This window comes from Anser cygnoides, chromosome 10 (genome assembly GCF_040182565.1).
Source record: "Anser cygnoides isolate HZ-2024a breed goose chromosome 10, Taihu_goose_T2T_genome, whole genome shotgun sequence".
In the NCBI taxonomy this organism is placed as follows: Eukaryota; Metazoa; Chordata; class Aves; order Anseriformes; family Anatidae; genus Anser; species Anser cygnoides.
In genome coordinates this window covers 9,369,173-9,573,167 of record NC_089882.1, presented here as the reverse complement: position 1 = coordinate 9,573,167, position 203,995 = coordinate 9,369,173, and the positions used below count along the sequence as shown (strand labels likewise).

Genomic DNA, 203,995 nt, shown 5'->3' with positions numbered 1-203,995 from the left:
CTTCTATTTAGATCTCGTAGCAAGTCAGTCAAACACCCATTAATCAAGGGAAGCAGCCTTTGATGCGAACGCGACTGCAGCGTTTTATCACAGTGCTGTCTTTTAAAATAAACACCGCGGTGGAGCGGATGCAGCCCGAGCACCCTGCTGGATTCACAGGGCAGGATACCGCTCTGAACCGCGTGGGAATCGGGCGCTGACCGTCGCTGAGGACTGCTGCTGTACCTGGCGGCACCTGCCCGCTGCCCGCGGCCGTGAATGTCAGATTAGCTGAGGAAGCCGCCCTTGCTCCTTGCCCCGAGTGCTCTGAGTGCCAGGGTGGGACTGGGAGTGAGCTACACCCGCACAGCAGTGCTGCGAGAGAAAAGTCGGGTTTAGTGAAAAATAGATGGATTATTGCTGTGGTGCTGCAGCGACGTAGGTACCTTCTGGTTTCGGGTTTAATCTTCTTCAGCAGCAAGTTGACATTTTAGTCCCTTTTGCCGTCTCTCTGTGTTGTAACCACCCCAAAGTAAGGAAACCTCTGCTGTGGTGGTACGTCAGGAAGGAGCCCTTAGTGCCCTGCAAGCCCCTGGCTGGCTGGGTTCAGCCCGTCCCCCTGCTTCACTCAGGCTTTGCAGCTGAACTACAGCACTGCCTGCTAGGTGGTGTTATTTGTCTCTCCGTTTCCATTTTCCTTTCATCCCCAACTTCCCCCTCCCCATCTCTTGCTCTCTGTACCTTTCCTTTTCCCACGTGCTTTTTGTGCTTGGGGGGCGGCAATTCACCTCGCCTGGAAAAGGAGGTGGCTCTCCTGCTGTCGCCTCCTTTCAGCATGCAGTTCGGGTTTATCACCTAGCGTATCAGATGCTCTATTGTACACGGTGTGATTTACAACTTCTAAATCCTCCCGGTAACTCACACGAGCAGGGCGCGATGCCCAAGCCCTTCCCAGGTACTCACCCTCTGAATCCACCTCTTTTCGCCTTACCCTCTGAGACGTGCGGTGTGGCAGCTACCAGTGCATGGACACCCATCTCTGCCTCAGCTTTATTCCCCTTTATTCGCTGTTTATTGCGATTTGGCACAAAAAAAGGATCGGGATAGTCCTGGCCCGCAGCCAGCAGTGTGCGCCGAGGGGTGGCGCAGCCCAGCCTGCTGCTTCTAACATTTTCCAGGTTAACGTTTTTTCCCTGGTACAATTTAATCCCTTCCTCTCTCAAAGCATAAATCGCCTTTAGTGTTTTCCTAGCGTGACCTGCACGACAGCACCTCCCCATCTTGCCCGTTTCCCTCCGTATTCACACCGAACCCTGCACTGCCACCGGTTCCAGCGCTGTCCCCATCGCGCTGGGGCTCCCTCCGGGGCCGTACCTGCTGCTCTGCTTTTGGGGCTGGCACCCAGAGCTGTCCCCTTATTATGTTCCCATGCCTGCTGGCAGCTGTGGTAATCAGGGCACGAAGAACAAGCTTGGACGCTGCGGCAGGAGGGCTTCTGCCCCAGAGCCCGTCTGGCACCGGGAGGTGTTCCTGCCAGCAAAAGGCAAGGCGCGTGGGGAAACGCAGCTTGCTGCTCTCTCGAGCAGAGACAAAGGTGTCCCAATTTGTGGCCATCAAGCGCTTGCTGCTAATCGCAAAATACCTCATCATCAGCTGGAGGTCCTAGCCCCACTTTCGCCGAGCTCCCCGATTCACGCCTTCCCCTGCTTATTTCAGAGCTCTGGCACCAAGCCGCTCTGTATTTGGTGGCTTGGATGCAATCTGTGCATGCTTCTGGTGACGGCCATCCCTGGTGAGATGCCATTTAGCCAGGGGCCTGACTGTCAAACAGCCTGCCCACTTGTCCTGGGTTTGGGCTGCAGTCAGGCTGAGCTCCGAGAAACCCTGCCTGCCTCAGCCTGGGGCACCCAGCGGTTGCTCTCTGCTGGCGTCCTTCTAACCACTTGTGCAGCAGCACTTATATACACAGCTACACACACCGTAAATAACTATACCTACAACTATATACACTGTGCTGTATATATGTAAACACACACGTATGAATATATCTATCTGAGTGTGTATATATATCTGCGTATGTAATAAGCATTGCAGGAGTCTTACTCGCATTTTTCTTTTCCCTTTCAGAGCATTTCCCTCCTGGAATTTTCTTTACGGCTGAGCCATAATTTTCTGTTTTGCTTCCCTTTTTCCCTTTAGACTCTATTTTTGAAGAACATCTAAAAATTACTATTTATTCAATAGACTTTTAATGTCTAGAACCTTTGCAAGGAGACTTTCCTGTCCTTTTTTATTTTTTTTTCCCCAGCTATTTTCAGCTATCTTTTTCCCACCTACCTTCTCTGGTGTTTTGTGCCACTTTACTTGTAGTTTCCATGACAATTCTCCTTAGAGTTGGAGGCAGCCTTGTCCTTGGTTGCTGTTTTGCAAAGCAGCCCTTGCTCGTGCCCATCCAGAGACCTGCCTGCAGAGGTGCCCGCCCAGCTGAGTTCCTTACTTTCACATCTCCCGTGTGTCCCAGCAGCGCTATACGGGTGCAGCAGGCTGATATAACATATATTGCATTCAGTACGTTGCCTTGGAAGTGATTTGGAAGGCAGAGTCCTCTCTTGCTTGAAGGAATCCGCGTGTCCTGCCGGTTGGAAAAGGCCGCTTGACCTGCGGAAGGGCTGTTAGGACGGATTGTCTTCTCCTGGCAGAAGGAAACCCGCTGCCCCTACTCGAATTCCCAGCAGCACGGCATTGCAGGTGTGCTCAGCCTGGTACAAACACCTCCTGCCTTTCTGCACGGCCTACTCACTTTGCCCATATGCGAACCCCCCCCGGCCGTTTCTGCTCTTGAGGCTGTTTTTTCTCCAGCTGACCGTTTCCTTCCATTTTTCTCTGCACTGCGTCCCCTCGCGCTTACCTCCTCTGGCCTCCCCCGCTGCCCCCAGCTTCCTCCCGTGACTCCGCTTCAGCGTAACCTAAACCGCACCGCGTGGAAGTGGGAGCCCAGGGAAATATTTGCTCTGGCTCTCGGTGATGCCAGCGAGCTCGGAAACGGGTTCGCAGCCCGGCAGTAAACCGAGCCTTTCCCGTAAGTTGAAAATTCGAGTCTTCCGCGCACGCTGCAGTCAAAATGATTGTCAGCTCAAACAGCGCCTTTCAACTGGATTCAAAGGAATGCATTCAGAGCAGGTTTGGAGTTTGCACCACGATCAAACTAATTACAATTACCAGCTCATTACTGAAACAGAAAACACCCAGACTGCCACAATATTTGAAGCAGTGTTTTAAGGCACAAACACACCACTTCAGGAAAAAAAATGCTTTAAAGGCCAAAACGATCATTTTTTAAACAGTCTTAATTGCCTGTAAGATAAATGGAAATGACGTGCTGGGGGGAAGGGGAGAGCAGTTAGATAATCCTTGTGGCTACAAAGGAGGAGGAGGAAAGGGAGGTCGCTGCAATAGATGGGCGAGCCACCCTGGGCACATGTCCCCAGCCAGCTAGAGAAGTCCATGCCTCCTCCTGCAAAGCCGTGTCCTCCTCCAGCTTCTTTTTGGGAAATTAGTTTTCGATACTGGGTTGATTGGGGCCTTGGCTTGCTCCTCCATCCCCAGCAGGTGACCTCTGCCGGCGCTGGGCAGAAGCAGCAGTGGGCTCAGGGGAAGCTGCCCAGACTGAGCCGTGTCCCTTGCATCCCTCATGGCCCACTTGGGGCTCATTTTTGTATTCGTTTCTAGTAGACAGAAAGCCCTTTCTGCCCCCGAGCTCACGGCTGGATGCACCCTGCGTTCAGGGACGTGCGGTGCGTTTTCCCCGAGAGCTGCTGCTTGCTGCATGCCCCCTGCCCTCGCGCTCTGGCTGCCTGGGGCCGGATCCCCAAAAACCAGAGCAGCAGGGAGCAAGGCATGGGATGAGCCTGGGAATCGTGGCCGGAGCTCCCAACCTGCGGCTTTCCTCTGCGTTTGGGCTCTGCCCCCATGCCCCAGGGACATGGATCCAGGCGGCGTGGGCACGGCTCGCTTCTCCTGCCGAGCGGCGGTGTTTATGGCTGGCCGTGGTTTTGGCACACGGGGCTCGTCTTGGCTTCGCCCCAGACGTGAGGTTTGGGGATGACGATTCCCTGCAGCACGGGGCTTTGTCCGAAGGTCCGGGGGCTGAGAGGGCTTCGCCAGCAGCAGGCTGACCCCCAGGTGGTGTGGTCGAGGTGTGGCCGCTCTGCAGTCCCCTCCTGGCATCGCAAGGTGGCTGGCATTTTGCTCCAGGCTAGGCTAACGACGGGAATGTGCTGCAAAGAGATGTCTTGGGTACACAGAGCCGCTCACAAGCCTGAGAAGAGAAGAGGGAATTTTTCATTTGGCAGAGCGATAGGCATGGTGAGCGCTCTTGTTTTTAATAAGCTTACAAAGCTCTCTTTAAAGCCAGGGCTTTTTTTTTTTTTCCATCCTGAACACATGAGGTATTTTCATTTCATAATGAACGCGTGTTATGTCCAACTTCCAGAAAGCCTTTCACATAAAAAAAAATAGCAAAGGCTTTTTTAGATGCCGAAGTGAACGGGGTGGAAGTAATCATGAAACAAAATGCTGGAGTATTTGTTCTGCACTTGGAGATTGTGTGGCATCTTGCATTGTCTGAACCAGAGCACCGGGTAATAATCATACGAGCTCATCTCTCAGGCTGGGGCAACAGGGAGAGAAGCCAATCTCTGCGTCTCCACAGAGCTGGAAGAAATCTCAGATATTTCTGTTTGTCTGCAGAACAGCTGGGGACTTCTCAGACATGAATCTGATTAAGCATATTCCTCGCCACAAACACTTCAAGTCCTATTTCTGAGATCCGGGTGTCTGTCCAAAATGAATCCTTAGGAATATTGCTTTCATGCAGTGTGTGTTTGTTGTTTTGTTTTGTTTTTTTTTCCTTTGGTCTGGGCAAAATTAAATTATTTTTATAAGCTCGGCACAAAATTTACTGAAGTCAATAATATTGATTGATATCTGGCCATCAGCAGAACGCCCTGCATTAATAACAGCCGAGTTTAATGCAGAGGGCTGGGGAGGCTGCTCTCGGAGTGGTGGCAGTGATGAGAAGGCTGAAGCCAGGCAGGCGGGGATGACATATCCATGTACATACATTTTACACACCCAAAATGCTCAATCCTCTCCCCGCAGGCATGCCGACTGCCCCTGCTTGCAGGCAGTCAGGGGAGGACCAAACCAAAGGCATCATTTTCTCTGATCACCACAAAAAGATCTTTAAAATACGGCATTTACTTCCTGAGATGTGGGCACTGCCGGGGTCTCCCTTACATTTCTGCCTCCCTGGTCCCTCGCAGCTCTCCCATGAGCCGAAGAGGAGGCAATCAGTGTAATTAGGGCTCGTTCGAAGTTTCTCCTTGCCTGCATTTTGCTCGTGGCTCATTTTCTGGGGAAGTGTTTTGCAGCTGGAAAAAAAGAGACAGAGCCCTGCATGGGGTGAGGCTCTAAAATGGGGATCTCTCCCTTAATAATAATAATAATAATAAAAAACCCCACCCATTTTTAGAGATAATTAATTCCTTTTCCTCCTCCTCTTCCTTATTGCACCTCCGAACTGCCCGGGAGCAGCAGCAGCCAGGCCTGGGGTGGCCGCGGGCTGTGAAGCTGCTGCCTGGGTTTGCCCAAATCCTCCCTCAGAGGAGGTGAGGCTCGGGCAGGGCAGGGAGCCCAGGGCATCCTCCTCACCTGCGATTTCACCACTCTCACCCTCAGGTGGGTTTTCCAGGGCTGGTTCTTTCACAGGTCATTTCCCTCTGGGTTTTTGAGGATTTGGAGGACTCGTTTCCTCCTAATATTCCAGGGAATAAATTTGCCTGAGGAAAAATTCCGATATTGATTCATTGAGGTTTTTATCCGTCCTCCTATCTCCTGCTACCTCTAATTTCATTCTTAATCCATCCGTCACCAGGCACACGGCTTGCAGGAATCCAGCCCTGGGCTCCAGGTCCTGCTTCATGATGCAGCTGAACTGCAGCTGTGGCGAGGCTGGTTGGTACAGCCACGTATCCTAAGACCGTCAACGGGGAAAAAAAACAATAAGCTTCCATCTCATAAGCTCCTCCTTGGGTCTCTTACATCCGAAGTTATTTGTCTGTGCTCCTCAGTTTGGTTTATGTTCATTTGCATACACAATGTATAGCTGGAGACGGCGAATTCTCCTGGTACGCTTCCACTCTCGTAAGAAATGTGATGGGAAGCGGAAGATGTGATCATCTCTCTCCCTAGTGGCACCAGTAAATATCACACGTCTCAGATTAAACCCTTGACATTTTTCCAACAGTGTGAAATTTGCTTGAAGACGTTGGAAAATGAGTTATAGATGTGAAAGCAAGGCTCGGGATATGAATGCAAACACGTTAACCCCAAAACCGAGGTAAGTTGCTCTCCCCAGTGTCCCGGAGCACGGAGCTGGATGGGGAGAGCTCCCGAGACGGGGGCAGAAGCGGGGGGTGCGTGGGGTGAGCTGTGAGACAGAAATGCCCCCGGCTCTTGAGCAGCAGCGGGTGGTGAAGTCCTGCCCTGGGGTGCTCGGGGGCGGACGCCAGCAGCGGCAGGGCCGTTGCCCACCCCAGCATTCACTGAGCAGCGTTAGCAGAGCAAGACCCAAGCTAAAGGAGGAATACTGAGCATTTCAAGAGGCCGATCCTACTGCAGAGGAATCGTGGCAGCAATTACAGTACTCAAAGTAGCTTGATGCCTCTCATTAATTTCCTAAGCACTACCCTGTCGGCCCTTCGGAGACGACCGAGACAGGACCCGATCCCAACTGCTACTTGTGAGTGTGCTCATGAAAACTGCGGCTACTTGCAGCGCCTGTGAGCATCGCCGGAGTTTCCATGGCGATGCCCAGGCCGGCTGCAAGACGCCTTCCTTCACCAGCTCACCGCGTCCCTCCCCGGGGACACGGGCTGCGCAGCACCTCGCTGGGGCAGGAGGAGGCAGGGGGCTCGGGGGAGGCAGTGCTGCTGCTCGGGGGCTGACAGCGAAATCAGAGCGTGTACCGGGTGCCGGGTGGGTTGGGAGGGCGCCCGAGTGCTGGAGGGAGCTGAGCCCGGACCTACACCTGCGAATGGAGCTGGGGGAGGAATTTGCCGTGCCAAAATTCAGGCCCAAATACCCCTGCGGGATGCTCGCGTGTTGGCCTTGCTGACCTGGCCCGGAGCTGCTCACGGGTTTTTGTGTCCTCCTCAAAGAGGAGGTGGCTGCTTGGCAGGTGTGGAATTAACATAAATTGTCAGAGGGCACACTGATGGGTGGCACCGTAAAGGTCGCCGCGTGGCAGCAGGTGGCTGCCTTCCGCGCAGCAGATATTCCAGTTTTCTAAGCAAACATCCCCCAGACAAAAAGGTGAGGTGGTTACACACGGCTAAGCTACTCGCAGATCTGGCGTCTGGGGAAACGGGTCCGCTGCCGGTGTCTGACGGGAAGCGTGTGCCATCTCACGGGCGGGGAGGTTTCACTGGTAGTAAATCCTGCCCCTCACCTGAACGCAGGATGACTGCGTGTCCGCCTGCACGCCCGGCCCCTTCAGCTTCGTGTGCTCAGCCACTGCCTGCGTTTGGCATGTTTAGGTTTGCCGAAGAGATCCAACAAAGATAACACTTGTCTGGACGGGCTGAGGCACTGCACAACGTCGCTGCATCGCTTCTCCCACGGGGCATGTCTGCTCTGCCAGCTCCTGCTCCAAGACCGCGACCATCCATCCCCCTGACATACAAAGCTAGTGCCGTTCCTACCAATTCCAGTCCTCGGAGTGAAGGTCAAGAGTACCTTCTTTTTTTTCTTTTGAGAGCAGTAATGGAAAAAAAAATCTTACCAGATATGGAAACGGGGTCAGAAAGCCATGGATAAGTGGAGCAGAGCATCAAAAGAAATGACAGGAGACCTAATTACGGGATTGAAGGTATGGCATGAAGGAGGTAAAAATCTCACAGGAACTTGTGTCTCCTTGTATTTTTTCGAGAACATGAAAAGCTCTTCCCTCTTCTTGCCTCAGCCTTTGAGAAATCAGTACATTTTTAGCTGAAAGTTGAAGACGGGGACCAAATGGCCTTGGAATTAAACAGCAGATTTCAGTTGTCTAGGAACAGCTGGAGAAGTGTTAGCGTTTTCTTCTTCATACACAGGATGGGATGACTGACCTTGAAAATGTAGATTAAGTCAAGGGAAACAGTTGGGCTTTTTTTCCCACTTTTCCAAACTGGAGTTTGCAGGCACCACCACCACATGTCCAATAGTGCTTTCTACCAGCTACCCACTCCGTGTGCTTAATTTAGAAGGACAAAGTTATGTAGCACCGAGCTATTATATCTTTAACGCCTCAGTGAGTTCATCCTCGCTGCTTGCCCTGCTGGGCTGGCATGGGCCACGTTTGCAGAGTTGTATTTGCAGAATCACAAGCAGGCACTCACCTTCCTGCCTAAGAGCTTGCCCGTCCGTAGGTTCAAATTTGCTCGTGCAAATGGGGCAGCAGAGAGGAGGCAGCCAGCTGTAACGCACCCTGCCCAAAATTCAGCCTTCTGAAAGCCTCAAATCCAGGGACCCAACATCTGCGGGAGCGAATGAAGTGTGAGGTTGTGTTGAGAAAACGTCCTCCAGACCGGGCTCTGGGGGAAAGCATAAGGAGCGTGAGCAGCATGGGCGGTGCAGAAGGGTCCAGGCGCCTTTCCCTGACGCAGGGAATTTCAGTTGTGGATGCTCCGGTGCTTCCTTGAGCTGCATTTCTGGTGTGGCTGCGAGCTGGCATCAGGCCCTTGCAGAAGTAACCGTGGAGCACCAGCGAGAGGAAGGCGTTAGGCTGCGGTGTGCGGTCCGCTCCCACTGCTCGTGAGGCTCTTCCTTCCCCGAGGCGCCGTGAATAAGTAACGCGGGATGAAGACGAAGCCAAGGTGGTTATCGGGGCTATTAGATGAAAGCACGTCGGGAGCTGATGTGGCTTTAGATATCCCGGCTGCAGTTTGATGCAGCAGGTAATGGGGAAATCACGTCTCTGGAAGAGCACACGTGCCGGTGGGAAGAGGGTGCCCCGCCGTCCCCGGGCCTGCCTTATCTTCGGGAACGAGTGCTGTGGAATCTGGCTCCGTGTTGGTGAAACTTGATTACTGCCTTATCAGCCAGACCTCGAGGGATACAGGCGTGCTGTTATTAAAATACATTATTTCCTCACAGCTCCTCATGTAAATGATAGAGGCTGCGATGCAGAACCGCCTGTGTGTCTGAGAGCACATCGAGCTCACCTCTGTAAGTGAAAACCCGTCTGTTTCAGAGCCGGAGGTAGGTGCTCACTGCAGGGCACTGCCTGCTTTCTTTGTCTTTTGCAGCAAGCCATGGTCTGTGACGGGGTAAAAGCCTCATGCACTAGAAATAGGAAACTTGCAGTAACTCTCAGGTCAGGCAAGGAGCTCCTCTGGCACCAGGAGGTAACAAAAAGGCTTCCTGCTTTCTTCCAGCACCCTCCCTGGATCCCAAAAGCTGCCTGGTTTAAGCAGCTCAGGGTCCCCTGGAGATCTCCTATGTTCTGCAGCACGGCGCGTTGCTGCTTCTGTGCAGAGGGCGCTGGGCTGGGACCAAGCAGCCCGGTGCTGGGGTGCCCCCGCGCCCCGCCAGCCCCATCTCAGCAGCCTGTGAGCCTCAGGCAGGTCCCCGAAACCATCCTGCAAACCCCAGCTGGCCACCTCAGGCTGATCCCCGAAACGCCAGCACAACGCCAACAGCAGGAACCTGCTGGTGGTGCTGGGGAGGCCCCAGGCACTGCCTGAATATCCCCAGACAGTAATTTCCTCAAAGAGGAAAACGGTTTAAAACATTTTCATTTTGCTCGTCGTGTCTCTAAACTGCCTGCAGATTCCATCAAGGATTTGGGGTTGTTTTGACCTGGAAGAATCAAAGCATCTCCGTTCTGACAAGCTGGCGTGCTTTGACTGATGCCAGCTAAAATCAGCTCTTTCAGACTAAGACATTTTACAGCGTCATTTGCATACAAACGGGGATCCAGACAAGCACTTGAAAATTTCTTGCGCATCCTGGCGCTTGAGACGAATAAAAGGAATTTTACACCGAGAGCCCAGCGGATGCTCAGCAGCATCGACGTCCTCATCAACATCAGTTTGAAACTCCGGATTATGAAAGTGATACGGGGATAATTCCACCTTTCTTTCCTCCCCCCCAGCCAGGCTCTCCCGACACCGTGGCTGTTATCAAGCAAGCAGCATTAAAGCTGGAGGCCTCGGGGGCTGCCATAAAGCCTCCACGGGGAGCGGTGCTTGTTTGCTCCGGTTCTCCGCGCATCCCAAATCAACTTCCTCGCTTTGCATCTTTCACCGCGAGCGATCGCCTTCATCAATATGCAAAGAGCTGCTTCCTCCGAGCACGGCCCTCAGCCAGCACCACCGGGCCAGGTGGTGGAGGCAGGCGGGGAAGCCAGGCGTGCTCACCCCCACCGTTACAGAATCTGAAGCAAACTGTTGGAAACGTCCCTTCCCTTCCCTTCCCTTCATTTGGCCCCCCAAAATGGCAATTTTACACCAGCACTCACTTGGCTCCCATGTCCTGCCCCTGTGGCCACGCAGCTGGTGCGAAACGCGACGTGCAAATATTTCGCTCGACATTTTTAAACCATTTTTACAAGGTTCTATGAATTTAGCAAAACTCCTTAAATATTCATAAACCACTCACCAGCCACACCATCTGATGAAGGATGGAGCAGGCTCAAGGGGCGGGGGGGAGGATTTACTATTTTGAAGAGTCATCCCATAAATTATTCAAGAGCTCTAATGTGACCAGCTGTATTTACTATCAGGGGCCAAGAGCTCCCAAGGCTGCTGCCTCCCCGCTCTGACCAGAAACCTCCCTGCTTCGCCTCTTGGCTCGGCGTCAAGGGGCGATCGAACCCATCCGGCCGGGGCAGGAGGATGCTGGGGGCGTCTTCGAGTCCTCCCAGCCCGGTGGCGAAGCCTTTCGCTCAGCATCTCCCCCCACGTGCCCTTCAGATGCCAAACACAAATATACAAGAAAGAAAGAAAAAATAAATAAAATCACTTTTCCATTAGAAATGATGTCATTATATTTAATTATTTTTTTTTTTTACAAATGATGAGGATCGTGAATGAGCAAGAGAGGGGCACTTCCAGCCCCATGGGGTACCGTGGATGGGGTCCTCCCGCAGCCCCCACCCCAGCAGACCCCCTCCATTTGGCTCAGCAGCCACACGGACCCTGTCCATCGCCGTGCCCCGTGGAGCCCCTGTGCCTTGCGAGCGATCAGTAACAACTGCAGCACCTCCAGATGTTTTGTGTATGCTTCGGCTTTCATTTATTTGTTTTCTGGGCCGAGTTACTTGGGATACTGGAAATGTAAATAATGAATATGTGATGAGCAGCAAGACTGGATGTTGCCCCTGCCTCGCTGTTCCAAAAATCCTAATTAAACCAAGTACCAAAATAAAAGCTGCTTCAGCCTGCTCCGACATCAGCCATAAGAGTACTCGTGAGCAAATAACTGACAATTAGAGACCAACTCACAGAAAAGAATCGAGGATTTAAATAACCTAGGATTTTTAAGCTCCTTGTGGGTAAAGACATAATTGTGCTGAAGCTTTGGAGTTGGGGAAACTGAGGCACCGAGCCCTGGCAGAGCCAGCAACTGGGCAGGGGTGGCCAGGGCCGGCTGGCTGCAGGGCTGGAGCTGTTATCAGTCCCTGCACGTGCTAATATATATATATATATAAATATATTTATACGTAGCCTAATGTACACACAGCCCGGCCGAGGGCCAGCGTTCCCATGGGGGTGAAGCTGACGTGGGATCGTGTCCCCGGGGACGGCGCGCTGGGCTGCATGAGTGATGTGTGTGTATATCTGGGTGCGTATAGGCACGTACGTGTGTGTATATGCTGCGACGTGATGGGCGCTCTTCAGAGCTTAATGCTTTATTTAGGCTGAATTAGCTCGCTTCACGGGGCTTTGTTTATCCATTTTAATAAATCAGTTCTTTCAGCTAAATCTCACTTTAAGAACTGATCGTATCCAGAGCCTCCAAGAGCGCAGCAGATATAAATATTTGCTTTTACAACGGGAAAACTCTCCTGAGAGTGCTTTAGCAAACGACTGCGGTTTTTGCCTAAAACAGGGATGTCGGTAATTCGCTGTGTTATTAATAAGGAGGGGAGCGGCAGCAGGGTGGAGCAGCAGGCAGGAGCTCTCGGGTCACCGCTCCCCCCAGGTGGAGCAGCAAGGGGGGGATGCGCCCAGCCCAGCAGGTCCATGCCGAGGAGCAGAGACCTGAATGATTGAAACTTCCTCCTTTCTTTCTTTCTTTTTTTTTTTTTTTTTTCCCTGCTTGGAGATGCAGAAGGACATTCTTGGCACCAGCTGTGGCTCCAACAGTGTCTCGATGATTAGCAAGTGAGTGTCAGCATCCAGCAGTACCTGACTGGGAATAAAAGGCGCTTTTTTTAATGTTAATTTTTTATTTTTAGTATTGTAGAATAGAAATACCTGTGGAAAATAGCTGGTATTCCAGCATGGTTGCTCGCAGATGCTTTTGGAAACAGGTGCCAGCTCTCTCGTGGCTTGTTCATGGCCCTCAGCATCCCTGGCCACCAATTCCCCTTTTCCCCTTGTACTCAAACAGGACCTGAATTCCTAAATAGATTTAAGGACCTAGGTTGAAAGTAGGTTGCATAAAGTCTCCTCTTTCTCATCATGTCAGGTGGTGTGAGCAAATGGGATCCCCCACCCCCTACAAAAAAAAGAAAAAGGGCATTTAGTCTTTAAAATAGCGCCCTGGAATTGCTCTTAGCTAATGAGCTTCCCCTGGCCGCGGAGGGTGGTAACCAAATAGGTGACAGCAACCTGCAGGAGAATGAGGGCAGCCCAGATTCAGCAGCAGCACGCAGCTCCCCAGGCTTCCCATCCCGAAGCCAGCCCACCCGGGGGGTTAGCCCCAAGGCAGGGCAGCGGCTGGCACAAAGGCCTGGGTAGAAAGGGGAAATGGGGAAGGAAACTGCTGGCTTCAAGCGGCTGCTTCCGAAAGTCGAGAATATTAAAAATAAATAAATAAGAGAAGCCATTAAAATTAAAGTTGAGTGCTCCTTTGGATACTGTGTCTATATGGGGGGGGGGGGGAAGATCTTTTATGGAAGAGAACTGTGGCAGCAATAGGCCTAAACAGATTTTTTATTTATTATTTTCTTGTAGCAGGGTTGACGCTGTGCCAGCCCGACTCTGGTACCACAGCTGGCAAGGGCTCCCTTGGCAAAACCCCTACATCAGCAGCACCCCCGGCTCCCCCACCGCCTGGTGCTCATCTGCATCAGCTGGGGCCACGTTAACCAAATTTTGGGAGATGGGGAAGACAGAAATGACTGTGAAGGTGCCCCAAGGTGCCCCCTGCTCCCCAGGCCGCTGGCGACCCGCAGCCAGTGGGTGCACGAGGGTAACCCAGCGGGGCCAGATGGCGAGGGAGCGGAATTTCACGGGCTTGTAGCTCCAGCCCTCAGGCTCAGTGGGTTTGTCAGAAATGGTTAATCATACCCTGAACAAGGGGAAAAAAAAAAAAGAAAAAGAAAGGAAGAAAGAAATTTTCTTTTTCCCTATGTGCACAATTGTATGGGACTTCTGGAGCCCATATGAAGAGTAAAAATGATTTCGAAGTTGGGTTTAGCTGGTTTACACTTTTATTGCCGAAATTCAAACCGACTTGGGGCTTTCTTCCTTCCAAAATGCGGTGTGAGATCTTTATGTTGGGCTGGCAGAGGGGAGCATCGCGGGAGCTGCGCTTATAGCAATAGCACGGGAAAAGGTGCAGCCCTGCTGACCGTCAGTAACGCTTTAACCCTGGTTGGGCACCAGGCAGAAGCACTGCTCGAGTTGGATTTTTGGAGAGGCAACAAGCGGTTAAACAAGCAAGCGAGGGATTAGTTCTCTGTCATTTGCCGAGCAATTCAGGGTTTGCTGTACAAACAGTCGTTAGTCCTCAGGCAGCTCAGCTGCACGAGGTACTTAGGGCTGATAGACAACATTCATTGTGCTTTTAATCAGTGACAAAGAATTAAATTGTACATATTAAAAGCCAATTATATAATAACCTGTAGTTAGTGTCATACTTGTCACTGAAAGCTATACCCCTACCCTCCTTACCAGGCCTGTTTGGGAAAACATGCAAAGATCTGTGATCTTTCTGAGGAGAAGGCTGTTATTTATAAATTACAGGTTGAAGTCTCGCTCGGCACAAACCAGAGCTGTGCTGGGGATTTCAGCTGAGCTGCGCTGACTTGCCCCAGGTGAAGATCCGGGATTCTTAAACACCAAGCCAGCAGTGGGGGCAGCAGCCCTGGGGGGCACGAGCCTCCTGCCTTGGGTTTCCCTGCCCACCAGAGGAGTCAGGGATGGGATGGAGTTGATCCTCATGCTTTAATTGTAGCACTGGCCTGGTGGAAATACAGTCTCGTACTCCCCAATTAACCATCACACCTTCAGAGTAAAATCATACACGTGAGACTCTTCCCTTTGGATGAATACTTCCATTTATTCCAACTGGAAAAAAAAAAAACAATATTTTTTTTTAAATATACTTAAGTGTCATTTCTTTTTTTTGTTTTCTTTTTAAAGGAATAATAATTATCACATTGTCCTTTACAAACGACAAAAAAGTTCCTAGCAATAGTTTGTGGTGTGGAGACATCCATCTTCATGATTTTCCTGCAGCTGCTGCTGTGGGCAGGCAACGCCGGGTCCCCGCGCTCTGCAGGGATGCTCCTGCAGTGGGGAGGAGACGGGGCCCCTCCGTCCTCCTGAATTTCCACTGGGAGGTGGTGAGGATGCCGGGGACCGCTGCCACAAGCAGCATCGCCTGCGACCCTGCTGCTACCCCAATGGTTGAAAGCACGCAGAGAAAAACTCGTGTCCACCAGAACCCAGCTGAGCCCCACCGACGTGACTCTCAACCAGGGCGATGCTGTCGGTGGTCGGCCAGGGCAGGAGCAGTTTGCAGTCGGTCTCTGAAGTGTTAGGCAGTAGGCAATACTGAGACTTCCACTTAGTAATGAACAGCAGTTAACATAACCCGGAAAACTAGAGCACCATAAGACAAGTCTATATTCAAAACAACGTCATGCTGACATCACACAATTGCACCATTTACACTTTTATTTACTCCAAATAATAGTTCAACGTTTAGTAACTTCAGCATTCTCTACGGAGATGTAAAATTCCTTCTCCAGCTTTGGTCATTTACAACTTTGCAGACATTTGGTAGTTCTGTTCTTTCCTATTCAACAAAAAAGTCACTTTTGCAGCTGTCAGGACTCCTGTATTTGACTGAGAGTGTACCTAAAAACCACAGGTGTGAGCAGACTTCAAAGTGCCACCTAGGCCTCTTCAAGATTTAATGAATCAGCGAATGTTCTCTTTATTTACCAGGAACAAAACAAACAGAGAGAGAAAAAAAAGGAGTTTAAAAAATAAAACAACTACTCAAACTCTCACTGATATGCTTAAGAGATTTGATGATGAAATGAAAAGTTGAGGGGGGCTAAAGTACTGTTTGTTCAGCTCTGGCGGGATACAGCTATGGATGTGCATGCATTTTCCCAGTGACTCCTAAGATATAGAAATTCCTCTGATATTACAAAATACAAAAATATTTTCTCCAAACTCTCATTTACATTGCATTTACAACAATCATGGAAATAACTTAGGCTCCCACACTGTTTGAGAGAGACAAAGACATAACAAATTGGGTAATGGGAAATGATGGCATGGTGGAAAGCAAGAGCTACCAGCAAGCGGATGGTGATAGCCAACAGTGGTAACAAAAATGTACGGGCAAAGAGAACTCAACGGGTGGCAGTACTCGGGAGAGAGAAGAGAAACTACTAGGTAAATATTACAGGCTAAAGTGAACTTTTTTTTTGTTTTCAAAGTAAGATGTGCAAAATATATTCACTGTGCCCACGATTATGACTATTTATAGAAGCCAGTCTACAACCTTCTTACAAATCCCTACTCCTCAGGCCTTTTCGTTACAATAAAAGCGCTTACATGGTCTAGAACAGTGCAAGTTTGTGAGTTAATCTACATTCTCCGAAGGTGCCCGGCAAGGATGCCATTAGGATATGATACAGTTTTTGCTCTTCTGTCTTTTCCGGCTGTGCAACTGTCCTCTGCCACCCAAGGTGGAAGACTTGGGCATGCTGTAGGAGCCGTACTTGTGCAGGAGCTCCTCGCTGGTCACGTACCGGAGGCGGGCGGGCTGGGGAATCGGCTCCCCGAGGAAATAGCCCTCGTTGTCGGACTCCGAAGAGGAGGAGCACGTCGAGCACCAGTCGTACTCGGCGAAGTAGGGCCCCCAGCGCTCGCCCAAGTGGTTCTGCAGGGCGAGGTCCGACACCGTCCTGGGACAGTGGCCGTAGGCGTCCCTGCGGGGACCCTGCTCCAGGCTCTCTCTGCAGCTCCGCTGTTGCACGAACTGGTCGTAGTCATCCCTGGCTCGCAGCGAGGGCCTCTCCTTCAGCCGGCAGCACTGCTCGCTGGCCAGGTGCAGGGCGTTATCCGAGCGGGAGCGCCGGGAGCGTCGCGAGCGGTGCGGGCGGTAGTGCCGGTCATCGTCCCGCAGGGTAGTTCGCCGGCGCGTGCGCTCGCTCATGGGGGCATGCCTCGCGCCGTCCTGCGCCCCCAGCTTGCCCCCGGGCACCCCACTGCCATAGTCGAAGCTCTGGTGCAGGCGGCCGTGCGCCGGCCGCTCGCGGTAGCCGATGGGGCTGGCCAGGCCGTGCAGGTTGGGCTCCAGGTCTTGGTACTGCTGCACGGAGAGCAGGCTGCGGACGGATTCGGCGCTGCGGAACTGCACGGAGGAGTTGAGGGTGCCCATGTTGCTCAGCTTCTCCGAGACGTTCATGCCCGAGTCTTTGCTCAGGTCGGGCATGGAGAACCTGGAGAGATGCTCCTGGCGCTTGGCTCCGCCGTCTGCTGAGAGGCCTTGGTGGGGAAGGGGAAAGGGAGGGAAAAAGAGAGATCAGCAGGAGAATTTCCTGTCATCGGAGATGCAGGGAGAAGGCTGGTTTTGGCCTGAACCTGTGGGTTTTTGCTTTAAAATAAGCTCTGTTCTACATGGTGTCCTGAAGAGCCCTTCAGGAGGATGCTTTCTGTTTTATTTTATTTTTTAAGAGGAGACAGATCCTCCTTTGGGGAAATCACGCCAATTTAAGGTGTTTTGAGTAGGACTCCAAGGACTGTTAGATGCTTTTCGCGACTCCCTTCCCCATATGTCTACACTGTCTGCGACTTGATAGGAATAACCAGTGATGCCAGAAACGAATTCATGCGTCAGAGGTAACCCGAGGCCCCCGGCACGCTGAGATAACTAGGGTGCCATGATCCGGCACCCACCCCTTGCTCAACGGTGACATGTTTTGAAGGACTGGGCAATGTCAGGAGCAGCCAGAAACGGGGCCGCCGACCAATTCAGGCTTGTCACCGAGCTGTGCTGCGATGTCCCCAGGCGGGGTGGGAGGCGCAGCCTTGGCCATGCTCAAGGTGCTTCCCTCCAGCCCCGAAGGCTGCCGCAGAGAAGCGGGCCGTCTGCTCTGTACCATCTCATGGACAAGAAACCCGGCGTGCTCCCTGGTTCCCTAGGCCCTGGCCTGTTTTCTGGGTGTTTTCTGACTATTTTCTGACTGCCTCCACGTTGGCTTGACAACTGGCAGCAGTAAGCTCTTGCATTACAAGCTAAGGACAACATATTTCGCAAGCTGTTTCAAAGGAAATACATTTCATCCCAAATCAAATGCAGAGTGTTTGCTTTGGCACTTTTCTCCCTGTCACTCTCCGGCAATCTCCCCGTGCAGACCGAACTGGGAGCGCTGTGCACCATCAGCAGGATTTTCAACATGACGCACGCCCCTTATGCAATCGCCAAGAATTTACGACTTGGTAAATTAATTAAAAAAAACAACAACCCAGCCCACAATTCAAGAGTAAATTCTTTCTCCCTTCACAAAAGCTGCTTGCATTTCGTCAAGAGCTCGGCTCCTTCGGCACTACCCGCTGCCTGCCAAAAACGAGCAAGAAGAAGGACTGCTGCCACTAACCCCGCTCACAATCCGCTTCGGCTTCTTTGGGACTTGGCCTTAAGAAGACCTACAGATCCTGCAAAGTTGGGCAAGGCTTTCCTGAAGTGCCCAGCCCAGCTGAATCCTATCCTTGGGGGCACTGGCAAGAGCTTCAGCACTCGAGCACAACCGGCTGCCAGTGTTTCAGCCCGGGTCTGGCACTGCCTGGCTTTGCTCCCCGAGTCCCAGCCGCCGGCACCATTTACGAAGCGAGACTCTCTGCTTGTTTGCTTTCCTGCTTTTAATTGGGAAGCTTCCAGTTTTTATCCCAGCAGAGCAGAGCTAAGCAAAGGCAATGCATGAACGCCACGGGAAAAGGAAGAGGCTGGGCTAAGAAAAGCAAAGCTGCATTTATTTTTGAGGACGCACTTTGCACACCAGCTTCGTGCCTTTATTTTTTGCTGATCTCAGGTGAGTTAAACCAACCCCGCCGGCTCCTGCAGCTGCCCCCCGCCTCCTCTGTTTGGAAGCAGCCCTGCACGAGGCTTCCCAGCCCTGCTGCTGCCTTTGCAGCACCGTCTGTCTCGTGCCACCGGAGCAGCTGCCTTCTGCGCTCTGCTCCTGGTTATGCCGTTTGTCGCATTATTCGCTTCGCCCCGGTCCCCTCTGTGCCACCGCAGAGGAGCCGGCAAGCCCCCCATGAGGGATAAGCACCCTCACAGCGTGAGCAAAAGCCTCTCGAAAGGCTGGAGGAGCAGCGGGGTGGCCGGCTGAGCCGACCCAAGCGTGAATCACAGCTGCCGACAGCCGAGTTTGGCCTTAATCAGCTGTGTCAGACAATAGCTGATGTCAAAGAAAACGAGCCCTCGGTGACATTCATGCAGCCCTTCGTTAAGAGAAGCAGCGCAGCCCCGTAATGAGGAAGAACGACACGGGTGCTTTGCAGAAATACAGCTCTGAGCACCGCAGGATGCTCCGCCAGCGGCAGCAGATCCGTTTTGGCAGCACCATTCGCAAGGGGCCGGTCTCACCCTGCTCTGCTGGGACAGAGATTTGTCCCGGTGCACAGCCAGCCCCTGCCACAGCACCTGCACTCTCGGCTCCTCCGGGTCTGCATCCAGCGAGAATAACCTGAGCGTGCAGGGAGAGGCTCCCGAGGCATGAGAGAGCTGAGCAGGATTTCCAAACTAAGCACCACGGCACCGGCAGGAGCCCTGCACGCAGGAAAAACAACCAGCAGTGCTCAGGTTGAGTTTTTGGAGGACCCCAGCCCCTTTTTGGAGGTCTCCAGCCCCTTGCAGGCACCTCAGTGGGAACAGAGCCCCTTCCTTCCCCTCTTCGAAGCGCTGGTCAGCACCCAGGGAAAATTTTGGACAAGGGGCTTGCGCTACGTGCACAGCTGAAGCTCCCAGCATAAGGTTCAATCAGCAATTATTAGGCCCAAGGGATGGTTTTGGCTGTTCATCCGGATGGCCTGAATATAATTAAGCGCACACATTATGAGGTCTTTAATCACTGGGAAAACATTGATTGTACCAAGGCTGAACGCCGAGCCGGCTCTGGGAGGGAGCGTGGCCCTGCCATGCAGACAGGGGAAACACCCGAGAGTTTCCATTTTGAGATTACCAAGCCTAAACTAAATTTGCTTAAAAAGCACCATAAATATGTTATATTTCCCCACTCAGCTGGAGGCAAAGCACAACGGGTGCCTGCCCGTGGTCTGTCCACGCTCTGAAACAATCCTGCCCTCCTCCAGGGAGCCGCGAAGCCTCAGCGAGCCGGGAGCGCTCCAGCCTGACTGCAGGGAGTCCAGGGGACAGCAATAACAAACGGTCTAAAATGTTTGATCTGGAAAACGTGACCTAGGAATAAAGTTTGAAAGACCAGGGGTTGTTTAGTCTAGAGAAGAGGAGGCTGAAGGGGAATATAATAACAGCCTCCAAGAGCTGACAAAATGCTTGCGAAGAGGAGGGGAACGTGTTGTTCTCCAGGTCGGCCGAACTCCTGCAAGGAAAATTTCGGCAGTAAAAGTGGCCAGAAACCTGCAAAATGGGATGCTGGAGGGCTGCTGGGCACAGGCAGCCGCTGCTGGTCCTCGCGCCCCATGCTGACGGCTGCGGGTCCCTGGGGATGCTGCTGTGGTCCTGCGCTGCCCCTCCCTTCCCCTCCTGCGGCTGTTTAGCTGCAGTACTGCAGCGAGGCCCGAGCTTCTTGAGTTACCAGCACTTATTTACAGCCACTGCAGCTCCCCCTTAATGAAGTGTTTCATCTGGGAACACAGCTAATAATCCGATCGAGCCCTAACCTGGAAAAAAAGGGAATGTGAGAGGGGGACCCTGCCACGCAGCGGGTATTTTTCCAATAAGGAAACCCGAGAATCTGTTTCACGGGGCTGCGCGGGAGCCTCGCTCTAGCCCGCGGTGTGAGCCGGCTGCTTCTGTGCAAACCTCTGGCCCCTTTCCACGGGTGCAAGCCCGGGGGTGACCCAGTAACCCAGAGACGGCTCCCGCGAGGCCTTCTGCGAAGGCACGAATCCCCAGCGGTACGTGCAGCAAACGCACAACGCGGGGCTGGGGGCGATGCAGAAGTCCCAAATGTCATCAGGGGCTTCTCCCCACTATCCATCGCACCCTGAGGCTGCTGCTCCTGCTTTGCTGATGCCGACCAGGCATCATTAAGGCTTTTGACACCGTTCCCCACAACATTCTCCTCAAGAAACTGGCTGCTCGTGGCTTGGACTGGCGTACGCTTCGCTGGGTTAGAAACTGGCTGGATGGCCGGGCCCAGAGAGTTGTGGTGAATGGAGTCAAATCTGGTTGGAGGCCGGTCACTAGTGGAGTCCCCCAGGGCTCGGTACTGGGGCCGGTCCTCTTTAATATCTTTATCGATGATCTGGATGAGGGCGTCCAGTGCACCCTCAGTAAGTTTGCAGATGACACCAAGCTAAGTGCGTGTGTCGATCTGCTCGAGGGCAGGAAGGCTCTGCAGGAGGATCTGGATAGGCTGGAGCGATGGGCTGAGGTCAACTGCATGAAGTTCAACAAGGCCAAGTGCCGGGTCCTGCACCTGGGCTGCAACAACCCCAAGCAGAGCTACAGGCTGGGAGATGAGTGGCTGGAAAGCTGCCTGGCCGAGAAGGACCTGGGAGTATTGGTGGATAGTCGGCTGAATATGAGCCAGCAGTGTGCTCAGGTGGCCAAGAAGGCCAACGGCATCCTGGCCTGTATAAGAAGCAGTGTGGCCAGCAGGTCGAGGGAAGTGATTGTGCCCCTGTACTCGGCTCTGGTGAGGCCGCACCTCGAGTACTGTGTTCAGTTTTGGGCCCCTCGCTACAGAAAGGACATGGACGTGCTCGAGCGAGTCCAGAGAAGGGCGACCAAGCTGGTGAGGGGTCTGGAGAACAAGTCTTACGAGGAGCGGCTGAGGGAGCTGGGCTTGTTCAGCCTGGAGAAGAGGAGGCTCAGGGGCGACCTCATCGCTCTCTACAGTTACCTGAAAGGAGGCTGTAGAGAGGTGGGGGTTGGTCTATTCTCCCACGTGCCTAGTGACAGGACGAGGGGGAATGGGCTAAAGTTGCGACAGGGGAGTTTTAGGTTGGATGTTAGGAAGTACTTCTTTACCGAAAGGGTTATTAAGCATTGGAACGGGCTGCCCAGGGAGGTGGTGGAGTCACCATCCCTGGAGGTCTTTAAAAGACGTTTAGATGTAGAGCTTAGGGATATGGTTTAGTGGAGTACTTAGTGTTAGGTCGGAGGTTGGACTCGATGATCTTGAGGTCTCTTCCAACCTAGAGAAATCTGTGAATCTGTGAATCTGTGACCATGGCCAGCCCGAGGGCTCTGGCTCAGGCAGGAGGCGATGTGCCCGGCTGTGAGCGCGGTGCCGCTGGCGTGCCCGTCCCTGCAGCCCGTGCCCGTGGGCACAGCAAGCTGTCCTGCTGCTGCCTGCCGCTGCGTGGGGCTGCCAGGCTCAATATTTCACGCCGAAGCCATGGAAACGCACGCGTTTGGGATGAACACAAGCGAAAGCTGTAGCTCGTCTGCGGGCACGCGATTTAAAGCTCGGGCTGGCTACAGCTCTGGGAACACAGAGCGGGTTTCTGTTTAACATTAGGGTTTGCTAGGAACACGCTGTACGATCCCCACCCCGACTGCAAAGGCTGCGTCTATCCTATCGGATGCTTCCAAGGAAAATATAACAATGGGAGAAGCAAACCAACGGCACGAAGTCCAAAGAGCTGATGTTCCTTGTACGCATCACCTCTAAAGCCTCGCCACAACAAAGCTCCGCAACGCGCTCACGTCTCCCCAGCTGCGCTACGTGCTCTGCTAAACCAGGGCTGCATTAATTATGGATTATTAAAACACCGAGCAAATGACAGCGGAGGGGCTACGGCGAGCACGTACGCTTGGTGTGAGGCTGGAAACGAGGCACCCACGAGGGGAGGCAGCTCCCGGCCCCCATTACGCCGAGCTCCCCGCGAAGCTTGGCTCACGCAGGGCGGCACGGCCGCAGCCAGCAGCAGCCCGTGCAGAGATCGCATCGTCTGTCTCTACATGGGGAGAATGCAAAATTTGTGATACTGCGAACAAACAGGGCTCTCCTTGCCTTTGCATTTACCAGGGTGCAGGCATTTATCCGCACATCGCAGTCCTCAGCACCCCAGCCTCATAGAGGTGCCTGCACCCGGACAGGAGAGCTGCTGTGCGACAGGGACACAGCCACGCAGGAGGGGACGGCGTGGCATCCCTCGTTCCCCCCCGTCACAGCCTTGCCTCTCCCCTAGCACCAGGCAGGCACGTCCTCCCTGCCCCTGAAACAGGATTTATTTTAAGTTCAACCCCCAGAACTAAAAAGGGACTTAAGGAGAAACAGCCTTCCCGGGGATTTGTTTATAACTCAGCCTCGCTCCGCTTCTGACCGGCCTTGGGGTGGTGCAGAAATAAAGCAGAGCCCTTGTGTAACTGGAAGTCACAGAACGTAAACAGGGCTGCGAGGGAAAGGCCAGGAGCCCTGCAATTCGGGGGGAGCCACAGCGCTTGCCAAGCACATCATGGACCCGATGAAATCTTCCCATGTTGGGCACATCCCTCCCCAGCTGAGCGGGGGGAGAAGCACCCAAGGGATGCAGCAGGGGGGTCTGACATCCCCCTGGCACTGGGGGCACAGGGATGGGGGCCAGCCCCCAGCCCCTGCTCGCCACAAGCACCATGCCCACCATCCCCAACAGTGCGGGGGACGAGGTATTTGGCGCCAGGAGCAGCATGGTCAGGAGCTGCTCCCAACCTCTCAGTGCAGGAGACGCCGAGCCACTGAACTTTTTTTTGGGAAAACATCCCCCAGCCCTGGGAAACAGCTTTTTCTTTTCCCCATTTCCCCCTGCTTTCAGCCTGTCTGCACTGGGGTTGGACACAGGCTGTGCCAGCAGCGCAGCCCTGCAGGGACCAGGGCTGGCGCACACGCATGCAGGCATTTTCTCTCCCCACTTTCTGGCTATATCACAGTTGTTTAGTCCTGGGGAAAAAAAAAAACAAAAACAAAAACAAGCTGTTTGGGGCCTTGGAGCATCTCGTAACAGAGGAGGTAACAGAAACGTGTGCCATCCACGTGCAGTCACACTGCACCCTGTAACGGCACCAGTTTTTTCTTTTTTTCCTGGATTTATGCCTGTGACAGATGAGGGGAGGAAATGAAGCTCGGCTGTTACCCTCACCCAAACATGTTTTCCCAAGAAATACTTCAAATCCCTTTCTCCTTTTGCATGGAGCAGTGTCACCGTTCAGCGCAGCTCCCCTCTGCAGCACTCGTGCTCTCTGCACGCGGCTCGGCCGTCAGCGCGGAGAAACATTCAGCCCGCGGGTACCTGCTGAAGTGGGCTATTCGACCAGCTGGCATTGCGTGGAAACGACTGCTGGGGATCAGCAGAGATCAGCTCCTGATTTCTGATTCAGCTGCTAGGCACACACAGCACTTGCAAAACCTTTTCAGAGGGCGATGCAAGCACCCCTCGACTAGCAGCACGCTGGGCACAACATGAACACCGGGGTTGGGGCTGTAGTGGACCGAGCGCCTTTTGGGAAGGGACAAACCTCTGGTGGGACCAGATTCCTCCTCACAAGAACAGCTTCCTGACCAGCTACATCTTCGCATAGCCCTGGTTGCTTATGAAAGGAGCTATGGGGTAATCACTGCCACAGCAGCCACTGGTTTGTACTGTTGCTAATGACATTAATAAAAAATAAAAAAATAAAGCAACCAAAGGAAAACAGATATAAAGGGTAATATAAAATACAGCAAAAATCAACTTGGAGAATATGCTTTCAGATCTCAGCTGAACATCCAGGAGCAGGCGCTGGCCCCAAATCTCACTGGAAAACCCCCGTGACCCTCGCTGCTTCTCCCCACCGCTGCCTCTGCTGGCACCTGGGCCGGGGCAGGAGCCGGCCACCCAGAAGGGGCCGTTCAGTTCAGGTCTGTCGCAGCCTTCGGCTGAGAGCAGAGAGGGATTTCCAAACTGCAACGTGGGAGGAAGGACGAGATGAGCCCCAGCAGCAGGAAACTCTTCCCTTTGCCAGTGCTCAAATCCCGTCAGCGTTCACGGGGATTACACAAGCACAAGCAGAGGCCAGCAGAGAGGCTGCCATCTAATTCCAACCCAGAAACGAAGCCCAGGGAAGGCTGTGCTACCTCCGACACTCGGGCACCTAACGGAGCCTGCTGAGGCACCACAGCGTGGCCGCAGAGCACAACGGAGCCATTTAAGGGTGAGTGCTCGGGAGCACGGGATGACCGTGGTGCCGCACACCCCAGCTAAGCCATTCGGGATCTGCTTTAGGGTGACTAAGCAGTGTCTGGTTCGTAAGAGGCTCCCCAGGACTTCAGTTCGCTTCTGTCCAGAGGACAGGAACCACCATCAGACACCAGGTTTGTTACCCACCCCTACTGACATCTCCGGCTAATTACTAGTTAAGTCATAATAGAAACATCACAGCGAGAGCTGCTGCCAGGGAGGAACCAGTCAGCTTTTAATACGCACTCTGCAGGTCAGGGACTGTTTGCCCTTCAGCTCCCCATAAAAAAAAGAACGTTTCCAACCATGCCATAAAATATTAGATGGATTCAGTGCTAATTATTTCATTTTACAAGGTGGAGCAACGTTCAGAGTTAGTAACTCAAAGGGAGCTCGCAGCTGGGCAGGAGAGAAGCTGCCCGCAGAGGCTGGGGCGTGCTTCACAAGGGTCTGCAAACCCGAGGAGTTACCGGTGGCCCCTGCCTGACTTCCAAACATAATTTACAAGATGTGCATAGGGAAAAGCATACTCTGGCACAAGCGGCACCGCAGCCCGGTTTGCATTAGTATGGTGTTTGCCATGGAGCTCGCTTTGAGGGGCCCAAGGAAAGGCAGTGGCTGTGCCCTGCTGCAGAATTTAGGCTTTGCACCTGCCTTCAAAATCCCACCCTCCCACAGACCTTGGCCAGGTCACCAAGGCTGTCCTCAAAACACTGCCGACGAAGTGGGATAATTCTGTCTCTGTCCCCGATGCTCCCCGCCAGCGAGCGCAGCCCTGGAGAGCTGCGGTTATTAGCACAGTGCCCCTGAGCCCGAGCTGAGCCAGGTCCCAGAGCAATGAAAATTACTAGATCTTACACATTAATAAAAACGTTATCACCTCCCTCTTCAGAGGTATCGCTCACATTCGTTACAAGCCTCATCATGCTGAGCAACTTCTCAGAAAAGCAGGAAAGAAGAGAGCTGCTTGCACTGCCTGCAAAGAAACACACTACAACCACACGACGAGGATGCCTCTGGAAGATCTCTCTCCCAGGATTCCCGAACGAAATACAGAACGAGTTTTCACTTTAACATGAAAGATTTTCTACGTTTCTCACCTCTTGACTTGTATCTCAGAAAATTTGTTACACTTCAGCTCCAAAGCAGGAAGCAGCCGCTTCAGTATTCAGATATTGCTCACTGGAACTCAGTGTTGCTCAAGACTGTTTCTACTGGCAGGGTTTACACAATATGGGTTTTCAGGAACAGGAGCAACTTTTGAAATACGGGGCTTTGTTTTGGAGGGCAATTCCCAGCTGCCTCTCCATTTCACATCTTATTTTCCTTTTTTTCTGAGGCTGTTTGAGCCCTCTCCAGCTCATCAGCCTCTCCTCTCCCCCCATGCTCTTAACGTTTGCTGTTTAGAGGGATCCTGGCTCATTTCATATCTTGCCACGGGGCTGGCAACTTCCCTAAACAAACACACCAAAACCCATGAATAGGGCAAGGGTGTACCAAAGCAAACCTGCCCGTCTGGGCTGGGTGAGCACAGACCCCAGGTTCACCAGCACGGGCTCCCCAAGGCCAGCGATGCTCCCTGGGGGGAACCCCTCAGGACCAGGCTCCTCCGGGCTGCTCATGGATGGGGGACAGTGAGGGAAGGACTCGATTTTGCAAGGGCAGGAGCAGGATGAGCCTGGCTCCAAACAATGCTTGGCTGGAACGGAAACATGCCGGGGGAGTGGTGAAGAAGGAGCAAGCCAGCATCTCTGGCAAGCAAACCAGGCTTGGTATTTTCTTTTCTGAGAAGATTGCTGCTCAGGGAGTCCGAAGCAAACGCCAGCCGTGTCTGGTTTGGGATTGGGATGTACTGGGGAGAAAAGGGCTCGACACTCATGCAAGATGGGAAAAGCATCTTGCCTGGCTTTTTCCTGCAGTCGCAACAGTATTGGAAGAGGAGAAAGAGAGCTCCATAGAAATGAGAAGGAATTCGTCTTAACTAGCCGCGAGCTTGATGGCTGCCTAACAAGCAAAAGGGGTTGCAAAACTGGGCCTGTTTCAAAGCATTTAAAAATATTTTTAGCCCACAACGGCAGCTGACAGCAGTCCTCAAAGTGCTGAATGCTAGGATCTGTCTCTTCTTTAGCAGTTGGCCTTGATTTTTCCTCCCTCTGCACAAAAGGGAGGATTAAAGAGCTTGAAAACATTTGTTTTGAGCTATGCAGAAAAGCCAACCAGCTCTAAAGAGCTGCATTTGCTAAACAAGCAGACCAAGTGAGACGGGGCTGCCAGGCACACCGGGGGCCGGGCAGGCGGCCGGTGGCCCCCCGTGATGCCCCCAGGCTGCCACCCACACCAGTGCCAGCACGTCTGGTGGCTGAGAGCAATGGGAGAGGGACGGGAACACTTGCACCCCACATTAATTACAGTAACAGGCTATAACGAGCCCAGCTGCTGGGCTGTGCCCACCCCCATGTGTCTCAGCCCAGGGTGACCAAGCACTTTGCGGGTCCCCGGGTCTGCTTCAGGGGGAGGAGATATGGAGGACACCCGCCGTGGTGACCCAGCACACGGGTCCCATCACACGGAGGGGGACAGGAGCCCGGGGTGACGTACCTGTGGCATTTGAAAGCGCCAAGGACTCCATGGAGCCGCGGGGGGTCTGCTCGGTGGGCGTCAGGTCCTCCGTGAACTTCAGGGCGTTGATGGGATGCCGGGTGCGGCACTGCGGCGTCGGCATCCCACCTTCCTCCTCCTCTTCGTACTTGGGGACTTTGAGGCTTCCTCTGGTCTCGGGGAAGCTCTGGTTGGACATGTCGCTGTAGCTCTCCTGCGAGCGAAGCCGCCCCGAATAGTAGTCCTCTCTGCAGTCCTGGATGAAGCTGCCGCCGTGCCCCTTCATCGCCAGCGAGGAGCTCCTCTTCGGGTTGCTGAAGTGCTTCGCCCATAGATCTGGCTGAGAGCCTGGGACCTGGCCGGGGTTGTAGGAAGTCCTGATATTGCATTGGCTGAGAAGCTGCAGAGGGCTTTGGGACTGCCCCTGCTCCATTTTACTCCCGTAGTGGTAGAGCTCGTCCCTGCTCCGCCACACGTGCTCCCTGTTGAGGCTCGGCGTCTGGCTGGCCAGGCTCAGCAAGTCCATCTGCAGCGAGAGCGGGTCCACGTCGGCGGAGAGGCGGCTGGAGGTGACCTGCAGCTGGCCCAGCGCGCCCTCCTCCGCCTTCCCCTTGTTCTTGCCGATCTTGGCGCTGCGGCGGGACTCCTTGGCCCGGGCGCTCTGGAAGGCCGAGTCGGAGGAGTCGGAGCCGTTGGGGTCGTCGCCGACGCTGCAGGCCCTGGAGCAGAAGATCTGCCCCTGCTTCGGCAGGAAGGGCCGGCCCAGGAGGGACTTCTTGCACTGCGCGCAGCAGAAGCAGGTCTCGGTGGCGTGCCAGTGCTGGCCGTCGTACGTCATCTGGCCCTGGTCGATACCTTGGGGGGAACCACACAAAAAGTCAGCCCTGAGCCCTTCCCAAGGCCTGGTGTGCTCACCGCGGAGCGTGGCGCTCAGGCAGGCCGAGCGGCCCTCCCGCGCCAGCAGCACCTACACCCGCGCTCGCTCTCACAAACCCTTCGGAGGGGTTTCTCCAGCGTGCGAAGTTACACCCGTTCCTAATTCTTTGCAGGTTGCAGGCCTCTGCTAGGGAGTTACTCAGTGCTGGGAAAGGCAGCGGAGTCGAGCCTCAAGCTATTTCACATTAAACGGGGATATTTCCGATCATAAAGCATAGGAATGCGAGTTCTCCATAAAGGCCTCGAAGCCAAAGCAATAAGACGCTGCCTATTTAAAAAAACAAAAAGCCTCCAACCGAACCATAAAGAGGGATCTGTGCTGCCTCGGTAAGTACGTAACAGAACAGATCACATCCCTGCCCCTCGCTGCTCTGCTCCCGACCGCCTTCCCAGCCTGACTTTATTCTGGCTGCTGGGGCCCCTTCCCCAGATCGGAAAGGAAAGAGCCTGCCCAGGGGGTCTGAGCGCGTCCCCTTGCCTTTTGCCCCAGCCAAATTTCCTGGCTTGCCCCTGCCAAGCCCCTTGGGATAAGGAATGAATGCACTGGGGGCTGACAGAGAGCCTGTCCCCAGCCAGCGACACCCCGGGGCTGGCTGCAGGCACCGGCCAGAGCCGCTGCGGCACGTTTACTGGTATAGATGCAGCGCTCAGTCAAAGCCATGAACAGAGCTCCCGAGGCTTCAATTATAGCATTTACTCGCCTGTTTAAGCTGCCGTTCTGCGTAAAAGCCCCCGTTACCTGAGAAACTGCTGCACAGGGCGCAGGCTGGCCAGGGCAGCAGTGAGCCACGCTGCACGTGTGCACAGCTCGTGTTTGCATGCACGTTGCAGCCCCTGCTTGCACACACCGCACAGCTCGTGCCTGCACACATGCTGCAGCCCCTGCTTGCACACACGCTGCAGCCTTGCTGTTGGAAGGGCTCAGTGCCCTCAGAAGATTTCCAAATTAACAGCGTGTTCACAGTCCATTTTACTCCAAGCTAAATTTGCTTTAGCCTAGCTGTTTTTTTTCCCCTCCCCTTATAATGAGCAAAATGCCTTTACAGAAAGCGCCCTTGTAGACAGAAGAGAGAAAAGACAGCGGGTGGGATTTTATCAGCTCCTTTCTCAATGATCCAAAGCCACCTCTCAGAGACAGGGGCACAGCTTCCTTGCTCAGTAGCTCTACCAAAAATCCCAGTCCTTCCAAGCACATGCCTAACTCTAATATATGTGGCTGCTAAGCCCAACAGCTAGCAACTACTCAGAGCGAGTCGCAGCAAAATGGCTGCAGTCCCTCGTTGCTAGAAACGTGCAGATATGCTGCAAAATGGGAACCGGAGGGTAAACCTGGCAGCGAGCGGGCTCAGCGCCGATCCACCGCGCCAGCCCTAACGAAGGTGAGCCCTCAGCCCATGCCAGGTAATCAGCTGTCACATTTACCTGTTACAGGCACTTTTCTTCTATCAAGGCCTGGCAGAATGAAAGCACGTCTGCCACAGGGAAGGGGATGTGAATGGCCAGCTAGCCGGGGTCGGTCCATGCAGGGCACTGCGGTAGAGCCAGCGAAGGGGATGGAAGGGAAAACAGGCAGCAGATGGGGGAAGCACGAGGGAAGGGAGCGTGAGAGGCGTAACAGCTGCTTCTTCACTGCTCCGCAGCTGAGCTTTCGGGAAGGATGTGCTATAGGTCGCAGCAAACACGTCCTCCAAGTGTTTTGTTGAAGCCCCGTGTCTTCCCCCGTGCCATCTGGCCACCGCACAAGAGCAAAATGTTTTTTTCTCTCCCTGCAGCCCGTGAATGATTCGAGCGCTGCACAGACACGTGAGCTCACCTCCACGGACAGATAAAGGGCCACCCCGTGCCGTGCTTCCAACTGCAAGCAAATGCTCAGCCAAGTGGCAAAGTGAGCACGGAGAGCAAGGCTGTGACAGCCCGGCTTGCTGCCCTGCGGCCATGTACCGGGGTGACAGCTAGCCCCAGCGTAAAACGCACCCTAAATCACCCCGTCTCCCTGTGCTAGGAAGGCAGGTCAGCTCTGATCCATCACTTCTTTCCGTCTGAGAACATTTATCTGTGGGTTAATTAAAAACGGCAAACACAAACAATAATGACGCCTAATGAGCAACCATCTTTCCCATCAGTAGCTCATTAACTCGTGCGAGCCTTCAGCAAGCTCGGCTGGGCAGAAGCTGCAGTTCAAAGAGCCAGGCTGCTGACAGGAAAATGAGTTTTAGAAGAAAAATGCACACGTTAAATTCGGCCAGAGGAAGCTCTCACTCGTTCCAACAGCTCCTGGGGCTGCTCTCCAACAGCCCTCCTGCCACGAAGAGGGATGCAAACCCGTCTCGGGGAGGAGCACGTACCGATGTGCTGGGCGCAGGTGTCGCAGTACTCGGCGTAGAGGGACTCGAAGCAGCTGCAGCAATAGGGCCGGCCGTCCTTCATGATGTACCTCTGCCCCCCCAGCACAGTCTCGCACTCGAAGCAGCAGAAGTGCTTCATGTGCCAGTGCCGCCCTTCGGCCTCGGTGCACTCGTCGGCAAAAATGATCTGGGAAAAAAAGGTGGAGAAGAGTTAAGTCAGAGAAGGGATCTGGGATGTGGGCCCCAGTCTTTGCGCCTCCTGCCTGTGTGATTTGGCTGTGCCCCTTTGCTCACACCACCTCTGAATTTTACAGCTAAACACTCCGGCCCCTGCAGGGCTCCCTGGGTCTGGCTGCAGGCAGGTGCACCCATCGGATCCAGCACCCAGGGGAGCCTCCTGTTACAATGCAAATACACCAGGAGGGTGTCAGTGCACAGACCAGAAAGCGTTAACACCCAGCTCGCAGCAACGCGTCCTGGCGGTGCTCATAAGCACATCCATCAGCAGAAGGGGTCAATCAGGGTAATAAACACACTTATATACAACCTATCGATCTGGGGGACTTTTGAAGAACAGAACAGCCACTTATTAAAACACATCTACCCGTCTCTCAGACAGGGGCCTGAATACAAAGGATGATCAAAAGGACAATGAAAAGTGGCAAGTCTCTGGAGGGAAGGGAAGAAGTCGCAACCTGGCTCCTCACCATCGTCCTTCCCACGGCTGCCACTTGCTTGTGCCGAAAGCTTTCCCCTTTCTGAGTTTCTTTCTCACGTGCTTCAGTGGAAGAAGCGTGTGTGAAAGAAGACGCTGAATGAAGGACTTGTATGAGAATTTGCAAGGATAAAAAATACATGAAAAAAAATTACCCAGCCTAAACCACGAGGAAACGGGGCCAGTTGCATGGTTAGGAGTTGTTTTTTCACTGGTAACATTACAAATTTAATTGGATACATACGTCAATGTTCTTTATATTTGAAGCGCATATAGCCTTGGATTTTTACTATTATACGCTTGCATAGATGGGACTTGCTATTTTATAGTACATATGGTTTTCCACACTATGGTTTTCATAACTTTAAAAGCCAGAACAATTTCCTTCACCAGCCTTTTAAACAGAGATTGACACTTGAGAAACGTTCAGAGTCAACTCTGCATGGTTTTCTATATTCGTTTTGTATTCCATTTGTTCAGCTTCCTATATCCCTTTAATCTCCTCTCTGAAAGCCAGTTTCAGCTCGGCGTGCACTCAAACACCACTACTTGTAAGAAACACAACACTCATCCTACCAGAGGCTTCTTCTGGGGGGGAGAGAGGAGAAGGAACGGCGCACACACAACCAGGCTAAAATTACGCAGCACGGGTGGGTGTGTTGTTACTGGAAACGCTCATGGAAAGCCCTCCCCGGATGCTTGTGCGTAAGTGAGGACCTGTCCCATAACAGCCTCGGGCAGTCTTCAGCTGAAAATCCCACAGTAACCCCAGGATGCCAACTGGAAACCCCAGGAAAAGCATGCATGAACGATGCCAAAGCATCGCATTTCTTGTGTGATCCCCACATGCACAGGGGGAAAATAAGTGTTTGTGCCATCCCCGTAGGCTGTGTCCATACTGGGGGTGCATCTTTCAGTGGGCAGAAGTGGGGTATTCCCCTTTGGTCCGCCTCTCAGCTCCCAGGCTCAAACCACTGTCCATCCCAGGACTTTGCTTTATTCTCAAGAATCACTCAAGAAAAAAGCTTTGCACCTTAGAAAAACATGGTACAGGGGTGGGCAGCTGGGATTTTAACAGGGCTTGCAGGCTCTTACCTCGTCGCACGCTGCGCACCGGGGCTTGAGGCACTCGGCGTGGTGCCTGCCGCAGTAAATCTTGCCGTCCTGGTAGAAGTAGATCAGGTCGACCAGCAGCTCGTTGCAGACGCTGCAGATGAAGCAAGGAGGGTGCCAGCAAACGCCGTGCCCAGCTCGCGAGGCAAAGACGGCCATGTCCCCGCCGTTGATCTGCCCGCCGCACTGTCGGGAAAGCCAGGGTATGACATGGGTACAGCGAGCCCGCTGCTGCCCATCCCTAATGAGTTGTTTTTCCACAAGTGGGAGAAAGTGCTAATTCACCGCTCAAGGGAATATCCCTCTTTTTGGTGTCTCTCCATCCCTTTTCACCCCCAGGATCCCAGCAGCTCCCCCCACATGAGGCCAGGGGCTTTGGGATTAGCCAAAGAGACTGCTCTGGTCCCCCAAAACTATGGGGTGCTCGTGGCACACACCTGGCTGACCCCAGCTTTGGTTATTGGGAACCCGCCCTGCTCACACCGCTCCGTCGGCCGCTACCCACCTGCTCGCAGATGGCTCCCGTCATGGTTACAGGGAACGGCCGGACGTTGCCTCTCCCTAAGTTTTCCCTCTTCCTCTGATTGCTGAAGAGTTTGAGCTCTCTCTTCTCCTCCTCATCCAGCGAATTGCAGTAGCGGACCTAGAAAACAGGAGCGACGCTCGGTGTTCCGAGCCGCGGTCCCATAGGCTCTGCGAGCCTCGCTAAGGCACCCGAGAAAACACAGAGCTACCTCCAGAGGCGGGATTTCAGCAGGAATCCAAACCCTTCCCGCAACTGCTTCAATGACGTATAAAAGAAAAACAACCACAAATGCACAACCAGGCCCAGGATGCCTGTAGTGAACAATAACTGCTGTGACAGTGCCGGGCTGGCGTGCCGCACAGCAGGTCACACAACGGGACTTGGTCCTTGCCATGCAGGGGGTTGCTCTCCAGCTGCTGGGTTTCTAGGAAGGCTTGGAAGTCTTAAAAGTTGTGTCCAGACCCAGCAATCGGACCGATGGTTTCCTCCTTCCTCCACCAGCCACCTTATGGCAGAGGTTTTACAGCAGCTTCAAAACATTTTGTCGGTGTTTCTCGAGCACAGCCCATGTTCCCTATGTAAATGACGGTGTGCCGGCTGTTCAGGACCTATGCCTATTATTCCGATATAGGGTAAAGTTTGCGTGTTTGCAAAACCTCCTTGGAAGGCAATAAGTAAAATAAAAGGATATAAGCAATGAATGTTGCAATTTCCCTGAAGCTTATAAAACTGTGAGGTTTCTCTGGATATTTTCACCCCGCAGGCCTAGTTCTTGGCTGACCAGATCTCAGCTGAGAACACGAGCAGGGTCCCTCCCGTGAGCACACCGCGACTCTTCAGAGGAGCAAAACCGAGCACGAGGGGGAACTGGCTGCAAAACCTGCCAAGGTGCAGGGAAGCAGTGCAGGCTCCGTGTTTATCCCGACGTCTTCCAGCTGCGGGAGGCCGTGGGTGTCCGCGGCTGCCAGGGAAGGCAGGCGGGCAGGTTGGGGCCCGAGGGTGCAGGTGAAGCCCCTGCCCGCTGCCTGCAGCTCCCCTCCGCGCCGGCAGCGCCGCCGTGCTCCCGTGGCACCCGGCCACGCATGGGCAAACTCGTTAACGTCTGACCTAGATGCAACAAGATCCCTGCCTGCAATTCCCAGAGCGGATTCTTCAAAAGGAGCATGAAAAACTTTGTTGTTGTTGTTTACGCAGGGAAATTTCGTGGGCTACCAGCAGCCAGTGATGTCACTGTTGGAGGAGCATGTCAGAGACCAGACCCTTCTCGCTTGCCTCTTGCGAGAGGCACCGAGGTGTGTTTGCTCTGCTGGTGTTGACTCAAAACCTGACTTCCCAGGCTCACAGGCTCCCTGCTCACACTCGAGAGCCAAACACCTCCTCGCTGCACGCGCTCGTGAGCTGGAAGCAGCGTTTGGGAAGGGCTTCCGTAACTTTGGATCTGGTCCTGACTGATCCAAACAGCACCCGGAGCCGCTTTCAGCGTGGCTTTGGCCTCCACGGGCTGAGAAAGCTCTTTTGTGTCAGAGACGTGAAGAAAGCCCATTTCAACAAAGAAAGCTGGAACTTTAAAAACAAACAACTCCCAACCTCCAATGGAATCCCACCAGGTAGCAAATGTGCCTGTTTAAACAGCAATGTCACTGAAATCCAAGTAAATCCCCCCAGAAAGCACCCTTAAGAGCTGCAGAGAAGTCCAGCCATGCCTCTGACCAGAGGGGCCCCAGGAGGAGCACCCCGTCCCCTCCTGCCACCCCGCCACCGTCACGCTGTCCCCGCGAGGACGCTCACCCCCCTGGGCCACCCACCTCATTGTCGTGCGGCGGCAGCTGGTGCAAAAGCTGCTTGATGCGAGATTTTTCTCCCGGGCTGTTGACGTAGGGGACCTTGTCTTCTGGGAGGCAGCTGTAGTACTGGTGCACCTAGGGGACGACAGAGGGGACTGTGGTGACGCTCCCGGCCGAGCCGTGCCCCCGCGCACCGAGCAGCCGCCCCCGAGCGCAATGGTTATTTCTCATCATCTCAAGTGGGGCAGCCGCGTGCTGCTTCGTTTTTCCTGCCCTTTTTTCTCAAAAGAGGGCTCGGGAAGGGCGGCAGCCCCAGCCGCGGCCCCGGTGGCTCGTTACCGTTTGCTCCGTCAGCCTCCATAGCGTTAGCATGCTTCGCCGGCTGCGGGGATGTGTCGGCACCTGCCTCGGCAGGGGAGGTTAAAAAGGCTGCGCCCCGGCAGCCTCCGTGTTGCTGGCTATCTCAGCCTCCACCTCCATCAAAACCCTCCGGGCCTTTTCTGCTGCAATTTGTGGAAATAAACAGCAGATAAAATCTGTTGGAAGGCTCGCTTTTATTTATTTATTTTTAATTTTTTTTTCTCCCTTCTCTTTCGTCTTGGAGCGTGTAATTAAGATCAGTTACTGAAAATGCAGCACGGTGGGGCACGGCGTGCCCCGGTGCAGGAAGAGCCTGGTGGCAGCCCGGAGAGGAAGCACGCCCTGAACTCCGGTGACTCTGCTCCGGCTGCCACACCTGGGACATGCACTCTAGGGCCGGGATGAGGCTCCTGGGCTCAGGATCAGCTCCAAAGCAGCCACGGTGGCGTTCAGGCGCTTGGAGGAACCAGGAGAATGTGAAGGTAAGGGAAAGCTCTCACTGCTCGGCTGGGATCAGGGGTCTGCGCAGCCTCGGACACCTCGGGATGCTTGGGCAGGAGCAGGGGGATGGATGCCTTCCTTAAATCTGCACTCGGCTAGAGAGACACAAACTGCTTTCCCAGCACTTGCAGCTTTCTGCCTTTGCCACGCTGGATGAATCCCCCGACACGTTTCCTCTGCTTTTGAGCGCTGCAGAAATTCATTTCAGAGCATCTGCACTGCTGGCAGATTTCACAGCGCTTTTCCCAAATGGCACACGCTTTGCAGTGGCTTCACGTGAGCTTTTGTGGTACCTGCACGGTTCGGGCTTTGACCTGGGCAGCAGCACCTGGGCTGGGCTTCCCCAGAGAAGGTTGTTCCTCTGCTGGCACAACCACACAGCATCTGCGGGATGTACAAGCTACAGCCGGTCACCGAGAGGGACAGGGCTGGCAGGAGAGCTCACCCACGGGCTGGCAGGCTTTGTTCATTTTTATTCTAGGCTATATGTCCAAACCCAGCATTATTCTGGAATAATTACTCCGCATTCAGCTGTCTCTGTCCTCATTCAGAGCTACCTGCAGGCAGAGCTGCAGTGGTGCTTGCAATTGCTCTTCCTCTCAGCAGCTCCATTTTATGGTTCTTCTCTGAACCAACGCTTAGATACGACTGTCCCTTCATTGGATTTTATGAAAAAGGAGATTTTTAGCAGATTTCCACCCATAACTCCGCAGTGCTGACAAAGGAATTGCTCCTGCCATGAAGCTCAGGAATGCACTGAGCGTGTGCCACTGCAAACCCCTGAATTTGCTTTGCTAAAGCACGGCAGAAACAGACCCACCAGCTATGGAAACCCTCAAAGCAAGAACGGCTGCTAAGTATTTTGTTACGTTAAAAGGGGAACAAACTACATACGTTAGAACACTTACTTTGCATTTATAGAGCATCCTTCATCCAGGGACATCAAAGCACATTAAAAACACTTAAATTCTTACGGCGCGCTACACGAGGGAGCAAATACACCCACTGCAGAGCATTATTTGGGGCATAATGACGTGAAACGGGCTGCCCGAGTTCATGCACCTAGTCCACAGTGGAGCTCGCAGCTGAAAATCTGCTGGCGATGCCCCCCTGCCATGTCTCTTGTCTGGCTGCCAGGCTCCAGCTCTTCCCCGCTGGGCCGTCCTGGGCGCCCCAAACGCCTGCTGCCTTCTCTGGGCCAAACTTCCCACGTGCGGGTGGATGGGCTGCTCGGGTCGCTGGGTTGGTTTGTTTTCCTCGTGACAAAGTTCTTTTCCCCCGTTGAGTCCCTGAAGTTGGCGGAGACCAGAAACGACTTCTTTTTGAAGAGCTGCCAAATTACATCAGGCTGCTCTGGTCCCTACAGTAATGAGCTGTAAGACGCGCACCCTAGGCGAAAAAAAGCAGGGATGTGTGTTTTGTTGTTTTTCCCTTGGCAGCCCAAGCGGCCAGAAGCTGCCTTCCCGCAGCCCGGCACGGCGCTACGTGTGTGCACGGCTCCTCTCCTGCTTCCGCTGGGAAGTTTTCCATTTAATCCCATCAGGTCTGCGGGAACTGGCTCCCATCTCACCATCAACATAGCTCGGCAGGGATGGGCGATTGGGTTTGAAAAGCAAAACAAAATAAATACTACAGGCTCCAACCTGTGTTTCGTTGCCCGGAATAACCCGAAAAGTTTGCTTTGGATCCGCATCAGCCAGCGGGACCTTCTGCTCACGAAGGGGCTGCAGAGGAGGTGGCTGCCGGTCCTGGGGCCACGGATGGCAAACAAGCCCCGCGGCCACCGGCCGGGACTGCGGGCACGTGGCTGGTGCAGATGCTGGGTGACAATAACCCAGGCTCCTGCCAACAAAACCTCTCATTTATTGCTTCCTGGGATGTCCCTGATCCGTGGGACAGGGACATAAGCTGCCAGCGAGCAGCCAGCGGTTGGGCTGGCACAGCCCTGGTGTGATGCTCAAGAACAGGGAAAAGTAAAGGAAAAGGGGGGATTTTCAGATAAATCTGGCTTTTCAGAGAGGAAGGCCTGCAGAAAATGTTAACTCACTGGAAAACTAAAACTGCTCCGTCTGCACTTTGCTTTTGTACAAAAGGTCGGTATTTTCCATGAAAGTAACTGCTGCTCCATCGGTGCCGGTTCAGAGCACACACACAGGCCTTCGGAGCCACCACGGCCAGAGGGCCTCATCCAGACCCCCCCAGGAATCAGCGGACGGCTCGTCGCTGACCTCGGGGGCTCTGCAACATGAGCTGCACCCAGATAAGGACAACAGCACGGGGCGATGACTCAGGACGGATAACACATCCCTTTTAAGTCGTGCGGTATCCAACTGCTTTATTATTAAATACTTGCGCTGTACAGCACACCAGCTCAACTTCCTGCTGTTTCCCCTTGCAACAGGCCTATTTTGTCCAGGATTATCCTCACAAGCAGCATTAAAACACACAAACCACGTGAGGGGCCCAGCTAGATTTCCTACTAGGTTTCCTCGCTTGCCGCTCTGCTCACATCTGGATGGGAGAAACCCTGGAGGAATCTGGAAAACATCAGAGCAAGTCAAAATAAGACTTCAGAGTGGGTCGGGGGCCTCAGATACCATCGGGATGCGGTGGTAGGGTGCAGGGTGAGCCCCCTCCTGCCACAGGGAGGTCTTGGTTGTCCCATGAGTGCTCGGACACGCTCCATGCCGTGAGTGTCTGGGCACATCAGTCGCTCACCTTCCCACCCATCCTCCCCATCCCGGGGTGTTATCCTCATCTTCAAAAAGAAAAAGAAGTTATCCAAGCGCCCTGTGTTTTAACGAAGGCACGGCTAACAACTGCTGATACACAACTTGGAAGTTAACAGCTCCTTCAAGCTAAAAGAAGGCGGGGGGCAAGATAGAAACCAGGAGAAAGGAAAGAACATAACGTAAAATGAGGGTAGGGAAAAGTCTTTAAAGTGGAGCCAACTTTATTCAAAGGCACTGAGGAAAGTAATTACATTAGTTTACAAATGCCTTTGTGTTCTGCAGCCTTCCTAGGTTTGGGGTGTGTTTCCAGTTTAACTTTTACAGTTTAGAAACCTACCCCATCCCTGCGAAACACGGGCATGGCTGCGGCTCCTGCCAGCGGTCCCACAGGCTCCTCGCCAAAGACAGAGCACGCCCAAGCACCTTCGTGGGCAAACCCCACTGCACCTTCTTCAGGAAGGAAAAATTTGCAAGCAACCTGTGAACGTAAGCCATTGACGAAGGATCTCTTTGATAATGAATTAAAGGGGGGTGGGGAGCAGGGATCACGCTTGTTATTCCGCGAGTTGTTGGGAAGCAGCACTGGGCATAGCCCCTTGGCAAACACCACAGTCACCAACAAGAACACACCTCTCTTACAACACCCCTACCCCGAGCACCCACCCAGCAGGGCTGTTCGGTGTGACTGTACCGCTGGATGGACCACAAAGGAGCACGAGGTGTCCTGGCACGCTCCGTATAGGTAGGTGCTGAGTCGCTGAGCCACAACAGCTCCGGCACAGCCAGCAGGGCCGTCCCGCCTGGCTCTGACAAAACCAGCCCTGCGAGGGCAGGAGGCAGCAGCCTGAGTGCAACGGAGCACCAGGACGTGTCCCCAAAGGCTGACCCTGGTGGGGTCAGCAGGGCCGTGGGAGATTTGGGGAGATGTGATGAACTCTGGTGAAGTGGGGAGAAGGCGGCAGGCGGCTCCAACAAGCCCGTGCTGGCCTGAGCGAGCGGGGCTGTGCCGCCTGCCCGCCCGCTCCTGCCCTGTGTGGGTTTTTAACAGCACCGAGACATTAAATCATCTTTTACACCGAGCACCTGAAAGCTACAAAGGAACGAAGCTGATGTCTTCGATATTTCTACCAACCCCGCTGGTCTGCCATGGAAAAACAAGGTGGAAAAAAACCCAAACAAACAAACCATACAAAAATAACTCTCTGAAAGCATCTGCAAAATTTTGCAAGTGCTTGCACACAGCCCTCACAAAAGAGCTCTACAGATCGCAGACGTGTACAGCTAGAAAACAGGTTCCGCTTGGCCCAAACCTGGCACGTCTTCCTTTTCTGTGGCCGTCAGGATACAAAGCACTTATTTCTGGGAGCAAAACAATCCTCGCAGTGAGACCAGGCGCTCCGAAACAAAGCAGAGAGCGAGCACTGCACGGCTGGGGCTGGCTTGGGGATGCAGCTGGGCACGTCCCGGGACAGCCGGGCACCCCACGGGATGACCGGGGCAGAAAGGCTGCTCTCCATCTTCCTCCTGTGCCCACAAGCAACCTACTCTGAAAACAGGGAACTGCTGTTAGGACGCAAACCATTAAAAGGAATCCTTTTATGCTTGTTATTATTTAAAACTATCTGTTCCCTCTTATAACTGAGGAACCCCCAGGGAGAGTGTACAGGCCTGTGTCTCCAGGACTGGAAATTGTGCTGGCAGCTGATAAGCACCACAAATGAAGAGAGGTGTTGGGAAAAGCACACAAAAGCCTCAGGTGGGAGAAGATCTTTATCGCTCCCCAAATCCGTGATCGTGCCTGCGTGCTGACAGCAAAGACCATCCGCAGCGCCAGGCGGCCCAGCATCCCGCCGTGCTGTCCCCGCGCCTGCCGCTACGGGTTTGCTCTTGCAAACCCACTCCAGAGTCATAGGGACAAAGGCAGAGAACAAAGAGAAACAATTCCCATAAATTCTGTTTGTTCTGGCACACTTTGCAGCTCTCCGTGTGCTTCTCTCCCACAGCTAATGGCAGCGGATCCGTTTGAGTGTTGCTGTTCCTTGGTTTCTTGTTGAGAATGACATCAATTTCTGTCAGGCTTTTGGAGCAGTTCTTGCTCTATAAAAGATCCTGCAGAGACATTGCTTCCTGCTGGCATTAAAGAAGAACATTTGAATCAAGGACGTACATCCACAAGTTTTAGACTTGTGAAAGCGCATGCCATGATTTTTCTTTTTCTAAGCAAAAATGGAAATTGGATTAAGCAGTCAGAAGCAGTGCTTTCAAAAGCTTTTGATGGTGGTCTTTTGGCTGCTACGTGCTGACCAGCAGCCCTGCTCCCACACCACTGAGTCCCTTGGAGCACCAGCAGTTATAAGGATCATCTGCTGCATTGACTGTAGCTGATAATTCCTCTGGGTATGCTACTTAAAATGCTCTTTTATTTTTAAGTTGAGGGATAGCATACTAGAATAATTCTGTATCAAGTACAAGCTGTAATTGTACGCTGGAATAAAGCTCCAGGACAAGAAAGGGTGAGAAGGTAAAATCCACTTGATCGTGATACGTAGGCACAAGTGAGGCACACGTCCCCCAGAGATAGACGGCCCAGATAACTGGGCCTTTCTTTTACCACTGAGGTGGCAAAAGTTGGTATTTTTAGTTAAGGTGTGAATGGGTGCCCACTGCAGGTTTGTCTCCACTGCCCTTTGCTCACTAACAACCTGAACAGCAACTCATAGAGCTTGGAGGTTTTGTAACTCAGATATGTGCTATAGGCCTTGCAAGAGCTCCAGAACAGGAATCAACACGTACATTAGCCCCCGAATAAATTCCCCTGACACCTATGGTCTCACACCACACTGCAAAGCTCTTGAGCTCCTATCTGCCGGTGGCTGCCTTAGAAGAAAATGGCCCCCTGAATCATAATGCTACTAATATTAGCACAGATGAGATGTTCTTAACTTTTAAGGAATTTGATTTGACAAACCGTGCTGTCAGCAAGAGGGAATTACGTTCTTATGGCACATACGAGGGTCTTGAATGTTGGCGTGTTGAAGCCATACGGGAAGCCATACCACAGCTAAGGCAAGGCACATCTTTTGTTCAATTTGAAATCTGTGCCTGTAGCCAGCTGCTCCTATTATGGAGACACAATAAAGACAGAAATCCTCAAAAATCCCTTGTATCCAGAAATTCAAGTTGGCACGTTGTAACCTCTTTGGATTTCTCCAAACCACAGGCCCAAGGAATTCAAGGCTGCGCATTCACATGTATTTGCACATGCTTTGCCTAAAAAATGTGAAAAACACATTAGAGGAGTGCTTATTTTCAAGCATCTGCCCCAGACTGGGTGTCAGCGCGAGGAAGGCCCAGCTCGTGGGCCACCAGCCCCAGCAGACACGCCGGCTCCTGCAGCCGCCCTCGCAGGCCTCACAGCCAGGCCCATCTTGGGGCCACTGGGATGGGTTTCTATTGCTGCCTGCCAATTTCAAGACTTTCACACTTTATCTGACCAGGGAACTGCAGGCAGGCAAAAAGAAGAATTTCTTCAAACCCCGAGCTTCTGTTCCTCCCTTCGTACAGCCGTATTTCTCCCATCTGCATCAGCGTCTTCCAGAAGAGAGCTCCCTCCTCTACCACGAGACGATTTTTCATCAGGGTCCTGATGCAGGTGGGATGAGAGCTCACAGCAACCTCCCGGCCACCCTGGGTAGCCAACTGCTATTGCAAGAAACCACATTTTCTGAACACACTGTAATTTATGGAGCTCACTCTTGGGTTTTTACTCTCCGCCTTCCCTGTTGGCAGGTTGCCGCTGAGCCTAACACCTCTGATGGTTTGAAACCTCTTCCAATTTCCTGCCTGAATGCATTCAGAGCCAGTTTATATCTATGTTCATGTGCCAAAGTTTTAGCTTGAATAACTGCTCTTCCTCCTGTAATACATAGGGAGTGATAACAGCCTTTCGACTGGGGAGGCTGAGCAAACCGAGCTCTTCTGGGCTCCGCAACACAATAACATTTTCAATCTCCTTCAAGTTTAAATTTCTTTCTTGAGCATAGGTTTCATAAATTTTAGCCCATTTTCCAGATGATTTTTTACCATACCTTATGCAGTTGTATTTTAACATTTTTATACCACTATCCTTGTTACAAACATGCTTAGAAATATATAATATTTATAACTGTTGTGTAAAGCACTTTGTAGTCCTGCAGGCTAATCAGCTGTAATAAAAGGGATAACTTGCAGCTCTGCTCTTCAGTGCAACAGCTGGTTCATGATCCAACGGCTGGATCTGACTTGACCCATGCTTTTTTTCTGTTCAGTAATGGGCATTAAGTAATCAACAGGATTTTTCACACAGCTGGAATGTACCATGGGCCAGCTGATCACTCCTGAATTAGCGTCCAGGAATCCAGCAAGACCTTGCATGCTTAGGTTGATTCCCCTTCAGATTATATTTAATAAATATTTTAAGCCACAGATAGAAGGGACTCTCCAAATTCTGAAATGACCTACTGAAATTGCCAAAAACCGATGTCATGTTTGTTGGCCAACTTCCCCCACTGAAACCCTGTAAATTGCTGCGCTGAGTGAGACGTGAAAACTGTCTCCCAAGAACAGCGAGGTAGGAAGGCTGTTGTCCAAGTATAATAAGAAAACTGCATTAGTCTTTCAGGGGACTACTTACCTCCCCAGCTCATATGCTGCGCGGAGATTTTAATAAAGTAGAATATTGCAGAAAAAGTTGTTTCATTTCATCTGTTTCATGTCAGAGAAATACGACAGCAAGGCAATGGAAGGCAGAGAAAAATTCATTGCCTGCAAATATGCATTTTCACCCCAGCCTGACAGCAGTGTCCCCATCCTGCAACCGGGCCCAACACCAGCTGCTTGACGGCAGCTGCAGGCTTCAGACACCAGCCTTCGAGAGGCTTTGCATCACGTACGCACGCTTGACTCATCGAGCAGAAAGCCACATGTCTGTCTGCAGCCTTGTACAGCTCCAGCAAGTCGCTGCAGAGGTTCCTGCTCACCGCACCGCGCTGGGCTGTGCAGGAGGCCAACCTCCCCGGCGCCCCAGGGCACCTCCAGCACCACTGTTATCTACAGGAGAAGCTCAGGGTGCTGCTCTCCACCCCAGCACCACCACCACTACCTACAGGAGAAGCTCAGGGTGCTGCTCTCTATGCAGGCACAATGCCTGACCCTTTGTGGCTCTTCTAAAACCAAACCTTGCTTTTGTCTCCCTAGAGGCGAGATCCCCAGCGGGCTGATGGATGAGCTATGCTGGAAAGATTTCAGTGCCTGTCTTAGGCTCTGCTTATGGCTGCTCTTCATCTATCTCCATGGTGATTAGAGACAGGCCTGAAGTGGTAAATCTGCTGAAAGACCCAGCAACACAGACAGAGAAGTGTAGTCAGAAAGCTCGTGTTTGTATCGAGGAGCACAGTGACCTCTGAAAGAAACAGGTGCTGGAAGAATCTAAAAATACATTAACTTGGGTAACGCATCAGACGTCAGTACCTACTGCTAGAACTAATGGACTTATTTTCTCCTGAGCATCCCAGACTCCCTGAAGGGAAATAATTTCTTAAATATCACCTCAGGGATCAAAGAAGCATCCGCATCTACAGGGATATATCACCACTGTGCTGGAGATGGGTCTCAGTTGCTGTCCATGGCATGCTGCAATCATCAGATAACACGTCTACGTGGTCAGGCGTTGCCCGTTGCTAAATAGCTGTATTTCTACCCAAAGCTACAGTGACACGGGCCAGTGTGGGCTCCAGAAGCCACTGGGCACAGGGTAATGCTGAGAGCAGGAGCCTCCAGCTTGGGTATGGTCCTGCAAGGAGACTTCTGAAACCCACCTGGTTCGTGTCCCCTCAGCATGAGGGACAGGCAGAGCTACTCCAGGACCATCTGAACCTGGCCATGCACCCAGCCTGGCACTTCCTGGGAGGCTCACAGGGAGCCTCCACCACCGGGAAGGGGACAGAAGACCAGGCTGCTGCCTGACTGCCACGGCTGGTTGGCACCAAATGGTGCTGCGGAGCTGAAAGCACGCGCTAAGCCAGGCTTGTAAAGACAAGAGGGGAAAAAAAAAAGAAAAAAAAAAAGAAACCCAAACAACTGGATTTTCTCTAATCAGACAGATAATATTTACAGCCTATGGGTGGTGCCAAAATATTTCAGGAAATGCCTAAGCCCTTTGAATAAATCTCAGGAAAACACAGGATTTAAAGACAGTAACTGTAACAATAAGAATGAAAGCCTTCCACCCTCTCCCAGCCTCCTTACATGGTTTAAAATGATTGCCATAGCAATTATCAAGGCTAAGCTCATTTTGAAGTCCCCACTGCAAATTAAGTTCTGAGTTGAACATGTAAAAGATCAGCATAAAAACTAAACGAATCGTGTAAGCTGCAAGGAGCAGAAATCAATGCACTTTCCACGCAGACAGCATGCTGAGGTCTAATCCGTCCTGTTAAATTCCTACACAGAGATACTTGAACTTCATTGGAGAGATTCTCTCCAGTAAGTGAAACTTCTTGCCCATTTTTAGAGCAACCTGTTGGCTTTGTCCATCTGTCCTGGGCTTACTGCAGGGGCACGGTGGCCCAGGAGAGCAGAAATGTGTGCCAGCTGCCCCAGGCACACTGGTGTCCCACCACTTCTTCCCCATGAAACAGTAATATGCATGTCTGTACCTGTTCCTTTCCACAACCACAACAAAATCCATCCTGAAAGCATTTTGTTTCCCCCCTCTCAGTTGCCAGTTACGCCTACAGACGCAGAAAAACCCAGGTCCCACGAGGACTGCATCCCGACGTCATTACATTTGTGCATTCAGACCAGACCTGCATCAGAAAGTTTCTACAGCACACGCGGAAACGGAACTGTACGCAGCAAGTGCTTGCTCTCCTGAAAAATCAGGACAATTATTTCCAAAGAGCAGATTCCCACAATGTATTTTGGCATCTCGGCGTTACGGTTACCTGCTCGGGTTTCAGGCCGGGGGGCACCCACGCGTACTCCTCCAGGGCACAGCCCGAGTCGTCGTCGGAGGTGGAATTCCTCTGGAAGTCGAACATGAGCTTGGTGACGGTCTTCTCCATCTCCAAAGGCATAACTGTCACGATGTGCTCTTCCTGGGAGCACTTACAGTGAAGGCAAATCTTCCTGCAAGGGGAGGAGAGAGAAAAAAGAAGAGGTCCCCTGGTGAGCTGCACTGCAAACGGGAAACAGCCGAGATCCCTGCCAGCCGCTGGCCTGCAGCTACTGAGCTCAGCCACTTTTTTTTTTTTTATGCTCAGGCATTTTCTAACAAAGCATTTGTCTCTCTTGCACGCAGGAAATAAAAAGTCCGTATTTGCTATAACAACACTTGGCAATTCAGCTGAGTCAGACTGTCAGACATTTGGGGCTATGTAATTGCTCGTCCCTTTGCTGCTCTGCAGAGAGCATTTCCAGGGGCCACGCGCCCGCCTGGCACGGACCGGCCGGTAATTGCGAAGCACTTACCAAAATTAGGACAGCCAAGCACTTGGCTAATGCATAAAATGGTGGATTGACCGGGAAGCTGTGAATGACAAGTCCTTTTAGCATGCTGATAGCATAAATTTGCTTATTAAAGTAGCATAAAAATTGATTATAGTCTGAACATATACAGCTAAATTAAATTAAGGGAGGCGACACAAGCTACAGTCGCACACCAGCGGGATGCTAACGGCCCAGCTCGATGGCACACGCCTCAGCTCAGCGGCACGCCAGCTCAGCTTGCACACTGCCCAAGACACATGCAATATTATAATATAATATATTATAATAAGAAGTACAGAGAGAGCAACCAAAAGGTTGCCATTTGACACACGTTAGCTGAACTCAGTGCAACTACTACCACTTAACGTTTCTTTTAAGTGTTTTTTCCTGCAGCTGGTGGTCCAAAGGAGATTTTTCATGGGCATGGACCCAAGTATCCAGCTGCTCTGCTCCTAGAACACCCCAGCCATTCACCAGGGGTGACAGCGAAGGACAAACCAGGCTGAAAACACTCCCCATGCCCCCAAACTGGGGTTAGAGGGCTGATAAATTGCCTTCTATTTCTGAAAACACAATGCTCTTCCACAATGTGGGTCAATGTTATCTATTTTAAAGTAACCGCGCAGGGTTCTGAATTAATTGGAGCTAATCAAACACTACTGACTTCTGAGGAATTGGGTGTCACTTCACGTGGGCAGCAGAAGGGGGAATCAGGCCCACATTTCAGAAATAGTAAGGGAACAGACAAAAAGCAGGAGAAAAGTTACTGCGACCATTGCAGCTCTCTCTGCTATAATTTCCCTGCCCTCCAAAGAAAATTGGAGAGCAGGAACAGTTAAACATCAGGGGCTTTAATTTTCAAACACCTTTCCTTCTTTTTAACCGCCGCGCAAAGGCCAGCAAAGCATACCAGTGCTCAGATCCAGCTTTGAGTCTAAGTTTCCACTTGGCCATTACAGCACAAAAAATGCACTCTAGCAAAAGTCAAGAGGCTCCGTTCAGTCAAGCCAGGGAGATTTGCCAGATTTTCCCATTTCCTGCCTTTCATCAGATCTAACGTACACACAGACCCAAACGCACCCCCAGCGTCTGGTTTGCGTCCAGCCAGAGAGTCTCGGCATCGCCTCTGGCCATTACCTTAAAAAATAATCAAGGCACAATTTCACGCGAATACTTTAATTAATCAGCTACTGTGGAAAGGCGCTCTGCCACAGCAAAGCTGCTGGTTTCTTAGCCGTTTCCATCTCATTTCACAACACGATTAGAAGCAGCTCGATATGCAACAAGATGTTAAAAATAATTAATAGCTCCAGAGCCTCGGATTCGGGGTTTGCAACTTGGGCAGTTACCCTAACGGAGTTTAGGGCTCCTTTACCAAATTTAATTTTCGGGACATCAATCACGGGCTTCAAAGGGAGGCAGCCCAGCAGCGTGTGTGCTCGGAGAGCTAACGAGAGAAATTGCGGTATCAGGTGGCAGGGTGGAGAAAACGGCATGGGGAGGGAGGCTGAGCGCAGGCAGCCTCTGCCCCGCTGCCACCGGGATGTGCTACGTGCCAGCGGCCACGGGAGGATCAGGAGAGCGAAGGATGAGAAGGACGCACGGAGCCCCTTGGCGATGTCCCCAGGCCGGGACAAGGGGCTCTGTAAAAATCTTGCACTGTTAAAAATTGAGCATCTCCAGGCACGGGGTTTCTGCAGCCTCCCTGGGCAAACCGTACAAACTTCAAGATCTTGCCCTGGAGATGTTCAGTACTCCTCCTTTCCCCTCGTTAAAAACAGAAGATTAACAGTTTTAATTACAAGTATTTTCTTTATGTTAGGATATGCTGTTTCATGGGAACAATACTCAGCGTCCTAAGAGTATCTTTCTGCTCCTATGATATGGTTTCCATGACTTCTTCACATAGGTCTCACTTACTCAACTTCACTCGATCATCTTCCAGCTCCCTATAATTAAAAATAATTCCCCAGAGTAAAAACTTAATATAAAAATGTACATTTCAAACGTGAGATGAAACTGCAAAAGCAAGATCCCCAACCACAACTCAAAGCAGGAGGGCGTTAAGTGAGTTAACGCCGGTGCTCGATCGTGTGAATAGTGACCAGAGCAATAAGATGCTGGTGCTGCTGATGCCCTGGTGCTGAGCTGATGGGTTTTGGGGGACACGTGGGGCCACTAGCCCGCCCGGCAGCTCCCTCTACCACGTTAGGCATTGCTGCGGCCACAGGATGAGCATCCGAGCCCGGAGCAGCTCAGCGCCGCCCCGGCGTGCCGCATGCCTTTCCTTATACAGGGTGCTGAGCTGCACGTCCTGCGCAGGGACAAACCCTCGACTTGGCCAGCCACCAGCCTCAGCTGAACACCGCCACCTTGTCTGGAACCGCTGCTGCTCCCCAGCTCGGCTCGCAGCCTCAGCCAAGGAACCCGATGCTGCCGGGGGTGAGAGCAGGCGGTTGTCTTCTGTTGGTTGGGTGGTGTTTATTTTTTATTATTTTTTTTTGAAAGCAGGAAGGAATTAAGGCCAATCGCTCTCTGGAAATCCCGTCTTCATTCCTGAGCCCTTCTGTCCTGCTCTCAGCCACGCTGGGGTGGCTCGTGCTAGTCCTTGAGAATGCAGAAAGGATCTGCAAGCCCCTCTTGGGGAAGTCCTGCCCCAGAGAGTAATGGAGATGCCCAGCAAGGGAGAGGCTGGAGATTTTGGTGCTGTTCCTGGAAGCTGGGAGCATCCCAGAACCTCACCCGACTCCAGAGCTGAGAACTAGCAAAGAGAAGGCCAGAGATGCCGTGATTCCTAAGAAAGCAGGGGGAGCTGACAGCACGGCCAACCTCGGGCATGGAGAGCAAATCCAGGAGCTGCCAGCCGGAAGCAAAGAAGAGAGGGAAGGTGCTGAGGGAGGCACGGGCTGTGGAGCATCCTAGCACGTCCGCTCCGCGTGGAGCTGCGCGTGGGGACAGCCCTGCAGCCAGGCCGGGAGGGAGGGAGGGGAGAAAACCGGGAGAAAATGACATTTCCTGGTTTCAGATGGAGCTGGAGAGAGGCCCGCCTCGAACTGACTGCACGTGGCATGAAGCAGCAGTGGCCTGAAAACAGATTGAAAAATTTGTTGTACTCAGGGTCAGCAATTCATCGGGTGAAGTTACAAGACGGATGCGTTTGATTTTGCGACGGCTGCGTGATGTGGTGCTCCTGGCACCGGGGAGGCCCCAGCCTGTCCCGTTACCTCCCCACCCACTGCTGGCACACGCTGCATCCACCAGCCCTCACCTGAGCCCTCTTCTTTCTGCAGCCAAAACCAGGCATAAAAGGGGAATGTAAAGGAAACAGGGCCAAACAGATCAAGTGGAGAGCCTGGCTGCAAAGTCCCTCTTGCTTGGGATGCAGAAGCATGCTTCCAACCTAGGTGCACATCCGTGAGATTCAACATGAGTCAAACTGACCAACAAGGTCTCTGGGACAAGGATCTCTCTTGTTACACACGGCAGTCAGCAAATAACGCAGCGAACGGCACCAAAGCGACCCGTGCCCAGTTTAGGACACTTTAAAGCTGTGGCAGAAACGTTAAAATTCCTCTTGGACAAAGAAGGAGCTCGGCAAACTGCTCTTATCATCTACCCGCGCTGCTTATCTCTGTTCCTCACTCGTTTCTTCCGCGATGGAAATAAATGGCTTGTACCAGGGAGCGATGTGAGGAACAGAGCCTTGTCCGCAGCCGGGCCACGAGACGCCTGTGCTCCGCTGTCATGAAGGATTTGCATGCATTTGTGAGCACATTAGCATGCAAGGTTGGGAATCCCTCAAAAAGCAATCCTCTGCTCAGCTCGGATGTGATGTCTGAAAAATAATGGGACGATTCCCTTGCATCGTTGCGTAGAGTGATTTTTTTTTTTTTCCAGGATTGAGCCATCATTCTGATTGCAATCAGACTTTTCGGTCAGTTGTATGTCACTAAACCACAAGGCTTCATAGGAAAAGGGAGAGGCTGCGGATTTGGGGCAGCTCATGTGACCCCTGAGCCTCTTAACAAGGGCTTCTTAATGTCTCTGCCTGTTATCTCCTCCCTTCATTTGAGAGCTAATGAGGCATCCTCCCACCCCGAGCGAGCTCCAGCTACACGGACCCGTCTCTCCAGATCCCACAGGCAAGGCAAACATTTGTCCTGACTGAAAAACGAACGCGGCCCTTCACTCCTGCACCCAGCGCCCTGCAGCTCTCCTCCAGTGCGGGCAGTGCCCTCCCATTTTACAGACGGGGAAGCTGAGGCACGGCAGCAGAGCTCTGCCTACGAATTCACCATGGCAGGCTGAAAGAAGAGTGGCTGACCGGCACCCCACGTTGGAGCTGAAGCTCTGCGTCCTCCTCCAACTCCTCTAACACCATATTTACATTACATATTACCCCGGGCAGCTGCTGCCCAGAGGTGCCCAGTGCCCACAGAGCTCAGCTACGAAGTGGCATCTCTCTGGACAAAACGTTTCTGCCACTTTTACACTCTTCTGGACTCACTTCAGCCAGGAAAAACAAACACAGCTATCAGCAGGAATGAACCGCAAAGACTTTGTGAGACCAGGGTTGAAAAGAAAGCTTAAAAAAAGCTTTTATCTGCAAAACCGGGGTGCAAAAGGCTAACAGAGGTGAACTAGCCATGGGCATTTGTGGTAGCAGTAATCTAAAGTCTGAGGACAAGGTGCCCTTGGTGGCCTCTAAGTACAGCTCAGTTGACCCAGGATGCTCGGATCAAGCAGTTGGCTTAAGAGATCACCATAAGGCAGCAGCAAGAGAGCAGGTAGCACAGTAATGCCACGAAACTAAGGAAGGGAGAAATAACCCAGCAACCAAACTACCCCGACAGCTGCAGCTCCTCCTGATCTCAGTGCTGACAGCCAAGCATGCACAGGCTGCGCACCTCCAGAAAGGCTTGCAGCACATTATTTTATTTCCCTCCGACCTTCACGGTGCCAACAGCAGCAATTGCTAAGGCACTCAGGTTGGTGTTGAAACTTTTATGACAAAGCCCATTTCCACTCCTGGAAAAATTCTCCCCTCCTGGCTGATGCTGTCCATGCTCGGATTCAGACTGGAGACTAATTTTACTTTTAAGACTTGGTAAAAATCCTTTACCACTGCAAGATTTGTTCGTGCTTAATTAAGAAGAAAAAAGAACTATCCCCACTGTCGCCAATTTCAGCGAAATATGAGCAAACCAGCCTAGGATGGTTTTCCACTTGGTCTGCCTTCATGGTGAGTTCAAGCAGCAGGTGGAGCATCTGCCCGCAGGTCCCCACTGCTGTCCCCAAATCCTGCTCCCCTGGGGCACGGCCCCAGGCAGCCTCCAGTTTTGCTGTCTGTCGTCTTCAGCCCCACGTGGTAGACAAGAACCACCAACACACAAAGCTGGGCACCTGAACGATGAGACCAAGGAGTTGGGGCAAAACAGTGCACAATTTACCGGGGGGGGGGGGGGGGGGGGGGGGGGAAATAAAACCACCACCACCAAATCCCCAGGCTGGGTTCTCTTTGTGCATTCCTAGACAGGCAAGAAAGCAGGACTGCATCCAAAACCATGGCCAGAGCTCTCAGCGGCACCACGGGACGGATTAAAACACACCAACCTTCCCGTGCTCAGGTGCCACCCTGTGGCTAAACCCAGCTGGAGGAGCTGGGGTGCTTTGTGGGTGGGCTCGTGGAGCCCAGGGGCGCCCCAGCTCTCTCCAGTAACACCAGTCCCCTCCCGAGCTGGGCGAGAGCCCCGGGGTGCTGAGCACGCTCCCGATCCAGATCCAGACTGCTCCCCCGAGCTGCAGCCCCCAACCCTGACCACGACAGATCCAACGCGTAAAGGTAAGATGCTTAAATTAAGGAGTATTAATAACGTGGCAGACCTCAGATGAAGCCTATTTGGAGTTCCCAAGATACTGTGCAGAGGATGCAGCACTTTTATTTCCCGTAACGTAGGACAGACAGGGGTGGGCTCCCTGCTAGCCGGTGCGAGCTGCAGACCAAGCACGGGAGAGAAGAGCGCGATGCAGCGAGCCCCATCCCTGGCCAGGCAGGCCAGCAGGAGGGGAGGTGTCCAACAGGCTGCTCTGACACATCCTAAGCGACGGAGGCAGCCTGCCAGCTCAGGCTCACATCTCAACATATCTGTTGTTTTTTTTTTTTCCCCTTAAAGGTCCAGCCCTTAGAATACAGAAAGGAAAACAACCGCCTATTTTTCCCCAGTCACAGAGATGAAATGCAAGCGTTAGTTTCCAAGTCAGAGAGCACAACAGGCTCGGTAACAACCCCAAAGCTGGTAGGGAAACAATCCTTACAACAATCTCATGATTTTGGGAAGGGAGCCCCGGGAGGGGGGCTGGGGACACCTGGGGGGGTTTGGTGTCCCCTGTGGCAGGACAAGCCCTGCCCCGGAGCTCAGCTCTGCCTGGCAGGGACCGAGCCCTCGCTCCGGGCTTTGCTCAGCATCGCTCCCTGCCCAGCTGCCCAGCACTGCCCTACGCCACGGGTTATCTTGTCGGATTTTTAATTACATCGTTCAGCGGCTTTGCAGCCCAACGAGACACAGAGCTGTATCTCAACGGGTTTCTTTCCACTGCTTAACCGTAGGAAGAGAACTGCCTCCAACCTCAGGCTCTAGCAAGACGTAGGCTCTACCTCTCGATCCAGAACCAGCTCTCCACGAGCCAGGGAGCAGCCCGGCTCTGCTCAGCATGCAGATCCTCACAGTCCCGTCTGCCTAACACCAGCCTCTCCGTGAGCAGGATTTATCCCCCCCGTCCCTCTCCCTTCGCCCCCCAGTTCCAGCTCCTGCAGTGTGCCCCCCCAGCAGCGGTCCTTGCCCAGCAGCGAGGCCGGAGCCGGAGCGGTGACGTGCCCCGGGGCTGTCTGTGCCGGCTAAAGGGACTTCACCCGCTCCCATTTGCGGCATGACAAGCAGAAACCAGGGGAAGCAGCGAACCCCTTTCAATCTCAGCGCATCCTAGGCCGCGCGTCCTAAAGGAAAAAACCTGACTGATAGGCAAAATGCTCAGACGCGGGATAAACTACGCTCGAGACTGTAATTATTTCAATAGTTGAGGCTCAGACAGCGTCCCCCGAGAGCGGCAGTGCTGACCCAGTTGTGCAAGCAATCGCTGCCAGACTGCTCTGTGTGTGTGTGTGTGTGTGTGTGCCGGCTCACCCCCAGCCGGGCTGCCACCAGCGAGTGCACGAGGCTGGGTCGTTTTGTTCAGCCCCATCCGCCTGGTATGAAACAAGCAGCAGGAGAAGATTAAAACGCGAAGCAAAACGTAATCTGGTTAGCTGCAGACAGTTTTACTCGACAAATCTTTATCGCGGGCTCAAGCCGGCACCCTTATAAGCACAAGGCATTGATGTGAGACGTTCGAGTGCTCCCACAGCAGGTGAAAAAATAGCGGAATAAAAATAAGTCAGATAAGTTACAAGATAAGGGAGCTAAAACTGAAAGGATGACACTGCATCTGGTGCGAATAATTATTTTGGCATTATTCTGCCCAGTGCTAATCCTCAACAGCTCGAACAGATTCAATCACTGTTTAACCAAGGAATCATGACTACAAAACAAAGAGTAACTGGATTAAAATCTTTCCATGGTCACAGGTCACGTCTGTGTCACATCTGCTTAAAACGTTCCTCCAAGGAATAGAGAAAAAAAAAAAAAAGAAGATTTGACTTTAAAAGATTGCATTGAAATACACAGCCTCCAGGTTTCAGTTCTAGCTTGGTTTATACTTAGACATTCTGGCATTGCAAAGAAGGACGCATTATTACTTTAAAACTGTCTGTTCTCAGGAATCCAAACCCAGCACAATAAACATCCGAACAGTAATGTCATCATCCACAACACCAGCCTGCACACAGCCTGCTCAGAAAATGCCCAGAGAACCCAGGCTTCCTGAGGCTGCGCTTGCCAAAGCAATAAAATTAGCACTGAGAGATGAGGGTTTTTTAATACTTATTTAAAGCCAGCTGAGCCTTTCTGATTATTTTTAAAATGAAAAATCTGTTCGAGTGGCATCACCACTGCTGACTTCCTGCAGCTGCAGCGACGCAATTTAACCATTAACCTTTTACATCCATAAACAACGAGAACAGCAAGGGCTGAAAAAAAAAAACCCACAGCCCCTCTAAAGGTCGCCGCTAACTAACAGCGCGTGGAGCAAAGTTACCAGGCAGCTACGTGCACGCACAGAGCACCGCTCATCCCTCCTCCCTTCTGCTTTCCATTCCTCCCAAAAATACATGACGACTCCGAAGCTGTTGCAAAAAAGGCAGCCTCTTACCTGTCCCCGCCGCTGACGGTGGCCGCGCTAGTTGTGACAGCTCGCTTTGGGCTGGCGAGCTGCTCCCCGGCACGCCGCGAGCACCGCAGTGCAATAAAGCATCCTGGATGCTCGCAGAACAGCGCAACAGCCCGGCCGGGGCGATGGTGAGGAAGGCAGCGGGGCTCCGGCTGCTCAGAGCAGGCTCGTGCTCGACGCGGTGTAGCAGCGGAGAAAAACACCCGTGGAAAACCGCGCCGCTCCTGCCCCACGCGTCAAGCTTTTGCTTCCATCGCCTCGCTCGAATCACAGCTCCGGGTGGCGGGGGGTGCCTCCCTCTCTGCTCCCAACTCGGCCGAATCCAGCAGCCCCCCGAGCTGCCTCCCCCTCAGTGACCCTCGGCGGTGGCAGTGGGACGTCCGACTTGCTCTGCGAGCGCCGGGCACTAAGGGGCAGAGATGCAGCCCGCGGAGAAGAATTGCGGGAGCGGCGCGGGGCTCTGCTGTTGCATTGCTCTCCTCTGCTGCATGCTAATGAGCAATGATGTCAGCCAGCCAAAGGCACCGCATCCGGACCGCGCGCCGCCACGGCCCGGCCACCCTCGCATTGATTTACATGGAAATCAGCCCGCTCCTATAAATCAATAAGCCCCGCGGGCTGCTTTGGGAAAGGGAGAGCAAATCCTTCCCTCTGGCTCGCATGTGCGCCTTTCAAAGAGTTGGCTCCGCACCAGCCGCCCAAATTGAATGGTGTGAAGACACTAATTATCCTTCCCCAACCATCGCCTCATTTGATGCTGACCCAATCGCAACTTGCTGTCAAACTTAAGGCACAGCTTCGTAGGTAAGCGGGCTATTAAAGCAACGATCTGCTGGCTCTGAGCAACGGATCATTTTTCTCCTGGCTTTCAGTGCCCTCTTAATTATTTTCTGCAGTCACTCGCTACGATTCCCCACTGGTTTCTCAGACGCAGCCTGTTTGCGCACCAGCAGGGCTAAATATTCTGGGAAATGCGAGTTATTAGCGTGGCATTTCGGTTGCCGCATATTTTAATGCGTTTTCTCTGCTACGGCCCCCAGAGATGCCCCGCTCACACCTTTTCTGAGCGCCTCGGGCAGGCGCTGCGGCCCCCGGGGAGCAGCTGCCCCAGCGGGGATGCTGAAGCCTCCTGCCCCGCGGGGGGAAAAGCAAAGGCACGGAGGGATGGAGCTCCGCTGCTGGGAGCTCTCAGCTCGTTGCTTGGGAATAAGGTGGCAAACGAAGCTGTGGTGTTTGCAGAGTGAAATTTCAAAACCTCATTTCCGTGTTTTGGGACGATAAAAGAGGCAAATAAAACGTTCCCAACGTGTACTGTTTCCACGGCGTGCTCCTGGCTTCCAGGGCCTAGCTCCAGCTTTGCGAGCCCTTGCTTTTGGCAGTGCTAACCGTGTTTACAGAACACAGACGGGTGCGGAAACTACAGCTGCGAGTCTTCCTCCAGCCTAAAAATGCCTTAAATTATCATTATTAAGGCTCATAAATTAGGTTTCATTACAGAGCATTATGCTCAAAGTACGCAGGGCGAGCCCTTCGGCTGGGACTCCCCAGCCCAGCGCCGCCCAACTCACCCGGCCCAGCACAAGGCGCAGGACAGACAGACAGGCAGACAGGGGACGTGCAGAGCCCTCACCCGGCTCAGGCATCACGTTAGATGAAAGGCAACATTCATGGCTATTAATGAAATACTTGAACACTTTCTTACTCCCCTCTCTTTTTGAATCAGAAGCAGCAAGTGCAGGAGTTGATCCCTGAATCTGTTCCTGTGCCCAGCCGGGTCAAAGCTTCCCCTGGTGGCAGCAGCAGCACCACCACCTCTGATGAGTGACACCGAGGAAGATCCCCTCCAACCACACTTGCAGGAAAAAAAAGCCCCCCTGCCCTCCAGCCTCCTAAGCTGACACATTTTGTCCCCTCCAGCTTTCGCCGGCATTGCAGGCAGGCTGTCAGCTCGCCTCTGTCTGGTGAGCATGCCAAGGCCCCAGGATGACGTATTTTCCCTCTTAACTTCAGAACACGTTAATTAAAATACAAAGGAAGTGAGACAAAACTGAACGGGGCAAAAGCAAATAAAGAAGCCTGCTTGTAAAATGATAATGTAGAGCAGAAACTCTGCAGAGCAGAAATTACCCGTGTTTACTGTAACAACCTTCCCTGGAAGTATGTTGTTAAAAGCACACAGCACTAACAGGGGCTGCGGCTAGCACAAAGAACACGCACCGCTCAATATGACAGGTCCTGTAGGTGCTAATTTTCACTGAATACATGAGTAAAACGCCTGCCTTTATCTGCATTAACTTCCAAGGAGCGAAGGCCCCGAGCTATAAACACTGGGGAGCAAGGCGTCAATTAGTGCGAGTGCCACTCGAGCAGGAGCCCCGCCGGCAGGGTGCGAGCTCCCGAGCCCACCTCTCCTACACGTGCTCGGTGTCACTCGCCCTGCAGCAGCTTGGAACCCCCAGAATCAGCCTGGCACAGCCCCGAGGGCAGGGAGATGGACGTGCGAGCCCCAGGCACCCAACCGGGCGTCCTACAGCAGAGCTGAGTCCCGCAGCACGTTTCGCTTGGCTGTCTTGGCCAACTGGGTCATCCCAAAGGAAGGGATCGCACCAGAAACTGCGAACTTTTAAGCGTAAGCTGATGCACGAAGATGAAACGTGGGTGAGAATCATGAGCTGATGTAAAGGATCGGCCAAGCCACTGCTTAGAGCATCTCAGCTGCACGGCTACGAGCGAGAGCGCGCGGTGTCTCCAAACAGCAAGTCTAATCAGTTCCTGGCAGACTTCCTGCTCTGATGCTCACAGGCCTAAATATCCCCCAAATCCAATGAATGGGCTATTCTGAGACAAGAAATCAGATTAGAAGATGCCACTTGTGGACACACGACTGTCTTCGGAAAGTGGAAATGAGCCTTCCTGCTCCGAGAGCTGCCAGCGCGTTGGCAATTGCTCCGTATTACTGCTACCTACTCAGCGCCTGTGAAAAGGTCATGTGTTGGAATAACTCCAGAAGGCACGCGGTATTTCTTGATAGATGCTGCAAATTACGCAGGTGAAATGGGCGTTTCATTAAGCAGCAAGGTGAGGACTGAGCCGGCGGAGCATATTTCTGAAGGTCACATGAAGGACTTGCATCGTTACAGGGATGGATGCTGACAACTACCCGCAGGGAAGCGAATACTCCGGACGACCCGAGGTAAAACCTGAGCTACCGAAATAGAAAAGCAATTGCATCAGAGCAGGAAGCCATGCTCAGGTTCACAAGTGTGTGATGGCCAGCTCTGCTTGTAACCACAGCCACTTCTTTCTGCCCTCTGCTCCAGGTTTTAAAGGCAAAGACCCAAGCTTTAAACTTCCTGACATTTGCACAAACTCATCCCTACAGCTGGTATGAAAAGTCGCTGTAAAACAGCCCGCATCTTTCAAGTGCTGTCTTCTTTTATCACCTTGGCGTATCGATCAGCCGCCAGGCTCCACGTGATGCTGTTTGTGATCACAGCGAGCTACAAGGCACGGCCACGTGCAGCCACAGCAGCCTGGCACCCTCAAGGTCACCGGCTGCTAAACCTGACGGATGTCAGGTCAAGTTGCCTTTCTGAATTATTTAGTGAACATCCTCTGCTTGTCAGGGACGTGCTACCTCGGGATGCTGTGCAGGCTCCAGCTTCTGCCATCCCAGAAAGCTGCCCATGGGGCAAAGGCTGTCCCCTGCTCTCCTGGGCTGCTCGGGGACGGTGACACAGCAGGTCAGCAGCTCCCCTTCGCCACGCCTGGCTTTGTGCACAACAACAGCTTACTTTCCCACCTCTCTTTCTACCCACAGAAATGCAGAACTGGATATGTGCAGCGTTTTGTTTTTTTCCCCCTCCGTTCCCACACTCGCCCTGTAATTTGCACAGCGATCTCCGCTCTCCCAGCCAGCGCTGGCTCCGACGCCAGGACGGGCTGTGCTCTGCGCAGTCCCAGCGCGCTGCCTGGGGCTGGGGACATCTGGGGCACGAGCAGGGACACCAGCAGGACCTCCTGCCCGAGGCCACAGGGCAGCAATGAACAGCAGAGCAAGCAGCTCTGCAAACACCAGAGGGGAACACCAGGGTGCAAAGCAGCAAAGCCTCCTGCGGCACTGCTCCCAGGGGAGCCAGTCCTGTTCCACCCAGCCAGACGCTGGCTCTTGAGGAGATGCAGAGCATGCGGGGTTGTGCCCAAGGTGCATGGAAAGCTCTTTGGAGAACCCAAGCCATGAAACGTAGGTCAGAACTTTAAATTAGATTCAGCTTTTTCCGTTTTTTTTTTTTTTTTTTTAAGTGAGGCAGCAGGCCCCCCCATAGCTCTTAGTGCCGGAACTGGGGATGCCTTATCTCCAAAGAATTCTGAGCAAAAACAGGGTAGATGGAGAGGCAAAGGAACTAGCATCCGATGCAGACCGTTAATCCCCAAACCCCAGCCTGCTCGGCTCTTCCCCAGGCCTGCCGTTCGTACCTTCACGTGGCTGCTGCCATGCGCGAGACAGACACGTTCCTCCTGCTGTTGCTGCTGCTGCGCTTCACTTATTTTTGGCAGACGCACGGGTGAGGATCCGTGCTGTCAGTCTGCAAGGAGGAATTTAGTTTTGAAAACCGTATCGAGCCCAGCAGCAGACGACGCAGAAGGAGAGGTACAGCCTGTAAATACCGCAGACGATTTCAGACAGCTATCGGTGCTCCCTGCTAATTCAGCCAGCGAGACAGACCCGACCCTCACCGGCGCTACCCTTCACGTGCAGCCCACGTGCCCTGGCACCCCTGGAGCACACAAACCTGCGATTTCAGGTGGCTGGTGACGAGGTGGGAGGACCTGGCACCATGCACACGCAGCCCAGCGAGCACACAGCCTGGGTGCACGCACACTGACAGCGCGCCCCGGTGCCGGAGCTGCAGGCTGGATTTCCATCCATCGCTGTATTCCACACCCCCCCCCCCTTTTTTTTAATCACCTTAATGCAAGAAGCTTTACACAGCTTAGCAACAATAAGGCTTTTCATAGCCTCCGGCTTGAACTCTGCACTACTACGTTTTTTTACTTTTGTACGTTAAAATCAAATTTGTAACAGAATGCGAACAACAATCTGCATGCTCATGTTTTGTTTCTTCCCCCTTTGCTAGCCTGACAGTATTCTCATCTGAACGCTTTTTAATAGTGTCCCTTAATAATGTCTACAAAAGCCTCATTAGAGCACTGCGTCGAAACTTAAGCTAAATAAACTCAAAGCACTACTTTTTAATTAAATATTTTTCTTGGGGCCTTTCCATGAACAATAAAGCACTCAGTGAAAATATGCTACGAAGGAAATCCATAAATCTTCAGCTTATCTTGCGGTGTGGTTTTCTAAAGATCTAAACACCTTTGATCGGTTACACAAATTAATTTTCCATTTACAAAAAATAGAAGCTGCATGTACAGGATAACCCCGCGCTACCACGTACCTCGGCAGCAGCTCAGGGCTCCCTCGCTGCAGCCCTTCTCACCACCACCTGACACTGCCAGGGTCGCTGTCACTGTAGATGATTTTTTATTTATTTATTTTTGCTTCAAACCTGTCTGATAGGGTGTTTTGGGTCACTGGTTGTGCCCTGAGGGTTTCATGTCTTTGCTCACAGCGCTCCCCTCAGCGCCATGCACGAAGAAGGCTCTGCCTCCACCCGCTCCCCCCAAAACCCCATTATCGCCGTGTTTTCCTTTCCCAGCACGTTCAGCTGTCTCCACGCTCAGCAGCAAGTCTCGAGCCAGCCCAGGGCCCTGCCCAAGCAACACGAGCAGGGTTTGTACGCACCGAACCCCAACCGCGCCAGCCTTCCCTGGCTGGCGGCTGGATTTCGGCACTGCCCCTTGCCTGGGCTGGGCACGGCCCCGGGCAGCATGTGTTGGCCAAACTGCCCAGAAGCAACCAGTGGTTTAAGACAGCCGTGTTTCTGCTCTGACATGGCCAGATAGGAGTGCTTGCTCTTGGCCAGCTAGGAGGAAAGACCTGCTCGGTCCCCAGCTGCATTTAATGCAGCGAGGTAACGCCAGCACGTTTTAGATTCATCTCCTGCTCCTGTAACGTATCACACGTCTATGAGGAGAATGTGTGTTTGTCGCCAGCATAAATGGGCTTTCATGATGCGGCGAGTCTTTTACGTTTCCAAGTGTATCTGCAAATGCAGGGAGACCGACTGTGGTCAGGAATGCGGTGGGTCACCACGTCGGGTAATGCACAGCCTCCTTAATGCTCAGTGGGAAGAGAGGTGCCAAAATGGGCTTTGATTTCCTACCTTCGCATTAAGTTAAACAAAAATAAATAAAATAAAATAATAGCAGCTCAACTTAATTTCACTGGACCCAGCCCATTCTAGACCAGAGCCCCATACAACCTGCCCAGAGTGCACAGGGCAGGTCAATGCCTTTTGGGATACTGCAAGGCTTACAGCCTGCCTGTCCTGGTACGAAGGCTGGATGGAGCCCACGTGTCCCTGAGACAGCCTGGCACTGGATACAAATGACAATAGTTGTTTGCTATCCTTCCCTTTGTTTTAATTAGGAACAACAATTTGTTATCGTGGCTTGACATTTGCTCACACTCAGGGATAAATTGTTTCCTCGAATGATACGCTGAGATTACAATGGGTTTTGCGTGTTTGTATTGGTTTTAGTAGCTCATAACAAACCATGAAATTCATTACTCTTGCCACAAGCACCCATGAGATATGCCAACCAGGGTGTGATTTATACAGAGCTCGACTCTGAAATTAAAAGATTTTAGTGTTGCCTGCAAGAACTCAAAGATTCAAAATTTTATACAGCTGAGTTACAAAAAAGTCTCGGGCTCAAGCTATTCCATTGTTTTATCTACCTAAGGAGCCTGAGCATTGAAGTCAGGGTAAAAACAAATCACTAAATATTAATTGATTTAAGCGTATAATTTGAACAGTCTTTTTAGCTATAAGCCTTCTGGCCTGGAAGTTACTTCATTATCTTCTTTAACCGCTTAGATGCTACATACAGGAAGATACTTAACAGCAAAACTTCTCTGCTCCAAGATTTTCGGCAACAACACTGGAAGAAATCACTGGAAAGCAGCCCGTGCCTCAGCATCCTTAGCAGAAAAGGCCTGTCAGTCATCCTGCAGCCCCGTTTCTCAGCGCCACGTCAGGCCTCGTACATCACGCACAATACACAAATCGCCAGCCCCATCAAGGCCATTAGAGCTGCTCAGCCCGTCACGGAAAGGTCAGGCTGGCGCTGCCGGCGCGGGATCAATCACAGCCCTCATCAAAGGCGGCCACGGCCGAGCCCGCGAGAGCGCACAGCTGGAAACCCCAATCCCTCCCCTTTATGAGCTGTCATCTTCTAAACCGTTCTCCCTTATTGTAAAACATGGCCAAGCGTTTATCTTATCGCAATCTACAGGGAAACGCAACTAAACCAGCTGCCGAGCAAGCGGGGGCGAGCAGGACTCCAAGGGAGGGATTAAGACCATATCAGGCCTGGGTCGAGCAGGGACGTGGCCCTAACCCCAGCGCAGCTCCCGGGGAGGCTGTGGGGTCCCAGCTCTCCTCGCTGCCTCTTGAGATGGGCACAAGCAGCGCACAGCCCTCGCTCCGACCACCCTTGTGCTGCTAAGCCTGGTCTTCCAGGTGGTGCGTCCCATGCAGGGGGGGTCCTTGGAGCATCCCTCCACGCCTTGTCCCCACTCGCCCTATGTAACAGGCTAGAAAAAGGTCAAAGCCACCTTGCGAGGAGGCGCTGGGTGATGCCACGATGGCAACAACGAGGCGCAGCGTGCAGATGTCCCCAGCCAGGGGACTGCGCGAGTGCCCCACACCCGTGGAGGAGCACGGGGGAGACACAAACATCACCGCGCGGGGGGCCCCAAATGGGAGCCTTGGGTGCAGAGCTTGAGGGCACCACCAGCACTGGCTCACCAGGGCAGTAAAACTCCATCGCTCACATTTAACGTGGAGACAACAGCAATACTGACTGCTATTGCTCCCACCAGCCAGTACAGACTGAAAACCACAGGCCATTTCTTCCCTTCTTTTTTTTTTTTTTTCCTACCAAACCCTGCTGCACGCAGCATTATCTTCAAAGGGTAAAGCAAACATGTTTGCTAAACATTAGCAGACTAAATACATCAGCCCTTTAGAACCAATTATTGCTGTTAGAGATTTAGTGAGTCTCATTGTTTCGTGGCTCAGAAAGCATTTTCCAGGCTGCTTTGGAGCAGGCTGATCTTCAAAGCGAATAACCCCCCGACTCGTCCCCCAAATAGAAACCAGGTGGGCATCCAGAGGAGCCGTGATTTCTTTTTTTTTTTTTGTGGAGATTTAACTTGCATCGTCTCCTCGCAACAAAAGAACAGCTGCAATTTTGGGGGTCAGGGCGCTCGAGTCCAAAACGGGGGATCAAAACCCTTTGCTCCACCGTCACACAGGAGGCAGAGCCAGCCACGCTGCCGGGGCACAGGAGCTGTGCCACATCTCACCCTTCCGTGCCCTTATTTCAGGGCAGATCAGCAAATCCCCAACGTTCCTCCTACGTGCCAAACAGGATTATTCCCCCGCAGCAGCACGGGGAAGCAGAGGGGGAGCACAGCTGGGCTCCTCGCGGAACAAAACACTTCAACTGTACCTCCAAAAGACAGTCCCCGTCTCAAAGACGAGCAACCACGGATGGCCAAGCAGACAGATGGGGGAAGGAGAAGGGAAGCTCACGATACCGGTGAGACTGTTGTAATTAGTGTAATAAGCAGCAATCACAGCTCAACAGCTGCCTTCCCCTTGCTGAGAGTCTGCTCCGCGCACCAGCGCAAACCCACGGCCAAGGAGGATTTTGACACTCCCTGTACTCTGAACATCGCCGCTTTGAGGAAGTTTGGACTTGACTGGAGTTTTCTTTCCAGGTGCAATGCCGAGGGAAGCAGTCTTCCTGCTCTCCCAGCCCCTGCCCACCTGCGCAAGCAGCACCCCGTGTTACAGAAAGGTCACGAAACCAGGCTCGGTTTTGGTGTTGACTGACTTCGTATGGGGCTTACAACAAGACCTCATCGCCCCTAAGCTGAGACCAACCTTCTGAAGTCCAAAGAGCCTCAGAGAGGAACCATGATACAGAAAACAGCAAAACGTGGCAAATCATTTACTGTAGTTATGCCACCAGCCTTGCCTCCAACCAGTTTTAGGGGCTTGCTGGATCGCAAACGCAGCAAGCGCAGGCACGGCAAAGATGCTTGTGTGACAGCTACGGGTCCCAAAGGGCAAAATACGTCATGGCTTAGACCCAGGCTGCTTCTGAGTCCCTGGGCACACTGTGAACACATTCCCAGGGAGAACTGCTCCTTCTTGCTGCCTTCTGCCAGCCCTTTGTCTACACGGATGGTCAACGGGAGCCGTCGGATGCTCGGGCCCTAATGGATATTTTGGCAGGAGTTAAGCATGGAGCTCTCACTGATTTTTAGTGGGTGTTAGACACTGATTAAGTGTCTAATGTGAAGATGTTCGGAGGTGTGAGCTCTAAACTCTTTATGCGAGGGTCTGTCTCCCACACTGTGGGTCCTACAGTGCTTCAGAAAATGAGCGGGCTGAGAAAACAAATAATGACAAGCTCGGAAAGCAGAAAATGTTTACACCAAGGAAATTTAACCCCTCCTTTAAACAAGCTCCAGACCAGGCTGGGCAGGAGAGCCAAGGACTAATTGCAACCAGGCGGCGAACTGCTGGAACCAGCATGTCAACAAACACAGCGCCAAAGGGTTAAAAAACATGCAACGCGAAGCCAGAACAAAGATTTCTTTAATTTCCCTGTGCAAAGAAACACGTTTGTATTTTCCCTGACAAGCGGCCCGTCAAAGCGACAAAAGAAGAGCAAAAGAGCCATTTGTTGTGACTTTGATCAGACCCAGCTCCCCAAAAGCGCCGCGGGTCGCCGCGTGCGCAAGGCGCAGCCACGAGCAGCCGCCCCGTTAACGAAGGCTAACGAGCAGCAAGGTGAGCCCAGAGTTAATCAACGCCGGCTTACGCAGCGTGCACCAACGCCTCGGCTTATGCAGAGTGACAAAACACAACACGGCAGCAGCGGTGAGCAACGCCGCGTCGTTTTCCTGGCGGCTGCGGGGAGCAGCACGGCGTGGTCCTCGTGCGCGGGGCGGGACGAGCCGTGCTGTCGGGAGGCAAAGAGCCCCGGCACGCTCGAGCCTTTCGCTTGCAGCTCTGCTGTAAGGCACCAGTGGAAATTAATGGGGCTTTCAAGTGCATAAATGGATGGCGGAGTCATCCACGGCGAGTCTGTTAGCTAGTTAGTTGAGATTGGCATTTATTTTATACAAGGGGCGTTCAGGTAAAGAAGATATTTTCCTTATATCTGTATACGTGCCATTTACGCTTGGCAAATAGTCCACCAAACCCATCTCCTGATGCTTTGAGGTTCACACCAAGACACTTTTTCCTCCCACGCAGACAGCTACAGCTTCGCCCACGGGTGCAGCCTGGGCTGGGCACATCTCCTCCTGGGGCAGGTGGCCCACAAAGCAGGGAGGAAGCCCCCATCCGGCAGACCTTTGCAACCTGTACAATCCAGAACAAGGTATCCCAAGACCTGACACAAGAGCTTATTTCAGAGGAACGTTTAACCTGCCATGTTGCTGGCGCTTCAGCCCTTGCACCGCTGTGGGAAGCCAACGTCCTGTGCCCTGATCCCCCACCTGAGGGTGCAACAGCCAGCAAACAAATGCAGCTCAAACGCTCAAGTGGCTTCACTTGCAAAACCTAAGTGACGCTTCAGATTTATAGCACCCGAGCAATTTGATGCCTTCTAGCCTGTTAATGAAGCAAGCCTTAATACCATTTTATCATCAGATTTAATCTTCCTGGCACCACTTCACGCCCACGGATAGCGCACTCCCTGTCTTGGTACCTTGGCGGCTGTCGGACACAGCCCCCGAGCAGCAGCTGACTCCCAGCCCCACTGAGAACTCAATCTCGGCTAATCCCATCCCTTTAAAGCAACTCAGAGTTGAGCAATCTAAAAAGGAGACGAAGTCACTTAGGCTTATCTCTCTAATTGCCTGCCTGTGAATCGGGAGGGCTGGTGTCAGCCACCTGCACTCACGCAGCGTGGAGATGAATTAATGCCGGGCAGGGAAATCAGGCCTAAAATATTTACTGTGAGCATTTTCAAACCTGTGACTGGAAGTACTGAAACGCTAGCGCTGCTGCAACGCCAGATCCAGCCCTGGCTGCGAGGAACGCGGCCGTGCCTTCCCTCTGCTCCTGCACCACGATGGGGCCTCCTCCTGCACTGCCCAGCGCCAGCATGGTGCAAATGTTAATGAATACGCCCCGTGAATATTTAATGCACATTTTCCTGCAGGTCCTGCTGTGATAAATGGCCACCTCATTACGAATGCCCACCTTTCCTTCATTTGTATCTTGGCGCAGAACAGCTACAGTTGGAACTACGTACGGGCAGCTGAACGGCCAGAAACATCAGCAGATTAACCAACACCAAGAGGACAGAGCCCAAAGACAAACTTCAGGGGAACGTGAGAGAAACGCATCCTGTTCAGAGCGAGCATTTCATCTCTGCCACCTCCCAGGATGCACAGAGAGAGGCCGAGGGAACAAGCCAGCACCACACTTTCTTTTTAGTGCAGTTATTTGTCCAGTTTTATCAGCCCTTGGCTTTTTCAATTGCACGTGGAGGTCCCAGCCCCAACGGGGGCACGCTGCCCATGCCGCATGGACACAGCCATACGTGGGTACCATGCCCACGGCTGGCTCTGCTCCGACACCTCCACCCAAAACCAGAGCTGGGCTGCTCTTCCCACATCTGAAACCAGGGAGCGTGTCCACGACTGGTCCCAGGTTACGCAAGCAAACCAGGAGTGACGTGGGGAGGGAATGGGGATTGCCTCACGCTCTCCTGGAGGCATCACCATCACTATGAGGCATCACAACGCTTGCCACGCTCAGCTGGGGCACCCAAGATACAGCCGACCACGAGAACACACCACCACGCTTGCACTTGCAGTCACAGCTATAACCATTTAGGAGTCCTGATGTAAAAGTACCCCGGGGCCTCGCAAAAGGTTTGTTAGGGGAGGGGAGTCACCTGGCCCGAATTCACAACATGAGGCTACAAATGCAGAAGACCCAAGGGAATAAAGCTGGGGTATGTTAGAACTGTCAGTAATTCTTCCCAAATATATAGTTTTGTTGGCACTGATGCTAAAAATTACCCAGAGGGCAAGCATTTAGCTCTGTTTTAGCTGGAGAGTCCCAGCTGATGTCTCTCCAACGTACACATGGAAGCAGTCTCCTTACTCAATCCACGTTTCCGCGAGTTCTGCATCAGGGGAGGCATGAAGATAAGGCTAACGAGAGGAGCGTCATTACCACACAGCACAAAGGCAAGAACAAATAGGCTCGTCTGAAGCAGGGGCTGCTGCTACATGGGTCACAAGGAGCCTCCAAAGTGCCAGAGCTGAATCTCTCTGATTCTACCCTGAGAGGGCAACAAGTGGCGGTGGGCGGGCAACACCGGTGAAGAACTGGCACCAATTGGTGGGGCTGCACCCGCAGTGCTGCGCAGGGACGCTGGGTGGTCAGGGCAGTGCTGGGAACATAAAGGAGATAAAAGATGCTCTCTGGCCTCCCGACCCAGCAGGGAGGCAGAAGTGGAGGCTTCAGCCTCCCATCTCCTGAGCGTCCTGCTTTAGGCTCACCAGGATGCTCGCCCTTGTGTCGCGGGGTGCGAGCTTTCCCAGAGGAACACTCATCCCTCCCGCACGCAGAACACACCCCAAATCTCCACCGTCCTGCAAAGTGAGGAGCCTGTGACAACCCCACTATTTTGAATATTTGAAATATCTGAGCAGGTTCCGAGCATGAGCCCATGCATTCAAGAAGACCACTTCTACACATTGCTTTGTCTACATAACCCTTCCATCGGGAACAAATGTGTATCTACACCCCACCTGGGTTTTAAATTCCCTGCTGCTGGGGGAGCAATTCCCCGAGGAGCACCGATGCCCACCCCTCAGTGTCACACCACCAAAGGCTGGCATCACTTCCACAGCCAGCCTGAAACAGCCAGGTGGGTTTCTAGGTCGCCAGCCCCCAACTGTGCCTTCGCTCTATTGGGAACCCCACCAGAGGACTCCAGCACAAGGGGTTTCGCAGGGAGGAGCCCAGCAAACTGCCCCCCAGCCTAGGAGAGCCCTGCTTGGGCTCGCTTGTGCGCTCAAGTGAGCTGGCAGCTGCCTTTTGGAGAGGAAAAAGACCTTTTGAAAGGGGAAAAAGAGAGAAGCGTTGTGTTTTTTTTCCCCTTCTTCTTTCTCTGGGTGCACAAACAGACTCATTTAAGGCGTAAGTAGATCAAGTAGCTAATTAAGAAAATAACCGATAACTTAATCAAGATCATTAGAGGAATCAGCATGTTGCTGCCATTATTTAAATGGTACCAGAGCAAAAATATGCCTGCACAACCAGAGCTTTAAAAAAAAAAAAATCAAACCTCGGGGAGGCCGGCTCTGCCAAGAGCTGAGCACGGGGAGACTTCCACGTAACACTGCTCGCTTGTGTTACACCGAAAGCTGCGCACCATCTGAGCCTGCTTCAGGAAAACGCTCAAATCTCCTGGTAATTTCCTGCAGACAGGACATTTAATCATCCCCCGGCCTCCACCGCAAAAATGGAGGGTCAATGATTCGCACTTCCAGAGGAATTCACCCCAAGAACAAGCGCAGTCTTCTGCTGCGGGACGCAGCCCCGGCCTCTCCCCGGTGGGGGGGGGAAGCGACTTTTTAACAGAAATACAGCTCGACACGTCGGGCCCTGGGCATTCCTCTCCTTCGGCATCGTGTGCTGACTCTACTGCTCAGCGGGCTCCTGGCAGGACGGACTCCGCACCTCCGCGGGGACGTGGCGATGCACCGACTCCCTGGACATGCTGCACCCAGCCTTTTTGCATTCATTCCCACCGAGAATTTCTTTCCACTACGACACACAAGACTAGAAACACACATTTTTCGACTCCCAAACTCACCCAATTCCTTCTCCCGACCAGCGCCACGCTCCCGTGTTCCGCCACCCAGTTATTTTAAGGCTCACTCCCCCCACGGTGGGTGTTTGCTCTGCGTTTGCTCAGCACCCTGCCTCTCCCTCTAATTACTCCACCAGTTGCACGGATAAAAACATCTGCTTCGAGAGAGAAGCACACAAATAATTTGCATGGCCTAAACAAACAGAGGATGTTGGTAAACAGCCCTGCGGGGGCAAGCAGCCCGGGTCCAAATTCCTGCTCCTCCTTTGCATGAATCCTTTTTTTTTTTTTCCCCCCAACCCAACACGTTGTTTGTTACTAACTGGCGGGGCTGTAAAACACAGCTTCCTCTCTGCTTAATTCCCATAGTATTTGAAAGCAATTGAATCCAGCAAGTTTGATTAAGGGCTTAGAAGTCTTTGTTTCACTTAAAAGAAACCTTTGTTTTGCCTCAGAGAAATTGGACGTTTTCTCTGGAATTTACAATAACACAGGAAAACAAAAAACAAACATCCAAGAGTTAAAAATAACCCTTTCCCCTCTATTAAACACAGCTGCCAAAGGTTCAGGATTTGCATTTTGCCATGCCACACAAACCCCTGCAGCAGCTGAGAAGACACACACCACATTTGGAAACCGAGTGCTAAAGATAAGCCTCAGACTCCCGCAGGGTTTCGCACTTTGGATTTTTTAAACGGGTTAAAAAAAAAAAAAAAAAAAGCAGGAGCAGCTCAGACGGAGCTTTGCAAAGCCCCGACTGTGTCACCTAAAAGCTTTACGGTGTCCGTGGGTTCAAATGTGAGCACTGGGGTATTCCTGGTCCCTGCTCTGCCCCAGCACATCGAGGCCATGCCTGGCAGCGAGCACTAAAAGCTGTGGGCAACGCAGCGCTGCTACCCCGGCAGCAGCGCTCGCGAAGGCAGGCAGAAACCCGAGCTGCAAAGAAAAATCATTTCCCAACGCAAACATTTGTAGAGCATTAAAAGGGCTTATCCTTTCACATGCTATAAATCGAGCGTGATTACTTACCCGGGCTAAACGGGCACGCGCTTCACACGCCGAAACCCCCCCGGGTGACGGGCAGGGGAAGGGGGGAAGCTGGGCAGAGGCGAGGCGAGCGCCTTCGCGCCGGGACCGGGGCGCATCCTGCCGCGGTGCCCTGCCGGAGGCTGCCTGCGAGCCAGCAACTGGCTGAGGTCATCTGGGGAGTTAAAGCTCCCCGGCTGCCTCCCCAGCTCGCAGAGCGTGACGCCCACCGGAGTTTTAGCTTATTGGTGAAAATTGTAAGCCCTAATCCAATCCTGTCCCTTTACCCAAATTTAGCTCTCCACGGAGCCAACATCCCTTACGGTTTTGACTAGCGGTCTGAAAGCGAAGTTACCTCGCCCGGAAAATAAATCACGTCAAGAGAAGCAATAAAAAGCCCATGCTCAATTTGCTTCACCTCTTTCTCCCCAAAGAGCTTCTCGTCTACCTCCTTCGAGGGGACCACAACCTCGCACGTGCCTCTGCAGGGCGCCAGCAACCCGGCCTCGCCGCACGCATCACCTGAGCGCAAGTCAACGAGCCGAACACCGCCGTGCCAGTAAAAACAAGATTTATCACAACGCCTAACCAGACGCTGACACGTCTGGGTCACGACCGCATCATGCACGGGGAAGGTTTACAGAAAGTGCACGGTTCCCGAAGTTGTACCGAATTTCACAAAGGGAACTGCTGAAACATAAAGGGTTCGTGGCGAGTAACAGCCCGGTGGGCGCACGCATATGGGTTTCCTTTCTGCCGCCCGGCGCAGACGCTAGGCACAGCGCACAAACCCAGACCTCGGCTGCGGCGACAGCCCGGGGAAGCGGGGCCGAACCGGGGGCTGCTGGAGGAGGCTCGGGAGCCACAGCGCTGCCCCCATGCACGGGGGCTTCCTCCTGCGGGCGGTGACCGGGGACCCTCGGCTCTTTTTGCAAAAAATGGGTGGCGGCGGATGAAAGGCGCGCGTGCAATCGCGGATTTCTGCGCTCCGTTACAGATGTGCAGAGCCGGAGTAACTCCAGGACGTGAGCCAGCGTTTGGGTAAGCTCCGAACGCACTCGCACAGCTACCTCCTAACGAGAGGAGCTGCCTGAGCTCCAAGCTGCAGGAGCCAGATGCAGGCAAAGCTGCCCTGGCCATCGCAAGGGTTAGGGCCTGAACGAGCTCTATTCATGGAGAGCTGAGCTTCTAGTAACTCGGATGCAGCGCTTCCAAAGGGTGTTCTCATTGTAAGTCTAGTAAGTCCCTTTGCATTTTAAAAGAATCCCCTTTGCAAGCTTGAAACGCGGAAATAATCAAAGCATGCATTAAAAAAAAAAAAAAAGTTATTTTGCACTTGGCAGCGCTGAGCTTGGACCCATCCCCGTCAGGAGCGGGACCAGAGGAGCCCGGCAGCCGCAGGGAGGGCTGAGGCTGGTTCTCCAGGAACAAAAGCAGCTCACACAGCCCAGGTTCGCCACGTGAGAGCCTAATTAGAGACTGAAGCCCACACAGCAAACAGACAGACTACAGAGGAAATTGGAGTCTAATTTACATGGAGAACGATTACTTACTGCAACCAATTAGTGTCAAGCTGACTGACAGACTACCCAAAACAGGCTTTCCCCGCCCTGCCTCGTACTGCAAGCCTGAGCTTTCCTTGCCACTTTATTTTCAGGAGGTGAGGGGCAGCACCTTGCCATCAGACACGAGCATCCCCCCAGCAAACACAGCGTTGGAGCTGCCTGGGAGCCACCCAGCACAAGCCTCAGCTGAGCCAGCAGCAGAGAACAGAGCAGTGTGCTCTCTTTCCTGGTCTTAAATCCTTAAATCACATCCCAAGGGTCCCGACAAGAAATTCGTCATTTTGGGGCAGTGTTTCCCTTTTCATATCCTGCCTGCCTGCATCTGGAGCTTTCAGTCCCTGCTGCGCAATCACGCAGGGGACCCGGAGGTAAGGTTTGTGTCCATGCAGCAACAGGGCTTGCAAAGTGCCCGGGCTGCATGTTCTGGGTCCTGACCCATGCTGCTGGCCTCTTCTGCTCAGAGCAGTGGTATCACAGCAGCAGAAGGGCCTGATGCTTTGTCATTCTCTACAAAGGAGGTAAAAAACACCCTGTCTCCAGCAACGGGACTTCTTCCAGCTGCTTGCAGAGGAGCAGGCGTATATCCTCAGCTGATATGCTGCCCTGGAAGAGGAGGACTTCATGTTTACCAACATACAAACTGCTTGCTCATACTACAGAAAAGCTGCCCTTCCTCTGCACTGAACTAGTCCAAAAACTGGTAAACAGGCTTAAAAAAATAAACTGAAGCATACACACAGAATTGAACAAACGCTGTTTGCCTTCCATTCATTGTTAAAGAAAGAATGCCTCATTCTGTCGTTACCATTTTCCCCTTCCCAGAACGTGCTCCTTATGAACAGGACTAACTGCTGTCCTTTGCTCTGTACCACATCTGCATTCTGCATTTTGAACACAGATTACAACTTGCTGCATTATCCTAAACAAACTTCTCCTAAGGACAGGCTCTATGAGCAGCCTCTTCGCTCTTCAGAGAGCCTTTGTGTGTGCATATTCAGGCACACAGGGGCTGCATTTCTCATATTTACGACAAGCTAATCAACCCTTCCTTTTAGAAGCACCAATATAAAGCATATTTAAGGACTCTATGGGTCCTCTGTACGGATAAGACACATGACTTTTTTCATCTCTGCAGGCTACATGGATATTTGGCATCTTAAAGGAAACTTCTGTAAAAAGCTGACTGGGAGGAATCACCTTGTGAAGTACCTGTTAGCTGTTTGGCAGTACCTGGGGACAGCCAGAACCTCCGGTGGTTCAGCACCAGCAGGGATGCTCTGATTTCAGTTCACCTCAAGTGATAAACCAATTTCCACCACAGGAGCACCATCAGGAGAGGTGATGCCCGGCCACCTCACCTCCGTCTCCTGGGGACAGCCACCACGAAGGCTGCGAGTTGTGGTGGCCCTGCTCCCCCTCGTTAAATCAAATCTGCGCTAATTATCAAGCAGATGCAATGAAAACGCGCATGGGCTCACACTCCCCAGAATTAGGCTCTTAATCTTCCGTTTATAATCAAATTCACCTCCTTCACACCCCTTTTTTCCCCAGGAACTGACTCGCTGCCACTTTATCTGCAGCTCTGAGAACACCACGCTGCTTCATTTTTGCATTCCCCTCCGGTGCTACTCCCTGGATCAGCTCTTCAGGGACGGGGCTCCACTGGCTGTAATTCCCATTAATTCCCGCTATGATTAACAGGTCAGCTCGCAGTCCTCTGATGACGGCGGGGTCCAGAAGTGCAACTCTATCAAAAATTATCTCCGCATAAAAGACGATAATTAGAGGAGCGAATGCCTCGCTGAGACTTTATCGGCTGCGTGCTTGCTGCTCGCTTTTGTGCTGCTGCTGACGGGTTTGGAGAGGGGCAGGCTGCAGCCCTCCTCCCTCTGCGGCAGGGGCTGCAGGCACACAGCTCTCCGCGGCGGTGGGCGAGATGTTGATTACCAAAGGGTGGAGAAAATCACTCCAGGAGGTGGTAGGGGCAGGCAAGGAGAAATTAGAGAAATTTTCTGAGTGCATCCGCGCCGCTCCCATTAGCGCTCGTGGAAATTATGCCTGCTGATCAAGTAGGTGGCCTTCGGGAGCCTGCTCTGAAATTACAGGGCAGGGAGGGGAGGAAAGGCGAGAAAAGGGAGGAAAAAGGTGCAAAACAAATTAACCCCCAACGAAGGCTGCAGAAATCGGCCTGGCTCCCTGGCTGGGGAGCAGCTGCTCCCCGCGGGCATCCCCGCGCTGGTGGTCACTGGGGAGATAAAAGGCAGCGAGACCAGTTGTAAAATACTTGTAAAAATGCTTCTGGGCTCAGGCCCTTTGAAGCCATCTCGAGCACTGCTAAATCGCTTGTTTTATTTGTGCTCTGCCCGGGATTTGCTTGGGTTTGCACTAACCGTGTTTACGCTGAAGCACGGCACGTCCGAAGGTGGCGCAGACCCGAGCCCAGCTCCGGCCTCACCCCGCGCTCCGAGGGGGTGCTGAAGCAGCTGAAGTGCCAGGTGTGCGCAGCACCACATCCTTCTCCCTCCCAGAGAACCACAATTAATCTTTCCAGAGCAGCCTTTCACTGCAAACCTCTGTAGACCACCCTTCCCTCTTCCTTCTGGCTTCTTCACTAGGTGCAGGGGAAGGAGAGCCGAAAGCACCTTCACACCGCCTTCCTAAGCCTCTGAAAATGCAGCAGCAGGAGCCATTGCAGTAATAAAAAACAGAAGGAAAGGCGAGAACTTTAGTTGCAATCCTGACCCTGAAACTCCTGACAAGGTGACAGGTTATTAAGAAATATCCATATTAATCCCAACCGCGAAGCGCTCCGTTCAGCCAATTAAACTGCCTGAATGGCTGAGCGCTCCTGCAGACCTTTGTGCTCCTTTTTTTTTTTTTTTTTTTAAATGCCCTCTTAGGGAAAGGAATGGCTTCTGCAGAGATGAGCCGCCCGGCTCCTTCCCTCCTCGCCATGTGTGTATAAAATGTTCTTGGCTGCTTTCAAACCCTGCACATTAATCTACGCAACAGAGCCTGTCTCTTCTAGCGTCTGAATGATTTCTCTTTGGGGCGGGTAGGACGGAGCTGTTCCACTTGGCATCACAATCCCCTCCCTGCCCCCTCCTCGCCTCGCTTTTTATTTTTTGGTACTGCCAGAAGAGCTCACAAGACATCTCTCCGAGCGTGTGCGAAGCTGGAGAACATCTTGCTGTAGGAACACACAGATATATATATATATATATATATACACATGAGACAGCTACAATGCCCAGAAACGAACCAGGAGATCAGGCTTTTAATGCACCACGTTATGAAGTATACAGCCCCTCCCTGCACCTTAGGACACACCGCTTATTTCTCCCTCGGTCGTTTCTTTGCCTGTGGCTGAACCCAGAGAGACAGGAACTGTTTCCTGAATTAAGGCTGCTGGAAATGAAACAGAGGAGGGGTTTATGCGTGGCGATCACCAGAATTCCTCCCCGCACAACGCAAGCCCCACAATCCCATCTCAACTGGCCTCATACAGCGATAAATCCAAACATCCCCACCACACAAAGGGCTGTCTGGTACAAAGCCAGGCCTTTTTTTTATTAACACCACGCTCGGGGCTGGGATTTTCATACCTGCCTGCCCCAAATTTCTGCTTGCGAGGATCCTGGCTGCTCCTGTAGCTGCCAGGGAGCCCCTCGCTGGCTGCTTCACGGGGCCTGGTGTCTGCTCGGGGCCTACACACAGAACTGATGAACGCTTCTGACCCTTCAAAGAGGGCCTGGATGGGGCCTTTAGGAGCAAGGACGGGAAAGATAAAAGATGTCTAAGGACATTCAAGCTTTTCTGAGCAAGCACCGTACACCCTGTCACTCCTGGAAACCCAACCCAGCTCCCACGGCACATCTTGAACCTTGGAAACTGCCAGAGGAACAGCGAGCACTTTCCTGTACTTCCAAATATCCCCAAATCCCCGGCCTCTGGGGCTCTCACAGTAATTCAGCGCACAGTTCTCAGCACTGCAACCCCATAAAACAAAATCCATATGGGGACTGCCCCCGCCAGCCAGCCGATACCTGCCAGGAGCAGTAATCTTGGTGACACTGGATCTGTACAATAAAGAAGCCCATTTCACCGGGGCAGGGTTTTCCTATAACTAAAATGGAAACAAAAATTGGCTCACGAAGACAAACGATGCCTGTGACAGTTTTTTTGCTGCACTTGATTAAATACAGCACACAACAAAACCATTTCTCCTCCTCGAACGATAAACCCCATAGTCTAAAATTAAGCCCAGCAGGGTAAGATCCTGTACAGATTTCGAGATATTGCAAATTTCTTGGAAACCCTGACTGCACTGTGTACACACACTGCAAAATCGCTCGAGAACCTCTGGCACCAAATATAAACACAGCAAAAGCTGAAAATCATGTAGTGTTTTTATCTCGATACAGCCTGTACCACTGAGTACAGCTGTGGTTTGTCATTTCATGATAAACCGCGCTTTGCTTTTGATTGTTTTGGTGTGTAACTGTGGATGCGAACGTAAGATATTATCATAAAAAGAAAAGGGGAAGAAAAAGCACAATCAAAGAAGTGTACCGACCCGAAACACGCTTTCCAAGGGGTATTTGTAGATATCAGAACTGCACCATTTCTCTTCAAGACAACTGATCCTTTTCATGAAAATATAATAAGCCCTAGAGAAATTCTGGATGATCGTTATTAAATGGACAGGCCTCATGCATTTTTCCAGTAAAATGACTGAAGCTTGGCTTTAGCATAATCCTGCAGATTATTTACATCTTCTGCAGTTTTTCCATGGCTGCTGAATAATCAAAGCTCCTTAGAAAACCACTGTCAGAGAAACATAAAACCTTTTTCCCCCTCCTTTCCTTTCTCTTTTACCTGTTTTTATGCACCCCTTCTCACACAGGAGCAGAAAGGAGGCCAAAAGTCCCCTGCAAGCAGGCCCAACAGATACCCCTCGGACCAGCTGTGAGCAGTCAGCATTCCCCACACCATGGCACTGCCCAGTTTTTGGGGCAATTCTCTTATTTCTCCTCAATACCCAGCTTCCAGAGCCAGCTGATTAAATGGGAGCTTGGGCTGCCTTTTAAATGCGTTTTCTTCAAGAAAACGGCTTAAAAAATGGCAAAACTGTGCCTCTTCTGCCAGCAATGAGAGGAGCTCCATCTCCTCTTCAAAGGAAGGACCTTAAAAACCACTGGAAATTACTTGAATATCGGGTGCTTTTCGGGGAAATCTTGCAGGGATGCTTCAAAACAAGCACTTTGCTTTCTTCTTCAGGCTCTGTGTCGTTTCCAGTCACACAAACCCCTTCCTTCCTTGCTTTTGCCAGTTACAACCATCCACCACAAATGGCTGCGCACAGAAAACGAAGACAATTAAATACTCTTAAACAGTAAGGGCTGCAATTGGCATGTTAATGAGATCTTTACACTCCCTAATGTGCTTTCTAAAAATAAAATTACACCCAGGTATACAGCTCTCACGGCTTTGGCATGCCCAGGGAAATGTCTGAATGGAAATTCTCTCATAATTTCATTGTGCTGTCCTGAAGCCAGCCGGGCCCTGCCAACACCCCGCAGATGCTCCACGCACCCTCAGAACAACAAGGGCTTGGCTGCCGGGCAGGGTCCCAAATTTTGCCTCATCTCAGGTCAATTTGAAGCCAGGAGACGTGGCGCTTGGCCTGCTCAGAGCCAGGGGTCACCTCTCGGCACCGCCAGGCCCAGGGCCCAGTCCCACAGCGGGGTCGGGACCCAGGTCTGCTCCCGCACGCGGGACGTGCTCGCTGCCACCCCCTGGGGACCTGCGGGGTCCCATCCGGAGCAGCAGTGGTTTGAATTACACAGCAGCCTGCTCTGCAGAAGGCTCGTCTGCGGTAATCAGAAGCATGATGTGGGTGCAGGGGAGGACTTCAAGGCACACCGGTTAGCAGAAGTCTCAAAAAGAGTGGTCAACGGGCAAAAATTCGTAAGAGCCCTCAAGCATCTCTTAAACCAGAATTATTCAGAATTATTTTTTGGGGGGGGGGGGGGGGGGGGGGGGGGGGGGGGGGGGACCTGGCAGGTCACTGCAGAGCCTGCTCCAAGGAAAGCTCGCGGTCTTCTTTCCTTTTTGTATCTTTTAACTCATGCAATTTGCGCACACACACAGGCAGACACATGCTCTGCTTTTCCTCTGCCTGTCTCTAAAACCGAACACAAACAAGGGCTCGTGTATATTGAAATCTGTAGGAAGCTTAACATTTACTTGGCTTTTGTGTAAACACTTACGTGAATTACACAAGTTTCAGCCAAGAGGCTCGGCACCCCATCGTGCAGAGCCATATAATTCATTACAATTAAAAGCAGAGAGCGAGGCAATCAGGCTTGCCCGACAGTGTGCTGCTATGGATTTGCTCTTCCAAATGGCTTCCAATTTGTCTCCGCAGCAGCTCAGCCTCTCCAAGAAAAACCTCCCAGAGCATCCCTCCCGGCCCCATGCTGCACCACCATCCATCCCCTCTGGGAGCTGCTGCTGGGGTGGTGGCACCCAGCTGCAGCTGACGGACGTGGAGGGAGGACCATGCCTCGTATTTTTCTGTTTATTGCTCACCCCAATGATGCACGGAAGATGCGGGTCCTGACCCTATGGAGGTGAAGGTGTCCCAACAAATGCATTTAAATAACACGAATCAACAAGAATGATGCAGAAAATGTGCATCACCCCAACGTGCAAGGCACTGTGTATTCCCCAAGTCTCTGCCGTTCTGATTCAGTATTCATAAGATGCTAAGCTATTACACTACCCTTCGGAAAGCGCTGTGGCTTACGGTGCTGCAGACAAGTGGTGTTATCACTTGGTATTTCTTCTTTTGTTATTACAGGGAATCTTCCTACATCTCTGAAAATAATCCAATTATTGCTTACCACTGGTAAGGTCACTGGTGCTTTGAACAGAGATCTGGGTAATACTCTGATTACTCTTAAGCAAATATTGCTAGGGCTTGGGCAGAAATTTCAGAGAGATTGAAAATCCATTTTACTGGAAACCACAGATAGAAAAATCTTCACACCCCAGAGGATATAAACAACAACAACAAAAAGGTACCGTTTCTCAGCCGTATTAGAAAAATATTGGTTTATCTGAAATCAAGAGAATGGATATATTCAGCTATTAAAACAATATAATTTCTCATACTGTATAACCTTCAGAATAAGGCAATCATCAAGTCTTTATTAAATGTTCCCTTACAGGCTCCAAAATGTATTGAACTACTTAAATGCAATGTATGGAAAACAGCAGAGGGTTTGTATCACTTGTGGGAATAAAACCGCTCACAGAGAAAGGCAGATATCAAAGATCAATCTGTAATACGGAAAAGGCAGTTAACATCCCTCATAGCAGACTCAGAGATTATTTTGCTGCATTGAGCCAACTAGATAAAAGAAAATTCACCTGAAACGCTTATGATGCCAAAGAAAAGGTGTCTATAACATGTCTTTTGGTGCAATTAATCACAGGTTCTTTACTGTCAGACCATCTTTAGGTAATGACAAAAAAAAAAGGGAAAAAAATAGCCAACCCTTTTTTTCCTTAAGAAGGAATTAATCACGGTGTCACTGAAAGATGGTTTTTCTGCCATCACTTTTCTTGTACTGGCCAACTGATATTAGAAACAAAACCCTGCTAGCGCTCGCTGTCCTGCTGACAGAGAGGAAGGATGCTCAGAATTAACCCACGTGTGTCCTCCCCGCTGGGAAGGGGCACATTTCAGCGACGCCACCAGAAGACCCCAAAGCGAAGGGGTGTCTCTGGACCTGGGGCAGGACAAGTACCGCCAAGGGCTGCTGGGGTGCCTGAACCACGTGCAGCTTCTCTTCTCCCCTCTGCAGTGGCATTGCTTGCTGTACAGTGACGTTACGTGACTCTATCCCATGGCTGGGATCTGTCCCACGTCCTGGCCGAGCCCCCTGAAATGCCACCGAGGCCAGGGACGGTGAGCGGGCGCAGCGCTGCTCCAGCTCTCCTAGGAAACCTGCTCCTCCTGCCTGACACAGGGACGTCCCCAGGGACAGGAGAGAGTGGGAAGCACGTCAGTGTCTTTGTCTCCTGCCTTCCGTCTGGGACCGAGAGAGGGAAACCCAGCTGGGGATGTGCGTGCACGGCAGGGGACCACAACCGGGGCAGTCTCTGCAGGGAAGGATGCACAGGGGACGTGGATGCACAGGAACACGCAGAGGCACAGGGACGCTCTCGCAGACACGCTTCAGCTGTTTTCTATTTTGAACAAATAACACGAAGAGTACAAACACTATCTAGCAGCAGCTGCAGCGACACGGGGCTAAAGACTCGTGTCTCGTGCGATCGTTCCTACAAACAGATAAGTTGCCAACTACTCCTCCCTTCCCTGAGTAATAAATATATTTGCATTTTTTCGTGGCACAAGATCTGTTTTTTGAAGGGAAAGAATCACACAAGCAGCAGACTTAAATACTGAAAACTGAATATTTAACAAGTAAACTCTGTTTATGCCTTACAAAGAGCACTGGCTATTTTAAGCACGTTAGATTGTTAAGTGAAATATCAGGAAACATGGGAAGAAAAATACACAGTGCTTTGTGCTCCGTTAACAGGACGAAAACCCAGCACACAGGAAAGCACACGGGGATGGATTTGTAAAACCTTCCAGCAGAATGACCTCCAGGTGAGAAGTGCACAAAGATAACTGCATTCAAAATTTCCCTGTCGCCTTGCACTGCTCCTTCCCAAAAAACAGCCTGGGTGAAAGAGGCTGCAGTGATGGAGGCACGAGGTAAAGGAAAAGGCAAAGCGGTCAAGGAGAGGTCATGGCAAAAAAACAACCCACGCAGTGCCCATCGTTGTCCTGGCACGGCACAGCCTTGATGCTGGCAGGGTTTTCACGGAAAAAAATAAAATAAAAATCAACTGGAACATTAAAAGTAAAGTTGGTTTTAGTAATATTGGCTTACAGCCAGCACCTGGTAGCACAGGCTGGGCACAAGGACTCGCAAACCAACAGACGAACCAGAAGGATGCAGGAAGGCTCGTTACGCTCACGTTTAGGCTGCGGCTTTGAAGCAGAGCTGCTGAAAGGAAAGGGGCCTGGGGAGCCTGGCGCAAGAGAAAGCGGGACAGGCGGATCCACGCAGAAACCCAAGGCGGCTCATTAGCGTGGAGGCGAGCATTGTCAAAGAGCTCACGTCTGCACCAAGGCACGGACCTGGCGTAACTGAGCCCTGCTATTTAACCGGGAGTGAATTAGGTTTTAGCGCACGGAGGTGAGACAGAGAACACGGCACAGAGCTGGCTCTGCAGCAGCCGCGGTGACCAGCAGACCTGCAACAGCCCGGCACCAGCAAACACCACGCACGCAAAACAAAAGGATTAAGTTTCCCCTTATTACCGCACGATCGCAGCCCTGCCGGCACACACCCCTTACACCCACTGCTCCCCCGGTCTCCCGCTGCAGGAGCTCTGAGCTTTCCTGACGCTTTGCTTTCTATTGTTACGGGTTGATTCAGTCATAACTGCACGCCCCTGCGGGGCTGCGGAGGGAAGTGTGAACACCATCACCCCTATCCTATTAAATACTCAGGTTTTGGGGACTTTTCAAGTTGGACTAATTGCTACGGGTGACAGAGCTCCGCTGGAGCCAGCAGGACTTGGCCGCACAGAGCAGCCTTTCCAAGGCACAGGTATTTTCTCTCCCTGCCCTTCGTAAATCTAGCCAAATAATCAGTTTATTTGGCATGGAGCGAATGCATGGTGAAGTAACGCCTCTTGCGTTATCGAGGTTCTCTTCAGGGATGAGTATGTCATTAATCACTGCTGAAGCCAACATTAAAATGATATTGATGTTAAGAATCCCAGGTGTCCCATTTGGTGCTCACATAACATATGGTACATGTGAATTTTATAGCTTTTGTATTAATCTGCCCAGAATGCCATCACTTTGCAAGATTTCATAAAATATTAAAATTACGGAGGATAATTTATTTTACAATTCCAGGCAAAGGCCCTGGGAACCATGAGAACCTCCCCATTAAATTCACACAGGTCTGCGACTCGCAGTCCTAATATCTTGCATCTGTTTGCTGAGCGAGAGAAAGACGCGATGTCTTGCAACTCCATTACGTGATGGATCAGTCTGAATTTGCTTATTAAGGTTCCTATGATCCATTATCACTGCAGGGGAGAGAGAGAGGGAGAGGGAGAGAGACACGACAGACTAAGGATGTTTATCAAACCACATGAAGCCCAGACAGACACTCCAAACAAATACTCCATAGTCACTGCAGAGAAGTGCTGGGCATCTTTATTGACAGCCCAACCATGCATCACACGGCTGGCTTTTAAACACCCAGCAAAAGGCTACAATTTGTAAGGACAGCAGACTAAAAGACTGGATTTTCATGTCTTTTGGTTAATGTATCACCGCTACAAGCATTTCAAAAGGACTCCACGCACCTGTGTGCCAAACACTATTTGTAGCATCGAAAGGTGGCCGAGATGCTCGTGCACCAGGGCACAGAACTGACCACGGGGTTCGGAGGCAGCTCCCCGGTGCCTGTCCGGTTACTCGTGGCTTGGAGCTGTGTGGGAGCCAGGCTCAGGGGGGCTCTGGTATGAGCTGGTGGGCACAAAGTCAGAGGTGACATGATGCAAGGGTGGCTTTGAGCCACCCGATGGCAATCCCCACCGCATATGCAGCAGGGGTTCCACGCTACGCCTTTCGGAGCGGGCAGGATGGAGCTGGCCGGTGCCAAGATACTCCCTGCTACAATGATTACTGGAGGGAGTGATTTCTGCAATAGCTATCAGGAAGATTCAAAGCCAGCAGCTGCTGTGAACTTTGAACAACCACAGAATTCAATAGCAAATCTCTGATGAATGTTTAACACCTTGCAAATCTCTTTTCAAGATCAGGAACTGGTATAAAACTAGTAGCCTGCTGCAAAACTACGTGCACACGAGACACAAAGTCAATATTTTGAACAACTAATCCCCCCTCCCCCCCCCAAAAGAAGGCTGGGAGGGATCGTGCAAGGTCCTTTGGCCCAGCCCCATGCCCCAAGGCTTTGGTGCACTGACTGCATAGGCAATCGCCCACGCTGCAGGAAGAGGCAGGGGAAGGACTCAACTGCGACACCCCATTGTCAAGCAAAAGTGTGGAACTGCCCAGGTCGCACCTGAAAAAACAGTTAGTAATTCTCATACCTTAAAAGCAGCACACGCAAACTTCTGCAAAATTTATGATTCCCCTGTTTATCGTTGCAAATGTGGCTTATTGAAATCCTCCAAGTCTTGCGACCAAACAAATCATCCTACTGAACACAAACTGAAGGAAATGGATGTGGCTGCATCTGCTTAAATGAGCACACAATTGGTAGTTACTAAGCATGCAATTATGAAAATTTGAGTCTGTATTTACAGAGATGTTTCCCATTAAAAACATCTTGGTAATACCAAGTATTCTTGGACCGCTTCTCCGCAACGTAAAGAAATAATGTGCAAAAGTACATTTTACTTCCAAGGCACCATAAACGTGAACGTCAGAAAACCAATATTCTGAAAAGGGAAGTTCCAAGTTTTCGTTCTTGCCCCAAATGGCAGCAGTACAAACAAATGTGCAAACAGCAACAAAACAGCACGTGTGCGTCCAGCAGAAAGATCGGTGTCCCACAGCCAAGATCGCAAATGATAAGGACATCGATGACGATAAATGAAGTTGGACCAACAACATCTATGCTGTGAATTACACTTGGATTCTGTGACTTCCAGCTCCCATGGCACACATGCTAAATGCATGGAGAATTTATCATGGGGACATGTGGATCTGTGCATCAGTCTCAGAGGTACGTATGTGGATTCACACGAGCAGAGCGAGATCGTGTGCCCCAGCCAAGACACTCGTGTCCCTCTCACATGCACTGACGGGTGGGAACAGGCTCTTCACTGCCGCTTTTGTGGTTGGTTCATCCGTAATTAACATCCAGGTGCCAAAAGAGAACAAAAGCTGACATAAGGCCCAGGTCTTCCAAAACTAAGGAGCTCTCTGAACCCTTGAAAACTAAACAGTGAATTAAGTAATTCATCCCTCAACCTGAAAAGGAGTTTTCATTTCCAGTTTAAACACATGCTAAGTTTTATAGATGTGTTTGCCCAGGGTTCTGACCCAGCATCCCAGCTGGTGAGAGATGACCCAGCAGATTGAGGGATCCACAGCACTGCCCTGCACCACAGAAACAAGATTTTGATTTAATGGTTCTTTTCTGGAAGAAGAACAAGTGGAAACATTCCCATTAAATTAATCAGGGTTGGAGAATAACAAAACAAAACAAAACAACCTTACATGCACCACCAAAATGCTACAAAGACGCAGATGGCCATTGCAGCTCAGCCTCCCTTTCTCCCATGTGAGATGCTCGTTGGAGAAACATCGCCCGAGGGATAAATCAAGTCCCTGTTCACAGTAACCCAACCTGGGGCCCTGCTCCCTCCCTGGGGTGATCACAGCGCACTGGCTGGGATGCAAAACCGTAACAGGAACCAAAGAATCACGAGTTGGCTTCACAATTTCATTTCTGGGAACTTCCCAGCAGCTCTGTCCTTCCCTGTTAGACAGCCCCATGCTGCTCATGTGTAGTTTCATTGATTTTCCTTGTTTTTACAGGTCCATCAGATACGACTAAAAGCAGGAAATGGACAAATGCACCTGGGAAAAAGTCATTACCATCCTTGTAACACTCCCTCAGACACTCCTTGCCGTGCTGTATTGGAGGACACCACATGCTCTCTGCATGCTGAGCGTTAAGCACTCCGGCAAAGGAAATAATCCTGGTGCTCTAAGCCACAGCAAATCAATCTGGATTATCCCATTATACCTGTCCTGAGAAATAAGGAGGCATTTCTCCAGGGCATTACCCATTCCCTGATTCCCTGATACCTCCCTGCATTCGGCAGGGCTGGCTGCCCCCAGGCACAAGCAAGACCCCACTGCCCAGCCCACTGGGGGGCTCTTGTCAAGCCCCCAGCAGCAGATAGGGCTCCCGCTCCATGACGTTGCTTGTTCACTGCACCTCCACCAGCAACGTATCATGCCATCACAACTACTTCCATAATGCTCCAAAATTTTATTATTTTTTTTTTTTTCCCAGAACTCCTGGCTGGGGATTACTGACCTCAGGTCACAGCCTCAGCCATCATCCCTGCAGGGTGCCGGCTCTCCAACACATGCAACGTACGAGCGAGGTGTCCCTATCTGGTGGTATAACCCCACGCAAGCAGACACGACACCCCTGCCAACACCTGGGGGAGATGCAGGGCTGAAGCTGGCACAGTTTGCTTTCGAGTAGCCGCTGGGGATGGAAGTGAAAACACGACGAAGTGATGGCACGTGTTGTCAGCAGCGCTGCGCTAACATCACGGTGAGCAGGAGCACGCACACCTCCCCTGCGAGTTCGCTGCCACGCTTTTACACCAAGCTATTTGGGATGGTCTCCAGCCACCATAAACACGCCTTTTGTTTGCAAGCTTAATTAATGCCTCAGCAGCGATTAGCAGAATCTGCTTTCACCAATGCATCTTAAAACCAAAGCTGGAAGAACAATTCAGCTTATCCCAAAGTAGATCTGCTTCTCCCGTGCTAGGCAGAACACCAATACAGGCCTTTGAGATACATTTTCAATCCCCCTCAAAGAAAATATTAGCCATTTTGGTGACTTACATTTCAGTTAAGAAGAGTCCCACTCCACATTTAAACCCAATTATCACATACCAAAACCCAAAGTCGCTTACATGGCCTTGAGATCTTCATCAAATGAGGAAGACAAATCTCACTGCCTTTAGTGGAAGGATGCTCTGTCTTCAGCTTTTCAGATGCTCTGAACGTTTGACATCGGGAACGCAGGTCAGTAAGTAATAACCACAGGGCAATGCTCCGGGTCCCCCAAGAACTACAGACCATTCACCGACAGCAAAGCTTACGCGCACATTTTCCACGTAGTTCCTGTGTTGGATCTGCCTAACGTAACTGTCTCAGGTGATTTAAATAGGAACTGAAAACCTTCCCAAAAGATCGAAGCAGCACTGTCCAATTTGTAAATACCCTGGGCTCCGTGGAAGGTTGTTAATGTTAATACAGGGAATCTGTTTGATGCAAATGAAAAAAAAAAAATTCTCATTACAGAGTTTCTTGTAATGACAGTGCTCAAATATAACCACAACAGTCTGCTTTTGATTAGAGCAAGCCGTTTAGTGCCGCCGTTATTATTTGTTGTTTCTATGGTTCCTTGGGTGTGCGTAACTCTTCCCAGACAGACACAGGGAAAGGCTCAAATGCTTCTTCACTGAAGTAACAAATTCTGCTGCGTTTCAGCAAGGTCAAGCTTCCTCACCGTGCTCCCCACTCATTTGTGGTCCAGGGCAGGGCTTGGTGGGTCCAGTTCAGACTGGTCAATTCTCCTTTCCTCTGCATTTCTATATTCTGTTTTCTTTTTTTTTTTTGCTTGTTTGTTTTTCTTTTGTCTTTCCACCTTCCATCCCCCCCTTTCTTTTAGGAGCAGGAGTGGGGTTCCCTTACTCATTCATCCCTACCGGGAACTTACCGTGCTGCCCTATCAACTTCCAGAGGAAAAGGTTCCCATTTTTATTACAGCTGAAAAAAGTCATTCCCACCTTAAGGAGAATTGTTTCATGTTTGTTTAAACCAGCTCGGTGCTATGGATGTAAAAAAGCTGCTGGCCCAGACGAGCGCATCCAATTAAGCACACGGTCCCCATCCAGCTACACTGGGTGGCACAACCAACACTGCAGGCTGGCAAAGCCACTCTCAGCCACCACATAGCGACATTTTCCTTCAGTCTCCTCAACGTGAGGCTTATTTTGATTTTAAAAATAAATAACGATAATAAAAAAAACTCCTCCAGCAATCTGTCAGGTCAGAGCGCTGGAAAATGGAGTTCACGTTTAATTGCCCGGCAGTGGCTAACAGCCCCACAAGCATCTTGTGTGCCCAGATCTGCGACCTCAGCTACTTGGCACGCACTTTGTTTGGTTACAAGAGATGACACCAACCACACAAAAGCGACTGCACAGATCCGAGGTCAGTTTGTGCAGTATTAATGAAGCAATATAGATGATAAGAAATACATCCAGCGCCTGGATATACTGTATGCTCAGGGGAACCGGGCTCATATTAAACAGCAAAATAGTGATCTATTGTGCAGGATGCATGTCTGGAGGAATGGCTTCCAGATGGGACCACACCACTCATAAACAGAGATTGCAAAAAAGCCCTCTTTTTAAATGAAATAAAATAAAAACATATATATACACTACACATACACATCGCTCACATTTTTCCAAAGGAGACTTTATAACACCTCCCCTTTAATTTGTAAGTCTTTTGTATGTAGATTATTTTTTTTGAGCCTAAGGTGTTTTATTGTCACAGTATAGCTGTGATTTTTTATTTATTTATTTTTTACCTTAGAAGAGGCTAATTTAAATGAGAATTGCCACACCTTGCTTCTGCCCTGCCAAATTCTTCTCCCAGCTCTCTGGACGGCTGGGACGGATTGCAAGGCTGGAGCTCAGACAGCAAGGAAAACAAATGTAAGCTGTTTTAATTTTTATAGTGCTTCCATGTGCAGTGCATAACCCCCTATTCAGAGTAAACAAAACCATTGCGGAGCTGGAGGGGGTGATAATCAGAGTACACAGATCTCAATAAATACGTCAAACTATCAAACTGCCAAGCTTGGCTCTTTCCTTAGCTATTTGAAAGCAACCAAGCAAATTCTCGGAATTAATCAAAAATCCTTTACAAAGGCCATATAACAACGAGGCCGGTAATAAATCACATTAGCGAAGTATCACAGAACGAACTGGCACTTGTCTTTTGGAGAGACCGACACTGGGAGAAAAACGCTGTTCTCCACCCTCTGTAAACATTATTAAAAAGTTGTTTAGTTGCCATTGACATATTGTTCACAAAGCTGTTGAAAGATGGCCCGCTTGCCAGCGATGTAGGGAAATGTTCAGCACGGGCTGAAGCCATACCGCGAGGCCGGGTCCCTGCCGGCAGGCACCAGCGCTCCTCCGGGTGCCAGGGCCGAGGACACCCAACAGCCACAAGCCGATTTTTACCTCTTGCAACTCCAATATTTGACTCCTGCTCCGTTTCTTGCATCTGTTCGCCAAGCCCAGCGATGTGCTTATCGGTTTCATTTAAACATTATTTACCTCTCGAACATAAACAGTTTATCGCTCGAGAGCTACTCAACGCCAAACACGGGCTGCGAGCAATATTCCATCCTCTCACTTATGTAAATACCATTTATTCACAGGAGGCACAAAGTGCAATGCCTGCGCCGAGGCCCACGAAGCTCTGCACCCACAATTTGACAGAAAATCTGAAAAATGGGGAAAGGCTCGATGCAAAATCGTCAACAGGTATAAATCAGGAGGGGCCCCCTGCACCACCAGGGCACGTCGCAGTCCGACGCTCGCTGTGCGCCACAAGCCACCCACCCAAAGGTGCTAAGCGATTTTCGGCAATCCCAAGCAGTTCTGAAAAGACATTTTTCTGGGCGGGGGAAATGTCAGATTATGGCAAAGTTGGTACGGCTTTTTGCTTTGTGGCACTGTTTTGTCACAGTCAGGAGGAGCCTGGAAAAAATGATGGCCAAAACACTGTGACAGCCAGGTTGTGCCGCTTAGGTGGTGGAAATTGGTATTCCCAAGTAAAATGGTATTCCTGAATGACTGATGATACAACTGATACAAGTTCAGTGCCAACAACAACAAAAATATCCACAGGAAAAATTAATTCACATTCTAATCTCCGTTTACTTTGCTAATGGCTCCAAACCCTTCCCCTATTCACCGGCGTTACTACTTGTTTACTAAATACTGCAATGAAGAGCTTTTTTCCCCCCCTTATTTATTTATATTTCCTATTAAGAGGAAGGCAGCGCCTTTCGGAAGGGCGATATACCTGGTGGCCGCTGTCAGCAAAACAACAGCCACCACAGCCGCCTGCGGCCTGAGCAAGCTCCCGGGCGAAGCGCCGCGCGGCGGGGCGGAAATCAAGCCAAGTCGCGCCCGCTTGCCACATTCAGCAACGTCCTCCGTGCAACCAGCTTGGCAGCCGGTGGAAATAAAGCAACCTCTCACGGACCTGCCCGTGGCAAAGCCCCGAGTGGGGTGGATGAACGCCCCGTGAGTCACTTCGTTACCAAGGCTAAGCGCGAGCTAATTAATTGACTGTATCTGTTGCTCTGCTCTGTATTTATGAAATGCAATCTCCCCCCAGAAAGGCTGGCTGCCTTGCAGTTACAACATTCAGATGTTATAAATTCGTGAGCCAGAATCAGTAAACATGATGCAATTAGAAAAATAAGCTGATGTGGAAAATCAGCTTAAAGGGTCCTCGAGAGAAAAAGCACTTCTAGATAAAACGCCTCATAAAAATGCACGCGATAGCGGCCTGGCTGCAGCACAGCAAACAGCCAGGGAGTACATTTTACTTCGTCCTGAGCAGATCACACCCTGAGACAGCTCGTCCTGCCTTCCCATCACAAATGTGTGGCAAATGTGAAGCACGGTCCTGCTTCTCGAGCCATTTTACCCACACTGGACCAAGGATTTGCGGCCGTATTTAGTCTGTAGGAAGACGGACAGAAGGGTTCTTCTCCGGCTGTGCTTCTTGCTGTTTGCCAACATTTCTTTGTGATTTTACTGTCACGTTAATTCTCTTTAAATCCCATTATAATCACCCTTAATCCAGCTGCCTGGATCCCAGCGTTCGTTACCTTGCCATTTACCCTACGTGAGGTGTGAAGCTGCTTCATCCCACCCGAGTCAGATGAGCTTCTAATTGCAGAACCCTTCCCAGGTTCTTTGTTTCTACTTGCAAAACAATTTCCAGTCGGGAGGCAAGTAAACCCTTGCACAAAGCCTGCGCTTTCACACGGTCAGCACATTTCTTGGCTCCCTCGGCAGCTCCCCAAACCACTGACCAGCGGCCTGCCTCCTGCAGGACCCGACACGAGAGGACAGGTCCGTCCCTCGGTGGCTTCTCCCTTCTCAGAGGTCTCGAGGCACCTGGGTGGGCAAACCTCTCGCCTCCTCAGAGGGCTCCCATGAATCACAGCCTCTCATGCAAAGTCTGAGGTCACTCGGAGAGAGACCAGGAAGCATTTTTGGTTGCAAGATCATCATTTTGGGACACTCTGCCCTACATCTCCACCAGCGGGTGTGGAGGCCGAGGGGCGGGCGTCTCTGCTCTGGGAGAACACCCAGCTGCAAACCAGGCACCAAACCAACACAAGACCAGGGTGATACCCCCACCCTTAAGACCTTGTAACCCCCTCGAGGAGAGAACGGGTTTATCCTACTGCTTTTTTGGGTTACTTCGTGCAACCAGAAGCGGCCAGGAGCACTCCTCTCTCTTCTCCTAAAAGAAACCCATAAAGACCACGGCGCGGATCACCAGGCTGGGGCCACAGTTACTGCCCTCTGCTCATCCCCAACCCATGCCCACAACCCCGCACCCCTCGAGGAGCCGTAAGCCACGTGCATATCAGGACTGGGGATTTGGGGGATTTTTTCCTTTCTTCTGGCTCCGAGCGATGCAAGGAGCTGGCTGAGCACTTGGGCAGATTGTTAACCCAGCGCTCATGCCAACGTGTGTCAGACACCATGGCAACTGGTGCGCTAAGCTAATTATGGCTGTACACAACGCTTAATAATGAAGCATTATATCGCCTCATTAGAGAGCCTTCGCCTGGCTTCGGCCCCCGCTCCCTGTGCTGGCTGCAAGGTGAGGCAGTCACCCGTCCGCCAAAGCTCTGCGATGCTGGGGGGGGCACCCGGGCACGGACCGCTCCATCCATCCCAGCAAAAAGGGCTTTGTGGGTGACAGGCACCCCGTCGAGGTGACAGAGCCAGCAAACTCTGCAGCTCTTCTAAGAAACAGCCGTGCCACAAGAAAAACTGACAGGGGCGAGCTCCGGGCGCAGGTCCCGCTGCCCACCTCCCTCCCCAGCACCATCGCTGCTCTCCGTGTGTGGTCCCCGTATAAGCACCATCTGTCTCGAGTTTAGCACAACACCACCGCAGTCCCACCAATTAAAACAGCCTGCCAGAGTTAAATCCTAAATAAATGCGAAGTTGAGTAAATGATCGGCAGCGAAGATAAATAGGAAGGGGAAGCCCAAGCACCAACGGGGTTGGGATAGGAGCTGGGGCAGGCACTGTGCTGATGCACGGGAATGCGACCCATCCCCAAATCCCACACCCACTGTGCCTGCAAACCCTGGGTTTGGCACCCCAAGGCCATCCCCACCCCCAGGATCCAGGGGTACAACTGAGACACCCAGAGACTCAGCCCCTCATCCAGCCACTGCAGCCCGTTTGCTGCCTTCATCATCCAGAGGGAAAATCAGGTGCTGTTTTGAAAAGGGAGCGAGGAATAATGGGCTGGTTGTGCTGCACTCGTCTCTGAAATCCAGGTCAAATCAGCCTCAGGTAGAGTCATTTCCCTTCTTGGCCACTGGAGTGGTGACAGTCCCGTCAGAAAATCGCTGGCTCTTTAATGCCGACTGAACTGCTCGTGGCTGCCTGTACCTCGCTACAGCAGCAGCAGTCAAGGGGAAGGCTGCAGAACATCACACGTGGAAATGCAATTTGCTGTGAGTTAGGGGAAAAGCGCCGTCAAAATGCAAATCTTGTTTGTTCAGGAGCAGGATGAGTTTAAAGGCTGAAACTCCAGATGCGAGGAGCATCACCTGGATGTTCCCCTCTGCTCACCTCTCGCTGACAACAAAGCGAGCAGCGATGCAAGGCGAGTTAAAAACACAGCCACATGTGGGTAAGACATGAAAGCGCAGCCTGGCCCTCACCACGTTAGCAGGAGTGACCGGAGCAATGCGACATGAAACGATGCCCTCGAAATGTAAATAGGGAGTGACCATCTGCATGGGGCCAGGAGATGAACCCGGCAGCTTTCGTCAGCACGCTCGTGTTACCAACTGATGTGGTTTCCAGAAACCCTGACTGAAGCCCAACGTGCAGCTGACCTCGATTTACTTTCTCCTGCTTACAAAAAAAGAAACGCAGAAACAACAGTTTCCTCCGCGGCTCTGCGAAGACTTGAAAAGTAAAAGGCGATGAAAAGGAGCAGAGGTGGATGGGGTTTGGGGAGCCACAGACAAACAGAGCACACTGAGCAGCCGTCGCAAAGCGTCAGGCACCGGGCCAACCCGCCAGCTCCCCAAAAACCCTGCCAAATTCACCGTCAGCTAAAACTGCAAGCCACCATGTGCCGAAGAGCCTGCAGAAGACCCTGCTGCCATCCGTGCCCGGGGGGTCCCACGGCCAGCTGGCTCGCCGGCTGACTTTCCCTGCTCTCAGCTTCCCCATGCGAGTGCCAGCAAAGCTTTGGGGCACGGTGGGGTGCTCGTGCATGCCAGGATGCAGACACACACACGCATGCTGCTGGCAGTGCTGCACAAGCATGCTGAACAGCTGAATTCCTGCATGCTTCAAGACACCGAGCCACTTGGAAACACGTCTGGAGCAATAGGGACAACATTCATGTGCAGCCCTCAGCCAGAAACGAGCAGTGCTGAGGAATGGGATGGGGCTTTGGGGAGTAAGAGGAAAATGGAAGAGCCCTCATCTTTCTCGTCCTGTCATTATACCTCTGTCACCAGCACACGAAGCTCCTCTGGTCCCTGATGCTCACGCCACAGAGCTGTGTTCACCCAGATGGGCGCACTGTGCATCCTCTCGGAGCAGCAGTCCCCCACCGTGGGTGGTGCCTGCAGTCACCCCGTGGCCCCTTCAACCCCTGCAGGCAGGACAGGACACGTGCCCTTACAGTGGCACTGACCCCACTGCAGGTGTCCCAATGACTCCAAGAGGAAGGGGACCGAGCCTTGACCCAGGGGATGCAGGTGGAGGCTGCTCGGTGGGGATGCTTTAGATAAACATCACATAAAACAGCTCGATCCCGATTCCTGTGCAGCAATGCATTGGCTTGTGTTTACCACCCACATACCATTTTATTAAGACAATCTCAAGTAAGAATTGTTGCCATTGCTGAAGTTTATTTTAACATATGGCTAACTGAGATGAAGAAAAACATGTAAAATACATTTTAACGTGCTATTCTTGCCTAATGGTTTTTATAATTTTTTTTAATGCCCAATATATATTTATACATTCCAAACACTGGGGGGGATGTACGTTAAAAAATTATATCAGTCACATGGTGACTGCTAAATGAAAAAAGTACTGTGGTTCCTTTGTATTAGTCCAAAACCGCTAGCACTGTTCTAATTTTCAATAGGCGAAAGGTAATTTGTGGTTTCATAAATTCTGTGCAAGACATCATAATTCTTACCTGGTTACGGCTGTCAGATGCTGATACACCACGGTGAGGGGGTTTTAAAACCCGAGATGGATGTCTTGTAAAAAGCCCAAGGCATTTAAAAGGCAGAAACATTCTTTCAGTCCAGAAAAAGCCCGGTTCAAGTCTTGGTTGGGGTGAGCTGCTTCTGCTACGGTTCAGCAAGGCACTTAAACACGTGCCTAGTACGAAGCCCAGGAGCAGGCTGTGCTGCCTTTGACAAACCACCCACGTGTGCGACTTCAGGCTCATGATGTGCCATTTAATCACGGCACCAGCACACCAACAACGCGAACCCGTTTGCAGAATTGGCCTCTCCGGAGAGGTGCCCCCGAGCAGCAGGCTCTGCAATCCCACCCACGAGCAGGGGTTTCATGGGGTTTCGTTCCAGAAACCAGGACTGACCGCCCTCGGGCCGGCACAGCCAGAAAGGCAGCGACCTCGCAGGGCAGCCCAAGCTTCCCCCTACAAATTGTATGGGCTGCCACGACCCTCAGAGGCTCCGCAACTCATCCGTATAATGAATTATTGACTTAATCAAGGGTGGCAATGAGTCTTGTTCCTACCACGAAGCCATAAAAACAAGGACACACCAGGTGGAAGACGAGCTCCTAACTCATCAGCTACTACACCCCGGGGCTTTTTCCAGCTCCGGGTACCAGGACTGGATGAAGTTACAGCAGAACACCCTGCACAGTCCCTGCTTTTCAGGCTTGGAGGTACACGGCCCTAAATGCATTTATCCTCTTCTGAAAGCCTACTCTGCAGAATTTAATTGGATATATTCTAAAATGTCAGCTTTGTTTCTTCACCAATAAAGCAGAAAGCCACTCTCTCACATGTTTATTTGAAATAGGGATTTAGCGGGTATTAAACGCGCCCCTCTCAGCTAAGGTTCCAGGCCAGGGTTTAAGTATCTGTGTTACGAGACGAATTGGAGTTTTAACTCACAGTAAGCACATTCTAAAAATGGAATAAAATAATCAAGTCCATGTGCAAATCTCTGCCCCCCCCGGTAACCCTCCTGACCCCAGCACAACCCACGCTCTGACCCGTGCGGGACGTTCACCTCTGCTTGCTGTATACATGAATTAAAACAAGCCAAGAAAGCAAAGACGGAAAATACTCCCCGATTTTGTACTTTTCAGCTGATTTCCCTCAAAAGAACAGAAGGGCAGAGTAACAGGGGATGAACTCGGACCACTCGAAAAGGCCGCCCTGCACACACGCAGCATTCTGTACGCGTTATTTACATCTCCGCTCGCATCCTGTTTTGATGTAAGTCATAACGTACTTCACCCCGTCTGCAAAACCAGCAAATTCCTGCAGATCTGGCAAAACACTTAAGCCACTGCTTAGCTTCGAGCCCAGAAGTTGCTCAATGGGGCCATTCATGGGCCGTGCAGGGGCTTCGGTGCTTCCCGCACCCAGGGGTGCTGAGCTCTTTGCCTGGATGCACTCCTGAGCTGCTGGCACTACCCAGCCAAGCAGATATTTTCACCTACATGCCCTTAGGCTTTCTCTCTCCCTTTGTGCTGCACGTGACACAATGGCAAAAAGAAGAAAACCATGAAGGACACCAAGTTCTCGATTTGTTTTGAGCTGGTTGCCTGAAGGCAGCCGTGGCTCAGCACAAATAACAGGCAGCAGAGGATGGCATCGCCCATCCCATACGGAACAATGCTCCTAAAGTAGCGTTTTTCCTGGAAAACACTTGAGATTAGTCTCACACCAGTCACGGGGTTATCGTTTTATGATGCGTCTGGTTTCTTTCCTTTTTTTTTTTTATAAGAGAAAAAGAACCATAACTTTTTACGTTCAGTGAATTGAACTCCTTATAATTAGGGTTGCTGGTTTCCACGGCAACGAGGATCCAGCTCCGTTTTATGGGAAATACAAAAAGAATAGCTACGCTCCAGCTGTCAGTGTGGTCTGGGCACCGCGAACCAGCAAGGGGACAGCGCTGCAGACGCGGCAGCGCTCGGGGCAGCCCCGCTCTGCTCCTGGCATCACCGTGCTGGAGGAGGCGTGTGCACCAAAAAGCCACGTTTTTGGCCAAATTCATGGTAAGAAGTGGAGATTGTGACTTCTCCGTCCTCCCTGCTGGAGCCCGGGGACACCACCAGCACTTCTCATTCTGGAAGAGCGGCATCGCCCCCACCCTTCCCCAAGGGCTCCACGAGCTCCTCTGCGATGACTTCACCTATAATAACAACTTCCAGGGCCCTGCGGACTTCAGAGGAAAATAAAATCCAGTTATTTTTTTTTCCTTTTATAGCGCTCTTATTTTAAGAATTTGATGTGGGTGTAGAAGAAAAAGACACACCTATCGGAGCTGGAATAAAGCGCTGGGCACGGTGCGACTCCAGCAAGCAGGAAAGTGAATCACACGAGTATCTGCGCCGACTTTCTCAAGTAGTAATTTGCCTGGGCCAGGCTTCTGTAACAGATGTTGCCTTAAATATGTAATTTTGTGTTGTCTTTCTCAGATACGTGAGGAAAATAAAACAACATTATAATCCTTATCAGCAGGCCAGCACCGCTCTGCACATATCTGTAATGCTGAAGACAAACAGGCAAAAAATAAAACAGGAGATGCAGGCACTCACCAGCACCCAGCGCCACGAAGCACCGCTGCAGGCCTCAGTTTGGGGTGAAAAAGGAGGATTTTACCAAAAATGGGTGATAACAGACACGGTCTCAGTGTGACACTGCTTGCAGCCTGCCATGAAGCCCACGCAAGCCGCGTGCAGAGGGAGATCGATGCCTGCATCGACTTTCCGCATCGGTTTGCGGCAGATAACGCCGCCGCCCTCCGCGCCTGATTTGATTTCACAAATCAATAGTGAATGCTTAAGAACGGAGCTGGCTGGAAAAGGCTTTGTTTGCGAATTTCCACGGGGAGAAAGCGAATTTTCTGTTATAATTTCAATGCTGACTTCTCAAATGAGCGAGCCCCCTTTAAACCAAAGCTGGGCACCTGAAAGGCTGAGATAACCGAGGGTCCGCAAGTCCCTTCTGAAAACTTGGAGCTCATTATTTCCTGGGGGGCTTCTCCCTCTCTCCCTGCTTCTGGCAACCCAGCACCAAAGCCTGGCACAGGCAGGACCCCCCAGCTGGACCTCGTGCCTCCCGGCCTCCGCCTGTCCCTGGAGCTGGGGAGATCACTTCCAACCAAAGCACGAGGGACTCACGCAGCTCCATCGTGCCCCAGCACCAGATGTCAGGCCAGGGCTGTTTATGGAGCCAAAAAGCCTGCTTACATCCGCGAGCCATCCGTGCTGATAGCATCTCTCAAACACAACAGTTATCTGCACAGCGCTTGTGCCCCTCCGCTGAAGAACATCTGCAATTTTTAAATCCTTTCCAGGAAAAAAAAAATCACTTAACTTTCAACCAACCTTTTTTTTTTTTTTTCCTATCATTGTGTTGATTAGGAATCTTAATTACAGATATACTGATGAAGGGGTCAATTTGGTAGTAGTAAATAAGCTACCACCACTACAGTATATTGCTATACACCAAACTAAAAGGGCACAGACATGACCTGCCCGAAGTGCCACGGGCCTGGGAGGCTCTCCCCCCTTGTTCCTCAGTTTCCTTGCTTGCAGGTAGAAGATGGTTGGACTTGCTGAAGGAAACCAACCAGGACCAAAGCCAACAAAATGAGCTGGTGCCCATCCAGAGGCACCGAGCGATGCTGCGGATGCCAAAAGGAAGTGCAGATTTAAAGGCAGAACGGGCAGCTCACGGGACAGAAAGGCACCTAGGGTTACCAAACACCTAAAATCACGCCTGGCTTTGAAAGTCCGTGAGCTGCATGCAGCTCCTCTGGGTGTGGGAGAGTCACACAGCCCTTCTGGCTGCTCCCCTCTGCACGGTGCTGCCGCGAACCGCACCGCTTACCTGACTCACCTGCCCTGCTCCCAGCTTACGCACAGCTCCCTGTTCCAAGAACAAGAGCACTTCATAAGGCATGAAATTACAGTTTGTTTCTCTGGTCTTTTAAACAAGAGCTTCAGTAGAAAGAACAGGAAGCCTACATTTGAGGAGTCATTCCCAGGGACCCGACAGACCTGTTTCTTCCCCCCAAGCTCTAGCAGGTTGCAAGCACCGGGGAAGTTTTGCCAAGGAAGTTTTTCAACCTAAGCCTAACATCAAATAAAGTCTAAATTCATGAGGCACTCTTAAGTGAACCCAGCAGGGACATAACGTGGCGCGAGGCATTTGCAAAATTCACTTTGGAAACGCGCAGAGGTACTCACGAAGACATCCACCCCGATCAAAGTGATTTATATTTTTCACAAGTGAGCAGTTCGCTTACTAGGAAAGAGACAGGTTTAATTTTTAATTCGATTTCCATCAAAACAATATTTTCTTGTTGCTATGACAGCTAAGGGGAAAACCTCTTACCTCCAGGACAAGCAGCTAACGGGATCGCCGCGCGTCCCCCAGAAGCAGGGGCTTGGGGAAGGAACGCGGCCACGTGCATCACCGTTGGCTCTCCGTGTCTGCTTTGATGGGGACTTTTAAAAGGCTACGCTGAAGCCAAGGACTAGGGAGCCTCTAGGGAGCTGGAGAAATACCTACAGACCACGGGAGCCTCATACAGCCGGGGACCCGACAGAGCCCTGGGGATGCTTCCCAGGGTTTCACACCAGGCTGCGTGTCCCCGATGCCGCTTGGCGCACCTCTGATCCCAGATGCGCAGCGCTGGGGGGGGGGGAAAGGACATCTGCTGACCATCAGCAGATATGGCAGGAGTCCAACAGCAATAACAGAACGGGCTGAAGCCTATAACCGCTTCTTCTCCTTGCGCTCCTCCTCCAGGGCGACCAGCCTCACAATGCTCAAGAAGTGCCCCGATGAATAAATATCTTCTTTTCCTTAGCAACAGTTAGCAACGGAGTCGAGTCGTGTGGTTTTTTTTTTTCTTGCTCAGAAGAAACACATCTCGAGCTAACACAGACGATTTAAGCAGCAATAAATATAGGACGTGGGTGTAATCAAAATCACCGAAATGCAAATCGCACTTTTTAGCCTGGGTTATTTTAAAGCACGAGTAGAGCTGCCAAAGATATGTAGAAACAGAGCGAAGAGGGCTAAGGGGGTAAGGAAAAACGCTGCAACATTTCTGGGAGGACAGAAAGATGCCGTCCAAGCAAAACCCAGCCCTGGAACAGCGATGAGATCCCTGATATTTGTCTTCAGCCTTTAGTACAACTGGTGTTGCTGCAACAGATTTCTCTGTCTACAAACTGCAGAGGTCTGAGATAGTCAAAAATCTGTTAAATGCATAACCCCGGCGCACAGAAAACGTATTCTTTTCACAGCTCTATTCCTTTAACAGTTCATTTAAGACGTCTGCCTTGCATTTTTCCATTTGGTGTTGGGAAAATGTTTTCTTTCACCTGGCTTAGAGCCCGATTCAACAGAAAAAGAAAGCCCTTCCCGTTTCCACGGGGCCCTGCACTATAAGACACCGGACTTGCTTTACCCTGAGCTGGGCACCTTTCGGCTCTGCTCCCAGGTATTTCATGCCCTGCCCTTCTCCCTGGGCTCTTCCCCACTTGCCATTTAAAGGATCGCTTCATCCTTTGATGGATTGCTTCATCCTTCGATGGATCACGTCTCCCAATCCTGATGCTGTCAGCCAGAGAAATCCCATTGCAGCTCGCTCCCGACAACCCAGCGGGATGGGAAACACTTCCCACAGACACGGGATGGTTTGGAGATTTAAATGAAACCTCACTGCTCCTTTGAGACCAATGGCATTACTTGCAAAACAAAACCATGGAGTGGTCAATTACAACACAAATTCTGGCCTTAAACATAGCTCTTTGCACTACCTGCCCTCCCCAGCCACGTTCCCATAACCTCGTCCCCTAAAGTACCATTGCATGGTAGTTTTGCGACAAAACCAGCCTACAGATGATCATTTTAATTCTCTGATGGTTATGAAGACAACTCACTGCCATCCCTCCTGCAGAGAGCGACAGCACCCTGCTGTCAGCTGGTTTGGCATGGACCCATGCTGCTCGTCACAGATTTGGGTGGTGACCGTGGTCATCAACTTGGATCTTGGGGCAAAAACCTTTGTGTTTAGAACACCACATTTCCTTTTCCTTTTTTTTTAAAAAAAAAAAAGAAACAACAACAACAACACAAACCCTCCCATCATGTGCCAAGCCAGAGCACTGATAATACATTGCTGGAGGGAAATGTTTGAGGGGAACAGGAGGGCCTGGCAATTCGATGGGGAGAAAACGCTCTGCAGGACACCTGGCTCCCGGGGCTGCGCGTGGGATGGTGAGGAAGATGGTAATGGAGCCGGGCAGCCCTGGCGTACTGAGCCTTTATTTCTCTAGAGACCCTGAGAGATAACAGCATTTGGTTCCTGCTCTCTGAGTTTTTCAGGATAAAAGATTGTTTCAATTTTATTTAATTTTTTTTAAATTGAAGCTCAAGATTGCGGAAGGCAGCTCCATAGCTACAGACGCCCGGCTCCCCTGGCTGAAATTGTATAATGACACATCCCCTTCCCTACCCTGCTTTATTCCAATAAGGGCAATATATCCGGTGCTTCTGTCTAAATAGCTGCCAGCTTCAGAGAAGGAGAAGTCCTTGACAGGTGCTGTGATTAACAGGAGGCCGATCCCCATCGCAGCCACGGTGAGGACACCGGGCTGTAACGCCTGCTGCGGGGCCACACCAGACAGATTTACAGCTGAAACGATTCGGTAGGATGGTGTCAGGCAGCGCTGACCAAGAACCAGGCTGCTTTATGTTTATCTGTAATATGTAGATATTTAAATCCCTAAGCCTGAAGTAAAATAATTTAGAAGCTCCAACTATAAAAGATCAGCTCCCAAATCCTCCTCGCTTTTCAATCCTAGTCTCTGACACATTATACTCTTTCTGCATTTAATGTGCCCTTAAGGTGGGGATTAGGTAGGCATTTGATTATGTCTTTTATGTTTATAGCGATTCATTTCCAAACCTTTACTAACTTTAATTAAATGCTACATTTTCACTGCCTCGTCCTGAATTGAGAGAGAGCAGGAGAGAAAAATCTGTCCTCAAACAAAATTTACATTTCTAAAGCACCTTTTTCTGCGCAAGCACCTTGGGGCTACTGCATGAAATCGTTCTGAGCTGCCTTAAGATGTATCGGTGCAGACATCAAAGCAGCTCTAATACCAAGACTCATGCAGACCCACAGACATCTGAGATCACTACATTCACAAGCAAGAAAAGACCTAAACCAGCTCCTGCCAAAACCAACCATCGATCCCCTCAAAAGACGGCCATGGGGAGAACAAGAACAGTCAAGCTCCAGCAGCAAACGCTGACCTTCCCTTGGAGGAAGGGGCATGGGATCACAGAGCACGGTGGCCTGCACTGCGCTCAGCCCAGCCCCACATCCTATTTTCAAGCTCTGCTCTCTATAAGAGGAGGCATCAACATGCCCCCATGGGACCCGACGGGAGCTGGGTGACCCCAGCAAGGAGACTCAGCACAACGAAACTCATCTGAGCGAGGTCCAGAGCTGAGAACGACCACACCACCTCAAAGACAACGTCCCTCGAACATAGATGCTCCTAGTGGTTGGAAATTTTATTTCATTTGTCTAAAATCTGGATCGCTCTCTTAGGTTTGCTTGCAGTCACGGTCACCCCATCCTTGGATCAATGCAAGGCCAAGCAGGGTCGTGCATTATTTCACACAAGGCACAGTCCGAACTCTCTTCCTTCAGCATTTAGGAGCAGGGAGCTTGGATTTGAAGCCAAATTTTTTAACTACAGGTTGGAAATGAGGATTTTGTCCCAATTTGAAATCTGGGTGCAGCAGAAACCAGACCAAAACCCCACAGACCTCACAAGATTAGCTGAGCTCGGCACCTTTGCCCTTTGGGGCCAAGGCACAAGAATAACATCAAACTTTTATCAGCTAAGAAATTCAAGCCTAACTTGAACACCACCACATCTCTGCAGCCCATCGGAATACATCCACACCGTGCAAGGAGAATACTAAAAAGGTTTGGTGAAAATCTCACAGGTCGGGTAGCTCCAAGGTTGAAGCTGCAGATGACTCTTCACAGAGATGCACAAAATGCTGAATCCGTTGCAAGACCCACGTTTGTTCTGCTCTTGTGCAACTCCCTGTGTATCCCTTAGATGATATAAAGGGGTTCAGTGTCCAGCGATGCTGCACCCCGCTCACTGTTTCCCCATCCTGTGTGCTTCGGGGTGGCAAAAGGAGGCAAGATCTCTGTAGCTGTGGATGGTGCATGAAATCCACCCTAGCTGACACGTCACCCCGAGCCATCACAGCCCGCTTTAAGTCACCCAAACAGCTTTAGGGGGGATTTAAATAATTGATAAGCCTTGTGTTTGCCCTCTGGGCTGGGCTGAAATTTCACTCTTTGGGTTACCATGGTTAGAAACACAGCAAGTGCGCGTACCGTCCCCGGGTTGCAAACTCATCCACTGCTCACATCAGAATGGCTCAGCTTTTCCTGGCTTGCACAAAGGCATTTCCCAGTGAGAACCAGCATCAGGATGAATTTTGGCCTTCTAGCTGCAGTTCTTGCCATTTGAGAGCATTAAGAAGATGTAAAGCTGTATTTTACCTTGCTGAGAGTGCCTGGAAAAGGCCAAATATTTTTTATTTGAAGGCTGTCATCACCGGTCTCACACTGGAGACCACAAGCCAGGTCCCTGGGAAACTTAGGGCACGTCTCCCAGTGACTTACCCGGGGCCAGGACTTCACCCAAGCCTGGAAGAGTCCAGGCCAAAAAGAAAGCTTAGACAGTCACTGCGTGCACTCGGAGGGAGTGGCTGGAGGAAAAGCCAGCGTTTAACAGCGCTAGCAGCCCTGCAAAATTTTACAATACACAACCCTCACGTTAGAAAATCCATTTCTTTCTTCATAAAATATACGGGGCCTTTCCACAAGCTCCTTTTATTGGTCCATTTGGCTACTTGTTCCTTTTATGAACTGCTCGAGTTCCAGCATCAGCTGGAAAAGTCCAGGAGGCAGCCGGGCTAAAGCAAAATGATGTGCTAGGCGCTGGTAAAAGCATCCCCGCTACCAGGATTTGGGCACCACGCGTAAAAGCACAGGTGAGAAAAGGCAGCAGACAGGGCAGCTGGGTTTCATCACCTGAAAGGAAGCACACAGTGTCTCTTTAACCTGTTTCTTCTTACTGTCTGCAAGGTCCTGGAGCTGCAATGTTGATGTGAATACCCCAAGCCTCTCGCCTCAGTGCAAAATCCCCTTGGCAGCAAACAAGTGGTTAAGGCCGGGGATATTTTTACCAGCCTCCCATAGCTCTTCCATGGGGGTCCTTTAATGGCTACAGTTAAACAGCAATCTCGCATGGAGGTCCACACGCTAACATAACAACATATTTTAACTGTGTATTTAAGTAGTTTCACTTCTATTGACATTGGCTAAGGTGAGCCCTACGGCTCGAAGGTCTCTCGCGCGACGCTGGGCTGCCCACGAGCACAGCCCTTCTGACTGCGCGCTGCCAAATCTGCTGTGGCGACAAAAAGCTCCTGCAAAACATGCCATAACCCTCATTTCTCAGCAAGCTGGCTGCCTGAAGCACTCGGGGTGCTCAGCAGGGTGCTTCACAGCATGGTCGGTCCTGGATAACGACACGTAAAACCTGCAAGATAGGAAGAGCCAAGCGGCACGGGCAGAAACGTGCAGCAAACCGAGCTCTCGTGTGCCTGGCTCCACGTGTCTGGCCCCCAGCAGGGCACGCACGGGGGTCCCGCAGTGCTGGCCGTGCTGTGGCATCCTGCTTCTGCTCTTTGTCCCAGTGCTGGGGCTGCAAGAGTTAAGTCCCAGTGCCTCCCAGCCCCATGCAGGGGCATGCAACTGGTGGGACAGGACGCGCCAGGCCGATCGCCCAGCTCCAAACAAACCTCGTGATGTGGGAATTGCCCTAACGGGTCCAACCACCATGTCCCAGGGCCCCACGGCAGCAAGGCCTCCAGCAACGCTGCCTGTGGGCAATTATCTGGGCTCATCAACATCACCGCGCCTCTGCGCTGGTGAGAAAGTGCTCTACAGCACGCAGGGCAGCCCGTATGCTGGAATTTGTCATGCACATCATGCCTTCGCTGCACCAAGGTCTTGCAAAATAAGAGCACAAGGGTGAAAGCTGCCTGCAACAACCCCTCCGAGATCCTGCAGCAGTCCTCTAACAGGGTCCGCTGCCCTCCTGGATAGCAGATTCTATTAAAAAATCCTTACTACTGTAATCTTAGATTACTCCCTAACATCCAAACCTTAATTGGAGCCTGTTATAAGGTCCCTGCAACATTTCCATGTGTCTCTGATCTTCACCTTCCACAGACACCCAGCAGCAAAATCCACCTGGCTCTGTATTTTGCATAAAGAGGTTATCTTCAGCCACATGCCCTCTCACTCTACTGGCTGGCAGGACCCCCAAGTGCCCACACCTCTGGTGCGGTACAGAGATGCTTTGGGGCTTTTTGGGAAAGCCTCATGCACCAGCAGCTCCCACCCCGTCCGCTGGGACATCCAGCTCTGCCACCTCACGCAGCCTGGTGCTGCTTCCCCCTCCATCCAACAACCACACTGCTTTAACCTTCCTTAAATAGATGAAAATCGCTATGGGGAGATGAAAACCATCTCAAGGACTTTCCCACCAGCTCCGTGCTGCCAGGAGCGAGACCACAGCATCGCAAGCTCCGCACCAACCCAGCACCAGGCTGAGCACTGCTCAGCACAGCGTGCACTTCAACTTCAGCCACAGCCACAAACATTGCAGTTTATATTATGTGCTAGGATTATTTTTTATATATATGCCACCCTATGCTTTTTTATATGCACACACACATATATACGGGCAAACACACACAGAGTATTTAATTTCTGCAAAGCATCGTGTGAGCCCCGTGGTTTTCTCCTTCAGGCAGCCAGCCTCCCAGCTCGACGATGCCGAGTGCCCTCTGCTGTACACTAAGACAAACGCCTCTTTGTTTAAAGAGATTATTAGTATTTTAAATAGGTATAACTTTACTTTGGACAAAATATTTACGAAAATTACGCGTGAGCACTTCCAGCGCGACACACGATACTGATGTCACAAGACTTCTGCTGGCAGGCACTGAAGGACTTGTGTCTCCTACAGGTTGCTCCGGCAGAAAGTAAATAGTCTACGCTCAACTGCGCGGTCTACAGTTTGAAAATTTTTTATTTATACCTTTGAAAATAGCGCAGGGAAATCTGAACAAACAATATAGCTTCATTATTCAGGCATTTATCAGATAGCCTTCACACCTCAGTGAATCCCACACCTATTTGAGGTACAAGCTGAAACTATGAAACGGAAACATGAAATCATTTTTCTTTTGTAAAACACCATTGCTCCTGCTACTGGAAGGAAAGATAATATTAAAACATATTCAAATATATGTATTCGAAACCTCTACATCTTGTAATAAATTACGCACTCGATATTAAAAATCTGAGCTACACCGCACATACCTGGCTTAGGAATATTAAGTTTTATCGTCTTCTCACTTCCCAGCCCTCCTCAAACCTGACATTTAAAGGGTCTGCACAACCAGCACATGGCCTTATTAAATCTGTTTTCAGATTTAATAAGGCATGGACGCGGCTTCATGATGAATGTTACCATTTGTTTGGCACGGGAGAAGGGAAAGCCGCTCAGCCTCGCCGCCCTCCGCCTGCCTCTTCTTCACACGCCAGGTAGCCTGGAGCAAAAACCGACTCCTGTGGGGTTGTGGGGTTTGTAAAATCGGGAATTAAAGCTGCACAGCACCCAGAAATCCCGGTTACCTGTCCGTGCTGGTGATGCCTTCTGCTGGGAACAGCCCGAGACCGAGGACAGCCCCGCGCACGGCCCTGCTGGGCCACCCGTGGGCGCAGCTCCCACCCTCGGGGCCCGCGGGCGCTCCCACGCAGCCGCCCCGTCCCGGCCGGCCCTGCACGGCCGCACCGGCACGACGGGTTCCCGTGACTCACCCCAAACCCTCTCCATTCCCAACCTTCGCGTTCGCTTCCCAGCTCACGTTTCCTAGAAGCAGCAGTGCCCCGAGACCAAGCCTCCTCTTCTACCCTCTTTTAAGCGTGCTCAGATGAAGCCGATCAAGAACTTTTTTTTTTTCCAATGAATTCATTTATCAATATTTTTTCCCAACCAAAAGTTGGTATTTTTTACAACTTTTCATCTTGCTAGCCTAAGTGGTTCTTGTCCTAGTTTCCCTATCTTGGTTGGAGGCCAAGCATCGCTGGCTGAGCCAGAGGAGTATAAAAGCATCTTTCTAAGACACTATAAAAAGGAAGAATCGGATCCTGGCAGCCCATTCACTATCCTGCCTTGGGTATTTAAGGATCAAACATGCATTTGTAAGCTGACAGAAGGTAAGAGGTGGCTTTGAGACTTCATGGCGTCTAAAGAACCCTCTGAAAACAGCTTTTTACTAGCCAGACAGCACAAGAGAAAACGAGGAGCAGCGGCATGTCCCCGGGGACAGCAGGGCTGCTGGCCACTGCTGCTGGCACACGGGCACGCCGCGCTCACGCCGCTGCTCCGCTTGCAAAGCAAACAGCTGAAGGCAAGGAAATGGGAACCACCCAGGACACTCTGGGGAGGTTTCCTATGGTTACTGCTGCCATGGAAATATTTTTTTTTGTTGTTGGCTCGATCTAAATAATATCTGGCTCCTCGGCTACAGCGCGCTTCTCGCGAGGTCGGCTTGACGCTCGGACGGCGCGTAGGAGGGGAGCGCTTTACGCACACAAGTCCCTCGTGTGCCACGAAGGATGGACACAGTGCAACATGCAACGAGACCTGCTGTCACCAGCACCCTAATACCAAGGGGTGACTGCAGGGAGCAGGATCCGTCCCCGAGCTGACATGGCCACCCGAAGCTTCGCCCCGCTGGCAAGGCACACAGCGCTCAGCCCCGCCGTCGGTCTCACACCCAAGTTGCTCCGGGCTTTCCTGCCCGGTTCCCCGAGGCCGATGGCTTGGTTTCAAGAAGAAAAGGAGGAGGAACCAAAATGGGGAGGGAGGGAGAAAGACATCTTTTACTAATTGCTCCCAGCTGCGGCCAAGCAGCTCCCATTTCGGCTGCCAGGAGCTGCAGCCGGCAGGGAGCGGGCTGGGGCGAGCGCGCCCGCTCTGCCTGCACAGCAAAGGGCTCGGGAGCAGGAGGAACCCCTCGTGGGGACTCTCCTCCATCCGCAGGCTCTGCATAGGGATTTCAGTAATTATATTTATACACTCTCCTTATCAGCGAGAGCAGCCATTATGCCTTTTATCACTGCGGCGGCAGCATCTGCACAAGGGCAACTGATAGGGGATGAAGTATTTGCTGCGATGGCTGAGTACAAAGTGCCTCCCTCCGCGCTAAGAATAATAATTGCGATACTTAGCGCTTGAAGTGTTAAGCCCTGCCATCAGGGCCCTTTGGAGAGCCACACACAAGGCAAGAAACGGCCTCTCCAGTGGCAGAGAGCACCCTGAATTTTATAGGATCCTCTTGGACCAGCACCGGCCCCAGCCCTATTTTGGTGAAGCTGAGCAAAGCTCTGGCTGTCGCCTGCCTCGGGGCTGTGCACACCCAGAGCCCATGAGATAAAGGCTCTGTACAACACCAGCCTTGCTCACGAGGTTTACCCCAAAATTAGTTTTCCTCACATCGGACGATTCTGCTTAATGTTCCAAATTCCTCCAACATTAGATAGTGACCACAGAGCAGAAAGATGTGGCACGCGTGGGGAAAGAGTCCCCAGCCTGGCTTTCCAGCCTAGGAGATTATTCATCGGAGAAAAAGTAAATATCCAAACGAGCATCCTGAACTGCAAAACCATCTGCCAAAGAGCTGAGCTGATGCTATCTGCCGTCCTTAAGCTCGGTGATATACTTACAAGCCAGACAATGAAAACGCAATTGATTATTTGAAGAGTGACTCACTGGTGTAATAAGGATGGATTACTGAGGGGGAGGTGGGAGGGAGCGGAGAAAGTCTTTGAAAAAAAAATAAAGGCCAGCAGATTGACTTTTTAAAGGCAAACAGAAAGGGAACAAAAAACAAGGGCAACTCTCAAAAGGGCTGAACAGCCCTCGACGGGGGAGAGCAACAAAGAGGAGGGCAGCGCTCTGTGGGTGCCGGCCCCAGCCTGGGCTGAGCATCTTGGTCACCAGCCCCCGTGCTCCCCGCCCAGGTCTTTCCCAATCGGTGGCCAGAGGTGTTTTTTTCTCTGTGACAAGCGGCCCTTGTGATAAAGGCCTGTTGCAAGCCCTCTATTAAGGGAGTAGGAGGCTTCCCTCCCCGCAGAGCGGCCTGCTGGGCACGTGCCGCACGCCCCGCGCGGGCGATCGCAGCCGCACGTGGGGTCCCTCTGGTGCTCCCCACGCTGTGACCCTCAGCATGGGGAGTCAGAGGCACATCCTGGGGGGAAAGCAGACTGCATAGAGGCTGCGGCAGAGCAGAAAAGCACAGGAAGGGGATGGGGACCGCTGGACTGAGTGACCATTCATCCCTCACCCGCCTCCTCCTTGCACCAGCCTGGCGAAGGCTTCAGTGAGCGATGTAAGGCATTAGCTGTGTATGGGGGGCTGCACAGGGACTGCGGGACCCTCCCCACCCAGCCGTGACAAGCTGTTAAATCAGCTCACCGCCTCCCACTAAATCACACCCGACACAGCACCCGAATTCATAACCGCAGCCTCCAGCACTGACAGCTGTCTGCTTGGAGGAAATCCCTCGTGCAAGCCAATCTACCCTGCCCCTGCGTTTTGCAAGGTCCGTCTCAGGCAATTTCATCCAGAAAGGCTCCGTGAGGGAAACGTGCTTGCTGGTGAAAATCAGCTCAGCTCCGTGGCTGAGGGTTGGACCCAGGCGCTAAGAAAGCGCTGGCTGCTGTGCTGCTGCCTTCAGGATAGCAAAACACACATTCGCACTCGCACCAGGCAGGTAACATTTCACTCTTTGCATGCCGAGATGCAGCTGTAGCCATTTTTCCAAAAACTCAATTAAAAAAATAACCCATACACGTAAAAAAATTGTTTAGTCTAGGAATAAAATACTAGGTAAAACCAGAGCTCAGTGTTTTTCCACTCTGCCCCCTCACTCATCTGGTCCATTCAACAACCACCAAGAAAACAGAACAAACCCCCAAAACCCACATCAGATTATTAGTGTTTTTTCACCCCATTTGTAGAACTAGAGTTGCACAAGGCTGCTTCAAAACAGAGAAAACACATCTACAAGGTACTTTCTCTAGGAGAAACTTTGCTTTTTGCGCTTCTTAGGGCAGCCCGCAGCAACTCCAGTTACACCAGCTGCAGACTGGGGCTCTGTGTTGGGATGAAATTTAATCAAGAAGTGTCTCCAGCTCCTTTGAGCTCCTGCAATACAATCCTGAATGACTTGTAAAGGACTTCAAACAGGCTCCTCGGGCTTGCCCGGAAACAAGTACGTACCTCACCTGCTCTTTTGTATGTCATGTACAAAAAAATTAAAGAATTTATTTTGGGCTTTTTGCCAGCCACAACACTGCCTCCAATATTGTAGCGCTCTTAAAATGGATATCATGCCTCGCAGCCAACACAAACAGGATACCTTATCGGTCCCGGCTGTTTTAGGCACTGTTTCAGCAGCGGGGCATGAAGATGTGAAAGGAATAGGCCAAAAAATCTCCCGGGAGTCCCTAAACTCAACTGTTTGCTTGACATTTTTGAAGAGAAGGGATGTCCCAGGGTGGGTGGAGGTGGAAAACTCATGGGATCCTCGCTCTCAGATGTGCCCAGACTCACATCCCGATGCCAGGCTGCCCCTTGGCATCGTCCAGCAGGACCATGTGGGCAGGATGCGGCCACTGCCCGGCATGGGGCAAGGCTCCCAGCCTCCGTTCGGTGACCTCGATGGGACTCAAACACCTTCAGTGAACTTGGCCTCTGTCCTGGGGCTCCCAAGGCTGAAGCAAAGGCAAGGACATCTCTGAGGACACGCGGCAGCGCCTCCCACACAATCCATCACCAGTTACGTGGCTCTTCCTCTGCTGACACAGGGGTGGAAAGCTCAAAAAAAAATAATCACCCCTGATTTTTCAAATGCTTGCACAAGTGCTTAATCTCACAGGTGCAGGCAAATGGGACAGCTGAGGTCATTTATGCCAAGGGAGGTGCAGGCTCCTGAGCCCAGCTTCAGCACAGGCAGGGGATCGGCAGCCACCCCTCCCAAACCAGCCCTGGCCCACGGCTGAAGGACACTGGCTTTGGCAATGAGTCACCTGGCAGGGAACGACTTCCCCGTGCCCAAACTGCTTACAACAAAAACCATCATGAGCAAGCTAACCACGCCATCCCCTTACATGCAGGGCCTGGAAATCAGCAGGCAGAAGTCACTTGAGTCTTGTTTGCACCCCCTCTATCAGGTCGATGGCCTGCTCAGGGGCCAGGTGACTCCTGCCCACCACAGGGACAGCCGCAGGCCCCTGGGGACAGCCGCAGGCCCCATAGGGACTCACCTCCATAGCAGCACACGGCTCCCCGCCGGCAGAGCTTTCCTAGCCCAGCAGGTTCCCCGCTGCAAAACGAAAAGCTGAATAAAAACCACAGGAGCCGACGGTGCTCGCTGTGGAAGCGACGCGAGCATAAAGCCGGTCTGAGATAAGGTATTGCCGTCCTCGCATCTCCGAAGCCTTTCAAATAAACACGCAAGGAAGTGAGGAATATCTGAATCCGAAAGGAGGGAGAGGCACAAAGCATGTTATTCACGAAAGGGAAAAGCTGGGGCCGTGTGTGTGAAAGATACATAACCTACTAAAAATGCTGGAAACATATGGAAGCAATAATCTGTACTTTTTTTTCCCTGAAAAAAAAAAAAAAACTAATAACAAATGCTTCAGGGTTCGGCGTTATTCATTCCTGTGCTACACTACAAACATTGCTGTTTCTCTGGACGAGGCACAAGTCACCGGGCCAACGACCTGAACCAGCTGGGGTGCAGCAGGGACGTCCCGGTGCCAGGTGAGCACAGAGCCAGGCAGCACGGGTACACACAACACAGGTACACACAACACACACACACTGCTTCCCATCGCGCCCACAGCCGTGTTTGCTGCTCGCCACGCAACAGTGGATCGGGTCCGGAGGAGTGGGAACTGTACAAACACGCAGGGCAGAGGAAAGAAAGAGCCACTGCCGCTAGCAACTCCCAAGCTACAGTCAACAAAACAGAGGCATGAGATGCCAAGCGACCCAGCCGCCATCATCCCGAGACTTAAAACATCTTGGGGATCTGGCTGACCACCTTGTTCACCAGGTTCCCCATCCTACTACACGTATCTCCTCTTTCCTTGCCCATCAGCTCAGCCTTGTGCACAGGTTTTTGTGACCCAGTCATCACTCAGGGCCCTAAGTCCCCATTATCTGGGGTTCCCAGGCAGTGTCTCCTGAGAAGTTCAAAAGTTTGTCCTTGCTAATAATGCTCCCTGACCTGACGAGGCCAGATGTCATCACACTTCTGTGGCACTGGCCGCAGAGGATTACAGCGAGGTGCTGAGTTATGGAAGCCAAGAAAGAGCAGATCTCCTCCTCGCCCAAGTGTGTTTTCAAGGGACGAAGATTACACAACAGACGTGAGAGAAAAAAAAGACTCCAAGATAAGATACAGAACACCATCTCACATTGAAACTAAGAACTCAGCAAGCCAGTTTTTGTCCTTATGTCATGTTTATTACTGTAATTTAACTGCTTCTGCAAGAGAGAAGAATAACTATGGCAACAAAGACTTCTCCGAACGTTTCAAGACAATTTTTAAAATCATCTTATCTGCCACAGCCTCTGAAAGCCTTCCCTCAGCAGCACCTGGCTCTCCAAAGGCTTTGCAGACCAGGGGGGTTGTGTGCCCCCCTCACATCACAACACAGCTCGGGTATGGTTTTGAGACCGAGCTTTGCTGCATCCATGCTTCAGCTGGCATTTTTGGAGCAGGTAGAGATGGGGGAAGAGCCAGGTTTGTTGAAGCGGCAAGAGGAGCTCTTTGGGAAGGGCTTCCTCAAAGAGACCGTACACACAAACAAAACACACCCGTGTGTGCCAGACACATGCCGGTCGTCCAACACGAAGAGCCCACTGCCCTCAGTACGGCACCAAGTCCGTAACTCTACTTCGCCCAGGATAAATCCCAAATTAAGTTCCTCACAGCAATCTCAGTGACAGCTCAGCTGAGAGCCATTTGTCACCCTTAAGGCCCCGCATGCTCCCACTAATTGCGCGAGGAAGAGGCTGTAAATTCCCTTCCCTCCTCCCAGCCCACCTCCCGGCAGGCTTTTCCCTGCGCATTATGCAAAAGCCACTCCTAATGGCCATTCAGCCACCCAACTCCAGTGACAGCTTTATTTAAAGCCAAAGCTTGTTAACAAGCTGAATGGCACACAGCTTAATGCAATGCAGATCTGATTAGAAAACAGCAACCGGACTCCTAAGGAGCTGGAGATTTTGATTGAATTTGATTTCACTTTTTCCACACAAAGCCACCTTTCAAGTATCAACCTGCGTTAATGGAGATCTCGTTATGTGTTCCCAATTTCCATCCTCAGGACCACAGCCCACACAGAACTCCTCGGTCCTTGCATACTTTACTGACAGGCTACCCGAAAATAAAGCGATGGGATCAGAGGAAGGAGTCATTTCGCTGTTCGGGCCATGAGAAATTGCAGGTTATCCTGGTTATGGTTTGACAGCCACATCCTCACAGACCGCATGCTCAGGAACGATGGGATTCAATCCTCAGCCTTTTCAAAGAAATCACTTGCCTTCTCCTCTTTGGGGCTAAATGATTTCAAACTGAAAATTGAATTTCTGCCTTACAAGAGGCAGAGGTTTGCAGGACACAAGTTGGGAAGCTTCAGAGGGGTAAGAAACGCAGCGGGCTCCAGTCTAACCATGCCTGTAAGCACTTGGGGTCTTCAAGTCTTTGCTTACACTGAATTTATGTAAAACTTGTGACACGTTAACAAGAAAATTCATCTGCTACCCCAAGCCATAATTTAAGAGCAAGATAAAGAAGATTCAGAAACATACTCCAAAGCCAGGGATATTTTTGCACTACTTGGGCATCCCCTTCCACCTTTTTCCTCACATCACCTACAGCACCGGTTTTATTCTGAAAAGAAAACAGTTCTGCAGAATACAATTTATTTTCAAGTGGTTTCCTTGGCTCAGGAAGCATGCCTCTGCTCCCAGGAATGATAAATTCAACCAACGCTCAAAGCCATCTCTCCTTCTGAGAAAAGTGGCTTTTAAGAGAAGGCACGGGCACAGAAATCTTTAGCGTCTAACAAAGCAATTTGCCTGCCTGATGGATTGGCCGCGCAGATCATACCTAAAATCACAGGTGACTAGAAAACTCAGCCCTGCATAATTGCATATATGACAATGCGTGCATCAGCAGCGGGGATGAGCTCTAGTCTCAGTGCCTAAAAGCTCACACATTCTTTCCTCCCTCCCTAAAGCATGTCATCAGTTCCCATCTTGGAAGCAAAAAGCCCGATTCCCATTTCTCAGCAAAACTCTACTGTTAAAAGGATTATAAAAAGGCTTATGAATCTCTAGAGATTAATTGATCTGGGTTTGTATCCCTAATCTGCAGATCTCCTTGCAAACCATTGTTTTCTTCCAATCCCATTCTGCTCAAGTGTTAAAGTATTTGTGAGCATCCCCAGCAGGAGCTGGAGGCATCATCCTGTGTACACGGGCTCCCAAGCAGGTCTGTGACCTACAGAGCTACCTGCTATCAGCAATCTGCCTGCTTACCTGTCCTGGGCACTAATAGACTGCTCGCTAGTGAAAAATGGATCTCCTCCCTCTCTATTGTGTTTGGGCAAATAGGTTGCCGTTTTGTTTTAATTGCACAATTACTCTTACATCGAGGCAATTAAATGTGAACGTGCAGGAAGGCTCTGGCTTGTCTGTCCAGTGTGAAGCAGTCTGTATCTGTAGGATGCTCAGTGGGATGCAGAGCTGGCAGCACCCATCCTTCTGCTGCCCTTCTGAGATAATCCCTTCCTTCCCCAGAAGGATCCATCTGTTTTAACCAAAATCTGTGCAGGGGGCAAGGGGGGAGCTTCAGGAAAGGGCAGCCACGAGGCAGCTGCACATAGCCGTGCTGGGCTGAAGCCTCCTGCTCCTTTCTCCTGCATGAGGGGTTTTGCAGGATCTGGCACGAGAGGCACAGTGTGCTGCTGCAGAGGTCACAGCCTGCACAGAGCTATGTATTTGACACCCCCAAGAAGCTCAGCGGTACCTTTTCTGCTCGTCTGGCCTTCAATAAGATGGTATTGTGTGATAAGATGGTATCAAAACCTTGCTTAATTTTTCAAAATTAAGCGTAACATAACAATCAGCAAGTCACAGCACCTTATAATTCCTCAGGCCAGAGGAGAAATACCTCTGGTGACCATCCCTTTTCTTCTTATCCTACATTTTAAAGTTCTCCTGACACTTTCAAGCATTATGAAGCACCTCTGCGACAACACCTGCTACCCCAAATTTAAGCCGTGAGGAAACCTGTGACGGATCGTGAAAGCATTTTGTAATCCCTTAAAAAAATAGGAAGAAGACACTCAGGGGTGACCTTATAAATCCATTAGCGCACACGTGGCAGACCCCGATTAGCAGGAGGGTGTCAGGAGACTGCAGCTCCCGTGGCTGTGACACCTTCACCTTCTGAAGGTCTGAGGTGGGACGTGGGGCATCGGAGGAGCTGCTGGCACCTGTGGGGACGGTGGCGAGGATCATCCATCACCTCGCTGCTGCACCAGCCATGCGTCCCCAGGGCGGACCTCAGCCCAAGGACCCTGTCCTGCACTGCCAGAAGTGTTGATTTGCAAGGCTGAAGCTTTAGATGGGATTCAACGCTAATAAATCAATCCAGCATCCCTCTCCTCGCTCTGGACCTGTGTTTTAATCTGCGGAGACGCAGCTCTGAGAAGTAGGGCACATGCCGGGAGAAGTGCGGCAGATGCTGGAGAAAAGGGGATATCCTATAAAATAAGGCTAGAAGATCACCAAGGGCTCCCTGTTAAGTCTGCACCAGCTCCTGGAGCCCACAGCCCAGAAGATTTAATATCACCAAATCCCAAATCACCCACGAGCAGAAGCTCATCTCCAGGCAGCACGATGGGGGGAGATGGGGCTGATCCAGCACGAGGCCAGGGACCCCACCCCTGTGCCTCGCAGGTGCCCGCATTGCCAGCTTTATGAAGACATATAGCACAGATGGAAATACCTGTTTGTTCCACATACACCCCCACACCCTGCTGGGGCTGGGGGGCCCCATCCATTCCAATAGCTTGAGGGGGCAAAAACCCAGGGTGGGGGCACGGGGAGAGGCAGGAGGTTCACGCAGCCTTTTGGGGCAACCCTTCAGGATCCCCCCCACCATGTCCCCTCCCCATCCCAGCCCTGCTGCCCCCTGCCCGGGGCCCAGAACCACCCAGGAGCAGCAGCAGGAGCCCCTGACCGCAGCGGGGCAGGTGGGCTGCGAGGGTGCTAAAAGGGGCAGCAGTGACCCCAGCCCAGGGCTCTGTGCCCACGACAGACACCAGCACACCCATGGACTGCTCCAGGAGGATGGCAGCGCCCACCCGGGACAGAGTCCAACCCGCCAGGGTGGGGGGCATTCAGAACAAGACAAGCACACCCCAAAATCCCTATTTGCACCCCAGACAATCCTCCGCAGAGCCACGAAACCCCCGTGCTAGCTGCAGCCTGTTGGCGGGTCAAGCTCCCACTGCCCCCCATGGGTGCTGGGGGTCAAAGCAGGGAGGAGGGGGGGTTCCCACTTATCCCTGGGTGCTGGGGGTCAAAGGGGGGGTTCCCACCCCTCCAAGGGGAGCCGGGCAGCGGGGTGTCGCCGAGCCTTACCTCCACTTGTGCAGGGCGAAGCCGGGACACTGGTCCCCGCAGGTGGTGCACGGCTGGCCCCGCTCCGGCTCCCCCGACGCCGTCAGCTGCAAGAAACGCAGAGGTCAGCCCCGGCCCCGAGCCGGGGGCGGGGGGGGAACAGGGACAGGGACGAGGACAGGGACCCCGCGGGGTGGGGGCACGCTTAGGGAAAAGGTGGGGAACCAAAAAAAAAAAAAAAAGAGGGGGCGCTTGGGGTGGCGGGGGCAGGACGCGCACCGGGATGGAGCCACAGGTTGGAAGTGGGGGGGGGGGGGGGGGGGCTGAAGGAGGACACCCCCCGCCCCAAAACACCACCGTCACCTCCACCCACCCCGGGCACTCACCGAGCGGCCCGAGAGCCGCTTGCGGGAGCCGCGGCCGAACATGGCAGCGCCGCCCGAGCCGCCCCCGGCCGGTCCCCGGCTCCGTCCCCGTCCCCTCGTCCCTCCACAGCCGCCGCCGCCGCCGCTCCCGCCCCTTCCTCCCCGCCCCCGGCCCCGCAGGCACCGCCCCGGGCCGGCCCGGCCGCCCCCCGCCCCGCCCGGGCTGCCCGCCCCGCCTCTGCCATCGTTCCGCTCCAGAGTGAACAGACGGGACGAACCCACCCCCCCGGCTGCTGGCACTTTGACGGGGGCAAAGAAATAAGCGGAGATCCGCGGGAGGGGGGATCCTGCAGAGCCCAGGGGGCGAACGCTGAGGTTACGGCTCTGAGTGTGCTGCTGGGGGGGGGGGTTACTGGCTTAAACAAAGCAGGGAGCGAACAGCCTGGGGTCCTGCTGGGCTCCTGCTCCCCGCCCCGCTGAGGGCAGGTTAAGACTAAAAACAGCAGGAGAAAAGCAGTCGTGTAAAATGCATTTGCAGCTTGAGATCCCGGGTGGGACACGAGGCACCTGTTGCACCCTCAGAGCTCCCGGGGCTGGCGACCGTGGGGCTGGGGGCTGTGGGGCCGGGGGGGGGTGGGGGGGGGCAGCCCGTGCACCAGCTCTTGTCATCCGTACAACCCCCCCCCAAAGGGATCCCCCCGGCCAGCCCCCGGTCCGTACCCCTGGGGGCTGCAATCTGGTGCAGGGCAGAGCGAAGCGACGTGGGGAGAAGCGTGAGCAGCAGGCGGGCTTCGTGCAGCGGAGGGGCCTTGGGAACGCTCGGAGGGAGAGGGAAAAAGAAGGCGCTCATCCTCGCCGGGGAAGGACCAGCTTCACTATTAACATCTCACAGCCTCACCCCGGTGGCTACGGTTGTTCGCAGATCCTGTTGTCTCCCTCCCCTCCTTCCCCGCTTCTTTGTTCCTTTGCCTTGCTGCTGCACAGCTGGTTAAAGCCGTAAGGCTTTGATAATTCTTCATTTAAGCAGGTTTTTTTTTTTTTTGTCATTTTTTCACTCATATCTTCCTCGCTAGGAAACCGAAATGAGGCTAGGAGCTGCGTGGTTGGCTTTTGAATGTCTCAGGCAAAAAAAAAAAAAAAGTTTCAGGGTGATTTTCGCTCTTTCCTCCCATAAATGTTGGGCTTCCTTTAAAAAAGCAAAAAAAAAACAGGGAATTTTATCATGGAAAAAATTTCCTTTTGCATGAGATTTCTTCATGTCAGTGGGAAAAACTGACATTCCCTCCTCGTTCTGTTCTGTGGTTGCTATTTTTACCCCTCCAAAGCCTTCCAGCTTCCCCTCGTTGCTCCCTTCTGCCAAATTTTCTCATCATGTTCCTTCTCAGTTTCCCTCTCAGTTTCCTGCTCATATGGCGGTGCAAGAATACATCCTAAACTCTCAGGGATGGAAGCGAGCTCTTCAAATACACGCACGTTTTGTCACACAGTGGGCAAATGCTTGCAGGCTGAGCTTTGAGCTCGTATGAAAACATCCCTACCTTCATGGCTTATAGGATACAGTAGTATCAGGGGTGCAGAGTTGCTGTCTTCTCCACTGAAGGGCAACAGGATTTTAGGGAATGAGCATCACGCAAGAGAGGACCTGAAATTCACCAGCACTTGGGGTGTCTTGCATAAGATTCAGAATATTTAAAACTCCAATTAAAACTGCTGAAATAAAAGCATTAATGGATACAGGACTTATAACAAGACTCAACGTGCTGTGGGAAATGCTTTAAAGGTGACCTGCAAATCCTTTTAATTGCTTCGCTGTTGCAAGAGGTGCTGTGTGCCCTCAATAACAGGGCTGGCGAGGACATCTGCTATAAGTTTAAAACAGCAAAAGTAAGTCAAAGTTGGAGGGTGAAGTCCTTGGAGGCGTGGCTGTGCTGAATCACGGCTCCCGTCTTCTGATGAAGAGGCAGGTCCTGAACTTAAAGCAAGCAGAGCTGGCCTCCTGCCCTCCACGGTGTCAAGGTGGCCATGGGGCCACCAAAACTGCCTGGCGCCCTGCAGGGCCTCTATCCTCCAGCATCAGTTCAGCAGCTGCTGCAGATGCTGGTGGGCAACTCCTCGATGCCCAGGGAAGGTGCTGAGCATTGAGACTTGCACCGAGGTGCTCGGAGGGAGAGGGGAGATGAGGGCTCAGACCTCAAGTGCTTCTGCCCTGATGGTCCTGGAGGGGGACGTGGGGAACTCGCATACACCCAGAGCCATAGAAAGGTTCAAGTGCCGCAGCCCCCAGTGGAGGCTTAGCAGCTTCTAGGCATCTAAATACCTCCCGGGGTCAGCATTTAATCTCTCTGACCCAAGGCATCTGGGACAAAGGAGGGTTAATGGTCCGTCCGAGGTCCAGGGCTGTCAGCAAGACTTAACTCGCATTTTTGGGATGCTCAAATGCTGCATGAGAAGAGAGTCGGGCCAGAACAGCATCTCTGGGATGTATTCGGGAAAGGGAGGGGAGACATTATCTCACTGGCCTGAATGCTCCTCTTCTCTTTCCTCCCCCAGAAAAGCTGCCGAGAGCGAACACAGCTCAGGAAATAAACTCCCACTCCCTTGTGCTCAGCATGTTCGGGGGGATGATGCACACAGGCTGGGAGGGCAGGGGACAGGCACGCAGCTCCAGGCCTACCTGTGCTCTCACACTCTCCCAGGAGGTACTTTCAAAAGTTTCTTTTATTCTTCCTTTTTCTTTTTTTATTTTTCTAATATATACACCTAGATCTTCCTCTTGAGAGAAGCCTCAGCTCGGAGGTGGGGGCTGTCAGATACTGCTGTCAAATAGACTCAGAAGCAGAGACACGCGGATAATATATGCCAGACAGTTTGTCTGACAAATTATTGTTTCTGCTGCCACTTAAATTGTTCTGCACATCATCTTCCCCTCCCATTCCTGTTTCAACCAAACGTGCCTAGGGATGACACTTCTTACAGCCCTTCTCGGGACTAAATCAGCCTGAGTCCCATTTTCCCCTTTCATGCACAGCAAGAAGGACCATTTTCCTTTCTGAAGTTATGGATGGTGGCAGAAGTTGGAAAGAAGAAAACAGTGATGCTGCAGAGCTGTTCGGCTTGCCTGACCCTGTGGCACGTGCCTGACCCGGCAGCTCTGCACGAGACCTTGGGACAACAGCTTGAGCAACAGCAGGAGTGAAGTCAACTGTGGCCAAGCCCAGGGGACACACAGGAAGAGGAGCTGCAGTAGCTGCTACCGGTGGCTGGGAAATATGGGGACAACGTTCCCAATCCTATGGAGCCAAGAAAGTTGGCTAGTCTCTCCAGAAAAGTGCCCCTCGCTCATCTCGTGTCTTGCAAACCATGTCTCCTGTTAGGAAGCCACCTCCGAAATAGCTGCAGAAAACTCTGAGCATCCCTCTGCCAGCTCTGCCACCCCCTACACCTGCTGCCCTGGCCGTCAGCACCAGCACCACCAGCACGGCCCCCTGCAATCAGGCAGAAAGCAGAGCTTATTTTGCCCACCGGACCCGTTTGCTTCTCCCCACCACCTTGTCAAGGTGGATTTGGCTGTTAGGGACTGCTCCATCAGTCCCCTTCTGGTTCCTCCTGCCGGCAGCCTGCGCAGGTGAATTACAGCTCAGCGTGGATCCTGTCACCATCCAGTACCCTGAAGGTGATAAATGGCCGGCTGTTATTAGGCAGTTATTGTCTGAAGCCTTTCGACAGCAAAAGGGGGTCTTGGAAACTGGCTCTAAATGCCACAGCTGCTGAAGACACATGCTAGGGACCAGGAATTTATTTTCCTGCGCAGTTCTTCCCCCAGACCTCCTTCCTGGGCAAACGTGCCCCCATGAGGGCCTTTTAGGAGGGAAACCATTCAGTGTTTCCGCTCATTCCAGCTTCAAGATTTGCAATTATTGCAGGCAGAAAAGATTGCACATAAACCCCAGTTTGAGGTGGGGATATGGAATTTCAATCTGTGCTGTGCATTAACAGGAACCCGGGCCGGGATGAATCATGCTATGTTACTTCACTTTGATTTTTTTTTTTAATTTTTTTTGCACTGCGTAGGCTTTTCTAGGGCATATTCCATCAGGCTCATACTGGTCAAATTTACTTTGAACGTTTATTACACTGTTAATCTGTGGTACACATCTTTCAGATGTCAGAAGCAGTAACAAAGTGGGTTTAGCATCTTAACAAAACCCCTCCATCATTTCCACAGATCGCCACACGTTTTCAGAGTGCTCTTTAATCACAGCCATTCGACCACCGCAAGGATTTTTTGTTGTTGTTTTATTTGTCAATTCTGAGGTATTTTGATTAAAACCGCACCGAGTAATTTCACCTTTTCTCCTTCATCAATACAGTAATTTGTAAATATCACATGATCTTTTTTTTTTTTTTGTTCTCCCACCCAGGAATGCAAATGGCCATTATGTGCTCCCCGAGGTATTGCCAAATAACCCTTCTCCTTTTAACCTTAGGATTTTATTGTGTTAGTTGCTAGGTAACTGAGTAAGATTTATAGTCATCTATTGTTAATTTTGAAGGAGTCTTCAATTTCCCTGTAAATAGCATTTAGGAGTTGGACTCCAAACCAATAAAACTTGCAGCCCGGTCCCGCTATGCGGAGGCGAGCACCTGCTAGGAAACGCGGAGCCAAGTGGAAACACAAAGCTCCCACCCAGCAAAAATGAAAAGAAAAAAAAAAAAAGAAAAAAAAATACAAAATCTCTAAAAATCTGTGCTGTTGCGGTTCGGAAGGTTCCACATGGGTGCTGTGCTCTGGGGAAGTTAACTCAAGCTTCATTGCCCTCTGGTGCTAGCGCGGCGAAGTGTTCGCTCGCCGTGGAGCGCAGCCCCCAGCCCGCTTGCTGCCCTTGCTCCCACTAACAGCAGCCTTGCAGTTTCTCCCAGAACTGCATTTTTTTGCCGTCAAGCTCGAGAATCCCTGGGTGCAGCTCTACCTCGAGCCTCTCGGCGCTGAGGGACGGGCGGTAGGTTAAGCTGCTCCGTGCCTTCCCCAAATGCTGCTCAATTTGAGGCTAAGCAAAGCAATGAAGTGGGTCGCTGTCAATTTGCACAAAATCTCCTCGTGCTATAGCAACAAGTAATTTTCTACTATTCCCCCTCTCTCCCTTGAGCTCTCTTATGATCCAGCAGGATTATTTGCTTTGCGCTGTAAAGCCACACTCCTTCCACGCTACCTTAACTTGTCAGGACCATTCCCGAAGATGAGAAAAACCAAACCTGTTTGGGATAACTTGTGGAGGGGCGAGTAAGAGCAAACAAGGTGGGAGAAGGGCTGTCGGGGGATGAAGCCATCCTGCTGTTTGCTTGCCATGGCACTGGAAGCACCACACATTGTTCTGTGCTCAAATTAACCAGGCATTTGCCATCCCGCAGGTGGAAGTATCATTTTATTATATATTTTTAAAGATGTTTTCCTGCTTATTCTCATTGAGGGAAAAGAAAATAGCCTTTTTTTTTTTTTTTTTTTCCCTAGTGCAAGACTGAAGCTGTTGATAAATGGGGGTATGAGATACCTGAGAAAACCAGACTGCCAGTGGTTTGGAGGATGGTAGCTCAGAGCAGGCAGACGTTAGGTAGCTGCTCCAAGGGAAAACTCAGAGAACCACGTGTGTTTTCCCTGTTTGCTTTCTTCTGGTCATAAATTTTTGCCAGGTGTTTCATTTGTGTGATTTTTGCCTGCTGGAGATGCTGTTTTTTTGGCTAAGGACCTACTTGCTGTCTAAACCTTACGGTACTCCCAAGGTAAATGCTTCTGCATGTTTAGGCTCCTGAAAGGCCCAGGCACATGACGAAATGGGAAAAAGCCAACAGTGAAATCCAAACGCAAGTCATATCTAGAAGGCTTCACCTACCACTTGCATAACCCAGAGGAAAGATGGCAAAGAAGAGGAAATTATCAGATTATCTCAGGCACCTGACAGAGGCAGCCCCTCCCAGCAGAGTGGCACAGCAGCACCAGGTGCACCCGCGGCTTTTCCATGGGGAGCTGCAGACATTGACAAGAGCACTGGAAGGACTTTAAGACACCCCAAAGCACTTAATGCAGTGTAGTCCGCAGAATTTAGGAACATCTGTTAAAAAAAATAAAATAAAATACCACTGTATCTGAAGGGAAGCTCGTGCTGGCATGGCCACCTCTCCATTCAGGCAGGGTGAACAGCAGAAGCGAGGCACAGCGGCCTGGTCCTGCTCTGGTGGCCTTGCTGAGGTTTTTCTCAGCTCAGCTGTACCACAGCCCCTGGTGCTCTTGCCCCTGAGGTGCCAGGGCTCAGACGGACCTGGGAAGGGGGCAGCCAAGCAGGGGTGAAGTTAAAACACAGTGATCACTTTCAGCAGCTGAGGCCCAGCACAGGTGGGAAGAAAGAACACTCGGTGCCGCCCCACGGGGCAGGGCTTGGACCTCCTGGGCCAGCAGGCAGCCTGCTGTGGTGGCTACCAAAATAGCAGCTTGTCCCACACAGTCTGTGGGTAATTATTTCAGAGCTCATTTGCCAGCTCAGCAAGCACAGGTGTGTTTTACCCGCTGCTGAATCTCCCCAGGCAGGACCAGGCTGTCCCCAGTGGGCACCGGCCTGCTCCAGCTGAGCTGCAGCAAGGTGCAGGCCTCAAGGGCAAGTGCCCAACTGCATGCTCCCAGCACCACAGCTCTGTCCCCTGGACTCAGCAGGACTGAGGTTTTCCTGGTGAAAACGGGTTGATGTACATGGCCGGGCCTCAACCTCGGCGCCTCGCGTCCAGCCACTGCCTCCAGGGACCGACCTCTGTGTCGGCTTCGCAATAAGAAATGTATTTCGACCTCCCCTTGCTTAAACCAGCACCTACAGCAGGTCTCCGTGCACGTCCAGCCAACAGATCACATCTCCAAACACTTCAGAAGTAACGTTTGTAACCAGAGAGAGACAGAAATAATTTCATGGAAATTTCACAGTTTTGAATTTTTTTTCCCCTTTTATTGAAACAAACAAACCAAACTTCCCCCTAGGAAATAAAGTATAAAGAGCATATGTGTTAGGTCAAAACAGTATTCTGTTCTCATTCTGATTTTTTTTAAAAACTGTGCCTTATGTTTGGTAATATAAAATAGCTTAAAAATTAAGCCAACTTTGAAGTGGAAGCGCAAACTCTTCTGCGAAGTCCAAAAATAATTTCTCGGCATTCTTCATCTCACTGCTGCAGAGAGAGGTCAGAAACTTGTCAACTAAATCTGCTTCTGGAAGGCTGCGATCCCCATTGCCTGGATTACTCCAGAACAGGCGAAAAATACTTGGAAAACGCTGGTGTGAGCCTGGCAGGCAGCGCCTGGGCCTTCTGCTCCTGCCTCCTGCACAAAGCGAGCCGCAGCCAGGAAGCAGCTTACCGGGGCGAGCGACTTCAGGATGAACTCAGAAGTCATTCTTTCAGAGCCATTTCTCTTGACGCCAAGAGTTCAAGTGATGGGAGAGCTGAGCTGGTCAGCTGCTAATGATGGTCATTGGAAATCATTGCTGGTGTTGTCTGAATGCCTGCCCCTGGGAGAAGGGAGCACTGCCTCAACTCTAGGCAGAAGTGTTTCCTCTGAGCCAGCACTCAGATAGCTGTCGGAGGAGAACTTGTGTTAGAAAAACCAACAGACCTGCTCTGTAAGTGTCATTGGTGGAAAATGTCCTTTCCAAGCCAGACTGCCCTCCTTGGTCATTTCTGCCTCTCCCCATTTCTCAATACACTTTTCAAAGCACGCCTATGAGGACAAGACAGTTTTCTAGTGAACATCCCAATTTAAATCTAGCTCTCTGAGACGGACATTTCCAAGAGTCTTCAACAAAATGCTTTTAATTTCTCCATAAAAGAAAAACGCTCATTATTAGGACAGAAGAGAAGGCTGGAGAGATGAAGCGATCGACTCCATCTCTGAAGCAATTAGTCCTGGTAGGCTGTACAACAAGGCTGAAAAAGAGCACTGTAATTTTCACAGAATTACCGGACCTAAGAGTCAAAAGTGTTTAAATAACCCCCTCGTTATATGGGGCTGGAAAGTTAAATGCTATTCAGGAGCCATGCACAGCAGCATGGCTCCACAGCAGCCCACACTGGGAGTCTTTTTAGTCATTTATTAAAGATAAATGATAGCAAAGAATGACACCTTTGAGGTATTGGTGAGGTATCGAAAGTAAGAGCCAAGGTTTTGAAATAGTGCATGGTCTGTTTTCTGCATTTGATGGTGGTTGGGAGAGTACAAGAAATGTATCCTCTCTCTTTTTGGAATAAAAACACAGGAGCAGAAAAAGGCTGGAGCTGCCTGTATCGAGAGATCTGCTGCATCTTCTGAGAAGAAAAAAATAAATGGTGGACATGTACAGGAGGGCAGAAAAATGCAAACTCCTCCCTCTGACCTGCAGCCTCTGCAGCAGAGGAAGCCCAAGCACTCTAGCATGTCCATTTGCTCCAAAACCTGCCAAACTTTGGTGCTCAGAGCCAGTGGGGTGGCAGTTACATCCTGCAGCTGATCACAGTCAGACACAGATCCTCAGCCTGACTCCACAATTCTCCCCAAAGCAGCTTTATTAGGCTTTTTTTTTATTTTTTATTTTTTTTCCTGATAATTAGAGCAAATTTCCAACAAACCATTTATAGGTCTTCCGTTTCCAGGTCCATTTCTACTTCCATTTCCGAACCTTGTTTTTTAAACTGTAAATCTGACCTGGGGCTGTGTTGACTTAAAATTGTTTATAGAAAGTTAACTAATTAGTAGCACTAATTGGGACTTATGTTGCCTGCCACAAGGCAGAAATAGAGACCTTCAGCTCAGAAACAAATGCTTTTCTGTCAAGTGAATTTTTAGCCAGTAACCATGTTTTTTTTCGCTAGCAACATTGAAATTACCAAGTGAAGAGCGTTGCACCACACTCAAAATTTGCTAAGAATATGTAATCTGAAAATTGGTAATGATATGTTATAAAGAAAAGTATCCTTTAAAATGTATAATTGCTGATTTACCATGATGACAATAAATTAGGTTATCTTTTAGGAAATAGTCCAGTCTATTTATATCTTTACTGCTACGTAATTGCAAAATGCCTGCTGTAGGAATGTGCTTTTGCATGTAGCTTAGCTCCTAAAGCAGAGCACACACTGCAAAAGAGAAAGTCTTTGGTTTTCCAATACGCTAAATTTGGCCTTCAAACCTGTTGGTGAATGTGAATGGAAACAACATTGGTTATCAATCAGGGCAAAGCCTGATTGATGGAAAGCTTCGGGCCATTTAGGAGCAACTATTTGAAGACAGTTAATACAATTAAGGAGAGAAGTCTGGGGAAATAGGTATGGGGCTGAGCTGTCTCCTTGGCTGCTCCGAGGGATGCTCCTGGTGCTGGCACCATCACATCGCTGAGCTACAGGGACGGATGACACAGCTCCGTGTCCTCTTGGAAAAGGCAGCTGGCTGCAAACCCAAAGGAGAACTCTGACACAAATGACTTCTGTGGGATTTCAGTACGTGCTTAAAGGCTTTTGTGAGCCACAGCTTCAGGTATGTGCTTCTGCTGTGTTCATGCCGTGGGCCGCGTGCTCCTCCTGTGATGGGGCATGTCAGAGCTGGACATCGCGCGATCAGGGTGGGTGGGAACAAACCTGGAAAACTCTGAAGCACCGGGACCTGTGGGAGGTTGAGGGACTGGCCAGGAGTCAGGGGGAGCTGGGAGAAAACCCACGCATTTGTGATTGCTGCCACGTCTCTGTTATCGTCTGTTTTGTTAACATCAAAAAGAAAAAAAATAAATCCACACAGGGAATACTGCAGGAGCTGTGGGAGATGACAGCTTGCCAGCTTGGAGGAAAGCAGCCTGGCTGTGTGGAGACTGAAAGGGCTCCCCAGGAGGCATCCCCCTTTACCATCATCCCAGTTGCAGCCTGTACCACCCTGCCCAAGGGCAAACCAGCAGATGCCAGAATCTGGCTACAATTTGCTGCTTGGTTGCCTTCCTGGGAGCCAGTCCCTGTGTTTGCCTCCTTTTAACCCAACTTTGTTCCACATACGTTTTCTTGTGGACTTGATTTTTTTTTTTCCCAATTTTTCTATGTTGATTTATTTTTGCAGCATCTCTAGCAGGTCCGGTATCCCAAGTCATCCTTCAGGCACATTTGTAGAATGAGGGGTACACCTTGTACCTGGGGCTGTTCCCCCCTGGCCAGGAATTGGGAGCATCAGCCCAGGCAGAGCTCAGGACCCTGGACCACAGGGCAGGGCTGTGCATGAACAGCATTCCTGCCTCCCCCCACTCCTTTTCATAAGACAAGAGAACAAGGAACCCAAAGCCTGGAAATAAAAACCAGCACAGAAACGGATGTTTACCATTCACTGTATTATTCCCTTGTGTACAAAGTATTTTGCCTCTATAATAGCACACAGGTATTGAAATACGATGGCAAATGCAGAAAGACCATACAGACATCTCTTACAGGTCTCTTCATTTCCTTTTGAATATAATCAGAAAGAAAAGAAATACTGTACAGGAAAGTGCTCGCAAAACAAAACAAAACAAAGTTTGTAGAAAAATAATGGCATTGATATACAAAACCCAGAGTTGTTTCCTGAACAAGAAATGTTGAAGGCCTCTGGTCCTCAAAGTCTGTTCCTATTTAATGAAGCCCTTTAATGAACCATAATCTAGTGAATCAGTGATCTATCAATTCTTCCCTTATAGTTTAATATTTTTTTTAGGTTTCTCTTGCTCTGTTAATAGCTGTTATGAAACTATATGGTAGACAGGAATGTGTACAGGTCAAAATAATATTTCTTTTTATAAATAGCCATTCACTTCATTACAGAAAATATAATAAGCCTGTACTTTCTAAGCACCACTGTTTCTCTCTAAAGTTCATAGTGCAATTTTCCCTTTTCCCCTACAGAAGTTATACATGAGCAATTATCATTAAAAAATCATTATTCCATTACTATTGCTTTTCCCTTTTTCCTCTCCCTTTCCCATTCCCTTTTTCCCTTTCCCATTCCCTTTTTCCCTTTCCATTTTCCCTTTTCTTTTCTTTGACTTTTGAAATGGTATTTTTGGCATTTTTCTCAGAAAGGCATAATTCCTCATTGCTACTCATAGGCATACAACATAGGTGAAATCAGTCGTAAGATATGATCATATCTACTTATTTTATGTGCTATTAAACAAAACAAAAAACAAAAAAATCACCCCAAATGATGAGTAAGATAGTCTCATTCTTTCCTCTAAGCCTGAATATTAACGAGAGCGGCAGAGGCACGCGTGGGTAAGTGCCGAGCACCAATTCTTTAGCTGTTGCCTTTTAACAGGACCCTGCTCACACATTAGATGTCTACCGATTTACATGAATATGTCAATACCTGACTGTCAGGATGACGGGTTTTATTCTGCAGGCTGAATGCATGGGTTATGAATCCAGGGATCTGATGATTTATCGCTATTGATCTGACTATTTTGTAACAGACTGATTGCTCCTCCTCTGGGGAGCTGGCTAATGACAGGTAAAAGACTTGCAGAAGATCCTGAGGTTGGGTTTGCTGAGTATTTGCATCCAAAATCGAAAGATTTAACCAGATTAGCAGACAAGACTCCTTGGTCTTCCAAACTGCTGGCAATTTTGTGCTAAAAAGCTTCCTTTCCTTGTACTTTGTGCTGCTGGCTGCCCTGACATATGGCAGCGGGGCAGCGTCTTCCTATAGCTAAGTAAAATTGTGGAGAAAGAATTAAGAGACATAGTCATAGACTACAAAAATAATCTGGTCACATCACCCCCGTTCAACGTGCTACGAAGCTCTGCGAAAAACGTGGCGTGCCGCAAGCAGCAGGCTATGTACAGGCGGAGCTGCAGTCATCACACAGCCGCGGTGGTGCCTATGGGAGCTTTCCCCTCAATTAAAAATAAAATTAAAAAAAAAAAAACACAAAAAAACCACATTAAAGGTCTGGTTGTACATTGGATTGCGGACAGCAAAGAGCGCAGATGCCCTACCAGGAAGATACGAAGCAATACAGAAGTAGGCGTAAAGCAGGCTGTTTTCGAGGGGGGGGCAGAGATAGCTGCAAGTACACGCTGATCTCGCTGCTGCCGCCCGCCCGGCCCTGCGTGCTTGCAGATGGGCTGCCAGTGAGTAGGAAGCCGGGAAGCATCGCGGGGCAGCGGGGCAGGACGTGCTGTCCCCAGCCCCTACGTGCCCTGCTCCCTCCGGCCCCCCCAGCCACGCAGGCAGGTGCTTGCGGGTGGCAGGAGCGCGGTGGAGATGCTTTGGGCTCCGCGTTTGGATTTTGTGACAACGTCCCTAATAAGCTGCGGTGCTTCTCAGCCCGGGGAAACATATGGGCTCATCAGCCGGCCTGGATGAGTTAATACCCCGCTGCCAGATGGAGCCAGGAAGCACAGTGGCACATGCAATTATTAGAGAAATGTATGTTGTTTTTTTTTTCTGAAAAGCGAGTTTGCTTCGGAGCCCTACTAATGAAAGGGGCTCAGCTGAAGATCCATCTGCAGGAATTTTCCTAAACCTGGGGTAGATCTCAATCAATTTGAATCGCCTGACAATTTTTCTGCTTTCCTCCTTTTCTCACTGATAAAGGCACTGGATTAACTAAAACTACAGAGCGTTAATAAATACCATGTTAGCACCAAACCAGTGCTTTAGCACTGGCCACAGAGGTCATGTGAAATTCAAAACATACCTAAAAGATAAAGATTGCTAATGCAACTAGCACTGTATTCATTGTCATGTTTTCCTTGAGTGCTGTTGGCCTAATCACTAACATCAAATTTAAGCACATCTTGTCTATTTTCCTTACAGAAAGACAGATTGAAATGCCAAAAATACCCCTATGCAGATTGTGTAGCACCGTAGAGGGCCAAAGCAGCCCGTAACTGAAGGAAAATTACTGATTGAAAGTAAACAACTGAATACAGTGACAATAAAGTATCACTTGTCATAATGCTACATATAATGTAGAGTACGCAAAATGCAGTGGTTTGACTGCAAGATTTAACAATAAAAAATAAAAATAGTAAAAGCAGCCTTAATATAATGATTTTACGTACAAAAATATTAAATCAAAATAAATAATTCCAAACATAAATATTATACTGTACATTAAGAATATGCGATCTATATACACACATAAACAGATAAAAAAAAGTGGAAGGCAGAGGTATTGCATCGCTATCCTTCATCCATCTCGTCTCCGCGGGCTGCTCCCAGACAACCTGCAAAGCAGAGATGAGGAGCACGTCAGAGTCAGGCCATCAGTTTTGCCTTCGAAACCTGTAAGTGGTGAGACCAGTGAGGGATCTGAGCCGGAGCAGATGCCAGCAAGGTGGAAAGGTGCTTCCCCTTGACAGCATCGCTCCCATGGGCATTACAGGGAGCACTGGAGTTGCTCCTGCTGCACAGGGTGCGCTCGCTGGCCCCGTGCGAGAAGCCTCTCACAAAGAGGCATGCATCCAGCAGTCCCATGGGACTTTTCAGGCATTTTTCAGATTATCACTGGAGCAAGTCTCCAGAAGATGTGCCCCAGACCTGAGTGATGAGCTGCCTTTGGGGAACGGGAGCCGGATGCTTTGCAGCCATGCCCTGCTGTGTGCCTTCAGCAGGACGCTTTGAGGAAGACTCCCCGTTGCTCTCGGCAGGGCACTTACCATTGCTATAACACCTGGACATCGAGGCCTGTTCCAGACGATGGAGTACACTTCCCACAGTAACCACCGCATTTTCCTACTACTTTGGTACCATCCTGCAGGAAAAAACAGAAGCGACATCTCATGTAAGGGCTCAGGAACTCCACGCAGTGAAAGGGCCAGATCTGGGTTATTCCAGCCAGGGCTTTAATAGAAAATGTCTTGGAAGAAAAACAAATAATGCCCAAATCAATCTACAAAATTACAGTTACATTTAAATGTATGCAAATGTAATTCCCTTTAGTACTGCCAGGTCAGATGGTGAACACAAATAAGAAAGGGTACTTTTGATTTATTACACTGCAAGATGCCCAAGGAGAAGGCCATTTGGAGGGATATCTCAAGGACATCTGCTTTCTCCAATCTGCCCTACAGTGAGTAACTGCTTGTTCCACTGTAATGAGTGGAAAACTTGGATCACGAGAGAGAAATAACACATCTAGACAAGAACAGCACCTTGGTGGTGAGCGAGCATGTGAAGGGCACAGAGGACATTTGCAGACATTACTGAGAAACGTCTATTTGGAAGGGAAGAGCTGGCGTGGCTCCAGAGCAAGGACACGACAGGGATGTGGTGAGGCTGTGCCATGTACTACGGTGCTGTTCCCCCTCAGCTCTGCACCTCCAAATCCAGAAAAGACCCAGGAAAACACAGTCCTGGGCTGGCCAGGTCTCCAGCAAACACAGGGCAACTCCAGCCTCAAGTCAGTTGATTGATGCGAGCATCGGCAACACCTCCATGTGGTCTTCCTCGCCCCACCTCTGCACAGGCTTTCTCCTCTTGGTCACTACCACGGACAGACAGTCCTCGAGGGGAATTCAACCCTCAATTATCAGAAAATTGGGCTTAAGTGCAGGACAGGCTTGCACAAAGCTTTTATTTTTAGACGAGCTCCCTCCTGCCCTTGACACTATCGATCTGTGATTGCAGCAGGCTGCTATCATCACTTCTCGCTATGCCTTCCTTTCTTCTGCTCCTGCTGGCAATTAAACCCCTGGAGCAGCGCTTGACAGATGCCACTGGGTGAGGGAGGTAAGAGCTGTCTCTTAGCCTCCCTTGGCCCTTAAAGTTTGTTTTAATTCTGCCAGCCATGATTGTGTCTGCCCTCTGCAACCCCGAAGGTGGCCGCCCGAGCTTCTCCTCTCTGAAGTGGAGAAGAACAGCAAAGTACCAGCCAGAACTAATGTACGGGGTCTGTGCTAGTCCTCTTACACCTGCACCGAGGCACAGACCAGCAGCATCCAACCCCTCTGCTGAAAAGGCTCCTTTACGAGCCCCAGTACTGACAAGGCTCATGGGCTTGAGGCAGCCCAGGAGAGGACGTTTTACAAACTGCTTCTTGTTAAAGGGCTGCAGTGACCTCTTTAGGACAGTTTTAACAGGGGCAAACATTCTGGGAATGATTTCTTCCCAGGGTACACGCTTCATCCCCACTCAGCATCCCTGCCCCAGTGCCCCCAGCCCTGTCTGCCACGCAATGCATGCTCTGTGCCCATGACCAAAGCCAACTAATTACAGATAGGTCTGCCCCACAGCACTCACAGTGTGCAGATACAAAGCTAAGCAGACTTACTAATTAATTGCAATAACCTGGATCAAGTTAAACCCACTAACGTCCTCCCCCCTACAATTATGGGCAACACTTTGTTTCTAACGTCAGATGTTAGATTTTCGTTAGCATCTAATTGGAAGATGTTGCCACAAAAGATGACGTGGCAATTAGAAATATCCCACGAGTGGATATAACCATAATTAAAATTGCAACTTACTGGGGATTTCTGAATTTCCGAGACTGCATAATTCCCTTGCGAGAGCCACTTCGCTGTTCCCGTTAAGGACAGGCCTGTCCCGTACAGGTCTATGCTGAAGCGACCCTAAAAAGCAAGCAGACAAGCCTGGTTATCCCAAAGCTCCGTGCCTCAGCCACGCTTGCCACAGCATCACTTCTCTAACAGGATCGTGTCAGCAACGTTTCCAACTTTTCCATCGCTCTGACAGTGATTAGCACATAGTGTACAAATCTCAGCATGTCTCAGGTCAGGAATTTCATTTTCGTTTGTGGCTGCATGGAAGGAGGGGCCTTTGCTTGGTTTTTCAGCGCTTTTACTCTTTTCCGCTGCCTTTTCGTGGTTTGCCGATTGAGGGCATTCTTCGCTTTTCCATGGCAAGCTGTGGAGCCTGACGTGCTCCAGCGGCTGATGGAGAAGGTACCCCAGGAATGTGCTGCAGCTGCTCTCACTTCTCCCTCCTCAACTGGAGAGGGCACACTTGTCCTTTTTACTGTACTTTCCACTGAGCTTTTTTTTTTTTTTCCCCAGACTTCAGTAAAATCAAAACTCTTTCATTTATTTCTTAGAAATGTCCTTCACTTCATTTGCCCGTCTCAAAATGCACAAAATGGATGGAAAATTCAGGGGTATGTCTACATCCACCCGAGATCCTCCAGGAGACCCCAGCCTGGCCCATTTTGGGACAGAGAAGGCACCCTGTGGGCACACCCCAAGGGCGACCCATCACGGTACCAGGTGCCTGGGAGCTTTGCTCCCCGTGCTCGCTGCCCTGGCAATGGAGATGCTCTGTGAGGAGCGAGCTGTCTGGTGGGGAGGATGGACATTAACATTCATGAGCCTTCCCGAGGTAAGAAGGCAATCCCTAAGCTGCTGAGCTGTGCAGAAAAGTGCCAGAAGGAGATGGAGAGGTTTGCCCTCTGCTGCCCATTGCTGCAGCTCCTCACCTAATGCCCTTTTCCAACAAGGTCTGCATAGTCCAAGGTATTGGGCAAACACATCACTCATCATCCCCTAGCTCCATAAAAGCGAGGTGTGCCAAGGACAAAGAGCGAGCCACCTGTAGCACGGTGTTAATTAGTCTCCTAATGACTTTCAAGAGCACATATTTCTTCCAAGCAACTGAGCTTGACATCTTGCATTACCTCCCAAAGAAGCTGAGGATGTGACTCAGCCTGTGCCCAGCTGCACTCCCTACCTTCAAACACACATGCGCACACCAGCCCTTCTCCCTGTCTCATTTCTTCTCCTTTTCCTCCTTTATTGGTGACTTTCTGAGCACCCGCAGGGACTGCAGGCTCTGGGAGATGTCCCTTAGCTAGTCCTGCTGCTTGTCTGATAACAACCTGGCACCCTCCTAAAGAAATGGGAAGAGCGGCCAAAGGGAAAAGTTTCTGACTGCTGATTTGAGAATGTGATGCTCACTGGAATCTGCTTGATGTGACCAGCAGTAATTAATAGAGGGCCTGGACATGACAAATGGCACCAATTCCTGTGAAATGCTATTGTCAAATACCTGCGGGCATTTGGCTGCGCTGTAGCAGTCCCCAGCAGTGGCATAAGGAACAGGTCGTCCATCATGTGTCCGTGCAAACTGTAAATCAGTTGCTGTGGAGAAGAGTTGGTGAATAACATGGGAAGAAAGATGCAGGGAGAGACAAAATACATGTAAACATGCTCTTTGCTAATGTTTAAAGTCACTAAAGCTCATTTCATGCATTAATCTTGAGAGTTGAGACCTCATCTGCTGGATTTTTAATATTAAATCCCCAATTCATCCCACACATGACTCCCAGCATACTAGTACTGAATTTCACAGGACGCTCATACACTCGGTTTTACAGTTGGGTTCAAGTTTCGGTGATTTAGGGCCTAGGTATAAATAACGACAAAACCAGAACCTATGCCTTTCCTTTTATTTTTCTATGGGACAATTTCCCATTTTGATGGGGCAACTTCTAAATCTTCCTTTTGAACAAAGCCAAACAACTGTCCCCAAACTGCCCCTAGCCTGGGTGCTCCAGCTCAGGTGTTCAAAGGGATTTGGGGTATTTTGCAGTGATCTGAAGTAAGTGAGACTCCTTTTGATGGGGATGCAAGATAGCTCCTGCCTGACAGAGGTGGGCGCCCAGCTCCTTTTGAAATGCAAAGGGAGTTGGTATCAAATTCCCTGAGGGTGGCTCCTAGGAGCTTTTACAGACTATTAGAAGCTTTTTACAGATTAATAGATGGTAAGGACTCATGTCTTGAAAATAAAGTGATAAAACCCCCTGTCGGATAGAGAGTCATTTTACAAGGAAGGGTTTTAATTTGCTAAAAACCTCTGCTATTTACTGAATGAACCCCCAACAATATGTTGCATTTTTAAAACATTTGCTGGAAACTAAGAGCATCCCCAGAGCCAAAGGGACTGAAACTGTACCCGAGTAGTGGGGATGCCTCCCAGCTCCCTCGCATGCTGGGTCACAGGGTACCACTGGTGTGGCACAGCTACAGTTACCTCCCCCTCTGCAAACCCACAGCCATCCCCTCTCAAACCCCTCCATCCCTCTCAACGCCAGTTATTTCCCCAGGTCTGACTCTGCCAAGAGCCTCCTTCACTTTCCTACTGCCCCAGTGCTGGCACCGTGCATTTCTGATGTGCTCGGGCTGCAGCCTTTAAGTGCAAAGGTGACCAGGTCTAAAAGCTGCTTTTAATAGGAGAGCTCAGGAATAACCTTCATTAGACTACTTCTGCTTGCTTGTATTACAGCTACATTTGTGTAAAATAAACATTGGTTTTTAATGGCAAGGCCCTGTTTTTACTCACTTATTATTTGCATAGTGTTCAGGTCCAGCCTTACTTTGCTGAAGGTAGAAAACCCAGCTGCTGTGTAATCTTTCCTACACTGGCAGTCTTCTCGTCTGCTCCCGTTATACGGACACTCAGTCGGGTTATGCAATCTAAATCAAAAGAAAACCCTTTCTACTCATGACAGGAAAATATTGCTACAGCAAACAAAAACATTGGAAAGCTCAGAATTAAAGGGATTTCTTACCTGTATCCATACACTTCTGAAAAATTCTCTGCATCCCCATTTACAAGGGTCACATACTCCTTTGGGCTGTCAGTCTGCATCCCAGAACAATACACCTGAAAGAGAGAAGCCGTAATTTCGTCAGGCATCACGAACAAAAGGAATGCCTAGAAAACTGGAGGTAGAAAATGCAAGTGGAAGTGAGGAGCACACGCAGGGTCCTCTTACACCTTTGGGAAACGCATAAACCATAAATCTGTTGCTGAAACGCACCTTTAATGTCTTCCCTTTGACTTTAAGGAAATATTCACCATCGTCAGTGACACCTTTGAGATTTTTAACATCTTTGCAACTCCTTGGTAATTCACCTGAAACAAAACAGAAATACTTAAAGTCACTGAGCAGTGGTACATCAACATTGCTTTTATGAGACATCTACAGCCTCAAGACAAGATGTTTATTTTTAAGAGATCTCCCTGAAGTGCCTTAGTGCTTTGTTGGATGGCCCCAACGCTTGGAAATACAGCACATCTCCAGGACTTTGACGAGAACAGAAACTCAAGGAGCAAGAAAAGCAAAGGAAGGTGCTAAGCTGCAGACTCACAGTCATGGACGTTGTGACACATCCTCCTCTCTTCGGGTTTCAAATCCGCGTGGCACAAGCTGCTGAGCTGGTCATCATTTGTCAAGCACTGCACCGACCGGTGCATGACTCCAACTCCACAGGTCACAGAGCACTGCAAGGCCAGACAGAGGTTCCTATTTTATCTCAAGGGCTTCTGGGCTCTGGACCAGAAGAATAGAGGCAGCCAGTTTCCCGTGTATAAAGAGACAGCAGTAAAGGTCCCAGTCCCACAAAGGCTTAATTTTAATCAGACAAGTAGTCCCTTTGATTACTAATCCTTTCATTATTATCATCATCCTTAATTATTTCAAGAAGACTGTACTTCACTTAGCACTTACATACTTTACTGGATGAGACCTGTGCTCAAGCAAAAACGTTCATGTTTTGCAGTAGGAAGGCTGCACAAGGAAGAAACGTCCCCCAGAAGGCCTGAATGCTAGAAGGGCTCCCCTGCCACTGACAGGCCTCTGAGCAACCATGGCAGAGTTTGTCGTCTTCTAACCAAAGCGTATCACAAAAACACAGCCTCCAAGCCCTCTTGCTCCTCATCATCCAGAAAAATGACCAAATTGTGCAAATTCTGGGTTGTCCTTCCATGGTCCAAACCAAGGCTGCAATACCAGAGGCCACTGGCAGTCTTGAGCAGCTTGGCCTAGCCAGCTGCTGCAGCAGGCCGCAGGCTGTGCCCAGATGCTTGCTAACCCTCTGTACCTTGTTCTTTCTGTACCTGAGAACTGAAAATCATCTCAATCTACAGGCACCAGCTTAGGCCACCAAGAAAATGAAGGTGCTCATCTGTTTGGAAACGCTTTGTGTGCTTCAGCACACTGCAAAGGACACTGCTTTCAGCAGCTCACGCCATTTGCAGCTTGGTATTTGCTCTTTATCAGTTCCAAATCCATAAAACTTCACGATGGAGCAGAGCAGCACGCTCTATTTGTCCATCAAAGGTGATGGTAATTTACACCGAACCCCTTAGAAAATCAGAGGTGAGAAGGGTCACGGCACTTTGTAGTCCCTGGTACGTTCAGGAGCCCCAAGCAGGGATAGAGATCTTGCTCTCTGAAATGGATACTCTTCTCGACAGAGGTGCATTAACGAGTTGGATATTTTGCACTGAAGTTCTGGGGGGAAACGCCAATTAATCGAGGCTGAGCTTTTTGCTGTAACTCCTCTGCCCTGACTCGCAGGGAGGATCTGAGGTTTCCTGTGGGGCGTGAGGAACTAAGGTTTCAAACAGCTCTGCCATTTACTGTGACAGCTTCCACTGCATTTTGCTTGGCTTGACCCTCATTGCCTTGTAAAGGTTTGACAAATTCCTACAAATCTCTGAGCTGGGTTAATAAATCAAATTTATGGGAGAAATAGCACATTTCAAAGAATGTCAGAAGCCCAAAGAAGTGAAATGTTATCACCTTAACTAAAATCTGATCTTGTAGTTCAGGCCCCAGAAATGGGTCGACACAAATAACTTTTACAGAAAGGTTAAGTTCCTTCCCCTGCCCTGTCCCAGCATTTGGAAGGAGGAGGAAGAAGGTGGGGGGAAGAAAGAAAAATCCTTTTAAGGCTCAAATTACCAGTCTTTTGGCCTTCTGCTGGCTCCCACATCTTGCTCACACACATGGACAGGCAGGAGCAACCCCGGCTGCCAGCTGTGCATCGCTCCCTCTGTTCTAGCACAAGGGGTTCAGGCCCTTTTCTGGCAATGACCCCACTTTCTGACTAAGCATTCAGTATGGCCACAAATTTTAGCTACAGCTGAATTTTTATGGACATCATGACTTTTGTGGCTGCTGTAAATCCTCCACATGATGGGGTTCATCATGGAGCAGCAGGCCCTATTCTCACCCTACAATGCACCAAGGCATTCGAAGCATTCGTTAACACATCTCTTCAACATCCCCCTGCCAAACCTTAGGAACGTGCCTCCTGTGTAACAAAATAAACATACATATAGATAAGTTTGTTCCAGTTTCTTTTGGTTAAAAAAGAGAAGGTCGCTAAACTTACGCTTCCCCAGTTGCCAACACGCCACGAGGCCGAGACGGGGCACTCGCCGAGGTAGCAGGGCTGGATGTTGGGCGGCTGCGTGCCGGGGCAGTTGACCGTGTTCTGGTACCCGTACTCGTAGTGGTCCTTGCCGGTGTAAATCTCGCTGCACGACACCAGGCGCTGCCTGTAGCCCTTGCCGCACGTCACGGAGCACTGGGGGCAGAGGAAGCGCCTGTCAGTGCTTCACGCTCGTGGTGAACAAGGCAAGGTGCTGCGAGGGATCACTGATAACTATTTAACCCAGCCACAAGCACTGGCTACATGTGGCTGGGGCCTGAGGCTGCCTTTGATCCCCAGTGCCTCCCTGCACTGCTCCTGCAGCTGCTCCAGGACCCCCTGTCCCACGTGGGCTCCAGGCCACAAGTTCCCTTTCCACGAGCAAAGAGAGGAGAAGGGGATCCTGAACTCAGAAATGTCTCCATTATTGGGGTTTTCTTTCTTTCTTTTTTTCTTTTTAGGCCATGGGGTGCATAGAGAAAGAACACAGTCAAGATTGACCCTGAGCTGCAGGTGCTTGGGAACACCTGGAAAAAAAGGGAAGGCTTTCCTTGTGAGCTCCAGCTCTGCCTGCCCTCACCCATCACCTCATCTTCATGGGGCTGAGAGTGCACAGATGGGTCATGGGCAGAGGGGCAGGGCTCGCAGGCACCCTAATATTTCTCCCAAAACACCACCCAGGAGACCGGGCTGCTGGAGATATTCCCATCTCCGCGTCTCTCCCTCCTGTGCTATCTCGGGCTGCGTGCCTCTCCTCCCCCTCACTCCCGGCATGTTTGCTTTTTCCCTTCTCTTGCTCTTTCTTTTTAATCAGTGCTGTGTCAGCAGCTGCCTCGTCACTTCCCTCTGCCGCTCCTCCAAGTGGAAAGAAATCCTTCGCTCGCTGCAGAAGGAAACAGCCTAAGATTAGCCTGGGTCCTCCCGCATGGAGCGCCTGCTGCGAAGAAAACCCATCTATTTTCCTTGCCAAGCCCTCTCCCAGTGTGAGGGCAAACATGCTGCCTCCACTCAGGCAGGTCCTCACTCCTGCTAAAGACAGCACTGAGGAGGATGTGTCCCCAGGGTCACATCCAGGCGTGCCTGGATGTACCTGGACCCTGCACCTGGCTGCAGGCTTATGGGGCCCCAGAGATCCCAGGACGAGGTGGGAATAATAATAATAATAATAATAATAATAATAATAATAATAATAATAATAATAATAATAAATGGCACAAAACCAAAGAGAGTGCCTGCTGGATGTGATGTGCTTTGGGAGAAAATTCAATATCCCGGTTGTCTCTTGCAGTTCTTCTCCTCTCTGTCCAGCAGGGAAATTGCACAGAGAAACAAACCAACAAATAATCATTCAACCACGCAGCGCTGCCCTGCCACCTTTGATTTGGGTTGCAATATCTCAGCGAGGCTGGCGGCGAGAGGAGGAGGGAGTGGTGTGGACAGGGATGGGGACAGGGGATGGGGACTCACCTCCGACCACTCCCCGGTAATCCAGACGTACTCGCAGGGCGGCAGCTGGCAGCTCTCAATCTCGGGGGGCCGTTTGCTGGCGTCGCAGTAGGCGCTGCTCTGCTCCTGCTTGCTCTCATCCATGCAGACCACCTTGCGGTACCGAGACGCCTCGCCGCACGTCTTCACGCACTGCTTGCAGGAAACAACAGCTCACCCAACGCACCAGGGACTGCAGCGAATCCACTCGCACCCCGGCCCAAGCACATCCTTCCTCCACCGGCCTGAGCGAGCCTGTGGCTCTGGGCTTGGTGCGGGCATCTCATTGTATTAATTGAGGCAAATCTAAGGGCAGGGCCAGCCTGTGCCCGGCATGTGACAAATCATCCCTGCTCTCTGGAGGTGCCAAGGCAAAGTGTAGGGATGGGGAGGAGCAGAGTACGGGATGGGGCAGGTGAAGGATCCAGCTGTGACAGCAAAAAGAGATGCAGAGGTGCCACACCAGGACAAGGGGGGAGAAAAAAGGGGCCAAGTCTCATCATTTTGTCCCCTACTAAATAGAGTCGCTGGGAGAAAGACAAAGCAGCTGCCCCATGCATGACATAGGCCATCACGCCCCTCATTGTGCCTTGCCAGCACCCTTCTGCTTCCTTTCTTTTCCGAGTGCTGCCCTGACTGACGCTGAGAGCGACCCAGGCTGGCCGAGCACAAACGCTCCCCGGGGTCTTCTGGGGACATGAAGGGCTCGACTCCTTCTCTGCGCATCTCGGAAAAACAGCCTGGCTGTGAGGCTGCGCCTGCCACCCGCAAAGCCCTCGCAATGCTCCCGGGAGCAATTTGTCTTGCACAAAAAAAAAAACAACCAACAAATAAAACAAAATAAATCACTGGAAGAGTGACTGTCCCAGTAAAACCATATTTTCTTAAAGTTCTCATCTGTAATAGGCTTCTTACGCTTTCAACTAACTGGATTAACAAAGAGAAAAATGCATGAAAGCAATTATTTTATGGAACATGCAGGAAACTTCTTGCCCTAAGGAAAGGATAAGACGTCCAACCAGACCATTCCTATCAGCACAGGAACACCGTTTGAAGTCACCTAGGCTTAGGGGACCGTGTCAGCTTAATCTAGTTAGAGCCTTGCCATCTGAATGCTGCTTTCAGCCTCCCTGAAGCAGCTCCTGCTCTCCTGGCTCACCTGCAATTAGCAAATCTTGGAGGGTTCACCTAATTGCAAAACGTAGGCACCGTCAGGCCCCGCTTTCCGTAATTAGCAGTCAGGATCAAGATGGCAAATTATTTGAGGGCTTTAAAACCCCCAAATCAATACACAGCATAATATTTGTCATAAATACCCAGTAAGCACGCAAGCCAGGGGGCGGGAAGGGGAGCCAGCCCTACAAAGCAGAGCTTATTCCAAAGGAATAACTCGGCAGCTCTTAGGCAACAGGCAGCATTGCAAAATCTGCAGTTTGCCAGAAGACCCCAAGGGCTTCGTGCGCTTTCGACCTTATTTACTCTCTTGCTCTAAGTCGTCGCAGTGGAAGTTGCTTCTAGGTCTGTGCTGAAACACAGCGGTGCTACGGGAGCTGGAGGAATTTGCTGGAGAGTGATATAGCCAGAAAGCAAAGAAACTCTGCTGTATTTGCCCTTTTCTGACATATTATGTAAGGAAAATATGGAAGTGAGTTATTGCAAATAACCCACGTGGCTTCCCTGAGCAGGCACTCACCACAGCGGGGCATGGCTGCGGGATGCTCAAAACTCCCCTGGTCTCACATTTCCCCTTCCTCATGTAAACTTAAGCCTAAATTTGACTAACTTTAGGTGGGTGAACAATCTCTTTGCCATCAAAGGGTCTTCTGACACTGGCCGGGTACAGCTCTCACATCCCAAATGAGCCCATCTTCATTTAAAACCATTGATTGCTGATGGGAGATTGGCACTCTCAAACATATGCCACCCTCCTTTGTTTTTTCTCCGCAAATAATGGTCATACGGATAACTAAAGCTGTGCCAGCTCTGCACATCTTGCTACCATCAGTTAATTGAAGTTTGATTATTTGTATTTGGGGGGATAAATGGCAATTAAAATAATTCCGCTGAGATATTATATACAGTACAAAGACAGAGAGACCATAATAAAACAATTCAAAGAAACATTGCGGAGGTTCCAATCAGCCACAGCAAGGTTATAAAACATAACCCCCAGAGAAAATGGACAGCTCAGCTAGCATGGAAAGGTTGTTTTCGTCCTTTGGAACGGGGACAGATTTTGTATGAAATCTTATGCTCATGACCGATCGAAACCTCACATAAGAGAACAGCAGCAGGGGTCAACAGGGATGGACAGCAAGAACTTAAAAACAGGCTAGGCATGTGACAATATTTGTCTCTTTTGCCCCATTTCCCAAATTTTGAATTGTTTTCCTGGCAGTTCAAGTTAAGGACTGTTTCAAGCAGCTCTGCAGCTATTTTAGACAAGTAATAATAACAAAAAATTTAAAAACCCCGAAGGCATTGCTTTGTGCAAGCATTCATTGTGTTTCTTGGTTTTTCTTTTTTCCTAAATCTAACTCTGAAACACAGTCGGGAAGAAACCCCACTTCAGACATCCCCTGGGTGACTCTGGAATCCAAATCATGCAAGGATGGCTTAATTTTCCCCTGAAAAGAAAATGTCAAAGATTCAAGAACTACATTGCAGCTTCCAGAGCTGGGCACTGTCCCTCCCCACAAGCCCATGTAAAAAAAACTCTCTATCCACCACTTTCCCCTCTTTCTCTGTGACCCTGCCCTCACTTTTACTCTGACATTACCCAGGCCCTTTCTACTGATGTTCTCCTCCCTGGTGTGGGCACAGCTAATTAACGGCGATACTATAACAGATCAGTAAATGGTTCCCAATAAGTTCCCTTTCACTTTTCATCGGCAAAATGAACTTTTTCTAAACAACAACAAAACGGAGCAATAAAAAAAAAAAAAAAGAAAACCTCTTGACAGATTCCCTTTAAAGATAAGAAATCAAGAACAAGACAGCGCTGGGATGTTATTTTGCATCCTGCCTTTCGTGTCAATTAGGGCTCATTGCTCAGCGAATGCTGATGCAATCTGTGTCTCCTCACTACAGGTAACTTGCAGCCAGGACTTAGGGCTGGGGAGGAGGTGACGTTGCTTTTTTCACCGGGTACATCGGAACAAAATAAGAAGTGCTCAGAGGAACTGTTTGGGATCAGCCGAAGGGGGGAGCTCGCATCGGGTGACACTTGCATGTTTCTATTAACCACCATTTATCGATGAGGAAACTTTCAAGTCACCCTACTAAAAAAGCTCCCCTGGAATAAAAAGCTGGGTAAAACGTTAAGGATTTCCTTGGTGCAGTGGGGAGCCCTGGGGCTCCCCTGGATCCCCCCTAGGGCTTGGGGTGGGGGCAGGCAGGGGAATCTCACCACTGGGTTGACAAGCTGCAGAACTAAGGGAAAGGGGACCAAGGGATGGGGTGGGAAAAGTGGCATTTTGACTCGGGCACAGCAGAGGGGAGGAAGCTGAACTTGTCTGCGATGTCCCGGTGGGGCCGAGGCGCAGCAGCAGGTTTGTTGGATCAGCAGCAGCGAGCTGAGCACGAGCCAGCAGGGGAGGAAAGGCTTCAGGAAAGCACACGCTGCGTTCACTGTGATTTATTTATTTTTTTTCTGGCTGCAGTGCTTGTTGCACAGCCTCTGCAAGCATGAAATGCTTTTTCTTTCATCAGTAGGTTGCCTTTTCTTATTCTCCCCCTCTTTTTCCTTCTTCTCTTTTTAAATAGGGGCTCTGGAAGCATCTGAACAGAGAGACTTTGCGCTGGCAGCACCTCCCCATCCTTTGTTACTGGAGCAGGAGGCCCTGTTTTGCATTTCCACCGCCTGGGCAGGGGAAGGCATCTCAAACAACTTCGTCCTGCTTCAGGACTTCCCCCCGTGCAATGCAGGAGCAATATAAAAGCAGTCTGAATACCAATGAAAGCCAAGCCCCTGTTTGATTAATGTTTGTCCTGCTCCCCAGCGCTGCTCACCGCAGGCATCGGGGTGATGAGGACCAGGCTCTGATCACTCGCCTCCACCGCCAGCGGGATCTTTGCTGCTCTGGGGGTGCAGGATCCAGCCCCTGCTGCCGAGCCCCTGGGACCAGCCCTGGCTTTGCAGGGAGGGTGATAAACCTGGAGGGAGAGGCTTCTCACCTATGGGACAAGGGCATCCCCTGCATGGGAGTGGATGTGTCCTGCACCACCAGAGGCAGCTTCCCCCAGAGCTGGTCCCATTCCCAAGGCTGGCAGTCCCCTGCACCGCGAGGAGGGGCCTGGGAGAGCGGCCCTTTGTCCTCCAGCCACTCACCTCCTCCTGCCCCAAACGCTTCTGACCCTGCCCTGCCTCTCCTCAATAGCGATTTGGGTAGCCACGGACCGCTAGCCACCTCCTGAGGACCACCAGCAGACCACCAGCCCGTTCCCCAGGACCACCAGCAGGCAGCTGGGTGCACACAGCCTCTGGCCATCCATCACCTGCACTGTGGGGTGCTCTCTGAGCCACCCCAGCTCTATCCCTGCTCCTGGATGGCTTTGCTAGGACCGATTCTGACCACCATCACCCCTAGGAGACCTCATTTCCACGCTGCCCTCGCTGAGCAAGAAGCTTTGGGAGCATCTGGGGCAGCTCAGTGACGACGGCAGCTGTCAGACGGAGCTGGGGGAGGAAAGGGACAACCACCGACGTCCACCTGTTCTTTCAAGAAGTGTTCCAGCCGAGGAGGGTCACAGCCCAGCCTCACGGACCAGACCCCAAATCCGCTAAATATTTGCACAGGTCCCAGCCAAACACAGGGCAGCACAACGCAAGAAACTAACTCTGCTGGGGTATTTCTCCACTCCCCCTCCAGCACGGGGCGGAAAGGGGCACAGCCAGCGTGCATCAGCATCCCTGCCTTTTTTTTTTTTTTTTTTGGCAAGCCTTGCTTGCAACCCCAAACCCCCAAATAAAAGGAGGGCACAGGACCCAGACCCCCACCCTCATCCCTCCTACAGCATCGTCTCACGCTCGAGAGCCCGCGGGAGGCGGCGCGGGGGGCCCCACTTACCGCTTGCCATTCACCCGCTGCCCAGCGGTGCGTGGGGCACTCGGGGAGGTGACAGTCCCGCTGCGACAGAGGCCGGCTCGCCGGGTCGCACGCTGCCGCCTCGGCCGCCGCCGGGGAGCCGCCGTGGCAGTGCACGGAGCGCCGCTGGACACCGCGGCCGCAGGACACCGAGCACTGGAGGAAGGGACAAGAGGTGAGCGGTGGTGGCCGTCGCAGCCGTCCGCGGGGCTCGCTCCCTGCTTTGCCTTCGGCGAGGCGCAAATGCCGGAGCTGAAACTTCCAGGCATTGCACCGCTTGCTTTGCGGGGGAAAATTTTTTTGCAAGGGCAGAGCAGGGGCTGGAATTCCTGCTTCGCTGAGGCCAGCGGGAATTTTGGCCGCTGGCTTCAGAGGGGTCAGGTTTTCCCAGACGGGATTTGTGTTTGCGGAAACCTCTGAGATAGCAGCAGTGTTAAATGACAGCGAACCAGCGGCAGCAAGGCTCTGTGCGTTACTTCTCATGCATTCCGAGCAAAAAGGAAGAGTTCAAAGTACATCGACTGCCACGAGCATCGTCGGAGTGGGCTTTAAGGAAAAGCAAACTTGAATGATACAGAAGAAAGAGTGCGGCAACAGAGAGGTAAAGTTATACAGCTGGAATTCCTTTCAGCATGCATCTAAACATACACAGAAGTCAGGACGTGCTGTAGGATTGTGAAAAGAAATGTCTTTTTTAAATTAGCTACTCTTTTCCCCCCCTCCCATTTCCTTCATTATACTGTGGGCACATTTCTGCCCACTTCTAGGCACAGCGAGAACAGCCTGAATTTCTCTTTCTCAGACATCTTCAAATTATTTTCTGCACTGCAATGCTTTTAACAGCTTGTTGTTTTTTTTTTTCTTTCACACAACCTTTCTTATTGTTGTGACTGCATAATGTAACATGTTTAACAATACTTCTCTCTGCTATGGATTCTTTCTTGCTAGGTCTTAAAGTATATTACAGAGATGTGGAACAGAAGGAATTTGTGTTTATAAAAGGAAGTGTGTAAAAATCAAAGGCGTTCATTTAAAACACAGCTATTACAATTAACTTTTGCTGAATTAACAATTAGTATAAGCATCCTTATTAATATATTATGTGGGAACTTAGCAAACGAGATTATGGCCCACTATTTCAACACCCCTTGAAGCGAGTTTTCTCAAGGCAGGGAATTTAGCGGCGCATAACAGGGAAGCAATCCTCTCCTGTCTAGTTCTGGGGAGCATTCCTCCATAGTGCTACCCCATAAATACCCCATAAAGCCAAAAGGACCTAAGAAAGCTGACTGAAAACTTTTGCCTGGTTTCAGAGATTTGTAATGGTTTTTTTTGTTTGTTTTTTTGTGTGTGTGACTTGGGAAAGTAGCAGCTAGATTTCTGTCACTGCTGATGCAAATGCTTCCCATATGCTGCGCTGCCTCCCTGTGATTAACAGCGCTGTTTGTCCTACGCATTCCAGAGGGGATGCTTAAACTGAATAATGGCAACGAACTTGCCGAATAATACGCACCAGGATGCACACCATGCTCTAAAACGCATTTTGCATTTATCACCCACCTAAAAAGCACGTGTCCGGGAACCCTGTGATAAGGGAGGTTGCGCTGGGGCGCTCCAGAGGGGCTGTGCCGCGTGCGATGCCCGGACAGCACAGGTTTGGGGAGCAGGATGTCAGTCCCTGGCAGTGCGAGGCTCCAGGCAAAGCCCTCAACTTGTTCTGCTCCATGCTCAGGGTGAAACTTTCCCCCCACCATGAAGCTGAGGGGGTAAATATTGCCACCTGGCCCCATTAGCAGGCGGCCATGCCGTGGGAGCACTGCACCGGCTCAGGGAGCGAGATCCCCGGGACCGCCGTGTCCTGAAACGTCCCTTGGGAGAGATGCGAAAACACCCTCCTGCAAAAAACTTTTCCTTGGCTACTTGGCAGCGGGCACAGGGAGGTTCCCCCTAGCCGAGGGCTCAAAGGCTCTCTCAGGGCACGCGGTGGCCCAGGAACCACGGTGCCCTCCAGCCGCACGGGGTACCAGCGCTGCTGTGCCCCGGCTGCATTTACAGCAGGCTTCGAAATCCCAGAGAGGCATTGCAGAGGCATGAAAAGGCAGCATCCTGAACCAGTTTCATCCCAGCTGCTTTAATCCAGAATACCGGTCAGTGACCTGTCCTGGGCAAACACAGCCGGCTGGCTCTGCTGAATGCTGCAAGCAGAGTGGGCCTGAAGCTACCCAGGTTGGGGCTGCCAGCTTGTGCTGTACCCGTATATTCCTTCCCCTATGGGATGGCAGGAGCCAGGCAGCCTGTTTGTCCTTCCTGGGGAGTCCATGCGTTTCCCCAGGAATGCTCCTTTTTCTACTGAGCAAGTCTACCAGCAAGCTGCAGAGCGCCAGCGCGGCCGTGGAGAAGCTCTACCTTATGAAAACACAAGGTGGGATTTCAGCCCGTAGCTGAAATATGTAAATGCCAGACAGCAGAATAAATATTGGTATTTTTACTAAGTGAAAGGTAAATGGCCATAATTGATAGCATTTAGGAGATACAAACACATTAAATCTGACATTTCAGTGCAAACACAAGCAAATTTAAACCTTGGAGAAAAAGACTTTTTTCTTCCCTTCTGATTATTAAGAGATATTAAAAATGCTTTGCTGTAGGAAAGCAGATTCATAACAATCCAGAAAAGAATTACCCAGCCGCTGAATACAAAACATCCAGAGAGAAAAGCACCTGGGAGCAGAGCGCTTGGCTCAGCCGGCTGCTGACAGGGATTCGTCTTTAATCTTTCTGAAGCATTTCCCAAAAGGAAAAGGAGAAAACTAAAGGCACATGCAGCGCGTGTTCTGTGCATCGACAGGGAGGATGCACTTGTATGGGAAAGCCTTGCCTTAGTTCTCACGCAGACTTTTGCTGGCTTACCCGTGAGCCAGCAAAGGTGCCCAGCTCACAGCAGCTTGGCTTTGGGATTATCTTTACGTGGCAACCAGGCCTTCAGAAAGCTTGTTTAATAATATCTAAAAGCAAACTGACCGGGCTCCTATGAACAGCTCCAGTGTCACCGCTGATGGGGAAGGTGATGCCACATTTCCGTGCCCGCTTAGGTCCCGACCTACTGGCTATCAGGGTGCTGAGCCCCTGCCTGTTTCATAGCCTTACCCAGAAGTCTGGCACCTAAATCCACCTCGGCGTTAAATCTTTTGCAAAACCCCACAAGCCGTGCGCACCTCTTGCAGGGACAAGCACACTCCTCTTAGAACTGGCAGAGGGTGCCCAAACTGCTGCCCTGTTCCCAAAAAACGCTTTGGAGGAGAAACGGAGGGCAGGATAACAACAAGCCCAGGACCGAGCTGGTGGAACCACCGCAGCTGTGCCGCTCCCTCCGGAGCCCCTCTGATTTTCACACGCGAAGACAAGAGCTGAGTTGCATTCAGCACGCTGCGCTTCCTTCCAAACTACTTCTATTTCCTCTGAGGGAATAAAACGTAATTAAACTACCCCCGGCAAGCTGTCTCTGCTGCATTTGGGGTTTGGCTTTGCTGCTCATAAGCGCTTTGAGGCCGGGGTTGATGTTGCAGTGGGTGCTTCCATGCCGAGCACCTGCAGCACCCTTGGTGCGGTGCTCGGTGCTCAGAGTGTGCTGGGAGCGCGCTGCCTGCTCCTCGCTGCTCATCAGCATACAAATATTCCTTAATTGCCTAGTCACAAGAGATTACCTCAGGCCATAAATCACCTCGTCCTCCAATTAAGTTGTGTTTCTTTCCCCACTTGCATAAAATTAACTCCAATCATGCGGAGGAATGTTGGGAATTTTGAAACACTTTTATCAATTAAAATTAGCGCGTTTTAAAGCAATCGACAGACCATTACATTATTATGTTTACAATTATTAGCTGTAAAAAAAAAAAAATTGCTTTCAGCAGCAGTCACTTTAAATAAGGTGCAAATCGGATATGACAAGCGCATATAATAGCCTTTTATTTTCAATCTAGCTTCCTATATAAAGTTGAGGGTTTAGTCCTGCAGATAATAAAGCAGGGGGTTAACTGTCAATATGGGAGCAGCGCTCCCATAGAGAGGGTGCCCCTGGGTGCTCTCAGTCAGACCTGGTGTAAAGGACCCAGATCTCAGTAGCTGAAACTCCACGGTGAATGTACACTTATCCCTTAACAAATGCAGTGGCAAACACTGCTATCGCATGAATTCAAAGGTAAGCATAAAAAATAAAATACAAGTCTGAAAACAACCATAAAACGTCAATGGGTTTATTGCCTTTCTTAACAGTTGACATTAAACAACAATATGCTGTCCTAGTCCTAATGTTCACCTGGGTGCCTGTCGACATGTTAAGGATTTATCTTTTAGGGAACTTGCATACAGTGAGAATTGGTGTTTTGTACCTGAATGTAGAAGACAGATCGCAAGAGAACACGATGTTTTACAAGGTAACAGTTCATTTAGTCTGGGATTTTCAATAATTCTGCTGATTAGCACACTAATGAGGTAGACAGAGAGTTGAAGTTCAGAGCTAAAAATGTGATGCAGCAGATTCAAGGTGAAGACAAAGACATTATTTTCAGGAAAACAAGGATTCAAGATATGCTTTCAGCAAACAAGATGCTTAATAACTCCAAGCGCTTTCGCATTTCCAGCAGCCTCTGCTCTATGCATCAGTGCCTGACTTTTTAATGAAGCAAAATGAAGTGATGAGCTTATTAGGAAACAAAAGGTAGTGAAAAGCATTTTTAACGAACAGCTCTGACTGTTCTTTAGGCTTTCCCAGGAAGCAGATAATAAAATTAATTTCAGATTTCTCAAAACTAAGGAAGATTTTGCTTGGGATGTGACACATTTAAATAATGACAATATTAAAAACATGAATAAATAGTAGATTCTCTTTAATATTACATACTATTGGCTTCTCTAGCGGGAGCTTAAAATATACAAGGAATTTGCTTTCAGTTAGACACTAAAAACAAGCTGCCACGTTTTCAGCTGGTACAAATCAGTGCTGCTCCACTGTTGCCCATGAAGCTACACTGTTTTACGCCACCTGAGGAGCTGGCCCAAGACTTTTACCCTTGTAAAATTCAAGAGGACAGAAGTGATGGGAAAACCAGCTTCTAACCAACTTGACGGAGGAGGAATATCAAAGGGTGTAAAAGGGTATACAACGTGTCTCACCTGTCCCCAATCTCCCGATTTCCACTTCGGACATCTGCCCCCTCTGCATTTCTTTTGCACATTGGGCTTAGCAAGGTGCTTGCAATAATCTTCTTCTATATGCCTCCCTTCCTTTGTCAAACAGTACACAGTGCGGTGCTTTTGGCCCCTTCCACAGGAGACAGAACACTGTAAATATAAAGTAACAACAAATCAGCTCTCACGCAGGGCCAGCTACGCGGTTCCACATGGGCCATGACTACACAGGGCATTTTTGTTTCACCTGGACCAAAAAGCACATCCCCAGGCTCCCGGCAGCCCACACAAAGTTCAGAGGGGATATGGAAGGGCAGTAAGTAACCCGCTGGAAATGTTCCCATTTGTACTTCATATCTCACGATGTTCATGGTCAAAGCCCCACGAATGCCAATATCGAATTGAAGAAAGAAGCTGGCACTCAGCAGGGATAACGGGCTTTAGGGCTAGATTCCTGGCATTGCTCCTGTGGTTTCAAAGGAGCAGAGTCACCTTACGGGGATCAAGGCAGGAGCCCTCAGTATCTGCTCACAACTTGAAAGGGACCATTTCCATTTACCTTGGTACAAAAGGAGGTCAAATGTTGGTAAAACAGGAGAGTAAAGTGTGATATACACCTTCAGAGAGGGAAATAACTGCATAGAGGACAAGGCAGAGGAGCAAAATGCAGTCTTTCCGTGTTTGTTTTACTCTGTACCAGTATGGACTGATTTACTTTTTTTTTTTTTTTCCTGAACAAAGACTGAAACCAGGACATGCTCATCCTGAAGATTTATGCATTTTGAAAACAACTCAGAAGAAGGCAGAGCCTGAAGAATCAAAGCAGAAAGGAAACCAGCAGGTATGTTAGCTGCAAGCTTTGTAGTGAAGCAACGAATTTCAACCTCCCTCTGCAGGTTCACTGAACTTTTTCAAATGTGACCATTTCTGGCATGCAAACCCCAAGCAACTTCACTTTGATTTCAGATTAGTCTCCTCCAAAAGATTTAGGAATCAAAGGGGTCTGGAATCACGACAAGAATTTAATATGACAGTTTCTTGTAGAACAAGCCTCTTACTCAGCATGATGCACCCAGAGACTCAGTTTCAATTTCTTCATTACACGTTATGCAACTCATTACGTACTGTATCACAGGCATCTTGGCTCAATCCTTGAGCACAAACACACTGCTCCAACCATCCCTCCATATAAAATGCTCTGCTTCCTTTACAGAAAGGAGCAAACATGCAGAGATAAAGCTTCCTCCTTCTTTTTGAAGCTACTCCATCAGTATATTTGCTAAGAAATAAATTACAGCCCAAACTCTTCCCTGCCTATGAATACATTTGAAACCTAACAAACTACAGATTATATATGTAGCAGTTCTGGAAAATCCATTAGACCAGAAATTGGCACTTGCATTGACAGCCGTGATTATTTTAAATTACAGCACTACTTCCAAATCATTCAGCCCCCATTGTGTTAAGAGGTATACAAAGAAACAGCGAGAGAGCAGTAACTTGCTCCAAAATGGAAAAGTTCAGGCAAACGTGGAGAGAAAGGGATGTAACTCATAAGATCAGATGTTGCCGCTTAAAAGCTTACATAAAAGCTTTATATACAAAAGTGATGCCCTGAAAAAGGCTGTTTTCCTGTTGTAAGACCGCTACCAGACCGACACATCCCCTGAGGTCAATGAGATTTAAGGGCCCTTTAGGAGGTCAGGGCGGATCTGGCTGTGTAAGATGGGTGCCCCAGGTGACACCGATGGCACAGCCTGTCCCCGAGCCTTCATCCCCACATGCCCTGTGCTGGTGTAGGTGGTGGTGGGGCTGAGCTCTCCTCAGCCCAGCTGCTATTTCACAATTGGCCAAGAAACCCAAAGACCAACATTCAACCATGCACTGGAAAACAGAGGAAACGCTGTCCCTTTGTTCCAAAATAAGACTTTCACAAATCACTGAGTTTCATAAACTTAACTTTTTGTTTTTTTTTTTTTAGTATCAATAGGAAAAAAGATCGAGTTAATGTTATTCTACTTTTATAAGCCTTCAAATCTCATCAGAAGTTCATTTTTTCATTCTTTCAACATCTCTCCTCAGGCAACGAACATCAGCAATGAGAAGAAAACATCAAGTCCTAACAAACCAAGTTATGAACTTCTAATACATCCATCCCTTTACTGTCTTTGGGCTGAATGCCAAGGGTGGCACTTCAGCAAAAATTCAAGTGCTCCTCAGTGCTCTCTGTGCAGGTCAACACCACTTTAAGGTGACGGTGAAAACTACAGCCTAAATTCACACACTTTATCAGGGCTTTGTCTTGCCCCACATCCTGAGCCAGTAAAGCAAAGTGCATGCTTTCTCTAATTTAAAAAACACATTGGGCCTGGTATTTATTGTAAAGGAAGAGTAACAACATCATTTTATAACACGAGTATGTTTGTGGGGACCTGAAGTTGTCTGATAAACATTTGATCTTGCAAATAATATGGTACCAGTAATTTCCAAAATTGCTATCCCCCTTCTACAAATTGCTTACCTTTGGTGTGGAGCCAGATTCTGACATTTATCTTGGCATCCGATGCCACAACATGGCAGGGCTACAGGCACATTTTGGTGCACTTTGAGGTTGAGACATAATCAGACTAATTTTGTTAATACTTGAGTGTAATTCTCAAGATGCTGCAATTAATCATTTCTACGTCTGCCTTTAATATACATTAAAGTTAGGCAGCTGTACGTTTTTAGATCTAAGACATCCATTTGGTTTCACGCACATGTGAGTTATGATCTCATTTGCTCTGACAGAAAATAGAGGCTGAACGACCTGATGCAACCAAGAATTAGAGACCGAAAATTCCTCTGCAAAGGGCCTACCTCATAATTGCCTTCTAATTCTTCTCAGCTATTTCCAACTTTTATTTGGCACGTAGGTTTTAGGCACATGTGAGCCATATGCACAAAATAATTCGATAGTGCTTAATCTCACTGCCACGTGACTGAGGGGAGCAACACACCTAGCTACTGCGGTCACCTCATCAGTTATTTCTGACCCTGGAGAAACTTTGCATTTCGTTAGCAGGGCTCTTTTCATCGCTGGAAACGCTGCCGCCCGCTTACAATGTCTATCAATAACAATGCCACAGTGAGGTAAGCTTTGACCTTGCCTTCTTTAAACATTTTAAAAGCACAGACAAAAACACTCCTCTCACCAACTCCTTTCGTTCTTTCTTTCCTTCCCCCCCTCCCTGTAGAAAATACTTCAAAGTGCTGGGGGTGGACGGGTGGCTGGCTGTGGAACAGCAGCCTCATCCAGGGCTCTTTGAAGTCAACAGCAAGGCTCCCACTGCTTTCAGTTGTCTCTGGATCCAGCCCCGAAGGTGCAGCCAAGGTATTGTATTGACTTTGTTCACTGACCAGCTCCCTAGAGTCGGGGATCACGTGCACTCGGACATGCCCATGGCCAACCTGCCTCTGCCAAAGTGCTTGGAAACATCACTCTGAAATGCTGCCTCCAGCCTGAGGCAGAGGCACGGCAACAAATATCAGCACCCCTGATATTTGGACCTGGGAGAGCAGCCATCCTCCCGACTGCGTAGGATGGTGCGAAAACAACACATGGTGGTGGTTCTTAACGCGGCACATAAAATAACAGAGAAGGACTGTTTCAAAAAATAAGCCATAGCAATTGCGCTAAGGACGCTAGTAAACCTTCCTCTTGCAATCATCTTTATTATCTCCTTAAAATGACCGCAGTCACACCTGGTGCTTTACATAGAAAATAAGAATAAAAGGACTTTCCTTACAGCATTAGGATCAAAGCTTTTGAGCGCAGATTTAGGGGAATTATGCTTACTGGCATGTTCACAAAACTGATCACGCAAGTACTGTGGATTGGCATGCTGTTGATTTCTTCAAATAAATACACCACTTAGTTTAAATAAATGCAACAAAAAAAAGTCTAAATAAATACAAGAAAAATATTTCCGTACCAACTGTTTCCAGAAAGGTCAGAACATGATGCTAAATCTCTCCTGCAATGCATTGCTCTGTTCCAGCACAAGCTTGTATTTTTGTTTCCACAGAAATTTGTTTTCTGTTTCAGAGTTCAGGAATGACGAAGATTTTTCTACTTTACCAAATACGTGCAAATTGCTTTATACTAATCCTCACTGCATTTCCTACTGAGCCTTCCTGGAAGATGAGGGTACACCTTGTTGAGTAAGACCTTTCTAGAGTAAGGCGGCTGATTCACTGGGCTAGGAGCAGGGGAAGAAAACCAAAGGAGCAAACAAAAAACCAGAATACATATCCAAAACACTCTTAAAAACTTGTACACAGTTTCTGGCTGGCTGGGCCCAGGTTCTGATCCCGTGCCAAAGCTGTGCTGCTGAGAGCATCGCCAGCCCCCCGGCACCAAGGAGCGGAGAAGCTCTGCTCTCGTTAACTTTGTGCACCAAATGTCCACCTAAACACACGGGGCAGAAATTTAAGTGGCAAGAATCTGGGTAAGTTCTCCACCAAAAATGGAAACTTTCAGAAAATGCTGTCAGACTGCTTTTCCAGGCCCTGCGCATCAATGAACGATTTGGGAGGTATTCGAGATAATGAATGCAAGCTGTGGTGATCACCAAATGAATTCCCCACGATAGGTATGCTCAGATAGCTCGGGAAGGGCAGTGGAGGGGGCTGGGAAGAATTAGGCTAAAACGTCTTTATCAGATTCTGCCAGGAGCAACTTTTCAGAGGAAATTAAAATAAATCCTTGTAGGTTTAGATTTCCACACATTAAGGATTATATGGAAAGTGAGCGCTCATAAGTAAGCCCTCATTCATCCTTTCCAACAGTCTGAGCTGAAACATGTGCTAGATGAAATAAAACAGAAAAACCACGGAGTCCTACAGCACTGTTTCATGCTCTTACATCCCCTTTGCATTAGGAGCTGTGCTCCTGGATGTCAGCAAACTTCTCCCACTGCCAGCAGAGTCCGACCGTGCACCCTCACAGTGACATTGCAGCATCCCGTTAGCGTACATCAGCCTCCTGCTACAACTTGTGCTGCTACCAGATGCTGGAAACTTTGACACAGCCCCATGACATCTGTACCTCTAAAGTCTCTCGAGCACAAAGGACATCAGAAGACACGCCACCAAGACAAGCCTGGATTGTCCCTAGCCAGCTGGCCCCTTACTGGAAGTCTTAAAATGCCCAAGCCTTTGTGTTATCCAGCAACAGAGGCTCCCTGGCATGCAAATGAACTCAATTAGCTTCAAAGCAGCAAGGCATTTTAGCAGGTAATTCCTTAGGCATTGGTGGGACAAGCACCAGGGTGCAGCTCCACATCACGTATTCTCCAGTGGCTGCAGCGCTTTAGGAGCTGGTTGGGAAATAGTTGCCCCTGGTTTTGCCCTACAGTTTGGGAGAACCTTTAGCAATGCCTGTCTAACCTGTGCTGGCTTCCCAGAGAACTGTGAGGACAGAAGAAAAGGCATTAACGCCCGGGATTTCTTTCAGAGGGCATGGCCCACGTGTGCTTGTGAGCATTGTCCAGAAATTGCTGTGGAAACGTCCCGAGGAGCAGCACGTGAGGGCAGGCTGCGTCCCCTCCTCGCGCTGGGCACACCGGCGGGGGACACCCGCGCTGGCTGGCCCTGGCTCTGCGTGCCCCCCGTGGCAGCACCTCCAGCAGCACAGACTGCCCCAGGGGAAAGGATGCACGTGGGTAACTCTTAAAATTGAACATCCTGAGCACTTAAATCACTAAAATAATCTCTCCGAGTTACGGAACCTCACGGGACATATTGGAAACAGGTACCTGCAGAAGCTGCATGCATCTCCCTTCTACAGCACCCATCTGCTAGGTAGCACCTTCTCCCCCTCTTTCTCCCCCCTCACACCATTGTTACATCCCCTACAAAGACTGCCAGGTGCAGAAATCAGCAAGGCTGTGAGAGCCTGCTTTAAAAGCTGCATCCCTGCCCCGCTCCAAGCTTTTTAACTTAAACAGCAAACAAGCAAAAATCACCAAATAGAGACCGCAGGAGGAGCGACTTGAGGAGAGACTTTTCCTCAAATTAGGAGGAAATGTGTGAGCTACCTGAGGAAGCCTGCATAATGGGATGTGGAAGGGGCTGATGGAGCCTATTTTCCATGCTGTGGCACTTTTAGAAAAGTAGCAATTGAAGCAGCAAGCAGCCTCGGCTAACTGACACCTCGTTTTTTCAGTGAGCAGTTGTATTATAATACCACTTAGAAGTACCATTCAGGGATAGGATTTCTCAGCGTTGGATGGAGAGAAACACAATATAAAGAGTTCCTCAAAGAATGCCAGCCCCATTTCACAGGTGTGCATCGCACCAGGTGCTTGTAGGAGGCAAGGGGCTGCTTCTTACTCCCCAGTTTTATAAAGAAAAATCTTGCCTTAATGCACCAGCGATCAAACACTTTGTCAGCCTGCATACAGTCTTGGGCATCAGGCAGATTTTCATGCGTGCTGCAGGCTCACTCGCCTTCCTGTGAGCTAGTAAAAATTAAAACATGAATAGAGCGTTAAGTGCCTTTGGAGCAAGATTAACTGCATTGTGTTTTCCCTAACGACTGCACAAATCTGTCACCATGAAAGCTAGAAACGCAGTAAATATCTTTATGCTTAATATCCCTCATCATCACACATTCTTGCTTCTAAATGCTACAATCCCTAGGATCTGAGCAACAGCAATTATTGCAGTTTGGGGTATGCAGTGGGAACCTGGCACACGGACAAAAACACAAGCAGACTTCCCAGCTCCCAGCCCAGGGACCTGCTGGAAGTTGCTGAACTTCACAGCTCATCCTTGGAAGTGTTTCTGCTCGGATGTGTCTGCTGCAGTCAGACACAGATTGCAATCATTGCACAGAAAGCTAGTGCTTTGGGAGACAAATGTTCCCAGAAATTACCATTTTATTTATCATTTATTTCTCCTGTTTGTGTGTGTGTGTGTGTGTACAGCAGGTCCGCCCGCAGCCACGAAGGGGCCATCCATGCCCAGGAGACCAAAGCCACTCCTCACTGAACAGCAATCCCCAAACCTTTTGGTTAAGCTCAGGCCAGCTGTGCATGGCCTGGAAAATAACTGCCTCACTGAGAAAATGTGTAAGAGGGGAAGTGTAAAAGGCAGCCAGGGAGGCACACGAAATGCAGCCTTCCCCTCCATGGGGTCCTGCAGCCCCCTGCTCGAGGGGCATCGTGTAACATCCCAAGGGGAGCCACAGGCAGGGGCAGAGGAGAGATCTGCTCACTCCAGGAGGAGAAAGGTGAGTGTTTTACGGCAGGTTAGGACAGAGGCATGGATTGGACTATTCGTAGGGTAGAAAACATCAGGGATTACTGATGCAGTTACCTGCTCTGACTGGGAAAGACACTGGGAAGAGAGGCAGCACCTGGGGGTGTGGGGAAGAGAAGAGGTTCCAGACACAAGGAGACACCCTTCCTGAGTCCAGCTCCTGGTCCAGCGAGCTTCTGCCGCTGGCAGAGACAGCAGGAGAGGCTTACGAAGAGCAGATGATCTGGCTGTTTTCTGCAGCTCGTACCCTGGCACTACCCTAACATTCAACCCCTGGACCTGGGGGCTTTCGAGAGGCCACTGCTACCTACTCCTTTTACTTCTCCGTCAGCCCAAGAGAGGTGAGATTCAACCACCAGACCGGATCCCACCAGGCACGAAGACAAAATATGAGGATTGAAACAGCAGAGAGCTGTTGCAGGAAATAACCCTGTGAGGTGCTGATGCAGCAAAGCGCCTAAGCACATGCTCAGAGCACCGCAGCAGGGTCCTCACCTGAGGCGCAGTGGGCAGGCTGTGGTGTTTGCAGTCCTGCTCACGCAGCATCGTCACTAGCCGCGGGGGACAGCAGAACCGAGCCTACATGGTTATCATTTAAGGAGAAGAGGCAGCAAAAGACCACTGGTGATAATGGGCAAACAGCAAGAATGGAATGGAAAATCAAGGGCAGGGCAGGAGGAAGGCAGCAGGCAGGCACGGCTCTGCCCCTCCAGCGGTGTTGGGGCTGGGTGAGGCTGGATAGATGGCACGCAGTAACGCAGGGCTGAGGCGGGTCTGGTTTGCTTATTTTTAAACAAAGCAAAGAGGTCTGCACTGTCAAAGGCCTTTTTCTGACGAGAGAGCCAAAGCAGACAACTTCTTGTCTTTTATCAGCACACCAAAGAGCAGTCCCTGCAGTCAGGAGGTCTGCCTGACCCCAGAGAGGAGACAGACAGGAACCCAAGGGAGACAGCAGCTTTGGGGGCCTGGCCTGAGCAAACAGCGAACAGCTCTGAGATGGAGACAGATTGCTGAGGATATCCATAGGCTACAAAGTCCTTATTTTGGTTTGTATCAGCTTTATTAAATCTGCACTACATCTATTTCTACATGTTTTTCCAAAGACATGCAAGCCACACACAGAGCATCCCTCTGCCTGGGTTACGGGTGCTGGGACCTTCTGTGCAGCCTTCCTCTGCTGCATTTGTCCTTACCCCCAAGGCTCCCAGGGGTAGGATTGTTGTTATTTGTTTTCTGACAATCCCTGGCACTACACAGAAATACAGGCTCACTGCCGCAGCCTCAGAGCCTGAACCAACATCATATGAATGAAGGAGAAGAAGAGCAATGTGAATTACTGGCTGACTGGAGAGTTCAGCGTGCCCATCACTTCATTTTCAAGGATGGCTTTGTTATTGCAAAAACATGTGTAAAGGATCATGCCGCAGCTTGGTAATGCTGCTGTCACAGCAAATTCATTTTCTGCAGAAGAGAGGAGGAGAACAGCAGAGCTATATACACTTACAACCCAATCTGCCCCTGGTTATCACTTGTGCCTTAGCAAGAGCTGACACAGTGCCTGCTAAGAATATTATCAGAGCAACGACAGGGAGAATATTGCTGTTGAACAGCCTATTTTCAGCAAGCTTCACGGTGAGGGCATTTGGTAAACAACGGGTTGGGGCTTTGAGAGAATTAAATACAAATAACCCAAACTTTGCACTGTCACCCGTTTTCAGGTTGAAATTCCTGTGTGCCAGGCAGCCCTCGTGCTCCCACGTCTCCAGAGAGACTTTGCCATTACCTACAGCCCTGCACACAGCCAAGGGGCCCTGCAAAGCCACTGGCTTCCAGCATGGGCTAATGGGCTACAGCATCCGAACCCAAAACTGCATTCCCATTGACAGTAACAGGATTTGGATTCTAGCCAGTTAACATTCTAATTATTTCATTATAAGCTTCCAGTTCTTCACTGTTAGCTCAAAAGGCCTGCCAAAAATCGTGATAACCAGCACTTCTGCCTGTTTGATAAGAGCTGGGAAGCACACAGCACAGCTTCCCAGGCACCACGAGCTACCCAACCACGGCATTAGCAGCTCCAACTCTTGATACCAAAGAGCGATAAGTACTCGGCTGAGCAGATTACCTTTAAAATTATTATACTCCTTAGGAAGTAAACCACCCATCCATTGTCCACGGGTCAAATGCAAATGATTACTGTCCCACCACAATGAAGTCCAAACGACTGACCCGCCGGACCCAGGGCAGGGTGCTGTGAGATATAACTGTATTTCCTTATCTGTGTCTGTTTCCTAACACGGAAAGACTGAGAAGCCCACGACAAGGGAATTTGGCATTACTCACAAGTTGTATCAGGATACAGTGCACGTTAGGGTAAACTCTCCAGCACCGAAATTTCACAGAGGCTATTGCAAGGAGCAGATTTGCTCTGAGAGGAATGGGTTGAAGATTGGGGTTTAAGGGAAGCGACAAATAATACTCCATGAGCATCTCCCTCATTCTGGAGAACATGGCGAGATTTCCTCTCGTTATTCAAGAGCATGTATAGACATCTGTGTTCACATCATAAGGCATTCAGGAGAAAAAAGACTCTCCGTATCCTGGTGACAGTCTCTGCATATTTTCTAAAGCATTATTTTAATAAAAAAGTCAGCTCTATCACACACTTACAGTTCTGCAGTGTTTAAATACATGTTCTTAAATAAGCAAGGAAATAAAAGTACAACCTCCTCTCAGTCCTCTTTGAAAGTACATTATAATAACAAGGCACCTCACCAGTCTCCTATTATAAAATCATCATTTCCATACAGAACCTGTTTATTTATTTAATTGTCTCTTTAAAACCTGGATTTAACCAGCCAGATAAAATCGTTTGTTTACTGTATAAAACTGCAGTGGAATTTTGCCTGAGGACTGAGGGATGGACTCTTCAGATTCTCCTAGCTTTCATTTGTGTGTATTTTATAGCACTTATTTTATTCCAACTTGTGTGAAGCTAAGCCAATCAGATGCTTGCAAGAAATGAGTTTAACCAAACTTCATGATTTGTACACTTTTAACTGTGTTTTTTTTTAATTATTAAGAATGACAGTTTCTGTTGGAGAACAAAGCAAGTAAACCATTTCAGAAAATTTAGTAAAAGTTACCAAAAACTAAGTATATGATCTTAATTTAGCAAAAGACTCAAGAAATCATTATACAAATTTATTTATGATTACATTCTACTTGTCTTTAATTTTTTCACTGTTCAACATTAACATTAAACATTGTAAATGTATGCAATATTTATATAAAATTAAATAACAGTATAGGAAAAATAAATACACTTTTACATAAATACATAAATCCATACTGCTGAAAAGTTTCAGCTAATACTATACTCTTGTTTCAAAAGTGACCAAGAAAATATGGTAGTGACACTCCATCCAAACAGATGAAGTACGTACGGCTACAGAATGATGTTTGCAACCGATGACAGAGCTAAAGCAAATCAGGTGCTTCCACACTAATGAAAAAATTTGGACACTGCTACCTACAGTAGTAGCACGAGGTAGACGTACACGTAGAGCATTTTGCAGGAGGGACACGACGCCCTGTTGACCCCAGAGATAAAATGCAGTCTTCAAACAGCTCTGGGGTCCCCTACGTCAGAGCCAAATGACACTTGGGTAGCAAGACCTGAAAAACCGAGTCACTTTGTGGCAGTGACTGGAGCTGGGCTTGGCGGCCCCTGCACTGGGAAGGGGAGCGAGGGGGTGCTGAGCACCAGGGTCCACATCCCCTAGGGGAGACGGGAGGAGATGCTGCGGGAAGGATGCCCCTGCCCCGACATCCCAGCTCTTCCCAAGAGACCGAGCGAGGGACAACCCACCAAGGTTAATACAGGCAAGAGATTTAGTAGAGACAAAGGAATTTTTTTCTGGGAAAAAAAAAACAAACAAAACAGAACAGCCAAATACAGGACTGCATCCTGCATTAGGAGCGCACCCTGCATTTTAAGCAGAGGAGCAGACGCAGCCCTGCAGCCTGCTGCTGAACAGCCGTGGAGAGGCTGAACGCTGAGTGACACCAAAACGCAACGCAACTCTGTCCACGCCTGTGGTTCTTGCAAACGTCCCCGCACGGGTGACAAAGGCTCACAGCACTTCTCAGCTGGGAATGCTGCCACAGCGCTGCCGCACGGGTTGCTAGTTCTGCTTAGCTCGCCTCGCTCATTTGTAGCACCAACTATCAGCGTACAAGTGATACATTAGCACCTCAAATGATACATTTCATATCACTGTCCCTTGTACTGGTGAAGCACCATATGAATACTAGTCCAGCAGTTTTATGGCTATTGCATATCACTGAGGTATGAGAAAAATATTGAGAAACGTTACTGAAGGCATCCGCGTTACTGAAGCATCCACAGAAACTAGTGAGGTTATGTTCTAGCAAGATGACTTTTCAATCAAACCATGACAATTAAGGAAGTCCGATACATTATAAGAGAAAAAAGGCCTCTTTGTAAAGTGCTTTTGAATCAAATTATCTTTTTTCTTCCATTTTTTTTTAAATCTTCTTGAAAAGCTGTTATAGCAAAACACCCACTAAAAGTTGACATCTGTTTGAAGGCCACTCCAAAACGGGCAGGTCTGTGGTTTCCAGCACGCCAGAGGTGCCCCACGCGGCACTCGCGCTGGCACGGGGGCTGCTGCTCTGGGCAGCGAGAATTTCTAAGCCGCAGGACTCAAAACAACATCTAAGATCCTGGCTCAGGATCTAAAGCCACTGCGAGAGCATCTCTGTAGAGGAATCCCGGCCAGACAAACTCTCCAGCAGCAGCGGAGAGATGCGTGAGGATAGCTTACAGGCGCCTCTGCGCAGTGCATCACACATGTTTTATATGGGAGTAGAAATACACGGTATGAATGCACACGTTTCTATGTAAGTGTGCATGGGGCGGCTGGGGACATGCACATGCATCTATACACACTTGTACCTGCAAGGAAGTTGATGCCATGTAGGACAATTTTTTCCCTGTCAGTTTGTGTTTGGCAGAGAACAGGCAACTTGTAAACCAGTAGGCACACAGTGCCGTGTTGCCACGGAATATCAGCACAATTTAACTTCGATGCAAAGGTACTGCATAAACGCCAGGTTTAAATCCATATGCAAAGGACTCCGTGAGAACCAAGACTCATAATGCACAGCACTTGCTCGGTGTAGCAAAATGGACAAGTTGACTACTTAGCAGAAAGTGCCTCTTAAATTAAAGGACTTGAGCTCCCCTAACGTAAGCCCTTCCTGAAAAGGTGTTATTCTGAATATATCATCAATAATCCTCTTTAAGTGCAGTTTTAAGACACGAAGCATTAGCACCTTGGTTTGAAGCAAATTAAATTGGTTGTTATGGGATATCCACAAAACGGTTCACAAAGAGAAAGAGTTTATGGCCGTACCGAGCTCCAAGGACCAGCGCTCCAGGCAGCATCTCTAGGACAGTCCTGCACGTTGCACTGCTCTCTGTCCGGTGGCTTGTCAAGGATTTCGCAGCTCAGATCCGTAAACCTTTCTCCGTTGGGGCGCTGACACACCACGAGCCGTGTTCTTGTCCCTGCCCCGCATGGCTTTGTGCACTGGAAGTCAGCAGAGGACAGAGGATCACCACCTGGGCACCCACAACTCTCTCGAGCCCCCAGGGTTCTGTTCCCACCTCACCCTCTCTAGCCATGTCCGCACAAGCGGATGAGACATCAGCTTCTCTCTCCCCAGCCATTCACGCTGCTCCACAACAATATTGCCAGACCCAGCAGGATTATCTGAGGTTAGCATCTCCAATTGCTCATCTTGGATGAGTTTTCAGAACGGAGCAGTGTTTTTATTACAAAGAAAGGCCTTTGGTTGAACTAGACATATCTCAAAAAAAAGAAACCTCAATTTCTGTTCCCAGGCAAAAGCAAATTCTACAAATGTTTTCCATGACAAATGGAATCAAAACCACCACCAAGCAGTTGCTAGGGTTCACTCGTTTATCAGAGGCTGCCTTTCATGCTCCAATATTTCTAATTTGTAACCATGATGTCTCCCTCCTCCCCCTTTTCACCCCCTAGCAAAACCCTTCCCTGCGCAAGGAGGACAGGATTAATGGTGTACTCACCTCTCCCCAGTTGCCGTAAGCCCACTGAGGACAGGGACCGGACTCGCACGATCTCTGCTCCATGGGTTTGGTTTTCTCATCGCAGTTATTCGCAGTGTATCCGTTTTCATCCTGGCACACCACGACCCGCCGCTGGAACCCCCCCGCACAAGTGCTAGAACACTGCAAGACACAATTGCCCATAGCTTCGCTGAGTCCAGGAATAATTGAGCACTCCCTGCTCCTTCCCAGCGCCCTGCACCGTGGGAATGCACAGCTAGAAATGTAATACAGCTAAGAGGCATTATTAACTTCAAAACTCTGCTGTTACTAATAGCAGTGCAATGACTTAGGTGCTGACTAGGCAAAGAAAATAAACACGAGCCTGGTTTTGAGCAGGTGAGTAATCTCCCCTGCCTTTAACGTGGTGTTTAACATCACATTCGTGCTTAATTCCCTTTAGAGACTTCCATGATAAAGTGCTTCAAACTGGCTGTGGGGGGGTGAGGAGCTGGCATTAAGGCTCTGCTGTGCTTTGGCAGCAGCTCTGCACAGCTGTAAATGCCCCAGGAGACAGCCAAGAAACAGAGGCTGGCTTTTGCCTCATGGAAAATGATGCTATCTGCATGGAGAGCCTGGACGATGTGTGCTGTGAGGGAATGAGAAACAATGCCTTCACCCTGCTGCAACACTGGGGGGAGCGAGCAGGGAGCAGAATGCAAGGAGAGGGGTCCCTCTCTTCCCTGCACGGTGATGTTAATAATAATAATAATAAATAATAATAATAAGCCTGAATTAGTCCATGAAAATAAACAGAAACAAGAAAATCCTGGCACTTACAGCACCCCAGGGACCGATTCTCCACTGATTGCCTCCCGGTATATGTGCACGGTTTCGGTTGGGGCTGCCTCCGGGGTGCAGTTTCAGGCGATGATCGGGATAGAGGAAAGGGTGGATGGGCCTGCCGTAGTCATGGCTGTTTGGATGACAAGGAGACATGGAGCAGTCTTGCTCGGTGGCAGGGAGGTCATCTGGATCGCACTCACTCCTGTCCACCAGCTGGTCACTGTAATTGACGCAGATCACTTGTCGCGTTGCCTTACCTTGACCACAAGTCACCGAGCACTGCATTACAGTGGGAAAAGGAGAGACAGTCACATTTCAAGCTTTGAACACCAGATCGACCGCTACCACTAACAAAGAACAGCTGAAAACCTTAATCTCCCATCTTATAAAGGGCGACAGATTAATGAAGTCTATTTCCAGCACCCAGGTCTACAAGGCTCTCCTGTGAGAGGCAGCGATGCTTACAGAGCTCCACTCCAAGGCCTTCCACTGCCCACACGGTGTCACGGTGCACATTTCTGTGGCTGACGGCTTCGGCAGGTGGAAACAAGCGGACTCGTCGGCCACCGAGCCCTGGTCATCCCGACAGCTGACATATCTCATCCGCGTCCCTTTCCCACACGTTGCGGAGCACTAGGGAAGAGCAACAAGCACTCCACTAGATAGCTTCCTGTTATATGCCACAAGGGCTTTGGAACAAAAAGCCAGTCAAATGCACTAAAAAGTATCACCGCGTCTACTGTAAAATAATCCTGAAAGTATTACGACACACACTTACCGGTGTCCAGGATCCAAATCTCCACTGAGTCCTGTGAATGCCTGATAGGGATCTCTTGGCTTCGGGACTGTTTGGATGGGGAGGACATGCTGCTATCTCACAGTCCTGTAAGGGAAATACAGGAGGGAAACAAAGCAAGCAATGAAGAATTTGCAGATGTTTCAGTTAAACCACCTTTTCTTCAATGCTTTCTCCTTGTATGTTCTTGCTGAATCAGCAAAATTTGGAACCAGTGCCCCTACAGGCTTCATATGCAGCACCTCAGTGGACTTTTAAGTTATTACAAACTCTAAAATTGCGATCCTCATAACTAAGTGCCATCTTCCTGCATTAAAACCAGATGTTTTGAGGCAAGAGATGAAAGTTCATTAAGAGAGCTCTGGTATGAAGCAGCAGTTTTGTCTCCCTTCAAAGCTCCCAAACTCTTCGTTCAGTGCAAGACCTGCAACCTACTTAACAAAGGTTATGTTGTTGAGCTGACTGCAGCCTTCTGGCTCCCTGTAGCCCACCGGACTGCCCATAGCCACATGCTGGTCTTCTCCACACACTGAGAGAGGGTTTGGGGACAGACACCTCATGTTCAGCCTCGGTACGCTGCCTCGCAGGGGGCTCCAGTCCTATCTGGCCCTCCTGGGAGGTCTGGCAACAGAAATAACAGACAGCCAGGACTTGACTCCACGAACCTACAAATACTCAGTGCCAAACAGGAAATTAATGCTGATCTCCACTGCAAGAGAGAGATCGCTCGGCCCTTGACAAATGGCCTAAATCATTTCCGCATTGCTCTGATTTGACCTACACTGGAGATGTGCGCGCCAAACGGTCCCATGGTGTTACTGAGGCCAGGTGGGACAGGAATCAAAGACGGGGACGGGAACAGCAAGATTTACCTGGGTGTCTGTTGGCCTGGTTGCAGCATTGCACTCATTGTCATCCACCACTGACACGTAGGTGCCCAAGACACACTTCACTGCTCTCATCTGGTAGCCTTGGCCACAGGTCACTGTGCACTGGGAGAGGGCAGACAGGAGAAGTGCTGGGTCTGAGGAGCTGCCTCGGTTAGAGAGCGTTAATCAGCCCAGCCTGTGTTTAAGCACGTAGCATGAGCAGCAAAAATAAAATCCACCTCCCCTTCCGCTTTCTCTCTACACATTTCAGCTTTAAACTAGGTCAAAGTTTTAATTCACTGCGCCCATCAGAGCCTCACGTGCTTCACTTACTGTCCTCAGGAATGAAGGTGCGAGTGTTTAAATGATTTGCTCTTCTGCACACAGTAAATTACAGTCTGGTAGAAGCTGCACCATATCCTTCTTTAAAACTGGTCATTCAGCCCCACAGTAGCACAAACAGCTAATGAATATTTTTGCTGATGGGCAATAAGTCTGGCTGGGACAACTGGCTTTGCTGCTTTTTTTTTTGTTTTGTTTGTTTGTTTTTAAGTCAGAAGTTAACAGCTTTGTGGAAAAGAAGATGCCAGAACACTCTGGGAGAAATGAGCAACTTGCATTTGAATAGAAAAAAAATAACTCCTCCCAGAAACTGGAAAACATTGAAAGCAACAACCACTACTCAGTGGGAGCAGCTTTTTTTTGTGAGAATTAGGCCACATATTTATGCGCCTAAATATGGATTTAGAAGCGTAACCTTAGCAACCTTTTTCTGAAAATCATGACCAATTTAGTATGACACAGATCAAATTTAGCACAATGGGCAGGTGCTGTTATTGCTGCCCCCAAGCGAACGGAGGGTGTGCACATCTGTGTGTGCAAATCCATTCACACAGTTAACATCACTGAGATGAATCCGTTGTGGAGGTACCTGGCCCCAGGGCCCCACTTGCCACGCCGCACACTCCTGCTGCTGGCACGTCTGCACCGACTCCGGCTTCGTTTCGGGGTCACAAAACCTGTCATTTAACCGATCTTCTCCAAACTGGCACCACGTCTGGCGATGCTTGTGCCCTTTCCCACAGGTGACCAGGCACTGCGAGGGGGAAAGCGCAAGCTCAGGTGGTGCCCAGACAGCACCTCCCCAGAGCTTGAAAACAGACCCGAAAACATCACTTGAATACTGCTGGAGAGATTGCTCTGGCCAAACACCACATGCACTGGAAAACACGTGAGTGTACTGCAGTGACACGGGGCTGCTCGGGAGCAAGGAGAGCACAGCCATGTGGGGAACCGCACCAAGGACAGCGCGAGTCCCTGGAGGCTCTTCATTTTCACTAAACTCAACAAGTGGCTAAATCCTGGTGTAAGACTGGTTTAAAAATGGCCCAAAATCAAGGTCCGCATACCGTACCCTGGCATAACGCAGCCTCATGGTTATTTTCATCATCATTATTTTTTTTCCAAACAATAGTTCTTTCAGTGTGCCAAAGGACGTGGAGAAAAGCACAGCAAACGTGAGTGCCAAGCAGGATGGCCAGGAAGAGACAGAGACAACGATGCTTTCCCCCCTGCCAAGGCAGATATAACCTGGCTCCAGGGATGCTTACATCTTCCAGCAGCTCCCAGCAGCTGTGAGATGTAGGGCAAAGCTGCAGCACTGCCCTCCGGGGCTCCGGTGAACACAACAATGTGCCAAAGGCTTGCAAAAGCAAAGCATACTTGCTTGCTTCTGAGCGTGCATGATAAAGTTGTGTGTGAGTGCCTCTTCCAGCATCTCTTCTACCACCACAGCACTCATCCCAGCAGACATGTAGTTTGTGGGGAACAACGGTCAATTAATGGTCTCCATTTCCACTTAATTTCTTTCATTATTTCTTAAAGCAATACATTCATAAAAATGAGAGCTATTTGGCCACAAAGGTGACGAACAGCCTTTGAAGACTACTTCCTACATCCCCAGTCCTGCTGCAGGGAAAGCCTATTAAGGTACGGCTTTGTTGCATTATGAAGGACACCAGCTGCAGTGAAAGCAGTAATGGTAATAAAAGGCAGGGAGAGGGCTGAGCAAGATATTAGTAGGGTAAAATCCTTCCCTGCAGTGGCAGCCAGAGCTGATAGGGCACGGCACTCAGGCGATGCACACAACACAACAGGGACGAGCAGAAGAAGGGTGGATGTGTCTCTGCTGGCAGCGCTCCACTGATGTGGGCCCACCGTCCCCTACCTCGGACCAGTCGCCAGTTTTCCACTGGGGGCACAAGAACTCGCTGCAGCGCTGCACCGTCAGCTTCTCCTGCTGACTGCACTTGCTGTCGTCCAGGACGTCGTTGTAGGTGTTGACGCACATGGCCCGCCGCCTCCGCGTGCCCCCGCCGCAGCTCTTGGAGCACTGCAAAGAGGAGGCACTAAGCAAGCACGCTCCGCCGCCCTGTCACGGGCCGGGAGCCCGTTCATCTCCTCCTTTCTTGCAGTCAGGACTATAGACCGCGGAAAACCTCCACAAGAACAATTTGTACTCCAAGTAACAGGCTATTACTTTATATATTCCTTTAAAAATCCAATCTTGCTAAGCTTAATAAAATCTTGCAGCAATGGGTTTCACAAATTCATCTCAGGTTATAACCCCATTATTACTTTTACAAGTGTTGCCTCTCAGTTCCCCCCGATGGCTGATGCTTGTTCTCATTTTACAAGAGATTAATTCCCTCTCCCCAGCCTGCCCTCCCTGGAAAGCCCTGGGCTCATCGTTCTCTCGGTGCCGGGTCTGCACTCAGGGATATCCTTGCCCAGCATCCTGCTGAAAAGGGTAAAGGAGACAAATTACAAAAGTCCTCGACTGATGGCAACACAGCCTCCCAGCAGCATGGCTGGCTTTGATGGGAGCGCACAGCCCGCGGCGCTTCGTGTAACAGACAGACCTCTGGACGTTTAAAAGCATACATTAATTGCAGAGGAAAATAAGAAGCATTGGGCTCATTCACACTGCAGCGCCCTCCAGAAACAGCAGCGAGAGTAGAATGGCTGTGGCCGACTTTCACAGCTGTCTGCAAAGCAAATAAGCCCCCCGAGTGAGTAGGCGAGGGAGGCAGGCCTTACCTCGGTCCAGGCGGAGTACCGCCACCCTCCCACATTACAGTCTCCTGTGCACTTCTCCCTCGTGCTCGGCTTGGGCTGGCTGCTGCAGAAGCGGTCGTCGACCTTCTCCGTCTTCCCCTCCAGCCTGTTGTACTTGGAGCAGTAGATCTCCAGGGTGCGGTACCCCAGCCCGCACTGCGCCGTGCACTCGCTCCTCCTCGCGATGTGCCACCTGAGCCGGGGAAAGCAACCGTCAGCCCCGGCGCCACAAAAACCCCGCAAGAGGATCGGAAGAGCACTCTTAAATGGGAAGTTTTGACTCTTCCCAATGCTCTGTGGTCTCCAAGCACTCCAGAAATATTAGGCAATGACCCCTGGCATTATTTCTTGGAGGGAAGCAACAGTCCCCAGCTTGTCCTTATATGAAGGAAGCCATGCTGTGGCCCTATGGGGAGGAAGTCCATGGCCAAGCAGAGAGCTTTGACAACTTTCTGCCCCACATTCCAGTGCCGGAGAGCCACCTCAGCCACTAAAAACCAGAAGGTGAAAAACACAGCATCAGAAAGCGACCCAAACAGGCTCAAAAGGCGTGAAAAGGCACTGCAAGTGGCGTGAGGCCTTCAAAAAAGCTTCAACTCCCTGAAGCGCGAGCACGTGGCTGCCACAAGGCACCCACGGCCCGGAGGTGCCAGCAGGGACTAGGGGTGCTCCCTCCAGCCAGGAGGGACTCCCAGCCTGTGCCTGCTTCCCAGGGTGGGCAGCATGGGGAACTCCTGAGGGCCCACGTGGGGATGTTTTTGGGAAGCAAAGCCCCTGCTTCCCCAACGGGGTCAGCGGGGCCTGCAAGCACCCAGCGCCTGTCAGGGGCAGCTCCCAGGGAAGATGGCAGTGACATCCCTGTGGGGCCTGGGGACCTCTGGTCAATACAGCTGCCTGTGCAGGCACACAGCCCCGCTCCTAAGCCCAGAGAGCAACCGCAGCAAAGCCAGAAGAATAAGATCAAGGGGATTTGGAGTCAATAGCAATCACAGGAGCCCTTGCATCCCTGCCCGCTTTTCAAACTTGGGCATTTCCCCTTCTCAAGTTTCCAACCTGTCGCAATGGCAACAGCTGTTACCGCGACAACCCAGCCTGCAGCAGCTCCGCAGCCGGCTGTTTTCACCCCAGATTTAACAAAGCAAGAGAAACCCCTCAGAAAACCCAACAATGCAAACTGCATCGCCAGCAGCCGCTTAATGCCACCATATTTAAGCTCCCGAAAGGAAAACAGATTGCTGCTTAAAGGAAAATGGGTTGCAATGATTTAGGCCACACTCCATCGATTCCGGCTCGCCAGGAGCTGTCTGGGGACAGCCCCAAACCCGCTCCACACTTAAGCTCACTCTTCACCTCAAGCAAATGATGATAAATCCAAGCCTTAGTGACCCCTTTACTTTGAGCACGTTTTTTCTTTGCAGGCTGTTTGTCGAACAGCACTGAGCATTTTCTCATCTAAACAGATGCAAATTTCAAGCACTATGTTGCACAATAAAATTTTTCAACATTACGTGATTGTTTAAAAATTTTATAGTTAGCACTAATTTAATTCAACATGAGACGTGCAAATGTAGAAAAGTGCCTCCCAAAACACAGCTGGTGGGCATCGACCCCTCTTGGTTGACAGGGAGGCAACTGTTAATCCTTTTTTTTGGTTGTTTTTTAAAACCTAAGACAGGCTGCTGAGAAAAGGGATTAAGGCCAGAGGTGAAAGGAAAGAGGAGTAAACAATAAATATATGATGTAATGTATATACATGAGTGAGTAGAGTGCACCTTAATTCACACTCCGTGCCACAAGGCTCAGTTATCGGGTCAGGCTGGGGAATTCGATCACATCTTTGGTCTGACACCGTGAGCTGGTCTGACTCTCTTGTACACACGGGTTTCCTTTTTCGTTCTCCTACACAGAAAAAAAAACAACACATTGTTTGAGACACAGGATAGCCATCAAATCAGTTGTTTCTCTACCTCCTTTGACAGCAGTATTTAAGAGGTATTTAATTATGCTTTTAAAAACTCTTTCAGGAACAGATGTACAGGAGGAACAGGGGCAGGAGAGCTGCAGCGTGCTGCACTGCATTTAGCAGGATTTGCATAGGTAGCTAGGAACTGCTGGATGATACACGCAAACCAGACACCCATAACCTTTTGCACCCTTCGGCAATGCACAACCTTTTCAATGCTCCAGCTGCCTCATCTGCAAACCAGGCTGCAGGACTTACCTAGCTCAGAGGGGGCTGTGAGGGTTCCCTGCTTTGCAATTGGAAAGCAGCAGCACAGTGCTACCCCTTGCAAGCTGGTACGGGGCACCACAGGCAACCTACTGCTGCGGCCAGGGAAACGCTCAAACCCATAATGTGAAAATCTCCAAGGAAGCAAATGGAGAAGGATTCAAGGCTGCCGAGATCCCAGATGTACCCACTGCATTTTCTTTAAAGCCTTCCCAAGCACCTACCTTGGCAGAGCTTACTGCAGGGCTGCCAGGGGCCATAGGCATTCCAGTAAAACTGCTGAGGTTTGTCTTCAATGGGGATATTAAAAGTGTAACGAACGTCAGGATTGTACAAATTGCCCACTGATAAAACCTGAGAGGAAAAAGGGATAAAGCAGAGTAAACTAACAGACTTCACTGCCTACTGTTTTCAGTCCAATAATGCTCGGCAGACTTTTCCACATGCACAACATATACTTCACCTGAAGTGTTATTTCTTGCTCAATCCGATCTGTAGAATTAATCCTTTCAACAGTATTATCCGATCCGCTGTATTCGATCACAGCATTCCCAACTTTGATTTCCCTTTTAAACATACTGACGACAAAGTCTCCATTTAATATAAAGTCTCCTTGACTGTTAGATAAGGCTGCATAGGTGCAAAAAACAAGAACTAAAGACGCAGAATTAACTCAGAGGTACATAATAACGGGGTCATGCGCTCTCAGTGCTCCCTTCCACTGGATTTGGAGGAGAAGTCAACTGGCACCCTTAAACAGAAGGGACGTAAAGAGAGCAGCAGAGGTCTTACAGACATCGTGCCTACTCCTTTTTCCACTGGAAGCCTCGTTAAAATGAAGGCTGAATGCCTGAAGGTGTTCCTAAACAGTTCACCCATAACCTAGAGCGAAGAGACACCGAAAAGGCACGCCAGGCAGGCTGCTGTGGGCAGTCTGGATCCCAAGCGTAACGCAGAAATAGTTCTGCCCAAATCTTTTTGTTTGCTGTGCAGATAGGGTGACTTTCATGTTGCTTCCAGGTGTGTTCTTAAGGTAAATTTCTGTGCCCTAATTGCCTAAACTTCATTTTCCAGTGGATAATTACACGGAGTTTGGTCAGCATCTCCCTCCCTCCTCCCCTCTTACTTTTTTATTATTCTTAAGGTATGTGAAAGCACCGAAGGCTTAAAGCCTAAATGCTTTATAAAAGGAACAGTTTCCTGAAAACAGCAGTCTGCTGCACAACTTCACACTAATGCGATTATGTAGCTAATTTCCTAAGTTAGTTTCCCCACCATTTCACCCATCACAGCTACATTACTACAAAGCCTCTGTACTGAAAAAATCCAAACTTAACACCAAAACACCGAAGGGAAGTTTTTTACACCAAATGAGGAGAGATAATGAAGCAAAACACTGCTTGGTCGCAAACAGTTGTAGATGGAGAAAAACTTAGAAAGCAGACTCTATACTTAACCAAATTCCATACTTTGGAGGCTTTAATGTCATTAGGCAGTAGTAAAACTCATTAAAAGATTCCTTCCCATTACTGTATCTTCCCCCAACAGTAGGTACACGTCTTGGACTTGATGACAACATCAAATTCCTCCTAAATTGTTAAGCAACTACAGGGTTCACAGTACTGAGGGCCCGAGATTTCACACTCAGTGAGCTGCAAAATAAGTGGACACATGCACGCTTCTCATTTGCTTCTCTTCAGGCCTAATATGAAGAGATGCTTTCCCAGCAATATTAAAGCAACATTAAAGAAGATTTGACTTCATTGCTTCCCAAGAAGATTAAGGGCCCTCCAAGAAGAGCTGAGAAGTTCTCTGGGGCTCCTTCTGGGGTGAGCCACTCTGAATAGGCACCACATGGGGAGGACTGCTTTTCTAGGAAAGAGGAATGATGAAACCTCTCTCTCCCTCCCCCAGGACGGAAAGCTATCACCCCTCAGTGGGGTTTTCTGATGTGCATCCACGCTGCCCCATTTTGGTGCATTGCTGTGAAAGCAAGGGCTATGGCAGTGCAGGGACAGTCTGGGAATCGGCAGGGCAGTCAGTTACTGCCTACATAAAGGGTTTGGAAACACGGACAGCCTTTCAGAGCGACAGCCAAAACTGCACGATGGTCTCCTCTACCTGCTTCCCAAGTGGCACAAAGAAGGGAGCTTCTTCACCCCCCTGCCTGGGCTGGGAACCCCCAGTCCCGTTCCTAATGCACCCAGTTACATTGAATGCTTAGGCTAAGCTCCACATTTTGGGAAAAGGTGCAACAACTCATGGATATTGCTGTCCCTTCAGCCTCTCTTCAGTCTGTGGGAGTTGTGTCCCCCTGCTTTTGGCGGACACAGCTCGTTCCCCCCACACTGGTGCTGCTCTGCCTGGCTCCTCGCTCCCCTCAGAGTGAAGATGCTCCCCTCTGCGCAGCCCTTTCCCAAAGCATGCATGGAAATCCCCACAAAGCAGCAGCACCAGCCTCTTTTGCTGAGCTGTCTTTGCAAAACAAGGCGCAGCGAGCTCAGAGATCTAATAAATAAGTGACCCCGAGAGGCCAGAGCCAGGCACGGGGTGTGCAGAGGAGGGGACGCAGAGCCAGAGCAGCCAGCCTCCCCCACAGGCTGCCAGTGGACTCTGAGGGACACGGGCAGGACTTGCTGGCAAACCCAACCTGCTGCCAGCAATGATAGAGTCAGCCACAAGGTGTTGCCTCCTCTACTGAGCCCAAGAAGCTCTCGCTATGGATTACTGCTTGGCATGGTGAAGAAAACAAACAAATGGCCATGCTAAAAGCTACGTGGTCTAACACAGTACTGCAAGCGTTCTTCATCTGGCTCTAGAGACATGCCCACAGGTTAGAGAAATCACTCTCTATGAATAGCCAACAGCCACAGGTCAAGGTATTGTTAGATCTAAATCAAACCAACTTCCTTGGTGCATTTCCTTACAGCTATAAAATATTGGATGGCAGAGACAAGAAAGGCTCAGACTAAGTGAAATCAGAATTATTATTCTGATACTGCAATAGAAAATGCTTTCTACCCACATCTTTCTAGGTATGTCACATTTACTGCTCAGCCAAGTCATGGTGACAGCAGAGGAGTATTAATTTGCAATTAGGACTCCATCAGAAGTCCCAAGTCTGGCTGCTCCCCAGCTTTGTGCCTCTGCTCCCACCCCACAGCCTGGGCTCGATCGTCCCTCTTAGCCCCAGAGGCCCTGCAAGGGGACGCTTCCCATCACCTGAGAGCCTCCCAGACTTTGCTGCAAGGATAGCAAAAACGAAGAGCAGGAGCAGGATGAGGCTGAATGTACTTGGCTGACATACAAGATATATTCTCGATAAGAAAACCTCCTTTAAATTAATTCTTCATCTCCATTAGCAGAGAGCAGCCAGCAGATATATCAACACGACCAGAAAACAGAGCCAAACTCGGGACTGAAAGACGCACTGCAACTCACCCAGATAGTTGTCATCCTCTGGTTTCCCTGAGTAACTGTGCTGACGCACATCAATATTTGTTGCACCAGCTGGGATGCGGACCACAACGTTATAGCCTAGAACAGATTTAACACGAAGTCTATTACACAGGCATTTCATTTGCTTTTTATGGGGGGAAGGGAGATGAGCAAAATTACCTCACATTACACAACCCAATACTCTTCATTTAGGGATAGCATAAATAGATATAAACTGGAATCTGCTATAGCTAGAAGGATTTCGCATTTTCCATCGGTGTTTTTGTAGATTAAGTGTGGTAATGGCTTTTATAGACCCGCATTTTTCACGATAAAGTTTTTAGCAACAGATTCTTACCATAATGCACCGTGTTAAATGTGCCCGCAACAGTTTTGCATGAAGAATTATCCCCACCACAAACACCACATTTATCTCTTCTCGCTTTTGAATTCAGCACATGATCACATCCAGCTTGCTTTAAGAGAAAAAAAAAAATGAAAAACGAGATTGAGCAAACGCAGACTGGAACAGCATTTACAAACCTCCAAATTAAGCCCCACAAAAGCTTTGTGTGGAGAAAGCTGCCGCGGGACAAACTGCTTTGCTTCCCCGCGTTTCTGCGTTGATTTACAGTGCAGCCATCCCACGCTGGTTACAAACAAAAAGCAAGACTCGGGAGCACCGTTTGCACCCGGCAGTGCCTTAGCTGGAGAAAACTTCTCGCAATTCGTCTTTCCCATAGAGAAAAGTGCCGCCCTGCCCCACAAAATGGAGACCATCATTGCAAAGGGAAGGGAAAATCGTTACCCGGCAGAGGCCCTGCACGCAGATGTCGTTGGTGTCGGGGCCGCAGGGCGTCCCGTCGATGACGCGGTCCCGCAGCTGGTAATATGCTGTGTTCCCCGCCACGCGGCAGAACAGCTTGCACCGATCCTTCATCAGGACTGGGGAGGGAGGAAGACCAGGAGAACGTTACCCACTTGCCATTGTCCCGATGGACCCCCCAGAGGAAGGACCCCGGCCCCCGCCACTTACTGCCGCTGTATTTGGGCACCCAGCGCACGTTGGTGGGCAGCCCGTTGATGTTGAAGTGCTTCCCGTCGAAGTCAGCGCACTGCTCGTCCCGGAAATCCTTCTTCAGCTTCGAGCAGGGCTCGGTGTTGCAGGACTTAAATTTCATTCGGCGCCCCACGCAGTATTTCCCACCGTTTTTAGGCCTGCAGGAAAAAAGGAAAGAGAAGCTGGCTGCACTGTCCCATCAGGGCTGCATTTGCCAGTGCCTCCTGCATCGGTTTCACCTCTCCTCCTGGCCTCCATCCCCAGCAAGCTTCTGCATGTGGGATGCGGCACAGAGGAGAGGTTTTGTCTTATTAAAAGACAAAACAAAACACAAGCGATGCTAAAAAGGGATGGAAAAAGGGAGTATTTGCCCTCCACAGCTGTAGTGGGAGAAGAGAGGAAGAGCAGCACTTTCCTCCCCAGCTGGGGATTAAGCTTCAAGCTCAAGGATCCCATAAGGGGAGGGACCATCCCTCCACACCTCATCGGCCCTCTCGATTTGGACGGTTTGCCTCTGATCTACTGGCTTGCAAATAACTGAACATCACAGCAGAGAGCTGCTTCCCTGCGGAGGCTGAAAGGCCAGGCAGCACTTAGGGATTTATAGCCCAAAATTGTGGAAATGGTGACACTAGACACTTTTAAATTGCTTCATCTCCACGTGTTCCAGAAAGCACCAAAGACAGCCAATAAATACTTTACCCCCATTTCATAATAAGATGACCATGGCATAAACTGGGAAGAGCGATATCTTCCAAACCACATAAAAGCCAGCAGATATGCTGGGAGAAATCATCCTTTAAAATTTTTCCAGTCCCAGATTCGGTGCTGTGGTCATGTAACTGCTGCTGTTCTCTGACAGCAAGTGGACAGCAAACCACTGTGTACATACGAGGGTCTCTACACACAGCAAGCCCACAAGCTCCTACAGCTCAACACAACCTTTCGGTGCCTCAAAGTACAGGCGCATCGACCACCTGGGAAGCCCAGCAGTGCCTTTCCTCCCACAAATAACAATTCCTCCCTCACATTTGAAAACCATATGTGACAAGGAACAGAGTTCCTGTGAAATCCCTCAGTCCCATCCCAAATACAGCCGGGTATGATTTGTCCTCGGGCACAGCCTGCAGCAGGAGCAGTAACACCAGCTCCACCTGCTCCGAGGGCAGCTCTCACGCGCCTCCTGGAAACTCAGCACTGCCACTTGCAAAGCTTTCAGGTGCTTGCAATTAAGCAAGTAACAGTGACACAAAGCCCAGCCGACCACGCAGCACTAATGATAGATTTCATTTCACAGACTGCTCTCAGACTGCTTCCTATCAGAGTGAGTCTAAACCTGGTTTCTACCTCTACCAACTCAGCCTGTTCTCCACCTTGGTTTGACAAATGACTTGGACAAATAACTAGCGCCTGCCTGGCCCTCTCCAGCCCCAAAGGGAAATCCTGACTGTCTCTGGAAGCCTCCTAGCAGCAGCAGCACATGCTCCAGACCTCGGTGAGCCAGAATCATCCATGGGGGAGTTAATAGGATTCATCGTTTTTGCTTTGAAAGCATTTATACCGCAGTAGGATTGTTGCAATCTGACAAAGCCTTTAAATAATGCAAACCTCTAACAGAGCTTTTCTTAAAAATAAAAGCTTGCAATGATGACAATTTTATGGTAACCACATGGCTTCCAATTCAAATCAGTTTAATTAATGAGACTTCTAAATACTGTTAATTAAAAAGAACGTGCAGGAGCCTTTTTTCTTTTTTAAAGGGTATGTCTTAACACGATCCAAAGATCCCAAGCTATAGTTTCCTTTTCTCTAGACACGACACATGGGATTGAGATAACATTGAACACATGGGCACACCACAAACCAAATGATACTAAAAGTTGCCATCGCGTTACAAACCATCAGCTTTGTAAGCATGGCAGTAAATCTCCCCACAGCAAGCATTTGGGGCTTAAGCACATTCACATTTCAAAAATAGCCCCAAACCACTCTGACAATTTTAGGGCGTTTTTAAACCAGTATTGCTTTTCACAGAGTCTGAGTAAACAAAAAGAGCTGACCCTGAAAAATAAATCAGCCTCATATACCATCAATTTTTAGTGCCATGAAGAAATGCTGGATTCTTCAGCGCTGTGTAGTATTTTTATGGATCATCAACACCGTACCGCGGAGATGGGAGGGAAGCAGTGCACACACAGAAACCTCCTTGTTCGGGCTCGATTTCCCTTATCTCTGACCCATCTATTTTATCAAGTAATGGCCAGTACGGACCCGCATCCATTCTGGCATTGCTCCCCTTAAAACTCCGCAGCCCTGCTTTGCTGACCCCTCAGCTAGAGGTCTCCTTCAAGGCATCCTAAGAAGCCTTAGGACACGAGCTGCCAGCTCATTCATCCCCACACATGCCCACACGGCCAGCTCAGACAGCTCCCAGCACAGGTACAGACTTTGGTGATGGACTAAAATGCAGACGTGACCCGACTCGCATCCAGAGATAACGCTCACCCATGCGGAGAGGCACTCCTGAACACGGGGCTCCTGGCATTGACATTTTGAGAAATATGCCTTTCCCCTGTAATTCTGTAGCTATGCCTTGCTTGGAAAGCAGGGCTCGCACCACAAACCCTCTACGTGACGTGCTGCAGCCCGTGGCTCTGTCGGGACCATCCAGCCTCAAATTCCCAAGGGGCTCCCTTGGTGGGATGGGTCTGGTCTGGTCAGCGAACACATTCCTTAAACCTGTGTCCAAACACTGCCTGCTTCCTTTCCAGAGGCTCACAGCTTCCTGCAGCCCCGCAAAGAGCTCAGCCATGCAGGTGTCAGAGCAACACACAGAGGCAGGAGCTGCAGCATGGTACGGGGAGGTCATTCTGAATGCCAGATTTAGCATAATGTTTTATTGGCATGCAAGATGCCACCCCAGACTCCGGTGCAGAGAAAAAGCTTTAAAAAGGGGAAACAGTCTTTGAATATAAAAGACTTGAAAAGTATTACTCCAGGTTGGTTTTGCTGCTTTCAACAAAGCAGGAAAAGCAAAGACGAGACCTGCTCTGTACATTTCTGAGGTACTCTGAAAAACAAGAGAGGCAGGCATGTTTTGTTCTCGCCTCATTCACTTGCATCATCTCAGCAGCACCACGCTAACAGGAGGGAGGATAGTGGGAGCCCACACTACGACGACAAATTTTTGGGACAAAACAACAGATTCGGCACAAAGCTGTGTGCACGGTGCTACAGCAGATGGCTCCCTGCAGAGCCCTTCCAAAGGGTTCGAGAAGGGGCCAGCATCAGGTCCATGGCTCAGGACAAGGAGCTGGAAAATAAACAGTGGGAAGCGCAGGGGGTTTCACAGGCAGCTTGGTGCCTAGTGGATATAGATGTTTTTGAAAGTCCCAGGCAAAGCAATGTGCCTCATAAAACACCAAGACACAGAACAGATGCTATAAAAGGAGATGGAGTTTAAAATCCTTTGGCTAGCCTTTAGGATAAAGCAGATTTTCTATCAGGAAAGCTATCAGTCCAAACAGACACTGCTCCAGAAAGCAAGAATACATCTCACTGACAGCATCCGAAGTTTTGGCTGCACAGCTATTTCTGTGCGCAGAAAGGTATTTCATTTCTGTGTATCCATGGCTACTGGAAGACCATATGGCACGTGCTGACTCAGCACAGCGAGACGAGAACTCCTTCACACTTGGGTGTTTCTCGGCGTTGTTTTAATTCACGGGCTGGTGTCCGGCTCCCTTAGCCTCACCACTTCTCTTCCCTTTCAGCACTTGCCCAGCCAAGCTGAGCCAGCCCCTGCTGCCACTGTCACCGTAGGCACAAACTCTCCCATCTCCCATCAGCACTCCTCCAGCGTGGGCTTCAAAGGCTCATAGCAGGTTTTGCAGAGGGATGCAGAAGCCGTCACGCTGCTGATGGCAATTTCCTCAGCAATAAGCAGTCTGACACCAAAGGCGAGGAAACACAGCCCCTTCCTCCAGCCAGCCACTGAGCTGTCTGCCCTCCATCACCTTGCTCTGCCCCAGACGAGAGGCCAGAAAGCATCCTGCCCACCCCTTCTTGCTCTCGGGGGACAAAAGGAAACAGAGAAACCAGCGCAGTTCACAATTTGTGCAAACACCCTGCTTTCATACCAGTTGCTCAACCCATTACTAATATTTCACAGGCCACACATTCATCTCCTCAAAGCCCGTGGCCAAATTCCCTGCCATTTCAAATAGTTCAGGATTTTGCATTCCAGGCTGATGGCAAACATTTTCAAGCACCACTTTTTAATAGGGCACAGATTTCAACTGAGGTTTTGCTAGTCTGCACCAGCTGACACGTACCAGCATAAAGGATCAGCTGCGAAAGCAACCAAAAGCTGCAAAAACATCCAAAGCAGGAGAAAAATGGTAGAAAACCACGTAAAAGATCTGGCCTGCAGGAATAGGTGCAAAAGCAGGGCTGAAATGGTGAAAAATGGGTAAATAATGCAGCATATCTTATCCCCAGACTCCTCCTCTCCATCCAGCATCTTTCTGACCCACAACTTTGAGGAAAGAAAAACACCGCTGGGACTAAGCAGGACCCCAGTTGTACCCACTGGGAAAACAGGAGGCAATAAATAAATGCAAATATAACAGCTCTTCCTTTTTTCCCCCCCCCACTGAATGGGTCCCTTTTTAGCACACTTTGCCCCTGAACAGAGCCGCACGTCCCTGTCTCAGCACTTACTCGGGCCGGTTGCATTCCCGTATGGCCGTCTTGATGCCGCCGCCGCAGGTTCTCGAGCACGTCCCGAAAGGGCTCCAGGTCCCCCAGGCTCCATCCACCACCGGCGCCTCTCGCTCCTTGGGCACGCACATCCCAAAGCGGCAGTGCTGCATGCAGAGAGATGGGGAAGGGTTGCATCACCTTTCCATTACCAGCTGGGCGCCAGAGACCAGCCCTGACGCCAAAACTCATAATGCAAGAACAATTTCACAATGAAAAAGAATGAACTCATTTACTTTTTTCTGTCACCTTCCTTTTTTTTTTTTCGAAAAAAAATCCAAGAGTTATAACAGAGTGAACACACCGGGATGGCCTCGGGCAGTGATTTACAGAAGGAGGATTGAGGACAACAGCATCCACCAAATACTCCCTTGTTTGCTGGTGCCGAACAGCACAGCAGCGCTCACGGCGCTGGTGTTTGGAAAAGCTGCTTATCTGATTTCCTGGAGAGCAGCGGGAACCGCAGAGTGTCAGGAGAGGAGACAGACCACAGGGAAAAGAAGAGAAAAAATGCAAACCTCTCCACAGCTGTGCAGAGCCCAGAACAGAAGAGAGAAAGGAAATGTCTAAATCCAAAGGGCAAATTAAAAGAAGAAAAATGAATTTCTCAGTCCAAACTACTTTTTTTTTTTTTTTTTTTTTTTTTTTTTAACTCAGCCGTAACACAGGACTTGCCAAAGCCTGGTATGTGCTTGCGTTTTCCAGCTATAACCCTTGTCTTTTGTTTGGAAAACTGGTTTAAATTATCTCGGCAAGCCCCTGTCCCTGATTTTTTATGGTATAAGTTGTGTTTCTTTGGGGTGTGTTTGCTAGCACAACTACACAGACTTCTGGGCAGGCAATACCTAGAGGACAGCCACATTCTGGCGCTGCTGATTGAAATGGATGGATAGAAAAATGGCATTTCACTCCCAGCGAGTAGTTCTCGTTAATGCAGATTGACACCCATGGACATGCCTATCTGCTGGCGAACGCCTAAATCTTTGCAATTTTGTTAAGCCCAAACATTGCTGACTGCTCACAGATTAGAAAAAGTTTGAGATCTAAAGAAGAAAACACGTAGATGTATCACTAAAATATTCCCTTGCAGTATTTCTCCACACCTGAAGATCTTCATGGCAAAGGGGCTGCATTTACTGATGTGCTGCATTTATCCATCCCCTTCACTAACACCAGAACAAAGTTGCATCAAGACACACCACGAGCTCACCCCTCTTTAGACATCCTTATGAAGCCCCTTAGGGAAAGCTAAGGGATGGGGACCCCTGTGCCAGTCCTGCGCAGGGACAAAGAGGTCCAACGGCTATCACCAACGAACAGAAACACACGACATAAATACAGCAGAGCTGTCCCGGCGGGGAACTTCTTTCAGAAATGTTGATGCTCCCAGCTAAATATATAACCGCAGTCATGCCTGGCACCATTGACCCAGAGAAGACGACCGAATAGCTAACTAGTGAATGTACACAGCCTTCGGACCGTGACGTGACTTAGACGTCTCCCATCCCATGGTTGAGAATTAACCAGGAAATCACCTACATCTCTTGATTTTATTCAGAATTGGGGGTTTGAGGGTGATAGGAAATCAAGTGGGGAAAAAAAAAAAAGAGCAGCTGTTTTAAATAAGCAGCAAGATTATCTTATGGAAACGCAATGGTGTTTCTTGGAACCACGCTGTGAATAGTCTGGCTGTGCAGCCTTCATGCCTTTTGTATTTTAAAAATAATTTCTATGTTGAATTACAACAGAAAACTAAAAAGTCTGCCAGGGTTCTCTTTCCTATGAGCTTACAGATCAGACAATGAAGAGAATAAAAGAGTTTTGTCTGGAGCAAGTTCAAAATAAGTAAAACGGACACAAAGTTGAACAGGAGAGCAATAGCAGGGACAGGAGACACTATAACAGACTTTCCTTTCCTTTGTCTTGCCACAGGAGTCCTAGATAATTCACCAAATCCAGCTCCCATCCACGGGCTGACTTTGGCTGAATAGATTAGCAGGGGGCAGACAAGTGCTGTGAAGCTTCATGCATGCATAACATATACGCTACCTGCTGCCCAGAAGGCAGGAGACAGAAATGATTACTACCCGTCTACTCTTCTTTTGCCATTCTTTAAACAAACCTGAAAACCGCAAGAGATAGAGGTCCGAGTTTACGACCCTCTTTATTTCCTTTCTTTGTGGCACGGTGATTTATTTCTCACCCGTAACGCACCAGTGCTGTGAAACACAGTAAACCATTCTGACTGGTATTCACCCGAACGCCAGGCTGAGCTTATTCCTTGGGCCAGCGGTATCAAATTCAGTGTCCTCACATGCAAAATATGCATAAGCTAACGCTCCCATGTTGTTTTAGTATCCCTGATTTAAGAATAAATTTAGAGCCTGATTAAATCGACATCCCAGCAGTTTTAGCCAGACTTTTCTTAGCTATTCAGGCTCCCTCATTTCCAAAGATATCTCCATAAAAAAGGCATGGTATTTTCTCCATCTGCCAACCCATATATCATGGACTTTAAACATGCAGACTTGAAGTAAGGCATTAGTCAGCAAGCAGCAGTTTGATGGGGCTCCTGGCCACAGCAGAGTACCAAAATAGTGATTTATTCCAAGGAAAAGCACTCCAGACTCACACCTCAGCACTTTACAAGCCCAAGAAAACACTCAGGAGGAGAGAGTTGATGACAATCCAAACTTTAAGCTTGAATTAGATCAACACAGAGATATAAGAATTACTCCGTAAAGCCTTTTTTGAGAGTACATTCAAACGCCTAAGCATGATTGGACTGTGTTATCCTTTCTTAAGAGCCCCTCCGCTCTCTGCTGAGAAGTTCAGGTCACATTTGTCTAAATTTGTCTAGCCTTGTCAGACTGGCTAAATTTGTGGAGTGAAATGTTTTCCCTTACATAGGCTTTAGGAGCCACGCAGATGTACACGGCCTCTCAGCTAATGCATGCTAACTCCAAGGAAGTGCTAATGTGCTGAACTGCAGATGCTTGAACATCGCTCTGGTCCCTACCTGAGGGTAACAATGCTTGTCTGAAAAAAAACTGCAGCCCAGATTTTCAGCCTCAAAATAGTCATTTCTGAGCTTCCAGCAGTGACGAGCACTCACAAATGGAGAAGTTGAAGATACAAGGCCTAAAGTCAAGGAGACTCCAGGGATGCCTAAATATTGGTGTGTCACTGGCTCCAAAGGGTATCGCAGGAGTAGGATTTCCAACCACAACTCTAAAGCACATTCTCAACGACAAAAACAAATGTGTTGACTGCTCTTTTCCATGAGAAAGGAAGGCAAATTGATACAGTGCCTGTTGTTTTGAATGAAATCAGTCAAGTTTTGTTGAACAAATGATTTTTCAGGCATACATATGCAGCAAAAGATTAATTCCAAAAAAAATGATCCACAACCTTTGTTTGTTCTAGTTAGGATTAGAAAACTAGTTAGATTTTTTTTAAAAAAATTCAGCAACTCAATAAAAGAGAAAAGGAAAAAAAAAATCCTCCCAGCTACTTTTCTTGAGATCTGGACAACTGAAAACTAAAAACTTATTCTAGAAACCACAATACTAGTTGGAAGCTAACATTGCACACAGAAATTGAAAGTTCCTATGAATTACTGCCAAAACCGTTCCATACAGAAAATGTCAACCAGTTCTATATTTTACTCGTAAGTTGTCAAGCCGAGAAGCCAGTTGGCAAATTTACGTTATGCAAAATTACTAATTACTCACATCACACAGGAAATTTCTAATAAAAGCATAGGGAAGCTTTGCAAAAGTTTAATCAAGAGTTCATTCAAGGGCATTAAAGTAAAAACTAACAGAAGCACTCCAAAAAGAATACCTGCTTTAAACAAAGTTATACCAAGTAATTTTAATCATGTTATCAGGGGTAGAGTTGACCCCTGCATACCAGGCTTAAGACACACGGAGATGCTCTGGACTTCCACACTTGCAGGCAGAAGCTGTGCCCCATTCAGCCATTGGGATTAGGATGATTGTGACAGACACAGGAGATGTACTACAAGGGACAAAACACCAGGTACTACAGACCTTTCCAGGCTCACATTCTGTCCCATCAGCCCATGGTGTGTGCTGGGTACGACATCCTTTGTGCGCGCCGTCAATGTTAATGCACCAAAGTCGCCGGCACTGCATCTGCTTAAGTTATTGAAAACATCAAAATATTAAATAAATTCTTCCCATATGCCCTACTGGATAGAGAATCCTTTATGAAATTGTCCCCCTAGGATTCATCTTTAAATCAGAAGCTTGACGATAACCTGATGGCTCATCCCACCTCTGCAGCCAGCGGAGCCAACAGCCAGATGGTGGGAGCAGCTTTTGCACCAGCCCCCTGCCCTCTTCACCCAATCCTGGGAGCTTTATTTTGCTCTGGCAACACCAGCAAGACCTAGGTGTGGAATTGCACTTACCATGTAGGGGCACACTTGGGATCCAGGTCCAAAAATTAACTCGCATTGCTTATTGACATCATAAATCAGCCCGGGAAGCTGCTGAGGCAAGGCGTAAGTTCTTGATGAAGGTTCATCAAGCAAACACTCCCCGTAACCAGTGCTACAACACAGAGCAGATGAATGGCATTAAACAGGAGGTGATGAGACCAGAACCCACTGCTTTTTATCTGAGTTAGCCTTAGGGCAGACGGACACCGCATTTGCCCTATTTAGCATGCTACAACAACTGCTGTGGGCTCAAGCACAGGGGTGTAGGAGGCCGTTTACCCATTCACCACCCACTCCTCGTGCTGTGCTAACAACTATCTACCATAATGCAGCCAGCTACGCTGGCAAAAGCATGTCTGAGCGTGCACGACCTGCACTTAGCTGCTGAGCAAGCACCGATACACAGTTAGGAAGAAAATCATTGATTAGCAGAAGAAGCACCCAAGGGACCGAGCTCCTGGATTTGCCAGGACACCATCAAGGGTCTTGCTCTGTTCCCCACCACAACTTGTGGAAAGGCATCACGGGAAAATGGGCGATCACCGTGCATCAAACTGACCCGAGGGCTCCTTCAACAGTGTTTCCACGATGGACTAGTGCCAGGGCTTTCTCTTGACCTGTGGAGCAGAAAGGCAGATGCAATCTGCCTCCCAAAACAGAGCTCCGTATCTGGGCCACAGGGCTTGGAAAACTCACTCTTCAGGTTAGAGGAGAACACGCATTCCTTAAAAGCAACATCCATGGGGGAAGACTTATTCCTCCCCTTAGAGAGGCCAGTCCTTGCCAGCTTATCACGAGGCTGAACTGGCAGGGACTGGATGCCAGGGCTGCATTCCTGCCCTATGTAAAGGATGCGTGCACACACAAATCCCTCTCATTTCCTCCAAGCTCTGCACACCAGGGTTTCAGATGAACTGATGAACCCTGTGGGACACATGCACATGTAAAAACAGCCCGACACACACAGATGTAAGGCCTTACTCCAGAAACTCAGTGATGTATTTTCTACTGCATTTTGACCACATCCAGGGATTGGTGTAGAAGTTGAGCGTCGGTGCCATAACGTGCTGTTGATTTTTTCCTCCATCTTCTTTGCACTTGTGATTGTCATCGTGTGGCATGTTAAACCTAAGAGAAACACAGCAGTGACAGCTTCAGTTGGATAAATTACAAAGTATTTCGCGTAGAAAGATCAACAGCACGAACTAAATATAAGCAAACTCAAGATTTTTCCACAGATATGCTACTGGTAGGCATTACAGCATAAAAATAGATGATTCCTTTAAGGACTTTAGGGATCCTTTTTGGGGTAAGACACGATTTCAGCTGGGGCTTCCTTTTCAGCTGACGGGCTTGGCCCTGCAGGCAGGCACCTGGCCCCGCCTTTGTAATAATACAACCTCTCTGGAATTGAACCAAAGAGACAAGAGATGATCAGCGAATAGGTCTGCAAAGGAGAGGGATGACTTGAGCCCACGGACAACCAGAGCCCGAAGTCCCTCATGTATGTAGGCAGCACCCTGTGCTGGCTGTATAACGGGCTGCACTGGGGACAGACTTGGCTCCTATACTTTATGTGGCAGGTTTACAAAGTGCCATCGAGCATCAGTATCAGCACAAACCCACATGAAGCTTGCAGCACATGACACATTGAGGAATGCGGCAAATACGCAACGGAGACAGAACGGCTTAAACCACTTTGCTGTTTGAAGTGGAAAAGGGGAAATGACCCGGTGTGATCCTGCGTTCGAAGGCTGGGGAGTTTACATCCCATTAAGATTACCTCCGGTGAACCACCTTGCCGCTCTGCTCCCCGCAAAAGAGCAAAGAGGCATTTCCTGCTCGGCAGCGCCGCTAACCCCTCGAGCAGCTCTGGGGCAGCATTAGCGAGGGAATTAGCCACAGGTTGGGTGTGGGGAAGTCCTTGGGGGTCTTTCTGTCGGGAAATCTCATTTAGATAAATACTACTGTGATTTGAAATAGAACATCTCAGGCAGCCCTCTGTGCAGAAAAAGGGAGTTTAGGACAACGAGCAATCTGTGCCTGGGTACTTGTCCATCCCACACCCACAGCTCCCGCTCAAAACCAGGCAGGAGGTGGTTTCGGACTGAGACAGCTGCCTAAGAGGGCTGTACCTGGGGACAAGGGACTTTGTGACCTAAAATGATTTCTCTAATTATTCATTCTTGAAATCAAAATGAGTTAAAAGAAATTTCCATTGGAGGAGGTGACTCTTCAATGACAGCATCTCTTCAGGGCATGTCAGTAGCATGAGGTTTACCTTCACAAAACGGCTCAGCAGGTGGGTTGGGCTCATTTATACATCCCAACCAACTGCCACATGCCCTGGGTAACTCCCCCAATTCCCACAGCTGCTGCTTCACCAGCAGCCCCATGTACGGTTGTGGTGGCAGGCTGAGGACCTGTTCTTGAAGGAGACTTCAGTCCCAAAGGCCAGGTGAGTTGTGCCCGTGTCCCTCGCCTTCATCCTCCCCACCGCACCCAGGGATATTTTGTTAGCTTCCCCCCCAGCTTGGGGTACCGTCACTTATCCTCCCCAAAATGTGGATCTGCTGTTTTTGCTGCTCTTGGATAAGCTCCACAGCACTCCACTGCCTCCAAGTCACACCATGGCTTAATCCTCCTCAGTGGTATGCCTTCTACCCAAGTATATTTATCTCCTCTCAAATACTTAGGCTCAGCAGGTACTGAGTCCTAGCCTGGCTGGCAAGTCCCAGCTAGCATAAATCTCAATCTATTTAAATGTAAATGTATTTACATAAAACATACACATGGCCAAGTTCATGTGCTATTGTGAACGCAGTGCTCAGTCCGTTATCTTCACTAATTGAACAGCTCCTGTAGGGGTCACAGACAGTGCCCAGCTCTGCCAGACCTAGGAGGGAACAAAGGTTCACAATAGAAAAGGAAATATCACCCACAGTTCAGCACAGGCAACTAACATTGTCACTACAACAAAAAAAAGTTTTTAAATTACAAAGAAAAGGTTTTCCTTACCCAGAGTATCACACTTGTCATGCGCTCTACAAATATCCTGTCTGAAAGCAGAACAGACCTGACACGTTAGTTTTCAATGCGGCAGTGCGATGAAGTACAAGCACAATAATAAAAAAACATCCACAAAGCAATTCTTGGTCCTCCAGCAGACCTTCTTGTGCTGCTTTGCCATATCGCCCAGTCAGAGCCCAACCCAACCAGTGGGTTTCACACACACTGAGACCCTAGGCAGTCCTGAACCCGAGTCATCTACCGCCCTGGGGGACACGTTATCCCAGTTCTGCTCGTAGTTACACTGCTTCCACAACTGCATGTGATTACACCCACATCAAAAACTGAACGTTTCGCACAGCTACAGATATTACGTGCTCACAGCCTCTGGTACGCGACTGGCCATGGTCTTAATGAGAAGATCCACCATACCTGGTGACAAGGACGGCCGTGTCGTGCTGAAGGTGACTCCCTTCAGGGTGGTTCTGGGACTGCTGCCACTGGCAAAAATTTTTTAATGTTGTCTGGGCATTGTAAGATATTGCAGGACCATCCTAAAAAGCGATACACATAAAAAGCAGGTATTTAATTATTCATCTCAAGGCTTGCTACAAATGTCACCGTCAAACAGATGGAGAAGAAAAACACTTTCTTTACCTGTTCGTTATGTATCACGACCAACTTCACAATAACAATATTAATTAAATTTCCAATGCTTGGGTCTTTGTAGATAGAAGCCACCTGTTTTAAGAAGAAGCACTCAGAATTATTTAAGGAAACAAATAAGACAACACTTGCTTGTTTTCCAACTTGTAACCTTTTTTCTGCTGAGTCGCTCTTCTGCCCTGCTCTGTGCCCTGATGCTACCTGGCTCCACACGTACCCGTGACTCGCTGCACACCTCGGAGAGACCTCCTGCCAGCAGCACAACTTTATATGAAACAAACTAGTGGTTTTGCAGAAACCCAACGCTTCCCTTTGCTTTACCACATCACCAAATTACAGGATCATTCTGCTCCAAGACCCAATGACCACTGACCAAGACTGTCAAGAGCAGCTTATTCTCTCAAGTGCCTCATTTTGACATGGAGAGTTTTAGACCACGATATCCATGGTGCTTCTGCACTCAAATAGGATGAGAATCCCTGCAGGGACGTGACCGGGTCGGATGCTCCCTTCCAGTCACCTTGTGTCTGTAGAGCTGTCCAGGGACTGCACTACTGCATCCTACTGCCAGCAGCTACTAAAATGCTTGTGCTCAGCCTGGAAAGCCAACCCTAGCACTGTTCTGAGGACCAAAGTGATCACAATCTCTTTCTCCTTTAACAGCAAGGGAAGCCAAGCAAGCGCATAGCCTACTAGCATCCATCCCTAGGAAGGCTCAGTCCTCAAAGCACATTTTTAATTCAGCTGCTATTTGATGTGGGCCTAAAAAAGGAGTACAATCTGTACGTTAAAAGGAGAGGTGTGGGAAAGGTTAGGAAACGTGATGGGTCTGGGAAGGAAGAAGACTACAAGTGACGCTTTCCAGCCAAGCTCTACCGAGCTTTAAACTACACCTAGCTGAGGCAAACTGATGGTATTCGCATAAGAACATGGCAGAAAAGAAGTTCTTTGGCCACCAGGGGTGAACCCACTCCCCGCAGCTGCATACTCACTATTGACATCAACGTTAAGACATAGTGCTGTAGATTAGCTCCATGGTAGGCGACCATCCTGCTGTCAGCCACCACCATCACTTCCACAAACCGAGGGTAGGAGAGAAACCGCTTTGTTCTTCTGTGGCTCTTCTTTTCACTGATGGTCCCGGTCTTGTTGCCATCCGCAGAAAATGAATTCACTTCCAGGCTGTTCCTTAATGTCTCCATGTCAGAAAATATGCTGCTGTCTACCCACTGTTTTCTCCAGTGTTTCCGCTTGTTCTTTTTGTGACTATGTTCATGATCTACAATTAAAAAGCAGACGCAAATATAAAGTACATTCTGGAGTGAGCGGAGTTAATATCCCAAGCATTTTACGTCAAAATACCTATTGACTTCAACCAAGACATAGTAGGCTTGCTCTAAACAACTAACCAAAAGAGAAGCCTTGTGTGGAAGCCTACCACATAATCCAATGTCTTTAATTCTTAAAGACTGAAGCCAATGACACTTCAGGTAAGGGCTTTCTAACCGCAGGGCCATCCCGTGGCCATGCAGGAGGCCCCGAGCCCGGGCTGCAGTGGCTCCGCTAGCCCCGAGCCCGGTGAGGGTAATTAGCCAACGTGGCGGCAGCGTGAGGATTCTGGGCACGTCCAAGGTGGCCAGGAAACCGCAGGAAACAAAGGTCCAAATCCTGTATTTCTAACTCAGGCATGAAGGACAGCAGGATTTGGCCTTCATAGTGAAGCAATTATATATGATTTATTTCTGTCTCTAACAATAACATGGCTGGGCTTCAATTCCCCCCCTCCCTTTATTATTCTGTGCTACAGGAATGGTAAAGGTCATCTAATAGCCAGCTGCCACTGGCTAAAGAATAGAATTCAGGAAGTTTCACATATACCGCTTTTGATATTCAATTAGGCCAAACATAAAAGCAGCCTGAAAATATACTCCATGCTGACACAAAGACGGCAAAGCAAAGAGGGAGAACAGGCAAATAAAACACATGGAACGTGTACAATTAAGATTTACCATCTGATTAGTATGTAATTATAGCATTATTTAAATATAAGAGCAAAATCAGTCTTATTTGATGCCACTTAATTTTTAATCATTTCATCATAGGAAGTTGCTAATTGAATGTGATTCATCCACAAGAGTCTGTTCGCTTCTGCATTTAATATAAAGCCAGATCTGAACTACTCATCTAAGACTCCAGGCTACAACCCTCACGGTCTTTGTAGCTTCAGTTTAATTTAGTCATGCTGGTGAAAAATATCACATTTCCTTATCTGACCCAGTGAGTAGGTTAGAGGAAGCATAATATTAGGGAACAAAGGAATATTCAATGCTGAAACAAGATTTAAACGATAAGAAACTTCTTAGCTATTTCTCATGTGTGGTTTCCTCCTAGGATATTTGGTAATAATTTCCAAAAAAAGAAATATGAAATATATTCTCTAACATCAAGGCAGGCAAAGGGGTTGGCCAGCATCTAGCCATCTGAAAAATACTGTTTTTCCCCCACATGTACATAGGCGATGGAGTATTTAAGAATTAAATTCCATTTACTCTGCACTACCTAAGCCCTGTGAATTCCCCTTTCTTGATACAGTCCAGACCACCTTAATACAGCAGTTAGTCCACAGTTATTTGAGTAAGAATTCGAGAAAGCCAATGGCATTTGTGGTTATAATTGGATTGCCCTAGTTCCTCTGCACTAATCAATGCCGTTGTGCTGGCAAGGTTATGCTCTCATGCTGGCATGGCTTCGTGGGCAACCGTGACATTATCCCGACTTGTGCAGTGCCAGTCAGCGCGGGGAGCCAACCGTGCATACAAATAACTTAAAGGTGAGAGGAATACCAGACGGGGGAGAAAGTGTTGACCTCAGCCCTTCACCCAGTCCCCCACACGCTACGTGCCTCCTCTCTGCACCCTTGGCTGGACACTTAAATTTCCCTCTTAAATAACTGACTTCCAGAGGGATCGGCCACTCGACGAAAAAACACGTTAAAGGCTGTGAGATGCTCAACAAGGGGGCTGCAGCGAGGCTGGAGGTAGGGCTGCGGTGTGAAGGACTGCAAAAGAGGGAAGTGTAAAAGACTGTTTGAAGAGACACCCGTTATGTTGGAGGTACTTAAAGAAATTAATTCCTATTTACCAGGCTTGTGCTGCTCAGGAAAAACAGGAAAAAACACCTTTTTTTCCTGTTACACAGGTCTCATGGTGCTTCCTCTCTCCAACACACAACTCATCCCTTCAAAGCCCAACATATTTTTTCCCACGTATGAAGTCACTCCAACACTTACAGCATGATATCTGGACACCGGTCACGCACAGTATGTTTGCCAACCTAGTTACTGTAAAACCAAGCACAAGCGAGTGGGGATACATTTCATGTCAAGCCCCTCCTGGACTTTGATAGTAGTGAGCTGTTATCTTCACCCATCTTGCGTGTAACTACACTCAGAGATGGTGCACATTCACCTGTAAAAGATTAAACACTAATGGCAGTGTACTGCTCTCAACCCATGCATGAAAACTCCCACCAGCCTCACTGGGAGTCGCACCCAGGGACTGCCAGCACTCTGCTGTTGCTCTCTGCCGTTGTGTTAACGATGGCCACAACACAAACGCTTTTACTCAATGGCGTGTCCTACTGCAGCTTAATTAAGCACAAGTGAAAAACTCACATCATACAAGAAAACTGTAGTCTTATGATGCCAGCTTCCATTGCAACACCAAACACCAAAAACGGGTGTGATATTTTTCCACATGCTTTTGCTTTTTTTTTCCCCCCTATCATGTTAATATGTGAACAGAAATCAGGAAGCAAAATGGTCTGCTTGGCAAGCTCCCAACCTCTGCAAATGACCTGAAAAACATCTACCTACACATGGCAGTAATTGGATGGGTTTAAGTACCAAAACATTTTCTTTAATTTGCAGAAAAAACAAAACCCCAACGAGTAGACAAACACTTCAAAAACCAGGCAAACTGCAGATCAGTAATTCAAGTACTAGGCTAGTCTATGCACTGATTCAACAGTTAATATTCATTTATGAGAGGGCTAAAAGGCTGCTGGAGTAATGCCCATTTTATTGCTTGCTTTACTAAGACAATACATGGTAGTCCTACTGTCTTTAGACACACCTGAAGGTATATGATCTTTCTTTTTTTCTTTGCTTGGTTTATTTTTTGCTATGTGAAACTTAAAAAAGAGGTCTGATCCTGTGATATTCACTGTGACAGGGATATTCCTTCCTTGATGGCATCTTCCAACACATGCTGCTCATGCTTGCTTAAGATGCCTCAGCCCTGAGCCCACTGAGCTGATTTATGGATGAATCCTGATGATTAATGGACTATCCCAACGGAGAGGGTAGGGGAGAATCAGGCCCTCCACGAGCACTTTGCCTGCATGAAAGGGTGACAGGGCAGGGCCAGGGACTGCTTTTGAAATAGTAGCTATTGTTATGCTAAAACCAAAAATTAAAGGAGAGGGTGATAGCTTATCCCAATAGTTCTAATCCTTTCCATTTCTGCATTAACTTGTCCTTGGAATAGAAAGCAATTTGCACAATTAAATAAGACATGTGACAATGAAAGCAATTCCAGTTGAGCTCCAAGTTCATGAGAGCTCTACATAGCAGGGGAAAAATAAAAGGAGAAAAAGCAGGAGAGGGAAAAAAATGTCTATTTCTAGAGCTAATAACATTAATGACCTCTCCCTGCTAGAAAAGGTGCATGGTCCTTTCAAATCAGCTTACTCTTGTGAGTTTTCTGAGCGTATGACCTAGAATTTTTAACACGAAGTTTGCTACTCTGTGACTGGCCCAGAACGCTCCTAGAACTGCTCTGATCCAGCCCTGCAGATGATAACACCCTAGTTTGGGAGTTAATTATTTATTGCACACCTTCATAAAGCAGATCAAAATTCAGCTGAGCTCCCTGCGGGCAGCACGTGCCCTGCCTCCCTTGGCTCCAGCACAACCACAGCAGCAAACCCTGCCCTGATGCTTTGGTACAAGGCCTGGCTACAGTCAGCTTGCCCAAATTTGCTGCTTGTAGAGGCTACAACAGTGGTTGCTGAAGCAGCTGCCACCCCTGCAAAGGAGATGCAAGAGACAAAATGACTTTTCTACATGCAGAGGTCACGATTGGATGACATCCCACTAGGCTCTTCTTGCCAAGAAAGGGGATGGAAACTGCCTCCTCTTGAGGACCCCCACGGGTCCTGAACTGGACCAAGGGATTTTTCTAGCCCTGGTTCTGCAATATAAGCAGGAGCTCCGTTTTCATTCTATATCAATACATTATATATCTCTATCTATAGATTTATCTACAAATACATCTCAGATGAATTTATAGGTGGACAAATGCTCATTTCTGTTACTGTGGACATGTTGCTGGAGGCAGGAACCCCACGCTTAAACCAGCACAACCCAGAGCAGAACACCCTTTGCTGCTGGCAGCTTCTCGCTCTGGATTGCCCCTTGGCTTTGCATCCAGAGCTGCTGCCACCACCAGAAAAGGAAAATAGCCTTTATTGGTAGAGGTGAGATCAATGACCCGCACCAGGAGAGAAATGAAGGATCCAGGTCAGCCAGGATCCAAAGAGAAGGGCATTCTGCCCTACGGGTGAAAATGAAAATTTCCTTGATTTTCTAATCCCCAAACCAGAAAGTGCTCAAATGGAAATTAATCTGCACCACATAACCGCCAGAAATCAAGTAGATTTTCAAACTTTATGAGCGAGAGCTGGACAAAACCACATGAATCAAACTTTTATGGTTGGTACTAATGAAAATGCAGTAAAATATCAGACCTTTCATAGGTGCCATTATTAGAGCAATGAAGAAGGGAAGCTTTAATTTTCCACATTCATACTTCCCTTTGAATTAGGAAATAACCTTGGCACACAAGAGCTCCCTCCGAGCCTCTTCCAGAAGAATAAAAATATTAACCTTCAAAACAAATTTTTTTCTTTGCTGCTAAGAGAAACTTTTGTTTGCTACCCAAGCATACCTGCTTGATAATTTCCTTTCCCTCCTTCCCTTTGAATTTCGCACTTACACTATTAAGTGGCTTCCTAGGTGCAAAGCCAGGATCCTCAGAAGGATCCGTGCCCAGGAGCACCTGCTGCTGCAGTCAGTGCCTGCTTCCAGCCCACAGCCTGCAATTTGAAAGACCAGCAAGCAATGGAGCAGTCCCATGAGCAGTTTCGATGAAGCACTGGTGATGGCAGAAGGAGCAGCTCCATCTCCGTTCACCCTCCGCAGCTCCGTCCTTGGAGGTGTCAGGGCTCAATGAAGCAGAGCTGAGCCAGGGCTGGCTGTGCAGCGCTGCCAAGTCCTGCTCAAACCAAGCAGGATGCCGACCTAGGTGAACTCCAGGCCTCCTCCAAGCGACATTTCTGCCAGTCTGGGATCCTACTCATCTCCCAGATGTCCTCTGTCTTCCCTCGTCTTGGTGTCCCCTTAAGCTTGCAGCCATCCCAAACTTCTCCATCGCTGTGGCTCTTAGCTCCAAAGCTGCACCGGTCCTGCTCCTCTCCCCACAAAAATCCATGCCTTTTCTACAAAACCCTCAACTTCAACTGCCCAGCATGTGAAACCTTTTCCAAGCTCCTCACCGCATGACAGAGCAGTCCCCCCAGCCCTGCTAAGGGACCACACGCTGCAGAGGAGGCCAGGAGACTTCAGCAGAGATGCTGAACCCACCTCTACCTCTCAGCTGGATCCTGCCTTTTGTCCTGCTGCTTGAACCAGACAGCTTGAGAACCACGGGCTTGCGGTTAGCACCAATCAACTTCCCGTTGAAAGAAAAATATTCGCTGTTTTTACACCATCCGAGCACCAAAGACCACACGTACTCTAGACATTTCCTTTCCTGATGATGCATGAGAAGATGCATTCCAGCTTTAAAGAACTTTTCTCTGCCTACGGTAAAAAGTTGTACATGAAAGCAATCAATTTTGCACAGCAGACAGAAACTAGATTAATGAACAAAACAATAAATTGCCTTTTTAAGGCACATGCGAGTTAAGCATGTGGGGGGAAAATGATTCAAGATCATCTTGCAGACAAAATAATTAAATAACTGCAGGGCACAAAAGCATCATTGAACTGATACAGAATTGGTTTACGGAATGGCTAACAAGGTTACAGTGCTGAAAATCACCTGTACCAGTTCCATAACCCACAGGTTCAGGAGGAAAAATAAACCGACCCTGTAGAATGACTAGAAAAAAACATTGAAAAATACCTTTAAAAATCACCCTGACACTGAGCCCAGTGTTTCATCAGTTAAAAGACATATCTCAGCCAGGCTGTGGGTCAAACCAATATGTACCACAGCCACAGAGACACAACCAGTGGCATTTCAGCCTGCCAGGAAACCAGCCAGGGCCAGCGATGCCACACCAGAAGAGCTGAATGAGACCACAAGCAGACCACTAGAGCAAGAGACTCTCCTGCATCACTCTGAATAAACACATTTCCTGTTTGGTGACTGCAGCAACAAAACAAAGATTTCACAAAGCTGCCTTTGCCAGGGCTTAAGATGTTGAAACAAAGCCATGGTGACTGACAACTACTCATTTACACCTATTACAATGGTTCTTGCATAAACGACTTGGTGCAAAGATGTTTTCTTGTTTTGATTTACCAAGTCAGTACAGCTTTGTGATTCATGCAGGCAGCGGAGACTCCACAGCAGTCGTTGATTACACGTTGTGGATGTTGCCACTTCGAACACGCAGAATACACAGTGTTTTCAAACTCCAGCATCTTCCAAAACCTGCCTAAAGTTCATCTTCACAGGAATGATGCTACTGAATCTGGGAAGATGACACGTGGAAAGCCTACAGCACATCAACACAGTGGGGCCAAACGTCACTTCAGACAGCCAGATCAGTCATTCACAAAGGACATGGCTTCTCCAGCGGATTGACACCCAAGGCAGACCATGTTCTCATGGTCACAATAACTCCACCACTGAAAAATTTGCCAGCTTTATGACCTGCCCCTAATTTTGCATCAGGTGAGGAGCAATGCAGCATTGTATGCTTGCCCTGGAGAAGACAGGATAGTTAGGATACCAGCATATTATTCACACTCACGCCTAGCAATACCCCAAATTGAGGAATTCCCATGCCAGCTGGAAACAACACTGAGACCACCACACATCTTTTTGCTGGCACTCCGTAAAAGATGAGAGGAAATATCCCATCAGAAAGACAGAAACTTGGCCTAATGGTCAGCCACGGAGATGCTGGCAGTAACAATACAGGCACGCGGGAAGAAAAGCCACAGACTGCTCAGCCTGCTAACTTTCATTAGGATATGCCATGGGGTTGAGATGGGAAGTACCGCAGTAACAGCTCCCTGCCTTGCCCACCCCACTTCTTCAGCTGACATCCACACAGGCAATGTAAAAGTAGTTGCCAAATCACACATACATCTATACATCTGTTTTGACTTCAGGAGATTAATTTAATTCTGTTTGTTTACTACGTCTAAATGGCAAAACAATAATAAATCAATAATAATTTGTTTAGTCCCGGTGTTGGTCTTTCACCGTTACAGAATTAACCTCTCTTGCCAAGTGGATCTTTGACATATTTTCAGTGCTAAGAGTAACAACAAAATGCCCGCGCCTTGCTTCCAACACTTCGAAATTTTCACACAAAACTGCAATCACGGGATCTGCGTCAGTGTAGGTGATCCAATTTTTTAAACTGAAGTCTGCCTAAAAACTTACTTCACTTGCCAATACCGCAGCGAGATAGCACAAACATTGCAGCCAGATCCCTTTTCCCAAGTCAGTATGGGAAAAGCTTGTGTCGGACATCCCAGGCCCATCTGACCAGTACTAGTTGGCTGTTACTGCTCTACTACCTCAATGGGAGGCCAGAAATAGAATTAATTACATTAGCATACAGGATCCGTGACATAACTCTCTCATTTGCTGTTTTCAGGAGGGAAGGAAACCTGAAATAATTACTCGCTGGCTATAAATTACAATCCGCTTCCTTACAATGAAAAACTTTTCTGAGGGAAAGAACGAAGTCAATGCGTTACCCTGAAGCCAAAAGCAAAGCTGACAGCTTAAACAGACTTCTGAACGAGCTCAAGGATCTTTCAACCTGGAAGCAAAGGCTTAGGAAAACCTCCCCGCAGCTCTTCTGCAGCCCCAGAGTTACGTGAGACCCAGCAATACAGAATTTGCCTAAAGACCTGCCTGGAAACCAGACACCTACAACATGAAATACCACCGGATTAAAGACTTGAAAACCAAAACAAGAACACGGTTGGAGGCAAGACAAACAGTCCAAAAGAAATAGCAAAAATGTGAAGCAGCTTTACCCAACAGCATGATGCAAAGCATCCAGGGCTTCGTGACTCACAGGAGTGTCAACATTGAGTCCCATGGAAAAGGCATTCAAAGTTTGTGTCTCAAAACTTCTATAAAATCATTATATAACGCAAATAAATGGTCTGTAGAAGAGGGATGAGATTTTCTACCGCTGTTCTCCAGTGGTGCCATTTCCTATCATTGGTGCACACCTCTGAGCAGAGCACGGACAGGAGCAAGAGCTCATGGCAGGAGATGGTGTTATATGGAAAGGGACCAAAGCCAGGCGTTAGCCATGGCATCCAACTCTCACCGCATCCCTCTTGGGTCCCTCCGGCCACAGCACCACCGGCACAGTTACAAACCCACACCCTTGCACCCTCCACCAGGCCACCCCTTCCCATCACACGGCAGGACCACCTCCTGCTTGCAGCACGGGTCCACCACTGCCTTCCCACACAGCTGGGTGGCATGGGAAAGAGACAACAACCACCTCAAGGGCTGAGCGGGCAGGTGCTAATTAGCACGCGGGAACAGGACTGCAACCATGGAGCTGGCAGCACCAGGCACCGGATTGCTCAAGACTCAGGGCGGCACCATCCCTCTGCTCTGGTGACTCCCCAGTGCTGCGGTCAGTGGTGAAAGTTGTTAAAGTTACTACGAAAGGGTAATCTATTACAAATTACTCATTAATGCAACTAGAAAATCAGTGACATATTACTGATTATGCCTGTGTCACGCTAGCTCGGCCACAGGACCTGGTTCCCACTGCCAATTTGTCTTGTGCCTATTACGGCCACTTTCTGAACACTACTCACACACGCAGAGCTTCTTTCCACCTCCTTGCCCAAACGAGCACATAGGCCGTGACTTTTCGGAGCTGCCATGCCTGCTGCAGGAGCCAGAGAGCAAGGTGCTGCCTCCTGAGCTTTAACGCCTTGCAATTAAATGCCCGGCTGCAAATCCGAGCCCCTTCTGCACTCACACAAATAAAACACTGCAAGAGCAAGGAAGGCCAGGAGCAAGACCAAACCTTGGGGGTTTCACGTGGAACCCAGCGGGAAGGTCTCACCAGGGTGCTCCTGGCAGGAGGTCAGGCCAGCCTCCTGACAGCATCCACATCACCCCAGGATGCAGCTCCGTGTCTTTTATCATCCCAGTCAGATGGTTCCTCTGCACGGCTCAGGAAAGCCCTGCTCTCCAGCTACGCAATGAGCAACTTCCTCCGCTTTCTTTTTTAGGATCTGAATATCTTTTCTCTTCCTCCTCCACCTCAAAAGAGCAGATATTAATAATGTGGATCGGAAGAGCTTGCTATCGTGAAGCAATGGGTGGTAGCGGCGCTGCACCTAGTGACATCACGCAGGCTGCCTGGCCAAGTCTTCATCCCGTCAGGGCTATTCAGTAAAACACAGCTAATTATTCCGCCAGATCCTCGACCAGATGACAAATTGATTCACGGTAGTAACTAAAAGAAGGGAAGGAGGAGAAATTGCACCATTTCCTATGCCTGAAACTACATTACCCGTTGCCCCAAGGAAAACTTTTGACAAAAGTTTTTATTGCAGCTGTTGAGCTATACACCAGACGGCTGAAGTGCGCTGCCAGGAGACCCCAGTGGTGTGCTACACAGGTTTATACGCAGAGCACAGCCTGCATTTGAGATCCATCAGCATCCAGAGGAGAAAGATTTTTTTTTTTTCCAGAACATCTGCAGTGTCTTGTGTATAAGGGTACCTAAACAATTATCAGAAACTGCTAATTAAAAATTAACAAAATCAAAAACCTATTTCTCTACGTTGACCTGAGGATGCTGAAAACTAAAAGCAACGCAAGGGAGGCTGCTGGAAATGAAAGCTTTTACTCTATCAGTCAGCTCGCAAGGGACACTTTTACTGAATTCCACCAGAAGTCTATAATTACATCATCACGGCAAGGGCACACAGTATGCTGCTTATTAATCATTTCCAGGAAGAACGCTATCAGAAGGCAATTCTTAATAGCACCGCTGCCTGGCAAGGTGCTCTCCCTTGCTCACTGCAGGGTGGGTACTTAAGACTTCCCTCGCATGAATTTCCTCTTTGAGCAAATTAAGATCTCTGCCAGGAAAAGCCTGCAATGCAAACGCACCTTTTCACACGTTGCTCTGACAAAAGGCTGGGTTCACACAACGCCCTACAGTGATACCAAACTCTCACAAAACCATTCTTCTCTGATAGAAGTGACAGACACATCCCATCCAAAAGTGTGAGCACTGCTACAGCTTGTGTTTTCCCCCTGCTCCCAAGGCACATGAGATACTTTCTCTCTACCAGCCATTGTCTACTCTACACTTGCTCCTTAAATGAAGCGACCAAGACTTGTTCACCAAACATGTATAACCGAAGCAGCTTTCCCTTTCAGGAGCAGGAACAATAGCACAAGAGGAGGAAGGGATGGAGGGGAAGAGGATGGGGGGAAGCAAGGCGATCATGGCTATCTGGAACCCCCTACACCTGCATTCGAGAGGCAAGACCTCCTCCTTCCACTACAGGAAGGAGCTGAAAACAGAAAGAAAACAAAGACAAGCAAGAGGCAAAATTTGCTGGGAAAGGGAGGAACATGGGTATGTGTACTTAATACCATCTATTGAGTATTGTTATTGTGATCTGAAAGAGTAATGAAAACTACGAGACATAAAGGGGATGAAATACAATGGGCTACACAGAGTCAAGTCCACAAAACGATTGTCAGAGCCCTCCCAGCTACCTTTGGTTCAATGAGTCCTGTGATCTGCTGCTCCGTTCCTCCAAGGGCTACTGATGAATTGTGCCAGATTCCGGGTTTCTTTCCAACTGTTCTGAGTCTCCTGCATCTGATCTCAAAGAAGGGAGCAGAAACAGCTGGAAGAGAGAAACCAGAATGGCATAGTCCAGCAGCAACCCTTGGAAGAACAGACAACAACAGCCTTGTGAGAGGCACCATGGTCCCCCAGCACGCACGTTTGTATGTGGACACATATCCACACGTCTTCTAGGAGAAGAAACACATGTTCCTAGTGAATCAGCTCTAAACTGTCACAAAGCACCAGAGCAGCTTCTGACTTAGCTGAACCACCAACAGCTCAACAGCATGGCCACGATCCACAGTCACGGGTGCCAAATGAGTCACACGTGCTAAATGCAGGCCAAGTTTGGCACCACGCTTCTCCTCCGGTGGTACTCTTACTCCCCGAGCAGCTCCACCTGCTCTGCAGCACATGAGCAGCTCTCAGCCCATGCAAGGGAAGGCAGTCAAGGTCTACTCTGCTTAGGCTCTAAAGCTTCTGTGGATCTAGCTTCAGGCCAAAGGAAGAGGAAGAAACAGCAGGTGAAACAGGAGACCGAAGGAGTGAGCTTCTTCAGAGGGAACTTGGGTATTTGCTGCCAAAGGAGAGGATTAGTTGTGAAAATCAGGAAGTCAACGAGGCAGGGAGCAGCAGGAGGCCACTGCAGATAATAGGGACAGTAGGAGCAAGGCTATTGCTCACCAAGGCACGTGAAGGGGAGATGAAAAGGCTTGTGCTCTTTCATATGTGCAAAGACTAGAAAGAGGGAGCGAAGAGGTCAGGAGACGGTGCTGGTGGAGGAAGGGCCACGAGGAAAAAAAGAGCCTTTGAAAATGAACCATGGAAAAGTGATTAATAAGGGCAGAACTGCCAGGGTTGGTGTCAGTACCTTCTCATTTCCACTAGAAAGAAACAAGACGTTGCAGCTTGCACTAAGACCTGGGGAGGGAGGACCAGGGGCACAGCAAGACCAAGACAGAAGGATGTCATTAAAAGGACAGAAACAGAATTTCAGACAGAGAGCAAATCAGATTAGGATGGTTAGGAATTACATGGAGGTGGGGACAGAAAGCAAGTTTAAAGGCTCGTGGGATATTTACAGCGAGACAGCCCAAATGATCTCCTGCCAGGAGGGATGAAATGGAAACCATAACATTTTTCCTGACCACAACTTCCTTGTAACTGATTACTAGAAAGCACAGGCGCATCACGTCTCTCCAGGACAGCAGTACCACTGTGAGCCTCTTCCTAACACACGCCGTACCACTTCTAAAAGGATCCTCGACTTCACATCCCTTCTGCCCTACAGGAACCTGGTGACTTTTTACTGCAAATTAGCTCCCTTTCGTAAGGGCCAAGTCATTAAGAGCAGAAACAAAACGAGTACCTGGAGTATCACAAGTCTGCCTGTCCCCTGAAGAGTTGGTTGGAGGTGTCCGGTGTCGGTAGACTAGGTGTGGTTTATTGTGCTCTTCCTCATACTCCTGTTCAAGCGATAGCAGCGGCTCGACAAAATAGTCCCCATCATCAGACTTGAAAGTGCCTAGCTGAGAGGGACCAGAGAAGGGTAGGCAGTCAGCTTTGGGCAACGATAAGCCCAGAGCAGGACTACCCAAAGCAAGCACTAAACAAGGAGATGCGTTAGCTGGGTCTGCAGCAACCCCCACGAAGGCAAGGCTGGAGCTCCAGCTCCCATCACGTGGATCACACCCCCACCAGGCTGCACCGCTTCCTGCAGCTGTCCTGCTGAAGCTTATGAAAAGCAAGCTACTAATTTGTAGGAGGGAACGTGGCAGGGGAATGCCTGCCAGATCCTATGCCAGTGACCAAGCCACTCCTGCCCAAGGGGACACGGTGCTGCAAGGCACATCAGCACAGCCCCACCACATTGTGCTGCTTTTCATAAAGCATCTCTCCCTGAAACAGGATTTCCATTCACACGTGAGGATCCAAGTGAGGTATCCAGCCAGCGTAGCCCCTGCTTATGAAAAGACACCAGTGCTCCTAGTTGCACCTAAGTATGAATGTGATTTGGTGGGTTAAAGAAATAAAAATAAAAAGAAAAGTACAGCCAGGACAAAAAGCATCCTGTGGCCATCCTAGGCTGGGAAGCAGGGCTGGTGGCTGGGACATGGTGCTGGGAGGAAGGCCTGCCCAGCCACACACGTGTGCTAGCCTGGCTCAGCCCCCAGCCTGACCCGTGGGGCAGCACTGCTGCACCGGGATGGATCCCAGGGCTGAAGGGCTGTGTGAGCTCACGCACCCAGGACAGCCCCTGGTCCAGGCAGGGACCTCCCAGGGGGACACCCGGGACAGGCACATCCCTTCCTGTGCATCACCGGTACCCTGGGGTGCAAGGACGCCGGAGGGGTCTGGGACCAGCACTGCTGGGGTGCTTCTGCTCATCCCTCTGCCAACATTCCCAGGTGCAGAAGGACACTAGGACAGGCTGCAATAAAGCCTATATTCCTCTTTCCTTGGGTCATGCCCTTGTCCCGAGCTGCAGGAAGGCTCTGGGGTCAGCACTGCCGGCTCCCCCAGCCACCCCTTCCCAGACCCCACCAGCACCCCGTGCTGCAGCAGGACGGTGCCCTCCCCGCTCTCCCTACACCCGACCATCTCCTCCCTCCCTCGCGGGGTGCCGCTGGGGGGCAGTTTTGCCCCAAAACCCGCGGAGCTGGATGTCCTTACCCCGTTCCCCTGACCCCGACGGGCTACAAAAAAAACCGGGGCCGGGCGAAACCCCAGCGCGGGGTGAGCGAGCCGCCCCCATCCCGCAGCCCCAGCCGGGGGCGGGGGCAAGGGGCCGGCCCCATCCTTTCCTAAGCCACCCTCCCTCCCCCTGCTCCTCCTCCTCCTCCTCCTCCTCTTCGCTTCCGCCGCGGCGGGGCCGGGCAGGGGCTCGCTTACCATCCCGGAGCAGAGGCTGATGACGGCGGTGTGCCGGGGCCGGGCGTTGACGTGCCCCCGGTAGAAGCAGTGCTTCACGTCCGTGTCCGCCGCCTCGGCGTACAGGCGCCGCTGCTCGGCGGAGGGCTCGCCCAGGAGGCTGACGGTGAAGAGGGGGGCGATGAAGGCCGAGCTGGCCGTCAGGTTGAAGAGGAACTGCTGCCCGAAGGCGGAGAGCCTGTAGTGAGCCTTAGGGGAGGACGAGGAGGAGGAGGAGGAGGTGGTGGTGGAAGCAGCCGCCGTCCAGGCGTCGGGGGCAGCGCCGGCGCTCCGCCGCCTCCTCCTGAAGTGGACATCGGTGGGGAAGGGCTCGCCGAACTCGTCCACGCGGGTAGGGGTCACGATCTCGTACTCGCTCAGCTTCTCCAGCAGCTTGGCTGCAAGGCAACGGAGGCACAGACCCCTGAGCGGAGAGGCCGAGCGCCTCGCCCCCCCCCCCCCCCCCCCCCATCCCCCGGGGCCGGCAGCCCAGCATCCCCCCTCCGTGCCCCCCCAGCCCCAAATCCCCGCTGCCCCGTACCTTGCCTGGGGTGCAGCCTCTGCCTCCTCGCTGCCGTCCTCAAGCCGTCGATGAAGAGCGTGCTGAGTGCCAGCGCCAGCGGCGCAAGATGCATGGTGCTGAGCGCTGTCCTCAGAGGAGCGCAGCCTTCCCCCTGCGGCGGTCGGGCTCTTCTCGTCCTCTTTTTTTTTTTTTTTTTCCCCTCCCTTAGTTTATTTATTTATTTATTTATTTGTTGTTGTTGCCCCCCCCCCACCGCCGCCCCCCGGTGCGCTGCCGGAGCCGGGCGGCGTTAGGGGCGGGCGGGCCGGCGGGGCGCGGGGCTTTCGGGGCCGCGCATGGGGCCGGGACCGCCGGGCCGGGCCGGGGGAACCGGCCGCCTGCCTGCCTACTGCTTCTCCCTCCCTCCCTTCCTTTCCTCCTCTCCCCCCGTCGGGCTGGTGGACGGGGCGCTCCCGGGAGCCAATTTAAGGGGGCGGGCTCCATAGATCAAGCAAGGAGAAAAGAGCCCGCCCTGTAGGATCAAGCACAGCCCTTCCTCCTCCCACCCCCACGCCCCCCTGTTCCCCTCTCTAACATGTCACTTTCTTTCATTCCCGAGGAACGCCGGAATCGCAGGGTTTCGCCGAGAAAAGCCCTCGCTCACCGCGGCTCCCCGAGCCTGGACGGGGCGGGCGGGGGGGCTCGGGGGGAAGGGAGAACCTCATCGCCCCCCCCCCTCCGGGAGCTAACAGGGCTTTTCTTACCCAACTTGGCCTTTTTCTTTCTTTTTTTTTTTAAGACAGCTCGAAGCAACGGACGCGAAGAAGCCCACGTGTGGCACTTTTTATAGCATTTGGTGTCTCCTGCGTTTGGCAGATACGAAGCACTTGAAGCAGCTTCGGGCAGGGTTATTTTTATGCCGGGCAGTTTTCAGCACCCTGGGGGAAAGAGAGAGATTATTTCCTTATCTAAGGTGGTTGGTGTTTCGTTTTACAATTTAGAAAATTTCCATAAAAATTTAAGACATCCTTTAAAGCTAAGTGCCACTCAACATTGTTTTCTGCCCTTTGTCAAACCTTTGTATTTTTTCCCCCTTGATGGGGAAGGATGCTATGAAATTTAAAGCCTATAGCAAGGCAAAAGAAAAGAGATGGCTGTGAGCTTGACTTGCTCTTCCACAGAAAATGTCAAAGTTTTTTTTTTTTACTTCACTCAGTTCTGGGACAAAGAGCAGCAACACCAGTATTTCCTGCAGAAAGGGAATTTACTTTAAGATAGTAAGTTCAGAATTCACTTCTAGACAAAACAGCACCTCCTGGCTCTTCTAAACTAACTGCTGAAGCCCTGCAAACCTCAACCATTAGCGGCAGACTATTAGCTTTATACAATCAATGCAAAAGGCCATGTAAGCAGATCATCATCCACAAAGCCACAGCTGAGCACAGTACAGGATCTCCACGCTGGTGGAGACCCACATCAGCACATCCCTAGGTCACCCCATAACAGCACGTAACCTCCCAGTGTGCCTCTGTTGTGCCTCTGCTTATAAACCATGTTTAATTTAAGTCGAGGGTGCTTACGATAAGGTAACTCACCCATGTGCCTTCTGGGGCTCGGCAGAGCCCGACTGCTTCCAGACGTGAGTTGCCTCATATGTGGCCAGCTCTGATGATGGCGCTGGGTCTCGCTGCATCCACCTTTAGGACTGGTGCGGCCACAGCCGTGGCTGCGTGATGGTCCTGGCCTCTGGGGAGCAGAGGTGTCTGCCACGGGTACGGAGGAATGGGGACGTGCCCCTCCTTGTAGGTGTCACCTGCTCTTCAGAATAACCAAGCACGGGTGGACCTTCATGCACTCACCTGCTTGTGAACAAACCTGCACCGGGTTTGCTTTCGGTGCCACAAAGGGCCTGCACGGTCACATCTTCCTGTCCTAGCAGCCAATTGATTGCTCACACACACATTAAGAAATCTGCAGAATAGGAAAGACACCAAACTATCCTAAAATAGCTTCCATCTGCAAAGCCTGCTGGGGCTACCGTGCAAACCCTGGCTACCATGGCCTCTCCTGGCTCGTCATGAAAGCGTGGCATCCCCACCCTTCCCACGCTGAGCAGTGTCCT

At 50.2% G+C, this 203,995-nt stretch overlaps 2 protein-coding genes and 1 long non-coding RNA gene across 15 annotated transcripts; 1 reads left to right on the top strand and 2 right to left on the bottom strand.

Annotated features, from left to right (window-relative positions):
• Positions 1-14,507: 14,507 nt before the first annotated feature.
• PRICKLE2 (prickle planar cell polarity protein 2) lies at positions 14,508-114,804 on the bottom strand. Of its 5 annotated transcripts, XM_067002949.1 has the most exons (9): positions 114,681-114,804; positions 114,316-114,401; positions 45,439-45,622; positions 34,884-34,997; positions 33,058-33,195; positions 32,535-32,738; positions 30,725-30,911; positions 27,444-28,298; positions 14,508-16,982 (listed from the first exon to the last, which is right to left on the bottom strand). In XM_067002949.1, the coding sequence occupies exons 1-9, from the start codon at positions 114,720-114,722 to the stop codon at positions 16,114-16,116; spliced, it is 2,679 nt and encodes an 892-aa protein (XP_066859050.1). In that variant the 5' UTR covers positions 114,723-114,804; the 3' UTR covers positions 14,508-16,113. The 5 variants fall into 5 exon arrangements, with proteins under 5 accessions (XP_066859050.1, XP_066859051.1, XP_066859055.1 ...); XM_067002950.1 differs by lacking the exons at positions 114,316-114,401; positions 114,681-114,804 and adding an exon at positions 108,912-109,067; XM_067002954.1 differs by lacking the exons at positions 114,316-114,401; positions 114,681-114,804 and adding an exon at positions 82,165-82,186.
• Positions 114,805-125,013: 10,209 nt separating this feature from the next.
• ADAMTS9 (ADAM metallopeptidase with thrombospondin type 1 motif 9) lies at positions 125,014-202,430 on the bottom strand. Of its 7 annotated transcripts, none has more exons than XR_010833848.1 (40): positions 201,913-202,430; positions 201,354-201,769; positions 199,831-199,990; positions 187,292-187,578; positions 186,291-186,374; positions 186,066-186,187; positions 185,643-185,683; positions 185,415-185,520; positions 183,606-183,752; positions 182,595-182,736; positions 182,212-182,319; positions 178,118-178,263; positions 173,372-173,553; positions 173,144-173,280; positions 172,694-172,811; positions 172,339-172,434; positions 169,361-169,527; positions 169,122-169,251; positions 168,440-168,566; positions 166,650-166,860; positions 165,778-165,942; positions 164,482-164,646; positions 163,554-163,673; positions 162,664-162,768; positions 162,351-162,518; positions 161,880-162,164; positions 161,061-161,222; positions 160,363-160,539; positions 147,602-147,769; positions 142,412-142,585; positions 137,325-137,495; positions 135,819-136,013; positions 133,788-133,920; positions 133,457-133,551; positions 133,205-133,299; positions 133,010-133,109; positions 131,683-131,774; positions 130,149-130,253; positions 128,340-128,434; positions 125,014-127,907 (listed from the first exon to the last, which is right to left on the bottom strand). XR_010833848.1 is itself a non-coding variant. In XM_067002886.1 (40 exons), the coding sequence occupies exons 1-39, from the start codon at positions 202,004-202,006 to the stop codon at positions 128,345-128,347; spliced, it is 5,817 nt and encodes a 1,938-aa protein (XP_066858987.1). In that variant the 5' UTR covers positions 202,007-202,430; the 3' UTR covers positions 125,014-127,907; positions 128,340-128,344. The 7 variants fall into 7 exon arrangements, 6 of the variants coding, with proteins under 6 accessions (XP_066858987.1, XP_066858986.1, XP_066858989.1 ...); XM_067002886.1 differs by having other exon boundaries at positions 132,976-133,109; positions 182,212-182,316; XM_067002885.1 differs by having other exon boundaries at positions 132,976-133,109; positions 201,913-202,429.
• LOC125183580 (uncharacterized) lies at positions 142,585-154,252 on the top strand. Of its 3 annotated transcripts, none has more exons than XR_010833849.1 (4): positions 142,585-143,030; positions 148,358-148,457; positions 149,699-150,748; positions 150,853-154,252. It is a non-coding gene; the product is annotated as an uncharacterized lncRNA (long non-coding RNA). The 3 variants fall into 3 exon arrangements; XR_010833850.1 differs by lacking the exon at positions 142,585-143,030 and having other exon boundaries at positions 148,217-148,457; positions 150,853-150,989; positions 151,704-154,252; XR_007165834.2 differs by lacking the exon at positions 142,585-143,030 and having other exon boundaries at positions 148,217-148,457.
• Positions 202,431-203,995: the final 1,565 nt, after the last annotated feature.

What these genes read in the sequence shown, in the direction of transcription:
- ADAMTS9 (XM_067002885.1), bottom strand. Translation starts at nt 202,006, where the DNA reads ATGCATCTTGCGCCGCTGGCGCTGGCACTCAGCACGCTCTTCATCGAC. An exon ending in GCACATGAACTTGGCCATGT is followed by an intron (nt 183,753 to 185,414) that starts GTATGTTTTATG and finishes TGTTTCTCTTAG; the next exon opens with GTTTAACATGCCACACGATG. An exon ending in ATTTAACACGGTGCATTATG is followed by an intron (nt 172,435 to 172,693) that starts GTAAGAATCTGT and finishes AATCTGTTCTAG; the next exon opens with GCTATAACGTTGTGGTCCGC.
- PRICKLE2 (XM_067002949.1), bottom strand. Translation starts at nt 114,722, where the DNA reads ATGTTCGGCCGCGGCTCCCGCAAGCGGCTCTCGGGCCGCTCG. An exon ending in CGGGAGCCATCTGCGAGCAG is followed by an intron (nt 32,739 to 33,057) that starts GTGGGTAGCGGC and finishes CTTTCCCGACAG; the next exon opens with TGCGGCGGGCAGATCAACGG. An exon ending in GGCGCTTTCAAATGCCACAG is followed by an intron (nt 16,983 to 27,443) that starts GTACGTCACCCC and finishes TTCCCCACCAAG; the next exon opens with GCCTCTCAGCAGACGGCGGA.